This window comes from Myotis yumanensis, unplaced genomic scaffold, assembly GCF_028538775.1.
Source record: "Myotis yumanensis isolate MYYU_CA2020_CCGP unplaced genomic scaffold, mMyoYum1.0.hap1 SCAF_3, whole genome shotgun sequence".
NCBI lineage: Eukaryota > Metazoa > Chordata > Mammalia > Chiroptera > Vespertilionidae > Myotis > Myotis yumanensis.
In genome coordinates, this window is record NW_027223754.1 from 121,631,692 (window position 1) to 121,872,780 (window position 241,089).

The 241,089-nt window shown below is 43.5% G+C and overlaps 2 protein-coding genes and 1 long non-coding RNA gene across 3 annotated transcripts; all 3 read right to left on the reverse strand.

Annotated features, from left to right (window-relative positions):
* Nucleotides 1–3,806: 3,806 nt before the first annotated feature.
* On the reverse strand, nucleotides 3,807–233,557 carry LOC139006820 (maestro heat-like repeat-containing protein family member 1). Its single transcript, XM_070409531.1, has 48 exons — nucleotides 233,393–233,557; nucleotides 232,237–232,317; nucleotides 230,777–230,933; nucleotides 229,743–229,926; nucleotides 229,320–229,467; nucleotides 119,011–119,167; nucleotides 117,988–118,171; nucleotides 117,565–117,712; nucleotides 75,982–76,094; nucleotides 75,509–75,631; nucleotides 74,416–74,578; nucleotides 73,214–73,306; nucleotides 72,620–72,768; nucleotides 72,120–72,260; nucleotides 57,050–57,148; nucleotides 56,418–56,496; nucleotides 55,764–55,874; nucleotides 54,611–54,684; nucleotides 50,328–50,453; nucleotides 50,064–50,108; nucleotides 49,099–49,243; nucleotides 48,382–48,425; nucleotides 47,531–47,690; nucleotides 46,994–47,046; nucleotides 46,302–46,409; nucleotides 42,603–42,719; nucleotides 39,667–39,789; nucleotides 39,202–39,354; nucleotides 38,358–38,483; nucleotides 37,911–37,990; nucleotides 37,190–37,325; nucleotides 35,369–35,458; nucleotides 32,133–32,237; nucleotides 31,246–31,381; nucleotides 30,691–30,788; nucleotides 29,978–30,127; nucleotides 28,748–28,902; nucleotides 28,367–28,499; nucleotides 27,534–27,718; nucleotides 26,592–26,729; nucleotides 26,251–26,368; nucleotides 25,469–25,609; nucleotides 24,969–25,142; nucleotides 13,983–14,141; nucleotides 13,282–13,404; nucleotides 12,058–12,163; nucleotides 10,263–10,328; nucleotides 3,807–4,752 (listed from the first exon to the last, which is right to left on the reverse strand). Exons 9-48 carry the CDS (start codon nucleotides 76,078–76,080, stop codon nucleotides 4,481–4,483), a joined length of 4,896 nt encoding a protein of 1,631 aa, XP_070265632.1. The 5' UTR covers nucleotides 76,081–76,094; nucleotides 117,565–117,712; nucleotides 117,988–118,171; nucleotides 119,011–119,167; nucleotides 229,320–229,467; nucleotides 229,743–229,926; nucleotides 230,777–230,933; nucleotides 232,237–232,317; nucleotides 233,393–233,557; the 3' UTR covers nucleotides 3,807–4,480.
* On the reverse strand, nucleotides 135,287–177,701 carry LOC139005263 (maestro heat-like repeat-containing protein family member 1). Its single transcript, XM_070407559.1, has 26 exons — nucleotides 177,623–177,701; nucleotides 177,086–177,138; nucleotides 176,394–176,501; nucleotides 172,669–172,785; nucleotides 169,760–169,882; nucleotides 169,295–169,447; nucleotides 168,451–168,576; nucleotides 168,005–168,084; nucleotides 167,274–167,409; nucleotides 165,697–165,786; nucleotides 158,212–158,316; nucleotides 157,326–157,461; nucleotides 156,772–156,869; nucleotides 156,059–156,208; nucleotides 154,830–154,984; nucleotides 154,443–154,575; nucleotides 153,622–153,806; nucleotides 152,675–152,812; nucleotides 152,335–152,452; nucleotides 151,539–151,679; nucleotides 151,039–151,212; nucleotides 145,463–145,621; nucleotides 144,760–144,882; nucleotides 143,577–143,682; nucleotides 141,787–141,852; nucleotides 135,287–135,873 (listed from the first exon to the last, which is right to left on the reverse strand). The coding sequence occupies exons 1-26, from the start codon at nucleotides 177,639–177,641 to the stop codon at nucleotides 135,602–135,604; spliced, it is 3,264 nt and encodes a 1,087-aa protein (XP_070263660.1). The 5' UTR covers nucleotides 177,642–177,701; the 3' UTR covers nucleotides 135,287–135,601.
* On the reverse strand, nucleotides 197,563–199,456 carry LOC139005264 (uncharacterized). Its single transcript, XR_011470654.1, has 3 exons — nucleotides 199,350–199,456; nucleotides 198,144–198,236; nucleotides 197,563–197,697 (listed from the first exon to the last, which is right to left on the reverse strand). It is a non-coding gene; the product is annotated as an uncharacterized lncRNA (long non-coding RNA).
* Nucleotides 233,558–241,089: the final 7,532 nt, after the last annotated feature.

Sequence of the window (241,089 nt, forward strand, 5' to 3'; positions counted from 1 at the left end):
CAATGTTTTATAGTTTTTAGTGTATACATTTTGATATGTAAATTAAACCTCAATAAAGCTGTTCATTTTTTTAATGTTTTAAAATGGTCATATCTACCCCTAGCATCAAGATTGTGGCCTCCAAATCCCACTTCCCACTAAAAGAAACCAGGACTTCTTGGAGAAATTATTGATTCCAGGCCTAGAGCAAAAGATATATGAGATGAGCCTGGAACATATTGCCACTCTAGGGAGCAAAGATTATCAGGGTGATGTCAACAAGTCTCAAAAGCAAATTTGAAGGGACTCCTGGCCAAAAATGAGACATTTTGCACAATAAGGAAAATAATTGCAATCAATTGAAATACAGCAAATATGTTTAAATCTCACCCTGGCTGATCTGACTCAGTGAATAGAGTGTAGGCCTGCGGACCAAAGGGTCCTGGGTTCGGTTGCGGACAAGGGTACGTACGTTGTTGCAGTCTCCTCCCTGGCCCGGGCCCTCGTCAGGACTGGTGCAGGAGGAAACCAATCAATGTGTTTCTTTCTGGCTTTTCCTCTCTCTTCCACTCTCCCAAAAAACAATGAAAAAATATCCTTGGGTAAGGATTAACAAAAAACAAAACAAAACAAAATGCTTAAAACTCGAAGTTCATAATGATTCTTAAGAAAAAATAAAGTTGATTGCAATTGAAAGGTATGAAACAACCAATTATTTTAAAAATTGTAAATAAAAAGAATAAATCAAACTATATCCAGACTTTTCTATATATATATATATATATATATATATATATATATATATATATATATATATCTGACCACTGGGTAACAAAACAGTTTATAAGGGACAGTATCTCTTTATAGAAGTATGCCAGCTAATCAATGAAGAAGAAATAATATAAGAATACCACTATTTTTCAATCCATAATGGATCAACAGCTAATATCAGCGAAAAAAATAGACAACCAGACATTGTGTACCTCCTAATAGAACTTAGCAAAATATTTGTTGTCCCTCCGTATTTAACCTGAACTGATCAAGCCTTTGTTTATGTTTAAAAATATTTTTAATATGTTTTCATTGACTTCAGAGAGAGGAAGGGTGAGGGAGTGAGGGACAGAAACATCAATAATGAGAAAAAATCATCAATCGGCTGCCTCTTGCACACCCCCCACTGAGGAAGGAGCCCACAACCCCGGCATGTGCCCTGACCAGGAATCAAACTATGAGCTCCAGGTTCATGATCAAGCCTTTGGATCAAACTACTAATTTACAGTAAATACAGAGAACAGAGAAGCATGTTAGACAACTTCATGAAGACATAATTAGCAAAATCCAAAATATGGAAAAATGACCTCATTTCTTCAATAAATAAATTGTAAGGGAAGAAAAACAAGAGATCAAAGTAGAAACCAAAGTTCAAAAATATCCAGAAGCCCAGGCGGTATGGTTCAGTGATGAGCATCAACCCATGCACCAAGTGGTCAAAGTTCAATTCCCAGTCAGGGCACATGCCTGGGTTGTGGGTTTGGTCCCAGTGTGAGGCATGCAGGAGGCAGCTGATCAATGACTCTCTCTCATCATTGATGTTTCTATGTCTCTTTTTCCCTCTCCCTCTCTCTAAAATCAATAAAACCATATTTTTAAAAGTTTTTAAAATTAAAAATAAATAAAAACAATTGTTTTAAAAATGCCAGGAAACAAATTTAAAAATCATAAAGTAGGACTTTATTTGGATCGTGGTTCAAAAAAACACATTGTACAAAATAAGTAAGACCATTGGAAATTTGGAATACTAGAGTATTTGAAGATATCCTATATAAAAAAAGCATAATATGAAATTGTCCCCTCGACCAGGAGCTCTGATGTACACTGACCACCAGGGGGCGGCGTGGAACAAGGCAGGCATCAGGGATGCAGCACTGGCAGTGGGCAGCCATGGAGGCGGTGCTAACCCTCATGAGCCTCCATGAGAGCAGGACCACAGTGGGATGGTAGAACAGGTGAACAGGTGGTGCCAGGCCAAGGCGGGTGGGAAGTGGAATTTTGAGGCTACAATCTTGATGCTAAGGATGACCAGCTGAGGCAGCAAGGAGCAGGGCCGCCGCCCAGCTTACAGGCACTGAGGGAGCCAGGCAGAAGGGGGGGTCCTCCCTTTCCTCTCCGCCCCCCCCACTCTATCCTCCCATCCCCCCACCACCTTTCCCCCCAGGACACCACCGGCCCGACCTATTGTTCAACAGACAGCAACCAGCAGCCCGCAGGCACTGATCACCCAATCAGGTCTGGGCTCTAGGCTGACATGGGAAATTGGGGGTGGGTGGCAGCAACCAACTTCCCAAGGTACCCGAGCTGGGGGCTTCGACCTCTCACAGGCAGGGTGAGAGGGACAGAGGTGTGGTGAGACTGCAGGGTGTAGGCCAAACTTGCTCTCACTCCCCCTGCTACCCTAACCCGGAAGCCAGGGTTCACGCACTGGGGAAGGCCCTGCGCTCAGATGCCTGGTGCCTGCTCCACACCCGTGAGGTGAGCTGGGACACAAGCGCTGGGACCACTGGGGCCAGTCGGGCTCCCTGTGGGTTCATGCAGGAGCTGGTCTGTGAGGCCGGCCAGGAGAGAGTGTGTTGCCTTCCCAGCTTCTGTATGGCACCGCTGGTGGCCTAGAGGCCCACGCTGTGCCCCGGCCTGTGGTATTCAGCTGCACTCAGCGGATCTCCATGTGGGGACTCGGGCACTGTGACTCAGCAGAGGGGGGCGAGTGAGGGCCCAGGAGGCCCAGGTGTGGCCCATGGCCCAGAGGTCAGCTGGGACCTGTCCTTCCATGCCAGACACTTGTGCTTCAATCTCTGGCCAGGCCTAAGGACTGCATGCATGCAAGAATTTCTTGCACCGGGCCTCTAGTTAAAGAATGATTGTGTGATCATGATACTCTGTTATGTTTTTTTGAAGCAACTTTATCTTTTACAGATATATACTGAAGTGTTTATGAATGAAATTATATGAGACCTAGGATTTGCTTCAAAATAATAAGAAAGGGGGGGAACTGGGTGGAGTATATGTGACACATGATTAATCCTGAGTTAATAAACGGTGAAATTTGGTGATGAGTACAAAAGGCTTACTATGCTATTCTCTTGACTTCTGCATATGTGTAAAATTTTCCACAAAAGAAAATTTTCCTAAAAATGTACTTCATAGGTTTGTAAAGAGTATGATAAGAAAATGAATAGAATGTTTATCACCATGGCTTACAGTCCCCACTGTTTTTTATTGTTATACTAGAGGCCTGATTCACAAAATCCATGCAAGGGGCTTGCTTGTCCCTGCTGCCACTGTGGCTGCCTCTGCCTCAGCCCCCGCCACTGTGGCTTTGTCCAGAAGGTCGTCGGGAAGGACGTCTGGTCTAACTGGCATATTACACTTTTATTATTATAGATTTTCTTTCAATTACTCACACCTAGAAGAAGTACATTATTTAGACCGTGAGCCATGGCCCACATGACTTTGTCCACCTAGTAGGAATTTATTAAAACTTCAAGTTTAGAATTAGGAAATGCCAACTTATCATGCAACAGCAATCAACAATTTCAAAAGCCTCCCTACCACTTCTAGTAAATAGGATTGTCTTCTTATCATCTTGTAGAAATATTTGAGATCATTAAATCATTATTTTTCAGTCATTTATCATGAGTGGGTTCTGAAGGTGCAAATATTAACATAGTGGACCCTTGACTGATTGAAGGCATTTCAAGTGCCAAATGAATACAATAAAAAGTGCTAAGCAACTATTATTGATACTAACTCAGTAATCATTAACTCCCCTCCTAAAAGCTTTTTGATGTGCTTTTTGAGTGAGAGTTAGAGTTATTGCTGCTCCACTGTATGTAACCCGAAGCCCGCCTTTTATGCTTTAACCTGAAATCTGAATACACCCATGGAAATGTGTCAAACATGTGAATTTCCTGCAACCTGTGCAGAGGTGGGGGAAAGATTGAAAACTAGGTACCCTGTGATTCTACCACCCTACTCCTCCCTGTTGCCATTTGAAACTTTACCTGAAGGTAGAAGGAACTGCTTCCAGAGCTGTTGCTGTCACTCAGGTTTATCCCCTAACCCCCCAAACTAGGATGGAAGCCATGTTGTTTAGGATGAAAAAGTACTGTTTATTTACAAATGTATATACTGATAGCTAACAATACCCTAGGGGAGATAGAGAACAAGGAATATACTATATCTTCTAAGATCAAAACTACCTATTTGGGGTTAAACCCAGGTCGCCTATCCAGTTGGAAAAGAGGTGGGAGAGACTATGCAGAGTCCAGCACTGACGTTAGAATAGACAACTGGAAAAGGCTTTAGCCACCAGTTCTAAATGTTCACAGTGACTCAGGAGCAACTTGTTTTGGGATCAATTCAGTTTCCTCAGGGAGACTTTCAGACTTTGGTGCTTGTGACTGTGCTGACTTTTCTAAGTTGCCTATTATAAGGCGAGTATTTTTTACTCTCCCTTGCACCAGTTCCACAGTAAATTTAGAGGGCCTAGGAGCCAATTCCTGGGCCGATCAGTATCATTATCTCCTTTCCGTCTGACAGTCTTAAATAGGTGCCTCTTTCTTTTTAGGGCTTTCCTGCCACGTAATCGGAAGAAGCGAGTACTTATAATGGAAGTAGAGCTGTCCTCAGGATTAACATATTCCTCAATATTTTGAAGAAGAGTAGTCACCAGAATCTGGATAGATTCCACAGGATCATTCTTCATACTTTCAAGAGCTGAAACCAGAAAGGAAGTCAACTCAGATTCTCAAGCTCCAAAAACTGTTTACCCAAACACCATTGTTTTCCACCCCACTTGTCACATTATAATATAACTTCATTTAGAATAATTTTGTGTCATTGTAAAAGTGCTATTGTTTGATTATAGAAAATGTTTAAATACAAATTGTTTTTCAAAAAGGAAAGAAAGCAAAAGCACTCAACCCCGCAAAAAATATATATTTTCATACCTGTCCTTGCAGTATTTCTTAAATATCTAACATAGACACTTTGTTTTACAAAAATAGGATATACATTTTTCTTCCCATAAAATATTTCCCATATAACTTAATATCCAATCACATGATTCTATCATAATTTCTGTGATGAACACCTTATTAGTGAACAATAAGGCTGCTTGCAATTTTTCACTGTTATAAACAATGATCAACAACTCTTAATTGAGATTTACAGTACTATCTATCATCAAGCAACGTGCTATGTGCTGGAGAATGCAGTAGTGAAGAAGAAAGACAGGTTCCCACAGTGAAGAACGTAACATTCTAGCCCAGCCGGTGCAGCTCGGTAGTTGAGCATCACGGTTCGATTCCTGGTCAGGGCACCTGCCCGGGTTTCAGGCTCGATCCCCAGTGTGGGGCGTGCAGGAGGCAGCCCATCAATGATTCTCATCATTGATGTTTCTATCTCTCTCTCCCTCTCCCTTCCCCTTCCTCTCTGAAATCAATAAAAACAGATATTTTTTAAAATAGAACTTAATATTCTAGTGGAGGAAAAAATAAGTAAATATAAATTAAGTGCAAAGGAAATTTAACAGAATGTTGAGAACAGCTAACTGGAAAGGACCCCTTTAGATAGGCCAGTCAGGGAACGCCTCTCTGAGGAGGTGACATTTGAGCTGGGATGCAAAGAATGGGAGCCAGCCTCCAAGGCAGCCCCATGAAGATCAAGGGCAGAAAGTATCTCAGTGGAGGCAGGGATCATGTCATACTGCAGAAAATAGCCAGTGTGGCTGCCCCTTCTAGTGAGGGGTACATGATGTAGGCTAGGGGTGGAGAGAAGTCAGAAGCCAGACTTCTCAGGGCCTGTGACCCAGGGTAAGGGACCAAACTTTGACCCAAAGAGCAGTGGAGAGCCACTGAAGGGGTTTAAGCAAAAGCGTGCCATGATCCAGTGTACATGTTTCAAGGAGATCCTGGCTGCTGCATGGAGAGTAGTGTAGAGAGAGGAATGGGATGTCAGGAGCTGTCAACGTGGTCCAGTTGAGGAATAGGGGTGCATAGTTTAGAGTTGAGTGGGAACAGAGGGATGGAGACAGGAAATTACTTACTAGTATTGCAAAGGAGAATAGGGACAGGAAGAATGTGGGCTCAACAAGCCAACCAGGCCCATCAAAGTCTACAGCTTCATGTTGATCTCATTTAGAATAGAAAAAAAGAGAGTTGGGCTTGCACTATATAGAAAATATACAATCCTTTAAAGAACCACTTCTCAACCACAGGTTTGCTCAGAACTACATATGGGTGGAAGTGTAATTAGAAGTATTTTCCTTGGGAAATATTTCCTCCTATCTAGGTATTTGGGCATCTTTCTAGGAGGCTGGGTGGGAAGAGGAAGGAAAGCTGAATTCTCGGACAGACTTAGGAGTCCAAGATTTCCATTCTGTATATACTTTCCCTGAACTTGAACTATGGTAGCTGGAATAGGTGTCTATTATACAGTAGAGACCTCAACTGTAAAACCTAAGAGAAGGCAGCCAGCATATAAAATGTCAGAGTCAGAACTGAAGCCAGGGTCAAGCCCTCAGTGGGCAGATGCTACCAGCTGATGGTTAATGTGCTAGCAGTAGCATGGCTTCTCTCTGGGAAGCAACAAATATACTCCCTTAGCTACAAATATACTCCCTACCTGCCCTCCCAATACCACCCCTCCCCTGGCCCAGAAGCCTGAGTCAGTTCAACACAGATGTTTTGTGGGACATCTATGTGCCCAGCAAAGCTCAGTGCTTCCCATGTTTTGTGTTCAATCTTCAAAACAATGTTCAAGATCAGCACTATTATCCTCATGATGCCAATGGAGAAACTGAGGCACAGAGGCAAAGTAACTGGCCCAAGTTCACATGGCTCATTATCAAGAGATCTAGTATTTGAAAGTGGTCTGAGTAATGCAGACTTTGTGGAAGAAAGTACCCTAAGAAGTCATTTACCATTTTACTCTCTGGACAAAGAGCTGTAAAGAAAACAAGGACCTGTCTATCTACAGTTGTCTGCTAGGCATTTTCTCTGAGACAGGATTCCACCATTACCTCACAAACAGCATCCCTCAAATATTACCTCACAGCAGGCACCAGGAAACTCTAACTGGGCTCAAACCGGAGGGCAAAGCCCCTGAGGATAGGCATCTGCAACACCAGAACAGCAAGCCTGTGGCATTCATGCCAGGACTTTCAGACAAACACATAACACTCTCAACTACAAAAGGGCTGAGACATAGGAACAGGAGCTAGAAAAGCAAACATTCTCTTCATCTTGTCTCTACATCAAGGAAGGAAACTGTGGTATGAAAAATAGTGAAGAATAAGTAATTCAAAAATCCTTTCCATTTGCTCCTGGAATGAATTCTACCACCCACCATTGATCCCAAGCTACCTAAACTCTTCCCGGTGTCCATTAGCAGAGTTAAGAACTGTGTTCAATGCTGCACCCTACACTCAGGTGAAACCCTAAATCTTTACCATGGCTAAAGGCCGCATCAACGTGGCCCCACTGCTGTTCTCTGATCTCATCACCTCCTGCCCTGCCTTTTGCTCACTCCATGCCATCACATTGATCTTCTTGTTCTCCCTTGAACATGCCAAGTGCTTATCCCTCAAAGAGTCATAGGGTTCACTCCCTCATTTCCTCTGGCTCTCTGCTTAAATGTCCCATAGCGGAGGGGTTCCCCGGGCCCCACTCCGGCCCTTCTTACCCCTTGCCTTATGGAGATAGTGACCTCCACAGTGCTTATGTAACATCTATGTATTTGTTGAGGGGGTATTCCTCCCTTCCCGACTAGAATGTAAACTGCATGAAGGCAAGGTTATCAGTTTTGTTCACTGCAGTATCTCATGCTTAGAATTGTACATAGTATACAGTAGGTTTTCAATACTTAACAAATGTAATTACTAGAGAGCAATGGCAGGGAGTCAGCAGAAGTACATCCTATATAAAACATAGGTGTGGCTCTTCAGGGACTGAAGGGAACAAAGGGTTTTGAAAGGTGAGGTAAAACTTTCTCTTCTGATAGACATTGGGAATAGCAGCTCCTCTTTCTCCACACTACCAACTTCCATTCCCTACCTCTTTTTTAGGACTTTGGTAAGATTAAGAATAATGGATACCTGGCCAACATGGCTCAGTAGTTCAGCATTGACGCATGAACCAGGGGGTTACTGTTCGATTCCTGGTCAGGGCACATGCCTGGTTCTGAGCTCAATCCCCAGTAGGGGGCGTGCAGGAGGCAGCTGATTGATAATTCTCATCATTGATGTTTCTATCTTCCTCTCCCTCTCCCTCTCCCTCTCCCTTCCTCTTTCTGAAATAAAAAACAACAACAACAAACCACATATCTTTTAAAAAAGAAAAGGTGACCATGAATTGCTACGTCTTGAAATTGGGGTATGGGTACCTGTTACTATATTACTAGAGGCCCAGTGCAAGAAAATTCATGCACTGGAGGGGGCTCCTCTCACAGTCCAGGAGCCCTCAGGTGTGGGAGGTGACCTGGCGATAAGGGGAAGGCAATGCCCCATCACACCTCTGCTGCTGCCCCTGCCAGCAGCATAAGCTTCGGCTAGCCCTGGATATTTGAGTCTCGGGCTGGACCTGGGAAGCTGGGGCGCTGAGGGGACTGGGGGTCTCCGGAAGCAGGCAAGTAGAGCAGCCATGCCCACTGAGGGCAGGCTCAGCCATGATGCATGCCTGCCGCCCTGGCGGGGCTGAAGGGACTGGGCACTGCCATCTTATGGCTGTGGGTGCCACCATTTTATGGCTGTGGGTGCCGCAGGGCAATCAATTAGCATATTCCCTCCTTATTGGCTGTGGACACTGCCATCTTTGCAATGGCATGAGGGTCAATTAGCATTTTCCTCTTTATTAGATAGATTCTCTATACTTTTAAATAACACTTTAAAATATCTTAAAACAGCCACAGGAAAAGGAGAGATTACCTACAAAGGAAAAAAAAACTAGAATATCAGGCTTCTAGTTAGCAACAAAGAAAGCCAGGAAATGATAGCACAATGTCTTCAAAATGCTGAGAGAAATTAATTGTTGGTGTAGAATTTTAAAACTAGTAAAGCTATCTTGCAAGGATGAGGGTAAGAAGAAATTCATACAAACAAAACAAAATCTAAGACAGTATATTATCAAGATACCAGCACTAATATGCAGTAACTTAATCAATAAAAAAATTAATAAAAAGTGTGTAAAAAACAAAAGATACCAGCACTAGCCCTGGCCAGGTGGCTCAGTTGGTTGGAGTGTCATTCCCTACACCAAAAGGTTGCAGGTTCCATCCCCTATCGGGGCATGTACAGGAGGCAACCAATGAATGTTTCTCTGTCTCTCTCTCTCTCTCTCTCTCCCTCTCTCTCCCTCCCTCCCTCCCTCCCTCTCCTTCTCTCCCTCTGAAGGCAATAAACATATCCTCCAGTGAGGATTTTTTAAAAAGATACCAGCACTAAAGAAACTTCTAAATGGTCTACTCTAGAAGAATGGAGAAAAATGACCCCTGAGGGATGGTCAGAGAAACAAAAAGGAATGGTGAGCATGTAACACTCTGTAAACCTATGGTTTGTATAAAGTAACAATAATAATCATAGCTTATAAATTATGAATTTAAAATAGGAACTAAAATATTGGTTAAGAAAAGCCTGTAACTGGGAAAGGCAGTGATTGAAATTCATGTCAACATAGTAGGAAAGATTAAAATGTTGTACTTTAAACTCGGTTAAGTTCAACATGCATGATAAAAGTCGAGTTTTTAGTATCTAGTCTGGACTAAGAATTACACTTGTATATGAGGAGGCATATATAAGAATGTTCATGGTAGCATTGTTTGAATAGCAAAAAAATTGAAATAACTTAAATATTAATATATCAAGGGCTCCATAAGTATAAATTAATTTTTAAATATTCTAAGGCAGTAAAAAAGAACACAAAACTGCATGTTCTTCGGGGGGAAAGGAACCATGTCTGCCTTACACACCTCTGCAGGGTCAGCCCAGAGCACAGGACAGAGGGGCAGTGACAAGAACGTGCTGTTAGCAGTGCTTTTATCTAACTGGTATGATGATAAATAATCTTATCTTTCTCTTCTCTTCACTTAAACTTTTAGATATAACTTTTATACTGGTAAGAGTAAACTTTTAAAAAAATGTCACATGTACGTCAGGAATTGCCCCTTCCTCCTTTCTATCTTGCCCGATCCCATTATATAACCCAGAACCCAGGTGCGAGGCCCAGACTCACCATTTCGTAACAGCTGCACATCATCCTCATGTATGGAATGCAGGTTTATCTTCTTAGCGATTAATGCTAAAGACAGAACAGATGTAAAGTCCATCCAGAATTCCTGAGCCTTTGGGCCATCCCTTTCCCCAGGCTCAGTAGTGAACAAGGACATTTATAAAATGATTTTAGCAAGGAATGTATGTAAGAGAAGCCTTGCTGGCTACATGTCAGTGTCCTAGTGAAAGAACAGCCCTCCGAGCAGCTGTGACCCAGGTGATAAGTGGAGCCTGCGCCAAGGATGTTAAACTTCATGGGGTTCCTACTCCAACAGAAAGATGGACTGGGGGCACAAGGCAATAATTTGCAAAAATAAAATATGGATGGGCAATAAACAGGAAAAAATACATAACCTAGCTGTTGATTTAAAAAAAATTAACCAAAACAACAAGCTTCTTTGTTTTCACCTATCAAATTGGTAATGATTTTAAAAACATATTACCTAGGGTTGCCAAATGTTTGGCGAAATGGATACTCATATACATACTGGTGACGAGAGAAAATGAATCTAACTTTTTAGAGGGCAGTTCCAAATCCTTAAAATTCTGCATAACCCTTGGGTCCATCAACTCTACTTTTAAGCAATGTATCTTAACAAAATAATCATGATGACATGCAGAGATTTAACCACTATGTCCCTGTCTATAAAAACAAAAGATAACACAGTCTCAATATTCAAAAATAAGGACTGGTTTCATAAATCCATCTATACAATAAAATTAATATTATGTAGTCATTAAATATAATGTTGATGAGTATGTAATGCATGTATTTGTGATAGAGCTATGTACCAAAGTTTATTATTAAAAAGTTTGCCCTAACTTTTTGCTCCCAGGTTCCATTCTGGTCAAGGGCATGTACCTTGGTTGTGGGCACATCCCCAGTAGGGAGTGTGCAGGAGGCAGCTGATCGATGTTTCTCTCTCATTTTTTTTTGTTTCTAAATCTCTATCCCTCTCCCTTCCTCTCTGCAAAAAATCAATAAAAATATTTAAAATAATCAAATAAATGGAAGTTCTATAGCTCTGCACCAGTGGGTCAGGGATTGAGCATCAATCCAGGAACCAAGAGATTATGGTTCAATTCCCAGTCAAGGCACCTTCCTGGCTTGTGGGCTCAATCTCTAGTAGGGGCAATGCAGGACGCAGCCAATCAATGATTCTCTGTCTCCCTTCTTCTCTCTCTAAAATCAATTAAAAACATATATTTTTTAAAGTGCTATATATATGTGTGTGTGCACATGTGTGTGTGTGCATGCACGCGCGTCTGTGTAGCATATTTTTAAGAAAAATAATTCTATGGTGTTAGTAGTGCTTAAATCCAAATGACGTAAGTTCTGGTATTACTCATTGTCTTCTTTCAGCCAGTCTGAATATTTTATGCTTTCTAACATAAACACATACTGTTATTATAGTTTAAAACAAAAAATATTTCGGGAAATCCATGGGATTCCATTTGAAGCAACAGTTTTTTCCTTCCAAATGCCTACATTTCTCTTTCTAACAAAGCAGCATGCTGACAAAGTGGGTAGATGCACACAGAGCCAGGACTAAGGCAGATAGCTTACTCCTCCTCCCCAGGCTTTTCTAACACAAATTTTGGAGGCTGACAGCACAACATCTCAAACCAGGTCAGAGCTAGGAAAGGATGTAACCAACTTCATCATGCCATGGTTCTGGCTTTGCCCTTTAGTGAAAGGTCAAGGGGGGCTTTCCTGCTGGAGAGAAGGGAGGAATTGACAGGAGGGACCACCTTACCTATGAAATGGACTGCAGCTGTCCGTAGGAAGGACTCGGAGCTCTTCAGGAAGCTGAAGCTCTGAAACAGTAACTCCCCCACTAATTGTCTTTTGCATGTATTCACCTGTGAAGGCAAAGAGGAGTAATGCTGACAAGGAGAGGGGGGTTGCTGGGAACTCGCCTGAAGACAGTCTTGCAGCCTTGGCCCTATCACCTTGTCCACAAGCAGCAGCATTTTCTGTCTTCAGTCAGCTTAAACGATTTGAACCTATACACTCAGACACCCCCACCCCAGCAAAAGTGCAGACTCAGCAGAAAGTTCATAAAGAGTATTTTGCTCCTTGGTACCAACATGATAAGGGAGAAAACAGCCCTAACTGGTTTGGCTCAGTGGATAGAGCATCAGCCTGCGGACTTAAGGGTCCCAGGTTCGATGCTGGTCAAGGGCATGTACCTTGGTTGCGGGCACATCCCCAGTGGGGAGTGTGCAGGAGGCAGCTGATCGATGTTTCTCTCTCATCGATGTTTCTAACTGTCTATCCCACTCCCTTCCTCTCTGTAAAAAAAAACAAACAATAAAATATATTTTTTTTAAAAAAGGGGAGAAAACAACTGATGTAGAGCCAGGAGACCCATGTTTGAATACTGGCCCTGACACTGGCCTCAATTTTTTCATCTGAAGTGTTGAAATCAAACCTGCCTAACCTACCAATGGCTCCAATGGGATAATGGATGTTAAAGTGTACATGGTAAAGTGCTCTATCTATGTAAGGCATTCAAATTCATAATATTAGAATTACTCATTTAGTTCCTCACCTACTTGCGTAGCCCTTAAATGTTTCTTTTCAACAAGGATTCCTGCTCTATGGCCTGTTCTTGACTTCACTGAAGTCACTGAAGCTACAGACCGTTACCACCATGACTGTTGATCTCCAGCCGTGAGGACTCCTGTCTATATCTCTTCCTCTAACCAGAAGGCTTCTATCCCATTGGCATCTATTAACCTTGCATGATGTCCCTAGCCTCTGAGGCAGAGTTTGGGATGCTAAGAGGATCAAATATGGAGATCCAGGGACTGGCATCCCAAATGTGGGTTCTCAGAGTTTGCTGATGAGAAAGAATGAGAATCAAGGAAAGGAAAGAATACATCTTCTGTCAGCCCTCTCCTCTTTGCCCACCAAGCCTGCCAGTGAGTCCATAGCATGCATATTGCAACCGGCTTCCTCAGAGACTCTCACTCACCAAATGGTTGCATGTTTCTTCCAACACCTGCATGTGATCACTGAGGGTGGTATGCTGAAACATCTGTGTGAAGGATGACCAGCCAATCACATTCGTCCACTCGGTCAGAGCTGCTCCACAGGCCTATGGGATGGAGACAAGGAAATCCTAAGTCTACCTCCTATAATTCTAGGGAGCCAGGCCTGACCAAGAAACTAGTCCACAAGGGGTTTGGTTGGGATTAGTAGCTGGGATAAGGGGCCTTGATCGTGTGAAAAGATGTAAATAACTTCAGGGAGGAGTACCATATCTGTCTAAGACTGATGGCACCCAATAGAGGGTAAAAGTGCTCAGATTCAGCCCAGAAAATGATACCAAAGAGGTGTAGAGCAGTGGTTCTCAACCTGTGGGCCGCGACCCCTTTGGCTGTCGAATGACCCTTTCACAAGGGTCGCCGACGACCATCCTTCATATCAGATATTTACATTATGATTCATAACAGTAGCAACATTACAGTTATTTAGCAGCAACAAAAATAATTTTATGGTTGGGTCACAACATGAGGAACTGTATTTAAATGGCCAGAAGGTTGAGAACCACTGGTGTAGAGTGAATGCAGATCCCAGACCAGGCTCATGAAAGAGGACTAAAGGGAAGGGGCCGTGCTCTAGCAGGAAGGGGTTTTATCAGGCTGAGTTTGGCAGGACAGAGATCACCCGTACCTTGACCACCTCGGTGTTGTTGTCCTCTAAGCTAAGCAGCAGCGGGACTAAAAAACTGTACAGATGTTTCTTGATGGCATATCCTGGCTTGAATTTGTTGACTCTATGTAGCATGTGCCCAAGGGAAGAGATGGCTGTGATCCTCACCTGGTCCCTCTCCTGCCGTGAAGAGCAAAACGGAGATGAGGAGGCTATGGTTTCCCTCTGACCCTGCCTCGCTTGGCTTTCATACACCCACATTTCATTTTTCATGTCCATAGGACACTGCATTTACATACTAAAAAGGCAACATGATTTGTGGAGCTGAGCAAATCCCTTTAGCCCCCTAGAGCTAATAAGCCTCCTAGAGTTATGGCACTGTGCCAGGGAAACTAAGATTATAATTTCAGTGTTACCCTGGATCATATCTACAACCTATCACTTTATTCCTTCTGGGGATTTAGCTCAAGAATGCGAAATTTAAAAAAAATTAATTGTCCTAGTTATGCTGTAATTGTTTAAATCTATATTAGCTTGTGTTAATTAGCAAGGATCACAAACAGCTAAACTTTATACACTTTCAAGAGTATAGTATATATTAACTGTACAAATATTTTTTGAGCACCTATAATGAGCTAGCACTGTACTAAATAGCAGACATGACTGGACAAGACAGTTCCTGAATTTGTAGGATACGAAAACAGATATTTTAACAAGTTGAATTATATTTTGCACAAAGCACATAATGGCTAAACAGAGAGATGATTCAATGTTAGTATTTTAATTAAAAAAACAACAACAGGATCCAATACAGTGGTGGAGTAGGTGGAAGTTACACTCACCTCCTCCCAGAATCAAACCAGAAGTACAACTAAATTTTAGAACAATCAACCTAAGTAACCAATTGAAGTCCAGCTGAACAGAAGTCTTATGACCAAGGATTTACAGAAGAAGCCACATGGAGACTGGTAGGACGGACTGAGGCTCAAAATGAGGTGGCCCCACACGTGCAGCAGTAGAGAATCTGGAGAGATATTTCACCTACAAAGTCCACTGTCAGGAGCAATGGGCTCAACCCAACACAGGCTCCCCAGCCTGGAGCACCACAAAAAGAAGAGAAACCCACCTAATTCCTGGCTGTGAAAGTCACCAGAGATTCCATCTACTAGGGAGAGAAGGGAGTGTGCCAGAAACCCAGGAGCCCTCTTAAAAAGTCAGTGCAGAAAATGTCGTCTGCAGCCACTCACCATGGGCTTAAGCGGAGGGAAAGTAGCTCAGAGCAGAATGGAATCATACAGGGAGAGAGTGGGTTGTGTGGCTTCAGGGAGAGAGCTAAAGGGAAAGCCAACCAGGTCCTTGTGTTGAATCCCTCTCCCACCACAGTCCACAGATGCCATATTTCTTGGGTTGAGCATTCCCCTCCACAAGGCATCAGCCTGGTGGAATGTATCAGTACTCCCTCCCAAATACAGTATCCCTGCCCTGCCAAGCTCCCACCAGCCAGCCTGAGCTGGCAGTGCAGACTTTCTTGGAGGGATCTTTAGGATGTGTAGGCAGACAAACGGGATGTCAGAGACTGAGTTCTCTGGCTTTAGGGTGAGGGTCATTTTCCCCCTCACATGCTGACTGGAGCCACCATTGCTGTGCAAAGCTCTCTATCCACATGACCAACTATTGGTCTGTTTTAGCCCTATAAACTCTGCTGGCCTCACCCTGATGATTCCCTCAGAACCCACCCAACCACAAATGTCTGCAGGCCCAATGAAGATGGCAGCTGGCAGCTGGCTTTGGTGTACAATGAGACATTTGCTGAGTGGCCTCAGAAGCAGTACTGGCTTCAAGTTTGTATATGTATCAACCTGGTGAATACCACTGGCCCAACATGAGAACCTACTTTAATTTGCATATTGCCAGAGGCAATTCCAGTGATTGGGCCTAACAGGAAGCCAACAGGCAAAGGCATATCTTGGAGTGCCTTGGGACTTTTGCTGACCCCTCCCACGGGTTTGGTGCTGGTGGAGGCCAGACATGGCATGCACTTTGGCTCCTCCCTTATGCACCCTTTTCCTACAGAGGCTGCCACAAAAAGTGGATTGTTTGTAGCTTCTAACAGGTAGCCCAGGGCCAGTCACAGGCAGCATCTGATATTCACCAGCACCAGAGTCCCTCCCAAGAGGCCTCAGAACCTGGTGGCAGGCTTCAGACCACATTAGAGAACAACCAAATTAGCCCCACAAGTGGCACATTGAAAGGAAGATTTTGGCAGATACCAGACCCTGCTGGGGTGAATTCTACTTCATGGGGTTAGTCCCTGCCCAGCAACTCATACAGTGAGATCAGGTTCAATCCTCACAGTCAGCCAGCCTGAAGGTTAACCCTACACATGGATGCACCAACAGCAATAAGGCTGAACTACAGCCCTGGCTTGTGTACTTCAGTAGGTTGGGTGTCTTCCTGTGCTCTGAAAGATTGCCAGTTCAATTCTTGGCCAGGGCACATGCCCAGATTGTGGGCTCAATCCCTTTAGGGGTGCGTGCAGGAGGCACCTGGTCAATGTTGCTCTCATACTGATGTTTCTCTCTCTTTCTCCCTTCTTCTCTCTCTAAAAATAAATAAAAAATCTTTTTAAAAATTACCCTACTACAACAAGAGGGTTCACATAACACACTCCCAGAACACCTTGCTCTAGTGATCAGGGAGACAGCACTACCAAGCCCCACAGGACACCTACGAAATAAATACCAAGATTGGGAGACATAGCACATCTACCTAATACAATGAAACAAATACAGAGAGGTAGCCAACATGAGAATACAAGGAAACATGCCCCAAATAAAATAACAGAGAATCCCCAGAAAAAGAACTAAAAACAATGAATGCAAGCAATCTAGTAAATACAGAGTTCAAAACAATGGTTAAAAGGATGCACAATAAATGCAGGGGAAGAATGGATGAACTCAGTGAAAAAAAGAAAAGATAGTAATAGGACACAGAAAGTATAAAAAAAGAACCAGTGAAAAATACAGAATACACTAGAAGGAACCAACTATAGACTAAATGAAGCAAAGGATTGAATTTGCAATTTGGAAGATAAGGTAGCACAGAATAGCCAATCAGAGCAGTGAAAGAGAGAGAGAGAGAGGGAGAGAGAGAGAGAGAGAGAATTCTTGTTGTTAATCTTCATCTGAGGATATCTTATCCAGTAATTTTTGGAGGGAGTGTGAAGGGAGTGGGAGAGACAGAAGGAGAGAAATATTGATGTGAGAGAGACACATGGATTGGTTGCGTCCCGTACACTACCCAACCAGTGCCAGGTATTGAACCTTTGACCAGAATTGACCCTGTGACCCTTTTGTCCATGGGCCGATGCTCTAAGCACTCAGTGAACGAGCCAGGGCTAAAAGAAGAGTTTAAAAAGTGATAATGCCATAAGGGGCCTCTGGGACAACATCAATATACCAATGTCTGCATTATCGGGGGCATCACAAGGAGCAGAAAGAAAGCAAGGGATTAAAAACCTATTTGAAGAAAAAATGATGGAAAACTTTCCTAACTTTGTGAAGGAAAAAGACACACAAGTCCAGGAAGTGAAGAGAGTCCTATACAAGATAATCCCAAAGAGAACCACGCCAAGACACATCAAAATTATGATTTAAAAAAATCCTCTCAGCAAAGTAGATATAGAGAGAACATATCATAACATAATAAAGGCCATCTATCACAACCATGCAACTAACATCAAACTCAACAGGGGAAAACTAAAAGATCAGAAACAAGATAGAGATGTCCATTTCCACCACTCTTAGGCAACATAGTTCTGCAATCAGACAAGAAGAAGAAATAAAAGGCATCCAAGTTGGAAAGAAATAAAACTGTCATTATTTGCAGATGACATGATACTCTATATTGAGAACCCTAAAGATTCCAACAAAAAAACTACTAGAATTTATAAATTAATTCAGTAAAGTATCAGGATACAAAATAAATATTCAGAATTCGATTGCATTTTTTCCTTTTCTTTTTTCTTTTTAGTTAGATTTGTATAGACGAATAATAAACTATCAGAAAGGGAACCTAAGAGAACAATCTCATTTACAACTGCATCAAAAATAATATAAAATAAAATCCCTAAGAATAAATTTAACGAAGGAGATAGATGAACCACACTCAGAAAAAGATGGAAGACATTAAAGAAATACACTGAAGAAGATACAAATAAAAGGAAGATTATACTGGATAGGAAAAATTAACATAGTTAAAATGTCCATACTACCTAAAACAATCTATAAATTTAATACAATACCTATCAAAATATCAATGTTTTATTTCCCAGAACTAGAACAAATAATCCACAAATTTATCTAGAACTACAAAAGACCCCAAATAGCTAATAACAATCTTGAGAAAGAAATACAAAATTGGAGGTATCATGCTACCTGATATCAAACTATACTGCAAGGCCATAGTAATCAAAACAGCACGGTATTGGCAAAAAAAATCCAACAAAAACATATCAACGGAACAAAATGGAGAGTACAGAAATAAACCCTCGCCTATATGGTCAAAGGAGGCAAGAACATACAATGGGGGTAAAGACAGTCCATTCAATAAATGGTGTTGAAAAAATTGGACAGACACATGCAAAAAAAAAGAAAGAAACTAGACCACCTTCTTACACCATACACAAGAATAAACTGAAAATGGATTAAAGAGTTAAACCCATAAAACTTCTAGAAGACAACATAGTAAAATCTCTGACACTTCTCTTAGCAATATTTTCCTTTCTGATATATCTCTTTGGGCAAAGGAAACAAGAAAAAATAAACAAATGTGACTACATTAATCTAAAAAGTTTGTATACAGCAAAGAAAACCATCAACAAAGTAAAAAGTCAGTCCAGCCGGCATGGCTTAGTGGTTGAGCATCAACCTATGAACCAGGAAGTCATAGTTCGATTCCCATTCAGGGCACATGCGTGGGTTGCAGGCATGTAGACATGCAGGAGGCAGCTTAACAATGACTCTCTCATCATTGATGTTTCTATTTCTCTCTCCCTCTCCCTTACACTCTTAAATCAGTAAGAAAATATTTTTTAAAAAGACAACCTACTGAATAGGAGAACATGTTCGCCAATGGGTTAACATATTCTGATAAAGGGTTAATATACAAAATTTATAAAGAATTTATACAACTCAACACCAGGGGAAAAACTTGATTTAAAAACTTCTCCAAAGAGGCCATACAGATGGAAAATAAACATATGAAAAAATGCTCATCACTAATCATCAGGGAAATGCAAATTAAAACCACACTGAAATATCACCTCACACAGTCAGAATGACTATCATCAATAAATAACTAACATTATTGGCATGGAGAAAAAGGAATTTTCATGCACTGTTGGTGGGAATGTAGATTGGTGCATGGAAGTGGAAAAGAGTATGGAGATTCTCTCTTTGGCCCTGACTGGGTAGCCCAGTTGGATAGAGTGCTGCCGGCTATGCCAAGGTTGTGGATTGATCTCTAGTCAGGGCACCTATAAGAACTAACCAATGAATCCATGAAGAAGGGGAACAACAAAACGGTTTTTCCCTCTCTCCCTTCTCTCTCTCTCTCAAATCAATACTTTAAAAAAAAAGATTCTCTATATTTAATCTTTTGCATTTTAATTATGTGTTTTGGTGTGGGCTTCTTTGGGTTCATCTTATTTGGACCTCTCTGCATTTTCTGGACTTGTATGTCTGTTTTCTGGCTTTGTCAAATAGATTTTCAATTCTTTGCTCTCTTTCTTCTGGTACCTGAATGATACAAAGATTGGTACACTTGATATCACAGAGGCCCCTTAAACTATCCACAACTTCTTTTTGTATTCTTTTTTCTTCTTGCTGTGTTGATTGGGTGTGGTCTGCTCCCTTATCTGCCAAATCACTGATTTGATCCACTACTTCATTCAATCTACTGCTAACTACTTCTAATGTATTTCTTTATTTTTCAAAGATTTTTAAATATATTTTTAGACAGAGAGGAAGGGAGAGGGAGAGAGAAGCATTCATGTGAGAGCGAGGCATTGATTGCCTGCCTCCTGCATGCCCTCTACCGGGTATCAATCCTGCAAACCTGGCATGTACCCTGACTGGGAATTGAACCTACAACCTTTAGGTGCACAGAACACCATCCAATCAACTGAGCAACACCAGTTAGGGCTCTAATGTATTTCTTTGTTTCTTATTGTATGTTCATTTCCAACTAGTTCTTTTTTTGTATTTTCTATCTTCATGGTTTTTGAAAATATATTTTTATTGATTTCAGAGAGAAAGAAAGAGGGGGAGAAAGATAGAAACATCAATGATGAGAGACAATCATTGATTGGTTGCCTCCTGAATGTTCCCCAATGGGGATGGAGCTCACAACTGGGTCATGTGCCCTGACCAGTAATTGAACCGTGACCTCCCAGTTCCTAGGTCAGTGCTCAACCACTGAGTCATGGGGGCCAGGCTCTATCTTTGATTTTACATTTCTTCTGCATTAAAGTTCTCACTGAGACCATTTACCATACTAAAAACCTGTGTTTTGAATTCTGCATCTGGTAGACTGCTTGTCTCCATTTTGTTTAGTAATTTTTCTGGAATTTTGTTCTGTTCTTTCATTGGAACATGATTCTTTGTCTCCTTATTTTGGCTGCCTCCTTGTGTTTATTTCTGTGTATTAGGGAGAGCTGCTACATCCCTCACTCTGGTAGAGGCGTCTTATGTAGTAGGTGTCCTATGGGGCCCAGTGACACAGTCTCCCTGTTCACCTGAGCTGGGTGCTCCAGGTGTGTCCCTTGTGTGTGTTTGTGAGCCTTCCTATTGTACTTGAGCCTTGATTGCTGTTGGCACATCAATGGCAGGGATTGACCTTCAGGCAGATTGGGTGTGAGGACGGGTCATGACTCCAGTGGAGGAGCTATTGTGCAGGGGTGAACCTACAGAGCAGAATTTGCTTTAGCATGACTCTGGTACCATCTGAGTCTGCCCTTTGAGTGTGTCATTTGTGGATGGAGTTGGGTGCTGCTCTGGTGTAGTCTGAAGCTGACCACTGGGTTTGTTGGTTCTGGGGCCTATTGAGAGGTGCAGGTGAAGGTTATCTATTGCTAGTGACCTGCCTGGGGCCACCTGGTATTAGCTACAAAGTGATCTGCAGATGTTTGCCGCTTGTGGTGGACTTGGAGGTGCCTGGGAGAGGATAAAATGCAAACTGAGGCCAGATGCTGCTAGTGCCAGGCTTGGAGCTGCTTGGAAAGCGGGACAAGGCATGCCAGGGCCAGATGCTGCTTGTTTGGGGTTTGTGAACCTTTGAGATATTTCTAGGAATGTTGGCATATGCCAAGACAAGCTCTTTGTATGGAACAGTGTTAGCCAGGTTGATGGAGACTCAGATCTGATGCTTGCCTACACATGCATGGGGAGGGCTTAGCAAAGGAACTGTAGCTTCTGCCAGCACTTCCTCTGGGAGACAGCTGCCCTTCCAGCCTTTCCTTGAAGCCAGATAAGTCAGTTCTACCTCTGGCTTCTTTTGAGGTACTGCCCCAGGGCTGGAGATCAGAGCAAGTGAACCCATCAGCGAGTAATTCCATGCAAAGGCCCTTTAAGAGGAATGCTTGGGATTCCAGGATCCTCACCCCCTCCACCCACCAACCCCCTAACTCCACACCTCACTAAGCCACCATGTCTACTGGTTTCCCTATTCAGAAGTTAGGGCCTTCTCTTGCCAGCACTGGAACCCTGGGCTGGAGGGCCGGGTGTGGGGCTGGGACTCCTACTCCACAGTGGGAGACTTCACAGCTGAGATATCTCTCCCAATCTTTAACCAGTACATGTGGGTGTGGGACCAGCCCATTCCAGGCCTCTGCCCCTCCTGCTAGCCTTGATGTGGCTTCTTCTGTGTATCCTTAGTTATAGGGCTTTTGTTCAGCTAGAGTTCAGGCAGGTATCAATGATGGTTGCTCTGAAGTTCAGTTGTAATGTGGTCATGGGAGAAAGGGAGTACAGTGTTTACCTATGCTGCCATCTTGACTGGGAGCGAAAACTACAGAGATTTAACCAAGTAAATATATATGATGAGTAGGTGAATGTTAAAGCAGCACCTAGAACCCAAATTTCACAGCCTTTGCCTGGGTCAGCGTTCTTTTCACTTTCTAGGTTGCCATTATAATGGCCATTTACTATTTCTCAGTTAGACCATAAATCTTGACTTCCCATTCCAGCAATAAGGAAGATAACCTGACAACTTTCCCATTATAGACGTCTTAAAATGCAAAAGAAAATATACCAAGAAATATTTAAATAACTACAATTTCAAGAAAGAGAAATTCCCAGGGCCAAAGATAAAGAGGCTGCTGACACTCCAGCGCCCATGGGGTAGAGAGATATCACTGGTTTCTATGACCTAGGGGCCTGGCTTTTCCTATCTATTGGTCTCCCCAACCTGCCCAGAAGGCAACCAGAAACTGGGAAGCAAGCACCATAGGCTGACAGAATGCTCCAAGAGAAGTCGTCTAGTTAATCTCAAAGAGCCAGAAAGGGAACTCACACTGCTCAAAGAGAGGGAAATTCCCTCAGTTCTTTTTCTCCTACTGTTCTCTCATGCCACAGCCCCCACACAAACCAGTGGGAACCTGTAGGAGCCAAAACTCTGAGGAAGGGAAACCTTACTTTCCCTTTGATGGAGCTGAGGCCCCAAGAGGATGGGCAAACCCCCATTTCTTTATTTCCTCTCTCTGCCTTCATGCCACTTGGCCCAAACGTAGGCACAGTCACAGAAGTCCCTGGCATTGCAGGCTAACTAAAGCCTCAGCTTTACGGCCAAACGAAGAGAAAAAGGGAGCCGCAGGGAACTGTAAAATCAGGGAGGTCACAGAGAGGGAGGACCTTGGGAAAGTGAACATTCAAAGGGACAATGGCTGGCAATTCAGACTGACATTGAAATCACACTGTGCACACAGAAGGCTAGTCAGAACTTGCAGCCTGAAGTTAAATAGGCCAGTTGCTTCTAAAGCAAAACTATGAACATCCTCCTTAGGATTTCAATGAGACTCAGAGTCACATAACTTAATATTTATAAAGATATGATCAAAAATCACTCTGGCCAGTTTTTCTCAATGATTAGAGCATCAGCCTATGGACCAAAGGGTCACAGGTTCAATTCCTGGTCAAGGGCATGTACCTCCATTACAGGTTCGGTCCTCTGATGGAGCAGGAGGCAACCAATCTACGTGTCTTTCTCATATCCATGTTTCTCTCTCTCTCTTTCTCTTTCTCCTCTCTCCTCCTTCCACTCTCTTTTATAAAAAAATCAATAAAAAAATTATCCTCAAGTGAGGATTTAAAAAAAAAACACTCTGTATATGAAGAGCCTGGAAAATCTTGACTCACATGGGAAAACCCAATTGAGATGAAACAGTTAAGATAAAACAGATACCAGTTAAGATGAAACAGATGTTGGAATTATCTGATATAAACCTTCAAGGAATTATGATACAAAATACTCCAAAACAACACTGAATAACCTTGTAATAAATTCAGAAATAAAATCCTCAGCAAAAAAGGAGACAAGATAAAGAAAAATGGGAAATATTTAAACTGATAAATACAAATTATCAAAACACAGGTGTCAGAGGAAAGACACAGTGAACTTGAAGACAGATCAATAAAAATTTTCCAATCTGAACAACAAGGAGAAAAATTATTGAAAATGAACTGAATCTTGGGACCGATGGGACAAGAGCAAAAGGTCCAACCTTTCGGTCTCAGATTTCTAAAAGGAGAGGAACACTAATGTGCTGAAAATGTTTTGGAGAAATAATGGCTACAAACTTTTAAAGTATGGTAAAAGACATAAACAGAGAGATTTCAAAAAATTCAGGCTAACCCTAAAGAAATTCATGCCAACACATCCTAAACTGCTAAAAACTAAAGACAAATGTGAGACAAAATAAAGACATTTTCAGAGTAAGACTGAAAACATTTGCTATTGACAGACCCACTGAAGAAGCCACAAAGAAAAAAGAAGAAAATGAATCTAGAAGGGAGGGGAGAGCTATAAGAAGGAAAGGCAAATGAAGAAATGTGTAAGCAACATATGGGAAAATCTAAATGAGTATTGACTGTATAACATAACAGCAATGGTGGTGATTATGTTAAAGACCACATTTGGGCATTTTCAAAGAATGTGAAACTAAACTACTAGACAATATTAATTAATAAAACGGGGGCGGTGTAATCAAGCTTCTAAGGTTCTTATATTGTTTGGATGCAGGGTAAAGATTATTTTTAGACTTTGTCAAGTCAAATATACATGTTGGTTTTAAAAGTAACTGAAACATGGATGAATCATGGAGTGAGTGTCCAGGCTCTTCGAGATTATGAGGCTGATACAAAAATAATTCAAATCCAAGGTTCAAATATTAAAAATTGATAGATGCCAGAACAGGAATACTGTAAGTAAGCATACATCTCTGATGTGAAGTCCCATCAACTCAAAATGGCTCTGATTGTAAAGAGGCTGAGACATGGAGTGGGCTGTTACTGGCCTGGGTAGTTCAGATTTCTGAGCCTTTGGGTTTTGTAACAAGCCTCCTAGCATTCTAGGGTCCCTATGCTGTTTGGAAGGAGGGTAGAAGTTATGAGTTCTTCCCCCACTCTTTAAGTTTGCAGGAGAAGATCATTGGAGTCAGAACCAATTTTACATCAGAATGTTACATTTTCCCCTAAAGTGGCTCCTTCGGGAAATTTGTGGTAAGAGAGTAAGTGGGTGAGTTCTTCATCTGTATGTAATAGGGAATGAATTTTGCACCTGTCTAATGCACTGCTTCAAGTAGCCAAGTCTCCTTTTTTCTGCCCCTCAGTGATTTTAGCCTTCCACCAAGTCCCATAGCCCCGCCCCAGCACCCTTAATTCAGCTTCCAGGGTTCACCTTCAGCCCCAGCCCATACTGTTTCCAACTAATCCTAGGGACTTAGACCCATACATCATTGATGAGTGGACGCAGATGCTTGGAGATGCTGCAGAACATCGCCTTGACCTCTTCTCCATGCGCATGGTAGATGATGTTCCGTAGGGCCTTCACTGCCTGAACTGTGACCCGTGCCTCACTCTTCAGGAAGTCTCGCAAGGATGGAAACAGGCTCTTGACAGACTCTGACTGTTTGAAAGAAGGCAGAGATCACTTTCCATGTGGGCATCATGCAACACTTTAGGGACAGGGTTTTGAGAAAACAGGTGGTGCCTAAAAGAAACAGACCTAGGGAATCTAGGGGCTGGATGTGCAGAGGATGTGGAAGGCTGGTGCTCAGGGTGTTTGGGAGGCCAGATGGCCAGGCTATGTAAGTCTGTAAACTGGATGTTGTACTGCCCTGGGATGAGGGGTTGGAAATTTACTAAGCTCTGGGTAATTAAGAGACCCCAAGGGAAATAAATTAAGTGGTTCAGAGACTAACATTTGATTCCCATTGGGCCCCCCACTTTTACTTGACTTGGATGCAGTGCCAGGTTACTGATTCCACGGAGTCCAATTTCTTTCATGATGAGGTTGGGCTCCTTGGTCCACTTGACTAGATTGCCCACAAAGTCTTGTCCCAGAGTCTGAGCCACTGATCGATGCCAGAGGAGCTGTGGAAACAAGGTTACTATAACCATGGATGGAGAAAAGGTCATGGGTACCTGGTGCTTCCCTAGCTCCCCGCAGGCCCCATACTCAGGTAAGAACTGTGACCAGTTGAGAGCAGTAGTTGATCTGTGCACATGGGTTAGACAATGGTGGATAGCGCTGATAACGTTTAGCATTTTGGGCAAGATCCTGGGATCCTAAAATAATTCCGGGAGGAATAATGCTGCTGATCCTCTCCCCAGGCTTTCCCTGCCTTTTTTATTTTTAAAAAAATATTTTCATTGATTTTTTACAGAGAGGAAGGGTGAGGGATAGAGAATTAGAAATATCGATGAGAGAGAAACATTGATCAGCTGCCTCCTGAACATGCCCTACTGGGGATGTGCCCGCAACCAAGGTACATGCCCTTGATGAGAATCAAACCGGGAACCCTTGAGTCCGCAGGCCGACGCTCAATTCATTGAGCCAAACTAGTTAGGGCGTTCCTTGCCTTTTTTAAACCAGGCTCTCAAGTGGCACGGAAGCAAACCCCACTCAATTCTCTTTCCACTTTCTGGGGCAAGTTATTTAACATTTCTGTTCAATGTTCCTCAGCTACAGGGAATGAATGGCTAGGGCTGTGGTCCTCCCTCCAGGCTTTCACCTGTGCATAGACGGCCCTGGCCAAGGTCTTCCGATGATTATCTCTGCTGTCAAGGAAGGTCTTGGCAAGTTTCAGAATTCGGTGCAGCATGACTGCTTCACAGTTCTTCACAATGCCACTGGGGTGGGGCAGAGGAAGCCAAGAGTTGCTGGGTGGGGAGTGGGCAGTGGTGGAGGGGAGGTGGCAAGGGAACAGTATGCACAGAACAGGGAAAATGTGAAGGCTGAGGTCTGGGAGATGAGCAAGGGAGGGTTAAAGGCTGCTGTATTTGAGTGCTGGACCCTGGAAAATTGGGATTGGGGGCTTGAGTGGTATTGGGCATGCTGGGGAAATGGTCCCACCTTGTCAGGTCCATGATCCCTCTGTAGTAAAATTTAGAGGAGGACAGATGATCCCAGCACTTATGCTCATCTGCATAGACCACCACTCCATCGTATGCGGCTGCGAACAACACAAGCTTCACCACCTCCAGGGCACAACTGAAGGCCAATCGTCGCGAGGTTTGTGAAAAGAAAGGAACAGAAGGATGGACAAGGTGTTATGGCCTAGTTTGCATCCTTGTCCTGGCAAGCCAGGAGACAGTTCTCTAATCTGGTGGCTAGCTGGATCCTGCTTTTCAGCTGATGAAAACACATGGCTCTCTGAAACCCATCTCCAATTGTGTCTGCTCACCCCTTCAGCCTTGGTGCTCATCCAACCAGAGAGTCTTGTAAAAGAGACTATAGAGATGTGCTAGTGCCACAGCTTTCAAATTTAGCTCTCCAGAGTGTAGCATGGTTAGGATACCTTTTCACCTTCACACCCAGAATGTCTCTGGTTACTGGTTTTCTTTATTTTTTTACTGTAAGATTTCACTTGAATAGAATACCCTGAGGTTTTTTAAAAAGGTCTGACAACCACTTATTTAGGAGTTCAACACCCTAAACTGCAGTAGTGACTTGCACGAGATGGCGCAGTTAGTGACAAAGCTAAGCCAGAGGTGATCCAGATTCGAATGGCCACAGCTGCACAGAGAGAATTGAATCTTTCATGTGCCGAGTCATGAACAGAGATGTGAACCACTGGGTGAAGCAGAGGAGTGCATGCAAGAAAAAGGGTAATGAGAAACTTGAAAACACGTGGGAACATTCCCGCACATGATGTTGGGGCACCCACACCAACATTCTAGCTCTGTGCTGCTGTCAGTCTCTTCTTCAGCTTCCCTAGGGGATTGGCATCCAGTTGTCCAAGAACCTCTGGAGTTGACTAGTCTCATTCCTCCATCACACCAGGGTTAGGCTTACCTAGTGGAGTCCAAGGTCTTGCCTGAGCCCCCATCCTTCCTGTAGACCAGCACATTCTGGGGGGTCTTTTGCTCAATCACCCAGAAGAGATGACATAGCACAGCCAGCAATAGCCGGGGGTAGAGTTCCAGGATGGCCTCCCGGCACAGAGTCCCGGATAGCATCTCATACAAGGCACACGCTGCCTGGGGAGGACACATGGAAAGCAGGAAGCAGAATTGACTAGGTCTGGTAAAGATATAAATGGTCCCACAATCCCACACACTGCCCCTCCCTGTCAGTGCCCAAAGGTCACAGTGCACTCTGACTGAGGTTTCTAAGAAGCACTCAAAGACTGAAAGCCCACAGCTCATCCCTGGGGCAATGAGGGGCCACACACATGTAATCTGCTCTCTCTTTATTCCCAAATATTAAAAACAAAAAGGGAACCAACTCTAATTTTTCAGCAGAAAATAAATTGGGCCACCCCATTTCAGACAACCAAACTTCATCCTCTGCGCCTAGCACCGCATGCTCCTGGCCAGGCACCCAGAAATATGGGTGCCAGACCCAAAATCAGGAGATAGAAAAAGCTGATTAACTCTGAACATCAGTTTCCTTGTCTATGAAATGGGATTGATTCCTGCACTTTCTACATCATGCAGCTCTTGGACGTACAAAGTTCAAGTGCTAACCGTATATGCAGTATTTGTGAGTCCAGTGTTAACAGTCTCCTCTTCACTGCTCCCTAACAACTGCTCGCACCCAACAGATGCCCTTTAATCATCGGCTCTGCATGCAAGTCCCAGACATAAGTCCTCCGCCCCCCCCCCCCCCACCCTCCCCATGCTGACCTTCACGGGCTCTAGGGCTTTCTCCGTCGTGCCCTCTGTGGGGTGGTTTTCCAGAATGCCTATCAGCAGCTGCAGGACGTTGATTGTGGTCTTTCGCTCGGTGCCGAACACCTTCCACAGGGCCAGAATGGTTCTGCAGGAGCCAGGGACAGCTATGTCATGGGCCCTGGTAATCTAGTACCAATCTGGTCTTGAGCCTATGAAGGGCCAGTTCTCAGGTTCTAGAGGGAGTGAGGCCCAAGAAGACTTGGCCAAAGAACATGAAGTTTGATTGGCATCAAGAAGAAAGCATCCTTGTGCAGTGATTTTTAACATGGGCTTGGGTTGGAGCAGGGGAGGGTTTACTGGGATGGAGTGTGCTCCTGGGTGTGGGAGAGGTACCTATCCCAAGGGAGGGGCCTGTTGAGCAGCAGGGGCACAACGCTGTGGGTGCTGTTGCCTGCCAGCAAGCACAGGGCCCGAAGGGTCTCCTCCTTTGTGTTGGGCTCCAGCTGCAATTTGAGCCGTTCCAGGATGCCCACCACAATTTCCTCAACCTGCAGGGGAGAGCCAGAAAACCCCGTCAGTCCTTCTTGACTTCCTTCCTTCCTCCTCCCGCTCTACTGAGTCCTCAAGCTCAAGGGGCCTAGTTGCAATCCTGTCACTGACTCTCTTCTCAAGGCAGAGTTCCGGGGTGCCAAAGGCCAGAGCAGCAGGGCCCACAAAAGGGAGCTCGGGCCAAGGCCCACTAGAGCAAATGCCTGCCCAGAACCCCCACATAAAGCGAGGTGGTCTGAGATTCCTCAGGAGACAGAAGACCCTCCAGAAAGAAAGCCAAAGCCCTGGAGGCACTCAGGCCTTTCCCTCCCAGCTAAGGTCAACTTCCAGCCCTGAAACTGCAGGGACAGTGGCACTGGATGTGGAAAGACCACAGGGTTCTCATCTGGTGCTCAGAGCTCTAAACTATGGACCTCTGGGAAGTCCATTTCATTGTAATATCTCAAGGACTGTCATGGTGCCCTTCCATTTCTGGTACCTAGGCCACGCCAGTCACATAAATGAGTGGAGGCAACAGGTGTCTGGGGATTCATAGAGAGAAGGGGGTGGACAGCCCGTGACTCATATAAAGAGGATGGTAGCCACTCAGAGACTTGCCCTATGTGACCCCATTTTAAAGTTGTTTTTTTCTTAGTGAAGTGAGGAACATATTTCTAAATGCTAGGCCTTCCCATATTTATGCTAGCTTAAAAGAACATTTATACATAGGTCAGTCATTCTGTGAGCTTCCTTGTTTCCAATCCACAGCCTTACCCCTTCACATAGGTCTAAGCTCCCAGGGGGTCGGCCTGAGTCCCCCAACAATGCCTACACCCCTGCACATGGCTGTCATTACTGAGGAATCGGCCGCCCAGATAGGAGGCACTGCAGTTACAAGCTCAGGATTACAAATGTCAGAGCTCAGTGTGACCACAGAGGAAATGTAGTGCAAGCCTACATTTTAGAAGTGAATGAATTAAAGCCAGCTGAGGAGAGGGACTTGGCTACAGCCCTTTGGCTGCTTGGTAACAGAGCTAGGACATGAGCCAGTGCCCCTGACATTCAAGGCAGAGCTCCCACCCAGCACCACACTACCTTTATCAAATCTGAGCCCCGCTTTTTCATGACAGCGCTCATCAACTGGGCTGCAGCCAGAGACACCTTAGCCCTGCTGCCCGTCAGCTCCTCCATGGCTGTCAGCACCAGGTTGGTGAGCTGGCTCTGGGTGAAGTACTCTGCAAAGGCCTGCAATAGGGTGGGATCACATGGTGCGATGAGTCTGGATGCAGGGCTCCCCCTGCCTGAGACAGCCTGTGCCATTCCTCCTGGTGAGGGAGGGCTTCTCTTGGGAGCTTCTGTACTTCTGTCCTAGGCTTGTGCTATCTCCCTAACTCCTAGAAGACCTTTTCCTGGGGACAGAGTCCTGGGGATGGAAGGGAGGAAACAGTGGTCTCAAGTGCAATGTGGGGCTCAGAGGTCAGGGGGTGCAGAGGCAGAACCCCGGGAGAGGAGGGCTGGGGCTAAGATCCTCAGCGACATCTCTGAGTCTACACATTGCTCACAAAGCAGCATTAGCATGAAGCAAATGCTTCTGGGGGGACAGGGAAAGACAAGGATCAGGACCATTGATGCTCAAGGAGGGACAAATAGTAGCATGTGATAGGAAAATTTCCCCCAAAGGAAAAGTTCACATCCAGTAATAGAATGGGGAGAGAGACAGGATAGGAGTCCCACCCCAGGAGTCTATAATAGCGTGTAAATGAGACGCCCAGGCTTCCCTCACTTTGTCTCTGGTCCTGCTCCCTCACCTCGGCAATTTCAAAGGTGTTGTTATAGAACAAGTTGGCACTATACACTTCATCCATGCCCTCTTCTATCCACAAGCCTTGTATTTTCTTCTTCATCTCTGAAACAGAGACACCCAGCCCCACCTCTCAGACACTCAGAAGGCATGTTAAACTCCCCCTTTCCCACCTTCTAGCCCAAAGTTCCTACTGAATTAAGTCAGCTTGGGGCTATGTATGTCCTTTGGGGCTGAGAGTAGAGGAATGGGCATTAAGGTAAGAAATGGTGGGAGCTGAGGTAAAAGACAAACAAACAATCTTGCCTGCCTCAGAGCAGAGATAGAATTGGGTAAAAGGATGGGGCTGAGCCAAAAACGAAGAAACTAATTCCAAAGAAGTATTTCCTATGTAGGTATTTTTCCCAAGAGATTATCTGTAGATGTTTGGGAGTAGGTTCCTCAATGGAAATGAGGTACTCAAGCAGCTTCTTAGCTCTCACTGTCTTGGGACGAGTGTGTGGGGATGGCCAGGCCTAAGTGTGTGGTTGGAGGGGGAGTGGTAAGAGCAGGTTCCTCATACGCTTTTTCTTCAAGAGGATACAGTAGAGGTGATACACAGCCTTGGCAGACAGGAAGCAGATGCTGTCCACTGGGTCCTGGCAGCGCATGGCCAGCAGCTTTACCAAGCGCCCCAGCCGGGTGAATTCAATTTCCATCTGGGGAAGGAAGCTGGAAGTCACAAGTTATCCCAGCCATTCCCTTAGGCTGAGCTATCACAGGAAGAACTCAGAGGAGGAAATGCATGTGCCAGAGACATGAAAGGTGAGACTATGTGAGGTTAATGGGAATGGAATTCGATAGATGAGTTGTGGCCATAAAGGACATCAGAGGTCATCGTTTTATAATTACCTTACTCTATCCCCCTTCTTTGCCCCTTGACACCCCACTCATCTGTCAAGTCTAGTTCAATGCCACCTTCTCTATGAACCTTTCCCTGCCCCCTCAACTTGTAATTGTTTGTTTTGATCTTTTAGTCCCACTATATTCACTTTATATATTCATTATCACCTGCTATTAAAGTTTGTTCTATGCATGCCTCTGTCCCCAGTGGACTGTAAGGTTCATCAAGTCAGAAACTATCTTGGTCATCTGTGCATTCGCTATAGCACCTACCACAGTGCCTGGCACAAGGCGAGTGTTTAGTCATTGCTTGTTCAGACAAATAACGTCAAACTGAACCATGTGGGATGAAATAAAACTGATGGTTGGAGAAAAAGACCAAGTAGAAGATGACAGAAGGGAGAAAGGAGAGAACAGGATGGGATGCACAAGAGAAAACAGCATGGGCCACGGAGAATGAGGATGAGAATGAGTGACTGAGGCTAGGTCATATATATGATGAAGGTAGGGGTAAGGGCAACCAGACAGGGTATGAGAATTCAGACTCCAGGGCCGGCTCCCACTCACACTGAAGTCCTCCATTTTTGCTGTAAACTCCAGAATACGCGCAGCACACCACATGGCCCGTTCCCGCTCGTTATCCTTCTGGGAATTGAGCCAAGGATCCATAAGCTGGAGGAAGAAGATATCGAAAGGAGAGGCCCATTCATCTGTGTCCCAGAGAACAGAAAGATGTTCTTGAACCTGGCTTTTACAAATTTTTAGGGCAAGAGTTCTGACAGCAGGACCTCTTTTGCCAAAAGGCAGGTTATATGTGGGTCTGGCACCAGAGGTTTCATTCTCTCCTCTCTCCTATCAAGTATACACGATATTAAGTCTTCCAGCCCCATATTTTCCCTTCGTCTAGGTGATAGAAATCTCCTCAATTCCTACCCCCTTCCTTCAGGTTCAACAGTGGCTCGCAAAATATATCCACTCTATTCACTTCAGTGATTCAACATACCCCTGAGTTCCCCTACCGTCTGCCTCCCATTCTTCAGTAGAAAAAATACTTGGTGATAAAAAAAATAACAGTCACTTCATTCACAGATTCCAGAGTAAAGTGTGTGTAAATCTATTTGAAAAATATCATTATAAATGGTTTCACTTGAAACACAATGGAAAAGTGTCTCACCTTTGGTTAATTATGGGTCCCAAATACCACTGCTACTTGTCAATCTACAGTCATCATTCTGATAATGATGCAACCACACAGACCGTGATATATAATTGAAAAAGAAGAAGAGTAGCAGGTGAAAAATCCACAACCAACTCAAAAGAACACTGATGCTGCACTGACCAGAAGAAACACGTCCTGCCCTAGTCAGTTTGGCTCAGTGGATAGAGGGTCGGTCTGCGGAGGGTCCTGGGTTTGATTCTGGTCAAGGACACATGGCCGGGTTGCAGGCTCGATCCCCATTAGGGGGTGAGCAGGAGGCAGCCAATCAATGATTCTCTCCCATCATTGACGTTTCTCTCTCTCTCTCTATCCTTCTCCCTTCCCCTCTGAAATCAATTTTAAAAAATTCTTTAAAATTGAATAAAGTCTATGTCTTACAATGGCGTGTCAACATCAATTCGCTGTTTTTTTGTGTGTTTTTTAAATATGTTTCTATTGATTTTAGAGAGAGAGGAAAGGAGAGGGAGAGAGATCAAAACATTGATCAGAGAGAAACATTGATTGTCTGCCTCCTGCACCCACCCTCAAACCCCCTCACTGGGGATCAAGCCTGCAACCTAGGCATGTGCCCTGGCCAGGAATTGAACCAGTGACCTCTTGCTGCATGGGCCAATGCTCAACCACTGAGCCATACTGGCTAGGAAATTCCCTGGTTTTAATAGAGGCTTTATGTACTATTTGTGCAACTCCCAGTGAATCTACAATCCATTCAAATTTAAAAGTTAAGAAAAAAACCAGTAGCAAAATAATTACAAGCAGTCCAATATCCATCCATAGAGGACTGATTGAATAAACTATATTACATGCACACAATATATGAAACCATAAAAAAAGGAATATATCTGTGAATTGATGTGGATAAATGAAAAAAGCAAGGCCAAGAGCGCTGAATAGAATGTGCTAACGACTGTGTAAAACAGAAAGGGAAATAAGAATATAGCATAAACAGAGATTTGATTATTTTCACAATAAGAAAAACAGGCAGGACAAACCAGAAGTTAATGAAAATAGTTATCTATAGAGGGTGAGTGGGAATAAGGTTAAGAGGATCAGTTTGGGAGCAAAAATTTTCTGAGTAAAACTTTACATGGTTTTACTAGTAAGTTTTTAATTATGTAAATCTTTATATCATCAAGCTCTTCAGTTAAGTAAAAGAAAAACCCTAAAATTTAAGACAAACAAGTCTAAATTATATCAATTGACAATATAATCATACAAAAAATATTTCAAGTAACTTTTGAATGCAATACTCTGAATATAGTCCTCAATCACCTATATTTTAATAACACGGGAACTGCAAAGAAATCTTGAACTCCCTGTGGTAACTGGGGAATAGCACTTTCAGGAGAAAGCCAAAGTATCCCAATGACATGAGCATAGAGTAAATCAAGTCAATAAAAAGACAATTTTAAAATAGGCAAATCATTTGTACCTGCACCTCACATCTTTGAGCCAAGCACTTTGTAAACATCTCATTTGATTACCAAATGACTGTATTAACTAGGTACTATATGTCATTCCAGTTTCCAAGAGAAAACTGAGGCAAACAGAAGTTAAACAACTTCCCAAAACCACACAGCAAACAGCAGAGCCACGATCTGGAACCATAGTGTATGGCAGTCCAGAGCCTGTGTTTTTACCTGATAACTGCTATGCGGGAGCAGTGGGCAGCTGAGAGAGAAGCTGGCCACAGCTATGGCTGAAGGGGAAGAAGGAGGAAGCTTTCTCCTCTAAAGGCAAGACCAAAATTAGTTATTCGATCTTAGACCTTATTACCATTTCCCTAAAAGCTTTGCACCCAACCTTCATCAGCAGTTCTACTTCTTAGTTTTTCTTACTGTGACAATAAACAGTCCCTAGACAGTTCTCCTGGTCTGTTGCCAACTGTACCAGGTCGATAGTGTCCCCCCAAAATTCATGTCCACTCAGAATCTCAAAATGTGACCTTGTTTGAAAATAGGGTCTTTGCAGATGATTCAAATTAAGGTGAGTTCATACTGGATTTGTGGGTATTAAACCAATGTCCCTATTAAGAGCCCTAGTGGGTTTGGCTCAGTTGATAGAGGGTGGCCTGCAGACTGAAAGGTCCTGGGTTGGATTCCAGTCAAGGACATATGTCCAGGTTGTGAGCTCAATCCCCAGTGGGGGTTGTGCAAGAGGCATCCGATCACTGATTCTCTCTCGCCATTGATGTTTCTCTCTCTCTCCATCTCCCTCCATCTCTGAAATCAATAAAAACATTTTTTTTTAAAAAAAAGAGGGGACACACACACACACACACACACACACACACACGAATGCCCTGTGAAAGTAAATGGAGGCACAGATTGGAATGATATGTCTACAAGCCAAGAGATACCATGGGTTGCCAGGAGTTACCAGAAGCTAGGAGAGATGCACAGAACAGATTCTCCTTCAGAGCCTCCAGTAGGAACCAAACCAGCCAAAACTTTGATTTTGGACTTCTGTCCTTTACAACTTGAGAGAATGTATTTCTGTTGTTTGACGTCTCTTCCTGTGGTATTTATTTATGGCAGTTCTAGGAAATGAATACTCCAACGTTCAGGGGCTTCCTCCCACGAACCTGCAAGCAGTTCTGGATCCGGGTGGGCATCTCAACAATAAGTGTCTCCATTAGTCTTAGGAGAGATTCCATGGTCCCCTCAAACAGATCCTGAGGGGGAAAAGAAACTCAAAAAATTGCCAACCTATCAGCCCCAACCCTCCGTCTAAACTGCTCAGCATTCTGGCTCTCCCAGCCTTCCTTGAGAAAGCATGATCCAAAAACTTCTCTACATTAAAGCACTACTGGCCCATCATTCACTTCAATAAATCCCTCTGTTGTTTCACCAGAGCACAAATGTCTGCCTGGTGTGTAGTTTGTCCTGGTGGACTGGAAGTTCCCCTGCAATGTAGCTACCCTGCCTCCTCCATCCCCACTCCCTAACTCTAGCTCATCTGGGACTCTGGTCCCAGGGGTTACAGCTTCAGTAAACAGCCAGGACTGACAGGCTAGCTGGCTCCAGGTCGGAGGAGGACTGGCCTGGCTGTCTGCAGAGTAACTGATTCACAAAAGCTAGGATGGTGGGTTTCTCCCTCTCATCCTTTAATGAACCAAGTGGCTTTGCCCAAAGCCTTATAAAGAGAGTAGGTGATCTGCCAAGGAGGGCTTCTAAACGTAGGGCCTGCTGGGAGAACCAGAGCAACATTGTGATAGATCCCAGCCACTAAAACTGAAAAGCAGGGGGGAAAAAAGAAAGCCAGCTCTCCCTGGAATAAAATACTCAGAAGAAACCTACCTAGGTGTAAAGCTATTTGTACTGGGCAGCTGGAACTCCCAGCTTGCTCCAAACACAGGGAAATCCTGTCAAAATAACTTCCTCATCCAAATCAGATTTACACTGAGGGAGGCCAGAGAAAACCCACCTCTGCCTTTTCTATATGTACCAGTCTTTCCTTCATGGCATAACTCTGAACTAAAAAATAAGGATTACCAGAAATCGGATGAAAAGGAGGCCCAAGCCGAAACCGGTTTGGCTCAGTGGATAGAGCGTCGGCCTGCGGACTGAAAGGTCCCAGGTTCGATTCCGGTCAAGAGCATGTACCTGGGTTGCGGGCACATCCCCAGTGGGAGATGTGCAGGAGGTAGATGATCGATGTTTCTCTCTCATCGATGTTTCTAACTCTCTCTATCTCTCTCCCTTCCTCTCTGTAAAAAATCAATAAAATATATTTTTTAAAAAAAAGAAAAGAAAAGGAGGCCCAAGATGAACAAACCAACTGACCTTAAAGAAAATCAAGCTAATTTGGTAAATAATAGAAACCTGTATTGTTAAATTCTCTTTAATATCTTCAAAAACATTTCAAGAGACTATGGCATCAATAAAACAAGAACGACCAGGCAAGATAAAGGTGTAATCAGAACACATGAAAGAATTCCTAGGCATTAAATATATGAATATAAATTAAAAATTGAATCCCTCTTTCCTTCCTCAAGGAAACACTGCAGGCACTATAAGAAATAGACTCTGATTGCTTGATCCTGGGATTCCCTGGATTTACTTACCTATCAACCGTTAGTAAAATCATATTTGAACCTTCTAGTCTCATTCCAATCACACAGCAGTTATAAAGGGGAGGATCAAGTGTCTGTCTTGGGGCCAGAGTGTTAAAATGGTGGCAGTGGTAATCAACGGGTAGAAGGAGGAAGTTAGATCTCAGGAGCAGAGTTCAGACTACATGACCTAGCAACCTCTTCTTCACAGGAGGGCTTCCTTCCAATGGTTTTGTGTTTTTATTAAAGAAGGCAGAAGACTTTTACATAAAACTGCCCAATCTATACTTCCTAACCTCTTAAAAAAATAAAAAATGAAGCCAAAGAGACAAACATCAAAGAGTTACTTACCACATTGGCCTGGCCCTCCTTGGGACTAGATGCCTCCTTTCGTAACACTTCAATGGATGGCAGGCAGAACACACTCTTGAAGCATGTTCCCAGGAGCTCTACTCTTTCTTCTATCTCTAAGAGGGGCCTGAGCATCCTAAGATCCAGGGAGAAGTGTAACCAGTGTTGTCAGGAATAACAACAGAAAAGGGTATAGAAAGAAAAGATGGAGACAGAGGAATAAGTGGGAGCAAGAAAGAGGAAGATATCAGAAGAAAGGATATTAAAAGAAGAAAGGGAGTAACAGTAAGAAAGGGTGAAAAGAGCCAGGAAGATGGGAAGAAAGGAACTAAGGGAAAGAGAGGAGGCATGACTATTACAGGAAAGGGTACTGCTAATTTGGGATGATATATTATTACTTGTTAGTTCCCCAGAGCTTTTGAGAGAACGGGGACATCACTGATGGAGATGGAGGTGCCTATCAGGGACAGGGCTGAAAGCAAAAGGATGCCTTTCTGGGGCAGAATTAACAGCAAGTGCCTATGGAGATAGGAGAGGCCATCTCTCCTGGGTCCTTTGAAAATCCAATTCAAAAAAGAAGTGGCAGATATTGGCCAGTAAATTTCTACTATTCCCCTATGCTAGAAGCAGAAGCAGAAACTAAGAGGTGGGGATCAACTAGGGAATAAAGAGCTGCAATAGAACCAGGTCAAGGAAGACAGAGTGGATGGTGTGTTGTTACCTGAAGTTATTGATGATGTTCATTGCCTTCTGTCTAATAGGGCTGGAAATGGAGTTCAATGGCTCCTCCTTGATTAGGTCCTAACACACACACACACACACACACACACACACACACACACCAAAAGGATGGTGAACATATTTTTCTTGTTTGCTTCTGCCTCCTCCCACTCCAGGCTGTGTTCATAAGAAGGTGGAATTTAGAATTTTTAGTGACTTCCAAAGGCTCTGAGGACAGCACCTCTCTCCTACTCCCCACCACACCTTCCCTACAGTACTCACCCCAGCCTTGAGGATGGCAAAGGGAACACTAAGGCGGGAAAAGGAAACTAGAAAATCTGGGCTTTTACCTTCAGCTCTAGCCTAGGAGTGCCACCAATGGTTTCCATGTGGACCCATCCTCCCTCCTCTCTGCATTCCCACCTCCATCCTCCTGCAAGATACTCACCAGCATGAAGGTAACAATTGCTAGCTTGTGGGGGAACTTGAATTGAAAGGCCATGTGCTGCTGCCTGCCCAGGGTTTTTGTCAGTATGATGAGGGCATTCAGGTAATCCAGCTTCAGGTCCTTATCCTGAATGAACCAGTATGCTCAGGGTTCTCCAAGGTGGCAATGGATCTGGGCCAGGGCACACTACCTACACAGTCTGGGGGGTGAGGACCTAAGCCTTCTTTAGCGTTCCTTAGGCTGATGCTCTGCATCTTCCCTCTGAGGGTAGACCAGTGCATCCCTGCGGTGGAGAGAGCCACTCCTCTCACCAACCCCCTTCTGAAGCCACCCTCATGTTACTCTGAAATTAGGATAGATCAAGCTTCCCGGTCTCTCAAGGTATTGTCTTTCCCTTGAACAAGTTTTACCAAAAGATATCTGACTTGGGAATGGAAAGGGATTCTTCTCCAACCCTGGGGACCCATGCTTCGGACACATAGCAAAGGCAGGAAAGCAGTATGGAGCTCCTCTGCCTCTCCTGAATGCTTCTTCCTACAAACACTAGGGAATTTAGGTTTTACTCATCCCTTCATCAGAGAGGGCAGTGAAGAGCTCACTGGCAGGTTACGAAGCTCTGTCACAGGGAAGGACACACTTTGAAACAGACCTAAAGTTACTGTGGTCTCCTCCTTGGGCCGATTAGAGTCTCCAAGTAGCAGGATTAAGTGAAAGGATGAAAATGTGGGAGAGGTCCCTGTACTAGCCCCTGACTCCCATTTAAGGCCAAGCACCTTTTTCTTGGGCGGTAAGAGAGGACGTGGCAGAAATGGAAAGCTGGAGAAGTAGAGTAAGCAGGAAGTACCTTTTCCAAAATGCAGTTGTGGTAGTGTTGCAGGATCAAGGCCAGCACGGCATCGAAATACATGAAAATATCTCCCTTGCTCTCTAAAATAATCTTGCTATAGCTTAAGTAGATGGTGTGACACACAAGCACCCATTCCCTTCGCTGATGTTCCTGTAGGGGGGAGGGGGAAACAGAGGTTCAGAGAGGAAAAGGTTGCTCAGAGGATTTGGGAAAGAAGATGGGACTGTGGGATGGCGAGCAGCTTGGGGGACAGGGTGGACATGTAGTTGGTGATACCAGGGCCTGAAATGCAGGGCAAGAGAAAGGGATCGAGGATGAAACTTTCCCACAGTTGTTTCCAGGGAAAGAGAAGCATTTATAGATGAGTCGCAAGGCCTCAGAGAAATGGGAGGCTGGGGTGATGGGGATGCCTTGGAAGGCTTTGTATGGGAGGCTGGTAGAGCACCCTGGGAATGACATCACCTTTGCCAGTGTGAGGATGGACGATGACTCCTTGTCCGTGAGCACAGCACTATACACTTTCAATTGCTCCAGGACTATCTTCAGATGTTTCTTGGACACGATGCTGAATGCCACAGCAATGCCCTGTAACAAAGAGAGCCTCAACCCCATGCCACAGTTCGGGGTGAACCAGACACATGCTATGTTCCCCCACAAGCAGGATATACATAGAGGAAGGGGAAGGAAAAGGAGAGGAAAGAAATGGAAGGGAATTTGGTTCTCCACATTTGAATTATTTAAAATCCGGGTGAAGAACCAAATATCTTTGCGAGAAGTAATTTAAGAAGTCAATTATTAAGAAAAATCATAGTCACAGATTTACAAAATCTTGGTATTGTCAAACCTAACCCTGTACATTTCAGAATACTTTTATAGGCACTAGGAATTCAGAGAATGGTTGCTCTGAGGAGGGAACAGAAGGAAGAACAAATCCCAGGCACCTTGCTGACAGGATTGGATAGCTAGTCAGAGAGGAGATGGAAGACAGGAAGACTTGCAGAGAATGCCAATATTTCTAGTTTAGGAGAACAGGAAACATCAGTAACTCTGACCAAAACAGGCAGGTGAAAAAGAGGCCTGTCTACGTTGGAGAGAGAGAGAAAAGAGTGAGTTTCTGAATGTGTTGTATGGGAGATCATGGCAAAACAACTCAGTGGTAATGTTGTCAGTGCCAGGGGGTTTGGGAATCACACCCTAGAGAGAGTCAAAAGCATGAAGACTTGGGGATTCTGTGGTTCCTGCCAGGAACAGTCTTTAACTTAACCCCTCAGCCTCATAGCAGGCCCTTTTGACTTCAGTGTCACCTGAGTCTCTCCCTAGAGCTTATTGAACAAAGATGACTGGGCACAGAGCTAACAAAATCCTCAAGCAGACATTCAGGTGCCAGTTGTTAGCAAATTGGCTCATTTGTGCTGGAAGGGCCACCATTCAGACTTTGCAGCAAGAGAAGACAGATGGAGGGAGCCTCAGGACAGTGACAGGCTCCAGGACACAGATCCTGGAGAGGAATGAAACTTTAGTGGGACTTGTAGACCATTGGATATCAGGTAGATAAAGGGAAAATTTTATCTCTATAGAAAAGAGGGACTAGTGGAGCATCAGAAGGGGGTTCTATTCTGTCCCTCTTCTTATGTCCTCCCTTAGCCATGGCTATCACTCCTTCTGGTCATCATCATCATATATCATCATCATAACTGACATCATCAGAACATCAGTGCTTAATGTTTACCAGCCTTATACATGTTACTTGATTAATCCTCACTAATGCATTGAGGTAAATATTGTCGTCCCCATTTAACAGTCAGGGAAAATATGTTTCCCAAATCTAGACACAAAGCCCCGGTTTGAGTTCCCAGTCTACATGCTTCTGTACATCTCCACCTGACACTGCAACCCCTCCCAGTCAAAAACTAAGTACATCCACTTCCTCCCGCTTTGTCCTGGGTTCCTGGTCTTAGGGAAGGATACCATTCTCCTCCCACTTGGACCAGAAACCCAAGAATCATCCCAGATGCCCTTTTTTCTCTTATCTTTATCTTCTGCATTCAATCTGTTCCCAAGTGCTAGCAAGAGGTCACTTTTACTTCCTTGTCAAAGAACTCTGCACTCCAGTCCCACTAGACCACTGACTGTTCCCTAGATGTGCTCCCCAAAGTCTTGATCCTGAATCTTGACTCAGAATGTTATGTCAACTGGGAATACCTGCCTCCCTCCTTCTCCTAAACTCGCCCCAACCAACCCAAGTCCCAGCAAGCTCAATGCCACAATGACTGCTCATGTAGCCTTTAGAAGGCCATTGAGTGTAGTTAGCTGTTTCCTTCCTGTATATGTCTTTCTCCTCATTGATACTGTTTGCAACTCAGGCTTAGTAAATACCTGTTGCTGATCGTGGAGCTGATGGATGCTCTGGGAATCTGGCAGGAGAAGGGCCTTGGAGAGGGAGGTCCTAGGGCATGAACACCAGCACTACCAGTAATCAGCAAGTAGAGAGTGCTTATGTACCAGCATTGCTCTTAGTGGTTTTACATTTTAATGCCATCCTACAACACACATCACTTCTGTGGTATTCTACCAACAATGCACACTCTGAATCTAATCATGACGAAATATGAGACAAACCAAAACCGAGAGACATTGTACAAAATAAAGGGTCTGGGCATTTTTAAAATGTCCAGGCCATGAAAGATAAAGATGAGGAACTTGTTCCAGATTAAAGAAGAATAAAGAGAAATGACAACTGAATGCACGGCTTGATTCTGAATTAGACCCTGGAGTAAAATAATAAAAAAAAGAATATTTTTCTTTTTCTCTAAAACACATTGTTGGGACAATTAATGATTTTCAAACTGGGTCTATAATTTAGATATCAGTGGTGTAGCTATGTTAATTTCCTGATTTTGATCATTGCACTGTGCTTATGTAAGAGAATATCTTTATTTTTAGCTATTAGAGTATTTAGGGGTAAAAGAGCTTCATGACTGCAGCTTTCATTTCAGATTAAAAAAATATAGTAATAATGTTAGTAAATAAATTATGTAATTTATGAGAAAGAGAATGATAAAGCAAACATGGCAAAACATTTATATTTTGGGAATCTGGGAGAAGAATAAATAGGAATTCTTTGTGACATTTTTGCAACTTTCCTCTAAATATAAAATTATTTAAAATTCAATAAATCTTTTAAAGAAATATCCTATCAGGAAGGTACCATAGCCTTGTCTTAACGAGGAGGAAACTGAAGCACAGAGAGGTTCGGTAACTTGCTCAAGGGCCCAAAGCGAGTAGGTGGCAGAGCTGGAACTCTCACCCAGGTGCTCTGGTTTGCCAGGCCCAAGCTTTTAGCCACCTTGCCATCCTGACTCAACCTGAAAATGCTTGGCCAATGCACTCTGCCTCACCTCCCTCTCCTGCACGTTTTCATGGGAAGTTTGAAGGATGGCGGAGAGCATCATCTTCACCAGTTTCTCACTTCTTGAGGTCCACAGGGCGAAGCCAAAGAATTTATAGAGAAAAGCCTAGGAAAGGTAGGAGGGCAGGGTCACGCATAGCTTGAAATGAGGGTAGGGCACCAATTCCTATACTAGCCACCACCTTTGCCCACAGCCCCATCCTCCACCCTGGCCCTTGCTCTCTAGAGGCTTCTGGATAAGGCAGTGATCCCATAGAGCAGGGGTTCAAGTTACAGGGAAGAGAAAGCTGCCTTTCAAATGTCTCAGCCTCTTAGGGATCATCCTTTAGGAACTTTCTCTGACCCCCATACCTCCCACTTACAGCTAGGAAATTAAAAAGTTCCTTAAACTTGCATAATTTTAAAACCAAAATTGTAAAATTGAAGAAGTACTTTTAGGTAATTCTTTCTCCCTCCTGGGAATTTCAGTGGCCTTTATCCTTGTTTACTGCCCACTGTCCTGTCTACCTTGTAATACCAGACTGTGTGGACTCACCACTTCCTTCTTCAGGGTCTGTGTACTCCCCATTTTCTCTGTGTAGAACCCTTTACCCCAGGCTCTTCAAAATGTCTCATTCTCTTGCCCAAATCGGTTTGGCTCAGTGGATAGAGCGTTGGCCTGCGACTCAAGGGTCCCAGGTTCGATTCCAGTCAAGGGCATGTACCTTGGTTGCAGGCACATCCCCAGCAGGGAGTGTGCAGGAGGCAGCTGATTGATGTTTCTCTCTCATCGATGTTTCTAACGCTTTAACCCTCTCCCTGCCTCTCTGTAAAAAATCAATAAAATATATTTTTCAAAAAATGTCTCATTCTCATCTTTCAGATATCACCTCAGTGAGCCTGCTCTGACCTCCGAAGTCCCTCTCCAGCTCATCACCGTTTCCTTCTTTCAGGGCTTCATCATAATCACTCATCTTCACTGTGGATTTGTTCCGTTAGTTCCCAACTTGCACCAACCCCATATCTCAGGTGAGAATGGAGCTCAAGAGCAGTGTCTACCCAGTTCATTACTCTGCCCCATTGCTATCAGTGCCTGAGGCAGTAGGCAAACAGGACATTCCGGCTGTTCAATGAATGCCTTAACTCCCCCTCTTATGGGTATGTTTCCCCCTCTAGCAGATGCTCATGGTGCCTTGCCCAGACCTTAGGTTCCTTCCCTTCAACTGGCTGCAGGAACTTTTCTGAACAGCTACTCCCTGCAGCCTTGGGGGAGAACTGTCCTGAGGTGACTAGGGCCTCCTTACCCCAGATGCTCAGGCACTACATTGTTCTCTCTCCCCTCCCTGCACAGGACCAACCTTGGAAACCTGGGCCAATGACAAACAACCTGGGGTCAGAGGGTACAAAAGCCCCCTCACTTGTCTCCAGGCAGGATAGACTGTGCAGTTTCCATGCAGGGCTCCCATGGGATCAGGCCACAACCTGGCTTGGCTTCTCCTCTCCCCTATCCTGTGTCCTTCACTCTATCACAAGTTCTCCTGAGAGCATTTCCTCGCCAAGTCACTTGATAAGAATCCTCACCTTAGGCTCTGCATCAATTAAACCTGACCTAAGGCACCTATTTATCTGCTTCACTGGCAAAGACCACTCATCTTCCCAGACTTATCCACTCCTCTGCAGGAGACTCGTCTTCCCATTTTGCCCAGGACTGAGGCGGTTCCCCGGACACTAAACTTTCAGCACTAACATCAAAACAGTCTTGAGCAAACCTAAACAGCGGATCCCTCTGACAAAGCTTCTCTGCCCAGCCCCCTCAGGCCTCCTCCCTGCTCCCAAGCACACAGGGCATATTTCCACCCTGACACCTACAAGGCTTAGAATAATTGCCCACTTTCTTGTCTATGCACTCAAGCAGATGATGCTTTCCTGACGGCAGAGGCTGTTTTTACATGAATACCTTGAGCCCAGCCCAGTGTCTGCTCTGCTCTAGGCATTTAGTGCACCCTTTTTAAATCCTCATCCAATGATATTTTTCCATTGATTTTTTTTAGAGAGAGTGGAAGTGAGAGGGAAAGACAGGGAGAAATATCGATGTGAGAGAGACACCTCAATTGTTGCCTCCAGCACACGCCCTGACCAGGGCCCAAGAAAAGGTGGAGTTGGCCACCAAGGTATGTGGCCTTGACTGGAATCAAACCCGGAACCCTTCGGTCTGCAGGCCAACGCTCTATCCACTGAGCCAAACCGGCTAGGGCTAGTGCACCTTTTAAATAACTGAATTAAAAAGATCAGAATTCTCTCTTGCTTCATTTTGTGTCCCTAATCTACCAACCACAAAGATGTGCATACATTAGGTGCTTCATAAGCACTGTTAATAATAAGAGAGCAAACGGTCTTGGAAATAAGGCCTCTTTCCTGGAAACCTCCAGAGCTCAAATAAAGTATTTCTCGGTGACAGGAAAACAGGAATCAAAATCAAGAAACCTGGATTCAGGCCCTAGCCAGTTTGGCTTAGTGGATAGAGTGTCGGTCTGTGGACCGAAGGGTTCGATTCCAGTTAAGGGCACATATCTCGGTTGCAGGCTCCTCCCTGGCCTGGCCCCTAGTCAGGGCATATGCAAGAGGCAACCAATTGATGTGTTTCTCTCACCTAGATATTTCTGTCTTTCTGTCTCTCTTCCACTCTCACTAAAAAATCAATGGGAAAGGAGGGAGGGAGGGAGGGAGGGAGGGAGGGAGGGAGGAAGGAAGGAAGGAAGGAAGGAAGGAAGGAAGGAAGGAAGGAAGGAAGGGAGGGAGGGAGGAAGGGAGGAAGGAAGAAAAAAACTTGGATTCAGGTGTCAGTTTTACCAATAATTTTCTTAAGATTTTAAATCCTCCTGGATTGTGTTTCTTCAACGTCAAGGTAGAGATCACAACAGCTATAGGTTATTTAGGCTAATATTTTTAAAATCTTTATTGTTGACACTTTATCAAGACTAAATTGGGAGCACATGGAAAAGCCAGGGCAGGACCCCAGGCCGTCACCACCACCAACCTTGCACTCTGTGAGGAAAGGAGCCCACATTTCTTCCTCAACTCTGTATCCCCAACATGAAGCACAGTCTGTGGCAGTGATGGCGAACCTACGACACACGTGTCAGAGGTGACAAGTGAACTCATTCTTTTGGTGGATTTTTCTTTGTTAAATGGCATTTAAATATATAAAATAAATATCAAAAATATAAGTCTTTGTTTTACTATGGTTGAAAATATCAGGGTTTTTCAAAATGCTGACACGCCGAGCTCAAGAGGTTCGCCATCGCTGGTCTATGGGATGCCCTCAAATATTATTTGAATTGACTGCTTAAATAGGACTCTAAAATCAACAATCTTTCCACTGCACCAAGTACAAGCTCCATTCTATTAAGACTATTAGGAGGTTTCAATGAAGACAACAGATGGCAAAGTTCTTGATAAAGCCTAAAAGGCTAAGCAAAAGTAAGACACTTTGATATTTTTGTCATGCCAGTGTGACGACCAGTTTGTGGTCCTCTCCACCCCTTGATTGCCAGGATGCAGGAACACTGGCTTGTTCTTTCCCCAAGGCCTGTACTCATTCACATTTCCTCAGCCACCTGTGTGAGCACCAGGTTTCTTCAGCATCATCATCCACCTTCAACGCCCTCCCCCTGCCCCCGCATTGCAACCACCACACACCCAGACAAACCTTCTCATCACCATCATCACTGAAATAACGGATCCTCTCCAAGATGACTCTGATGAGTTGCTCCTGCCAGCGATCATCATCAATAGCCACTAATGAATGACTCAAAAACTGAGGAAGAAGAAGGGAGAAGAGGACCACAAAGGTCAGTGGTAGGCTGTTCTGTCCCACAGAAGTGGGGTCAAGAAGAAGCAAGAGACAGGGGTTATGGCCTGTAAATATGGATAAAGAGGTGAAACACATGGTGGGAGTTAGGACTGTAGAATGATAATACAGTGACAATGATGGTAATGCCAATTACATGTGTGAAGCCCTTTCCAATTTACAAGGTCCTCTCTGATATCATCCTTTTTAATTATGGAAGGCAGGAGTTACTTCCATTTAACCCATGAAGAACCTGAGACATGCAAAGGCTAAATACCTTGCCCAAGGACATACAGCTAGGGCCCTTTCCCTTACTCCCCCTTGATATAGGGTTGTAAGGGTATGGAAGGGGGCTCAAGACTTAGCACATAGTCAAATACTCTGAGGCAGAGGCCAGGAGGCAAGGGGACCACAGAAAGAGGTTTGCTTGAGCAGTTAGGCCCTTGATCATGACCTCAGTCTCTGGGGGGATTGGGGCTATCCTCCCTCAGGTTCCTGAAGATGGGAAAGAAGGCAAGTGTGGAGGGAGGGAGGTCTTGGGGAGTGCTTACCCGGAACAGCCTGTCCTCCCACTCCTCCTGATTCAGGCTCTTCTCAGTATGATCTAGGAAAGGAGAGAGCATGGGGACCCACTCAACCGGAAGGTCCCAGCCAGGGAGAAGAAAACATTTAAGTACTATGCGGCACTCAGCCTATAAGGTAACTGCTCTCCCACTTTCCAGAGCCTCCAGAAGATGAATGACTTTCCAAAGGTCAAATACACACAGCTGACCAGTGTCAGAGCAAGGATACAAAACTGGTCTGTCTGTTTCCAAAGCCCACACTCTTCCCTGATCTTCTGCCCATAAGCAAGTGCAGGAGTCATTCTGGGAACCCTGGAGCCACAGAACTTTGGACTGTGTTTCTGCTCAGTTCACAACACTGCCCCCAAAAGCAGACCCATCCAATAGCACCTCAAAGGGACAGAGAGACTGGTTCCAGTTCTCCTCACCCCAAGGAAGGTCCATCCTGCACCTGGGGATGCCATCTCTTTTGGAGTCTGGCCACTGTCCCAGCTTCATTCCTCCCCCTGCTAACCAAGCCCTTACCATCCAGTATCTCCAACATCTGTGGGATCACCTTCCTCCACAGCTGGCCAACACTGTGGTTTATAACAGGATGCAGAGAAGTGATAGGATGCAGGGCAGATAGTAGCCTCAGAGAGCTTGTACCAAACTCCTTTTCCCTGTAGGGCTTCCGGGAACACATCTGAGAAGCAAGCAGGAGGCAGAGAAAATATTTAAAAGAAGAAAAGAAAGAAAATGAAAGCAAATCCATAGAATGGTAGAGCTGGAGCTTAGGCCCTGCCCATTCTTTGCCACCTGTTGAACTCCTACATACTCCCAGATGCTCTGGAAACATCACCTCTTCTGTGATGCCTTCCTGCCTCCTGGAGACCATGTCAGCCTGTTGCTCTTCTAAGTCCCGTTGCACCTTATGTATTCATCTATTAGTACATTTGTCACACTAGACTATAGATAGCTATTCCCACACTTGTCTTCCCCACTAAGTCTGTGAACACCTCAAGGGTAGGACTACCTTTGTCATTCCAAGTGTGCATATTTCTAGCACATAATGTCTGGGCTAATAGAGAAACTCAAAACAGAGATCCAGAAAGGTATGTGGGCTTGTCCACAGTCAACAGAGAGCAGCTCACAATAAGGCCACATAGGAGAAAGGCAAGCCTTTCCCATTGCCCACATCCTCATCTCGAGGCCTCACAACTATACTCCCAGGTCCCTCCTCCATTCTCTTTGGCCCCTATCTCATTATTCCATACCCAGAATAATGCCTGAGACAAAGTAGTAACCAGCTCTTTGTGAAATGAATGGATGGATGGATGGGTTGATGAGTGGATGGAAGAATATATGACTGTAGTACTCATTCTGGCATCACTTACCAGAAGATGGGTCAGGAGTCTCTGAGGGGAAATGTATTCGGTAGCTGAATTAGAGGATAAAAGAAGAGGACAGAGTCAGTGCACACTTCAGGATACTCAACCACCAGCCTCCACTGGCAGCTCCCCATCAGTACTTTAGACGAGGAGAAAGAGCAAAGAGGAGAGGGAACATCAGTGTCAATGCCACGGGAGCTGTGACATTTTGATTCAGACTAAAACACAAACCATTATATCTTCAGCCTTTAAAAACACACACACACCAATGGTATGCTGAACAGACATCCTAACTCTAACCCTAAGTCCCACTGGGGTTAGAGGTCAGGGTTGGGGTGAGCACAGAGTGAGGCTCAGAGTTAGGGCAAAGGAAGAACTAAGGGTCAGGAGTGTGTGTATTATTGCTTTGTAATTAACAATGTTTGTACATCTTGAATCAAGTGTTTTATAATGAGGAGTGAAGGCAAGAAGGAACTGTGACTTTGAGAGGCATCCCCTTTTCATTCATGAAGCCAAATGGCCTTAAGTAGTTGCCTTACTCTTCCCATCATGGCCCAAGCACGGGACCTACAACCCCGCCTCCAGCATCCTCTTCATCCTCTTCCCCACACCCATCACCCCTGCAGTGTCTCAGCCAGCCCCCCACTACAACAGTCCATGCCCACAAACAGACTTAATTTCACAGTGAGCACTCTCCACAGGCTGCCCCACCCTTGTACTTACGATCCTGGTGAAAGCTGCTGAGGTAAGGAACCTGGCCCAGGGAACAGGCCTTCAGAGCCATTTGTGTGGCTGCCTTACACAGAGGCACAAAGGCCAAGGTGTTGTTGGGCTCACACACCGATGTGACCAGTTTGGGCAAAGATACCTGGCAGGAGATGTGCAAGAATTTCAATGCCAAGCCCCAAGTCAGCCCGTCATCAGTCTCCAACCCCAAGACCTTGTCTCCCTTCCAGACCGAGTATTTGAGGCCTATATACAGATCCCCCTTAACCCATTCATATCCATTCTCTCCCTTCTCTCCCTCTTCTTTCTCTCTCCCCCACCCCTAACCCCTCACTGCATGTTGGAAAAGTATAACCAAGGTCCTGATTAAACTTATAGCAGGCATAAGTTGACTTGACAGATGAGGACTTCTTGAAATTTGGAATGTGTGACTTGTAATCACCTTCGTGAGGAACCTTCCAGGGTCAAAGACATGCTGAAGGTCAGGAGGCAGAGCTCACTGGGAGGGAGAGTGAATCTTAAGTCCTTTTCCTCCCACAACACAGCCCTCTCCTCAGCTCTGATGCAAATCAGTTCATATGAGCCTCCCAGAATCCCTGGAGGTTGCTGAGAACAGTCAGGAAATACAACCACCCCCTTTTTAAAAAAAGAAGACACTGCAGCTGGGAGAACAAGTTATTCAAGATTTTACAGCTAGAAAACTGGCTGATCAGGACTCAGACTCTGGCTTCCAGTTCCACACCCAGTGACCCTCTTTTGCTGCCCTGAGCACTTCTCAGTGGAACCCCAGGCACTTGTAGGGAATGAAATGCAGGTGGGTTGAGGTGACAGAGACACCACAAGGCATTTGATGGAAGGGGAAGGTGGGAGGCAATCGAGGGTGGGGGCAGGGTCAGGGTAGTGATCTGGGGAGCCAGGGGAGGAGGAAATGGAGAGGCCTGTTTGGCCCTAGCTGTTTATACCATCTGTAGGATTCTGGAACACATTTTTCGGATGTCCTCTTCATTCTAGGATAAGAAAAGGAAAGATTTAAATCTAAAACCAATGCTAGCTAAGTCTCTGGGTTCACGGCCTTCCCTGGCTCACTGCTTAGGGTTTTACAGGCCAAAGAGCCTTCACATGTGCCAGGCATACCCTCCTGTTTCCCTCCTGCTCCCAACCCTGCCTTCCTCTTGTTCTATCCCCTGAGGTGTGCTGCCATCCTCAGTCCCCTCCCAGCCCAGCACCTTGCTCACTGATGAGTCAGTCTCCACAAGCTTGATGACATAGCTGATTAGAGCGTTCCCCTGGGGCAAGGCCAAGTAGTTATGCTGGCCCAGCATCTCAATGAAGTGCACGAGGACCTTCGGCACCTGTGGAGTCACAGATCATCACATGACAAGACAGAAAGGAATGTCAGGGACTGCCCAGTGTGACCCTCCATAATCCAGGTGAGGACACAGAGGACCAAGGCAGGTGAGGGGATCAGATCTCCTGACACCAAACCCAGTGAGACTCTACAGTGGGCTCTCAATAATGACAGACCACAAGCCACTAACCCTGACCACTTCTGTACTTTGCCCTGAAGTTCTAACCGCTTCAGCTCCCACCACCTCCCTGGAGAACTCTAGTACTTACCTTGCCCTCACCTTATTTCCCCAGAGATATGAAAATTAGCAGGAGTGTGGGATTGGGGGAGAATCTGAGTCCAGGAAAGTCCCATGGTCTGGCCTTCCTAGGGAAAGCCAGGAACAAATCCCACAAGTCCGGAGGGCCCATCCCTCAAGATTCCAAGTTTTCTATTAACCTTCTGAGGATGTATTTTTAGGGATGATGCTATTGTCGTGCATTTGGTACCCCAAATCACTGCTCCCCTCTTCTCCTGTTCCCCTATTCTGTGTGATCCAGAACTGAAGCAGTCTCTGCTGTCTCCAGCCCTGTCTGAAGAGCTTTTTAAAAAATATGGTTTCTCACAAAATATTGAGTCAGCAATTTGAAAGATAAGGTAGCAGAAAACACCTAATTAGAACAGCAAAAAAATAAAGAAAAAAAAGGACCCAAAAAAATGAGGATAGTTTGGGGGCATCTGGGACAATATCATGCATACAAATATTCGTATCATCAGGTGCCAGAAGGATAAGAGAAATAGGAAGGAATTGAAAACTTATTTGAAAAAAATAATGACAGAAATCTTCCCTCACCTGGTAAAGGAAATAGACATACAAGTTTAGGAAGTGCAGAGAGTCCCAAACACGATGAACCCAAAGAGGCCCACAAAAAAACACATCATAATTAAATGAAGAATGTTCAAGACAAAGAGAGAATCTTAAAAGCAGCAAGAGAAAAACAGTTAGTTACCTACAAGGGAGCTCCCAGCTGATTTCTCAACAGGAACTTTGCTGGTCAGATATATTCAAAGTGATGAAAAGCAAAGACCTACAACCAAAATCACTCTAACCAGCAAGGCTGTCCTTTAGAACCCAAGGAGAGATAAGGCTTCCAAGACAAGAAAAGCTAAAGGAGTTCATCAACACCAAACTAATATTACAAGAAATGTTAAAGGGACTTCTTTAAGGAGAAGAAGAAAGGAATATCAAAAATATGAATAATTAAATGGCAATAAGTACATATCTATCAACAATTACTTTAAATGCAAATGAATAAAGTGCTCCAATCAAAAGACATAGGATGATTGAATGGATAAGAACACAAGATGCTTCCATTTGCAAGAGAGTCACTTCAGGTCAAAAGACACATACACGAACTGAAAATAAAGTGATGGCCAAAGGTATTTCATGAAAATGGTAACAAAACAAAAATAGCTGGAGTACCAATACTTACATCAGACTAAACAGACTTTAAAACAAAGACTATACGGAGAGCCAAAGGAGGACCCAGCAATTTCACTTTTCGATATTTATCTCAAGAAACCCAAAACGCTAAATTGAAAAGACATATACATCCATATGTTTCTTGCAGCATCTACACTAATAAAAGAGAAACATGGTAATTAGCGTACGTCCGCTACCCTTCCCATTGGCTAATCAGCATATCCTTATGGAAATTGACTGTCAGCCATGATGGCGGCCGGCAGCCATGCACTGAAACAAACAGGGAGGCTTGCTTGCACCAGTGACTGCGGACTCCAACGTTCCCGTCTCACTTGCCGGCCTCTCAGCTGCAACTCTAAGCAACTGGGTTGCAAATATAGAAGCTAAACAAAACCCCAGAAACCTGTGTTAGTTAGCCAGGCTTCAGCCAGCCTGACCGCAACATTGTATCAAATATAGAAGGTAAAGGCCAGAAACCTGCTTTCAGCAGCGAGGCCTCAGAGCTAAAGCTGGCCCAGAACAAAAAAGAAAAAGAAAAAAAGGAGCGGTTGGGAGCTTCAGTCAACCCACCAGCCTAAAAACAGCCCTCAGCCCCTCACCCAGACTGGCCAGGCACCCCAGTGGGGACCCCCACCCTGATCCAGGACACCCTTCAGGGCAAACCAGCCAGCCCCTACCCATGCACCAGGCCTCTATCCTATATAGTAAAAGGGTAATATGCCTCCCGACACCGGGATCAGCGGAGCAGCGAGGCCTCCCGGGATCAGCTTGACAGGGGGCAGCGCCCAAACCCCCTGATCACCCTGGGCTCTATGTGTGACAGGGGGCAGGGCCACAACCTCCCTATCTGCCCTGCTCTGTTCGTGACAGGAAAAGACGCCCCAACCCCCTGATCAGCCCTGCTCTGTGCCTGATAGGGGGGAGCTCCCCAACCCCCTGATCGCCCTGTGGCTCTGTGTGTGACAGGGTGTGGCGCCCCAACGCCCCCCCCCCCCCATGGGCCCTGCTCTGTGTGTGACAGGGTAGAGCCATAACCTCTCCATCAGCCCTGCCCTGAGTGTGACAGTGGTGGCGCCCAACCCCCTGATCGGCCCTGCTCTGTGGGTGATAGAGGGTGGCGCCCCAACCCCCCTCCACGGGCCTTGCTCTGTGTGTAACGGGGTAGAGCCATAACCTCCCCATTGGCCCTGCCCTGATTGTGACAAGGTGCAGCTCCCCAACCCCCTGATCCGCCCTGCTCTGTGTGTGACAGGGAGCGGTGCCCCAACCCCCTATCGGCCCTACTCTGTGCATGACAGGGGGGAGCTCCTCAACCCCCTGATGGGCCCTGCTCTGTGCGTGACAGGGGGGAGCTCCCCAACCCCCTGATTGACCCTGCTCTGTGTGTGACAGGGTACGGAGCCCCAGCCCCCCAATTGGCCCTACCCTGAGCGTGACTGAGGGTGGCATCGCAACCTCCCGATCCGCCCTGCTCTGTGCATGACAGGGGGCGGCGCCCCAACTCCCCAATCGGCCCTGCTCTGAGCCTGACCAGGGGCTGCACCTAGGGATTGGGCGAGCCCTCTGCCACCGGGAGCAGGCCTAAGCCAGCAGGTCGTTATCTCCCGAGGGGTCCCAGACTGCGAGAGGGCACAGGCCGGGCTGGGGGACCCTCCTGCTCCCCCCCGAGTGCACAAATTTTTGTGCACTGGGCCTCTAGTTATTTATAATAGCCAAGATCTGGAAATAACCTATGTGTCCATCAATAGAGGAATGGGTAAAGAAGAAGTGGTACATATATACAATGGAATATGACTCAACCCTTAAAAAGAATGAAATCTGGCCATTGGCAGCATGGATAGAGCTAGAGTGAAATAAGTCAAACAGAGAAAGACAAATGCAATATGATTTCACTTAGTTGTGGAATATAAAAAACAAAATAAATGAACAAGCAGAACTGAGACAGACTCATAGACACAGAAAACATTTTGATAGTTGGCAAATGGGAGGGGAGTGGGTGGATGGATGAAAAGGTGAAGGAATTAAGAAGTACAAATTGGTAATTATACAATAGTCATGGGATGTAAAGTACAGCATAGGGAACATAGTCAATAATTTTGTAATAACTATGCTGGGTGTATACTAGATTTATTGGGGTGATCACTTCATAAGTTATATAAATAAATGTCTAATCCCTAGGATGTACACGTGAAACTAATATAATATTGCATATCAACTGTAATTGAATAAAAATTTTAAAGAAAGAATTTACATATATATAGATGATATAGATATAGATATAGATATAGATATAGATATAGATATAGATATATAAAGAAAAGCATATATTAATATATATATATATATCTTCTCAGACCACATGCAAGATGTGATGTTTCAGGACTTCTCTCCCTAACCAAACTGTGGATTCTCTGGGGGAAAAATTAATATCTTTCAGACCTCCATGTCCCTACTGGGCTCACCACAGAAAAGGCTCAGAAAATAGGAAGCAACCACCTGTTCACTTCTCAAACCTTTCTCAGGTTTTGACAAGCCCAAATATAACCCATGGGCAGAAGTCTGAGGCCAGAACTAGATTGGCAAGTGGGCCTTACCTCACTCTGCATTCCCCCAAACCTTCCCCTCTCCATCTTACCACACCTCAAGTTCTCAAAACAGCAACTGCCCTCCCAGCCCCAACATTCTGCCATTCTGCTCACTGGTTTGAGGTCCTCCTGAATCACCAGAATGGTTGAATTCAGTACCATGCGCTGCAGCTTCTTGGTCTGAGGCACTAGAGGAAAGACAGACATGTGGAGCGGTCAGTCTCCTTCCTCCCCCTTTGTTGCTTTGGGAGGCATGAGAAGACAGACAGCCAGGAGAAATTTTAGATACAGTCCTGCTCTTCAAGGCCAGATCAAACCCAAGATGCTATCTCTACCACCCCTCTGCTTCAAACCAGACTAAAAGTGACCTAAAACAGTATTTCATCAAGCTAGCGCTTGCGCCTCATCCCTTGCCAGACTCCCACAGCTGACCACACAAGTCTACCTCATTGGCGGAGCTGTTCTGCTCACCCTCTGCCTATCTCAACCTTTAGAACTGCCAGCACTGCTCTTCTGTGTGAATTCCTTCTGCTGACTCAGTCTCCTTTCTATTCTCAGCACAGCTCCTACACAGAGTCTGTCCCATCTCCTGACTGACGCCTTCTCCATTCCTGTTGCCCATTGCCATCACATTTAAGTAACTTATCACCTATTATCCTGTATCCTTTTGCTGTGTGAACAGTCTCATCTTCCCTACTTGACTGAGCTCCTCAGAACAAAGACCATATCTTATTTAAGTGTGTATTTTTTGTGCTTCATACTGTTAGTCACACAGCAATGTTTTGATGGAAACTTGATTGAAGTTAAAACCTACAATCCGCCCCAACTGGTTTGGCTCAGTGGATAGAGCGTCGGCCTGCGGACTGAAAGGTCCCGGGTTCGATTCCGGTCAAGGGCATGTACCTGGGTTGCGGGCACATCCCCAGTGGGGGGTGTGCAGGAGGCAGCTGATCGTTGTTTCTCTCTCATCGATGTTTCTAACTCTCTATCCCTCTCCCTTCCTCTCTGTAAAAAATCAATAAAATATGTGTGTTTTTAAAAAAAAAAAAAAAAAACAAACAAAAAAAAAACCCTACAATCCAAGATATGTTTTGTCCTTTAATTCTCACTAAAAATGGCTAAAGGTAGGAATTAATGTTACCTACATTTTTAGTTTTTATAATCTCACCCAAAGGATATGTTGTTTTTTATTTTATTGAAAGAGGAGAGAGAGAGAGCAAGGATATTTCCTGAGAAGATCCCTAGGACCAGGCTTGTTTCTACTCACATTCCTGGAACACATCTGTGAACGCTTGAAGGGCTGATTCCATCTTGGCTGGATCACTGGATTCCATGGCGGTTAGTAATAGGGATACCATCTGATCCTGGTATAACTTGGCTATTAGAGGGCATGAATAAAGGGAGTCAGGGGTATGTTTAAGTGGGAGGTGGTGTGTAGAAGTAAATCATGCTCACAGCAAACCACTGATGCCATGGGCTGGATAAATTAGGGTCTATTAGGTTGGAGAAAGAAGCAGGAAGAAAGAGAGCCAGTGTTTGTCCAGCATTTACCATGTGCCACGCGTGGGGGCAGATGCTTTTCCTAACCTAGGCCTGTCCCTCCCCTGCCCCACCATGTGCTCACCAATTAGGTCAGAACCACTTTCGTGACCATCAGGGCTCTAATCACAGTATCACCTTTCTGAGCTCAGGATCACCAAAGGAGACCGGGAAGCCAATCCCAGGGGAAGGGAGTGGTAACAAAAGGGATAGGGAAGGGAGAATGTCTGTGCCCTTGGAGATTTATTGAATTTCAGGCAAACTTTACATGGATTACTTTGCATCTTGTCTTAAGGAAAGAAGGTGGTCTTGGGAACATAGCCTCCCATGGAGTACAAAGTCCCAGACCCATACCTGGGGTTAGGAAAATGTGTGGACTTACCCATGATGAAGAAAGCCCTCAGGGCGAGGCTGTGGATCTCCACAGAGTGAGGGTCTGCTGGGTTCACTCCTTCACAAAGCTGTGGGGAGACCAAGGGCATCAGACCTGGGAGCACTGAAAAATCTGGGGCTCTGGGCATGGATGGAGAAACTGAGGTACGCAGACAGAAAAAGTGTGGCTCTTGCCCATAAGGAGGACGTGAAAATAGGACCCAGGAATACACCTACACAGCCCCAAAGAAAAGAAGACAGTGGCCAGCAAATATATGGACGGTAACACCTTTTAGCAAAATGTTCAATTGTCCTCTTCCTCCTCTAGGCTACAACACAGAGGGCCTGCCATTTCCCATAGGCATAATGGGTCGGTTTGGACTCTCTGCCCTTAGCCAGTTTAGAGGGAGCAACAATGGCCTCCACCCCCAGAAACATAAAGAAATGTATCCAATTTACCTCATAGAGAATATCCACTCTGTGACTAGAATCCAGGCAGGGAAGCCTGAGGTGTGTGCAGTTACGGTCACCATGACAAAAGCCCAGGGCCGTGTGGAGGTAGTGACCTGCTCTGGGGTAACCATCACCTTCAAACAAGAGGGGAAGACCAAGCCCAGGATACCTGCAGCCTCCAGCACTCACCTGCTGGAACAGCATGCCAGTAATGTTTTCCAGCTGGGATTCCAAGTTTATACCTCCGCAGCCGCTGAGCGCCAGAGCATTTACCAGTTGGCAGATACACTGTGTGTGTAAGGACAGAGTCAGCCACTCAGCCAGCCCTTGCCACAGCCTCAAAGGAAAGCCTCTGTCCTCAGATCTCCTCTCAGAGGTGGCCCAATATCATAGTTCACACTGCCCTCTTGGACCTTTTCATGAAGGCCCAGGGGCTAGTTTTTCCATAGCCAAATACAGCCATGACCTGTTCTTCCTCCTCACCCAAGAAGCTACACTTACTTTCAAATAACCTCATTATTTCACGGTAACTGTCAGAGCAACTCAACATGGCAGGTGTTGGCTGATTTCCAAGAAATAGGATAAAGAAATCATGGTCAAAGAAAGAACTGGTTCTATTTTCTGACTTTCGAAATTCGGAAAACCACGTTTTAAAGCCTAAATATCTATCCTTTACCTAGTGAATTGTATTGTTTTATGTTTAACTAGAGGCCAGGTGCACAAAAATTTGTGCACTCGGGGGGTGGGGGGGGTCCCTCAGACCGGCCTGTGCCCTCTCACAGTCTGGGAACCCTCGGGGGATAACCACCTGCTGGCTTAGGCCCACTCCCTGGGGAAATGGGGCCTAAGCTGGCAATCAGACATTCCTCTGGCAGCCCGGCTGCCCTTGGGGGATGTCCACTTGCCAGCGGGGAGCAGACCTAAGCTGCAGTTGGACATCCTTAGCACTGAGGAGGCAGGAGAGGCTCCCACCACCACCACTGTACTGGCAGCCATCAGTCTGGCTTGTGGCTGAGCAGAGCACCCCCATGTGGGAACTAACCGACCACCAGAGGGCAGCTCCTGCATTGAGCGTCTGCCCCCTGGTGGTCAGTGTGTGTCATAGTGACCAGTCATTCCCAGTCTTTCTGCTGTTAGGGTCAGATTGCATATTACCCTTTTAGTATATAGGATAGAGGCCTGGTGCACGGGTGGGGGCCGGCTGGTTTGCCCTGAAGGGTGTCCCAGAACAGAGTGGGGGTCCCACTTGGGTGCCTGGCCAGCCTAGGTGAGAGGCTGATGTCTTTTTGCAGCTGGTCACACCCCCTTCAGGGTGGGGGTCCCCACTGGGGTGCCTGGCCAGTCTGGGTGAAGGGATGAGGGCCGTTTTCAGGCTGGCCAGCGACTGAAGCTCCCAACCTCTCCTTTTTTTCTTTTTTCTTTTTATTCTGGGATTTATTTACCTTCTATAATTGAAACTTTGTAGCCGTCCTGCTTGCTCTAGCCCTGAGGCCACAGCTGGCTGAAAGCAGTTATCTGGGGTTTGTTTAGCTTCTATAATTGAAACTTTGTAGCCGTCCTGCTTGCTCTAGCCCTGAGGCCACAGCCGGCTGAAAGCAGTTATCTGGGGTTTGTTTAGCTTCTATAATTGAAATTTTGTTGCTTTTGGTGCTGTTGCTTTCGGAGCTCAGAGCCGGGCCACGGCAGGCGGGGAAACTTGGCCTCCTCCATCACTGGAGCAAGCAAGCATACTGCTCGCTTCAGCTGCGTGGCTGCCGGCCGCCATCTTTATTGGCAGTTAATTTGCATATCTTGCTGATTAGCCAATGGAAAGCGTAGCGGAGGTATGGTTAATTACCCCTTTTCTCTTTTATTAGATAGGATTCTTCTCACTTGTATGAGAAGCTGCAAATAGCCTTAGTTTTCACATGTGTAAACTGTACATTTTATTTTATTTTTTATTTTTTTAAATCTTTATTGTTCAGATTATTACAGTTGTTCCTCTTTTCCCCCCATAGCTCCCCTCCACCCAGTTCCCACCCCACCCTTTGCCCTTATCACCCCCTCATCCTCATCCATAGGTGTGCAATTTTTGTCCAGTCACTTTCTGCACCCCCACACCCCTTTCCACCCAAGAATTGTCAGTCCACTCCCTTTCTATGCCCCTGATTCTATTATACTCACCAGTTTATTCTGTTAATCACATTTTTCATTCACATGATTTTTAGATTCACTTGTTGATAGATGTGTATTTGTTGTTCATAATTTGTATCTTTACCTTTTTCTTCTTCTTGTTCTTAAAGAATACCTTTCAGCATTTCATACAATACTGGTTTGGTGGTGATGAACTCCTTTAGCTTTTTCTTATCTGTAAAGATCTTTATGTGACCTTCAATTCTACATGATAGCTTTGCTGGGTAGACTAATCTTGGTTGTAGGTTCTTGCTATTCATCACTTTGAATATTTCTTGCCACTCCCTTCTGGCCTGCAAAGTTTCTGTTGAGAAATCAGCTGACAGTCGTACGGGTATTCCCTTGTAGGTAACTGAGTTTCTTTCTCTTGCTGCTTTTAAGATTCTCTCTTTGTCTTTTGCTCTTGGCATTTTAATTATGATGTGTCTTGGTGTGGTCCTCTTTAGATTCCTTTATTTGGGGTTCTCTGCATTTCCCGGACTTGTAAGTCCATTTCTTTCACCAGGTAGGGGAAATTTTCTGTCATTATTTTTTTCAAATAGGTTTTCAATATCTTGCTCTCTCTCTTCTTCTGGCACCCCCATAATTGGGATGTTGGTATGGTTTAAGTTGTCCCAGAGGCTCCTTACACTATCTTCATTATTTTTGGATTCTCTTTGCTTTTTGCTTTTCCGGTTGGCTGTTTTTTTACTTCTTCATACTTCAAATCTTTGACTTGATTCTTGGTATCCTCTAGTCTGCTGTTGGATTTCTATATAATATTCTTTATTTCAGTCGGTGTATGCTTAATTTCTAGTTGGTCCTTTTTCATATCCTTGAGGGTATCATTAGACTTATTGTCTTACTAAATTTATCGATGTTCTCACTAGAATTATTGAGGGTCTTACTAAATTTATCAGCAGTTTCTAGAAAATTCTTGAAAAACCTGAAAACCGTGGTTTTGAACTCTATATCTAATAGATTGCTTTCCTCCATTTCTGTCATTTGTGACCTGTTTCTTTGTCTCCACATTTTTTATGTTTCCCTGTGTTGATAGAGTGGCTTTCTGTGCTGGGTGCCCTATAGGGCCCAGTGGCTCAGGCTCCCCAATTACCTGAGGTGGACACTCTTGGTGCACCCCATTGTGGGCTGTGTGCGCAGTCTTGATGTAGTTTAGACTTGATTGTTGTAAGTAACACTGGGAGGGGTTGACCTCCAGGCCAATTGGCTGTGAGAATCAGCTGTGTCTGCAGTGGGAGAATTTCTGTCCTGGAGCTCTAGGGAGGTGCTAATCTAGCCTCTGCCTGAGGCTATCCAGGAAACGCCTCCGTGCAAGGCTTGGGCGGGGCAGGTCCCAGGAGATCAACAGGGCGGGCGGAGCGAGCAGTTATGGCTGCTCTCAGTCCTGCCTTCAGAGGCCCCACTTCTCAGTGTCCCAGTAATCACTGCAAGTACCTCCGAGAGAAAGCTGCCCTCGAGTTCCGACCGATGCCAGAAAGTCCCGCTTCTCCCATATGAGTCTAGGTCCCCAGAGATTCGCCCCAAACTGGAGCTCAGAGCCTGAGATGCCCTCCTGATTGAAATGACAACCACACCCACAGCCGCCAGCCTGCTCCGTGTGCGCCTCTGTACCTTAGTATTTTACGTCTGCAACGAAGCTCCTCTGAGTCTTAGCATGCTTTTCTCTTTCCTTCTAGTTGTAGAATTTCTACTCAGCCAGCCTTCCTGTGGTTCTGGGTGATGTCCATTCCGTCTTTTAGCTGTATTTTTGACGTGGTTGTGTGAGGCAGCAATCTCTGGTGTTTACCTATGCCGCCATGTTGGTTTCTCCCTAGTTGTATTTTTGAAGTGGTTGTGCAAGGTAGCAATTTCAGGTGTTCACCTATGCTGCTATCTTGGTTTCCCTTCAGTCCATTTTATTTTTTATTTTATCTAATTATTTCTTTATTTTTTTAAGAACAGCTTTATTGATGTCTAATCCTATATAATGAAAGGGTAATATGCAAATCGACCGAACGGCAGAAAAACCGGTCACTATGACGTGCACTGACCACCAGGGGCAGCCACTCAATGCAGGACCTGCTCCCTGGAGGTCAGTGTGCTTCCACAGAGGAAGTGCTGCTCAGCCAGAGACAGGGCTCATGGCTGACTAGCGCAGCTGCAGTGGCAGGAGCCTCTCTTGCCTCCATGGCATGGGACATCCCCCAAGGGCTCCTAGACTGGGAGAGGGCGAAGGAGGTATGAGGGACCCCCCACTACCACCACCACTGAGTGCATGAATCTCATGCACTGGGCCTACAGTTGATATATAATACACTGCACATATTTAAAATATACTATTTAATAAATGTAAACACCCTTGAAACCATCTCCACAATTAAGATAATAAGCATATTCATCACCACCAAATTTTCCTCTGGTCATTTTGTAACCCCTCTTGCCCTACCCTCCCAACACCGTTCCTTTCCCCAGGCAACCACTGATCTGCGCTCTAAATTATAAATCTCTCACTTACTTTTTAAAAAACTGCCAAACTGTTTTCCTAAATGGTTGTGCCAATTTACATTCTATCATATTTATAGTGGCATCTCATTGTAATGTTTAATTACCTAAATGATGTTTGATAACTTTTCCTGTGCTAATTTGCTATCCCCATATCTATTCAATTTATTTTTGCCAATTTTTAAATATTTTAAAATTTATTTTAGAGCAGATGGCGTGTGGGAGGGGAAAAGGGAGACAGAGGGAGGGAGGGAGGGGTGGAGGGAAGAAGAGAGAGAGAGATACATCAATGTGAGAGAGAAATATCAATCAGTTGCCTTCCACATGTGCGCTGACTGAACCTAGGATCAAACCAAAACCTGGATATGTACCCTGAATGGAAATCAAACCCACAACCTTTTGGTGGACAGGACAGCACTCCAACCAACTGAGCCACACTGGCCTGGGCAGTTTTTTAATTTTTTAAATTGCATTTTGAGAGTTCTTTATATTTTCTGGATACATATATATATATGATTTGCAAATATTTTCTTCCAGTCTGAGACTTGTCTTTTCATTCTCTTAACAACTTTCAAAGAACAGAAATTACTCACTTTCGGAGGGTGGAGAGAGTGAAGGGGGTGGAGGAATTGAGCAAAATATTTTAAAAAGAGAACAAAATAGGGACAGCAGTGTGGGGATTGCTGAGGGATGGGGGACAGGGAGGTTGAGGAGGGTATAGAGATGATAAATGGTGATGGATGGAGACTTGACTTGGGATGGCGAACACACAATACAGTGTACAGGTGATGTGTTGTAGAATTGTGCACCTGAAACCTGTATAATTTTGTTAACCAGTGTCATCCCCATACATTCAATAAAAATGGAAAAAAATTAAAATAAAATTTAAAAATAAAGTATTCACTTTGATGAAGTCCAATTTATTAATCCAGGTTTTAAAAATCATGTTTTGTTTTTCGCCCTGGACAATGTGGCATTGTCCCAGGCACTGAAAGGTTGCAGGTTTGATCCCGGTCAGGCACATACCCAGGTTTCAGTCTTGTTCCCTGATGGGGGGTTGCAGGAGGCAGCAAATCGAAGGATCAATGCTTTGCTCCCATTGATGTTTCTCTTTCTCCCTCTCCCTTCCTATTTATTTTAAAAAAATTATTTTAAATCTTTTTAAAATAAATAAATAAAATCATGTTTTATTTTTCATTTACAGTTCACAACCCAGTGACCAGACATTAACTAACTTACAAAGTGGTCACCTCGATAAATCTGTAGCATCTGACACCCTTCAGAGTTGTCACAGTATTACTATGTTCCCTATACTGTACTTTACATCCCATGTCTATTCTGTAACTGCCAATTTGTACTTCTTCATCCCTTCATATTTGTCACCCATCACTCACCTGCCTCCTATCTATCAATCATCAAAATGTTCTCTGTTATCTATGAGTCTGTTACTTTTTTTATTTATTTAATATTTTTTTATTAAATCTTTATTGTTCAGATTATTACATTTGTTCCTCTTTTTTCCCCCCATAACTCCCCTCCTTCCAGCTCCCACCCCACCCTCCGCCCTCACTCCCCACCCTCTGTCCTCATTCATAGGTGCGTGATTTTTGTCCAGTCTCTTCCCACATCTCCCACACCCCTCTTCCCCCCAAGAATAGTCAGTCCATTCCCTTCCTATGCCCCTGATTCTATTATAATCACCAGTTCATTCTGTACATCAGGTTATTTATTCACTTGATTCTTAGATTCATTTGTTGATAGATGCATATTTGTTGTTCATAATTTGTATCTTTACCTTTTTCTTCTTCTTCCTCTTCTTAAAGGATACCTTTCAGCATTCCATATAATACTGGTTTGGTGGTGATGAACTCCTTTAGCTTTTCCTTATCTGTGAAGCTCTTTATCTGACCTTCAATTCTGAATGATAGCTTTGCTGGATAAAGTAGTCTTGGTTGTAGGTTCTTGGTACGCATCACTTTGAATATTTCTTGCCACTCCCTTCTGGCCTGCAAAGTTTCTGTTGAGAAATCAGCTGACAGTCGTATGGGTATTCCCTTGTAGGTAACTGAGTTTCTTTCTCTTGCTGCTTTTAAGATTCTCTCTTTGTCTTTTGCTCTTGGCATTTTAATTATGATGTGTCTTGTTGTGGTCCTCTTTGGATTCCTTTTGTTTGGGGTTCTCTGCGCTTCCTGGACCTGTAAGTCTATTTCTTTCACCAGGTGGAGGAAGTTTTCTGTCATTATTTCTTCAAATAGGTTTTCAATATCTTGCTCTCTCTCATCTTCTGGTACCCCTATAATTCTGATGTTGGTACGTTGGAAGCTGTCCCAGAGGCTCCTTACACTATCTTCATATTTTTGGGTTCTTCTTTCATTTTGCTTTTCCGGTTGGGTGTTTCTCGCTTCTTTGAATTTCAAATCTTTGACTTGATTCTTGCGCTCCTCTGGTCTGCTGTTGGGAGTCTGTATAATATTCTTTATTTCAGTCAGTGTATGCTTACTTTCTAGATGGTCCTTTATCACACCATCGAGGGTCTCATTAGATTTCCTGTACATCTCATCAAGTTTATCGACAGACTCTAGAAGACTCTTGAGAGACCTCAAAAGTGTGGTTATGAACTCAATATCCTCCCTTGATAGTTTTGTCCTGTTTCTTTGTCTCCGCATTTTTTAAGCATTCTTGGTACACCCCCTAATGGTCTTTGTGCGCAGTCTTGTTGTAGTTAAGCCTTGATTGTTATAGTTAATACTAGAGGGATTTGAACTCCAGGACGACTGGCTGTGATAATCAGCTGTGTTTGCAGTGGAAGAACTTGTGTCCTCTAGGGAGGTGCTAATCTAGCCTTTGCCTGAGGCTATCCCACAAATGCCTCTGTGCAGGGCTTGGGCGGGGCGGGTCCCACGGGATCAACAGGGCGGAGGAGGGAACAGTTATGGCTGCTCTCAGTCCGTCCTCAGGGGCTCTGCCTCTCTGTCCCAGCAACAGCTGGAAACCTCGGAGGGACCGTAGCCAGACAGTCCTGCTTCTCCCGTTTGAGTCTGGGTCCCTAGAGACTCGCCTGGATCTGGAGCTCAGAGTCTGAGGCTCCCTCCGGATTGAAACAGACAACCGCGCCCTCAGCCACCAGCCCGCGCCGCGCGCACTCCGCACCTTAGTATTTTACTTCAGCACTGCACCTCCTCTGATCCTCGGTTCCTCCGAGTTGTAGAACTTCCACTCAGCTAGCCATCCTGTGGTTCTGGATGATGTCCGTTCCGTCTTTTAGTTGTATTTTTGAAGTGGTTGTTCAAGGCAGCAAACTCCGGCGTTAACCTATGCCGCCATCTTGGTTTCTCCTATGAGTCTGTTTCAATTCTGGTTGTTTATTTTCTTAGATTCCACAAATAAGTGAAATCATATGGTATTTGTCTTTCTCTGACTGACTTATTTCACTCAACAGAACACCCTCTAGGCCAGTGATGGCGAACCTTTTCAGCTCGGCGTGTCAGCATTTTGAAAAGCCCTAACTTAACTCTGGTATGTATTTCTGTACCAAATAGAAACACTATGTGTTTCTATATGGTCCTGAGTCACATATAGAAATTTTTTGATTTTTGCAACCATAGTGAAACAAAGATTTATATTTTTGATATTTATGTTATATATTTAAATGCCATTTAACAAAGAAAAATCAACCAAAAAAAATGAGTTCGCGTGTCATCTCTGACACAAGTGTCATAGGTTCGCCATCACTGCTCTAGACCCATCAATGTTGTTGCAGATGTTAAGACTTCATTCTTTTTTATCGTTGACAGTGTTTTTCTACAGGCCGGGCTGGCTTCCCCCTGCCACCTGTAGGCATCCCAGACATGAGCTGGCTTCCTTTTGGCCCTGGCTTTGTCCAGAAGGATGTCCAGTCTAATTAGCATATTACCCTTTTATTATAGATCTTCTCAGTTCCATTGTCTCCATTGAGAAATCTATTACTGTTATCGTTATTCCTCCATATGAAATATCGTTTTGTCTACTTAAGATTTTCTCTTTTTCAAAACCTATCCTTCTCAAATTCTTCCAAAAAATTGAAGAGGCAATACTTCCTAACACATTCTATGACGCTAATATAACCCTGATAACAAAACCTGGCAAAAACAACACCAAGAAAGAACATTACAGACCAATATCTCTGGTGAACACAGAGATATTGTGTCCAATATCTCTGATGAAAAGTCCTAAACAAAATACTAGCAAATCAAATACTACAGTATATCCAAAAATAATAATACATCACGGTCAAGTGGGGTTCATTCCAGAGTCACAAGGATGGTTCAACATACACAAATCAATCAATGTAATACACCACATCATCAAAAGAATAGATAAAAATCCTATGATCTTATCAGTAGATGCAGAAAAAGCATTGGATAAGATACAACATCCATGTAGGATTAAAACACTCAATAAAATAGGAATAGAAGCAAAGTACCTCAACATAATAAAGGCCATCTATGATAAATCCTCATCTAATATCGTACTCAATGGTGAAAAACTGAAACTTTTGCTCTAAGAACAAGAACAAAACAAGGATGTCCACTCTCACCACTCTTATTCAACATAGTGCTAAAAATCCTAACCAGAGCAAAAAGGCAAGAGAAAGAAATAAAAGACATCCAAATAGGGAAGGAAGAAATAAAACTATCACTTTTTGTAGATGACATTTTTCTAGTGTATACAGAAAACACTAAAGACTCCACCAAAAAAACAAAACTATCAGAAACAATAAACAAATACTGTAAAGTTGCAGGATACAAAAATCCATGTGCAAAAATCCATTGCCTCACAGCCAATGACATGGGGATGGCCAAGTGCACCAGCCAATCAGGCAGCCACTACCCATGTGTGGCCACTGAGCACTGAGAACAGCCAGTTTGAGTTGAGACATGCCATAAGTGCAAAATACACAACAGGTTCTGAGGACTTAATAACACTTTAAAAAAAGAATGTAGAATATCTCATTAATAAACTGCCTGGAGGGTGTGGCGCAATTGGTGGAGCCTCCCCCCACGCACCAAAAAAAAAAAAAAAAAAATCCATTGCCTTCCTGAATACTAACAACAAAACTTCAGAAAAAGAAATAAAAAAAAATAATTCCTTTTGCAATTGCAATCAAAAGAATAAAGTACCTAGGAAGAAACTTCACAAAGAATGTGGAAGACCTAGCTACTGAAAATTATAAAGAAATATTAAAAGAGATTGAAAAAGACACAACAAAAGGGAAAAATATTTCATGTTCATTGATGGGAAGAATCAAAATACTTAAAACGGCCATATTACCCAAACCAATATATAGATTCCAATGTCATTTTTTAAAGAAATAGAATGAGAAATCATCAGATTTGTATGGAACCATAAAAGACCCCAAACAGCCAAGGCAATACTGAGAAAAAAGAATGAAGTTGGAGGTATCACGCTACCTGACTTCAAATTATACTACAGAGCTTTGATCATCAGAAATGCATGGTATGGACACAGAAACAGACACACAGATCAATGGAACAGAATAGAGAGCCAGGCTATAAAACCACATGTATATGAACAGATAATTTTCGACAATGGAGCCAGAAACACACAATAAAGAGAATCTCTTCAATAAATGGTGCTGGGAAAACTGGAAAGCCACATGTAAATGAATGAAATCTGGTTACAGTTTGGTCCCACGTACAAATATGAATTCAACATGGATCAAAGGGGGTGGGGAGAAAAGAGGGAACTAATATATGGTGACATGAGAAGATCTGACTGGGTAGTGAACTCATGGAGCAATACACAGATCTTATAATACAGAAATCCACACCTGAAACCTCTATGTTCATGCTAACTAATGTCACTCCAATAAATTTAATTTTAACACATTTCGTACGCATAGAAATCTCTAAGACATATGCCAAGGACCGCACGTTTTGGGGCAAACTGCACGTTATTTAAATCATCATAACTACAGATCATAATGCACTTTAGGTGTTGTTTTTCAATAATTATAACATTTTAACTTACAAAGACAATTAAACAATTAAAGTTCCTAGTACTTTTTTAACGTATGGTACTGCGTAAAACATTTTCCTCTATGAAGAGGGACCAAACAAAATTTACATAAGTATCTAGATTCGCTCCTTTTTCCATGGGCGTCACAAACTCTGCAGGCTCTCGTAGGAAATTTTTTCTTTCCACTCGCTGGAATACATGTAGGTTCATGCTGCTTCATATCACCTGACAACCTTTTGGGTGGATCTTTACTAGGTGCTCTCCTTGCACCCGCAAGGGAAGGGCTGGACAGATTTGTCTCTGGTTCCAGAGAGCCTTCATTATTGTCATCCGTTATCCAGTCTCTCACCACCGATAGCAGAAACTGTTTATACTTCATTTTTGCTTGTGGATTGAGGACGTTGTACACTCTAAATGAATTGAAAAGTCCACAGTTTATAAGGTACAGCACTACTTTTTCTGTCCATTTCATCATTTTCCTTAGAATGGAACAACACGAAAGAAAGTGTATCAGTTTCGTTGGTTTCCTTCCTTTTTCTGAAAGAAAGCATTTCTAAAAGTGCCAGGAACTCGAAGATGAAGACTATTCAAATGACCAAAATACAATGTAACTGCAATGCTTTATGGGTTTGTGTAATTATATAGTTTTTCGTAGATTGACCTGCACGGTTTCCACCAATGAGATTGCTTCATTTGATGTGGACAAGACAGTGTATTGACATCTAAGGTCCATAACAGATGGCGCGTGAAACACGAGAAAGCTCGTGAGCGGTAGCAAAGGTGTTAAAAAATCATTTTTTCTTTTCCACTGGTTTTGAGAAACTTGATTGTGACATGATTTGGAGTAGTTTTTTTTATTTCTTGTGTTGGGTTCATTGACTGTGTTGGATCTGTAGGTTTATTCTATTCTTCAGATTTGGGAATTGTTCAGCCACTATTTCTTCATATACATTTTCTGTCTCTTCCTTTATGAGGGGACTCATATTGCACATAAATTAGGCTGCTTAAAGTTGTTGCATGCCTCACTGCTGCTTTTTTCCCTAATTTATTGTTTTATTGATTTTAGAAAGAAAAGGAGAGGGAGAGATAGAAACATCAACCATGAGAGAGAATCATTGATTGGCTGGCTCCTGCATGCCCCCACTGGGGTTCAAGCCTGCAACCTGCTCATATGCTCTGACCTGGAATCAAACCATGACCTCCTGCCTCATAGGTCGACGCTCAACCACTGAGCCACTCTGGCCAGGCAGATGCTTTCTTCTTTATTTATTTTTTCATATGTTCTGCTTCATTTTGTGTAATTTCTATTGCAGTCTTCAATTAACCAGTATTGTCTTTTGCAATGTTTAATCTGTCATTAATACTATCCAGTGTTTTTCATCACAGATATTCTAGTCTTTAACTCTAGAAGTTCAATTTGGGTCCTTTTAAAATACATTTTTCCTGGTTTTTACTTATTTACTTAATCTTTCTACTAGTTTTTAATCCAACAGAACCAGTTATAATATCTGTTTAAACGTCCTTGTCTGCTACTTCTAACATCTGTGTGAGTTCTGGGTCAGTTTTGTATTATTTTTCTCGTTATAACAGGCCATATTGTCCTGCTTCTAAGCATGCCTGGTGATTTAAAAAAAAAATTAATGTGACTCATTGTAAACTTAGCTTATTGGGTATTGGACATTTTAGTTTTCCTATAAATATTCTTGAGTTTTCCCTGGAACACAGTTAAAGTTACTTGAAAATAATTTGATCCTTTGGGTCTTGCTTTTAAAATTAGTTGGACAGGAACAGAAAAACATTCAGCCTACCATTAATTTTGGTCCCCAACCCACCCATCTACCTAACGTCCTATGAATTATAAGGTTTTAAGACTGGTTGGTGGGAACAGGTATAATTCTTGGCCCTGTGTGAGTTCTGGCAACTGTTCTTTCAGGTTTGGGAGTTTTCCTCACCTGGAACCATTTCCTCACACACGTGGACTATTTAGTACTCCACCCTGTAAACTCTAGCTATGCTGGTCTCTCTGGTCTCTCAGTGCTATCTTCTCAACTCAGAAAGTCTGTCAACTCTTCCTGGGGTTTCTTTTCCTCTGCCACTGACTGGAAATTCTCTCAAGGAAGTAAATAGGGGCAGTAATAGAGCTTATTCCATGTCTCCACTGTCTCTCAGGGACACTGTTCTTTGTTGCCTGCTGTTCAATAGTTTGAGAACCATTATTTCATATATTTTGCGTAGTGTTTTAGTTATTTCAGAGAAGAGAGTAATTCTGGCCTCGGTCACTCCATCTCTGTCAGAGCAGAAATCCCTCCATTGGATTTTAAATATTTAACATTTCTTCCCCTTTGGTTTGTCTGATGGACCCCCAAATTGGGCCAGCCTCCCTAAGTAGAGCTGGCTAGTGCTAGTTAATCTCCAAACAAATTATACTACAGATGGACAAATATCTCAATTGTTAATCACTATGCCCTGGAGTGATAGAGAAGGAGAGAGAAGGAGGAAGTAGCCAAAACATTTCCACTGTCAGCAAAATGTAGGGTACAATCTCTACCTGCACAATCTGCAGACTAGCGGGTAGGTTACAAATTTCATCCTCTAACTGGCTAATTGACTACACAGAGCAAACCTCTGCTCCAGGTTCATAGACCTTACCTTAGGCAACATGCAGACACATGACAGGAGGGTAAGTACTAGTAAATAAGAGACTGGCTGCTCCACTAAAGGAGAAAGCTCAGAGCACATACATGAGGAAGGTCAAATCTTCATACACGAAGGAAAGTGCATGTGAGGTGGTAGTGCAATGGTAGACCACAAATGGTGATCCCTGAAAACTTGATGCTAATGGGGGTTGCACTAAAAAGAAAAAAAATCTCCTCTTGGAAATTTACAAGTGCATACTAGCATGTTGAGCAACCATGAACAATGTGCCTCTCAGATGCCTATTCTGGAGGGCATAATTGACCAACATCTCCAACTTCTTTACTTTAAAATCCGTCACTGTTTAAAACTGACGCTAGATTCCCAAAGGTTTCTTCCAGCCAATGACTGAGTATGGAAGGTCCACTAAAGCAGGCCTACATTACAAGATGTAGGACATTGGCTTGATAACTCTGTTGGCATTGACTCCCTGTCAGCATTGAACTTTCTTAGAACTACACTCTAATGTAAAACTTTCCTTTCTTCTTCCCTTCTCCCCCTTCTTCCCTCCTTCCCCTTCTCCTTATCAATGGACAGAACTACTACTCAGTCTGATGGCTCTCCCAGCCTCCTCTGGCTTCTTCCCTGTTTTCTCCTCACAGGTGTTCCTCCAATAACTCTCTTGCACCTCAAGTCCAGGTTGGTATCTGCTTCTTAGAGGACCAGACTAACCCACATATTGAAGACTCAGAGAAGTCCTACAGGTAAGAAATTTGTTTAATTTCAAACTCAACATTTCTCACCCAGTTTACTAAATAACACGCCTTCTTTTTGTGGAATACTCATTAGAAGTTGGGGGAACTCGGTTTGAGAAATACCACTGAATTAGAAGGAAAACTGAAACAACAATCAGAAAATTTGTGTTCTGGTTCTTGAATCTCTGTTCATAAAAATACCTAATATGTGTATAACATTTCTATCACAGGCATAATTCTGAAATGGCCCTTAAAATCCCAGGTCCCTGGTATACACACACCTTCTCCTGGTTTTTCAATCAAGCACTAAGCTAGGTGTTGATGTGAAAGGATTTTGCAGATAAAGGGTGTCCCAAATTTCAATCAAGATTTGAATTTTATGCCATGGGTGCCGTCAAGTGTTGCCAATGAAAAAGAAGCGTGACAGCTGACAGTTCAGGGTTATTAAAAATGGAGGGCTACATGAAAGAACAACACGTTTTCATTGTTGAGCAATATTTCAAAAATAATGAAGGTTTGGCAGCTACAGTTTGCAATTTTCGTGCAAAATATGGTCGGAATAGTGACTGAACTTCATCAACACTGAAGAGATTAATTAAAAAATTTAGACAGACTGGATCAATTAGTGATCTTAAACACTCTGGCCATCCTTCAACAAGTCGTTCAACACAAAACATCAAAGCAGTTCGTCAGAGTGTAGCTGAGAGTCCAGGGACATCAATTCGGCACTGTGGTCAAGAATTGGACATTTCGAGAAGCCATTTACCCAATATGCTATTCCATACATAACCCTATATGTATACTTCATGAATCAACAAAAAGATTACAATTTTTAATTATAAACCTGTGTTTTCTATCAAAATTACTTCTTGCGTGAATTTAGGGACACCCTTTATAAGTAAGGTCCCACAACGGTTGACTTTAACATAGGGGGGTATTCCAGGTAGGTTTGACCTAATCTCATAGGCCCTTTAAAGCTGGATCTAAAGGTCAGAGACAAGGAAGTCAGAGAGTTTCAAAGCATGAGGTGAATTCAAGAAATGGACATGGCTGAGTTACAGTAAAACATTCCTTACAAAAATAAGCTTCAGAATGGATTTGACCTATGGGCCAAGCTTTGCCCACTCCAGCATTAACTACTTAGTAAACATGCAATACATGAATGAGTCAAATTTCCCTCTCACGCACAACCCAATCACCTGGGAAATGTAGAAAGGTGTCACTTTCGTGGACATCAAAATCATTAACCATCGTGTTAACCGGTTTACTTGGTTCTTGAGTTTGGATGGTGGCATAAGGAAGAAAAGGTGGCCCATTATCTGCAGAACTTGCTCTGTCACCTGTGTTTACGGAGATATACAAACTTGCATCAGCAATAGGATGAAGGAAGACAAATCCTCAGGGGTTGTGCTTTATTCATCTTTGTATGACCAGGGCCTAGCATCATGCCTGGCAAATGAGACTAATCAATAAATGTAAATTGCACACTTAACAAATAAGTGAATGGACAGTGCGGTGTTTTTTTACTCTATGTTTTTCTGGAGCATGGTAAGAGGAGCCTGAGGAGGAACACCTGCTCTCCCAGAAGACCCTCGTGAGTCAGCCTTCTACCAGCAAGTGGATAAACTTGAGCCCACCTTTGGCTCAAGCCTTACTCCTTCAGCCCATCCACCCAACCCCTGTTATCTGCCACTCCCACCTTGTCCTTGCTCTTCAAAGTCCATCGGTTGAGGAAGACACGGAAGATGATGTAGGCCTTCATGGACATTTCCCTTTGACTAAAGCCCGTCAGCTTATCATCCCAGGAATCCAGGTGTTTATGGGCACTGACGACCAATCCGTAGAATACTGTATGGAGGGAAGGGAGTTAGAGCTGCCCATCACCTTCCCCATCCCACCAAGTAAAGCATACACACCTATAAGTACAGTCCTATCCTCCCCAACCCAAAAAGGGCTTTGGGGGTCCTGTTCTGGGAAAGACCCACCTGCCCACCACCTCCCCAACTATCGTTCCTTTCTGACCACACCTAGTTCCAGGATAGGCAGGGAAAGTGAAAGAGAAAGGCTGTCAACACCTACAGCCTCCCTATCAAGCTTGCTCCTTGCCCCAAACCAGGCCAAGAAAGGTCAGATGGAGAAGAGATCTACTCATACGTGGCCTGCTCTCAGCCATCATCTGCCCCTCCCATAGACTTATGGGGTCCAACTTCAGAGAGACCCAGTAGCTTCCTGGCCTTCTTTCCTCCCTCCCTGATTCCAATTAAGCCCTTCCCCAGACCCTCCTGACCCTTACCATGACATATCGCCAACATCTCATTCTGCTCTTGGGCCAACTTCAGAAGAGGCTGGATATATCTCCATATAGAACCAATGTAGGAAACTGTATCTGGGAGGGAGAGTAAAAGAAAAACATCCCTATCCCAAGGAAAGGAGCCTCCCGCCTTAGTGTACAAAATCTTATGGTTAGAGACCAGTAGGTTTGGGTTCTGATCCTAGCTCTGCCTCCAAAGAGTCTGGGTAACCCAGAGTAAGATACTTAATTAATGCTAGTTTCCGTGTCCTTGGCTGTTAAATAGGACTACAGTTCCTAATGTGCCCACCTCACAGGGCTGTTGGGAAAATTAAGCTCCATAATGGATGCTAGCACAGCATGCAGATGCAAGGTACTGCCACACCCTACACATGCACACTCCCTTCCAAGGACCCTTATGGAGCAAAGAGCTGTTCTGCCTGAGGCTCTCTCACTCTTCTAAAGTGAAAAACATTTGCCCTGATTAGATCAAGAGACACATTTCCAGCTTCTGTGCTGTGTCCTCTGAGTTTGCTATGCAGCCCAACCCATAAGCCTTGTCATTTTGAACCTAATGCCCAGAAGGCCAGCTGACTTCCCCCAATATCTCTCTGGCCCAAAATCCAAGTGGCAAAGAAAGGGCAGAATCTGGCATTTGCCTGATGACTTGATTTTTTCCTCAACACTTTTTGATTGAGGGAGGGGAATACAATGGGTAAGGGAACTAATGCTGTCACCAACAGCCACCAGGATGAAGATTGTATGGTGATTCTCTGCCTCATCCTACTACACTATTACCTTCCAAACCTCTAATCAAATTCAAAACCTCAGGTTCTCCTAAGCAAAGCACTCCTCACTTCTCTTTTGCCCCTCCCCACCTCTGTTGAATGGGGGCTTTCTATTCAGCCTTCCCTCCAGTTCTCCTAGTCTTACCACCAGCCCCACAGTTTCCTGTGCTTTTTAATATGCTCTCCTGTGCCACTCCTAGTCTCCAGGAACTCCCTCCTGAGTTCCCATCGGTCCCACAGGGATGCTAGTTTGCCCCCCTCATCCGTACACACACACCCATGACTAAACTAACTGGAGATATACTAGTACAGTGAAAGGAGTCAGGAGAATAAAGCTATACTCCAAATTCCATACAGCACCCCCAAGGCCTTTTGCCCTGTTCCTTTCTCAAACTCTTCCACCACGGGGAGCAATACCTTGGAAAAGGATGATCTTCCCCACTGCAACCATGAGGCTCCTTGGGGGCAGACAGTGTGTATTTGGTCTGTCCCATAGCTTGACAATGATCACTTCTGGAAAATGTGACCCCAGAGCCATTAGGACCGCAGTAAATGCCTTCTCCAGTTCTCTCTTTGTCTCCTGGAAAAAGAAAGACTCACTGTTCCAAAACTAATCTCCAAGATGAGTCCCTCAGCTTCTGAGAATTGGCTTTGCTCAGTAAGTGGTTCTCCTCTATCTAGTGGGAAGTAACTATCCTATCTCATCCTACAACCCCATTCAACATACACCTTCCCCATGATAGAGGGCAAGAGCTTCCTAGAGTATGCAAGAGGGCAGGAAATGAAAAACTGCAAAGTCTCTGGGCTTGTGTTGGGGTGGGAATGGAGCTTGGCATTTCCAGAGCACAGAGCTTTCCCTGAAGCAACAAGTGGACTGTCATCACAGAGGTGGGTAGATTATGGAGGTAACTTTGAAAATTTCTTGAAGGGTCAGGTCTTGATCAGTAAACAGGTGTGCCAAAGAAGGCAGGTAAACTGGAAGACACCTTGTATGTAGACAGTTAACCAAGAAAATCAGAAACCAGATTTACCCAGTACCAGGAAAATTAAGTATAAAAGTATCTGGATAGATAAATAGGTAGTGGTCATAAATGTTCAGTCCAAAGTTGGGCTAGCAGGCAAGTGGGTGGATTTAAATAGGTTAGTAAATAAATTGAGGTGATTAGCTGAGTTGCAACAGCAAAGGTGTGACTGCCTAAGATATCCCAGGAGGAGGATTAGGACAGCTTAGATTTTGAGGCCCAGAGCCTAAATCCTTTCCCCCTTTCCATCTCACTTCTTTCACCCTACCTCCTTACTTCATTACTTTACCTTTTAGGTCACAGTTCTTGAGACATGTTCAGGGTATAAGACATAGGCTCTAGGAAATTGTTTAGAAACTTGAGGTACTCATCTCCCAAATACTACTGAATTACAAAATGTCATCACCCACCAGAAAGGGACTCCTGGCTTGAGATCTGGAATCCTTTCTTTCCCCACAGCCCCCAACCCAAAGGCATGAGCTCCTCACCATTCTCCTCAGGTAGTTGATAAGGACACCTGTAATTTTCAGGCAGAATGTATTAGGCATCTTAGTATTTAGAATTTTGACTTCCAGTAATTTGAGGGTTTTTATGATATCATCTTCTGACATCTAGAGGAGAGAAGGGATTCAAGAAAGGAAGGAAGGTTGAAGGATGGAGGGTTAAAAGAAAGAAAGAGAATAATGATCCATGGTAGAGAAAGGAAGAGGAGGACTGAGTCTAGAGAGAAGATTAAAACTGGACCCAGGTTTGGGGGGAAGTAGGTGGAGAAGTTTATAGGTTAACCTAGGGACATGGGAACCTGACCTGGAGCTGTGAAGGGACTGAGCCGAGTAGTGCTCTGCTGACTGGAAATACTTGCCCCTCTCCTGACAGAATGGGTATGCACCCAACCAGCTACCTTTATGGAGGTGGTTCCACCCTGGAGCCAGTGCCAGGAAGATGTCTGAGATGTCCTCACCTGACCTCCAACTTGGAGTGCCATCATAAATTTCTCGATGTCTTCTTTTGAGATATACTGGCTTAACTCCCCTTTAGAATTCTCTGAGGAAACTGCCATAGCTCTAAATATCTCTGTAAGGAAGAAAGAGGGTTAGTAGAGGGGAACTGTTTCTCTCTTGCTGGAATTGGGTATGTTTTTCTTCAAAAGTGGGTAACATAGTATGATGAAATCATGCAAAAAATAATGAAAAACCACAAGAGACCAGTTTGGTTGCTGATTATGACTTTGCCCTTCACTAGCAATATATCCTTTGGCAATTCATTAAATCCTGGAGACTCTATTCTTAATATGAGAACTTAGTATAATAAAAATCAATATGAGAATCCTAAGAGATTGGATATGTGTCATTAGGTACCAACTTTTAGGATCTCAGCCTGCCCTTTTGATCACATCTTTTTTAAAATGTAAATATATATTTTATTGAGTTCAGAGATGAAGGGAGAGGGAGAGAGAGCTAGAAACATCAATGATAAGAGAGAATCATTCAGCCCTAAGTGGTTTGGCTCAGTGGATAGAGCATTGGCCTGCAGACTCAAGGGTCCCAGGTTAGACTCTGGTCAAGGGCATGTACCTTGGTCGCGGCACATACCCTGTAGGGAGTGTGCAGGAGGCAGCTGATCGATGTTTCTCTCTCATCGATGTTTCTAACTCTCTATCCCTCTGTCTTCCTCTCTGTAAAAAAGCAATAAAATATATTTTTTTTAAAAAGAGAGAGAAAATCATTCATTGGTTGCCTCCTGCACACCCCATACTTGGAATTGAGCACAAAACCCAGGCATGTACCCTGACTGGGAATTGAACCAGTGACCTCTTGGTTCATGGGTCAACGCTCAAAACTTGAGCCACACCTGGCTGGTTTGGCTCAGTCGAAAGAGCATCGGCCTGCAGATCAATACAAATCTATTTAAAGAATTATAATCTCCCTGGCCAATTTGAGCATTGGCCCTCAAACCAAAGTATCTCATCTTCGATTTCCAGTCAAGGCCAGATACCTCAGTTGCAGGTTCTTCCCTGGTCCTGGTCAGGGCACGTGTGGGAGGCAACCATCTATGTGTCTCTCTCACAACGTTTTCTTCTTTCTCTCTCTCTCTCTCTCTCTCTCTCTCTCTCTCTCTCTCTCTCTCTTTCTCTCTCTCTCTCTCTCTCCTCCCTCCCTTCCATTCTCTCTGAAAATCAATGGGGGCAGGAGAAAGAATTCATTACAAGTTCTATAAAAAAGAAACAACTGAAACCACACCAAGGTTCCATTTCTTCTTATATCAGATTGACACAATTTTTAAAGCATGCAATGCTGGGAAAACAAGTTCTGCCACACAGGACTGGTGAGAACGCACACCAGCACGACCCCCTGGAGTGAAGTATCATAACATCTAACATCACATTTTATTCACTCTTCCCTCAGCAAACTCTCACTTCTAGAATTTACCCTGAAAAATCCCCCTCCATTAATATGAAACTATATTATGTCACTATAATGAGTAACTTTGTCCACATATCGTTTCATATTTGTAACAGCAAAATATTGAAAACAACTTAAATGACTAGGAATTGGAGACTGGATGAATATACTATGGCATATTCCCCAGTGGCTTATTATGCAACCAAAGTGTAAGTAAGATCCCTATGAAACAATGTGTAATTATGCTACCTTTAGAGTAATAAATAAAATAAGGATAAGTGTACATTTGTGTGCACATATATATTCCTATTGTGTATAGTTTTATTTATTAGGAGGGGAGAGGACCACAGAGAAATAAAACCCAGAAATTAATGAAAATGATTACTATTGGGGTGTATAAGAAGAGAACGGAAGGGCTAAGGATGGGATTAAAACTCCTCTGGCTTTACCTTTCCATAAAGGTTTGACTTTTAAACTATGTAAATGCTGTATGTATTCAAAAATAAACTAAATCCAGTTGGATCAAAAAATCAATACAACAGAAATAAATGAATCTAACTGCATACAAAACTGATTATATAGCAATGCAGAAAAAAATAATTCAAGTAACTTTAAAAACACTGCTCTAACTGTACACCCTTACTGTGATATATTCTAAGGATAAAAATACCTGCAAAGAAGCCCTGAAACCAACTTAATGAGTTTGTTATTGGTAGTGTTATTATGGTGGGAATGCTGCAACTATTGTGCATATTGTGCTAAATGTAGTGATGCTTTTCAGGAAACAGGATTCTTGCCATGGAAAATGCGAGATGTAAATGTGTAATGGGAGCCTTATGATGTTCCAATTTTAATTGGAAGTGTGAATAAAAACTCATCACTCATAGTTATCTCTGTTCACTGAAAAAGCCTAGAAGCAATGACACTCCAGTAGGAAAAGCACATCTACTACCCAAATGCTACTTTCCACATACCATTCATACAACACTCTTTAAAAAGAACGGACTCCTTGGAGAAGTAGCTGACTACTGGTTGGGAGTAGGAAAAGTGCAATCTGAGTATCTTTTTATGCCAGAACTAAGGAAGTGCTCAAAAACTATGGGTATACATTAAAAGGACAGAAGTTTCCGATTAAAGGGTTCTCCCATTGGCGAAATGAGAAACAATTTGAACATCGAAACGAATAATGATGGGAATAGATTAAAGCCCACTGAGTAAAATACCAACTCATGGCCCTAACCGGTTTGGCTCAGTGGACAGAGAGTTCAACTCTGGTCAAGGTCATGTACCTTGCTTGCAGGCACATCCCCAGTAGGGGGTATGCAGGAAGCAGCTGATTGATGTTTTTCTCTCTCATTGATATTTCTAACGCTCTATCCCTCTCCGTCCCTCTCTGTAAAAAATCAATAAAATATATTTAAAGAAATACCAACCCAGGAGTCCAAATTGGAACAAAAAATGCATGATGGCTGGAAGAGGGGATTCCACTCCAAACTATGCCGGCTAGTAAATATAGAAGAAATGACAGAATTGCAACTACAAATGAAATAGTTGATGCAGAGGAGAAGCATCAATGAAACAAGAGATACACATGGCCTCAAGGTATCACCACTCATATTACTTACAAATTGCAAAAGGACAAAAGGTACTTTACAATGGGAAGAGCTGATGGAAACCACCTTCATGAAGTGATCAAACTAGGCATCACCAATAATGGAAGTAGCTGATATCATGTGCCTTCTGATGATGCAAAAGAAAATATATGACATCACCCATGTAGCATTTTGGCTCAATACATTTAACCTGAATCTCTAATGAGGAAAGAATCACTGAAATCCAGATTGTGGGACAGTCTACAAGGCAACTAAAGATAAAAATTATTGGTGGAATGTTTTGCTAAAAGGGGAATGCAATCCATGATCTTCGTTGGAACTTATGTGGGGGAAACACAGCTATAAAGAAAATTTTGAGGAGATTTGGGAAATTTGACCATAGGCTATATTATAATGACAATGTTATTGTATCAGTAAGTTCCTGGAGTATAATAATTTTATTAGAATTTGCTTTTTTTTCAAAGGGGATGCATGCCAGAATACTAATAGTATCATAATATAAATCTGAGTTTACTCCAACATGATTCAGATCTGTGTGTGTGTGTGTGTGTGTGTGTGTGTGTGAGAGAGAGAGAGAGAGAGAGAGAGAGAGAGAGAGAGACTGGAAGAGAAACAGAGAACACCAATATGGCAAAATACTTTAGCAATTTGGTGAATGTAAGTTGAAGAATAATAGGTGCTCATTGTACTGTTCTTTCAACTTTTCTATAGGTTTGGCATTTTCTCAAATCAAAAGTTGGGAGAGAAATTAAAATCCACTAGTCATCAAAAGACATCAACAGGTGAGTAAAAACTGTAAACTACAGCATGAAAAAAGGGCAATGTCACCATAAAATCAACAAAGGGTTCACATCCAAAATATATAACACTTTCCTGCATATCAAGAAAAAAGACAAATAGAAAAATTGGATAAGACACTTGTGAGGAATTCATAAAAGAGGATATACTAATGGTCCATAAACACTTAAAAAGTGTGGCTCAACCTCACTAGGGATTAGGGAAGTGGAAATGAGAGCCACAAAAATGTATCCTACACACTCACCAGAATGGCTGAAATTTAAAACGTTTACAATGACAAATGTGGCAAGGATGTGGAACAATAGAAATTTTCTTATACTACTAGTGGGAGTGTAAAACAAAACAGCCACTCTGGAAAACAATTTGGTATTATCTACTTTATGATCCTTTCCTAGCAATGCCCCTACCAAAAATGCATGTTCACTTACAGCAGCAGACACACATGACTGTTCATAGTGCCATTATCATAATAGCCCCAAACTGTGAGTCAAATTTTCATCATCATCATAACAGATAAATAAGTTGTGATATATTTATATATCATTCATCTGATGGAATCGTCTACAGCAATGAAAATGAACAAATGACAATCTTATGTAATAATATGTATAAATCTAACAAATGTAAAATGAGTGAAAAAAACCATACACAAAATAACGCAAACTTCATTACTGCATCTATAAAAAGCTCACAGCAGGCATATATAGACTACTGTGTTTAGGGATGTAAACTTAGGTAGTAAAACTTTCAAGAAAGACAAGGGAATGATTTTTATAAAGTTCTCATGGGCTATGCTGGGAGGGAATTGTGACTAGGAAGGATCACAACAGGGAATTCCAGGGTTCTGGTGATGTCAATTTTTTACCTAGATCAGGGGTCCTCAAACTTTTTAAACATGGGGCCAGTTCACTGTCCCTAGACCATTGGAGGGCCGGACTATAGTTTAAAAAAAAACTATGGACAAATTCCTATGCACACAGTGATGGCAAAAACACCTGGCGGGCCGGATAAATGTTTTAGGCGGGCCACATGTGGCCCTCGGGCCGTAGTTTGAGGACCCCTGACCTAGATGGTAGTAACACTGATACCTTCTTTGTAATAAATCATTGAAGTCTACATAATTGGCTCATGTATGTTTTTCAATGTATATTTAACAACAAAAATATATATTTTTAACTTTTATGCTCCTCTGAAAATATGTTTATTTAGAGAAAAAGAAGAAGGGAGAGATAGAAACATCAATGTGAGAGAGAAACATCGATCAGTTGCCTCCTGTATATAAACCACAACCTAGGAGTGAATCCCCAACCTAGGTATGTGCCCTAAATGGGAATCAAACCCACACCTTTTGGTGTACAGGATGATGCTCCAACCAACTGAGCCACCCAGCCAGGGCAGCAGTTACATTTTTACATGACAGATACAGAAAAGAAAAACATCGAGATGAATCAAACACCTCAGTAGAAAGATTTCATAGTTGACTAGAAACAGCTGAAAGCGAATTCGTGAATTGGAAAGTAGACTAAAGTGACTCAGAACATAGTACAGATATAGAGAGAGAGATGAAGAAAAATGTTGAGAGATATGAAAGATAGCATGAAAAACTCCAATAGATGCTTAATGGGAATTCAAAAAAAATAGAGTGAATGGGCAGAAGGTAATAGTAATAATGGCTGAGAATCTTTCAGAATTAAAGATATGAATCCTCAGATTGAAAAAGCACACCAAGTCTTTCACAGGATAACAATAAATTCATACCTAGATACACTGGAATAAGATAAAAGATCAAGGAAAGTGAGAGAATCATAAAAAGTTCAGAGAAAAAAGATGAACTACAGAGGAGATAACAGACCAACGGCAGAATTCTCGTCAGCAATAGTAGATGAGACAATGCAATAATAGCCTCCAAGTTTTGAAGGAAAATATCTATCAATCTAGAAGCTTATCCTCAGCTATAACATTCAAGAGTGAAGGCAAAATGAATACATTTTCAGATATACTAAGACATGTATTACTCATAAGCCCTCACTGAAAGAAATTCTAATATATTTTCTTCACCAAGAAATAAAATAAACCTGGAAAGGAGTAGTGGGATGCGAGAAATTATGTACTAGGAATTAGTAAAAACACAGGGCACCCTGAATATCTTCTGTTGGCTCTCCAAATCTTTCCTACACACCCTGCTCTATTCTAAGTGTCGTGGAGGCTGGCCAGTATGGACTACATCAAGTAAGTTCCCTTATTCTCTTGCTTGCAATTGAGTTTTGCCAATGAATAGCCCCAATAGGATACTGCAGAAAGGGAGGATGGTCGTGTCAGAGAGTATAGTCTCATGGTTCCTCCTGGCATGATGATCCTTGACTTGGGAAAAAGAAACACAGAGTGAGGAGGACAGATGGAGTAACAGATGCCACCATAAATGCATATAAATTGCTTAAAATATCTGAATGAGAAACATATGAGGAACTTTCCCTGAGTTATTATATCACTAAGATTTCATTATGTTGATGAAATGCACTCTGTTAATTCTCTGAGGCCACTGCTTCTCTCAAGATAACCCCATACATACATCTCTTCTTTCAGGTTTCTACGACTGTTCTTTCCCAAATCCCTTCAGGCCTAGCAGTGCTAAAACTCTGGTTGTTACAAGCTCTGGCACATTAAACTGCCTCTTTTGGGTTTCTTCTTCTCTACCCATACATACCCATTAGATAAAGCTGCTTTAATTAATTAATTTATTTGCTAAACTCTCCTGGAATTTTTCTAATTTGAGTATGTAATCTGTTTTCTATTAGGACCCTGACTAAGAAGTAGGCAAATTTAAATAAGTTATTAACTGTTAAAATGTAGTAATAATCACCTAATTTGAGAGAATTTCAGTCGTGATAGAACTAAAACATTAGCCAACACAACAGAAAAGATGAGAAAGGTGAATTACAGGGCAATTAAGGGGTTGAAGACCCTTAGCTTGTTCAGAATGAATATAGAGAATTAGTGAAATTTAACCTTTGCTAGAAAAATATAGTCAGGATGAATGTTTAAAATTTTTTAGAGTAACAATATATATATATATATCCAGTCTTGTTTGAGTTGCAAACCCTTATCTCTATATTTTAGAATTCCTTGTTACAGTTCTTCAAACTCAGTACATCTCACATTGAACTTAGTATCTGCTCTCCATTCAAACTTAATTTCTGTGTCTAGGCAGTGCTTGAGTCTTACCTTCTCTCTCGAACCACCCACAGCCCTTCAAGAACAGAAAATTGTACTTAAGAAATACCCCTTGAATCCACCCCTTTCCTGTTCTGACACAGCCACTGTCCAGCTTTATTTCTCATGTTCAAACTCACCTCCACTCTAGGCCTAAGCCTATTTCTATTCTCTCACCAACACCAAATGCGAAAGTAGCACTATGAGAAAGCAGTCAGACGACACAGAAATGTCTCCTGAGACTACTGTTCAGCTGTTGAGTAATAGTTGTATCTTAGCAACCAAGCCTAGAATGCCCAACTGTAACTGACCAATCAGCTCATATCTAAAGAACCTAAGGTGGAATGGAAAGCCCCTCCCCCCAATGTTGACTCCTGAGAGAAATGGCACAAAGCAGTTACTCCATAAATATCTGTTGAGAGAAAAAATGAGTAAATGAACTATTTTTTATCTTATTTTGAATCAAAATTATGCACAAGGAGATATATACAAATATATGTTTCCGATGACATTATCCTATATAATAAAAGAGCAATATGCAAATTGACTGTAAGGGCAGAATGACCAGAATAACCGCTGGACCAGTCACTATGAGGCGCACTGACCACCTCTTGGTCCCTTTCCCCGGCCAGCAGGCTCCCATCGCCCGATGGCCACCTGCAGCACGTGCGGGGATAAAGAGCCAGCGGGAACAGCCTACCTCTCAGTCCCTTCCCCCAGCCATCAGGCACTGATCACCTGATGGCAAAATGGGAACCGGGGGTGTGTGGCGGTGGGGGGCGGGGCTGGCTGCAAGCGCCTGGGAAGATGATCTTGACCACAGGCCAGGCCTAGGGACCATACCCATGCACAAATTTTGTGCACCAGACCTCTAGTTTATCAATAAGTAAACTTCAAAATACTTGGCATTGAAAGGACAGAACAGGACTGATAGCTGTGTCCTTAACCCCTCTTCCAAGAAAAAGCCACAGAATGTATCAGTTACTCAGCCTGCCCTTGTCTCGGCCAATGGGAAAGTGGGGAAAACTAGCCCAAGGCCAAGAGTATGCTAGCCACTCCCCTGTCTTTGTGAAACCAGACCCTAGCTGCACCCTGCCCTTGCGTCACTAGCCCCCAGCCCTCACTCAACCAACCGGAATCAACCAAATCAGTGGTCAGAGTGTGCCCCCACCCCCCAACCCCAAGCCCTATAAATTCTTTGTTCTCTTGGAACTCCGGGCTCTCTCTTGCATCCAGTAATGGAGGCAGGAGGAGGACCAAGTCCCGGGCTTGAATAAAAGACCCTTTGCTTTTGCATTGGGAAAAGGCTCCCTGGTGGTGGATTATTGGGGACCCCAAAATCTGGGCATAACATTTGGGGGCACATCCGGGATCCCCAAAATCCGCAAGGGACCCCATTCCGGGGAGTCTGCCTGTCCGCGGTAAGTGTCTGTGTGTTGTCTGTTGTGTTCTGTGTGTTCTGTCCTGTGTGAGCTCACTTCTGAAATCTGTAATGCCTGATACGGTCTAAGTGGACACACGGGGGGGGGCCACGGGTGGGAGGAGTTGGGAGACGCTCCGATCCTCCATCTGGAGGGGCTCAGAAACCCCTCAATCTGAGATGAGGCGGGTCACTCCCGCCAGTTGGTGCATGGCCATCGTCTAATCTATAGTTTTGCTTTCGTGGAGTCAGAAGGTTGTTTTGGTTTTGCTTCCATAGAGTTGGAAGACTGTATTTGTCTGTGTTTGTGTGTTTTTTTTTTCTTTCTGTTTTCTGTGGACGTACTGGACAGACGTTATGGGACAGACTCTAACTACTCCTTTAAGCATTATGGTCATTTTAAAATCAAGAGCTGGGCCAAACCTGCTTGCCAGCCTCAGGTGTGGTTTTCCAGAACTGCTGGAAACTTGGGACCTTGAAGCTTACTGAATTCGAATGATAAAAAACTTATGTCTTGCATTTTTGAAGTTTATTCTTAAAAATGTTACTGTTTAAGAAATGCTAAATATTTGACTTGCCAGCTAAAAGTTTAAGGTTCGGATTGAATTGGGAAAAACTGTGTATTGTGGTAGCTAAATGCCTTTGCTGAATGAATGTCTGGTCAAAGTGTATGAATGTGGAGGGAGGGAGCCTGCCCTCTCCTCTCCTTTGCGTGGCTTCACAACTTTGGTCAGGCGGGCATCTGAGAAAGGATCTGTGAAAACAGGTCACCCCCTCCCTTGTCTGTCTCTCGTCACCAATCATCATGGGGTTGGGACAAAGTTTGTTTGTGTGGGACTAGCCAATTTACTACAGAGAAAGGGGACTGGAACTGATCTGTGTAAAGCAAAAGCTACTTTGTGCTATCTGTTTGTACACATAAGGGAAAAAAAAACCCTGCTTTAAGGGGAAGACAGTAGAGAACTTTTAATTGCTTTACTCTGAGGTATAATCTTGCTGTATCAGGTTAAAATTTTAAAAATCTAGGATTAATTTAAAGGTGTAAGGTTGCAACCCAAAGAAGTTTAACAAAGGCTAGCTAGGTTCCAAGACTGCTTAGTTCTGAGATTGCTTATAAAAAAGCAAGAAAAAAGTCTTTTCAAGTTGACTATTTGCTTAGCAAATTAATAAAGTAGCAAATTTCAAAGAACTTGTTATTCATGGTTTTCTTATCTCTTTAGTGGACAGCTCCACAGGTCTCGGAGAGATTTACTGCCTGTGACTGTATTTTGTTTAACTTGCTGTTTTCAATTGGTCTTTCCCTTCCTCCCTCATCCTGATTCTGAAAGCATCTGTAACTGAATTTCAGGTAGTCTCCAGACTTTCTGTCTGCAAGAAACCTCCCTATACACCCATTATATTTTCAGGCCGACTCTGTGAGGAAAAGCAATCGGGCCTGGGCTGAGAGAAAGGGGGCGGGGGTGTTGGCAGTTAAGTTACTGGCTGCAGACCTAACAGGTCTTATCAATGAACTTCAAGGTCAAAAGAAGTAACTATAAACACAGTAGTCTTTCTCTGCCCTGGGTTATTCTTTTTAACCCTTCCAATGCTAAATTAGACCAATACCTGTTCTTAGTTTTATCACAAAAGGTCTAGATATATCTTAAGAGTAAAAATACATTTAAAATGTGTTCATAGACAGAGCAGGGTAACGTTTATTTAAGAACCAGCTCTGGGCAGTTGCCCTCCCAAAACCAGTTTTAAGTGCAATAGAAAAAAATAAACCCTTGCTGCTGGGTAGAGAAGCCCTATAGCCTCAGAGGCCAACCCCAAAACACTGCCACCCAGAGGTTGAACCACAAACTGACTTTTAGGTGAACACAAATTAAGGCAGTCTGGATCACAAATACGGCCTGCTTTAAAATCAGGACTGTGATTTACAACACGGAGGAACAGTGTATTTCAGGGAAATTCAACACTCTCCTGAATACCTGGCAGGACTAAGGTGAGCCAGGCTGAAGAGTAGAAGAACCGAAAGACCTTTACTACTGCAAATTTTTTTTTCTTTTTCGCCTTTTAACTAAGAAACCAATTTTTTTTCTTTTTCTTCTTTTTCCATCACCTGATTTTACCCTTTTAATTACTACATTTTTATTTTTAACCATTATTATTACTGCTACCATTTTACCATTTTTTAAAGTGCCATTTTATTTTCTCTCTTTATTTTTTTTTATTTTGGGAGTAGTGTTCTCCATTCTACTTTCATGGTTCCTTTAGCATCAATTTTCCCTACCTCAATTTTACCTCTATGCTAAAACCCTCTTCCTCACTTTTTCCCTTATGGTGTCCTGTTTCTCTTACCCTATTTGTGCTTTAGATTTTCCCTATTCCGTCTTTTTACCCCCTGTCTAATTTCACCCTACTTATATATCCTATTTCCAATCCACCGCTCTAAATCCTTATACACCTATACCTTATCCTTCCTCACTATCCAAATATTTCTTTTCTCTTATCTTTCTATTGTTTTCTTGCTGTTTGCTTGATTGTTGAATATATTGGGTTTTTTTGTTTGTCTGTGGTTTTTTGGGTTTTTTTGCTCGTTTTGTTTTGTGTTTTTTTTTTTTCTTTTTTAGGACTGATTGGAGGTTGTTTTTCTTTTTCTTTTTCTTTCTTCTGCTGGTTTTTCCCCTCCCTCCTCTCCCCCACCCCCCGGCTATTTTTGTGCTTCTGTTTTCCCTTGCCTCTCTTGATATCATTGGTTGTTTGTAGTTTGCATTCATCTCCAGGGATCTGTTGTTGGAAATTGTTGGGATTAGTGGCAGTTCTATCGGAGTTTCCCCCTCATACAAATAGTCTCTCCCCCTCTTCTACTTCATTCTCTCTTTTCGCTCTTTTTTCCCCCCTCTTATTTTTCCCAATTTCATTTTTGCACTTCTTTTTTGTTTTTGTTTTTTTCGTATTTTTCTTTTCTTTTCCTTGTTCTCTTTTAACTTTTTCTCTTCTTTCCTCCTTATCCCTTAATTCTCTTAATTCGAGTGGTCACCTTTATTTGGGGTTATTAATATCGTGAATATATTTGTGTTCAGTACCTGGTACGTTGTCCCTTGCTGTGTTGTATTTTGTGCCTTTAAATCAATGCAGCAGATCCAAGCAACAGCAGCCTCCTGATCACCACACTCTCTGTCTGAGGAACAGCAGCTGTACGTGAAGCCTCCCGCCACCAGCCAGAAGAGCCACCACAGCTGTGAACAGCACCCACCAGAGGAGCTGCTGCCAACTGAGGAGCAGCTGCTACCACAACCACCCAAGGAGCAACCAGAGCCCAATGAGCAACTGCCACCCAGGGAGCAGCCACTGAACGACACAACACCTAGATATGTCAGTGAGATCAAACATGGGCAGGCAAAGAAACCCCCAAAGGAAAGAAAAGGAGGACTCGCCAGAAAAGCAGCTAAGTGAGACACAGGCATGCAACATGACAGAAAAAGAATTCAGAATAAGGGTCCTAGCGTGCATAAACGGGATGGAGGAAAAAATCAACAACATATGCAAAAAGCAAGACGAAACAGATGAAAAAATCAACTACTTATGCAAGAAGCAAGAAGAAACAGATGAAAAAATCAATAACATATGCAAGACACAAGAAGAAATGAAGAGCGATATAGCTGCAATAAAAAACACCATTGAAAGCATCAACAGTAGACTAGGAGAAGCGGAGGACCAAATTAGTCAATTAGAAGACAAGGAAGCAAAAACACCCAAACTGTACTGCAATTGGAGAAAAAAATTAAAAGACCCTAAGGGAGCTTTGGGACAACATGAAACGAAACAACATACGAATAATAGGGGTGCCAGAACAACAGAAAGAGGAACAAGGGTTAGAAAACCTACTCGAAGAAATAATATCAGAAAACTTCCCTGAGGTGGGGAAGAAAAAAGTCACACAAGCACAGAGAGTCCCAAACAAGATGAACCCGAAAAGACCCACACCAAGACACATCATAATTACCATGGCAAATGTTCAGGACAAAGAGAGAATCTTACAGGCTGCAAGAGAGAGAAGGAAAGTTACATACAAGGGATCTCCCATTAGATTATCAAATGATTTCTCAACAGAAACACATCAGGCCAGAAAAGAATGGACGGAAATTTACAAAGTGATGCAAAGCAAAGGACTGAACCCAAGAATACTCTATCCAGCAAGGCTATCATTCAAAATTGAAGGGGAAATAAGAAGCTTCACAGACAAAAAAAGGCTAAGGGAGTTTATCACCACCAAGCCAGCAATGCAAGAAATGCTAAAGGGACTGGTGTAAAAAGAAATAAAAAGCTCAGAAAGAAAACAGCCACATGAAAAAAGAAATGGCTACAAACAAGTACCTTTCAATAATAACTTTAAACGTAAATGGACTAAATGCTCCATCCAAAAGACATCGAGTGGCTGAATGGATAAAAAAAAACATGACCCATGCATCTGCTGTCTACAAGAGACCCACCTCATTAGAAGGGACTCACACAGACTGAAAGTGAAGGGATGGAAAAATATCTTTCAGGCAAATGGAAAGGAAAAGAAAGCTGGGGTAGCAATACTTATATCGGACAAAATAGACCTCAAAGTGAAGGCCATAACCAGAGATAAGGAAGGCCACTTCATAATACTAAAGGGATCAATACAACAAGAAGATATAACCCTGGTAAACATATATGCACCCAATGAAGGAGCACACAAATACATAAAAAAACTCCTGGAAGATATCAAAGGAGAGATCGACAACAATACAATCATAAGGGACTTTAATACACCACTGACATCACTGGATAATTCCTCGAGACAAACAATGAGCAAAGAAATAGCAATCCTAAATGACTCACTAGATCAGATGGACTTAATAGACATCTTCTGAACACTTCATCCCAAAGCCGCGGAATATACATTCTACTCAAGTGCTCATGGGACAGATTCAAAAATAGACCACATATTGGGTCACAAGCAAAGTCTCCACAAATTCAAGAAGATTAAAATCATAAAAAGCATCTTCTCAGACCACGATGGCATAATATTAGAAATAAACTACAATAAAAACAACCCAAAATACTCAAACACTTGGAAGCTGAATAGCATGTTATTAAATATTTATTGGGTTACCAATGAGATCAAAGAAGAAATTAAAAACATCCTGGACACTAATGACAATGAAAACACAACAATCCAAAACCTATGGGACACAATGAAAGCAGTCCTGAGAGGGAAGTTTATAGCTCTACAGGCCTATCTCAAAAAACAAGACAAAATGGTAATAAATCATCTAACTCGACAACTCAAAGAATTAGAAAGAGAGCAACAAGAAAACCCCAGAGTGAGCAGAAGGAAGGAGATAATAAAGATTAGAGCGGAAATAAATGACATAGAGACCAAAAAATCAATACAGAAAATCATTGAAACCAAGAGCTGGTTCTTTGAAAGGATAAACAAGATTGACAAACCTCTAGCCAGGCTCACCAAGAAGCAAAGAGAGAGGACCCAAATAAACAAAATCAGAAACGATAGAGGCGAAATAACAACAGACCGCACAGAAATACAAATGATTGTTAAAAAATACTACGGACAGCTCTACTCCAACAAACTAGACAACCTGCAGGAAATGGACAAATTCCTAGAAAAATACAACATTCCAAAACTCAATCAGGAAGAATCTAAAAATCTCAGCAGGCCAATAACTATGGAAGAAATTGAAGCAGTCATCAAAAAGCTTCCAGCAAACAAAAGCCCAGGACCAGACGGCTTCACAGGGGAGTTTTACCAAACATTCAAGGAAGAACTAAAACCTATCCTCCTCAGACTACTACAAAAAATTCAAGAGGAAGGAACACTTCCAAGCTCATTCTATGAAGCCAACATCACCCTAATCCCAAAACCAGGTAAAGACAACACAATGAAAGAGAATTACAGGCCAATATCCCTCATGAACATAGATGCCAAAATCCTCAACAAAATCTTAGCAAATCGGATCCAGCAGTACATCAGAAAGATCATACACCATGACCAAGTAGGATTTATTCCAGGGATGCAAGGATGGTACAATATCTGCAAATCAATAAACGTGATACATCCCATAAACAAATTGAAAGAAAAAAACCACATGGTCATATCAATTGATGCAGAAAAAGCATTTGACAAAATCCAACACCCATTTTTGATAAAAACTCTCAGCAAGGTGGGAGTAGAAGGATCATACCTCAACATAATAAAAGCCATATATGACAGGCCCACAGCCAGCATCATACTCAATGGACAAAAACTAACACCATTTCCCCTAAGAACAGGAACAAGACAGGGATGCCCACTCTCACCATTCCTGTTCAACATAGTACTGGAAGTTTGAGCCATTGCAATTAGACAAGAAGAAGAAACAAAAGGCATCCAAATTGGAAAAGAGGAAGTAAAACTGTCCTTATTTGCAGACGACATGATATTATACATACAAAACTCTAGAGACTCCATCAAAAAGCTACTAGACTTAAAACATGAATTTGGCAATGTAGCAGGATACAAAATTAATGCCAAGAAATCTGAGGCATTTCTGTACACCAATAGTGAACTTTCAGAAAGAGAGATTATAAAAACAATCCCATTTACCATCGCACTAAAAAAATTAAGATACCTAGGAATAAACTTAACTAAAGAGGTAAAAGACCTCTACTCAGAAAACTACAGGACGTTGAAAAAAGAGATAGAGGAAGACATAAACAGATGGAAGAACATACCGTGTTCATGGATTGGTAGAACCAACATCATTAAAATGTCCATACTACCCAAAGCAATCTATAAATTCAACACACGAGATCCTAACCAGAACCTAGCCAGAGAACATGGCAAAAGATCCTGGACAGAACCTGGCTACAGAACTTGGCGGGAGAACCTAGACAGAACATGGCGGGAGAACCTGGATAGAACCTGGCAACCGAACCTGGCTGGAGAACCAGAACCTGGCTACAGAACTTGGCTGGAGAACCTAGACAGAACATGGCGGGAGAACATGGATAGAACCTGGCAACCGAACCTGGCTGGAGAACCAGAACCTGGCTACAGAACTTGGTTGGAGATCCTGACCAGAACTTGGCTGGAGTTCCTGGCTTGAGATCCTGGAGGGAGAACCTCGCTATGCTGATCAACTGAAAAAAAAAATAAATAAAATAAAAAAAAAAAAATAAATAAATAAATTCAACACACTTCCCATCAAAATACCAACGTCATACTTCACAGATCTAGAACAAACTCTCCAAAAATTCATTTGGAATAAAAAAAGACCCCGAAAAGCTGCAGCGATCCTGAGAAAGAACAAAGTAGGTGGGATCTCAATGCCAGATATCAAGCTGTATTACAAAGCCACTGCTCTCAAAACTGCCTGGTACTGGCACAAAAACAGGAATATAGATCAATGGAATAGAATAGAGAGCCCAGAAATCGGCCCGAAACAATATGCTCAATTAATATTTGACAAAGGAGGAAAGAACATTCAATGGAGCCAAGATAGTCTCTTCAATAAGTGGTGTTGGGAAAATTGGACAGATATATGCAAGAAAATGAAACTAGACCACCAACTTACACCATATACAAAAATAAACTCAAAATGGATAAAGGACTGAAATGTACGACAGGAAACCATAAAAATTCTAGAGGAATCCAAAGGCAACAAAATCTCAGACATATGCCGAAGCAATTTCTTCACTGATAGAGCTCCTAGGGCACTTGAAACTAAAGAGAAAATGAACAAATGGGACTACATCAAAATAAAAAGCTTCTGCACAGCAAAAGAAACCATCAACAAAACAACGAGAAAACCCACTGCGTGGGAAAAAATATTTGCCAACGTCATATCTGATAAGGGCCTAATCTCCAAAATTTATAGGGAACTCATACAACTTAACAAAAGGAAGATAAACAATCCAATCAAAAAATGGGCAAAGGACCTAAATAGACACCTTTCAAAAGAGGACACTCAGAAAGCCAAGAGACATATGAAAACATGCTCAAAGTCACTAATCATCCAAGAGATGCAAATCAAAACAACAATGAGGTACCATCTCACACCTGTCAGAATGGCTATCATCAACAAATCAACAAACGACAAGTGCTGGAGAGGATGTGGAGAAAAAGGAACACTCGTGCACTGCTGGTGGGAATGCAGACTGGTGCAGCCACTATGGAAGACAGTACGGAGTTTCCTCAAAAAACAAAAAATGGAACTCCCATTTGACCCTGTGATCCCACTTCTAGGAATATATCCCAAGAAACCAGAAACACCAATTAGAAAGGATATATGCACCCCTATGTTCATAGCAGCACAATTCACCATAGCTAAGATCTGGAAACAGCCTAAGTGCCCATCAGTAGATGAATGGATTAGAAAACTGTGGTACATCTACACGATGGAATACAATGCTGCTGTAAATAAGAAGGAACTCTTATCATTTGCAACGGCATGGATGGAACTGGAGAGCATTATGCTAAGTGAAATAAGCCAGTCAATGAAGGAAAAATACCACATGATCTCACACATTCATGGATAATAGAGACCATTATAAACTTTTGAACAATAATAGATACAGAGGCAGAGCTGCCTCAAATAGATTGTCAAACTGCAGCGGGAAGGCCGGGGAGGGTTGGGGGGCCGAAGGGGGGAGGCTAAGAGATTAACCGAAGGACTTGTATGCATGCATATAAGCATAACCAATGGACACAGACACTGTGGGGTAGGGGAGGCCAGGGGATTGTCAAGGGCGGGGGAGAAAAAGGACACGTATATAATACCCTTTGTAATACTTTAAGCAATAAAAAAATAAATAAAAAATAAATAAATAAACAAATAAAATGTGTTCATAAACATTAATCTAAAATTGCTGAATGTTCACTTTTGGTAATCATTAAAGGATTAAGGTTTCTAAGAATAAAAAAATTCTAATACATTAAAAACAGCTAAACTCCTGATAGAAAAGCAGAGGAGGAACAACGCTAAAATCCGCAGCCGCCCTTGTGATTTAGAACTGTTTTGCTAGGCAGACTCAGCCCCTGAGAGCCAGGTCAAAGAAGGGGGTGCTGAATGCCTGAGCTGCCCGCAAGGCCCGAAAGCCCCTGGTGGAGATGAAGCAGTGCACGGATCAACGAGAGCCTACATGAGCTGAGGTAGCTGCTGGCGGCACCGAGGTGCACCTGCACAGGTGCAGGCTAAGCTGGAGAACGCAGAGGTGCTGGAGCTGAAGGTGCAGTGCGGTGCGTGCTGAAAGGCAAGAAAGCAGGGCCCTAAGGGTTAACAAAAGGGCACTCTCCCTGAACCTGGGAGCCATCAGGACTTTAAAATTTTCCAAGAGAGGAGGAGTCTGACTCAGAGACTAGCCAAAACCTCATTGGGTTAGAAGAACTGGAGGCTGCATATTGAACTTATAGACTGCAGTTTGCTGGGCAGAGGTCCAAGCCCAGTTATATGGGGGTTAAACTACCTGTGTACAACAAAACAACTTTCTCCTGTGCCAGAATACATTTTAAAAAAATTGAATGCATAATAGACCAGTAAGCTGGGACAAGTAGAATAGGGAAACTGAGCAGAAATCCTATCTTCCCTAAACCAATGACACTTGGGAGTAAATGCTTTGCATTTGCCTCCCTAAACAAAGGTTAAATCGTTTATGTCAATCTGATTAGTGTCATTTGTTGTCCACACCCAGGGACAAATGAAGTTAGAAAATAAGCCTTATTTTGATTAGTTCTTTTATTCAGGAGGAGCCAACCCGGTCCCTCCCTGCAACATGAATGATAAAATGTATGTTAAGAAATTTTAAAATTGCACAAACCTCGCTGCCTTAGGTCCAGTTCTGCGTGTGTAAGAAGGGACAGAGTAAAGTTTAGTAGCAGGCCAGAAAAAGCTGGCAAGGCCATCCAAACCACCCAGCCGCTATTGGCCAGAGCCGCCTGAGGCAGACCTCCTCGGACTGGCAACAGCGGACTCTGACTAGGACAGACTGGGCTTTTTCCAACTGGGCCCCCATGAGCTGATGGTCAAAATGAAGATCGGGGGCCAGACTGTGAACTTTACGGTTGATACAGCGGCAGAGCACTCGGTAGTTACTCAGAAGGTAGCTCCCCTCTCAGGACAGGAAGTCACCATGATTGGAGCTACCGGTACCACAGCTGCAGACTGTCTGCTGCCCCCGCCGATGTCAGTTAGGCGGCCATCAGGTGGTTCATGAATTCCTATATTTACCAGTTGAAATGGTCCCTCTAATGGAAGCAGAAACCACTTTTGCCCCAGATGGCTCAGCACAGCCTTTCCTAGGTGAAGAGACCTCTCCAATAATCCTGTCCTTAGCAGTGCCGAGAGAGGAAGAATGGAGACTTTATACCCCCCAGCCAAAGGCCTCCACATCTGTTCTTGTCAGGCCACCATCAGGGGACTTGGGCAGTGTTCCTGTTATCTGCCAAAATTCCCAAGACTGTAAAAGTACTTGTTCACTGAAAAGGTATAAATGTGGATGTTTATTTAATGTTTATATGTCTACTTAGATATAAATATTTATAAATAAATAAAACCCCCAGTTAGTTTCCTGGTGTATTCTGGAGCAGCCTATTCAGTCTTGACAGAGCCAATGGGACCAGTAACATCTAAGAAGGCACCAGTTCTAAGAGCCACCGGACAAACTGCCTTTTTCCTTGGACATCAAAGAGGACTGTGGACCTCAGAAAAAACACGGTAACTCATTCGTTTCTAGTCATGCCAGAATGCCTGTACCCCTTACTTGGACATAATCTCTTACAAAAATTACAAGCCACCCATAAGCTTATTCGAGATGCCCTGCCAGTGCCACCTCGGACTCTGTACATCCTTTCCAGCCTGGGGACTCAATGTGGGTAAAGAAGTTCACGACCCCAGGACTCACCCCAACTTGAAAAGGACTATACCTGCAGAAAATTGTACAATAAACTCAGATGATGCCTGCATCTTCATAGACATGGCTTCAGAAAGACAAGGACAATTTTACCTTATATAGAAAGATCAAAGAGTGGACTTTAGTCACCTCCTTAAAATGTTTGTATGGCCCTGCCATATCTCATGTTTAGTAGCGGAGGATTTGGCTGCTTCAAGCGGCCATGATGCCAATATTATGTTTTATTGTATTGATATGTTATATTAACCTTTGATTCTCTTGCAGGTTTGAATGTATGTTGGCTATCCTGGAAGGGGACTGTGTGGGGTGAACCCCAAGAGTAGAGGGTGTCTGGCTGCCAAGAGGGCAGGTGCCCAACTGGGCAAAGAAGAATACCCATCAGGTTTTGGTCTCTATTAAGAGACAGCTAACAGTTGGCAGCCTGTACTGTCAGGAATGGTACAAACCTCGGCTGTAGAGAGCTGGGAAAAGCCTATTTGGAATGAAAGGTCTGAGGCATGGTTGTGCATTTTTAAAGGACATAAAAAAAGGTTTAAGGGCTAATCTGAAAGTATGAAATTTAGAAAGATTATATATATAATAAAAAGGAGAAGAAAAACGTTGAAAGGACTAACAAGAAAAATCAGAAGATCTTAGAGCAGATCAGTATGTTTTTCTCCTTATATAATTCCTCTGAAATCTGGCAATGCTTAATAAGTCATGGCAATACATTTCTTTGCATGAAATCAATAAGACCGGTTTTCAATAGTAATTTTATTAACCGGAAACTTTGACTGGGATATCATGTTTTAAAAAAACCTGTCTGAGCTCTGAAGATTTGAAGCCAATAAGAGTGCCACAGGAAAAGCCTGGTATCCTGCTTGGGAGCCCTGAAGATGGCTGGCGCTAGAGCGTCAGGCCCATGCCCTACCATCACTGGCGGTTGGTAAGAGTAGAAGGGGAGCAGTAAGGATGCCTCTGCATCCCTGCAGAACCCCCACTCACTCTAGGCCGCAACGAGTAGGAGGGCTACTGAGCGTGGGCTCAGGTGGAGTTGCTACAGGTGAGGGATTCACCTACCTCAGCGGATGCTGCAGGCAGGCCTGATGGCGGCTGAATGGCTTGGCTTCCTGGCCCTACGGGGCACGTTAAGATTCAGTCATGAAATTCCAGCAAAGGTAGTCAGTTACCATTCTTGTTGTGTTTATGCAAACATCAGGCCAAATTGAATACAGTAGATAAATTAATCTTGATTTGGCTTTTTGATAGCCATAGAGGAATTTTAAGAAGAAAAATCCTATTTCAATAGAGGTTGTTAAAACTAAAATGATTTCTTTCCCTTCCACCGGACCATTTGTTATAGTTTGTCTCTGCCAGGTCACAAGCCCAGTTCCTTCTGTGCCCAGGACAGCAAGGAGCCTGACTGGAAGGTGACCTCTAACGAGGCACACCCGCTGCAGATCACCCTCAAGAAGACAGTGGACCTTGGTGGACCCCTTGTAATCCTCCTGATGCTGTTGACTTTCGGCCCTTGCATTATTAACAGACTAGTCCAACTGGAATCAACCAAATCAGTGGTCAGAGTGTGCCCCCTCCCCCCAACCCCAAGCCCTATAATTCTTTGTTCTCTTGGTACTAGGGGCTCTCTCTTGCATCCAGTAATGGAGGCAGGAGGGGGACCAAGTCCCGGGCTTGAATAAAAGACCTTTTGCTTTTGCATCGGAAAAGGCTCCCTGGTGGTGGATTATTGGGGACCCCGAACTCTGGGCATAATGGCATTTCACTGTATATAGGTACATTACAGTTTAAATACATGATGCAATTCATTAAAATAATTTTTAAATACTTTTTAATGACATAAGAAAATGTTCATACTACATTAAGTTTTAAAAAAGAGGTTTCATGCCCTGGCTGATGTGGCTCATTTGCTTGAGTGTTGTCCCAGGCACTTAAAGTTACTGGTTTGATTCCCAGTCAGGGCACATGGTAAGGTTACGGGCTCGATCCCCAGGCGGGGTGGGCATGCAGGAGGCAGCTGATTGGTGTTTCTCTCTCATATTCATGTTTCTCTTTCTCCCTCCCTCCCTCTCTCCCACCCTGCCTCCCTTCCTGCCTCCCTCCTTCCCTCCATCCCTCCCTTCTCTCTCATAAATCAATAAAAAAATATTTTTTAAAAGAGGTTACATTTGAAACCTATATATTATTAACCAATATCACTACAATAAATTAAATAAAAAATTTAAAAAGCAAAAACAGGGAGAACCAAGATGGCGGCATAAGGTATATACCTGTACGTGCCACCCTCCACAACCACATTAAAACTACAACTAAAAGACAAAACGGCTATCATCCAGAACCACGGGAAAGCTGGCTGAGTGGAAGTTCTACAACTAGAAGGAAAGAAAAATGCACATTTAGACTGGTTAGGAGGTGTGGAGGCACCAAGAGCAGAGGTACAGAGGCACGCAAAACAGGCTCCAAAGTGGTGCGCAGTTTTTTTCATTCGGAAGGGAGATACAAGCTTCCGACTGCACTGAACTCGTTTCCGGCGATACTCTGGGGACCCAGAATCCTATGGGGAGAAACTGAACTGTCTGGCAGTGGGTCGGAAAGCGAGGGTGGCTTTCTCCCAGAGCTGCTCACAGTGATCATTGTTACCGTGGGGGCACGGGACTCGGGGACACAGAGTTGCAGAGATGCTGAGACGGCTGACGGACAGCCATCATTGTTTGCTCCTACCTGGTGATTCTCTGTGACCCTGCCCCACCCAATTTACAACCCCACTCAAGCTGTGCACAGAGGCACAAATGAATCGCCTGTCCTTTTGCAGCCTAACCTAACAAACTGCAGCTGGATCAGAGAGCTCCAAAACTTCCAAACCCCAAACAAAGAGGAGAAATCTGCACATCTCGCTGTAGCTCCTGCTGGGTGGACTCACGCAGCAGCTAATTTTGCACCTCATTGGAGATCCAGGAGCCAGTGTACCCAGTGGTCTGATACCAGATTTCAACTCCTCAGACCCACAAGTGACACACTCAAGAGGCAGACTCAGTGAGCACCAAAGCCCCACTGAAGCAAGTCCTGCCCCATAAGGGTGTCTCCAGCACAGCAGTTCTTCCACTATATACACAGCGGGTCTTCACAGTCAATTGGCCTGGAGGTCATTTCCTCCCAGGGATACCAACAGCAATCAAGGCTTAACTACAACAAGACTGTGCAGCCAGCCCACAAAGGGGTGCACCAAGAGTGTCCACCTCAGGTGATTGGGGAGGCTGAGCCACTGGGCCCTATAGGACACATACCACACGAAGCCACTCTCTCAACACAGGGAAGCAGCCAAAATGCAGAGACAAAGAAACATGTCACAAATGAAAGAAATGGAGGAAAGCAAACTACTGGATATAGAGTTCAAAACCACAGTTATAAGGTTACTCAAGAATCTTCAACAAACCTCCATGGAACTTAGTGAGACCTTCAAGGATCTTAATGAGAATGCCAAAAAAATGGAAAAGGACCAGTCAGAAATTAAGCATCCACTGACTGAAATAAAGAATAATATACAGAGATCCAATAGCAGACTAGAGGATCCCAAGAATCAAGTCACAGATTTGAAAACGAGGAAGCAAAAAACACCCATCCCGAAAAGAAAAAAGAATCCAAAAATAATGAAGATAGTGTAAGGAGCCTCTGGGACAACTTCAAACGTACCAACATCCGAATTATGGGGATGCCAGAAGAAGAGAGAGAGCAAGATAGTGAAAACCTATTTGAAAAAATAATGACAGAAAACTTCCCCTACCTGATGAAAGAAATAGACTTACAAGTCCATGAAGCGAAAAGAACCCCAAATAAGAGGAATCCAAAAAGGACCACAACAAGACACATCATAATTAAAATGCCAAGGGCAAAAGACAAAGAGAGAATTTTAAAAGCAGCAAGAGAAAAACAGCTAAGTTACTTGCAAGGGAGTACCCATACAACTGTCAGCTGATTTCTCAACAGAAACCATGCAGGCCAGAAGGGAGTGGCAAGAAATATTCAAAGTGATGAATAGCAAGAACCTACAACCAAGATTACTATACCCAGCAAAGCTATCATATAGAATTGAAGGTCAGATAAAGAGCTTCACAGACAAGAAAAAGCTAAAGGACTTCATAACCACAAAACCAGGATTATATGAAATGTTGAAGGGTATTCTTTTTTTATTTTTTAAGCCAATTTGATTTTCAAATTTACTTAGCTGAATTGTTTTTTCTTTTTTATATTTCTTTATTGATTTCAGAGAGGAAGGGAAAGGGAGAGAGAGATAGAAACACCAATGATGAGAGAGAATCATTGATCGGCTACCTCCTACATAACCCCTACTGGGGATCAAGCCCACAACCCAGGCATGTGCCCTTGGCTGGAATTGAACCTGGGACCCTTCAGTCGGCAGGCTGACGCTCTATCCACTGGGCCAAGCCGGGTAGGGCTGAAGGGTATTCTTTAATAAGAGGAAGAAGAAAAAAAAGTTAAAGATAAAAATTATGAACAAAGAGACAACAAATACATATCTATCGACAAGGAAATCTAAAAATTAAGTCAATTAAAAAAAATCTGATGAACAGAATAAACTGGTGAATATAATAGAAGCAGGGGCATAGAAAAGGAGTGGACTGACAATTCTCGGGGGAAAAGGGGTGTGAGGGGTGCGGGCAGAGATTGGACACAAATAGTACTCCTTTGGATGAGTACAGTGGTGAGGGGCAAGGGCATGGGGTGTGGTGGGAATCAGGTGGGGGGGAGCTATAGGAGGAAAAAAGAGGAACATCTGTAATAATCTGAACAATAAAGATTTATTTTTTAAAAAAAGCAAAAAAAGTGCCAAAACCGGTTTGGCTCAGTGGATAGAGCGTCGGCCTGCGGAATGAGGGGTCCCGGGTTCGATTATGGTCGGGGGCATGTGCCTGGGTTGCGGGCACATCCCCCGTGGGAGATGTGCAGGAGGCAGCTGATCGATGTTTCTCTCCCATCGATGTTTCTAACTATCTATCTCTCTCCCTTCCTCTCTGTAAAAAATCAATAAAATATATTTAAAAAAAAAAAAAAAAGCAAAAAAGGGCCCATTTTTTCTCAATGGTTAGAGCATTGGCCCATGGACCAGAAAGGTCCGGATTTGATTCCCAGGTCAAGGGCATGTATCTGGGTTGCAGGCCTCACCAACCTGGGTCCGGACCTGTGCAGGAGGTGACTGGTCCATGTATCTCTCATATCAATGTTTCTTAGTCTCGCCCCCTTGGCCCCTCCCTTCCACGCTATCTAAAAATCAAAGGGGACCTAGCCATTTTGGCTCTTTGGATAGAGCATGGGCCTACGGACCTAAGGGCCTCAGGTTTGATTCTGGGTCAGGGCACTTGCTTGGGTTGTGGGTGGCATGCAGGAGGCAGCCAATCAATGATTCTCTCTCAACATTTCTGTTTCTATCTCTCTCTCCCTCTCCCTGCCTCTCTGAATTCAATAAAAATATATTTATATAGCCCAGCTTGTTTGACTCAGAGGATAGAGGGTTGTCCTGCGGACTGAAGGGTCTTAGGTTTGATTCCGGTAAAAGGCACATGTCCGGGGTTCATATTTAAAAATATGTATATATTTAATTTTTCAAAAATAAATGGAAAAAACCAAGATGGTGGCATAGGTAAACACCGGAGTTTGCTGCCTCAAACAACCACTTCAAAAATACAACTAAAAGACGGAACGGACATCACCCAGAACCACAGGAAGGCTGGCTGAGGAGAGATTCTTCAACTAGAAGGAAAGAGAACAGCATACTGAGGCTCAGAGGAGGCGCAGTGTGGAAAATACAAAGGTACGCAGGTGCGAGTGGAGTGGGCTTGTGGCTGAGGGTGCTGTTGTCGTTTTCAATCGGGAGGGAGTCCCAGGCTCTGCGCTCCAGATCCAGGCGAGTCTCTAGGGACTCAGACTCAAACGGGAGAAGCAGGATTGTCTGGCATCGGTCGGAACGCCAGGGCAGCATTCTCTCCAAGGTTTGCAGAGGTTGCTGGGATTCTGAGAAGCAGAGCCTCTGGGAACGGGACTGAGAGCAGCCATAACTGCTCCCTCCTCCTACCCTGTTGATCCCGTGCGACTTGCCCCGCCCAAGCCCTGCGCAGAGCCATTTGCCGGATAGCCTCAGGCAAAGGCTAGATTAGCACCTCTCCAGAGGACAGAAGTTTTCCCACTGCAGACACAGCTGATTCTCGCAGCCAGTCAGCCTGAAGGTCAAATCCCTCTAGTATTAACTACAACAATCAAGGCTTAACTACAACAAGACTGCGCACAAAGACCACTAGGGGGTGCACCAAGAATGCTTAAAAAATGCGGAGACAAAGAAACAGGACAAAACTATCAAGGGAGGATATTGAGTTCAGAACAACACTTTTAAGGTCTCTCAAGAATTGTCTAGAAGCCGCCGATAAACTTAATGAGATCTACAAGAAATCTAATGAGACCCTCGATGTTGTGATAAAGAAACAACTAGAACTTAAGCATACACGGACTGAAATAAAGAATATTATACAGACTCCCAACAGCAGACCAGAGGAGCTCAAGAATCAAGTCAAAGATTTGAAATGTGAAGAAGCAAAAAACACCCAACCAGAAAAGCAAAATGAAAAAAGAAACCGAAAATACGAAGATAGTGTAAGGAGCCTCTGGGACAGCTTCAAACGTACCAACATCAGAATTATAGGGGTACCAGAAGATGAGAGACAGCAAGATATTGAAAACCTATTTGAAGAAATAATGGCAGAAAACTTCCCCCACCTGGTGAAAGAAATAGACTTACAGGTCCAGGAAGCACAGAGAACCCCAAACAAAAGGAATCCAAAGAGGACCACAACAAGACACATCATAATTAAAATGCCAAGAGCAAAAGACAAAGAGAGAATCTTAAAAGCAGCAAGAGAAAGAAACTCAGTTACCTATAAGGGAGTACCCATACGACTGTCAGCTGATTTCTCAACAGAAACTTTGCAGGCCAGAAGGGAGTGGCAAGAAATATTCAAAGTGATGAATGCCAAGAACCTACAACCAAGATTACTTTATCCAACAAAGCTATCATTCAGAATTGAAGGTCAGATAAAGAGCTTCACAGATAAGGAAAAGCTAAAGGAGTTCATCACCACCAAACCAGTATTATATGGAATGCTGAAAGGTATCCTTTAAGAAGAGGAAGAAGAAGAAAAAGGTAAAGATACAAATTATGAACAACAAATATGCATCTATCAACAAGTGAATCTAAGAATCAAGTGAATAAATAATCTGAGGAACAGAATGAACTGTTGATTATAATAGAATCAGGGACATAGAAAGGGAATGGACTGACTATTCTTGGGGGGAAAAGGGGTGTGGGAGATGCAGGAAGAGACTGGACAAAAATCGTGTACCTATGGATGAGGACAGTGGGTGGGGAGTGAGGGCGGAGGGTGGGGTGGGAGCTGGAAGGAGGGGAGTTATGGGGGGAAAAAAAGAGGAACAAATGTAATAATCTGAACAATAAAGATTAAAAAAAATTAAAACCTGGCAAGGATACTCTAACACTGAAAAAATAGGATGATGCAGTGATGGACTCTGGCTTGCACATTTTGTGGTCAGCTCTGATTCTGACACTTGTAACTATGTGACAAAGCCAATTACTTAACTTCTCTCTGTTTCAGTTTTTCCACCCATAAGATGGGGAAAATGGTACTACTGCCTGAGAAGGATCATGTTATGTACTTTTTTTATAATAAGGGCAAAAAAATGTACCTGCCCATAGAACAGCATGATGCCTTTCACCGGTATAAAAAGTATGGTCACTGATGCATGCAGCGTCCTGGATTGCGAGAGGATGCAGGCTGGGCTAAGGGACCCCCTTCCCCACCCCCACCCCCTGCATGAATTTCGTGCACCGGGTCACTAGTTTGATAATAAAAGAAATGAAGTACTGATACATGCTACAACATAGATGAATCTTGAAAACATTACACTAAATGAAAACACAGCAGTGACAAATAAAAGCACACTTTATATGATTCCATTTATATGAAATGTCCAGAAGAAGCAAACCTAAAGAGACAGAAAGTGGATTAATAGTTGCTTAGGCTTTGGAGTATGGGGGAAATGAGGAGTGACTATTAATGGTGATGGGGTTTCTGCATGGAGTGATAAAAATGTTCTAAAATAGATTGTGGTGATGTTTGCACAACTCTGTAAATAAATAAAAACCACTGAATTGAACACTTCAGGTAAACTAAAGTTTTATACATTTTATAAATAAATTTTATTTCAGTAAAACTGTTAAAAAATGGGAAAATAATATCCTCGGGTGAGGATTAACCAAAAAAATAAATAAAAAAGTAAGTAAGTAAGTAAATAAATAAATAAATAAATAAATAAATAAACGAGGTTAGAGGGGCTTATGGTCAAGATGGCAGCACAGGAAACACAGTACTCGCATCCTCCCACAACCACATCAAAATTACAACTAAACTACAAGACAATCATCATTCAGAAATGCAGGAAAAAACTGGAAGGATATACATCAACATGGTAACATATCCACATGGTGCAGTATTCACACACAAGTAGTACATATACTATTCTGGACATTTCATATAAATGAAAGTTTGCAATATGTGTTCTTTTGTGTCTGGCTTCTTTCATGGAACATACATTTTCAAGGTCCATCATTATTGTAGTATGTATTAGTACTTCCTTTTTATGGTTGAATAGTATTTCATTATATAAACATACTACACTTAGGTTATTCTTTCATCAGTTGATGGGTGTTTGATTGTTACCACAGTTTGGCTCTTGTGGTTAGCGCTTCTATGAATATTTAATACCATTCTTGGCACTTCTATAAAAAATCAATTGACTATAAATATAAGGTTCAAAATTTTTAAATTTAATTATTTGAGAAGGAGAGAAATATCAATTTGTTGTTCCATTTATTTATGCATTCACTGATTGATTCTTGTATGTGTCCTGATGGGGAATTGATGCTTAAGAAAAAATAAAGTCGGTTGCAATTGAAAGGTATGAAACAACCAATTATTTTAAAATTGTAAATAAAAAGAATAAATCAAGCTATATACAGACTATATATATATATATATATATATATATATATATACATATATATATATATATATATATATATATATATATATATATCTCACCACTGGGTAACAAAACAGTTTATAAGGGACAGTATCTCTTTATAGAAATATACCAGCTAATCAATGAAGAAGAAATAATATAAGAATACCACCATTTTTCAATCCATAATGGATCAACAGCTAATATCACCGAAAAAAATAGACAACCAGACATTGTGTACCTCCTGATAGAAGAACTTAGCAAAATATTTGTTGTCCCTCCATATTTAACCTGAATTTGATCAAGCCTTTATGTTTAAAAATATTTTTAATATGTTTTCATTGACTTCAGAGAGAGGAAGGGTGAGAAAGAGAGGGACAGAAACATCAATGATGAGAGAATATCATCGATCAGCTGCCTCTTGCACACCCCCCACTGAGGAAGGAGCCCACAACTCCCGCATGTGCCCTGACCAGGAATCAAACTGTGACCTCCTGGTTCATGGGTTGACACTCAATCAGTGAGCCACACTGGCCAGGCTGATCAAGCCTTTGGATCAAACTACTAATTTACAGTAAATACAGAGAACAGAGAAACATGTTAGACAACTTCATGAAGACATAATTAGCAAAATCCAAAATATGGAAAAATGACCTCGTTTCTTCAATAAATAAATTGCAAGGGAAGAAAAATAAAGAGATCAAAGTAGAAATCAAAGTTCAAAAAAATCCAAGAAGCCCAGGCAGTATGGTTCAGTGATGAGCAACAACCCATGCACCAAGTGGTCGAAGTTCAATTCCCAGTCAGGGCACATGACTGGGTTGTGGGTTTGGTCCCAGTGTGAGGCATGCAGGAGGCAGCTGATCAATGATTCTCTCTCATCATTAATGTTTCTATGTCTCTCTTTCCCTCTCCCTCTCTCTAAAATCAATAAAACCATAGTGTTAAAAGTGTTTTAAATTAAAAATAAATTAGAACAATTGCTTTAAAAATGCAAGGAAACAAATTTAAAAATCATAAAGTAGGACTTTATTTGGATCATGGTTCAAAAAAATACATTATACAAAATATGTCAGACCATTGGAAATTTGGAATACTAGAGTATTTGAAGATATCCTATATAATAAAAGCATAATATGCAAATTGTCCCCTCAACCGGGAGTTAGACCACTCGCTATGATGTACGCTGACCACCAAGGGGCGGCGTGGAACATGGCTGGCTTCAAGGATGCATGACCTATTATATCCAGCAATCCACATGGGGACTGAAAACTTTGCAATGCTGACAATTACTGAAGATATGAATCAACTAAAATAGTTGACAGAGACAATTCTTCCATCTTTGAAAATATCTACATCAAATCTGTTTAAATAGATTTTCATCTGCATAACAGAACACATTCTGACAAGACTACCACCACCACCAATGTGGTCAGTGTTGTGCCGATAAACATTTAATAACTGAGGGAACCCCCCTGAGTGCACAAATTTTTGTGCACCGGGCTACTAGTATATGTATAAAAGCCTAAGCGACCGGAATGCCATAACAACTGGAATGACCAGTCGCTATGACACACACTGACCACCAGGGGACAGATGATCAATGCAGGAGCTGCCCCTTTGTGGTCAGTGTGCTCCCTTAGCCAACCCGGATCTTGCCTGTTGCCTGGGTTTCCAATCACCGTCAGCGGCAGGCGGCTTCTTCCGTCCTTCCCCTTTCGCCTCCTGGCATTGCGCCTACATATGTAAATTAACCACCATCTTTGTTGGCAGTTAATTTGCATATTGCCCTGATTAGCCAATGGGAAGCGTAGCAAAGGTACGGTCAATTACCATGTTTGTCTATTATTAGATTAAACTAGTGTCCCGGTGCACGAAATTTGTGCATGGGGGAGGGTGAGTTCCTCAGCCTGGCCTGCACCCTCTCCAATTTGGGACCCCTCAAAGGATGTCCTACTGCCACTTTACAGGGATTGGGCCTAAACCAGCAGTCAGACATCCCTCTCGCAATCCGGGACTCCTGGCTCCTAACCGCTCACCTGCCTGCCTTCCGGCCTGATTGCCTCTAACCACTCTGCCTGCCGGCCTGCTCGCCCCCAACTGCTCGCCCTCCCCCGCTGCCGGCCTGCTTGCCTCCAAATGCCCCCCGATCAGCCGGATCACCCCAAACTGCACCCCCTGCTGGCCTGCTCACTCCAAACTGCTCCCCCTCCCCCGCTGTATGATCACCTCTGATGGCCTGCTTGCCCCCAACTGGCCCCCCTGCTGGTCTGCTTACCCTCAATGGCCCCCCCCCCACCAGCCTGATCACAACTGCCCTCCCCTCTTGGCCTCTAACCGCCTCTACCTCGGCCCGCCACCATGACTTTGTCCAGAAGAACATATGGAAGGTCTCCTGGAAAGTCTCCCAGTCTAATTAGCATATTACTCTTTTATTAGTATAGATATATTTGTCTATAAATATGGTTATGATTGCAGATATGAGTAGGACCAGCTAAAATTTTATAGAATGGGCCTTTTATTACAGATGGTTTGCCATGTATGCATTTTTTTTCTAAAGAAGTAAAAATTACTTTAAAAAATGGTTCAGGAAGACTTTGAGAAATTTACAGTATCTGCTTTTCTTCTAAGAGAAGTTGTCACTTTTATGCCAGAGTGAGAATTATTTGTATGCTTTGTATGTCAGCATTGGGCCACTGTGATTGGGGGGCACTTAGCTTGACTTGAGAGTAATTATCTTGCTCACTGGCTGGGAGGGAGGGTGTGTGGTAGAGGAGATAAATACTTGGTTCTGGATTATTCATAGATTGCTGACTTTCTGGATTGATTGTGCAAGCCCCTCCTTTTATTGCTGTCCACCTTCTGTTGACAGACATCTACCCTGGGAGAGAAATGAGATGAAACTCTCTTTCTTTTCATTGTAAAAAGCATTTGAATTCCTAAGGTGTGATAAGGCCACCCAGCCATCCACAGTCAAGGTACGCATTTTCATGGAGGATGTTCCCACTCTTGAATAAATTAAAACAATTTTTTTCTTTTAATTTAAAATTTCTTCTGTAACTGTTCTCTTGTTACTTAAAAGATAGTTTTTTTGAAACTGCTTCCAAAGCTTTTCAAGCTGTATGTCCTTGGAATGAATTTATAAATAAGAATTGAGCCCGGCCAGTGTGACTGAGTGGTTTAGCATCGACCTATGAACCAGGAAGTCACAGTCTGATTCCAGGTCAGGCCACATGCCCGGGTTGTGGGCTTGATCCCCAGTACAGGGCGTGTAGGAGGCAGCCGATCAATGATTCTCTCTCATCATTGATGTTTCTATCTCTCTCCCTCTCTGAGTAAGAATATATTTGAGAGAGAGAGAGAGAGAGAGAGAGAGAGAGAGAGAAGAGAGTATATATGTTTGTAAATATGAAAACATGTATTTGATGCTCTTAGAAAGTCTTATTTTCTTTCATTGAAACTTGTGCAGTATAGGGAACTCCATAGATTCTCTTAATTTGAAGAAAGTTAGAGGGAAAGGTACTAATTCAGAGTTCCTTGGGAAAATGTATCACTTATATATTTTTTTATATTTTTTTTTTTAAATCAAAAACTGAAATGTTTTCTATTCAGAAAATATATTTGGATCTAAATATCTTCTATAATTTTAACCCTAAAATATCAATTTAAATATTTTAAAAATGGTTGGGATGTTTGTTTGTTTTAAATAAGTTAGGTTACTGGCGTTCTACATGTTACTGGATCACCTGGGGTAATTTTCTGATTGGAAAATTAAGAATTATAGTCAGAGGGGAGGACATGAGAATTTTTAAAGAACATATTCAATTTACTTTAGAGCCGAACCTCTCTTATCATGTGACTTGTTTTGTATGTTTGTTAAACTATATTATCACATAAGCATTGCTGCTATTGGGACAAACAGTGACAGTTGATTCGGGTCATTTGAATGTACATTGTCCTATTTTTTAAAAAAATATATTCTATTGATACTTTACAGAGAGGAAGGGAGAGGGATAGAGAGTCAGAAACATCGATGAGAGAGAAACATTGACCAGCTGCCTCCTGCACACCTCCTACTGGGGATGTGCCCGCAACCAAGGTACATGCCCTTGACCGGAATCGAACCTGGGACCCTTCAGTCCGCAGGCCGACACTCTATCCATTGAGCCAAACCGGTTCGGCCCACTGTCTGTTTTAATTTGTCTGTTTGTTTTGACTCTGTCATATGCTCAAACTTCAGTGGAAGTCATGAGAACCTATTATTTTTGCCTGCTCCCTCCTTTACGTTGGAAATATTCTTTTTTACTCAGAGGGACCTTAACTTCGATGTAAGGGATTGTTTCCGTTGCCAACTGTTTTCTTCCTTGCCAAGTAAGAAGGTTGTTGTGAACTTCTCTGTGATGCCTTCCCCAGGATATTTGCAGATGTGGTTGGGAAAAGTCATTTCACCCCCAACCTTTGCATCTCAGGTGCTGAGGTGCCAGGGGTGACATGGCGATCATGGGGAAGCAGGCCAGCCGGCACCCCCCGGCCTCCGGGGGATACGGGGGTGCCGGCTGGCCTGCACCCATGCTCTCTCTCCCTCTGATCACCATGGCGATCACGGGGAAGCAGGCCAGCCGGCACTCCCCGGCCCCGGGGTGTCCAGGGGTGCCGACTGGCCTGGGCCCGGGCTCTCTCCCTCTCATCCACAATGCGATCACCGGCCATAGGCAGCCCGCACCCCCAGCCTGGCGTTGTTGCCTCACCTGCCGCCAGGCTTTCCAATGGCAATCACCTGCTGGGGGGCGGGAAAAGGCTACCTGCTGGGCCGCCTTTGCCCGCCCCCCAGCTCTTGCCTGCCGCCTGGGTTTCCGATCCCTTTTGCCTCCCATGATTGCGCCTATGTATGCAAATTAACCGCCATCTTGGTTGGCAGTTAATTTGCATATCGTCCTGATTAGCCAATGCGAAGCATGTCGGAGGTAAGGTTAATTACCACGTTTGTCTATTATTAGATAGGACTAGAGGACTGTTGCACGAAGAGATTCGTGCAATAGGCCTTCCTTTCCCCTGGCTACTGGCACCGGTTTGCCTCCGGCACCCAGGATCCAGGCCTTCGCTCTGGCCAGGCTCCAGCTGGAGCCGGCCCCGGAAACGTCAGGCCTTGCTGCTCCGCCAGCCCCAGGGCCATGAGGCCTCACTGCTCCGCTGACCCTGGAAACATCAGGCTTCGCTGCTCTTCCAGCCCCATAGCCGTGAGGCCTCGCTGATCTACCAGCCACGGGCCATCAGGTTTCGCTCCACCGCTTAGAGCCTACGTATGCAAATTAACCACCATCTTTGTTTAGTTAATTTGCACTCTCCTGATTGGCTGGTTAGCATAGCAAAGGTACGGTCAATTTACATGTTTGTCTATTATTAGGTAAGACTAGAGGCCCAGTGCACAAAAATTTGTGTATTCGGGGGGGGGGGGGTCCCTCAGCCTAGCCTGTGCCCTCTCACAGTCTGGGACCCCTCAAGGGGTGACCACCTGCTGGCTTAGGCCTGCTCCCCAGGGGGTTGGGCCTAAGCTGGCAGCCAGATATCACTCTGGCAGCCCAGGAGCCCTCAGGGGATGTCCACTTGCCAACGGGGAGCAGGGCTAAGCTGCAGTCGGATATCCTTAGTGCTTTTGAGGAGCCAAGAGAGGCTCCCACCACCAACACTGTACGGGCAGTCATCAGCCTGACTTGTGGCTGAGCAGAGCTCCCCCAGTGGGAGCACAATGAAAACCAGGGGACAGCTCCCGCATTGAGTGCCTGCCCCCTGGTAGTCAGTGTGTGTCACAGTGACCAGTAATTCCCAGTCATGCTGCTGTTAGGATCAATTTCCATGTTACCCTTTTATTATATAGGATAGAGGCCTGGTGCATGGGTGAGGGACGGCTGGTTTGCCCTGAGGGGGGTCCCAGATCAGGGTGGGGGTCCTGCTGGGGTGCCTGAGCAGCCTGGGTGAGGGGTTGATGGCTATTTGCAGGCTGGCCATAGCCCCTTCAGGGTGGGGGTCCCTGCTGGGGTGCCTGAGCAGCCTGGGTGAGGGGCTGAGGGCCATTTTCAGGCTGGCCACACTCCCTTCAGGGTTTGGGGAGGGGGGGTGGTCCTGCTAGGGTGCATGGCCAGTCTGGATGAGGGGCTTATGGCTATTTGCAGGCTGGCCACGGCCCCCAGCCACCCAAGCTCCCAGTAGAGCTCCCAGTAGCTGGAAGCAGGTATATGGGATTTATTTATCTTTGATAATTGAAACTTTGTTGCCGTGAGCAGAGGCCACAACCGACCAGGGCAGGCGGGAAGCTTGGCTTCCTCCATTGCGTGGCAACCGAGTCTCCTGCTTGCTCCAGCTCCGTGGCTGCCAGCTGCCATCTTGGTTGGGTTAATTTGCATGTAATTGCTCTGATTGGCTGGTGGGCGTGGCTTGCGGCGTAGCGGAGGTTCGGTCAATTTGCATGTTTCTCCTTTATTAGATTAGAATTGTGGCCCGGTGCATGAAATTCATACACATTGAAAAGGAATTAATTAGAGGAAATATTTTAATATTGTTATTTGCCCTTTCTCTATAATAAAAGTGTGAGAGATAAAAGGAAATGAGTACATTGTATATGAAAATAATACATAATTTTATTAATAAATAACAACAAATTCATGATATCAAAACAATATTGATGCAAATAATGACTGATAAAGTGATTAAACTTATTCTAATATCTCCCTGTATACCACATTAAGAGTGAAAACACTTTCAGAGGGCTTGACTAATTTCCCCTGGGATGAAGTATTTACAACTTTAATGTCACACGCTCTTCGAACTTGAGAGTAAGCAACATATAACTGCCCATGTGCGAAAATGGGTTCAGGTAGGAGTATTCTTACTCTGTCTAGAGTTTGTCCTTGTGATTTATTAATAGTCATTGCAAATGCTGGCATCATGGGAAACTGTCGTTGAATTAATTTAAACGGGAGGCCAGTGTCAGATGGGGACAAATCAATTATGGGAATCAGAACAACCTCTCCCTCTGCAGATCCTGTTAATACTTCAGCTTTGATAATGTTCGGTCGTAATCTTTTGATAATAAATCTGGTACCATTACAAAGACCCCATTTACTATTACGATTTCTCAATAGCATGATGATTGCACCCACTTCCAATTTTAATTTAAGACATGGCATTCCTGAAGGAGTAATACTATTAAGAAATTTAATGCGAAAATTTTCCTTTTCAGTATCATCTGTTGAGTCAACGGAATCATCACTCAAATATGTGTGAAACTCTCCATCAAGTATATCCAAAATTTCTTCATTTAATTTTTGAACATGCTCATTTTTTGGACAAAGAATTGCATGTTTAGATATATTTTTAATATTATCTATAGATATACTATTTCCAAAGGTGGCTTCAATAATAGATCCATTACAAATCATTTCATGGGGGATTTCAATAATATCCATTCCTAAATGAAAACTGCTATCAAGTTTGCCATCTCCAAGTTTTACTAACCATTCACTATAAGCAGAATCCTCTGATCTCATATTTGTTTTAAGAGACAACTTTCTACAACATCCCCAATCATCACAGTACTTTGAACTTGAGTGTACTATGGCCGATCGCATAGCATGTAGTACAGTACTGCGGCATTGTCGAAAATCCCCTCTGAGAAGGAGAATTTCCAAAACAAATGCAACATTCAAATTCATAATTTCTCTTAGTAATCTGTCTATGGCGATTATAGCATGACTGGATGCCAAGGTGCATTCATCAATAATAAGTTGGGCCTTTTTAATGGTTTTAGCAGCTTCATTCTTTATATCAAGTCTAGAAATTAAAGCTTCATTTAATGGAATGGGTAATTTCTATGTGGAATGAAAGGTTCTTCCACCAAGAAGTAAATTTGCAGCAATTCCTGTAGATGTTGTGGGCAAAACAGTACCACCACAACCTCTAATATAATGTGTTTTTATACAGATATGTTTTTTCACTACCACCTGGACCATCCAAGAAAAAGCATTTGGGGTGTACAGTTTGCTCTTTGATGGCTGAAGTTATAGTCTGAAAGGCTGCCAACTGTTCATCATTCAGAGAATTTATCAAAACCTCTGCCTGTTGTTGCTCATACAATTCATCACATGTATTTGCATTCATTAATAAAGGATAGTCCGGAAGTTTGAAATGTGAACATTTCATTCCATGCAATGTGAATACCTCCTGAATTTCGTTAAGGGCATGCATTTCACAGTTCACACAGGCACCTTATCTTCAGTGTAATTTCCAACAGAAATCTTCAATAAAATGAGATTTATTCTCATCCTATAATTTGTCTGAGCAGAAGGACATCCAAACACACATATGCATGCAAAAAGTTGCCGTAGTTGTTTGGGCATATTAAGGATGATTGCATCGTCAGTCGTATCTTTCCAGATACTGTTGTCAAGTAATAATCCTCGGTGTTTAGCAGCTTCATGAAATGTATAAGTTAAACCTCCTACAGTTCGCAGATCCTCAAAACTTATCGCAACTTTTACATGCAGAAGCAAAAGTCTAAGGTATTATCGTTCTGGTTCTCTAAAGCTCACAGTGAACAGTCTACCTAATACTTTATTCCCACCATTTCGGTGTTTTGTCCACAAAGAATTATTAAACACATAATGCTGTGGAATCTCCCAAAATCATAATTATGTGCTTCAGAGTCTTCTCTATTCAATAAGAACCAAGCCATCAAAGTCGACTTATGCCTTTTAGCCCTATCCAAAACTTCAGCAAAATCATCGGCATGAAAATACAAATTCTGATCATTTGGCAAATGAATAACTAATCTTGTGATTGCATGAGATTGGTCATGCATTTGCATTCTAAAAAGTCTACAAATAGCCTCAGGAGAGCTCACATACCTGGAATCAATGAAGTCCTGTACTTCGTCATGATTGATAATATTTTTCTCAGAAATTTGAATATTTGCACAAGCATGCCCTTTATAGATGTATTTAAATAGATATTTGACACTTCTAATTGATGCACACACTTCAACATTTATATGACAGTTATATTTGAGGCACAAATACAGGTTATAAGGGACAATCCAAGTATTATCGACAATTTTACTTCCAATAGAAATGGTACTACCAGATCTTCGTTTGTATTTGGGATATCCATCAATATTTCCAATGGTTGCATTTTGAAATTCTTTTGGATATCCCTTTGAACATTTTCCATACATGGACTATTTGGATTTTGTATTCCACATGGTCCATGTACCATATTTGATTTTACAACTTGAAAAAGTCGAGGACACTGGTCCTCATCTGGAATTTCTGCCTTAACTATATGGTCAATGTCATCTTCTGAATGTAATTTGGACTCACTAACTAATATCAATAATATGTGAGCGTGAGGCAGTCCGAATTTCTGAAATTCAATGACATGAATCTTAGCTATTACTTTGCCAAATAAATGGAATTTACATATATCATTTAAAAGAGCGCTCAGCTTAATATTAAAAACTCTGGCTACCAAGTCAGGTCCGTTTTCAACTTTTTACCAGCATTGTAAATTGTTTGTGATATCTGCCCATTTGGGGTTGCATGTCATGGTTGTAAATAAATTGGGCTTGCCATACTTCGTTACAATTGCCATAGCATCCTGATATCGCTGCTGCATATTTCTGGGACTACGCTCAAAAGATGATGGAAGTATTATCATTTTACCAATCGGCACATTTTCATTTTCAGATCTAGATTTGAGATAATCCATCAAACCACTATATTTTTCAACTCTCAACTTAGATTGGTTTGCTTTGATGAAATTTATCTGATTGGCCTCCATTTTTGAATACGAATCCACAATAAACTGTTAATTTTCCTGCGTTTAAAATAGGATTGAATGTGTCCCTCACAGAGAGATGAAATCATAATACTGCCTTTGACTCGTGTCCTTACATTTCGCCTAGTATTATTGTCGATTACACTGTTGTCTCTAAGTATTAATGCAATATCTGTTCCCCAGCCTTTTTCACCATGAGGAAAAAGAATAGAATATGTCATTGCATCTAATGTAGGAAACAGGATACTGATTTGTTTCATTTTAGTGGCACTTGGATTATTGGGATCTGGTTTACAATGAATGAGCAAGTCCATTTCAAAAGGAGGTTCTCCATCTTTGTTTCTGAATATGACAGCAACCTCGGTTACACGAGGAGAATTATATCTACCTGGGTCACTGTTACGATCGTATTTAATTGCCATTGTTACTGCTATGGGAGCAATACCTTTTGCTGCTGCTTCAGATTGGGATTCCTATTCTACCTCATGTAGCATCTTGTAAGATTTTGTTAATTCATTTATTTCATGCACGAGGTTGTTGATGTTGATCATGAGTCTTTCTAAGCAGCCCTGATTTTCTGGCATTGCTAATTTTTTACTTGTAGCTTCAGCTGTATCCAAAATATAGAGTTGAGCAAACTTCTGAGAAACACCATCCAAAGGATGTGAAGTTCCAGTACGGTGATAAATGTGTCCGTGTATTCTAAAATAGTATGGCCCATACCCTAATAGCAATGCAATATTTGCACCCATGGAAGCAAACGCAAAAGAACTATTTATGGATCGAATATTTTTCATGAAATTTTTATGGTCAGAATCCTCGTTTGTCATTAATCTTTTTAAATATGCCGGGTAATCTGGAAAATGAATATCATTTGGACAGACTTTCCCTTTGCTACAACATCGAGTAAATTTCCCATCGGATGGTTTTTCAAAAGAGAAATTTAGGGATAGGCAAAATTCACATTGAACAGTCATTCCACCACAACTGTGTTCGAGAATTGCATCCTCATGTACTCCATGTTTGCTGAGAAGGCAGTTCCTACCAGTATTGGTAGTACTTGTTGATGACTGTTCTCTAGACTGTCATCGCCACCGCCTTCTTTCAACCTGAAAGGCACGTGGGTCTTCAGACATTTTCTGCCGATGACATCGGTGTTTTTCAGCTTCACAGTGACGTTTTTCCAGTAGCTGGTCTTCAGGTATATTCTGTCGCAGGCGCCGCCTTCTTTCAAGATCAGACACACGTTGCTCTTCAGACATTTTCTATCGATAACACAGGCATCTTTCGGCTGCAGAGCTACCTTGTATCAACAGTTCTTCTTTGGACATAGTCCCACCTCTCTACTATCACGGTCTGAGACGCAGGTGAATGAGAGTCCTGGCTGTCAGGCCGCTGAGAGCTGTGTGACCAATGGCTGATTCTGGCTAATTCTGTGGGGGTGGGACTTCCTCCTCCCTGCTCTCAGTTTTCACAGCTGTGATGAGGAAGCTGGATGACAGAGGGAGCCACGCCCTCCAAGCCACCAGTTTTCTCGCTCTACTGGACCCCGTGGTGGCATCTGGCGCTGCCTGCCCCGTCTCGCCCGTCCCCGATCTGGAGTCCGAACCCCGCAGGCAGTGTCTGGCACTACCCGCCCTACCTCCCCGGGTGGCATCTGGCGCTGCCCACCCAACTCCACCTTTCCCCGGTCTGGGACCCGGACCCCGTGGGTGGCTTCTGGCGCTTCCCACCCACCTCCCCAGGTCCGGATCTGGGGCCCGGACCACAGGGGTGGTGTCTGGTGCTGCCTGCCCCGCCTCTCCCGCGTTCCCAATCAGGGGCCCAGAACGCCCCAGGCAGCGTCTGGCACTGCCTGCCCATTTCCCCCGTCCTCGATCTGGGGCCCGAACCCCGAGGGTGGCTTCTGGCGCTGCCCAGCCTGTCTCCCCGGGGCCCATTCTGGGGTGCAGACCTACTGGCAGCGTCTGACGCTGCCCACCTCACCTGGGTATGCAAATTTAACCGCCATCTTTGTTGGGTTAATCTGCATAGTAACTCTGGCTGGTGGGTATAGTAAAGGTACGGTCAATTAGCATCTTTCTCTTTTATTAGTGTAGATAAATGACTTAGTATTTGCACGTAACCTATGCACATCCTCCCATATACTTTAAATCATGTCTAGATTACTTATGATAATATAATGTAAATGTTATATAAATAATTGCTATACTATATTGTTTAGGGAATAATAATAAGAAAAAAGTCTCTACATGTTCAGCAACTGTCATAGCTCTAACTACATAGTACATGTCAGCAACAAGGTAGCTTTTCCCCCCAATATTTTTGATCTGGAGTTGGTTGAACCCATGGATGCAGGACCCACAGACAAGGGCCAACTGTAGTTTTGGACAATGTGAAAATCTGTATCATATTGAGAGACTACTGGATGATGTGTGTGGAATTAGCATAAGCATATTAAAAACTAAACAAGCTTTTAAAAGGCAATTATTAACTCTAGAAAAATAACATTATTCCATGAAAAAACAATCATAGTATAATGCCTTAGCAGAAACTAAAAACAGCTAATTACATCAGGAGTGGCAGGGAAAAGGGATGGTAAGAAAGCTACATCTTATTCATCCCAAGAGGAAGGTACTAATCACCAAAATACACAAACCAAGAAACAAGAGAACATAGGTTATAATTTCAAAATGTGCTATGAGAAAAGTACATTTCTTAAGAAACAGACAAAAGAATTAAAAGCACCAGCCCATCGCGCCAAATTTGATAAATTTGACTTTTTTTAAAAAAAGGTTTTCATTTATTTTAGAGAGAGGAATGGAGAGGGAGAGAGAGAAACATTGATGAGAAAGAAACATTGATCAGCTATCTTCTGCATGCCCCTACTGGGGTTCAACCCACAAACCAGGCATGTGCCCTGACCGGGAATCAAACCAGTAACCTCCTGGAACATGGAACAATGCTCAACCAACAGAGCCCAACCTGGCAGGGCAATAAATTTCTATGTTGCTCCCTAAAGGAGAACCACTGCCATTCAAATTCTCCTTTACCTGTAGCCTAATTTTCCTTAGAACCCGGGGTTGTGTTTAACAATTTAATACAGGGAAGTGAGCATTACTCAGAAAGGTAAACTGAGAAAACTACTTTGCCAAACTCCAAACCATGAAAATCTCTGCAGAGGCAAATAAACCTCTGACTAGTTGTAATCAAGGTCTCCCAAGAGCCCTCTTGGGGCAGCTGTTCATACTTACAGTGCCAATTGGACTCTCAAATATCCCAATCTTGCCATCCTCCAACACCTGGTACAGCACTGTCATGAAGTCTATCTGGATGGAATAGGGTGTGAAGGGAAAAGGGAAATGGATGCCACCGATCTCCTGGTTTTTATCAGCCATGATCCTAAGGGGAGAAAAATATCTGGTAGTTCTCTGATGAGCCAGGAAGAACCGGCTTGAAATCTAGAACAGTTCTTAAGAGCAGTCTCAATACTGATTACGGATTTTCTCCTTAGGCTCTACATTATTTGGCAAGAAGAAATTATGTTCTCTCCATCATGTGCATATCCCCATGAAGACACACCAAATCATGCAATCTACCCAGCGACATTTATCACAAAGGGCTCTAGAAGAATGCAGAATACGAAAGCCCTTATACAGAAACTCCCTCCATTTCACCTGAGGTACTTTTGCTGCCTGGATAGCCTTCTAATGCCTCCTCAAGAGGCTTGGAGATTTCCTCTCAAAGACCTGTGCCCTGGGATCAAAGATGTTGCCTGTATTCACTTCTGCAGCAGTTTTCCCTCACTTCTGCACAGGGCAGTATGTGCATGACAAATGCTGCTTTATCCTGATGGGAGACCTGTCAATAGAATCATGACACACAGGCAGAGAATTACAAGTACAATTACAGTTTTTCTGACATGGCACAGGTTAATGTACATAACCTTATTTTATAGACACCTTTAGTTTGCTGCTTCGTTCATCCTACCTTCCATTTCCGTACAAACCAGAGCTGCTTCCAAAAAAAGTTTTGGCCTCAAGAATCAGAGCCTTCTGTCTGGCTCCTGCCCTTTTAAAACAGATCACTTACAGACATCTAAGGCATCCAGCCTGATCGTATCAGCTCTTCACTTTCTGTCCCTCCCCAGGGAATGAGGAATCCTCAAGGACAGCTCAGCTCCTCAGGGAAGTCTCTCCCTTCAGTTGGCCCCCCTACAGTGGTCAATCACCCTCCCTCCAAATACGTGTGCATGCACACACGCAGGCCGCTCTACAGAAAGTCACTCTTTCCTGTCATTACCCTGCATTTAGTTTCTTCATAGTTCTTAGCACTCAACTCAATTCATTGAGTCCTCCCCACTACAGTATAAGCTGCATAAAAGAAAGAACTTTGTCTGTCTTGTTCTTCCCTGCCCCTAGCACTCAGCATGCCAGGTGCTCTGACAATTAGCAGGGATTCAATAAAAATTTGATGAATATACAGCAAGCTTCACATGGGGGCTGTAGGTGGAGGTTTCTGTTACAGAAACCTCTTCAGAGGTGTCAGTGGAGGATGTCCCATAACTTAAATATCTAGTGCAAGGCCAGTTCTTTAGTCGTTACAAACTGTTTTCATATAACCTCACAACCATGTAGTCAGTATTATTGCTAGCTCTATTTTATAGATGAAGAAACTGACAGAAAGATTAAATGACTTGCCCACTTGGTGTGGCTCAGTGGTTGGGTATTGATCTATGACACTAGGAGTCACGATTCAAATCACGATCAGGGCACATGTCTGGGTTGCAGGTTCATCCACAGTAGGAGGTGTGCAGAAGGCAGCGATCAATGATTTTCTCTCCCTTTCCCTTCCTCTCTGAAATCAATAAAAAATTTGTTTTTAAAACAAAAGGTTAAGTGACATGCCGATAGTCACATAGCAATTGCCTGAATCCAAGATTTGTACGCACATCTGCCAGACCTTCAAGCTCCTAAGCTTTGTATTTCCTCATTCTTCTCTCACCAGGGTAAGGTGAAAATAGACTTGTTTACCAAACTTAGGAATGACAACAGGAAACAATACAGAAAACAAGTAATTATTGCCCTAGCTGGTTTGGCTCAGTGGATAGAGCGCCAGCGTGTGGACTAAAGGGTCCCAGGTTTGATTCCAGTCAAGGGCACATACCTCAGTTGCAGGCTCTTCCCCGGCCCAGGCCCTGGTTGGGGCATGTGCAGGAGGCAACCCATCGATATGTTTCTCTGACATCGATATTTCCCTGTCTTTCCCTCTCTCTTCCACTTTCTCTAAAAATCAATGGAAAAATATCCTCGGGGGAGGATTAAAAGAAAAGAAAAAGTAATTATTATTTCACTCCCTGTGGATGGTAATTATGGATCTCATTATTCCAGAAACAGCGCAAGCTAAGTCAGAAGTTAAAGAAGGGTTTAGATAAATCCACAAATAGTAGATACACTATTTGTGCTTTAAGAATGCTTGGTGTAGCTTTTTCTGACCTCTTCAGATTGGCTGCCTGAAGGACAACCATGACCTTCCACACAAGTTCTCCCTAGAATTCCCCACCAGTGCTAAGGCACAAACCTCATGCTCATTAAATGAGGTAATAAGACGTTATGTGAAAGTGTAAGTTTTGAAAGTGTTCATTTTCTTCAGTCTTCAATTATCACTTGTTATTTACTTGGGTATAAATTATTGCTACTGACTGAACTGTGTCCCACCCTCCCTCAAATTCATGTGTTAAAGCCCTAACCCCCAACATGAGACTCTATTTTATTTGGAGGGAGGGCTTTTAGGAGGCAATTAACAGAAAATGAAAAGGGTAATTAAGATTAAATTAAGGTATAACAGTGGGTCCTAATCCTTATTAAGATAGGTGGCCCTATAGGAGTAAGAGAGCTCTCTCCTTACCAGCCATGTGAGGACAAGTACTAGTAAGAAAGGGACCGACCTTCTGCAAGACAGGAAAAGGGTCCTGGACAGGGAACAGACTAGGCTGGAACCTTAATCTTCGACTTCCCAATTTCTAGAACTGTAAGGAAAAGGAAAAGAAAAAAGAAAAGAACTCTGGCCCTGGTTAGAGCATCAGCTTGCAGATCCAAGGGTCCTGGTCAAGGGTACCTGGGGTGCAAGTTCCCCAGTCCTGGTACAGGCGGGAGGCAACCAATCTATGTTTCTCTCCCACGATGTTTCTCTCTCCACCCCGCCCCCCACTTCCTTTCCACTCTCTCTAGAAATCAATGGGGAAATATCCTCAGGTGAGAATTAAAATACAACAAAAACAAACAAACAAAATTGTTGTTTAAGCCACCCAATGTATGGCGTTTTGTTATGGCAGCCAGAGAAGACAGAAACAATTTAAAAGCACAATCCCAATTTTAAGCCCCTAAAATGCTTTAACTTCACACACCTGGGAGACAACACAGCCACAAAAGAAAACCTTTTCTGCACCTACAGTTAATCCAGGCACAGCACCAGCGAGGCTGCAATGCTCCCACAGCAGGAGACATGGCCCGGCCTCCCACCTCCATCCTCAGAGCTCTCACATCCTGTAGGAAAAACCTGCTACTTGGTGTTTTTTCCACTTTTCATTGCACATCCTCCAACAATCTGGTCAATTCCATTCAACCGAACCCTCTTGACTGGACCCCACTCCACCTTGCTTTTCTGAAGGGCAGAGCCATTAACAGTATGGGCTCTGAGGCAGGTTTCTAAATTTGGGACCCCAGCTGTATTCTTGCCTAAGTTAATAGCCCTAACCCTCAGTTTCCCCGCGTGTAAAGGAGAGACAGATAAAACTGCATATCCATAAGGTTACAGTGCCCACTAAATAAGTAACTTATAAAAAGCGGTTGCACAGATGGGTTACTGAAGTCCCTGGTGCGTGTTAGTTATTATTACTCCAAAGCACCACTTCAGTTCAACTGCAGATCCCGCCCTCACTCACCTCCCATTCGCCCTTGCACAGGTTTCTCGCCTATCAATCACACGTTAGCTCCGCCCCTCCAAGTCGCGAAGGTTTTTCCTGCTCCCGGCGCCCCCCGCCCCTCCGCAAACAGCCACTGGTTAGCACTTACACCGGAGGACGTCCTTTCTCATGTAGGTTCTCCTGTCCTTAGCTTTGTTACCACGCGACACCGTGACCACTCTCTTCCCGGGCAAGACAGCTTCGCTTCAGGCCAGGCGGCTGAGGTATGAGAGATAAGGTCGCGGAGCTTAAAAGCGCGGCTACACCCAGTCCCCAGAGGAGCGTGCGGCGGAGCCACGCCCCGCGCCACTGCGCGTGCTCACTTGGGGACGTGGGCGTGGTCTCTTTTTGCACCACTGGGCTTGCGCGGCTGGCTCAGGGCGGGACTGTTTCCTGGAGGTAGGGAAGCTGCAGGTGATGGACCCTGGGCCAGCCTTTCTAACCACACACAGCCTTTGGGCTTAATGCCAACCTGCGACCTCCCTCGCGGTCCTTGCCCGGTGCAGGATGTGTGATCCTCCGCCTATTGGCGCAGATGTTCTAACCTCCACAGATGATTGTCTTGAAGAAATGGGCTCATATTTACCAAGCACTGCTGGCAAAAAGGCTAGCAGAGAATTGAGAAACCAGTATTCTGATCCTCCCTCTTGCCAGGCCTTAATATGTGAACGTGTTATTTCTACCTCTGAATGGACAGTACTCGCCTCAACTGGGCTGTACAGGAACTTGGACGTCTTTTTTTTCCAATTTCAGTTGTCATGCAATATGATATTAGTTTCAGGAGTACAACAATACTGACTGGACATTTATGTAACTTACCTAGTGATCACACAATTAAATCTAGTACCCATCTGACACCATACTTACCTATTAAAATGTTATTGACTTTCCTGTATGCTCTACTTTACTTCCTCTTGACTGTTTTTATAACTGGCAATTTTTAAAATATATATTTTTATAGATTTCAGAGAGGAAAGGGGAGGGAGAGAGAGACAAAAACATCAATGATGAGAATCATTGATTGGCTGTCTCCTGCACACCCACTACTGGGGATCACCCACAACCCAGGCATGTGCCCTGACTGGGTATCGAAGCTGGGACTCTGAGTCCAAAAGTGGATGCTCTATCCACTGAGCCAGACCACATAGGCCTATAACTGGCAATTTGTACTTAATTTCTTCACCTTTTCCCTGAACCCCCTTCCATCTGGCAACCAATGATTTGTTCTCTATGTGATTTTGTTTCTGTTTTGCTTGTTCATTTGTTATGTAAATTCCCCATATTAATGAAATCCTTTGTTGTTTGTCTTATTTCACTTAGAATAATACCCTCTCGGCCTATCCCTGTTGTTGCAAGTGGCAAGATTCCATTCCTTTTTATGATTGAGTAATATTCCATTATATATGTACCACATCTTCTTTATTCATTCTTTATCAATCTATGAATGGACACTTAGGCTGCTCCCATCTCTTGGTTCTTGTAATAATGGTGCAATGAACATAGGGCTGCATACATCTTTTCAAATTAGTGTCTTGGATTCCTTTAGATAAATATCCATAAGTTGATTTTTTGGTCATAAAGTAGTTCTATTTTAAATTTTTTGAGGAGCCTCAGTACTGTTTTCTACAGTGGCTGCACCAATTTACAATCTTACCAACTGTGCACAAGGATTCCCTTTTCTACATCATTGCCAACATTTGTCTTTTGATTTAATGATGATAGCCATTCTGACAGGGGTGAGGAGATATCTCATTGTGGTTTTAATTTAATTTAATTTGCTTTCCCAGATGATTCATGATGTTGAGCATCTTTTCATATGTCTAATAGCCATATGTATGTCCTCTTTGGATAAATGTCTAATCAGGTCCATTGCACGTTTTTAAATTGGGTTGTTTGGGGTTTTTTGGTGTTGATGTATCATTGGCAAATATGTTCTCTTGTTCAGTGAGTTGCCTTTTTTTTGTTGATTGTTTTCTTTTCTGTGCAAAAACTTTTCCCTTCCCTGAGGAGATACCCCCCGCCCCCTACACACACAAAATCATTAAGAGCAATGTCAAAGTGTTTACTGCCTATGTTTTCTTCTAGGTGGTTTATGGTTTCAGGTCTTACATTTAAGTCTTTAATCCATTTTTAGTTTATGGTTGGATATGTTATTAGAAAGCAATCCAGCTTCATTCTTTTGCATGCATCTGTCCAGTTTTCCCAACAACATTTATCGAAGAGACTGTCTTCACCACATTGAATATTCTTGACTCCACTGTGTTAGATTAACTGAGGTGTGGGTTTATTTCTGTGCTCTCTATTATGTTGCATTGATCTATGTGACCTTTTATGCCATAGCATGCTGTTTTGATTACTGTAGCTTTGTAGTATAGTTTGATATCAGGCAACTTAATACCTCATTTTTGTTTTTCTTTTAGGATTGTTTTGGCTCCAAAGGATCTTTTGTGATTCCATTTAAATTTTAGGCGTACTTGTTCTAATTTTGTGAAGAATGTCAACGGTATTTTGATAGGGATTGCATTGAATCTGTAGAATGCTTTGGGTAGTATGGGCATTTTAGTGATGTTAATTCTTCCTATTTGTGAGCGTGCTATACCCTTCCATTTCCTTGTATCTTCTTCAGTGCATTTCTTCAATATCTTACATAGTTTTCTGAGTGCAGGTCTTTTACATCCTTGGTTAAATTTATTTCTAGGTATTTTATTTTTATTTTTTATGCAATTGTAAATGGGATTCTCTTCTTAATTTCTCTTTCTGATAGTTTGTTATCTATCTATTTATTTATAAAAGACTAATATGCAAAGTGTCCCCTCAGGAATTCAACCAGGAGACCAGGAGTTCAGTCACTCACTATGACATGCACTGACCACCAGGGGGTGGCACAGAACATGGCAGGCAACCAGTGTCAGGGCACTGAGGGAGCAAGAGAAAGCAGGAGACAGGGACCCAAATAGTGGCAGTGAGCAGGCAGTGAGGAAAGGAGGAGGCAGGAAGGCAGGGAGATGAGAAACCTGATAGGCCCTGATCACTGGCCAGGCCTAGGGACCCTATCCGTGCATGAATTTCATGCACTGGGCCTCTACTTGCTGTATAAAATTGCAACACATTCCTGCATTTCTTTTTTCTTTTTCTTTTTTTGTATCTTGCAACTTCACTGAATTCATTTATTAGTTCTAATAGTTTTTTAGTATATTCCTTAGAGTTTTGTATATATAGTATTAAGTCACTTGCAGATAATGACAGTTTTACTTCTTCCTTTCAAATTTGGATGCCTTCTATTTCATTTTCTTGTGTGATTGCTGTGGCTAGGACTTCCAAGTTTGTGTTGCATAAAAGTGGTGAAAGTGGACATCCTTCTCTTGTTCATGATCTTAAAGAAAAAGCTTTTAGCCGTAGTCAGTTTGGTTCAGTGGATAGAGTGTCAGCCCGAGGACTGAAGGGTCCGGGATTCAATTCCAGCCAAGGCACATGCCTGGGTTGCGGCCTTGATCCCCAGTGTGGGGTGTGCAGGAGGCAGCGGTCAATGATTCTCAACATTGATGTTTCTATCTCTCTTTCCCTCTCCCTTTCACTCTAAAATCAATAAAAATATATTTTTTAATTTTTTTAGATATTTCAAAATTTTACAAGAAAATAAAAAGCTTTTATCTCTTCACCATTGAGTATGATGTTAGCTGTGGGTTTGTCATATATGGCCTTTATTACATTGACATATGTTCCCTATATACCCATTTTGCTGAGATTTTTTTTAATCACAAATGGATGTTGGATTTTCTCAAATGATTTTTTTGCATCTATTGATATGATCATGTGATTTTTATATATCATTTTTGTTTATGTGGTTCAGAGAGGAAGGGAGAGGGAAATAGAAACATCAATGATGAAAGAGAGTCATTGATTGGCTGCCTCCTGCATGCCCTCAACTGAGGATTGAGCCTGCAACCTGGGCATGTGCCCCTTGACCAGAATCAAACCTGGGACCCTTCAGTCCACAGGCCAACGCTCTAGCCACTGAGCCAAACCAGCTAGGGCTTTTTGTTTTTTGTTAATCCTCACCCGAGGATATTTTGCCATTGATTTTTAGGAATAGTGGAAGAGAGAGGGAAAGACAGAGAGGAACATAGATGTGAGTGAAACACATCGATTGGTTGCCTCCTGTATGAGCCCTGATCAGGGCCCAGGCCGGGGAGGAGGCTGCAATCAAGGTATGTGTCTGTGACCAGAATCTAACCTGGGACCCTTCAGTCCATGGGCTGATGCTCTATCCACTGAGCCAAATCGGGAAGGGCTCCAAACTCATTTAATAAGTCTATCATAATTCTGGTAACAAAATCCTGACAAAGATGTTATAGGCAACATGAATGAATGTCTATGTTGAAAAAAATAAAATAAAGCCACTGTTTCCTTTTTGATTTTCTGACTGATTGATCTATCCATTGATGTCAATGGGGTGTTAAAGTCCCCTCCTAGTACTGTATTACTGTCAATATCTTTCTTAATGTCTGTCAATATTTGCTTTATGTATTCAGGAACTCCCACATTGGGTATAGACAGTTACAAGAATTTTGTCCTCTTGTTGGATTGATCCCTTTATCATTATGAAGTGCCTTAGTCACTTGTTACAACCCTTGGTTTAAAGTCTATTTTGTCTGACGTAAGTATTGCTACCATATTTTTATTTCATTTCTTTTCCACTTTTATGAAATAGCTTTTTCCCCCACCCCTTTATCTTTAGTCTGTGTGTTTCTTTCAATCTAAAGTGGGTCTCCTATAGCCCACATACTATGGGTCTTTTTTATCCATCCAGCCTCCCTATCTCTTTGATTGGAACATTTAGTCCATTTAGATTTAGAGTATTTATTGATAGGTACGTAGTTATTGCCATTTTATTCATTGGTTTCTAATTGTGTTTGTTGTTCTTCCCAGTTTGTTTTTATTCCCTTGCTTTCTCTCTTGCATGTTGTTGACTTTCAATAGTGTCATACTTAGATTTCTTTATTTTTTTTTATATCTCTTGTCAATTTTTTGTTTGTGGTTAGTATGTGCTATACCAGTGGTCGTCAAACCGCGGATCGCGAGCCACATGCGGCTCTTTGGCCCCTTGAGTGTGGCTCTTCCACAAAATACCACGTGAGGGCGCGCATGTACAGTGCGATAGAAACTCTGTGGTCTATGGGCAGAAGTTGGTTTTCAGCCTGGGCAAGTCTATTTTGAAAAAGTGCCATTAGAAGTGAGGGGTGTCAGTCTGTCAGGCTACGGGAGACTAGGCACAGGCGGGCCACGGGATACACAGCGATGGGGAGGCGCGCGATTCATGCAGGAGTTGAGTGAGCCAGTCAGTCAGCAGTCTCATTTTGCAGTGGTTAGTGCTAGTCCCGTCCGCAAATCGCGCGTGGGTGACAAAAGATAGAGGAAACAAGTATACAAGACGAGTGTGGATGGGAGAGTTGGAAGGGGTCGACCTCAGCGGATGTACCTCAATCAGATTGAGGACGTTTTTAGCAAAGGCCAGTTTAGGAGTACCCTAATTAAGTTAATAACAATGTACCTACCTGTATAGTTTAAGTTTAAAAAATGTGGCTCTCCAAAGAAATTTCAATCATTGTACTGTTGATATTTGGCTCTGATGACTAATGAGCTTGCCGACCACTGTGCTATACCAAGCTATGTTTATAGTAGTCTATTTTAAGTTGATAGTCACTTAAGTTCAAACACATTCTAGAATCACTAAAATTTTTACTCATCCTCTCTACATTTATGTTTTTATCATTACTTTTAGTTCTTGTGTGTCTCTTAATTTATTGTTGTAATTATACATGATCTTCCTACATACCTTTTAACCTTTGTACTAGCTGTATAGTTGGTTGATCCACTGCTTTTACTGTTTGCCTTTATCAGCTTTGTCTTTCCTGTATTTTCTTTTTTTTAAATTTTTATTTTATCCTCAGCTGAGGACATGTTTTGGTTGTTTTGTTTTTGGAGTGTTTTCGTTTTTTTGTTTTTTTTAGAGTGAGAAGGAGAGAGAGAAACATCAATTGGTTGCCTCCTGAACAGACCTGGAATTGAACTCATAACCTAGGTACTAGTATGTGCCCTGACTGGGAATCAAATCCATGACCTTTTGGTGTATATGGGACATTGCTCTAACCAACTGAGTCATACCAGCCAGGGCTTCCCTATATTTTCTTATTCATATTTTTGATCTTTTCTCTTCTCCTTAAAGAAGTCCAGTTAGCCCAGCCAGTGTGGCTATAGAAGAAATGGGCTCAGGAAAAAAAATAGGCAATAGACAGGTTCAATTAAGGGAAAGATTCTTTTGTCAGGGATGATTCTAGCCTAAGACATGACTACCTGTCAAGAACTGCTTTTGCTTAGAGTTTTAATTTCAGACCATCCTATGTGGTTACTTCAGGTCTCTGAGTTTTTAAGGCCTCCCTGAGCTTGTCAGGTTTAGATGTGGCCCCTTTTCGTACACATAATGTACAAATATGCTTTCTATAACTCACCCGTGAGAGCTATTTACACCTGTTAAGTATTCCTCTTTGCATTTTTTCTAGTAATCACAGAGTTAAATATTGTGTGTCGTTTAAATTCTTCGTTGGCCAGCATTGTTTCTTTTCCTGTTCTCATTACTTCTTGCTAATTTTAAGTATTTGTGCCAGTAAGAGTCACACTGCTTGGATTCAGATCCCTCCTCTACTAGTAACCAGTTGGGTGGCCTTGGAGTGTTGTTTAAACCCTCTGGGCCTCAGTTTCCTTAGTTATAAAATGGAGATAATGACAGGACCTATCCTGGAGATCTCCCTCCTGGGAGCACACCTGTGCCTTTCCCCTTCCATTTCCCTCCTCTCTCTTCTTCCCCCCAGGCTGGTCCTCCTTGCCTCTCTCTTTCTCCTAAGTTTAAAGTGCCCTTTTCTTTTGCCTCCATAACTTGTTTCTGGAGCCCATTTTTCTATTGCTCATTTCTTCTACCTCTGCGACTTTCGAAATAAATTTTCTCTTAGAGCTTGGGGGCGGGAGGGAAGAACCTATCCTATGGGACTTTTGTGGGGTCATTGAAATTCTCTTGGTAACATAAAGGCTTAGCACCTTGCATGCTGCATTGTAAAAGCTAAAAAAGGTTAACTATTACTCATATCAATTGGAGTTAGTTAGTGGACAGAGACAGGGCCCACAGCAGTCTGCCTCAGGCAGGCTAGTTGTATGTTTGTTCTTGACTTGCTGCAGGAAAGATTTCACAACACAAGTCCAGGTATTTCAAGAGTATGTTTATTAACGGTGGGGATAGTGAAACAGGAAGGGCTTAGGATAGAAGCAGCAACAGGAGAGACCTAGGCGGTCTGCTTTGGCCTCTGGAAATGTTATAGGAAAGAAATTAGCTGAGGCAGGGCTACTTTGGCTCAGAGTAAAGGGGCCTTGGAGACAGATTCAGGGGTTAGCCCAGGATGAGATGCTGCTGCCCATTGCTCCCCTGGTTGCAAGTCTCCTGGAGGCCCTTAGAGTTTAGGGGTTGCACACCTGTGGGGAATGAAGAGTGAAGGGAAAGGCACAGGCACACTCCCTGCGAGCTGGGTCCTTGTCTTGAGGGTTTTAAAGGCTGGGAGTTTAGGGGAGATCTTAGAGAAGGATCTCAATAGAATATTCATCTGCTTTTCCAGGCATATCCTTTCAGGGTCATGGTCTCCACTGATGGGTCAATGCCAGGGAAGGGGGTCATTAGTTAGCTGGTCCTGGCTTGCCCCCCTTGTTTTGCTGCTTTTCTGGCCCTGGAATTGAAATAAAACTGAGGCCTAGATGTTATGTCTAGGGAGGAAAGGTCATGGTATCTAAACCACATGACTAGCTAGCTATAGGAAACGTCATTAACTGAGCATCAGTCCAGAAACTGAATTATCTTAGCAACTCAGAAAGTTTCAGGCTCATGACAGATACATAATCACTAAATTTATATTTGCTAATGGATGTGTATTTATAAAGGAGCCCTTTCCAGTGAGCATAAGCTAATTTTCTCTTTGGGAAGTGGATGTGAATTGGAATTGCTTGGTGTTCATAGACTCAAAACCAGGAAAACATAGGGATTTGAGTGAGACATATTACCTAGGCCTGAGAAAGTCCCATGAAATCTGCCTGTCCTGTAAGAGAAAACACATTTCTAGAGACCAGTTGTTCCCATCCCCCAGACCCCATGTGCCTCTCCCTGGAACAGTACAACGTGTACCCTAATAATACTTGTCTCTCTGAACCTCAGTTTCTTTGATAACTCTCCAGTGTACATCTAATTACACTACTTTTGCTCATTAAGCCACACTATAGTGGGCATGGGACATATTCTCTTTCCTCATTGAATAGTCAATAATTAATCAAACTGAATTTCCAGGCTGCCCCACTTTCACTGACTCCAATTGGTATTCCATGGTGTTTAAAATGGGGGACTAGAATTCAGGAAAGAGGCAGTCTAGATGTATGGATTTGGTCACCCCTAGATAAAAGAACTAAATCTATGGTAAGTGATAAAACTAAACCCATGGTAAGTGATTTCTAAAGAGTGAATAGCTTAAAAAGTGTGTGTGGGGGGGTATATCCCCATGGAAAAGAATAAAGTTGGAACTTACACCATTTATAAAACTTAACTTAAATGGATTTAAACATAACTATAAACTATAAAAGTCTTAGAAGAAAATGGGGGGAAACTTCAAGATATTGGATGGCAATAATTCTTGGATATAACAAACACAAAGGCTGAAAAAATAAAAATCGGTAACTTGAACTAAAACTAAATTAAAACTTCTGCGCATCAAAAGACACAATCAACAGAGTGGAAAGACAGCATATGGAATAGGAGAAAATATTTGCAAATCATATATCCAATAAAAGGCTACTACCTAGAATATATAAAGAACTTGTACAACTCAACAACAACAACAACAAAATCAGATAACCCAATTATAAAATGGGCAAAGTAGTTGAAAAGATAATTCTACAGAGAAGATATACAAATGGCCAGCAAGCACATAAAAAGGTGCTCAACATCACTAATCATCAGGGGAATGGAAATAAAAACCATAATAAGATACCACCTCATGCTCATTAGGATGGTGGAAGGAAGGAAGGAAGGAAGGAAGGAAGGAAGGAAGGAAGGAAGGAAGGAAGGAAGGAAGGAAGGAAGGAAAGGAAAGGAAAGGAAAGGAAGAAAGGAAGGGAGGGAGGGAGGGAGAAAAACAAGGGTTAGCAAGGATGTGGAGAAATTGGAGCTCTTGTGTCTGCTGGTGGGAATGTAAAATGGTGCAGCCACTATGAAAAACAGCATGGCAGTTCCTCAAAAAATTGAGAATAGAATTACCATATGATCCAGCAGTCCCACTTCTGGGAATGTACTCAATAATGTGAAAGCAGAGACTTGAGCAGATTTTTTAATCTCCCTGTCTTTAGACACATTATCCACAACCAGAAGCCCTGTGCACAATAATTTGTGCACTGGCGGGGGAGAGGGGGTGTCCCTCAGCCCGGCCTGTGCCCGCTCACAGTCTGGGACCCCTCAGGAGATAACGACCTGCTGGCTTAGGCCTGCTCCTGGGTGGCAGAGGGCAGGCCCAATCCCTAGGTGCAGCCCCTGGTCGGGCTCAGAGCAGGGCTGATTGGGGAGTTGGGGCACCGCCCCCTGTCACGCACAGAGCAGGGCCCATCAGGGGGTTAGGGAGCTCCGCCCTGTCACGCACAGAGTAGGGCCAATAGGGGAGTTAGGGCACCGCCCCCTGTCACACACAGAGCAAGGCGGATCAGGGGGTTGGGGCGCCGCCACTGTCACACTCAGGGCAGGGCCGATGGGGAGGTTATGGCTCTACCCCATCACACACAGAGCAGGGCCCGTGGGGCGGGGTGTGGGGGGATGGGTTGGGGCACCGCACCCTGTCACCCACAGAGCAGGGCCCATCAGGGGGTTGGGGCACCTTCCCCTGTCACGAACAGAGCAGGGCAGATAGGGAGGTTGTGGCCCCGCCTCCTGTCGCGCACAGAGCTGCAGGGCGATCAGGGGGTTTGGGCGCTGCCCCCTGTCACGCTGATCCGGTGCCAGGAGGCCTTGTGGCTCTGCTGATCCCAGTGCTGGGAGGCATATTACCCTTTTACTATTTAGAATAGAGGCCTGGGGGCTGGCTGGTTTGCCCTGAAGGGTGTCCTGGATCAGGGTGGGTGTCCCCACTGGGGTGCCTGGCCAGCCTGGATGAGGGGATGATGGCTGTTTGCAGCTGGTCACACACCCTTCAGGGTGGGGGTCCCCACTGGGGTGCCTGGCCAGTCTGGGTGAGGGGCTGAGGGCTGCTTTCAGGCTGGCGATTGTTGACTGAAGCTCCCAACCACTCCTTTTTTTTCTCTTTTTAAAATTTTATTCTGAGCCAGCTTTAGCTCTGACTCTAGCTCTGAGGCTTCATATCTGGTTTGTTTGCCGTTCTATAATCGAAACAATGTATAACTTCAGCTCTGAGATCCCTGGAAGGCTGAAAGCTGGTTTCTACATTTGCAACATAGTACATAGTTGCTTAGAGTTGCAACTCAGAGGCCGGCAAGTCAGGCGGGGAACGTTGCAGTCTTCAGTCACTGGAGCAAGCAAGCCTCATGTTCGCTTCCAGCTGCCTGGCTGCCCGCCACCATCTTGGCTGACAGTTAATTTGCATAAGGATATGCTGATTAGCCAATGGGAAGGGTAGCGGTCGTACGCTAATTACCATGTTTCTCTTTTATTAGTGTAGATAACTTCTCTAATGTATTGGTGCCTAGTTCCAATAAGCATAAGCCTGATGCTCGAGTAGGCAGGTTCAGGTCACAGCTCCCGTGTCACTTCTGAGGAGCTGCCTGTGCCAGGGGCTCCTACGCCAGTGGGGGGAGAGGCTGCCAGCCTCTCCCTGTCATGGGGCAGGTGGCGGCTCGGGATTGCGCTGCCGCCCACCCTGCCTGCCCCGCCCCGCACACAGCAGACCTGGATCCCGCGCTGGGGTGGGTGGCGGCTCCGGATTACATGGCCACCTGCCCCACCCACCCCGCCCCGCACATAGCAGGCCAGGATCTCTCACTGGGGCAGCCAGTGGCTGGGGATTGTGCCGCCGTCAGCCCCAGGCGGGGCGGCACAGCGGGATCTGCCTGCAGTATCTGCCTGTGGTATGCAAGTTAGCTACCATCTTTGTCAGTGGTTAATTTGCATATCACACTGCTTAGCCAATGGAGGGTGTAGCGAAGGTATGGTCAATTACCATGTTTGTCTATTATTAGATAGGCTAGCTGAAAGGTGGAGGCAATCCACGTGTACATCAATGGATGGATGAATGAATGAATGAAAATGTATCTGCAAAGAGCGTTACATTTGAAGGAAATTCTGACCCATACTAGAGCGTGAATGAACCTTGAGGACATCATAAGCATTAGTTAAGGTTCTTCAGAGGAACCGAACCAATAGGATATACTATATCCTGAGAGATTTCTTTTAAGTAATTGGCTCACAAAATTATGGAGGCTTGGTGAGTCCAAAATCTGATGGGGTAGATTGGCAGGCTGGAGATTCCAGGAACAGTTGCAGTTCAAGTGCAAAGGCTTTCTGCTGGTAGAATCTCCTCTTGCTCTGGGAAGATCAGTCTTTGTTCTGTTCAGGCCTTCAACCGACTGAATGAGGCCCACTCAAGTTATATAGAACTCATGGCCTGGTGCACCAAATTCGTGCATGGGGGCCGGGGGTTGTCTTCAACTTGGCCTGCACCCTCTCCAATTTGGGGCCCCTTCGGGGGATGTCCAGCAGTCAGATATCCCTCTCACAATATGGGACTGCTGGCTCCTAACCACTTGCCTACCTGCCTGCCTGATTGTACCTAACCACGTCTGCCTGCCAGCCTGATAGCTCCCAACTGCCCTCCCCTGCCGGCCCCATGGGCTCTAACTGCCTTCCCCTGCCGCCCGATCACCCCCAAGTGCCCGCCCCTGCCAGCCCGGTTGGTGAACCGCCCTCCCCTGCCAGCCCTATCACCCACAACTGCCTCCCCTGCCGCGACCCACCTCCTCCATGCGTGGCAGGAGAGACGTTGGGATGGGCCTCTTCCACGCTGCGTGGAGCCATGGGACCCCCAGGGTTCATTGTGCAGAGCGGCTCCCAGGCCCTACCTTTGCTATGCATAAGGCCATTGTGTGGCAGCCATCGTGTGGCAACAACATTGCACAGGAAGCCGCCTAGGCTTTATTAGTACACATAATCTGCTCTACTGAAAGTCGACTGATTTAAATGTTAATCTGATCCAACAACACCCTCACAGAAACATTTGGAATAATGTTTGATCAAATATCTTGGCACCATGGCCCAGCCAAGTTGACATATAAAATTAACCATCACACCTGGGTAATAGCTATAGCCATTTATTTAGCACTTAGATATAGCTAGTCTATCGCACCATTTTGTTTAATTCTGTAAAGCCCATGAAGAAAGTTTAAATATTCTCACTTTTATATGAGGAAACCAAGTTTCAAAAAGATTTTATCTAAAAGTTCATAAAATTTTAAAGCAATCAAAATCATTCTGATCACTGCTAAATTCAAAGAAGTAAAATTAGTCAATTTGACCAAAGTGGGAACTAGTTCTCTGGTTTTTTCACCCCTTTCAAAGTTCTCAGAACTAAGTTCCAATAGCCGAACTGTTTCATGACTTCTTCCTTCATGCCAGACAAACTGCTAAGCTCTTTATATTAATGATCTCTTTTAATCCTCATAGCAATGTGGAAAGATTAAGTAAATCCATCAGAATTGGGCTTGATGGTGACAGAAAACTCAAGATTGGTTAAAATAGATAAAATTTTATCTCTACCACATCCCCCAGATAAACAGTCTTCAGGGTAAGCTATCGATAATGGAAAACAGATCTCTTCTCATAACTGATCTAGGTTCTGTCTATCTTTTGGCTCTGCTATCACTTCCAATATATCACTTCCTCCTGATGGTCCAAAGCAGATGCCTAGTTCCAACTATGTTTACATTTAGTCACCAGGAAGACTGGTGGTACAACAGTGGATGTGCCCCTGCCTTTAAGAACACTTCTTGGAAGTTGCATATTCCACTTTCCCTTACACCCACTTGGTCAGAACTTAGTTATATGACCACACCTAGCTGCAAGGGAGGATGGGATACATATTCTTTGTTCTGCACAGTTTATAACAAAACAAAACAGGGAAGAAGGGAAGGATGGATACTGGAGGACAACACCCAGGAGGTATTATAATACCATTTTGTGGATGAAAAATCAGGCACAAGGAGAACTGAAATAGTGTAGCAAACTAGTCACTAACAATTGGTCTGTGGTAAAGGGAGCAAGGATTCAAATCTAAGTTCTAGAATAATTTCAAAAAATAAATTAAAGCTGAACCAGTCTGGCACAGTGGATACAGCGTCAGCCTGCAGACTCAGGGGTCCCAGGTTCGATTCTGGTCAAGGCCATGTACCTGGGTTGCGGGCACATCCACACTGGGGGGCATGCAGGAGGCAGCTGATCGATCTCTCTCATCGATGTTTCTGACTCTCTATCCCTCTCCCTTCTTCTCTGTAAAAAATCAATAAAATATATTTTTTAAAAAATAAAAATAAATAAATTAGAATGGACTGAAAATTATGTAAACAGTATGTGCTTTCATGGTTATTGGATGTGCTTTCTGAGTGAGAGTTAGAGTTATTGCTGCTCCACTGTATGTAAACCACAGCCCGCCTTTTATGCTCTAACCTGAAATCTGAATACACCCGTGGAAATGTGTCAAGCATGTGAATTTCCTGCAACCTGTGAAGAGGTGAGGGAAAGATTGAAAACTAGGTGCCCTGTGATTCTACCACCCTACTCCTCCCTTTTGCCACTTGAAACTTTGCCTGAAGGTAGAAGGAACTGCTTCCAGAGCTGTTGCTGTCACTCAGGTTTATTCCCTAACCCCCCAAACTAGGATGGAAGCCATTTTGTTTAGGATGAAAAAATAACATTTATTTTAAAATGTATATACTGATAGCTAACAATATCCTAGGGAAGATAGAGAACAAGGAATATACTATATCTTCTAAGATCAAAACTACCTATTTGGGGTTAAACCAAAGTCGCCCATTCAGTTGGAAAAAAGGTGGGAGAGACTACGCAGAGTCCAGCACTGACGTCAGAATAGACAACTGGAAAAGGCTTGAGCCACCAGTTCTAAATGTTCACAGTGACTCAGGAGCAACTTGTTTTGGGATCAATTCAGTTTCCTCAGGGGGACTTTCAGACTTTGGTGCTTGTGACTGTGCTGACTTTTCTAAGTTGCCTATTATAAGGCGAGTATTTTTTACCCTCCCTTGCACCAGTTCCACAGTAAATTTAGAGGGCCTAGGAGCCAATTCCTGGGCCGATCAGTATCATTATCTCCTTCACGTCTGACAATCTTAAATAGGTGCCTCTTTCTTTTTCGGGCTTTCCTGCCACATAATCGGAAGAAGCGAGTACTTATAATGGAAGTAGAGCTGTCCTCAGGATTAACATATTCCTCAATATTTTGAAGAAGAGTAGTCACCAGAATCTGGATAGATTCCACAGGATCATTCTTCATACTTTCAAGAGCTGAAACCAGAAAGGAAGTCAACTCAGATTCTCAAGCTCCAAAAACTGTTTACCCAAACACCATTGTTTTCCACCCACTTGTCACATTATAATATAACTTCATTTAGAATAACTTTGTGTCATTGTAAAAGTGCTATTGTTTTATTATAAAAAATGTTTAAATACAAATTGTTTTTTAAAAAGGAAAGGAAGAAAAAGCACTCACCCCGCAAAAAAAATATGATATTTTCATACCTGTCCTTGTAGTATTTCTTAAATATCTAACATAGACACTTTGTTTTACAAAAATAGGATTTACATTTTTCTTCCCATAAAATATTTCCCCATATAACTTAATATCCAATCACATGATTCTATCATAATTTCTTTGATCAATACCTTATTAGTGAACAATAAGGCCGCTTTCCATTTTTCACTGTTATAAACAATACAAATTGTTTTTTAAAAAGGAAAGGAAGAAAAAGCACTCACCCCGCAAAAAAAAAATGATATTTTCATACCTGTCCTTGCAGAATTTCTTAAATATCTAACATAGACACTTTGTTTTACAAAAATAGGATTTACATTTTTCTCCCCATAAAATATTTCCCCATATAACTTAATATCCAATCACATGATTCTATCATAATTTCTTTGATCAATTCCTTATTAGTGAACAATAAGGCTGCTTTCCATTTTTCACTATTATAAACAATGATCAACAACTCTTAATTGAGATTTACAGTACTATCATCATGCGCTGTGCTATAAACAAAGACTACATATCCTATCCTCCCTTGCAGCTAGGTGTGGTCATATAACTAAGTTCTGACCAAGTGGGTGTAAGGGAAAGAGGCATATGCAACTTCCTAGAGATATAGTAGTGAATAAGAAAGACAGATTCCCCACAGTCGAGAACATTCTAGCCCAGCCGGTGCAGCTCAGTAGTTTAGCATCAACTTATGAACCTGGAGGTCACGGTTCGATTCCTGGTCAGGGCACCTGCCCGGGTTTCAGGCTCGATCCCCAGTGTGGGGTGTGCAGGAGGCAGCCAATCAATGATTCTCATCATTGATGTTTTTATCTCTCCCTCCCTCTCCCTTCCCCTTCCTCTCTGAAATCAATAAAAATAGATATTTATTTAAATAGAACTTAATATTCTAGTGGAGGAAAAAAGAAAATATAAATTAAGTGCAAAGAAGGAAATTTAACAGGATGATGAGAACAGCTAATTGGGAAGGACCCCTTTAGATAGGCCAGTCAGGGAACGCCTCTCTGAGAAGGTGACATTTGAGCTGGGATGCAAAGAATGGGAGCCAGCCTCCTAGGCAGCCCCATGAAGATCAAGGACAGAAAGTATCTCAGTGGAGGTAGGCATCGCGTCATCCTGCAGAAAATAGCCAGCATGGTTGCCCCTTCTAGTGAGGGGGACATGATGTAGGCTAGGGGTGGAGAGAAGTCAGAAGCCAGACTTTTCAGGGCCTGTGACCCAGGGTAAGGGACCAAACTTTGACCCAAAGAGCAGTGGAGAGCCACTGAAGGGGTTTAAGCAAAGGCGTGCCATGATCCAGTGTACATGTTTCAAGGAGATCCTGGCTGCTGCATGGAAAGTAGTGTAGAGAGAGGAACAGGATATCAGGAGCTGTCAACGTGGTCCAGTTAAAGAATAGGGGTGCATAGTTTAGAGTTGAGTGGGAACAGAGGGATGGAGACAGGAAATTACTTACTAGTATTGCAAAGGAGAAAAGGGACAGAAAGAATGTGGGCTCAACAAATCTAAAAGCCAACCAGGCCCATCAAAGTCTACAGCTTCATGTTGATCTCATTTAAAATAGAAAAAAGGAGAGTTGGGCTTGCACTATATAGAAAATATACAATCCTTTAAAGAACCACTTCTCAACCACAGGTTTGCTCAGAACTACATATGGGTGGAAGTGTAATTAGAAGTATTTTCCTTGGGAAAAATTTCCTCCTATCTAGGTATTTGGGCATCTTTCTAGGAGGCTGGGTGGGAAGAGGAAGGAAAGCTGAATTCTCTGATAGACTTAGGAGTCCAAGATTTCCATTCTGTATATACTTTCCCTGAAATTGAACTATGGTAGCTGGAATAGGTATCTACTACACAGTAGAGGCCTCAACTGTAAAACCTAAAAGAAGGCAGCCAGCATATAAAGTGTCAGAGTCAGAACTGAAGCCAGGGTCAAGCCCTCAGAGGGCAGATGCTACCAGCTGATGGTTAATGTGCTAGCAGTAGCATGGCTTCTCTCTGGGAAGCAACAAATATACTCCCTTAGTTACAAATATACTCCCTACCTGCCCTCCCAATACCACCCCTCCCCTGGCCCAGAAGCCTGAGTCAGTTCAACACAGATGTTTTGTGGGACATCTATGTGCCCAGCAAAGCTCAGTGCTCCCCATGTTTTGTGTTCAATCATCAAAACAATGTTCAAGATCAGCACTATTATCCTCATGATGCCAATGGAGAAACTGAGGCACAGAGGCAAAGTAACTGGCCCAAGTTCACATGGCTCATTATCAAGAGATCTAGTATTTGAAAGTGGTCTGAGTAATGCAGACTTTGTGGAAGAAAGTACCCTTAGAAGTCATTTACCATTTTACTCTCTGGACAAAGAGCTGTAAATACAACAAGGACTTGTCTATGTCCAGTTGTCTGCTAGGCATTTCCTCTGAGACAGGATTCCACCACTACCTCACAAACAGCATCCCTCAAATATTACCTCACAGCAGGCACCAGGAAACTCTAACTGGGCTCAAACCAGAGGGCAAAGCCCCTGAGGATAGGCATCTGCAACACCAGAACAGCAAGCCTGTGGCATTCCTGCCAGGACTTTCAGACAAACACATAACACTCTCAACTACAAAAGGGCTGAGACATAGGAACAGGAGCTAGAAAAGCAAGCATTCTCTTCATCTTGTCTCTACATCAAGGAAGGAAACTGTGGTATGAAAAATAGTGAAGAATAAGTAATTCAAAAATCCTTTCCATTTGCTCCTGGAATGAATTCTACCACCCACCATTGATCACAAGCTACCTAAACTCTTCCCAGTGTCCATTAGCAGAGTTAAGAACTGTGTTCAATGCTGCACCCTACACTCAGGTGAAACCCTAAATCTTTACCATGGCTAAAGGCCGCATCAACGTGGCCCCACTGCTGTTCTCTGATCTCATCACCTCCTGCCCTGCCTTTTGCTCACTCCATGCCATCACATTGATGTTCTTGTTCTTCCTTGAACATGCCAAGTGCTTATCCCTCAAAGAGTCATAGGGTTCACTCCCTCATTTCCTCCGGCTCTCTGCTTAAATGTCCCATTGCGGAGGGGTACCCGGGCCCCACTCCGGCCCTTCTTACCCCTTGCCTTATGGAGATAGTGACCTCCACAGTGCTTATGTAACATCTATGTATTTGTTGAGGGGGTATTCCTCCCTTCCCGACTAGAATGTAAACTGCATGAAGGATAGGTTATCAGTTTTGTTCACTGCAGTATCTCATGCTTAGAATAGTACATAGTATACAGTAGGTTTTCAATACTTAATAAATGTAATTACTAGAGAGCAATGGCAGGGAGTCAGCAGAAGTACATCCTATATAAAACATAGGTGTGGCTCTTCAGGAACTGAAGGGAACAAAGGGTTTTGAAAGGTGAGGTAAAACTTTCTCTTCTGATAGACATTGGGAATAGCAGCTCCTCTTTCTCCACACTACCAACTTCCATTCCCTACCTCTTTTTTAGGTCTTTGGTAAGATTATGAATAATGGAGACCTGGCCAACATGGCTCAGTGGTTCAGCATTGACGCATGAACCAGGGGGTTACTGTTCGATTCCTGGTCAGGGCACATGCCTGGTTGTGAGCTCAATCCCCAGTAGGGGGCGTGCAGGAGGCAGCTGATTGATAATTCTCATCATTGATGTTTCTATCTCCCTCTCTCTCTCTCCCTCTCCCTTCCTCTTTCTGAAATAAAAAACAACAACAACAAACCACATATCTTTTAAAAAAGAAAAGGTGACCATGAATTGCTACGTCTTGAAATTGGGTTATGGGTACCTGTTACTATATTACTAGAGGCCCAGTGCAAGAAAATTCATGCACTGGAGGGGGCTCCTCTCACAGTCCAGGAGCCCTCAGGTGTGGGAGGTGACCTGGCGATAAGGGGAAGGCAACACCCCATCACACCTCTGCTGCTGCCCCTGCCAGCAGCATAAGCTTCGGCTAGCCCTGGATATTTGAGTCTCGGGCTGGACCTGGGAAGCTGGGGCGCTGAGGGGACTGGGGGTCTCCGGAAGCAGGCAAGTGGAGCAGCCATGCCCACTAAGGGCAGGCTCAGCCTTGATGCGCGCCTGCCGCCCTGGCGGGGCTGAAGGGACTGGGCACTGCTATCTTATGGCTGTGGGTGCCACCATCTTATGGCTGTGGGTCCCACAGGGCAATCAATTAGCATATCCCCTGTTTATTGGCTGTGGACACTGCCATCTTTGCAATGGCATGAGGGTCAATTAGCATATTTCCTCTTTATTAGATAGATTCTCTATACTTTTAAATAACACTTTAAAATATCTTAAAATAGCCACAGGAAAAGGAGAGATTACCTACAAAGGAAAAAAAAACTAGACTAGCAGGCTTCTAGTTAGCAACAAAGAAAGCCGGGAAATAATAGCACAGTGTCTTAAAAATGCTGAGAGAAATTAATTGTTGGTGTAGAATTTTAAAACTAGTAAAGCTATCTTACAAGGATGAGGGCAAGGAGAAATTCATACAAACAAAACAAAATCTAAGACAGTATATTATCAAGATACCAGCACTAATATGCAATAACTTAATCAATAAAAAAAATTAATAAAAAGTGTGTAAAAAAAAAAAAAGATACCAGCACTAGCCCTGGCCAGGTGGCTCAGTTGGTTGGAGTGTCATTCCCTACACCAAAAGGTTGCAGGTTCCATCCCCTATCGGGGCATGTACGGGAAGCAACCAATGAATGTTTCTCTCTCTCTCTCTCTCTCTCTCTCTCTCTCTCTCTCTCTCTCTCCCTGCCTCCCTCCCTCCCTCCCAATCCTTCTCTCCCTCTGAAGGCAATGAACATATCCTCCAGTGAGGATTTTTTTAAAAGATACCAGCACTAAAGAAACTTCTAAAAGGTTACTTCTAGAAGGATGGAGAAAAATGACCCCTAAGGGATGGTCAGAGAAACAAAACAAAACAAAAAGGGTGAGCATGTAACACTCTGTAAATCTATGGTTTGTATAAAATAACAATAATAATCATAGCATATAAATTATGATTTTACAAACGGAACTAAAATATTGGTTAATAAAAGCCTGTAATTGGGAAAGGCGGTGATTGAAATTCATGTCAACATAGTGGGGAAGATTAAAATGTTGTACTTTAAACTCGGTTAAGTTCAACATGCATGATAAAAGTCGAGTTTTTAGTATCTAGTCTGGACTAAGAATTACACTTGTATATGAGGAGGCATATATAAGAATGTTCATGGTAGCATTGTTTGAATAGCAAAAAATTGAAATAACTTAAATTTTAACATATCAAGGGCTCTATAAGTATAAATTAATTTTAAAATATTTCAAGGCAGTAAAAAGGAACACAAAACTGCATGTTCTTCGGGGGGAAAGGAACCATGTCTGCCTTACACACCTCTGCAGGGTCAGCCCAGAGCACAGGACAGAGGGGCAGTCACAAGAACGTGTTGTTAGCAGAGTTTTTATCTAACTGATATGATGATAAATAATGTTGCCTTTCTCTTACTTCTCTTCACTTAAACTTTTAGATATAAATTTATACTGGTAAGAGTAAACTTTTAAAATAATGTCACATGTATGTCAGGAATTGCCTCTTCCTAATTTCTATCTTGCACCATCCCCTTATATAACCCAGAACCCAGGTGCGAGGCCCAGACTCACCATTTCGTAACAGCTGCACATCATCCTCATGTATGGAATGCAGGTTTATCTTCTTAGCGATTAATGCTAAAGACAGAACAGATGTAAAGTCCATCCAGAATTCCTGAGCCTTTGGGCCATCCCTTTCCCCAGGCTCGGTAGTGAACAAGGACATTTATAAAATGATTTTAGCAAGGAATGTATGTAAGAGAAGCCTGGCTGGCTACATGTCAGTGTCCTAGTGAAAGAACAGCCCTCCGAGCAGCTGTGACCCAGGTGATAAGTGGAGCCTGCGCCAAGGATGTTAAACTTCATGGGGCTCCTACTCCAACAGAAAGATGGACGGGGGGCACAAGGCAATAATTTGCAAAAATAAAATATGGATGGGCCATAAACAAGACAAAATACATAACCTAGCTGCTGATTGAAAAAAAATTAACCAAAACAACAAGCTTCTTTGTTTTCACCTATCAAATTGGTAATGATTTTAAAAACATGTTACCTAGGGTTGCCAAATGTTTGGCGAAATGGATACTCATATACATACTGGTGACGAGAGAAAATGAATCTAACTTTTTAGAGGGCAGTTCCAAATCCTTAAAATTCTGCATAACCCTTGGGTCCATCAACTCTACTTTTAAGCAATGTATCTTAACAAAATAATCATGATGACATGCAGAGATTTTACCACTATGTCCCTGTCTATAAAAACAAAAGATAACACAGTCTCAATATTCAAAAATAAGGACTGGTTTCATAAATCCATCTATACAATAAAATTAATATTATGTAGTCATTAAATATAATGTTGATGAATAAGTAATACATGTATTTGTGATAGAGCTGTGTACCAAAGTTTCTTTTTTAAAAGTTTCCCTAACTGGTTTGGCTCAGTGGATAGAGCATTGGTCTGGGGACTGAAAGCTTCCAGGTTCCATTCTGGTCAAGGGCATGTACCTTGGTTGTGGGCACATCCCCAGTAGGGGGTGTGCAGGAGACAGCTGATCAATGTTTCTCTCTCATGGATGTTTTGTTTCTAAATCTCTATCCCCCTCCCTTCCTCTCTGTAAAAAATCAATAAAAATATTTACAATAATCAAATAAATGAAAGTTCTATAGCTCTGCTCCAGTGGGTCAGTGATTGAGCATCGATCCAGGAACCAAGAGATTATGGTTCAATTCCCAGTCAAGGCACCTACCTGGCTTGTGGGCTCAATCCCCAGTAGGGACAATGAAGGAAGCAGCCAATCAATGATTCTCTCTCTCCCTTCTACTCTCTCTAAAATCAATTAAAAACATATTTTTTAAAGTGCTGTGTGTGTGTGTGTAGCATGTTTTTAAGAAAAATAATTCTATGGTGTTAGTAGTGGTTAAATCCAAATGATGCACGTTCTGGCATTACTCATTGTCTTCTTTCAGCCAGTCTGAATATGTTATGCTTTCTAACATAAACACATACTGTTATAGTTTAAAACAAAAAATATTTTGGGAATTCCATGGGGTTCCAGTTGAAGCAACAGCTTTTTCCTTCCAAATGCCTACATTTCTCTTCCTCACAAAGCAGCATGCTGACAAAGTGGGTAGATGCACACAGAGCCAGGACAAAGGCAGATAGCTTACTCCTCCTCCCCAGGCTTTTCTAACACAAATTTTGGATTCTGACAGCACAACATCTCTAAACCAGGTCAGAGCTAGGAAAGGATGTAACCAACTTCATCATGCCATGGTTCTGGCTTTGCCCTTTAGTGAAAGGTCAAGGAGGGCTTTCCTGCTGGAGAGAAGGGAGGAATTGACAGGAGGGACCACCTTACCTATGAAATGGACTGCAGCTGTCCGTAGGAAGGACTCGGAGCTCTTCAGGAAGCTGAAGCTCTGAAACAGTAACTCCCCCACTAATTGTATTTTGCATGTATTCACCTGTGAAGGCAAAGAGGAGTAATGCTGACAAGGAGAGGGGGGTTGCTGGGAACTCGCCTGAAGACAGTCTTGCAGTCTTGGCCCTATCACCTTGTCCACAAGCAGCAGCATTTTCTGTCTTCAGTCAGCTTAAACCAGTGGTTCCCAAGCTTATTTGGCCTACCGCCCCCTTTCCAGAAAAAATATTACTCAGCCCCTGGGAATTAATTTTTTTAAATTTTAATAGCAGTTACTCATCGCCCCCAAATGCACCTGTGGCCATCACCACCCCCCTGGATCGCTGCAGCGCCCACCGGGGGCGGTAGGGCCCATTTTGGGAACCACTGGCTTAAACGATTTGAACCTATACACTCAGATACCTCGACCCCAGCAAAAGTGCAGCCTCAGCAGAAAGTTCATAAAGATAATTTTGCTCCTTGGTACCAACATGATAAGGGAGAAAACAACTGATGTAGAGCCAGGAGACCCATGTTTGAATACTGGCCCTGACACTGGCCTCAATTTTTTCATCTGAAGTGTTGAAATCAAACCTGCCTAACCTACCAATGGCTCCAATGGGATAATGGATGTTAAAGTGTACAGGGTAAAGTGCTCTATCTATGTAAGGCATTCAAATTCATAATATTAGAATTACTCATTTAGTTCCTAACCTATTTGCGTAGCCCTTAAATGTTTAATTTTCAACAAGGATTCCTGCTCTATGGCCTGTTCTTGACTTCACTGAAGTCCCTGAAGCTACAGACCGTTACCACCATGACTGTTGATCTCAAGCCCTGAGGACTCCTGTCTATATCTCTTCCTCTAACCAGAAGGCTTCTATCCCATTGGCATCTATTAACCTTGCATGATGCCCCTAGCCTCTGAGGCAGAGTTTGGGATGCTAAGAGGATCAAATATGGAGATCCAGGGACTGGCATCCCAAATGTGGGTTCTCAGAGTTTGCTGATAAGAAAGAATGAGAATCAAGGAAAGGAAAGAATACATCCTCTGTCAGCCCTCTCCTCTTTGCCCACCAAGCCTGCCAGTGAGTCCATAGCATGTATAATGCAACCGGCTTCCTCAGAGACTCTCGCTCACCAAATGGTTGCATGTTTCTTCCAACACCTGCATGTGATCACTGAGGGTGGTATGCTGAAACATCTGTGTGAAGGATGACCAGCCAATCACATTCGTCCACTCAGTCAGGGCTGCTCCACAGGCCTATGGGATGGACACAAGGAAATCCTAAGTCTACCTCCTATAATTCTGGAGAGCCAGGCCAGACCATGAAACTAGTCCACAAGGGGTTTGGTTGGGATTAGTAGCTGGGATCAGGGGCCTTGATCATGTGAAAATATGTACATAACTTCAGGGAGGAGTACCATATCAGTCTAAGACTGATGGCACCCAGTAGAGGGTAAAAGTGCTCAGATTCAGCCCAGAAAATGATACCAAAGAGGTGTAGAGCAGTGGTTCTCAACCTGTGGGTCACTACCCCTTTGGCTGTTGAACAACCATTTCACAGGGGTCACCTACGAACATCCTGCATATCAGATATTTACATTAGGATTCATAACAGTAGCAACATTATAGCTATGTAGCAGCAACGAAAATAATTTTATGGTTTGGGTCACAACATGAGGAGCTGTATTTAAACAGCCAGAAGGTTGAGAACCACTGGTGTAGAGTGAATGCAGATACCAGACTAGGCTCATGAAAGAGGACTAAAGGGAAGGGGCCGTGCTCTAGCAGAAAGGGGTTATGTCAGGCTGAGGTTGGCAGGACAAGAGGTCACCCGTACCTTGACCACCTTGGTGTTGTTGTCCTCTAAGCTAAGCAGCAGCGGGACTAAAAAACTGTACAGATGTTTCTTGATGGCATATCCTGGCTTGAATTTGTTGACTCTATGTAGCATGTGCCTAAGGGCAGAGACGGCTGTGATCCTCACCTGGTCCCTCTCCTGCCATGAAGAGCAAAACGGAGATGAGGAGGCTATGGTTTCCCTCTGACCCTGCCTCGCTTGGCTTTCATACACACACATTTCATTTTTCATGTCCATAGGACACTGCATTTACATACTAAAAAGGCAACATGATTTGTGGATCTGAGCAAATCCCTTTAGCCCCCTAGAGCTAATAAGCCTCCTAGAGTTATGGCACTGTGCCAGGGAAACTAAGATTATAATTTCAGTGTTGCCCTGGATCATGTCTACAACCTATCACTTTATTCTCTTCTGGGGATTTAGCTCAAGAATGCGAAATTTTAAAAAAAATTAATTGTCCTAGTTATGCTGTAATTGTTTAAATCTATATTAGCTTGTGTTAATTAGCAAGGATCACAAACAGCTAAACTTTATACACTTTCAAGAGTATAGTCTATTTTAAGTATACAAATATTTTTAAGCACCTATAATGAGCTAGGGACTTACTAAATAGCAGACATGATGGGACAAGACAGTTCCTGAATTGGTAGGATACAGAAAACAGATATTTTAACAAGTTGAATTATTTTTTGCACAAAGCACATGTCTAAACAGAGGGATCATTCAATGTTAGCATTTAAATTAAAAAAACACACCAAAAAACAGGATCCAATACAGTGGTGGAGTAGGTGGAAGTTACACTCACCTCCTCCCAGGATCAAGCCAGAAGTACAACTAAATTTCAGAACAATCAACCTAAGTTACCAATAGAAGTCCAGCTGAACAGAAGTCTTATGACCAAGCGTTTATAGAAGAAGCCACATGGAGACTGGTAGGATGGACTGAGGCTCAAAAAGAGGTGGCCCCACATGTGCAGCAGTAGAGAATTTGGAGAGATATTTCACCTACAAAGTCCACTGTCAGGAGCAACGGGCTCAACCCAACACAGGCTCCCCAGTCTGGAGCATCACAAAAGGAAGAGAAACCCACCTAATTCCTGGCTGTGAAAGTCATCAGAGATTCCATCTACTAGGGAGAGAAGGGAGTCGGCCAGAAATCCAGGAGCCCTCTTAAAAAGTCAGTGCAGAAAATGTCATTTCCAGCCACTCACCATGGGCTCCAGCGGAGGGAAGGTAGCTCAGAGCAGACTGAGTCATACAGGGAGAGACTGGGATGTGTGGCTTCACAGAGTGCTAAAGGGACAGCCAGCAGGGTCCTTGTGTTGAATACCTCCCCCACCACAGTCCATAGATACCATATTTCTTGGGTTGAGCATTCCCCTCCACGGGGCATCAAAGTGGTGGAATGCATTAGTACTCCCTCCCAAATACCTGTATCCCTGCCCTGCCAAGCTCCCACCAGCCAGCCTGAGCTGGCAGTGCAGACTTTCTTGGAGGGATCTTTAGGATGTGTAGGCAGACAAACGGGATGTCAGAGACTAAGTTCTGTGGCTTTAGGGTGAGGGTCATTTTCCCCCTCACATGCTGACTGGAGCCACCATTGCTGTGCAAAGCTCTCTATCCACATGACCAACTATTGGTCTGCTTTAGCCCTATGAACTCTGCTGGCCTCACCCTGATGACTCCCTCAGAACCTACCCCACCACAAATGTCTGCAGGCCCCATGCAGGTGGCAGCTGGCAGCTGGCTTTGGTGTACCATGACACATTTGCTGAGTGGCCTCAGAAGCAGTACTGGCTTGAAGTTTGTATATGTATCAACCTGGTGAATACCACTGGCCCCAACATGAGAATCTACTTAATTTGCATATTGCCAGAGGCAATTCCAGTGATTGGGCCTAACAGGAAGCCAGCAGGCAAAGGCATATCTTGGAGTGCCTTGGGACTTTTGCTGACCCCTCCCATGGGTTTGGTGCTGATGGAGGCCAGACATGGCATGCACTCTGGCTCCTCCCATATGCACCCTTATCCTTCAGCGGCTGCCACAAAATGTGGATCGTTTGTAGATCCTAACAGGTAGCCCAGGGCCAGCCACAGGCAGCATCTGATATTCACCAGCACCAGAGTCCCTCCCAAGAGGCCTCAGAACCTGGTGGCAGGCTTCAGACCACATTACAGCACAACCCAATTAGCCCCACCAGTGGCACATCGATCGGAAGATTTTAGCAGATACCAGTCCCTGCTGGGGTGAATTCTACTTCATGGGGTTAGTCCCTGCCCAGCAACTCATACAGTGAGGTCAGGTTCAATCCTCACAGTCAGCCAGCCTGAAGGTTAACCCTACACATGGATGCACCAACAGCAATAAGGCTGAACTACAGCCCTGGCTTGTGGGCTTCAGTAGGTTGGGTGTCTTCCTGAGAACTGAAAGATTGCCAGTTCAATTCTTGGCCAGGGCACATGCCCAGATTGTGGGCTCAATCCCTTTAGGGGTGCGTGCAGGAGGCAGCTGATCAATGTTGCTCACATACTGATGTTTCTCTCTCTTTCTCCCTTCTCTCTCCAAAAATAAATTTAAAAATCTTTTTTTAAAAGACTCAACTACAACAGGAAGGATCACATAACACACTCCCAGAACACCTTGCTCTAGTGATCAGGGAGACAGCACTACAAAGCCCCACAGGACATCTACGAAATAAATACCAAGATTGGGAGACATAGCACATCTACCTAATACAATGAAACAAATACAGAGAGGTAGCCAACATGAGAATACAAGGAAACATGCCCCAAATAAAATAAGAGAGAAATCCCCAGAAAAGGAACTAAAAACAATGAAGGCAAGCAATCTACCAAATACAGAGTTCAAAACAATGGTTAAAAGGATGCTCAATAAACCCAGGGAAGAATGGATGAACTCAGTGGAAACAAGAAAAGAAAGTAATAGGACACAGAAACTATAAAAAAGAACCACTGAAAAATACAGAATACACTAGGAGGAACCAACTATAGACTAAATGAAGCAAAGGATTGAATTTGCAATATGGAAGATAAGGCAGCACAGAATAGCCAAACAGAGCATGAAAAGAGGAGAGAGAGGAAGAGAGAGAGAGAGAGAGAGAGAGAGAGAGAGAGAGAGAGAGAGAATATGAGAGAATTCTTGTTGTTGTTCATCTTCATCCTAGGGTATTTTATCCAGCATGCTCAATTAATATTTGAATAAGGAGGCAAGAACATACAATGGAGCCAGGATAGTCTCTTCAATAAATGGTGCTGGGAAAATTGGACAGATATACACGAAAATGAAACTAGACCACCAACTTACACCATATACAAAAATAAACTCAAAATGGATAAAGGACTTAAATGTACGACAGGAAACCATAAAAATTCTAGAGGAATCCAAAGGCAACAAAATCTCAGACATATGCCAAAGCAATTTCTTCACTGATACAGCCCCTAGGGCACTTGAAACTAAAGAGAAAATGAACAAATGGGACTACATCAAAATAAAAAGCTTCTGCACAGCAAAAGAAACCATCAACAAAACAACAAGAAAACCCACTGGGTGGGAAAACATATTTGCCAGTGTCATATCTGATAAGGGCCTAATCTCCAAAATTTATAGGGAACTCATACAACTTAACAAAAGGAAGATAAACAATCCAATCAAAAAATGGGCAAAGGACCTAAATAGACACCTTTCAAAAGAGGACAGTCAGAAAGCCAAGAGACATATGAAAACATGCTCAAAGTCACTAATCATCCGAGAGATACAAATCAAAACAACAATGAGGTACCATCTCACACCTGTCAGACTGGCTATCATCAACAAATCAACAAACGACAAGTGCTGGAGAGGATGTGGAGAAAAAGGAACACTCGTGCACTGCTGGTGGGAATGCAGACTGGTGCAGCCACTATGGAAGACAGTATGGAGTTTCCTCAAAAAACTAGAAATGGAACTCCCATTTGACCCTGTGATCCCACTTCTAGGAATATAACCCAAGAAACCAGAAACACCAATTAGAAAGGATATATGCACCCCTATGTTCATAGCAGCACAATTCACCATAGCTAAGATCTGGAAACAGCCTAAGTGCCCATCAGTAGATGAATGGATTAGAAAACAGTGATACATCTACACGATGGAATACTATGCTGCTGTAAAAAAGAAGAAACTCTTACCATTTGCAACAGCATGGATGGAACTGGAGAGCATTATGCTAAGTGAAATAAGCCAGTCAATGAAGGAAAAATACCACATGATCTCACACATTCATGGATAATAGAGACAATTATAAACTTTTGAACAATGATACAGAGGCAGAGCTGCCTCAAACAAATTGTCAAACTGCAGCGGGAAGGCCGGGGAGAGTTGGGGGGCAGGAGGGAGTGTGGTAAGAGATCAACCAAAGGACTTGTATGCATGCATATAAGCATAAGCAATGGACATAGACACTGGGGGGTAGCGGAGGCCAGGGGATTGTCAAGGGCGGGGGGGAAAAGGACACATATGTAATACCCTTTCTAATACTTTAAGCAATAAAAAAAAATACATTAATAATGAGAAAAAAAAGACACAAAGAAAAAGACAAAAATGAATCTAGAAGGGAGGAGAGAGCTATAAGAAGGAAAGGTAAATGAAGAAATGTGTAAGCAACATATGAGAAAAATCTCAATGAATATTGACTGTATAACATAACAGCAATGGTGGTGATTATGTTAAAGACCACATTTGGGGATTTTCAAAGAATGTGAAACTAAACTACTACAAAATATTAATTAATAAAACGGGGGCAGTGTAATCAAGCTTCTAAGGTTCTTATATTGTTTGGATGAAGGGTAAAGATTATTTTTAGGCTTTATCAAGTCAAATATACATGTTGGGTTTTAAAAGTAACTGAAAAATAGATGAATCATGGAGTGAGTGTCCAGGCTCTTCAAGATTATGAGGCTGATACAAAAATAATTCAAATCCAAGGTTCAAATATTAAAAATTGATAGATGCCAGAACAGGAATACTGTAAGTAAGCATACATCTCTGATGTGAAGTCCCTTCAACTCAAAATGTCTGTGATCTGTAAAGAGGCTGAGACATGGAGTGGGCTGTTACTGGCCTGGGTAGTTCAGATTTCTGAGCCTTTGGGTTTTGTAACAAGGTTCCTAGCATTCTAGGGTCCCTGCGCTGTTTAGAAGGAGGGTAAAAGTAATGAGTTCTTCCCCCACTCTTTAAGTTTGCAGGAGAAGATCGTTGGAGTCAGAACCAATTTTACATCAGTATGTCACATTTCCCCCTTCAGTGGCTCCTTCAGGAAATTTGTGGTAAGAGAGTAAGTGGGTGAGTTCTTCATCTGTATGTAATAGGGAATGAATTTTGCACCTGTCTAATGCACTGCTTCAAGTAGCCAAGTCTCCTTTTTTCTGCCCCTCAGTGATTTTAGCCTTCCACCAATTCCCATAGCCCCGCCCCAGCACCCTTAATTCAGCTTCCAGGGTTCACCTTCAGCCCCAGCCCATACTGTTCCCAACTAATCCTAGGGACTTAGACCCATACATCATTGATGAGTGGACGCAGATGCTTGGAGATGCTGCAGAACATCGCCTTGACCTCTTCTCCATGCGCATGGTAGATGATGTTCCGTAGGGCCTTCACTGCCTGAACTGTGACCCGTGCCTCACTCTTCAGGAAGTCTCGCAAGGATGGAAACAGGCTCTTGACAGACTCTGACTGTTTGAAAGAAGGCAGAGATCACTTTCCATGTGGGCATCATGCAACACTTTAGGGACAGGGTTTTGAGAAAACAGGTGGTGCCTAAAAGAAACAGACCTAGGGAATCTAGGGGCTGGATGTGCAGAGGAAGTGGAAGGCTGGTGCTCAGGGTGTTTGGGAGGCCAGATGGCCAGGCTATGTAAGTCTGTAAACTGGATGTTGTACTGCCCTGGGATGAGGGGTTGGAAATTTACTAAGCTCTGGGTAATTAAGAGACCCCAAGGGAAATAAATTAAGTGGTTCAGAGACTAACATTTGATTCCCATTGGGCCCCCCACTTTTACTTGACTTGGATGCAGTGCCAGGTTACTGATTCCACGGAGTCCAATTTCTTTCATGATGAGGTTGGGCTCCTTGGTCCACTTGACTAGATTGCCCACAAAGTCTTGTCCCAGAGCCTGAGCCACTGATCGATGCCAGAGGAGCTGTGGAAACAAGGTTACTATAACCATGGATGGAGAAAAGGTCATGGGTACCTGGTGCTTCCCTAGCTCCCCGCAGGCCCCATACTCAGGTAAGAACTGTGACCAGTTGAGAGCAGTAGTAGATCTGTGCACATGGGCTAGAGGCTAAGGCAGTGATGGCGAACCTATGACACGCGTGTCAGAGGTGACACGCAAACTCATTTTTTTGGTTGATTTTTTCTTTGTTAAATGGCATTTAAGTATATAAAATAAATATCAGAAATATAAATATTTGTTTTACTACAGTTGCAAATATGAAAAAATTTCTATATGTGACCCGGCACCAGAGTTAAGTTAGGGTTTTTCAAAATGCTGACACTCCGAGCTCAAAAGGTTCGCCATCACTGGTATAAGGCAATGGTGGACAGCACTGATAACCTTAGCATTTTGGGCCAGATCCTGGGATCCTAAAATCATTCTGGGAAAACTATTGCTGCTGATCTCCTCCCCAGGCTTCCCCTGCCTCTTTTTAACCAGGCTCTGAAGTGGCACGGAAGCAAACCGCACTCTCTATTCTTTCCACTTTCTGGGGCAAGTTATTTAACATTTCTGTTCAATGTTCCTCAGCTACAGGGAATGAATGGCTAGGGCTGTGGTCCTCCCTCCAGGCTTTCACCTGTGCATAGACGGCCCTGGCCAAGGTCTTCCGATGATTATCTCCACTGTCAAGGAAGGTCTTGGCAAGGTTCAGAATTCGGTGCAGCATGACTGCTTCACAGTTCTTCACAATGCCACTGGGTGGGGCAGAGGAAGCCAAGAGTTGCTGGGTGGGGAGTGGGCAGTGGTGGAGGGGAGGTGGCAAGGGAACAGTATGCACAGAACAGGGAAAATGTGAAGGCTGAGGTCTGGGAGATGAGCACGGGAGGGTTAAAGGCTGCTGTATTTGAGTGCTGGACCCTGGAAAATTGGGATTAGGGGCTTGAGTGGTATTGGGCATGCTGGGGAAATGGTCCCACCTTGTCAGGTCCATGATCCCTCTGTAGTAAAATTTAGAGGAGGACAGATGATCCCAGCACTTATGCTCATCTGCATAGACCACCACTCCATCATATGCGGCTGCGAACAACACAAGCTTCACCACCTCCAGGGCACAACTGAAGGCCAATCGTCACGAGGTTTGTGAAAATAAAGGAACAGAAGGATGGACAAGGTGTTATGCCCTAGTTTGCATCCTTGTCTTAGCAAGCCAGGAGACAGTTCTCTAATCTGGTGGCTAGCTGGATCCTGCTTTCCAGCTGATGAAAACACATGGCTCTCTGAAACCCATCTCCAATTGTGTCTGCTCACCCCTTCAGCCTTGGTGCTCATCCAACCAGAGAGTCTTGTAAAAGAGACTATAGAGATGTGCTAGTGCCACAGCTCAAATTCAGCTCTCCATAGTGTAGCAGGGTTAGGATACTTCTTTACCTCCACACCCACCTAACCAGAATGTCTCTGGTTACTGGTTTTCTTTATTTTTTCACTGTAAGATTTCACTTGAATAGAATACCCTGTGGGTATTTAAAAAGGAATGACAACCACTTATTTAGGAGTTCAACACCCTAAACTGCAGTAGTGATTTGCACGAGATGGCGCAGTTAGTGAAAAAGCTAAGCCAGAGGTGATCCAGATTCAAATGGCCACAGCTGCATGGAGAGAACTGAATCTTTCATGTGCCGAGTCATGAACAGAGATGTGAACCTCTGGGTGAAGCATAAGAGTACATGCAAGGAAAAGGGTAATGAGAAACATGAAAATATGTGGGGACATTCCAGCACATATGTTGGGGCACCCACACCAACATTCTAGCTCTGTGCTGCTGTCAGTCTCTTCTTCAGCTTCCCTAGGGGATTGGCATCCAGTTGTCCAAGACCCTCTGGAGTTGACTAGTCTCATTCCTCCATCACACCAGGGTTAGGCTTACCTAGTGGGGTCAAAGGTCTTGCCTGAGCCCCCATGCTTCCTGTAGACCAGCACATTCTTGGGGGTCTTTTGCTCAATCACCCAGAAGAGATGACATAGCACAGCCAGCAATAGCCGGGGGTAGAGTTCCAGGATGGCCTCCCGGCACAGAGTCCCGGATAGCATCTCACACAAGGCAAACGCCGCCTGGGGAAGACACATGGAAAGGAGGAAACAGAATTGACTAGGTCTGGTAAAGATATAAATGGTCCCACAATCCCACACACTGCCCCTCCCTGTCAGTGCCCAAAGGTCACAGTGCACTCTGACTGAGGTTTCTAAGAAGCACTCAAAGACTGAAAGCCCACAGCTCATCCCTGGGGAAATGAGGGGCCATACACATGTAATCTGCTCTCTCTTTATTCCCAAATATTAAAAACAAAAAGGGAACCAACTCTAATTTTTCAGCAGAAAATAAATTGGGCCACCCCATTTCAGACAACCAAACTTCATCCTCTGCGCCTAGCACCGCATGCTCCTGGCCAGGCACCCAGAAATATGGGTGCCAGACCCAAAATCAGGAGATAGAAAAAGGTGATTAACACTGAACATCAGTTTCCTTGTCTATGAAATGGGATTGATTCCTGCACTTTCTACATCATGCAGCTCTTGGACGTACAAAGTTCAAGTCCTAACCGTATGTGCAGTATTTGTGAGTCCAGTGTTAACAGTCTCCTCTTCACTGCTCCCTAACAACTGACCGCACCCAGCAGGTGCCCTTTAATCTGCACGTAAGTCCCGGACATAAGTCCTCCGCCCCCCACCCGCCCTCTCCAAGCTGACCTCCTCGGGCTCTAGGGCTTTCTCCGTCGTGCCCTCTGTGGAGTGGTTTTCCAGAATGCCTATCAGCAGCTGCAGGACGTTGATTGTGGTCTTTCGCTGGTTGCCGAACAACCTCCACGGGGCCAAAATGGTTCTGCAGGAGCCAGAGACAGCTATGTCATGGGCCCTGGTAATCATATTCTAGTACCAATCTGGTCTTGAGCCTATGAAGGGCCAGTTCTCAGGTTCTAGTGGGAGTGAAGCCCAAGAGGACTTGGCCAAAGAACATGAAGTTTGATTGGCATCAAGAAGAAAGCATCCTTGTGCAGTGATTTTTAACATGGGCTTGGGTTGGAGCAGGGGAGGGTTTACTGGGATGGAGTGTGCTCCTGGGTGTGGGAGAGGTACCTATCCCAAGGGAGGGGCCTGTTGAGCAGCAGGGGCACAACGCTGTGGGTGCAGTTGCCTGCCAGCAAGCACAGGGCCCGAAGGGTCTCCTCCTTTGTGTTGGGCTCCAGCTGCAATTTGAGCCGTTCCAGGATGCCCACCACAATTTCCTCAACCTGCAGGGGAGAGCCAGAAAACCCCGTCAGTCCTTCTTGACTTCCTTCCTTCCTCCTCCCGCTCTACTGAGTCCTCAAACGCAAGGGGCCTAGTTGCAATCCTGTCACTGACTCTCTTCTCAAGGCAGAGTTCCGGGGTGCCAAAGGCCAGAGCAGCAGGGCCCACAAAAGGGAGCTCGGGCCAAGGCCCGCTAGAGCAAATGCCTGCCCAGAACCCCCACATAAAGCGAGGTGGTCTGAGATTCCTCAGGAGACAGAAGACCTTCCAGAAAGAAAGCCAAAGCCCTGGAGGCACTCAGGCCTTTCCCTCCCAGCTAAGGTCAACTTCCAGCCCTGAAACTGCAGGGACAGTGGCACTGGATGTGGAAAGACCACAGGGTTATCATCTGGTGCTCAGAGCTCTAAACTATGGACCTCTGGGAAGTCCATTTCATTGTAATATCTCAAGGACTGTCATGGTGCCCTTCCATTTCTGGTACCTAGGCCACGCCAGTCACATAAATGAGTGGAGGCAACAGGTGTCTGGGGATTCATAGAGAGAAGGGGGTGGACAGCCCATGACACATATAAAGAGGATGGTGGCCACTCAGAGACTTGCCCTATGTGACCCGATTTTGAAGTTGTTTTTTCTTAGTGAAGTGAGGAACAGATTTCTAAATGCTAGTCCTTCCCATATTTATGCTAGCTTAAAAGAACATTTATACATAGGTCAGTCATTCTGTGAGCTTCCTTGTTTCCAATCCATACCCTTACCCCTTCACATAGGTCTAAGCTCCCAGGGGGTCGGGCTGAGTCCCCCAACAATGCCTACACCCCTGCACATGGCTGTCATTACTGAGGAATCGGCCGCCCAGATAGGAGGCACTGCAGTTACAAGCTCAGGATTACAAATGTCAGAGCTCAGTGTGACCACAGAGGAAATGTAGTGCAAGCCTACATTTTAGAAGTGAATGAATTAAAGCCAGCTGAGGAGAGGGCCTTGGCTACAGCCCTTTGGCTGCTTGGTAACAGAGCCAGGACATGAGCCAGTACCCCTGACATTCAGGGTAGAGCTCCCACCCAGCACCACACTACCTTTATCAAATCTGAGCCCCGCTTTTTCATGACAGCGCTCATCAACTGGGCTGCAGCCAGAGACACCTTAGCCCTGCTGCCCGTCAGCTCCTCCATGGCTGTCAGCACCAGGTTGGTGAGCTGGCTCTGGGTGAAGTACTCTGCAAAGGCCTGCAACAGGGTGGGATCACATGGTGCGATGAGTCTGGATGCAGGGCTCCCCCTGCCTGAGACAGCCTGTGCCATTCCTCCTGGTGAGGGAGGGCTTCTCTTGGGAGCTTCTGTACTTCTGTCCTAGGTTTGTGCTATCTCCCTAACTCCTAGAAGACCCTTTCCTGGGGACAGAGTCCTGGGGATGGAAGGGAGGAAACAGTGGTCTCAAGTGCAATGTGGGGCTCAGAGGTCAGGGGGTGCAGAGGCAGAACCCCGGGAGAGGAGGGCTGGGGCTAAGATTCTCAGTGACATCTCTGAGTCTACACATTGCTCACAAAGCAGCATTAGCATGAAGCAAATGCTTCTGGGGGAACAGGAAAAGACAAGGATCAGGACCATTGATGCACAAGGAGGGACAAATAGTAGCATGTGATAGGAAAATTTCCCCCAAAGGAAAAGTTCCCATCCAGTAATAGAATGGGGAGAGAGACAGGATAGGAGTCCCACCCCAGGAGTCTATAATAGCGTGTAAATGAGACGCCCAGGCTTCCCTCACTTTGTCTCTGGTCCTGCTCCCTCACCTCCGCAATCTCAACGGTGTTGTTATAGAACAAGTTGGCACTATACACTTCATCCATGCCCTCTTCTATCCACAAGCCTTGTATTTTCTTCTTCATCTCTGAAACAGAGACACCCAGACCCACCTCTCAGACACTCAGAAGGCATGTTAAACTCCCCCTTTCCCACCTTCTAGCCCAAAGCTCCTACTGAATTAAGTCAGCTTGGGGCTATGTATGTCCTTTGGGGCTGAGAGTAGAGGAATGGGCATTAAGATAAGAAATTGTGGGAGCTGACGTAAAAGACAAACAAACTATCTTGCCTGCCTCAGAGCAGAGATAGAATTGGGTAAAAGGATGGGGCTGAGCCAAAACGAAGAAACTAATTCCAAAGAAATATTTCCTATGTAGGTATTTTCCCCAAGAGATTATCTGTAGATGTTTGGGAGTAGGTTCCTCAATGGAAATGAGGTACTCAAGCAGGTTCTTGGCTCTCACTGTCTTGGGACGAGTGTGTGGGGATGGCCAGGCCTAAGTGTGTGGTTGGAGGGGGAGTGGTAAGAGCAGGTTCCTCATACGCTTTTTCTTCAAGAGGATACAGTAGAGGTGATACACAGCCTTGGCAGACAGGAAGCAGATGCTGTCCACTGGGTCCTGGCAGCGCATGGCCAGCAGCTTTACCAAGCGCCCCAGCCGGGTGAATTCAATTTCCATCTGGGGAAGGAAGCTGGAAGTCACAAGTTATCCCAGCCATTCCCTTAGGCTGAGCTATCACAGGAAGAACTCAGAGGAGGAAATGCATGTGCCAGAGACATGAAAGGTGAGACTATGTGAGGTTAATGGGAATGGAATTAGATAGATGAGTTGTGGCCATAAAGGACATCAGAGGTCATCGTTTTATAATTACCTTGCTCTATCCCCCTTCTTTGCCCCTTGACACCCCACTCATCTGTCAAGTCTAGTTCAATGCCGCCTTCTCTATGAACCTTTCCCTGCCCGCTCAACTTGTAATTGTTTGTTTTGATCTTTTAGTCCCACTATATTCACTTTATATATTCATTATCACCTGCTATTTAAGTTTGTTCTATGCATGCCTCTGTCCCCAGTGGACTGTAAGGTTCATCAAGTCAGAAACTATCTTGGTCATCTGTGCATTCGCTATAGCACCTACCACAGTGCCTGGCACAAGGCGAGTGTTTAGTCATTGCTTGTTCAGACAAATAACGTCAAACTGAACCAAGTGGGATGAAATAAAACTGATGGTTGGAGAAAAAGACCAAGTAGAAGATGAGAGAAGGGAGAAAGGAGAGAACAGGATGGGATGCACAAGAGAAAACAGCATGGGCCACGGAGAATGAGGATGAGAATGAGTGACTGAGGCTAGGTCATATATATGATGAAGGTAGGGGTAAGGGCAACCAGACAGGGTATGAGAATTCAGACTCCAGGGCCCGCTCCACTCACACTGAAGTCCTCCATTTTTGCTGTAAACTCCAGAATACGCGCAGCACACCACATGGCCCGTTCCCGCTCGTTATCCTTCTGGGAATTGAGCCAAGGATCCATAAGCTGGAGGAAGAAGATAATGAAAGGAGAGGCCCATTCATCTGTGTCCCAGAGAACAGAAAGATGTTCTTGAACCTGGCTTTTACAAAGTTTTAGGACAAGAGTTCTGACAGCAGGACCTCTTTTGCCAAGAGGCAGGTTATATGTGGGTCTGGCACCAGAGGTTTCATTCTCTCCTCTCTCCTATCAAGTATACACGATATTAAGTCTTCCAGCCCCATATTTTCCCTTCGTCTAGGTGATAGAAATCTCCTCAATTCCAACCCCCTTCCTTCAGGTTCAACAGTGGCTCGCAAAATATATCCACTCTATTCACTTCAGTGATTCAACATACCCCTGAGTTCCCCTACCGTCTGCCTCCCATTCTTCAGTAGAAAAAATACTTGGTGATAAAAAAAATAACAGTCACTTCATTCACAGATTCCAGAGTAAAGTGTGTGTAAATCTATTTGAAAAATATCATTATAAATGGTTTCACTTGAAACACAATGGAAAAGTGTCTCACCTTTGGTTAATTATGGGTCCCAAATACCACTGCTACTTGTCAATCTACAGTCATCATTCTGATAATGATGCAACCACACAGACCGTGATATATAATTGAAAAAGAAGAAGAGTAGCAGGTGAAAAATCCACAACCAACTCAAAAGAACACTGATGCTGCACTGACCAGAAGAAACACGTCCTGCCCTAGTCAGTTTGGTTCAGTGGATAGAGGGTCAGTCTGCGGAGGGTCCTGGGTTTGATTCTGGTCAAGGACACATGGCCAGGTTGCAGGCTCGATCCCCATTAGGTGGTGTGCAGGAGGCAGCCAATCAATGATTCTCTCCCATTATTGATGTTTCTCTCTCTCTCTCTCTCTATCCTTCTCCCTTCCCCTCTAAAATCAATTTTAAAAAATATTTTAGGAACCAAGATTGCGGCATAGAAAAACACCGAAAATTGCTGCCTCCGACAACAACTTCAAAAATACAACTAAAAGACAGAACGGTCATCATCCAGAACCACAGGAAGGCTGGCTGAGTGGAAATTCTACAACTAGAAGAAAAAAGAAGAGCACACAGACTCAGAGGCACTACGAAAGTGAAGTGCAGAGGTAAAGAGGCTCTGGCGCGCGCAGAAAGGGGCGGGCACCTGAGGACTCGACTGTCTTTTTGAATTGGGAGGGAGTCACAAGCTCCCGACTGCTCTGAACTCTGGTTCCGGGAAATCTCTGGGGTCCCAGGGATCATACAGGGAGAAACTGGACGGTCTGGCAGCAGGCAGAGCTCGGAACTTGAGGGCGGCTTTCCCTCAGAGGTGCTGGCAGCAATTACCAGGACACTGAGATGGGCGCCCCCTTAGGGCAGGGCTGAGAATCAGCCATAGCTGCTTCTCCTCCCTGTTGATTCCGAGACCCCACCCCTTCCAGGCTGCTGCAAAGCCTTTTGCATATGAATGCCAGGGTCCTTTGCAAAGTGACAATTACCTAACAAATTGCAGCTGGGCCAGACAGACCCAGAACTTCTAAGAGAAGGCCCAAGGCCCCACAGCAGCTTGCATTGCTTCTCAGCTGGGCCTCATCTGGGCACCCCCAAACCTCCCAAAAAAGGAAGGGGAATCTGCATATCTCCTCGTAGCTCCTGCTGGGTAACCTCAGGAAGAGGCTTAATTAGCACCTCCTTAGATCCAAGAGCCAGTATACCCAGTGGTCAGAGTGGGACCACCCAGATTATAACTCCTCAGATTCATAAGGAACACACTCAGGGGGCAGACTCAGTGAGCACCAAAGCCACACTGAAGCAAGTCTTGCCCCAGAAGGGTGTCTTCAGCACAGAAGTTCTCCCACTGCAGACACAGCTGATTCTCACTGCCAATTGGCCTGGAGGTCAATTCCTCCTAGTGACACCTAAAACAACCAAGGCATAACTACAACAAGACTGTGCACAAAGCCCACAAGGGGGTGCACCAAGAGTGTCCACCTCAGATAACTGGGGAGGCTGAGCCACTGGGCCCTGTAGGACACCTAGCACACAAAACCACTCTACCAACACAGGGAAGCAGACAAAATGCAAAGACAAAGAAACAGGTCACAAATGACAGAAATGGAGGACAGCAAACGACTGGATATAGAGTTCAAAACCACTGTTCTAAGATTTTTCAAGAATTTTATGGAAACCGCCGATAAATGTAGTGAGATCCTCAAGAAATCTAGTGAGACCCTCGATGTTGTGATAAAGGACCAACTAGAAATTAAGCATACACTGACTGAAATAAAGAATATTATACAGACTCCCAACGGCAGACCAGAGGATCGCAAGAATCATGTCAAAGATTTGAAATATGAAGAAGCAAAAAACACCCAACCGGAAAAGCAAAATGAAAAAAGAATCCAAAAATACCAAGATAGTGTAAGGAGCCTCTGGGACAACTTCAAGCGAACCAACATCAGAATTATAGGGGTACCAGAAGAAGAGAGAGGGCAAGATATTGAAAACCTATTTGAAAAAATAATGACAGAAAACTTCCCCTACCTGGTAAAAGAAATAGACTTCCAAGTCCAGCAAGCGCAGAGAACCCCAAACAAAAGGAATCCAAAGAGGACCACACCAAGACACATCATAATTAAAATGCCAAGAGCAAAAGACAAAGAGAGAATCTTAAAAGCAGCAAGAGAAAAACAGTCAGTCACCTACAAGGGAATACCCATACGACTGTCAGCTGATTTCTCAACAGAAACCATGCAGGCCAGAAGAGAGTGGCAAGAAATATTCAAAGTGATGAATAGCAAGAACCTACAACCAAGATTACTTTATCCAGCAAAGCTTTCATTCAGAATTGAAGGTCAGATAAAGAGCTTCACAGATAAGAAAAAGCTAAAGGAGTTCATCACCATCAAACCAGCATTATACGAAATGCTGAAAGGTATCCTTTAAGAAGAGGAAGAAGAAAAAGGAACTCTTACCATTTGCCACACCATGGATGGAACTAGAGAGCATTATGCTAAGTGAAATAAGCCAGTCAGAGAAGGATAAATACCACATGATCTCACTCATTTGTGGAATATAATGAACATCATAAACTGATGAACAAGGACTGATCCAGAGACGGAGAGGAATTGATTGGACTGTCGGGCCTTGGAGGGAAGGTAGGGGAGGGTGTGGGTGAGGGGGAAAGATCAACCAAAGGACTTACATGCAAGCATGTAGGTCTAGCCAATGGACACGGACAGCGGGGGGGGGGGGGGGGCATGAGCGGGGGGGGGGGGGGGTAGGGGGTAATGTGGGTATAAGGACACATATGTAATATCTTAATCAATAAAAAAATATTAAATAAAAAAATTCTTTAAGGAAACCAAGATGGCGGCATAGGTTAACGCGGGAGTTTGCTGCCTCGAACAACCACTTCAAAAATACAACTAAAAGACGGAACGGACATCATCCAGAACCACAGGAAGGCTGGCTGAGTGGAAGTTCTACAACTAGGAGGAACCGAGAATCAGAGGAGGCACAGTGCTGAAGTAAAATACTAAGGTGCGGAGTGCGCGCGGCGAGGGCTGGTGGCTGAGGGCGCGGTTGTCTGTTTCAATCCGGAGGGAGCCTCAGACTCAGAGCTCCAGATCCGGGCAAGTCTCTAGGGACCCAGACTCAAACGGGAGAAGCAGGACTGTCTGGCTACGGTCCCTCCGAGGTTTGCAGCTGTTGCTGGGACAGAGAGGCAGACAGGGGACGGACTGAGAGCAGTCATAACTGCTCCCTCCTCCGCCCTGTTGAACCCGTGGGACACGCCCCGCCCAAGCCCTGCACAGAGCCATTTGCCGGATAGCCTCAGGCAAAGGCTAGATTAGCACAGCCAGTCGGCCTGGAGGTCAAATCCCTCTAGTATTAACTATAACAATCAAGGCTTAACTACAACAAGACTGCGCACAAAGACCACTAGGGGGTGTACCAAGAAAGCGTAAAAAATGCGGAGACAAAGAAACAGGACAAAACTATCAAGGGAGGATATTCAGTTCAGAACCACACTTTTGAGGTCTCTCAAGAGGCTTCTAGAGTCTGTCGATAAACTTGATGAGTTGTACAGGAAATCTAATGAGACCCTCGATGGTGTGATAAAGGACCAACTAGAAATTAAGCATACACTGACTGAAAAAAAGAATATTATACAGACTCCCAACGGCAGACCAGAGGAGCGCAAGAATCAAGTCAAAGATTTGAAATGCGAAGAAGCGAGAAACACCCAACCGGAAAAGCAAAATGAAAAAAGAACCCAAAAATACGAAGATAGTGTAAGGAGCCTCTGGGACAGCTTCAAACGTACCAACATCAGAATTACAGGGGTACCAGAAGATGAGAGAGAGCAAGATATTGAAAACCTATTTGAAGAAATAATGACAGAAAACTTCCCCCACCTGGTGAAAGAAATAGACTTCCAAGTCCAGGAACCGCAGAGAACCCCAAACAAAAGGAATCCAAAGAGGACCACACCAAGACACATCATAATTAAAATGCCAAGAGCAAAAGACAAAGAGAGAATCTTAAAAGCAGCAAGAGAAAGAAACTCAGTTACCTACAAGGGAATACCCATATGACTGTCAGCTGATTTCTCAACAGAAACTTTGCAGGCCAGAAGGGAGTGGCAAGAAATATTCAAAGTGATGAATGCCAAGAACCTACAACCAAGATTACTTTATCCAGCAAAGCTATCATTCAGAATTGAAGGTCAGATAAAGAGCCTCACAGATAAGGAAAAGCTAAAGGAGTTCATCACCACCAAACCAGTATTATATGAAATGCTGAAAGGTATCCTTTAAGAAGAGGAAGAAGAAGAAAAAGGTAAAGATACAAATTATGAACAACAAATATGCATCTATCAACAAATGAATCTAAGAATCAAGTGAATAAATAATCTGATGTACAGAATGAACTGGTGATTATAATAGAATCAGGGACATAGAAAGGGAATGGACTGACTATTCTTGGGGGGGAAAGGGGTGTGGGAGATGCGGGAAGAGACTGGACAAAAATCGAGCACCTATGGATGAACACAGTGGGTGGGGAGTGAGGGCGGAGGGTGGGGTGGGAGCTGGAAGGAGGGGAGTTATGGGGGGAAAAAAGAGGAACTAATGTAATAATCTGAACAATAAAGATTTAATAAAAAAAATTCTTTAAAATTGAATAAAGTCTATGTCTTACAATGGCGTGTCAACATCAATTTGCTGTTTTTTTGTGTGTTTTTTAAATATGTTTCTATTGATTTTAGAGAGAGAGGAAAGGAGAGGGAGAGAGATAAAAACATTGATCAGAGAGAAACACTGATTGTCTGCCTCCTGCATACACCCTCAAACCCCCTCACTGGGGATCAAGCCTGCAACCCAGGCATGTGCCCTGGCCGGGAATTGAACCAGTGACCTCTTGCTGCATGGACCACTGCTCAACAACTAAGCCATACTGGCTAGGAAATTCCCTGGTTTCAATAGAGGCTTTATGTACTATTTGTGCAACTCCCAGTGAATCTACAATCCATTCAAATTTAAAAGTTAAGAAGAAAACCAGTAGCAAAATAATTACAAGCAGTCCAATATCCATCCATAGAGGACTGATTGAATAAACTATATTACATGCACACAATATATGAAACCATAAAAAAGGAATATATCTGTGAACTGATGTGGATAAATGAAAAAAGCAAGGTCAAGAGCACTGAATAGAATGTGCTAACGACTGTGTAAAACAGAAAGGGAAATAAGAATATAGCATAAACAGAGATTTGCTTAAAACAGGCAGGACAAACCAGAAGTTAATGAAAATAGTTATCTATAGAGGGTGAGTGGGAATAAGGTTAAGAGGATCAGTTTGGGAGCAAAAATTCTCTGAGTAAAACTTTACATGGTTTTACTAGTAAGTTTTTAATTATGAAATCTTTATATCATCAAGCTCTTCAGTTAAGTAAAAGAAAAACCCTAAAATTTAAGACAAACAAGTCTAAATTATATCAATTGACAATATAATCATACAGAAAAAAATATTTCAAGTAACTTTTGAATGCCATACTCTGAATATAGTCCTCGATCACCTATATTTTAATAACACGGGAACTGCAAAGAAATCTTGAACTCCCTGTGGTAACTGGGGAATAGCAATTTCAGGAGAAAGCCAAAGTATCCCAATGACATGAGCATAGAGTAAATCAAGTCAATAAAAAGACAATTTTAAAATGGGCAAATCATTTGTACCTGCACCTCACGTCTTTGAGCCAAGCACTTTGTAAACATCTCATCTGATTACCAAATGACTGTATTATTAACTAGGTACTATATGTCATTCCAGTTTCCAAGAGAAAACTGAGGCAAACAGAAGGTAAACAACTTCCCAAGACCACACAGCAAACAGCAGAGCCACGATCTGGAACCATAGTGTATGGCAGTCCAGAGCCGATGTTTTTAACTGTTAACTGCTATGCGGGAGCAGTGGGCAGCTGAGAGAGAAGCTGGCCACAGCTATGGCTGAAGGGGAAGAAGGAGGAAGCTTTCTCCTCTAAAGGCAAGACCAACATTAGTTATTCGATCTTAGCCCTTATTATCATTTCCCTAAAAGCTTTGCACCCAAACTTCATCAGCAGTTCCACTTCTTAGTTTTTCTTACTGTGAAAATAAACAGTCCCTAGACAGTTCTCCTGGTCAGTTCCCAACTGTACTAGGTCGATAGTGTCCCCCCAGAATTCATGTCCACTCAGAATCTCAGAATGTGACCTTGTTTGAAAATAGGGTATTTGCAGATGATTCAAATTAAGGTGAGTTCATACTGGATTTGTGGGTCCTAACCTAATGACTGCTGTCCGTATTAAGAGCCCTAGCTGGTTTGGCTCAGTTGATAGAGGGTGGCCTGCAGACCAAAGGGTCCTGGGTTGGATTCCAGTCAAGGACACATGTCCAGGTTGTGAGCCCAATCCCCAGTGGGGGTTGTGCAAGAGGCATCCGATCACTGATTCTCTCTCGTCATTGATGTTTCTCTCTCTCTCTCCATCTCCCTCCATCTCTGAAATCAATAAAAACATATTTTTTTTAAAAAAAAGAACACACACACACACACACACACACACACACACACACATAAGAATGCCCTGTGAAAATAAATGGAGGCACAGATTGGAATGATATGTCTATAAACCAAGAGATACCATGGGTTGCCAGGAGTTACCAGAAGCTAGGAGAGATGCACAGAATAGATTCTCCTTCAGAGGCTCCAGTAGGAACCAAACCAGCCACAACTTTGATTTTGGACTTCTGTCCTTTACAACTTGAGAGAATGTATTTCTGTTGTTTGACGTCACTTCCTGTGGTATTTATTTATGGCAGTTCTAGGAAATGAATACACCAACGTTCAGGGGCTTCCTCCCACGAACCTGCAAGCAGTTCTGGATCCGGGTGGGCATCTCAACAACAAGTGTCTCCAATAGTCTTAGGAGGGATTGCATGGTCCCCTCAAACAGATCCTGAGGGGGAAAAGAAACTCAAAAAATTGCCAACCTATCAGCCCCAACTCTCCGTCTAAACTGCTCAGCATTCTGGCTCTCTCAGCCTTCCTTGAGAAAGCCTGATCCAAAAACTTCCCTACATTAAAGCACTACTGGCCCATCATTCACTTCAATAAATCCCTCTGTTGTTTCACCAGAGCACAAATGTCTGCCTGGTGTGTAGTTTGTCCTGGTGGACTGGAAGTTCCCCTGCAACGTAGCTACCCCGCCTCCTCCATCCCCACTCCCTAACTCTAGCTCATCTGGGACTCTGGTCCCAGGGGTTACAGCTTCAGTAAGCAGCCAGGACTGACAGGCTAGCTGGCTCCAGGTGGGAGGAGGGCTGGCCTGGCTCTCTGCAGAGTAACTGATTCACAAAAGCTAGGACAGTGGGTTTCTCCCTCTCATCCTTTAATGAACCAAGTGGCCTTGCCCAAAGCCTTATAAAGAGAGTAGGTGATCTGCCAAGAAGGGCTTCTAAATGTAGGGCCTGCTGGGAGAACCAGAGCAGCATTGTGATAGATCCCAGCCACTAACACTGAACAGCAGGGGAAAAGAAAAGAAAGTCAGCTCTCCCTGGAATAAAATACTCAGAAGAAACCTACCTAGGTGTAAAGCTATTTGTACTGGGCAGCTGGAACTCCCAGCTTGCTCCAAACACAGGGAAATCCTGTCAAAATAACTTCCTTATCCAAATCAGATTTACACTGAGGGAGGCCAGAGAAAACCCACCTCCGCCTTTTCTATATGTACCAGTCTTTCCTTCATGACATAACTATGAACTAAAAAATAAGAATTACCAGAAATCAGATGAAAAGGAGGCCCAAGATGAACAAACCAACTGACCTTAAAGAAAATCAAGCTAATTTGGTAAATAATAGAAACCTGTATTGTTAAATTCTCTTTAATATCTTCAGAAACATTTCAAGAGACTATGGCATCAATAAAACAAGAACGACCAGGCAAGATAAAGGTGTAATCAGAACACATGAAAGAATTCCTAGGAATTAAATATATGAATATAAATTAAAAATTAAATCCCTCTTTCCTTCCTCAAGGAAACACTGCAGGCCCTATAAGAAACAGACTCTCATTGCTTGATCCTGGGATTCCCTGGATTTACATACATATCAACCGTTAGTAAAATCATATTTGAACCTTCTAGTCTCATTCCAATCACACAGCAGTTATAAAGGGGAGGATCAAGTGTCTGCCTTGGGGCCAGAGTGTTAAAGTGGTGGCAGTGGTAATCAACGGGTAGAAGGAGGAAGTTAGATCTCAGGAGCAGAGTTCAGACTACATGACCTAGCAACCTCTTCTTCACAGGAGGGCTTCCTTCCAATGGTTTTGTGTTTTTATTAAAGAAGGCAGAAGACTATTACATAAAACTGCCCAATCTATACTTCCTAACCCCTTAAAAAAATAAAAAATGAAGCCAAAGAGACAAACATCAAAGAGTTACTTACCACATTCGCCTGGCCCTCCTTGGGACTAGATGCCTCCTTTCGTAACACTTCAATGGATGGCAGGCAGAACACACTCTTGAAGCATGTTCCCAGGAGCTCTACTCTTTCTTCTATCTCTAAGAGGGGCCTGAGTATCCTAAGATCCAGGGAGAAGAAGTGTAACCAGTGTTGTCAGGAATAACAACAGAAAAGGGTATAGAAAGAGAAGATGGAAACAGAGGAATAAGTGGGAGCAAGAAAGAGGAAGTTATCAGAAGAAAGGATATTAAAAGAAGAAAGGGAGTAACAGTAAGAAAGGGTGAAAAGAGCCAGGAAGATGGAAAGAAAGGAACTAAGGGAAAAAAAGGAGGCATGACTATTACAGGAAAGGGTACTGCTAATTTGGGATGATATATTATTACTTGTTAGTTCCCCAGAGCTTTTGAGAGAACGGGACATCACTGATGGAGATGGAGGTGCCTATCAGGGACAGGGCTGAAAGCAAAAGGATGCCTGGGGCAGAATTAACAGCAAGTGCCTATGGAGATAGGAGAGGCCATCTCTCCTGGGTCCTTTGAAAATCCAATTCAAAAAATCTTGGCCAAAAGAAGTGGCAGATATTGGCCAGTAAATTCCTACTATTCCCTTATGCTAGAAGCAGAAGCAGAAACTAAGAGGTGGGGATCAACTAGGGAATAAAGAGCTGCAATAGAACCAGGTCAAGGAAGACAGAGTGGATGGTGTGTTGTTACCTGAAGTTATTGATGATGTTCATTGCCTTCTGTCTAATAGGGCTGGAAATGGAGTTCAATGGCTCCTCCTTGATTAGGTCCTAACACACACACACACACACAAACACACACACACACACCCCAAAAGGATGGTGAACATATTTTTCTTGTTTGCTTCTGCCTCCTCCCACTCCAGGCTGTGTTCATAAGAAGGTGGAATTTAGAATTTTTAGTGACTTCCAAAGGCTCTGGGACAGCACCTCTCTCCTACTCCCCACCACACCTTCCCTACAGTACTCACCCCAGCCTTGAGGATGGCAAAGGGAACACTAAGGCGGGAAAAGGAAACTAGAAAATCTGGGCTTTTACCTTCAGCTCTAGCCTAGGAGTGCCACCAATGGTTTCCATGTGGACCCATCCTCCCTCCTCTCTGCATTCCCACCTCCATCCTCCTGCAAGATACTTACCAGCATGAAGGTAACAATTGCTAGCTTGTGGGGGAACTTGAATTGAAAGGCCATGTGCTGCTGCCTGCCCAGGGTTTTTGTCAGTATGATGAGGGCACTCAGGTAATCCAGCTTCAGGTCCTTATCCTGAATGAACCAGTATGCTCAGGGTTCTCCAAGGTGGCAATGGCTCTGGGCCAGGGCACACTACCTACACAGTCTGGGGGGTGAGGACCTAAGCCTTCTTTAGCGTTCCTTAGGCTGATGCTCTGCATCTTCCCTCTGAGGGTAGACCAGTGCATCCCTGCGGTGGAGAGAGCCACTCCTCTCACCAACCCCCTTCTGAAGCCACCCTCATGTTACTCTGAAATTAGGATAGATCAAGCTTCCCGGTCTCTCAAGGTATTGTCTTTCCCTTGAACAAGTTTTACCAAAAGATATCTGACTTGGGAATGGAAAGGGATTCTTCTCCAACCCTGGGGACCCATGCTTCGGACACATAGCAAAGGCAGGAAAGCAGTATGGAGCTCCTCTGCCTCTCCTGAATGCTTCTTCCTACAAACACTAGGGAATTTAGGTTTTACTCATCCCTTCATCAGAGAGGGCAGTGAAGAGCTCACTGGCAGGTTACGAAGCTCTGTCACAGGGAAGGACACACTTTGAAACAGACCTAAAGTTACTGTGGTCTCCTCCTTGGGCCGATTAGAGTCTCCAAGTAGCAGGATTAAGTGAAAGGATGAAAATGTGGGAGAAGTCCCTGTACTAGCCCCTGACTCCCATTTAAGGCCAAGCACCTTTTTCTTGGGCGGTAAGAGAGGACGTGGCAGAAATGGAAAGCTGGAGAAGTACAGTAAGCAGGAAGTACCTTTTCCAAAATGCAGTTGTGGTAGTGTTGCAGGATCAAGGCCAGTACGGCATCGAAATGCATGAAAATATCTCCCTTGCTCTCTAAAATAATCTTGCTATAGCTTAAGTAGATGGTGTGACACACAAGCACCCATTCCCTTCGCTGATGTTCCTGTAGGGGGGAGGGGGAAACAGAGGTTCAGAGAGGAAAAGGTTGCTCAGAGGATTTGGGAAAGAAGATGGGACTGTGGGATGGCGAGCAGCTTGGGGGACAGGGTGGGCATGTAGCTGGTGATACCAGGGCCTGAAATGCAGAGTAAGAGAAAGGGATCGAGGATGAAACTTTCCCACAGTTGTTTCCAGGGAAAGAGAAGCATTTATAGATGAGTCGCAAGGCCTCAGAGAAATGGGAGGCTGGGGTGATGGGGATGCCTTGGAAGGCTTTGTATGGGAGGCTGGTAGAGCACCCTGGGAATGACATCACCTTTGCCAGTGTGAGGATGGACGATGACTCCTTGTCCGTGAGCACAGCACTATACACTTTCAATTGCTCCAGGACTATCTTCAGATGTTTCTTGGACACGATGCTGAATGCCACAGCAATGCCCTGTAACAAAGAGAGCCTCAACCCCATGCCACAGTTCGGGGTGAACCAGACACATGCTATGTTCCCCCACAAGCAGGATATACATAGAGGAAGGGGAAGGGAAAGGAGAGGAAAGAAATGGAAGGGAATTTGGTTCTCCACATTTGATTTATTTAAAATCCGGGTGAAGAACCAAATATCTTTGCGAGAAGTAATTTAAGAAGTCATAGCAGGCCCATAGTCACAGATTTACAAAATCTTGGTATTGTCAAACCTAACCCTGTACATTTCAGAATACTTTTATAGGCACTAGGAATTCAGAGAATGGTAGCTCTGAGGAGGGAACAGAAGGAAGAACAAATCCCAGGCACCTTGCTGACAGGATTGGATAGCTAGTCAGAGAGGAGATGGAAGACAGGAAGACTGCAGAGAATGCCAATATTTCTACTTTAGGAGAACAGGAAACATCAGTAACTCTGACCAAAACAGGCAGGTGAAAAAGAGGCCTGTCTACGTTGGAGAGAGAGAGAAAAGAGTGAGTTTCTGAATGTGTTATATGGGAGATCATGGCAAAACAACTCAGTGGTAATGTTGTCAGTGCCAGTGGGTTTGGGAATCACACCCTAGAGAGAGTCAAAAGCATGAAGACTTGGGGATTCTGTGGTTCCTGCCAGGAACAGTCTTTAACTTAACCCCTCAGCCTCATAGCAGGCCCTTTTGACTTCAGTGTCAGCTGAGTCTCTCCCTAGAGCTTATTGAACAAGGATGACTGGGCACAGAGCTAACAAAATGCTCAAGCAGACATTCAGGTGCCAGTTGTTAGCAAATTGGCTCATTTGTGCTGGAAGGGCCACCATTCAGACTTTGCAGCAAGAGAAGACAGATGGAGGGAGCCTTGGGACAGTGACAGGCTCCAGGACACAGATCCTGGAGAGGGATGAAACTTTAGTGGGACTTGTAGACCATTGGATATCAGGTAGATAAAGGGAAAATTTTACCTCTTTAGAAAAGAGGGACTAGTGGAGCATCAGAAGGGGGTTCTATTCTGTCCCTCTTCTTATGTCCTCCCTTAGCCATGGCTACCACTCCTTCTGGTCATCATCATCATAACTGACATCATCAGAACATCAGTGCTTAATGTTTACCAGCCTTATACATGTTACTTGATTAATCCTCACTAATGCATTGAGGTAAATATTGTCGTCCCCATTTAACAGTCAGGGAAAATATGTTTCCCAAATCTAGACACAAAGCCCCGGTTTGAGTTCCCGGTCTACATGCTTCTGTACATGTCCACACACTGTAACCCCTTCCAGTCAAAAACTAAGTACATCTACTTCCTCCCCCTTTGTCCTGGGTTCCTGGTCTTAGGGAAGGATACCATTCTCCTCCCACTTGGACCAGAAACCCAAGAAGCATCCCAGATGCCCTTTTTTCTCTTATCTTTATCTTCTGCATTCAATCTGTAACCAAGTGCTAGCAAGAGGTCACTTTTACTTCCTTGTCAAAGAACTCTGCACTCCAGTCCCACTAGACCACTGACTATTCCCTAGATGTGCTCCCCAAAGTCTTGATCCTGAATCTTGACTCAGAATGTTATGTCAACTGGGAATACCTGCCTCCCTCCTTCTCCTAAACTCGCCCCAACCAACCCAAGTCCCAGCAAGCCTCAATGCCACAATGACTGCTCATGTAGCCTTTAGAAGGCCATTGAGTATAGTTAGCCGTTTCCTTCCTGTATATGTCTTTCTCCTCATTGATACTGTTTGCAACTCAGGCTTAGTAAATACCTGTTGCTGTTGGTGGAGCTGATGGATGCTCTGGGAATCTGGCAGGAGAAGGGCCTTGGAGAGGGAGGTCCTAGGGCATGAACACCAGCACTACCAGTAATCAGCAAGCAGAGAGTGCTTATGTACCAGCATTGCTCTTAGTGGTTTTACATTTTAATGCCATCCTACAACACACATCACTTCTGTGGTATTCCACCAACAATGCACACTCTGAATCTAATCATGACGAAATATGAGACAAACCAAAACCGAGAGACATTGTACAAAATAAGGGGTCTGGGCATTTTTAAAATGTCCAGGCCATAAAAGATAAAGATGAGGAACTTGTTCCAGATTAAAGAAGAATAAAGAGAAATGACAACTGAATGCACGGCTTGATTCTGAATTAGACCCTGGAGTAAAATAATAAAAAAAAGAATATTTTTCTTTTTCTCTAAAACACATTGTTGGGACAATTAATGATTTCAAACTGGGTCTATAATTTAGATATCAGTGGTGTAGCTATGTTAATTTCCTGATTTTGATCATTGCACTGTGCTTATGTAAGAGAATATATTTTTAGCTATTAGAGTATTTAGGGGTAAATGAGCTTCATGACTGCAGCTTTCATTTCAGATTAAAAAAATATAGTAATAATGTTAGTAAATAAATTATGTAATTTATGAGAAAGAGAATGATAAAGCAAACATGGAAAAACATTTATATTTTGGGAATCTGGGAGAAGAATAAATAGGAATTCTTTGGGATATTTTTGCAACTTTCCTCTAAATATAAAATTATTTAAAATTCAATAAATCTTTTAAAGAAATATCCTATCAGGAAGGTACCATAGCCTTGTCTTAACGAGGAGGAAACTGAAGCACAGAGAGGTTCGGTAACTTGCTCAAGGGCCCAAAGCGAGTAGGTGGCAGAGCTGGAACTCTCACCCAGGTGCTCTGGTTTGCCAGGCCCACGCTTTTAGCCACCTTGCCATCCTGACTCAACCTGAAAATGCTTGGCCAATGCACTCTGCCTCACCTCCCTCTCCTGCACGTTTTCATGGGAAGTTTGAAGGATGGTGGAGAGCATCATCTTCACCAGTTTCTCACTTCTTGAGGTCCACAGGGCGAAGCCAAAGAATTTATACAGAAAAGCCTAGGAAAGGTAGGAGGGCAGGGTCACCCATAGCTTGAAATGAGGGTAGGGCAGCATTTCCTATACTATCCACCACCTTTGCCCACAGCCCCATCCTCCACCCTGGCCCTTGCTCTCTAGAGGCTTCTGGATAAGGCAGTGATCCCATAGAGCTGGGGTTCAAGTTACAGCGAAGAGAAAGCTGCCTTTCCAATGTCTCAGCCTCTTAGGGATCATCCTTTAGGAACTTTCTCTGACCCCCATACCTCCCACTTTCAGCTAGGAAATTAAAAAGTTCCTTAAACTTGCATAATTTTAAAACCAAAATTGTATAATTGAAGAAGTACTTTTAGGTAATTCTTTCTCCCTCCTCTGAATTTCAGTGGCCTTTATCCTTGCTTACTGCCCACTGTCCTGTCTACCTTGTAATACCAGACTGTGTGGACTCACCACTTCCTTCTTCAGGGTCTGTGTACTCCCCATTTTCTCTGTGTAGAACCCTCTTCCCCAAGCTCTTCAAAATGTCTCATTCTCTTGCCCAAACCGGTTTGGCTCAGTGGATAGAGCCTGCGACTCAAGGGTCCCAGGTTCGATTCCGGTCAAGGGCATGTACCTTAGTTGCATGCACATCCCCAGCAGGGAGTGTGCAGGAGGCAGCTGATTGATGTTTCTCTCTCATCGATGTTTCTAACGCTTTATCCTTCTCCCTTCCTCTCTGGAAAAAATCAATAAAATATGTTTTTCAAAAAATGTCTCATTCTCATCTTTCAGATATCACCTCAGTGAGCCTGCTCTGACCTCCGAAGTCCCTCTCCAGCTCATCACCGTTTCCTTCTTTCAGGGCTTCATCATAATCACTCATCTTCACTGTGGATTTGTTCCGTTAGTTCCCAACTTGCACCAACCCCACATCTCAGGTGAGAATGGAGCTCAAGAGCAGTGTCTACCCAGTTCATTACTCTGCCCCATTGCTATCAGTGCCTGAGGCAGTAGGCAAACAAGACATTACAGCTGTTCAATGAATGCCTTAACTCCCCCTCTTATGGGTATGTTTTCCCCTCTAGCAGATGCTCATGGTGCCTTGCCCAGACCTTAGGGTTCCTTCCCTTCAACTGGCTGCAGGAACTTTTCTGAACAGCTACTCCCTGCAGCCTTGGGGGAGAACTGTCCTGAGGTGACTAGGGCCTCCTTACCCCAGATGCTCAGGAGCTACATTGTTCTCTCTCCCCTCCCTGCACAGGACCAACCTTGGAAACCTGGAGCCAATGACAAACAACCTGGGGTCAGAGGGTACAAAAGCCCCCTCACTTGTCTCCAGGCAGGATAGACTGTGCAGTTTCCATGCAGGGCTCCCATGGGATCAGGCCACATCCTGGCTTGGCTTCTCCTCTCCCCTATCCTGTGTCCTTCACTCTATCACAAGTTCTGAGAGCATTTCCTCGCCTAGTCACTTGATAAGAATCCTCACCTTAGGCTCTGCATCAATTAAACCTGACCTAAGGCACCTACTTTTCTGTTTCACTGGCAAAGACTACTCATCTTCCCAGACTTATCCACTCCTCTGCAGGAGACTCGTCTTCCCATTTTGCCCAGGACTAAGGCGGTTCCCCGGACACTAAACTTTCAGCACTAACATCAAAACAGTCTTGAGCAAACCTAAACAGCGGATCCCTCTGACAAAGCTTCTCTGCCCAGCCCCCTCAGGCCTCCTCCCTGCTCCCAAGCACACAGGGCATATTTCCACCCTGACACCTACAAGGCTTAGAATAATTGCCCACTTTCTTGTCTATGCACTCAACCAGATGATGCTTTCCTGATGGCAGAGGCTGTTTTTACATGAATACCTTGAGCCCAGCCCAGTGTCTGCTCTGCTCTAGGCATTTAGTGCACCCTTTTTAAATCCTCATCCAAGGATATTTTTCCATTGATTTTTTTTAGAGAGAGTGGAAGTGAGAGGGAAAGACAGGGAGAAATATCGATGTGAGAGAGACACCTCAATTGTTGCCTCCAGCACACGCCCTGAACAGGGCCCAAGAAAGGGTGGAGTCTGCCACCAAGGTATGTGGCCTTGACTGGAATCGAACCCGGAATCCTTCGATCTACAGGCCAACGGTCTATTCACTGAGCCAAACTGGCTAGGGCTAGTGCACCTTTTAAATAACTGAATTAAAAAGATCAGAATTCTCGCTTGCTTCATTTTGTGTCCCTAATCTACCAACCACAAAGATGTGCATACATTAGGTGCTTCATAAGTACTGTTAATAATAAGAGAGCAAACCGTCTTAGAAATAAAACCTCTTTCCTGGAAACCTCCAGAGCTCAAATAAAGTATTTCTCGGTGACAGGAAAACAGGAATCAAAATCAAGAAACCTGGATTCAGGCCTAGCCAGTTTGGCTTAGTGGATAGAGTGTTGGTCTGTGGACCGAAGGGTTCGATTCCAGTTAAGGGCACATATCTCGGTTGCAGGCTCCTCCCTGGCCTGGCCCCTAGTCAGGGCATATGCAGGAGGCAAACAATTGATGTGTTTCTCTCACCTAGATATTTCTGTCTTTCTGTCTCTCTTCCACTCTCACTAAAAAATCAATGGGAAAATATCCTCAGGTGAGGGAGGGAGGGAGGAAGGGAGGGAGGGAGGGAGGGAGGGAGGGAGGGAGGGAGGAAGGAAGGAAGGAAGGAAGGAAGGAAGGAAGGAAGGAAGGAAGGAAGGAAGGATAAAAGAAAGGAAGGAAGGAAGGAAGAGAAAAACTTGGATTCAGGTGTCAGTTTTACCAATAATTTTCTTAAGATTTTAAATCCTCCTGGATTGCGTTTCTTCAACGTCAGGTAGAGATGACAACAGCTATAGGTTATTTAGGCTAATATTTTTAAAATCTTTATTGTTGACACTTTATTAAGACTAAATTGGGAGCACATGGAAAAGCCAGGGCAGGACCCCAGGCCGTCACCACCACCAACCTTGCACTCTGTGAGGAAAGGAGCCCATATTTCTTCCTCAACTCTGTATCCCCAACATGAAGCACAGTCTGTGGCAGTGATGGCAAACCTATGACACACGTGTCAGAGGTGACAAGTGAACTCATTTTTTTGGTTGATTTTTCTTTGTGAAATGGCATTTAAATAAATAAAATAAATATCAAACATATAAGTCTTTGTTTTACTATGGTTGAAAATATCAGGGTTTTTCAAAATGCTGACACGCCGAGCTCAAAAGGTTCGCCATCACTGGTCTATGGGATGCCCTCAAATATTACTTGAATTGACTGCTTAAATAGGACTCTAAAATCAACAATCTTTCCACTGCACCAAGTACAAGCTCCATTCTATTAAGACTATTAGGAGGTTTCAATGAAGACAACAGATGGCAAAGTTCTTGATAAAGCCTAAAAGGCTAAGCAAAAGTAAGACACTTTGATATTTTTGTCATGCCAGTGTGACGACCAGTTTGTGGTCCTCTCCACCCCTTGATTGCCAGGATGCAGGAACACTGGCTTGTTCTTTCCCCAAGGCCTGTACTCATTCACATTTCCTCAGCCACCTGTGTGAGCACCAGGTTTCTTCAGCACCATCCTCCACCTTCAACGCCCTCCCCCCACCCCCGCAATGCAACCACCACACACCCAGACACACCTTCTCATCACCATCATCACTGAAATAACGGATCCTCTCCAAGACGACTCTGATGAGTTGCTCCTGCCAGCGATCATCATCAATAGCCACTAATGACTGACTCAAAAACTGAGGAAGAAGAAGGGAGAAGAGGACCACAAAGGTCAGTGGTAGGCTGTTCTGCCCCACAGAAGTGGGGTCAAGAAGAAGCAAGAGACAGGGGTTATGGCCTGTAAATATGGATAAAGAGGTGAAACACATGGTGGGAGTTAGGACTGTAGAATGATAATACAGTGACAATGATGGTAATGCCAATTACATGTGTGAAGTCCTTTCCAATTTACAAGGTCCTCTCTGATATCATCCTTTTTAATTATGTAAGGCAGGAGTTACTTCCATTTAACCAATGAAGAACCTGAGACATGCAAAGGCTAAATACCTTGCCCAAGGACATACAGCTAGGGCCCTTTCCCTGACTCCCCCTTGATATAGGGTTGTAAGGGTATGGAAGGGGGCTCAAGACTTAGCACATAGTCAGATACTCTGAGGCAGAGGCCAGGAGGCTAGGGGACCACAAAAAGAGGTTTGCTTGAGCAGTTAGGCCCTTGATCATGACCTCAGTCTCTGGGGGGATTGGGGCTATCCTCCCTCAGGTTCCTGAAGATGGGAAAGAAGGCAAGTGTGGAGGGAGGGAGGTCTTGGGGAGTGCTTACCCGGAACAGCCTGTCCTCCCACTCCTCCTGATTCAGGCTCTTCTCAGTATGATCTAGGAAAGGAGAGAGCATGGGGACCCACTCAACCGGAAGGTCCCAGCCAGGGAGAAGAAAACATTTAAGTACTATGCGGCACTCAGCCTATAAGGTAACTGCTCTCCCACTTTCCAGAGCCTCCAGAAGATGAATGACTTTCCAAAGGTCAAATACACACAGCTGACCAGTGTCAGAGCAAGGATACAAAACTGGTCTGTCTGTTTCCAAAGCCCACACTCTTCCCTGATCTTCTGCCCATAAGCAAGTGCAGGAGTCATTCTGGGAACCCTGGAGCCACAGAACTTTGGACTGTGTTTCTGCTCAGTTCACAACATTGCCCCCAAAAGCAGACCCATCCAATAGCACCTCAAAGGGACAGAGAGACTGGTTCCAGTTCTCCTCACCCCAAGGAAGGTCCATCCTGCACCTGAGGACGCCATCTCTTTTGGAGTCTGGCCACTGTCCCAGCTTCATTCCTCCCCCTGCTAACCAAGCCCTTACCATCCAGTATCTCCAACATCTGTGGGATCACCTTCCTCCACAGCTGGCCAACACTGTGGTTTAGAACAGGATGCAGAGAAGTGATAGGGTGCAGGGCAGATAGTAGCCTCAGAGAGCTTGTACCAAACTCCTTTTCCCTGTAGGGCTTCCGGGAACACATCTGAGAAGCAAGCAGGAGGCAGAGAAAATATTTAAAAGAAGAGAAGAAAGAAAATGAAAGCAAATCCATAGAATGGTAGAGCTGGAGGTTAGGCCCTGCCCATTCTTTGCCACCTGTTGAACTCCTACATCCTCCCAGATGCTCTGGAAACATCACCTCTTCTGTGATGCCTTCCTGCCTCCTGGAGACCATGTCAGCCTGTTGCTCTTCTAAGTCCCGTTGCACCTTTTGTATTCATGTATTAGTACCTTTGTCACACTAGACTACAGATAGCTATTCCCACACTTGTCTTCCCCACTAAGTCTGTGAACACCTCAAGGGTAGGTCTACCTTTGTCATTCCAAGTGTGCATATTTCTAGCACATAATGTCTGGGCTAATAGAGAAACTCAAAACAGAGATCCAGAAAGGTATGTGGGCTTGTCCACGGTCAACAGAGAGCAGCTCACAATATGGCCACAGAGGAGAAAGGCAAGCCTTTCCCGTTGCCCACATCCTCATCTCGAGGCCTCACCACTATGCTCCCAGGTCCCTCCTCCATGCTCTTTGGCCCCTATCTCATTATTCCATACCCAGCATAATGCCTGAGACAAAGTAGTAACCAGGTCTTTGTGAAATGAGTGGATGGATGGATGGGTTGATGAGTGGATGGAAGAATATATGACTGTAGTACTCATTCTGGCATCACTTACCAGAAGATGGGTCAGGAGTCTCTGAGGGGAAATGTATTCGATAGCTAAGTTAGAGAGAGGATAAAAGAAGAGGACAGTGTCAGTGCACACTTCAGGATGCTCAACCCCCAGCCTCCACGGGCAGCTCCCCATCAGTACTTTAGACGAGGAGAAAGAGCAAAGAGGAGAGGGAACATCAGTGTCAATGCCACGGGAGGTGTGACATTTTGATTCAGACTAAAACACAAACCATTATATCTTCAGCCTTTAAAAACACACACACACCAATGGTATGCTGAACAGACATCCTAACTCTAACCCTAAGTCCCACTGGGGTTAGAGGTCAGGGTTGGGGTGAGCACAGAGTGAGGCTCAGAGTTAGGGCAAAGGAAGAACTAAGGGTCAGGAGTGTGTGTATTATTGCTTTGTAATTAACAATGTTTGTACATCTTGAATCAAGTGTTTTATAATGAGGAGTGAAGGCAAGAAGGAACTGTGACTTTGAGAGGCATCCCCTTTTCATTCATGAAGCCAAATGGCCTTAAGTAGTTGCCTTACTCTTCCCATCATGGCCCAAGCATGGGACCTACAACCCCATCTCCAGCATCCTCTTCATCCTCTTCCCCACACCCATCACCCCTGAAGTGTCTCAGCCAGCCCCCCACTACAACAGTCCATGCCCACAAACAGACTTAATTTTCACAGTGAGCACCTCTCCACAGGCTGCCCCACCCTTGTACTTACGATCCTGGTGAAAGCTGCTGAGGTAAGGAACCTGGCCCAGGGAACAGGCCTTCAGAGCCATTTGTGTGGCTGCCTTACACAGAGGCACAAAGGCCAAGGTGTTGTTGGGCTCACACACCAATGTGACCAGTTTGGGCAAAGATACCTGGCAGGAGATGTGGCAAGAATTTCAATGCCAAGCCCCAAGTCAGCCCGTCATCAGTCTCCAACCCCAAGACCTTGTCTCCCTTCCGGACCGAGTATTTGAGGCCTGTATACAGATCCCCCTTAACCCATTCATATCCATTCTCTCCCTTCTCTCCCTCTTCTTTCTCTCTCCCCCACCCCCAACCCCTCACTGCATGTTGGAAAAGTATAACCAAGGTCCTGATTAAACTTATAGCAGGCATAAGTTGACTTGACAGATGAGGACTTCTTGAAATTTGGAATGTGTGACTTGTAATCACCTTTGTGAGGAACCTTCCAGAGTCAAAGACATGCTGAAGGTCAGGAGGCAGAGCTCACTGGGAGGGAGAGTGAATCTTAAGTCCTTTTCCTCCCACAACACAGCCCTTTCCTCAGCTCTGATGCAAATCAGTTCATATGAGCCTCCCAGAATCCCTGGAGGTTGCTGAGAACAGTCAGGAAATATAACCACCCCCCTTTTTAAAAAAAGAAGACACTGCAGCTGGGAGAACAAGTTATTCAAGATTTTACAGCTAGAAAACTGGCTGATCAGGACTCAGACTCTGGCTTCCAGATCCACACCCAGTGACCCTCCTTTGCTGCACTGAGCACTTCTCAGTGGAACCCCAGGCACTTGTAGGGAATGAAATGCAGGTGGGTTGAGGGGACAGAGAAACCACAAGGCATTTGATGGAAGGGGAAGGTGGGAGGCAGTCGGGGGTGGGGCCAGGGTCAGGGTAGTGATCTGGGGAGCCAGGGGAGGAGGAAATGGAGAGGCCTGTTTGGCCCTAGCTGTTTATACCATCTGTAGGATTCTGGAACACATTATTCGGATGTCCTCTTCATTCTAGGATAAGAAAAGGAAAGATTTAAATATAAAACCAATGCTAGCTAAGTCTCTGGGTTCACGGCCTTCCCTGGCTCACTGCTTAGGGTTTTACTGGCCAAAGACCCTTCACATGTGCCAGGCATACCCTCCTGTTTCCCTCCTGCTCCCAACCCTGCCTTCCTCTTGTTCTATCCCCTGAGGTGTGCTCCCATCCTCGGTCCCCTCCCTGCCTAGTCCCTTGCTCACTGATGAGTCAGTCTCCACAAGCTTGATGATATAGCTGATTAGAGCGTTCCCCTGGGGCAAGGCCAAGTAGTTATGCTGGCCCAGCATCTCAATGAAGTGCACGAGGACCTTCGGCACCTGTGGAGTCACAGATCATCACATGACAAGACAGAAAGGAATGTCAGGGACTGCCCAGTGTGACCCTCCATAATCCAGGTGAGGACACAGAGGACCAAGGCAGGTGAGGGGATCAGATCTCCTGACACCAAACCCAGTGAGACTCTACAGTGGGCTCTCAATAATGACAGACCACAAGCCACTAACCCTGACCACTTCTGTACTTTGCCCTGAAGTTCTAACCGCTTCAGCTCCAACCACCTCCCTGGAGAACTCTAAGTACTTACCTTGCCCTCACCTTATTTCCCCAGAGATATGAAAATTAGCAGGAATGTTGTATTGGGGGAGAATCTGAGTCCCAGAAAGTCCCATGGTCTGGCCTTCCTAGGGAAAGCCAGGAACAAATCCCACAAGTCCTGAGGGCCCATCCCTCAAGATTCCAAGCTTTCCATTAACCTTCTGAGGATGTATTTTTAGGGATAATGCCATTGTCGTGCATTTGGTACCCCAAACCACTGCTCCCCTCCTCTCCTGTTCCCCTATCCCGTGTGATCTAGAACTGAAGCAGTCTCTGCTGTCTCCAGCCCTGTCTGAAGAGCTTCTTAAAAAATATGGTTTCTCACGAAATATTGAGTCAGCAATTTGAAAGATAAGGTAGCAGAAAACACCTAATTAGAATAGCAAAAAAAAAAAAAAATGAGGATAGTTTAGGGGCATCTGGTACAACATCAAGGGAAGTGCAGAGAGTCCCGAACACAATGAACCCAAAGAGGCCCTCGCTAAAACACATCATAATTAAATGCAGAAGGTTAAAGACAGAGAATCTTAAAAGCAGCAAGAGAAAAACAGTTAGTTACCTACAAGGGAGCTCCCATAAGACTGTCAGCTGATTTCTAAGTGGGAACTTTGCTTGCCAGAAGGGACTGGCAAGATATATTCAAAGTGATGAAAAGCAAAGACCTACAACCAAAATCACTCTAACCAGCAAGGCTGTCCTTTAGAATCCAAGGAGAGATAAGGCTTCCAAGACAAGAAAAAGCTAAAGGAGCTCATCAACACCAAATCAATATTACAAGAAATGTTAAAGGGACTTCTTTAAGGAGAAGAAGAAAGGAATATCAAAAATATGAATAATTAAATGGCAATAAGTACATATCTATCAACAATTACTTTAAATGCAAGTGAATTAAGTGCTCCAATCAAAAGACATAGGATGGTTGAATGGATACGAAAACAAGACGCTTACATATGCTATTTGCAAGAGAGCCACTTCAGGTCAAAAGACACATACACAGACTGAAAATAAAGGGGTGGAAAAAGGTATTTCTTGAAAATGGTAACAAAACTAAAATAGCTGGAGTACCAATACTTATATCAGACTAAATAGACTTTAAAACAAAGACTATATGGAGAGCCAAAGGAGGACCCAGCAATTTCACTTTTGGATATTTATCTGAAGAAACCCAAAACACTAAATTGAAATGTCATATACATCCATAAGTTTCTTGCAGCATTATTTATAACTAGAGGCCTGGTGCACAAAAATTTGTGCACTCTGGGCAGGGGGGTCCCTCAGCCCGGCCTGTGCCCTCTCACATTCTGGGACCCCTCAGGGGATGACCACCTACTGGTTTAGGCCTGCTCCCCAGGGGATTGGGCCTAAGCTGGCAATCAGACATCCCTCTGGCAGCCCGGCAGCCCTCAGTGGATGTCCACTTGCCAGCGGGGAGCAGACCTAAGCTGCAGTCAGACATCCTTAGCGCTGCTGAGGAGGCAGGAGAGGCTCACACCACCACTGCTATACTGGCAGCCATCAGCCTGGCTTGTGGCTGAGCAGAGCTCCCCCATGTGGGAGCCCACTGACCACCAAAGGGCAGCTCCTGCATTGAGCGTCTGCCCCCTGGTGGTCAGTGTGTGTCATACTGCCCAGTCATTCCCAGGCTTTCTGCTGTTAGGGTCAGTTTGCATATTACCCTTTTATTATACAGGATAGAGGCCTGGTGCATGGGTGGGGGCCGGCTGGTTTGCCCTGAAGGGTGTCCCGGATCAGGGTGGGGGTCCCGCTTGGGTACCTGGCCAGCCTGGATGAGGGGCTGATGGCTGTTTTCAGGCTGACCAGCGACTGAAGCTCCCAGCCTCTACTTTTTTTCTTTTCTTTTTTTATTCTGGGATTTATTTACCTTCTATAATTGAAACTTTGTTGCCGTCACAGGAGCTGAGAGCTGGCTCCTACTCGCTCCCGCTCTGAGGCCACAGCCTGCTGAAAGTAGGTATCTGGGGTTTGTTTAGCTTCTATAATTGAAACTTTGTTGCTTTTGGAGCGCAGAGCCGGGCCGCGGCAGGCGGGGAACCTTGGCTTCCTCCATCACTGGAGCAAGAAAGCCTGCTCATTTCAGCTGCATGGCTGCCGGCCGCCATCTTGGTTGGGTTAATTTGCATATCTCGCTGATTAGCCAATGGGAGGCATAGCGAAGGTAAGGTAAATTACCATGTTTGTCTATTATTAGATAGGATAGCCAAGATCTGGAAGCAACCTAAGTGTCCATCAATAGAGGAATGGGTAAAGAAGAAGTGGTACATATATACAATGGAATATGACTCAACCCTTAAAAAGAATGAAATCTGGCCATTGGCAGCATGGATAGAGCTAGAGGGTGTTGTACTGAGTGAAATAAGTCAAACAGAGAAAGACAAATGCAATATGATTTCACTTAGTTGTGGAATCTAAAACACAAAATAAATGAACAAGCAGAACTGAGATGGACCCATAGACACAGAAAACATTTTATAGTTGGCAAATGGGAGGGGAGTGGATGGATGGATGAAAAGGTGAAGGAATTAAGAAGTACAAATTGGTAATTATACAATAGTCATGGGATGTAAAGTACAGCATAGGGAACATAGTCAATAATTTTGTAATAACTATTCTGGGTGTATACTAGCTTTATTGGGTGATCACTTCATAAGTTATATAAATAAATGTCTAATCCCTAGGAAATGCATGTGAAACTAATATAATATTGTATATCAACTGTAATTGAATAAAATTTTTAAAGAAAGAATTTACATATATATATAAAGGAAACATAAGCATATATTGATAATATATATATCTTCTCAAACCACATGCAAGATGTGATGTTTCAGGACTTCTCTCCCTAAGAAAACTGTGAATTCTCCGGGGGCAAAATTAATATCTTTCAGAGCTCCATGTCCCTACTGGGCTCACCACAGTATTGCCCACAGAAAAGGCTCAGAAAATAGGAAGCAACCACCTGTTCACTTCTCAAACCTTTCTCAGGTTTTGACAAGCCCAAATGTAACCCATGGGCAGAAGTCTGAGGCCAGAACTAGATTGGCAAGGGGGCCTTACCTCTCTCTTCATTCCCCCAAACCTTCCCCTCTCCATCTTACCACACCTCAAGTTCTCAAAACACCAACTGCCCTCCCAGCCCCAACATTCTGCCATTCTGCTCACTGGTTTGAGGTCCTCCTGAATCACCAGAATGGTTGAATTCAGTACCATGCGCTGCAGCTTCTTGGTCTGAGGCACTAGAGGAAAGACAGACATGTGGAGCAGTCAGTCTCCTTCCTCCCTCTTTGTTGCTTTGGGAGGCATGAGAAGACAGACAGCCAGGAGAAATTTTAGATACAGTCCTGCTCTTCAAGGCCAGATCAAACCCAAGAGGCTATCTCCACCACCCCTCTGCTTCAAAGCAGACTAAAAGTGACCTAAAACAGTATTTCAGCAAGCTAGCACTTGCCCCTCAGAGCTTGCCAGGCTCCCACAGCTGACCACACAAGTCTACCTCATTGGCGGAGCTGTTCTGCTCACCCTCTGCCTATCTCAACCTTTAGAACTGCCAGCACTGCTCTTCTGTGTGAATTCCTTCTGCTGACTCACAGTCTCCTTTCTACTCTCAGCACAGTTCCTACACAGAGTCTGTCCCATCTCCTGACTGATGCCTTCTCCATCCCTGTTGCCCATTGCCATCACATTTAAGTAACTTATCACCTATTATCCTGAATACTTTTGCTGTGTGAAAAGTCTCATCTTCCCTAAATGACTGAGCTCCTCAGAACAAGGACCATGTCTTATTTATGTGTGTATTTTCTGTGCTTCGTACTGTTAATCACACAGCAATGTTTTGATGGACACTTGATTGAAGTTAAAACCTACAATCCAAGATATGTTTTGTCCTTTAATTCTCACTAAAAATGGCTAAAGGTAGGAATTGATGTTACCTACATTTTTAGTTTTTATAATCCTCACCCAAAGGATATGTTGTTTTTATTTTATTGAAAGGGGGGGGGGGGGGAGAGAGAGAGAGAGAGATCAATTTGAGAGAAACATTGATCAATCACTTCCCATATGCCCCTGATCTGAAAACACACCAGCGACACAGCAACATAGGTATGTGCCCTGACCGGGAATTGAACCCACAATCTTTTTTTTTTTTTTTTTTTTGTAACTTGGATTTTTTTTTTTTTTAAATCTTTATTGTTCAGATTATTACATTTGTTCCTCTTTTTTCCCCCCATAACTCCCCTCCTTCCAGCTCCCACCCCACCCTCCACCCTCACTCCCCACCCACTGAGTTCATCCATAGGTGCATGATTTTTGTCCAGTCACTTCCCGCATCTCCCACACCCCTTTTCCCCCAAGAATAGTCAGTCCATTCCCTTTCTATGTCCCTGATTCATTATAGTCACCAGTTCATTCTGTACATCAGGTTATTCATTCACTTGATTCTTAGATTCATTTGTTGATAGATGCATATTTGTTGTTCATAATTTGTATCTTTACCTTTTTCTTCTTCTTCCTCTTCTTAAAGGATACCTTTCAGCATTTCATATAATACTGGTTTGGTGGTGATGAACTCCTTTAGTTTTTCCTTATCTGTGAAGCTCTTTATCTGACCTTCAATTCTGAATGATAGCTTTGCTGGATAAAGTAATCTTGGTTGTAGGTTCTTGGTATTCAGCACTTTGAATATTTCTTGCCATTCCCTTCTGGCCTGCAAAGTTTCTGTTGAGAAATCAGCTGACAGTCGTATGGGTATTCCCTTGTAGGTAATTGAGCCTCTTTCTCTTGCTGCTTTTAAGATTTTCTCTTTGTCTTTTGCTCTTGGCATTTTAATGATGATGTGTCTTGGTGTGGTCCTCTTTGGATTCCTTTTGTTTGGGGTTCTCTGCGCTTCTTGGACCTGTAAGTCCATTTCTTTCTCCAGGTGGGGGAAGTTTTCTGCCATTATTTCTTGAAATAGGTTTTCAATATCTTGCTGTCTCTCATCTTCTGGCACTCCAATGACTCTGATATTAGTCCGCTTAAAGCTGTCCCAGAGGCTCCTTACACTATCTTCACACTTTCGGATTCTTTTTTCATTTTGCTTTTCCAATTGGGTGTTTTTTGTCGAATCTTTGTTTTGATTCTTGTGCTCCTCTGGTCTGCTATTGGGTATAATATTCTTTATTTCAGTCCGTGTATGCTTACTTTCTAATTTCTTTATCGTAGCATCGAGGGTCTCATTAGTTTTCGTGAGGCTCTGCACAAATTTATGGCAAGCCCTCAAAATTGCGATTCTTAGCTCCATATCCTCCATTTCTGTCATGTTTTTTTGTCTCCGCATCTTTTATGCTTTCTTGGTGCACCCCCTTGTGGTCTTTGTGCGCAGTCTTGTTCTAGCCAAGCCTTAATTGTTGTAGTTAACACTAGAGGGATTTGACCACCAGGCCGACTTGAACCCACAATCTTGTGGTGTATAGAATGACAGTCCACCAAACTGAGCCACCCAGCCAAGACAACTCCATTTTTCAAATGAGGAAATAGAGATTCAGACTAAAAGTAATCTGCCCCAGTTTGCACAGCTATTAAGAGTCAAAATCAGGATTTGAACCCACTGAGTTTACGTTGAGTTTAAAGCTGTGCTTTTTTATGGTGGGAAAAAAAGAGGAACCAATGTAATAATCTGAACAATAAAGATTGAATTAAAAAAAATAAATCTGTGCTTTTAACTACTAAATGGGACTGTCTGCCAGAGCAAGGAGATTTCCTGAGCAAGAAGATCCCTAGGACCAGGCTTGTTTCCTACTCACATTCCTGGAACACATCTGTGAACGCTTGAAGGGCTGATTCCATCTTCTCTGGATCACAGGATTCCATGGCGGTTAGTAATAGGGATACCATCTGATCCTGGTATAACTTGGCTATTAGAGGGCATGAATAAAGGGAGTCAGGGGTATGTTTAAGTGGGAGGTGGTGTGTAGAAGTAAATCATGCTCACAGCAAACCACTGATGCCATGGGCTGGATAAATTAGGGTCTATTAGGTTGGAGAAAAGAAGCAGGAAGAAAGAGAGCCAGTGTTTGTCCAGCATTTACCATGTGCCACGCTTAGGGGCAGATGCTTTTCCTAACCTAAGCCTGTCCCGCCCCTGCCCCACCATATGCTCACCAATTAGGTCAGAACCTCTTTCGTGACCATCAGTGCTCTAATCACAGTATCACCTTTTTGAGCTCAGATCACCAAAGGAGACCGGGAAGCCAATCCCAGGGGAAGGAAGTGGTAGCAAAAGGGATAGGGAAGGGAGAATGTCTATGCCCTTGGAGATTCATTGAATTTCAGGCAAACTTTACATGGATTACTTTGCATCTTGTCTTAAGAAAAGAAGGCGGTCTTGGGAACCTAGCCTCCCATGGAGTACAAAATCCCCGGGCCTATACCTGGGGTTAGAAAAATGTGTGGACTTACCCATGATGAAGAAAGCCCTCAGGGCGAGGCTGTGGTTCTCCACAGAGTGAGGGTCTGCTGGGTTCACTCCTTCACAAAGCTGTGGGGAGACCAAGGGCATCAGACCTGGGAGCACTGAAAAATCTGGGGCTCTGGGCATGGATGGAGAAACTGAGGTATGCAGCCAGAAAAAGTGCGGCACTTGCCCATAAGGAGGACGTGAAAATAGGACCCAGGAATACACCTACACAGCCCCAAAGAAAAGAAGACAGTGGCCAGCAAATATATGGACGGTAACACCTTTTAACAAAATGTTCAATTGTCCTCTTCCTCCTCTAGGCTACAACACAGAGGGCCTGCCATTTCCCACAGGCATAATGGGTCGGTTTGGACTCTCTGCCCTTAGCCAGTTTAGAGGGAGCAACAATGGCCTCCACCCCCAGAAACATACAGAAATGTATTCAATTTACCTCATAGAGAATATCCACTCTGTGACCACAATCCAGGCAGGGAAGCCTGAGGTGTGTGCAGTTATGGTCACCATGACAAAAGCCCAGGGCCGTGTGGAGGTAGTGACCTGCTCTGGGGTAACCATCACCTTCAAACAAGAGGGGAAGACCAAGCCCAGGATACCTGCAGCCTCCAGCACTCACCTGCTGGAACAGCATGCCAGTAATGTTTTCCAGCTGGGATTCCAAGTTTATACCTCCGCAGCCGCTGAGCGCCAGAGCATCCACGAGTTGGTAGATACACTGTGTGTGTAAGGACAGAGTCAGCCACTCAGCCAGCCCTTGCCACAGCCTCAAAGGAAAGCCTCTGTCCTCAGATCTCCTCTCAGAGGTGGCCCAATATCATAGTTCACACTGCCCTCTTGGACCTTTTCATGAAGGCCCAGGGGCTAGTTTTTCCATAGCCAAATACAGCCATAACCTGTTCTTTCACCTCACCCAAGAAGCTACACTTACTTTCACATAACCTCATTATTTCACGGTAACTTTTAGAGCAACTCAACATTGCAGGTGTTGGCTGACTTCAAAGAAATAGGACAAAGAAATCATGGCCAAAGAAAGAACTGGTTCTATTGTTCTGACTTTCAAAATTCAGAAAACCACGTTTTAAAGCCTAAATATCTACCCTTTACCTAGTGAATTATATTGTTTTATGGGTTATTCTTCTCTATGAGAGGCTACAAATAGCCTTAGTTTTCACATGTGTAAGCAGTCCATTTTATTTTTTTTAAAAAAAGGCTTTATTGATGTCTAATCCTATATAATTAAAGGGTTATATGCAAATTGACTGAATGGAAGAACAACCGGTCACTATTATGTGCACTGACCACCAGGGGGCTGCAGCTCAATGCAGGAGCTGCTCCCTGGAAGTCAGTGCGCTTCCACCGGGGAAGTGCTGCTCAGCCAGAGGCATGGCTCATGCAGTTGCAGCTGCAGTTGCAGGAGCCTCTCTTGCCTCCATGGCACGGGACATCCCCCAAGGGCTCCTGGACTGCAACAGGGTGAACGCCAGGCTGAGGGACCACACCTCTCCCCCACCGAGGGCATGAATCTCATGCACTGGGCCTACAGTTGATATATAATACAGTGCACATATTTAAAATATACTATTTAATAAATGTTAGCACCCTTAAAACCATCTCCACAATTAAGATAATAAGCATATTCATCGTCCCCAAAAGTTTCCTCTGGTCACTTTGTAACTCCTCTTGCCCTGCCCTCCCAACACCGTTCTCTTCCCCATACAACCACTGATCTGCTCTCTGTCATTATAAATCTCTCACTTACTTTTTAAAAAACTGCCAAACTGTTTTCCTAAATGGTTGTGCAAATTTACATTCTATCAGATGTACAGTGGCATCTCATTGTAATTTTTAATTTCCTAAATGATGTTTAGCAACTTTTGCTGTGCTAATTTGCTATCCCCATATCTATTCAATTTTTGTGCCAATTTTAAAAATATTTTTAACTTTATTTTAGAGAGGATGGTGGGTGGGAGGGGGAAAGGGAGAGAGAAGAGGAGGAAGAGAGAAAGAGAGAGAAAGAGAGAAAGAGAGAGAGAGAGAGAGAGAGAAACATCAATGTGAGATAGAAATATCAATCAGTTGCCTTCCACATGTGCTCTGTCTGAACCTAGGATCAAACCAAAACCTGGATATGTACCCTGAATGGGAATCAAAGCCACAACCTTTTGGTGGACAGGACAGCGCTCCAACCAACTGAGCCACACTGGCCTGGGCAGTTTTTAATTTTTTAAATTGCATTTTGAGAGTTCTTTATATTTTCTGGATACATATATATATGTATGATTTGCAAATATTTTCTTCCAGTCTGAGACTTGTTTTTTCATTCTCTTAACAACTTTCAAAGAACAGAAATTACTCACTTTCGGAGGGTGGAGAGAGAGAAGGGTGTGGAGAAATTGAGCAAAAAATTTTAAAAGGAGAAAAAAAAACCTCATGGTCGGGGACAGCAGTGTGGGTATGGGGGACAGAGAAGTTGAGGAGGGAATAGAGATGATAAATGGTGATGGATGGAGACTTGACTTGGGATGGCGAACACACAATACAGTGTACAGGTGATGTGTTGTAAAATTGTGCACCTGAAACCTGTATAATTTTGTTAACCAATGTCATCCCCATACATTCAATAAAAATGGGAAAAAATTCAATTAAAATAAAATTTAAAAATAAAGTATTCACTTTGATGAAGTCCAATTTATTAATCCAGGTTTTAAAAATCATGTTTTGTTTTTCGCCCTGGCCAATGTGGCATTGTCCCAGGCACTGAAAGGTTGCAGGTTTGATCCCGGTCAGGCACATACCCAGGTTTCAGTCTTGTTCCCTGATGGGGGGTTGCAGGAGGCAGCAAATCGAAGGATCAATGCTTTGCTTCCATTGATGTTTCTCTTTCTCCCTCTCCCTTCCTATTTATTTTTTAAAAAATTATTTTAAATCTTTTTAAAATAAATAAATAAAATCATGTTTTATTTTTCATTTACAGTTCACAACCCAGTGACCAGACATTAACTAACTTACAAAGCGGTCACCTCGATAAATCTGTAGCCATCTGACACCCTTCAGGGTTGTCACAGTATTACTGACTATGTTCCCTATACTGTACTTTACATCCCATGTCTATTCTGTAACTGCCAATTTGTGCTTCTTCATCCCTTCATCTTTTTCACCCATCCCTCACCTGCCTCCTATCTAGCAATCATCAAAATGTTCTCTGTATCTATGAGTCTGTTTCAATTCTGGTTGTTTATTTTGTTTCTTAGATTCCACAAATAAGTGAAATCATATGGCATTTGTCTTCCTCTGACTGACTTATTTCACTCAGCAGAACACCCTCTAGTCCAGTGATGGCGAACCTTTTCAGCTCGGAGTGTCAGCATTGTGAAAAGCCCTAACTTAACTTTGGTACCGCGTCTCATATAGAAATTTTTTTATTTTTGCAACCATAGTAAAACAAAGATTTATATTTTTGATATTTATTTTATATATTTAAATGCCACTTAGCAAAGAAAAATCAACCAAAAAAATGAGTTCGCGTGTGACCTCTGACACGCGTGTCATAGGTTCGCCATCACTGCTCTAGACCCATCCATGTTGTTGCAGATGTTAAGACTTCATTCCTTTTTATTGTTGACAGTGTTTTTCTACAGGCCAGGCTGGCTTCCCCCCGGCCACCTGTAGGCATCCCAGATGCGAGCTGGCTTCCTTCTGGCCCTGCCTTTGTCCAGAAGGATGTCCAGTCTAATTAGCATATTACCCTTTTATTATAGATCTTCTCAGTTCCATTGTCTCCATTGAGAAATCTATTATTGTTATCATTATTCCTCCATATGAAATATCGTTTTGTCTACTTAAGATTTTCTCTTTTTCAAAACCTATCCTTCTCAAATTCTTCCAAAAAATTGAAGAAGAGGCAATACTTCCTAACACATTCTATGACGCTAATATAACCCTGATACCAAAACCTGGCAAAAATAACACCAAGAAAGAACATTACAGACCAATATCTCTGGTGAACACAGAGATATTGTGTTCAATATCTCTGATGAAAAGTCCTAAACAAAATACTAGCAAATCAAATACTACAGTATACCCAAAAAAAATAATACATCACGGTCAAGTGGGGTTCATTCCAGAGTCACAAGGATGGTTCAACATACACAAATCAATCAATGTAATACACCACATCATCAAAAGAAAAGATAAAAATCCTATGATCTTATCAGTAGATGCAGAAAAAGCATTGGATAAGATACAACATCCATGTAGGATTAAAACACTCAATAAAATAGGAATAGAAGCAAAGTACCTCAACATAATAAAGGCCATCTATGATAAATCCTCAGCTAATATTGTACTCAATGGTGAAAAACTGAAACTTTTCCTCTAAGAACAGGACAAAGCAAAGATGTCCACTCTCACCACTCTTATTCAACATAGTGCTAGAAATCCTAACCAGAGCAAAAAGGCAAGAGAAAGAAATAAAAGACATCCAAATAGGGAAGGAAGAAATAAAACTATCACTTTTTGTAGATGACATTTTTCTAGTGTATACAGAAAACACTAAACACTCCACCAAAAAAACAAAACTATCAGAAACAATAAACGAATACTGTAAAGTTGCAGGATACAAAAATCCATGTGCAAAAATCCATTGCCTCACAGCCAATGACATGGGGATGGCCAAGTGCACCAGCCAATCAGGCAGCCACTACCCATGTGTGGTCACTGAGTACTGAAAACAGCCAGTTTGAGTTGAGACATGCCATAAGTGCAAAATACTCAACAGGTTCTGAGGACTTAATAACACTTTAAAAAAAGAATGTACAATATGTCATTTATAAACTGCCTGGAGGGTGTGGCACAATTGGTGGAGCCTCCCCCCACGCACCAAGAAAAAAAAATCCATTGCCTTTCTGAATACTAACAACAAAACTTCAGAAGAAGAAATGAAAAAAATAATTCCTTTTGCAATTGCAATCAAAAGAATAAAGTATCTAGGAAGAAACTTCACAAAGAATGTGGAAGACCTAGCTACTGAAAATTATAAAGAAATATTAAAAGAGATTGAAAAAGACACAACAAATGGGAAAAATATTTCATGTTCATTGGTGGGAAGAATCAAAATAGTTAAAATGGCCATATTACGCAAAGCAATATACAGATTCCAATGTCATTTTTTAAAGAAATAGAATGAGAAATCATCAGATTTGTATGGAACCACAAAAGACCCCAAACAGCCAAGGCAATACTGAGAAAAAAGAATGAAGTTGGAGGTATCACGCTACCTGACTTCAAATTATACTACAGAGCTATGATCATCAGAACTGCATGGTACAGACATGGAAACAGACACACAGATCAATGGGACAGAATAGAGAGCCAGGCTATAAAACCACATGTATATGGACAGATAATTTTCGACAAAGGAGCCAGAAACACACAATAAAGAGAGTCTCTTCAATAAATGGTGCTGGGAAAACTGGAAAGCCACATGTAAATGAATGAAAGTGGGTTACAGTTTGGTCCCACGTACAGAAATAAATTCAACCTGGATCAAAAGGGGTGGGGAGAGAAGAGGGATCTAATATATGGTGACATGAGAAGATCTGACTGGGTAGTGAACACATGGAGCAATATACAGATCTTATAATACAGAAACCCACACCTGAAACCTCTATGTTCATGCTAACTAATGTCACTCCAATAAATTTAATTTTAAAAAATCATTTTTTCTTTTCCACTGGTTTTGAGAAATTTGATTGTGACATGATTTAGAGTACTTTTTTTATTTCTTGTGTTGGGTTCATTGACTGTGTTAGATCTGCAGGTTTAATCTATTCTTCAGATTTGGGAATTGTTCAACCACTATTTCTTCAAATACATTTTCTGTCTCTTCCCTTATGAGGGGACTCATATTGCACATAAATTAAGCTGCTTAAAGTTGTTGCATGCCTCACTGATGCTTTTTTTCCTAATTTATTGCTTTATTGATTTTAGAAAGAAAAGGAGAGGGAGAGATAGAAACATCAACCATGAGAGAGAATCATTGATTGCCTGGCTCCTGCATGCCCCCCACTGGGGTTCAAGCCTGCAACCTGCTCATATGCTCTGACCCGGAATCAAACCATGACCTCCTGCCTCATAGGTTGATGCTCAACCACTGAGCCACTCTGGCCAGGCTGATGCTTTCTTCTTTATTTATTTTTTCATTTTTTATGTTTCATTTTGTGTAATTTCAATTGTAGTCTTCAATTAACCAGTATTGTCTTTTGCAATGTCTAATCTGTCATTAATACTATCCAGTGTTTTTCATCACAGATATTCTAGTCTTTAACTCTAGAAGTTCAATTTGGGTCCTTTTAAAATATATTTTTCCTGGTTTTTACTTATTTACTTAATCTTTCTACTAGTTTTCAATCCAACAGAACCAGTTAAAATATCTGTTTAAATGTCCTTGTGTGCTACTTCTAACATTTGTGTGAGTCCTGGGTCAGTTTTTTATTTATTTTTCTCCTTATGATAGGTCATATTGTCCTGCTTCTAAGCATGCCTGGTTATTTTTTAAAAAATTAATGTGACTCATTGTAAACTTACTTATTGGGTATTGGACATTTTAGTATTCCTATAAATATTCTTGAGTTTTCCCTGGAACACAGTTAAAGTTACTTGAAAATAATTTGATCCTTTGGGTCTTGCTTTTAAAATTAGTTGGACAGGAACAGAAAAGCATTCAGCCTACTGTTAATTTTGGTCCCCAACCCACACATCTACCTAACGTCCTATGAATTATAAGGTTTTAAGGCTGGTTGGTGGGAACAGGTATAATAATTGGCCCTGTGTGAGTTCTGCCTACTGTTCTTTCAGGTTTGGGGGTTTTCCTCACCTGGAACCATTTCCTCAGACACATGGACTATTTAGTACTCCACCCTGTAAACTCTAGCTATGCTGGTCTCCCTGGTCTCTCAGTGCTATCTTCTCAACTCAGAAAGTCCGTCAACTCTTCCTGGGGTTTCTTTTCCTCTGCCACTGACTGGAAATTCTCTCAAGAAAGTAAATAGGGGCAGTAATAGAGCTTATTCTATATCTCCACTGTCTCTCAGGGACACTGTTCTTTGTTGCCTGCAGTTCAATAGTTTGAGAACCATTATTTCATATATTTTGCGTAGTGTTTTAGTTATTTCAGAGAAGAGAGTAATTCTGGCCTCGGTCACTCCATCTCTGTCAGAGCAGAAATCCCTCCACTGGATTTTAAATATTTAACATTTCTTCCCCTTTGGTTTGTCTGATGGACCCCCAAATTGGGCCAGCCTCCCTAAGTAGAGCTGGCTAGTGCTAGTTAATTTCCAAACAAATTGTACTACAGATGGACAAATATCTCAATTCTTAATCACTATCCCGTGGAGTGATAGAGGTGGAGCAAGAAGGAGGAAGTAGCCAAAACATTTCCACTGTCCGCAAAATGTAGGGTACAATCTCTACCTGCACAATCTGCAGACTAGCGGGTAGGTTACAAATTTCATCCTCTAACTGGCTAATTGACTACACAGAGCAAACCTCTGTTCCAGGTTCATAGACCTTACCTTAGGCAACATGCAGACACATGACAGGAGGGTAAGTACTAGTAAATAAGCGACTGGCTGCTCCACCAAAGGAGAAAGCTCAGAGCACATACATGAGGAAGGTCAAATCTTCATACACCAAGGAAAGTGCATGTGAGGTGGTAGTGCAATGGTAGACCACAAATGGTGATCCCTGAAAACTTGATGCTAATGGGGGTTGCACAAAAAAGAAAAAAAATCTCCTCTTGGAAATTTACAAGTGCATACTAACATGTTGAGCAACCATGAAAAATGTGCCTCTCAGATGCCTATTCTGGAGGGCATAATTGACCAACATCTCCAACTTCTTTACTTTAAAATCCGTCACTGTTGCCGAAACCGGTTTGGCTCAGTGGATAGAGCGTCGGCCTGCGGACTCAAGGGTTCCAGGTTCGATTCCGGTCAAGGGCATGTACCTGGGTTGCGGGCACATCCCCAGTAGGAGATGTGCAGGAGGCAGCTGATCGATGTTTCTCTCTCATCGATGTTTCTAACAATCCCTCTATCCCTCTCTCTTCCTCTCTGTAAAAAATCAATAAAATATATTTTAAATAAAATAAAATCCGTCACTGTTTAAAAGTTAGGCTAGATTCCCAAAGGTTTCTTCCAGCCAATGACTGAGTATGGCAGGTCCACTAAAGCAGGCCTACATATGCAAGATGTAGGACATTGGCTTGATGACTCTGTTGGCATTGACTCCCTGTCGGCATTGAACTTTCTTAGAACTACACTCTAATGTAAAACTTTCCTTTCTTCTTCCCTTCTCCCCCTTCTCCCCTCCTTCCCCTTCTCCTTATCAATGGACAGAACTACTACTCAGTCTGATGGCTCTCCCAGCCTCCTCTGGCTCCTTCCCTGTTTTCTCCTCACAGGTGTTCCTCCAATAACTCTCTTGCACCTCAAGTCCAGGTTGGTATCTGCTTCTTAGAGGACCAGACTAACCCACATATTGAAGACTCAGAGAAGTCCTACAGGTAAGAAATTTGTTTAATTTCAAACTCAACATTTCTCACCCAGTTTACTAAATAACACGCCTTCTTTTTGTGGAATACTCATTAGAAGTTGGGGGAACTCGGTTTGAGAAATGCCACTGAATTAGAAGGAAAACTGAAACAACAATCAGAAAATTTGTGTTCTGGTTCTTGAATCTCTGTTCATAAAAATACCTAATATGTGTATAACATTTCTATCACAGGCATAATTCTGAAATGGCCCTTAAAATCCCAGGTCCCTGGTGTACACACACCTTCTCCTGGTTTTTCAATCAAGCACTAAGCTGGATGTTAATGTGAAAGGATTTCGCAGATAAAGGGTGTCCCAAATTTCACTCAAGATTTGAATTTTATGCCATGGGTGCCGTCAAGTGTTGCCAATGAAAAAGAAGCGTGACAGCTGACAGTTCAGGGTTATTAAAAATGGAGGGCTACATGAAAGATCAACATGTTTTCATTGTTGAGCAATATTTTTAAAATAATGAAGGTTTGGCAGCTACAGTTTGCGATTTTCGTGCAAAATATGGTCGGAATAGTGACTGAACTTCATCAACACTGAAGAGATTAATTAAAAAATTTAGACAGACTGGATCAATCAGTGATCTTAAACACTCTGGCCGTCCTTCAACAAGTCGTTCAACACAAAAACATCAAAGCAGTTCGTGAGAGTGTAGCTGAGAGTCCAGGGACATCAATTCGGCACTGTGGTCAAGAATTGGACATTTCGAGAAGCCATTTACCCAATATGCTATTCCATACATAACCCTATACTGTATACTTCATGAATCATAAAAAGATTACAATTTTTAATTGTAAACCTGTGTTTTCTATCAAAATTACTTCTTGCGTGAATTTAGGGACACCCTTTATAAGTAAGGTCCCACAACGGTTGCCTTTAACATAGGGAGGTATTCCAGGTAGGCTTGATCTAATCTCATAGGCCCTTTAAAGCTGAATCTAAAGGTCAGAGACAGGGAAGTCAGAGAGTTTCAAAGCATGAGGTGAATTCAACAAATGGACATGGCTGAGTTACAGTAAAACATTCCTTACAAAAATAAGCTTCAGAATGGATTTGACCTATGGGCCAAGCTTTGCCCACTCCAGCATTAACTACTCAATAAATATGAAATACATGAACGAGTCAAATTTCCCTCTCACGCACAACCCAATCACCTGGGAAATGTAGAAAGGTGTCACTTTCGTAGATATCAAAATCATTAACCATTGTGTTAACCGGTTCACTTGATCCTTGAGTTTGGATTGTGGCATAAGGAAGAAAAGGTGGCCCATTATCTGCAGAACCTGCTCTGTCACCTGTGCCTACGGAGATATACAAACTTGCATCAGCAATAGGATGAGGAAGACAAACCCTCAGGGGTTGTGCTTTATTCATCTTTGTATGACCAGGGCCTAGCATCATGCCTGGCAAATGAGACTAATCAATATGAAAATTGCACACTTAACAAATAAGTGATTGGACAGTGCAGTGTTTTTTTACTCTGTTTTTCTGGAGCATGGTAAGAGGAGCCTGAGGAGGAACACCTGCGCTCCCAGAAGACCCTCCTGAGTCAGCCTTCTACCAGCAAGTGGACAAACTTGAGCCCACCTTTGGCTCAAGCCTTACTCCTTCAGCCCATCCACCCAACCCTTGTTATATGCCACTCCCACCTTGTCCTTGCTCTTCAAAGTCCATCGGTTGAGGAAGACGCGGAAGGTGATGTAGGCCTTCATGGACATTTCCCTTTGACTAAAGTCCATCACCTTATCATCCCAGGAATCCAGGTGTTTATGGGCACTGACGACCAATCCATAGAATACTGTATGGAAGGAAGGGAGTTAGAGCTGCCAATCACCTTTCCCATCCAACAAAGTAAAGCATACACACCTATAAGTATAGTCCTCTCCTCCCCAACCCAAAAAGGGCTTCGGGGGTCCTGTTATGGGAAAGACCCACCTGCCCACCACCTCCCCAACTATCGTTCCTTTCTGACCACACCTAGTTCCAGGATAGGCAGGGGAAGTGAAAGAGAAAGGCTGTAAACACCTACAGCCTCCCTATCAAGCTTGCTCCTTGCCCCAAACCAGGCCAAGAAAGGTCAGATGGAGAAGAGCATCTACTCATACGTGGCCAGCTCTCAGCCATCATCTGCCCCTCCCACAGACTTATGGGGTCCAACTTCAGAGAGACCCAGTCTCTTCCTGGCCTTCTTTCCTCCCTCCCTGATTCCATGTAAGCCCTTCACCAGACCCTCCTGACCCTTACCATGACATATTGCCAACATGTCATTCTCCTCTTGGGCCAACTTGAGAAGAGGCTGGATATATCTCCATATAGAACCAATGTAGGAAACTGTATCTGGGAGGGAGAGTAAAAGAAAAACATCCCTATCCCAAGGAAAGGAGCCTCCCGCCTTAGTGTACAAAATCTTATGGTTAGAGACCAGTAGGTTTGGGTTCTGATCCTAGCTCTGCCTCCAAAGAGTCTGGGTAACCCAGAGTAAGATACTTAATTTATGCTAGTTTCCGTGTCCTCAGCTGTTAAATAGGACTACAGTTCCTAATGTGCCCACCTCACAGGGCTGTTGGGAAAATTAAGCTCCATAATGGATGCTAGCACAGCATGCAGATGCAAGGTACTGCCACACCCTACACATGCACACTCCCTTCCAAGGACCCTTATGGAGCAAAGAGCTGTGCTGCCTGAGGCTCTCTCACTCTTCTATAGTGAGAACATTTGCCCTGGTTAGATCAAGAGACACATTTCCAGCTTCTGTGCTGTGTCCTCTGAGTTTGCTATGCAGCCCAACCCATAAGCCTTGTCATTTTGAACCTAATTCCCAGAAGGCCAGCTGACTTCCCCCAACATCTCTCTGGCCCAAACTCCAAGTGGCAAAGGAAGGGCAGGATCTGACATTTGCCTGATGACTTGATTGTTTTCCCCAACACTTTTTGATTGAGGGAGGGGAATACAATGGGTAAGGGAACTAATGCTGTCACCAACAGCCACCAGGATGGAGATTGTATGGTGATTCTCTGCCTCATCCTACTACACTATTATCTTCCAAACCTCTAATCAAATTCAAAACCTCAGGTTCTCCTAAGCAAAGCACTCCTCACTTCTCTTTTGGCCGTCCCCACCTCTGTTGAATGGGGGCTTTCTATTCAGCCTTCCCTCCAGTTCTCCTAGTCTTACCTCCAGCCCCACAGTTTCCTGTGCTTTTTAATATGCTCTCCTGTGCCACTGCTAGTCTCCAGGAACTCCCTCCTGAGTTCCCATTGGTCCCACAGGGATGCTAGTTTGCCCCCCTCATCAGTACACACACACCCATGAGTAAACTAACTGGAGATATACTAGTACAGCGAAAGGAGTCAGGAGAATAAAGCTATACTCCAAATTCCATACAGCACCCCCAAGGCCTTTTGCCCTGTTCCTTTCTCAGACGAACTCTTCCATTCCGGGGACCAATACCTTGGGAAAGGATGATCTTCCCCACTGCAACCATGAGGCTCCTTGGGGGCAGACAGTGTGTATTTGGTCTGCCCCATAGCTTGACAATGATCACTTCTGGAAAATGTGACCCCAGAGCCCCTAGGACCGCAGTAAATGCCTTCTCCAGTTCTCCCTTTGTCTCCTGGAAAAAGAAAGACTCACTGTTCCAAGGCTAATCTCCAAGATGAGTCCCTCAGCTTCTGAGAATTGGCTTTGCTCAGTAAGTGGTTCTCCTCAATCTAGAATGTGGTAGCTATCCTATCTCATCCTACAACCCCATTCAACATATACCTTCCCCATGATAGAGGGCAAGAGCTTCCTAGAGTGTGCAAGAGGGCAGGAAATGAAAAACTCTGCAAAGTCTCTGGGCTTGTGTTGGGGTGGGAATGGGGCTTGGCATTTCCAGAGCACAGAGCTTTCCCTGAAGCAACAAGTGAACTGTCATCACAGAGGTGGGTAGATTATGGAGGTAACTTTGAAAATTTCGTGAAGGGTCAGGTCTTGATCAGTAAACAGGTGTGCCAAAGAAGGCAGGTAAACTGGAAGACACCTTGTATGTAGACAGTTAACCAAGAAAATCAGAAACCAGATTTACCCAGTACCAGGAAAATTAAGTATAAAAGTATCTGGATAGATGAATAGGTAGTGGTCATGAATGTTCAGTCCAAAGTTGGGCTAGCAGGCAAGTGGGTGGATTTAAATAAGTTAGTAAATAAATTGAGGTGATTAGCTGAGTTGCAACAGCAAAGGTGTGACTGCCTAAGATATCCCAGGAGGAGGATTAGGACAGCTTAGATTTTGAGGCCCAGAGCCTAAATCCTTTCCCCCTTTCCATCTCACTTCTTTCACCCTACCTCCTTACTTCATTACTTTACCTTTTAGGTCACAGTTCTTGAGACATGTTCAGGGTATAAGACATAGGCTCTAGGAAATTGTCTAGAAACTTGAGGTACTCATCTCACAAATACTACTTAATTACAAAATGTCATCACCCACCAGAAAGGAACTCCTGGCTTGAGATCTGGAATCCTTTCTTTCCCCAAGCCCCCAACCCAAAGGCATGAACTCCTCACCATTCTCCTCAGGTAGTTGATAAGGACACCTGTAATTTTCCGGCAGAATGTATTAGGCATCTTAGTATTTAGAATTTTGACTTCCAGTAATTTGAGGGTTTTTATGATATCATCTTCTGACATCTAGAGGAGAGAAGGGATTCAAGAAAGGAAGGAAGGTTGAAGGATGGAGGGTTAAAAGAAAGAAAGAGAATAATGATCCATGGTAGAGAAAGGAAGAGGAGGACTGAGTCTAGAAAGAAGATTAAAGCTGGACCCAGGTTTGGGGGGAAATAGGTGGGGAAGTTTATGAGTTAACCTAGGGACATGGGAACCTGACCTGGAGCTGTGAAGGGACTGAGCCGAGTAGTGCTCTGCTGACTGGAAATACTTGCCCCTCTCCTGACAGAATGGGTATGCACCCAACCAGCTACCTTTATGGAGGTGGTTCCACCCTGGAGCCAGTGCCAGGAAGATGTCTGAGATGTCCTCACCTGACCTCCAACTTGGAGTGCCATCATAAATTTCTCGATGTCTTCTTTTGAGATATACTGGCTTAACTCCCCTTTAGAATTCTCTGAGGAAACTGCCATAGCTCTAAATATCTCTGTAAGGAAGAAAGAGGGTTAGTAGAGGGGAACTGTTTCTCTCTTGCTGGAATTGGGTATGGTTTTTCTTCAAAAGTGGGTAACATAGTATGATGAAACCATGCAAAAAATAATGAAAAACCACAAGAGACCAGTTTGGTTGCTGATTATGACTTTGCCCTTCACTAGCAATATATCCTTTGGCAATTCATTAAATCCTGGAGACTCTATTCTTCATATGAAAACTTAGTATAATGAAAATCAATATGAGAATCCTAAGAGATTGTATATGTGTTATTAGGTATCAACTTCTAGGATCTCAGCCTGCCCTTTGGATCACATCTTTTTTTAAATGTAAATATATATATTTTATTGAGTTCAGAGATGAAGGGAGAGGGAGAGAGAGCTAGAAACATCAATGATAAGAGAGAATCATTCAGCCCTAAGTGGTTTGGCTGAGTGGATAGAGCATCGGCCTGCGGACTGAAGGGTCCCAGGTTAGACTCCTGTCCGTGGCATGTACCTTGGTTGTGGCACATACCCTGTAGGGAGTGTGCAGGAGCACCTGATCGATGTTTCTCTCTCATTGATGTTTCTAACTCTCTCTGTAAAAGGCAGGAACCCTCTGCCTTCCTCCCTGTAAAAAAGCAATAAAAAAATTTTTTAAAAAAAAGAGAATTATTCATCGGTTGCCTCCTGCACACCCCCTACTTGGAATTGAGCACAAAACCCAGGCATGTACCCTGACTGGGAATTGAACCAGTGACTTCTTGATTCCTGGGTCAACTCTCAATACTTGAGTCACACCTGGCTGGTTTGGCTCAGTGGAAAGAGCATCGGCCTGCAGATCAATACAAATCTATTTAAAGAATTATAATCTCCCTGGCCAATTTGAGCATTGGCCCTCAAACCAAAGTATCTCATCTTCGATTTCCAGTCAAGGCCAGATACCTCAGTTGCAGGTTCTTCCCTGGTCCTGGTCAGGGCACGTGTGGGAGGCTACCATCTATGTGTCTCTCTCACAACAACGTTTTTCTCTTTCTTCCTTTCTTTCTTCTTTCTTTCTTTCTTTTCTTTCTTTCCTTCTTTCCTCCCTTTCTTTCTTTCTCTTTCTTTCTTTCTTTCTTTCTTTCTTTCTTTCTTTCTTTCTTTCTTCTTTCCTTCCTTCTTTCTTTATTTCTCTTTCTCTCTCTCTCTCTCTCTCTCTCTCTCTCTCTCTCTCTCTCTCTCTCTCTCCTCTCTCTCTCTCTCTCTCTCTCTCTCCCCTCCCTCCCTTCCATTCTCTCTGAAAATCAATGGGAGCAGGGGAAAGAATTAATTACAAGTTCTATAAAAAAGAAAAACTGAAACCACACCAAGGTTCCATTTCTTCTCATATCAGATTGACACAATTTTTAAAGCATGCAATGCTGGGAAAACAAGCTCTGCCACACAGGTCTGGTGAGAACGCACACCAGCACGACCCCCTGGAGTGAAGTATCATAACATCTAACATCACATTTTATTCACTCTTCCCTCAGCAAACTCTCACTTCCAGAATTTACCCTGAAAAATCCCCCTCCATTAATATGAAACTATATTATGTCACTATAATGAGTAACTTTGTCCACATATCGTTTCATATTTGTAACAGCAAAATATTGAAAACAACTTAAATGACTAGGAATTGGAGACTGGATGAATATACTATGGCATATTCCCCAGTGGGGTATTATGCAACCAAAGTGTAAGTAAGATCTCTATGAAACAATGTGTAATTATGCTACCTTTAGAGTAATAAATAAAATAAGGATAAGTGTACATTTGTGTGCACATATATATTCTTATTAATGTGAATAGTTTTATTTAATAGGAGGGGAGAGGACCACAGAGAAATATAACCCAGAAATTAATGAAAATGATTACTATTTGGGTGTGTAAAAAGAGAATGGAAGGGCTAAGGATGGGATTAAAACTCCTCTGGCTTTACCTTTCCATAAAGTTTTGACTTTTAAACCATGTAAATGCTGTACATATTCAAAAATAAACTAAATCCAGTTGGACCAAAAAATCAATACAACAGAAATAAATGAATCTAACTGCATACAAAACTGATTATATAGCAATGCAGAAAAAAATAATTCAAGTAACTTTAAAAACACTGCTCTAACTGTACATCCTTACTGTGATATATTCTAAGGATAAAAATACCTGCAAAGAAGCCCTGAAACCAACTTAATGAGTTTGTTATTGGTAGTGTTATTATGGTGGGAATGCTGCAACTATTGTGCATATTGTGCTAAATGTAGTGATGCTTCTCAGGAAACAGGATTCTTGCCATGGAAAATGCGAGATGTAAATGTGTAATGGGAGCCTTACGATGTTCCAATTTTAATTGGAAGTGTGAATAAAAATTCATCACTCATAGTTATCTCTGTTCACTGAAAAAGCCTAGAAGCAATGACACTCCAGTAGGAAAAGCACATCTACTACCCAAATGCTACTTTCCACATACCATTCATACAACACTCTTTAAAAAGAACGGACTCCTTGGAGAAGTAGCTGACTACTGGTTGGGAGTAGGAAAAGTGCAATCTGAGTATCTTTTTATACCAGAACTAAGGAAGTGCTCAAAAACTAATGGGTATACATTAAAAGGACAGAAGTTTCCGATTAAAGGGTTCTCCCATTGGCGAAATGAGAAACAATTTGAACATCAAAACAAATAATGATGGGAATAGATTAAAGCCCACTGAATAAAATACCAACTCATGGCCCTAACCGGTTTGGCTCAGTGGATAGAGCTTTCGATTCCGGTCAAGGACATGTATCTTGTTTGCAGGCACATCCCCAGTAGGGGTTATGCAGGAGGCAGCTGATTGATGTTTTTCTCTCTCATTGGTATTTCTAACGCTCTATCCCTCTCCGTCCCTCTCTGTAAAAAATCAATAAAATATATTAAAAGAAATACCAACCCAGGAGTCCAAATTGGAACAAAAAATGCACGATGGCTGGAAGAGGGGATTCCACTCCAAACTATGCCGGCTAGTAAATATAGAAGAAATGACAGAATTGCAACTACAGATGAAATAGTTGATGCAGAGAAGAAGCATCAATGAAACAAGAGATACACATGGCCTCAAGGTATCACCACTCATATTACTAACAAACTGCAAAAGGACAAATGGTACTTTACAATGGGAAGACCTGATGGAAACCACCTTCATGAAGTGATCAAACTAGGCATCACCAATAATGGAAGTAGCTGATATCATGTGCCTTCTGATGATGCAAAAGAAAATATATGACATCACCCATGTAGCATTTTGGCTCAATAAATTTAACCTGAATCTCTAATGAGGAAAGAATCACTGAAATCCAGATTGTGGGACAGTCTACAAGGCAACTAAAGACACAAATTATTGGTGGAATGTTTTGCTAAAAGGGGAATGCAATCCATGATCTTTGTTGGAACTTATGTGGGGGAAACACAGCTATAAAGAAAATTTTGAGGAGAATTGTGAAATTTGACCATAGGCTATATTATAATGACAATGTTATTGTATCAGTAAGTTCCTGGAGTATAATAATTTTATTAGAATTTGCTTTTTTCAAAGGGGATGCATGCCAGAATACTAATAGTATCATAATATAAATCTGAGTTTACTCCAAAATGATTCAGACCTGTGTATGTGTGTGTGTGTGTGTGTGTGTGTGAGAGAGAGAGAGAGAGAGAGAGAGAGAGAGAGAGAGAGAGAGAGAGACTGGAAGAGAAACAGAGAACACCAATATGGCAAAATACTTTAGCAATTTGGTGAATGTAAGTTGAAGAATAATAGGTGCTCATTGTACTGTTCTTTCAACTTCTCTATAGGTTTGGCATTTTCTCAAATCAAAAGTTGGGAGAGAAATTAAAATCCACTAGTCATCAAAAGACATCAACAGGTGAGTAAAAACTGGTAAACTACAGCATGAAAAAAGGGCAATATCACCATAAAATCAACAAAGGGTTCACATCCAAAATATATAACACTTTCCTGCATATCAAGGAAAAAGACAAATAGAAAAATTGGATAAGAGGCTTGTGAGGAATTCATAAAAGAGGATATACTAATGGTCCATAAACACTTAAAAAGTGTGGCTCAACCTCACTAGGGATTAGGGAAGTGGAAATGAGAGCCACAAAAATGTATCCTACACACTCACCAGAATGGCTGAAATTTAAAAGGTTTACAATGAAAAATGTGGCAAGGATGTGGAACAATAGACATTTTCTTATACTACTAGTGGGAGTGTAAAACAAAACAGCCACTCTGGAAAACAATTTGGTATTATCTACTTTATGATCCTTTCCCAGCAATGCCCCTACCAAAAATGCATGTTCACTTACAGCAGCAGACACACATGACTGTTCATAGTGCTATTATCATAATAGCCACAAACTGTGAGTCAAATTTTCATCATCATCATAACAGATAAATAAGTTGTGATATATCTATATATCATTCATCTGATGGAATCGTCTACAGCAATGAAAATGAACAAATGACAATCTTATGTAATAATATGTATAAATCTAACAAATGTAAAATGAGTGGAAAAAAAACCATACACAAAATAACACAAACTTCATTACTGCATCTATAAAAAGCTCACAGCAGGCATATATAGACTACTGTGTTTAGGGATGTAAACTTAGGTAGTAAAACTTTCAAGAAAGGCAAGGGAGTGATTTTTATAAAATTCTCATGGGCTATGCTGGGAGGGAATTGTGACTAGGAAGGATCACAATAGGGAATTCCAGGGTTCTGGTGATGTCAATTTTTTACCTAGATCAGGGGTCCTCAAACTTTTTAAACATGGGGCCAGTTCATTGTCCCTCAGACCATTGGAGGGCCGGACTATAGTTTAAAAAAAACTATGGACAAATTCCTATGCACACAGCGGCGGCAAAAACACCCAGCGGGCCGGATAAATGTTTTTGGTGGGCCGCATGTGGCCCGAGGGCCGTAGTTTGAGGACCCCTGACCTAGATGGTAGTAACACTGATTCCTTCTTTGTGATAAATCACTAAGGTCTCCATAATTGGCTCATGTATGTTTTTCAATGTTTACTTAACAACAAAAATATATATTTTAAATTTTTATCCTCCTCTGAAAATATGTTTATTGATTTAGAGAAAAAGAAGAAGGGAAAGATAGAAACATCAATGTTTGAGAGAAACATCAATCAGTTGCCTCCTGTATATAAATCCAACCTACGAGTGAATCCCCAACCTAGGTATGTGCCCTAAATGGGAATCAAACCCACACCTTTTGGTGTACAGGATGATGCTCCAACCAACTGAGCCACCCAGCCAGGGCAGCAGTTACATTTTTACATGACAGATACAGAAAAGAAAAACATCGAGATGAATCAAACACCTCAGTAGGAACATTTCATAGTAGACTAGAAACAGCTGAAAGTGAATTCGTGAATTGGAAAGTAGACTAAAGTGACTCAGAACATAGTACAGACATAGAGAGAGATGAAGAAAAATGTTGAGAGATATGAAAGATAGCATGAAAAACTCCAATAGATGCTTAATGGGAATTCAAAAAAAATAGAGTGAATGGGCAGAAGGTAATAGTAATAATGGCTGAGAATCTTTCAGAATTAAAGATATGAATCCTCAGATTGAAAAAGCACACCAAGTCTTTCACAGGATAACAATAAATTCATACCTAGATACACTGGAATAAGATAAAAGATCAAGGAAAGTGAGAGAATCATAAAAAGTTCAGAGAAAAAAGATGAACTACAGAGGAGATAACAGATCAATGGCAGACTTCTCTTGATCAATAGTAGATGAGACAATGCAATAATAGCCTCCAAGTTTTGAAGGAAAATATCTATCAAACTAGAAACTTATCCTCAGCTATAACATTCAAGAGTGAAGGCAAAATGAATACATTTTCAGATATACTAAGACATGTATTACTCATAAGCCCTCACTGAAAGAAATTCTAATATATTTTCTTCACCAAGAAATAAAATAAACCTGGAAAGGAGTAGTGGGATGCGAAAAATTATGTACTAGGAATTAGTAAAAACACAGGGCACCCTGAATATCTTCTGTTGGCTCTCCAAATCTTCCCTACACCCTGCTCCACTCTAAGTGTCGTGGAGGCTGGACAGTATGGACTACATCAAGTAAGTTCCCTTATTCTCTTGCTTGCAATTGAGTTTTGCCAATGAATAGCCCCAATAGGATACTGCAGAAAGGGAGGATGGTCGTGTCAGAGAGTATAGTCTCATGGTTCCTCCTGGCATGATGATCCTTGGTTTGGGAAAAAGAAACAAAGAGTGAGGAGGACAGATGGAGTAACATAGATGCCCCCATAAATGCATATAAATTGCTTAAAATATCTGAATGAGAAACATATGAGGAACTTTCCCTGAGTTATTATATCACTAAGATTTCATTAAGTTGATGAAATGCACTATGTTAATTCTCTGAGACCACTGCTTCTCTCAAGATAACCCCATACATACATCTCTTCTTTCAGGTTTCTACGACTGCTCCTTTCCCAAATCCCTTCAGGCCTAGCAGTGCTAAAACTCTGGTTGTTACAAGCTCTGGCACATTAAACTGCCTCTTGTGGGTTTCTTCTTCTCTACCCATACATACCCATTAGATAAAGCTGCTTTAATTAATTTATTTATTTGTTAAACTCTCCTGGAATTGTCCTAATTTGAGTATGTAATCTGTTTTCTATTAGGACCCTGACTAAGAAGTAGGCAAATTTAAATAAGTTATTAACTGTTAAAATGTAGTAATAATCACCTAATTTGAGAGAATTTAAGTCCTGATAGAACTAAAACACTAGCCAACACAACAGAAAAGATGAGAAAGGTGAATTACAGGGCAATTAAGGGGTTGAAGACCCTTAGCTTGTTCAGAATGAATATAGAGAATTAGTGAAATTTAACCTTTGCTAGAAAAATATAATCAGAATGAATGTTTAAAGTTTTTTAGAATAACTATATATATATATATATATATATATATATATATATATATATATATCTCCAGTCTTGTTTGAGTTGCAAACCCTTATCTCTATATTTTAGAATTCCTTATTTGTTACAGTTCTTTAAACTCAGTACATCTCACATTGAACTTAGTATCTGCTCTCCATTCAAACTTAATTTCTGTGTCTAGGCAGTGCTTGAGTCTTACCTTCTCTCTCGAACCACCCACAGCCCTTCAAGAACAGAAAATTGTACTTAGGAAATACCCCTTGAATCCATCCCTTTCCTGTTCTGACACAGCCACTGTCCAACTTTATTTCTCATGTTCAAACTCACCTCCACTCTAGGCCTAAGCCTATTTCTATTCTCTCACCAACAGCAAATGCGCAAGTAGCACTATGAGAAAGCAGTCAGACGACACAGAAATGTCTCCTGAGACTACTGTTCAGCTGTTGAGTAATAGTTGTATCTTAGCAACCAAGCCTAGAATGCCCAACTGTAACTGACCAATCAGCTCATATCTAAAGAACCTAAGGTGGAATGGAAAGCCCCCCCCCCAGAGTTCACTCCTGAGAGAAATGGCACAAAGCAGTTACTCCATAAATATCTGTTGAGAGAAAAAATGAGTAAATGAACTATTTTTTATCTTATTTTGAATCAAAATTATGCACAAGGATATATACAAATATATGTTCACGATGACATTGTCCTATATAATAAAAGGGTAATATGCAAATTGACTGTAAGGGCAGAATGACCAGAATAACCACTGGACCAGTCACTATGAGGTGCACTGACCACCTCTTGGTCCCTTTCCCCGGCCAGCAGGCTCCCATCGCCCGATGGCCACCTGCAGCACGTGCGGGGATAAAGAGCCAGCGGGAACAGCCTACCTCTCAGTCCCTTCCCCCAGCCATCAGGCACTGATCACCTGATGGCAAAATGGGAACCGGGGGTGTGTGGCGGTGGGGGGCGGGGCTGGCTGTGGGCACCTGGGAAGATGGTCTTGACCATAGGCCAGGCCTAGGGACCGTACACGTGAACAAATTTTGTGTGCCGGACCTCTAGTTTATCAATATGTAAACTTCAAAATACTTGGCATTTCACAGTATATAGGTACATTACAGTTCAAATACATGATGCAATTCATTAAAATAATTATTGAATACTTTCTAATGACATAAGAAAATGTTCATACTACATTAAGTTTTAAAAAAGAGGTTTCATGCCCTGGCTGATGTGGCTCATTTGCTTGAGTGTTGTCCCAGGCACTTAAGGTTACTGGTTTGATTCCCAGTCAGGGCACATGGTCAGGTTACGGGCTCGATCCCCAGGCGGGGTGGGCGTGCAGGAGGCAGCTGATTGGTGTTTCTCTCTCATATTCATGTTTCTCTTTCTCCCTCCCTCCCTCTCTCCCACCCTGCCTCCCTTTTGCCTCCCTCCTCCCCTTCCTCTCTCTCATAAATCAATAAAAAAATATTTTTTAAAAAGAGGTTACATTTGAAACCTATATATTATTAACCAATATCACTACAATAAATTGAATAAAAAATTTATAAAGCAAAACCAGGGAGAACCAAGATGGCAGCATAAGGTATATACCTGTATGTGCCACCCTCCACAACCACATTAAAACTATAACTAAAAGACAAAACGGCTATCATCCAGAACCACGGGAAAGCTGGCTGAGTGGAAGTTCTACAACTAGAAGGAAAGAAAAAAGCACATTTAGACTGGTTAGGAGGTGTGGAGGCACCAAGAGCAGAGGTACAGAGGCACGCAAAACAGACTCCAACACGGTGCGCAGTTTTTTTCATTCGGAAGGGAGATACAAGCTTCCGACTGCACTGAACTCGTTTCCAGCGATACTCTGGGGACCCAGAATCCTATGGGGAGAAACTTAACTCTCTGGCAGTTGGTCAGAAATCGAGGGTGGCTTTCTAGCAGAGCTGCTCGCAGTGATCATTGTTACTGTGGGGGCACGGGACTCGGGGACACGGAGTCGCAGAGCTGCTCGCAGTGATCATTGTTACTGTGGGGGCACGGGACTCGGGGACACGGACTCGCAGAGATGCTGAGACGGCTGATGGACAGCCATCGTTGTTTGCTCCTCCCTGGTGATTCTCTGTGACCCCGCCCCACCCAATTTACAACCCCACTCAAGCTGTGCACAGAGGCACAAATGAATCGCCTGTCCTTTTGCAGCCTAACCTAACAAACTGCAGCTGGATCAGAGAGCTCCAAAACTTCCAAACCCCAAAGAGGAGAAATCTGCACATCTCGCTGTAGCTCCTGCTGGGTGGACTCATGCAGCAGCTAATTTTGCACCTCATTGGAGATCCAGGAGCTAGTGTACCCAGTGGTCTGATACCAGATTTCAACTCCTCAGACCCACAAGTGACACACTCAAGAGGCAGACTCAGTGAGCACCAAAGCCCCACTGAAGCAAGTCCTGCCCCATAAGGGTGTCTCCAGCACAGCAGTTCTTCCACTATATACACAGCAGGTCCTTGCAGTAAATTGGCCTGGAGGTCATTTCCTCCCAGGGATACCAACAGCAATCAAGGCTTAACTACAACAAGACTGTGCAGCCAGCCCACAAAGGGATGCACCAACAGTGTCCACCTCCGGTGATTGGGGAGGCTGAGCCACTGGGCCCAATAGGACACATACCACACAAAGCCACTCTCTCAACACAGGGAAGCAGCCAAAATGCAGAGACAAAGAAACATGTCACAAATGAAAGAAATGGAGGAAAGCAAACTACTGGATATAGAGTTCAAAACCACAGTTATAAGATTACTCAAGAATCTTCGACAAACCTCCGAGGAACTTAGTGAGACCTTCAAGGATCTTAATGAGAATGCCAAAAAAATGGAAAAGGACCAGTCAGAAATTAAGCATACACTGAGTGAAATAAAGAATAATATACAGAGATCCAATAGCAGACTAGAGGATCCCAAGAATCAAGTCACAGATTTGAAATACGAGGAAGAAAAAACACCCATCCCGAAAAGAAAAAAGAATCCAAAAATAAGAAGATAGTGTAAGGAGCCTCTGGGACAACTTCAAACATACCAACATCCGAATTATGGGGATGCCAGAAGAAGAGAGAGAGCAAGATAGTGAAAACCTATTTGAAAAAATAATGACAGAAAACTTCCCCTACCTGATGAAAGAAATAGACTTACAAGTCCAGGAAGTGAAAAGAAGCCCAAATAAGAGGAATCCAAAAAGGACCACAACAAGACACATCATAATTAAAATGCCAAGGGCAAAAGACAAAGAGAGAATCTTAAAAGCAGCAAGAGAAAAACAGTTAGTTACCTGCAAGGGAGTACCCCTACAACTGTCAGCTGATTTCTCAACAGAAACCATGCAGGCCAGAAGGGAGTGGCAAGAAATATTGAAAGTGATGAATAGCAAGAACCTACAACCAAGACTGGTCTACCCAGCAAAGCTATCATGTAGAATTGAAGATCAGATAAAGAGCTTCACAGACAAGAAAAAGCTAAAGGACTTCATAACCACAAAACCAGGATTATATGAAATGTTGAAGGGTATTCTTTTTGTTTTTTTAAGCCAATTTGATTTTCAAATTTACTTAGCTGAATTGTTTTTTCTTTTTTTATATTTCTTTATTGATTTCGAAGAGGAAGGGAGAGAGAGATAGAAACACCAATGATGAGAGAGAATCATTGATCAGCTGCCTCCTACATACCCCCTACTAGGGATCAAGCCCACAACCCAGGCATGTTCCCTTGGCAGGAATCAAACCTGGGACCCTTCAGTCGGCAGGCTGACGCTCTATCCACTGAGCCAAGCCGGGTAGGGCTGAAGGGTATTCTTTAATAAGAGGAAGAAGAAGAAAAAGTTAAAGATAAAAATTATGAACAACAAAGAGACAACAAATACATATCTATCAACAAGGAAATCTAAAAATTAAGTCAATAAAAAAAATCTGATGAACAGAATAAACTGGTGAATATAATAGAAGCAGGGGCATAGAAAAGGAGTGGACTGACAATTCTTGGGGGAAAAGGGGTGTGAGGGGTGCGGGCAGAGATTGGACACAAATAGTACACCTTTGGATGAGTACAGTGGTGGGGGGCAAGGGCATGGGGTGTGGTGAGAACCAGGTGGAGGGGAGCAATGAGGGGAAAAATGAGGAACATCTATAATAATCTCAACAATAAAGATTTATTTTTTTAAAAAAAGCAAAAAAGGGGCCATTTTTTCTCAATGGTTAGAGCATTGGCCCATGGACCAGAAATGTCCCGGTTTGATTACCGGTCAAGGGCATGTATCTGGGTTGCAGGCCTCACCAACCTGGGTCGGGACCTGAGCAGGAGGCGACTGGTCTATGTATCTCTCTCATATCAATGTTTCTTAGTCTCGCCCCCTCCGCCCCTTCCTTCCACGCTATCTAAAAATCAATGAAGACCTAGCCATTTTGGCTCTTTGGATAGAGCATGGGCCTTTGGACCTAAGGGTCTCAGGTTTGATTCTGGGTCAGGGCACTTGCCCGGGTTGTAGGTGGTATGCAGGAGGCAGCCAATCAATGATTCTCTCTCAACATTTCTGTTTCTATCTCTCTCTCCCTCTCCCTGCCTCTCTGAAATCAATAAAAATATATTTATTTAGCCCAGCTGGTTTGGCTCAGTGGATAGAGGGTTGGCCTGTGGACTGAAGGGTCTCAGGTTTGATTCCGGTAAAAGGCACATGTCCGGGGTTCGTATTTAAAAATATGTATATATTTAATTTTTCAAAAATAAATGGGAAAATAATATCCTTGGGTGAGGATTAACAAAATAAATAAATAAATAGATAGATAAATAAAAGAGGTTAGAGGGGCTTATGGTCAAGATGGCAGCACAGGAAACACAGTACTCGCATCCTCCCACGACCACATCAAAATTACAACTAAACTACAAGACAATCATCATTCAGAAATGGAGGAAAAAACTGGAAGGATATACATCAACATGGTAACATATCCACATGGTGCAGTATTCACACACAAGTAGTACATATACTATTCTGTACATTTCATATAAATGAAAGTTTGCAATATGTGTTCTTTGTGTCTGGCTTCTTTCATGGAACATACATTTTCAAGGTCCATCATTATTGTAGTATGTATTAGTACTTCCTTTTCACGGTTGAATAGTATTTCATTATATAGACATACTACACTTAGGTTATTCTTTCATCAGTTGATGGGTGTTTGATTGTTGCCACAGTTTGGCTCTTGTGGTTGGCGCTTCTATGAATATTTAGTACAATTCTTGGCACTTCTATAAAAAATCAATTGACTATAAATATACGGTTCAAATTCTTTAAATTTATTTATTTGAGGACAGAAATATCAATTTGTTGTTCCATTTATTTATGCATTCACTGATTGATTCTTGTATGTGTCCTGATGGGGAACTGAAGCCACAACCTGTGGCATATTAGGGCAATGCTCTAACAAACTGAGATACCCGACCAGGGCTCTAAATATAAGGGTTTATTTCTGGACTCTCAATTATATTCCATTGACCTATATGTCTATCTTTATACCAGTACTACACTGTATTGATTATCTTAGTAGTCAGTTTTGAAATCAGAAAGTGTAAGTCCTCCAACCTTATTCGTTTCCAGGATTGTTTTGGCTATTCTGGGTCCTTTGCATTTCCATATGAATTTTAGGATCAGCTTGCCAATTTTTGCCAAAAAAAAAAAAAAAAAAAAAAAAAGATAAAGCAGCAGGGATTGTGTTGAATCTCTAGAACAATTGAGGAGTATTGCCATTTTAATAATTTTAGTCTTCTGATCCATGAATATGTGATGCATTCTCCTTTCTTTAGGTCAGTGGTTCTCAACCTTCCTATGGGAATGCCGCAACCCTTTAATATAGTTCCTCATGTTGTAGTGACCCCCATCCATAAAATTGTTTTTGTTGCTACTTCATAACTGTAATTTTGCTACTGTTATGAATCGTAATGTAAATATCAGATATGCAGGATGTATTTTCATTGTTACAAATTGAACATAATTAAAGCATAGTGATTAATCACAAAAACAATTATGTAATTATATATTTTTTTCTGATGGTCTTAGGCGAACCCTGTGAAAGGGTCGTTCAACCTCCAGAGGGGTCACGACCCACAAGTTGAGAACCGTTAGTTTAGGTCTTCTTTAATTTCTTTCAGCAATGTTTTATAGTTTTTAGTGTATACGTTTTGATATGTAAATTATACCTCAATAAACCTGTTAACTTTTTAAGTGTTTTAAAAATGGTCATATCTACCCCTAGCATCAAGATTGTGGCCTCCAAATCCTACTTCCCACTAAAAGAAACCAGGACTTGGAGAAATTATTGATTCCAGGCCTAGAGCCAAAGATATGTGAGATGAGCCTGGAACATATTGCCACTCTAGGGAGCAAAGATTATCAGGGTGATGTCAACAAGTCTCAAGAGCAAATTTGAAAGGACTCCTGGCCAAAAATGATACATTTTGCACAATAAGGAAAATAACTGCAATCAATTGAAATACATCAAATACGTTTAAATCTCACCCTAGATGGTCTGACTCAGTGAATAGAGTCTCGGCCTACAGACCAAAGGGTCCTGGGTTCGGTTCCGGTTAAGGGTACGAACCTTGGTTGCAGTCTCCTCCCTGGCCCAGGCCCTGGTCAGGGTTGGTGCAGGAGGCAACCAATCAATGTGTTTCTTTCACATCCATGTTTCTCTCTGGCTTTCCCTCTCTTTTCCACTCTCCCTAAAAAACAATGGAAAAATATCCTCAAGTAAGAATTAACAATAAACAAAACAAAACAAAATGCTTAAATCTCTAAGTTCATAATGATGCTTAAGAAAAAATAAAGTTGGTTGCAATTGAAAGGTATGAAACAACCAATTATTTTAAAATTGTAAATAAAAAGAATAAATCAAGCTATATCCAGACTTTATATATATATATATATATATATATATATACACACATATATATATATCTGACCACTGGGTAACAAAACAGTTTATAAGGGACAGTATCTCTTTATAGAAGTACTAGAGGCCCGGTGCACAAAAATGTGTGCACTTGGGGGGGAAAGGGATGGGGTCCCTCAGCCCGGCCTGTGCCCTCTCGCAGTCTGGGACCCCTCGGGAGATAATGACCTGCTGGCTCAGGCCTGCTCCTGGGTGGCAGAGGGCAGGCCCAATCCGTAGGTGCAGCCCCTGGTCGGCCTCAGAGCAGGGCTGATTGGGGAGTAGGGGCGCCGCCCCGTCATGCACAGAGAAGGGCGGATTGAGAGGTTGCGATGCCACCCTCAGTCACGCTCAGGGTAGGGCCGATTGGGGGGTTGGGGCACCGACCCGTCACACTCAAGGCAGGGTCAATGGGGAGGTTGTGGCGCCACCCCCGTCACACAAAGAGCAGGGCCAATCAGGGGGTTGGGGCGCTGCCCCCTGTCATGCACAGAGCAGGGCCCATCAGGGGGGTTGGGGCTCCATACCCTGTCACGCACAGAGCAGGGCCAATCAGGGGGTTGGGCGCTACGCCCTGTCATGCACAGAGCAGGGCCCATCAGGGGGTTGGGGAGCTCCCCCCTGTCATGCACAGAGCAGGGCCCATCAGGGGATTGGGGAGCTCCCCCCTGTCACGCACAGAGCAGGGCCGATCAGGGGGTTGAGGAGCTCCCCCCTGTCACTCACAGAGTAGGGCCGATAGGGGAGTTAGGGCACTGCCCCTGTCACGCACAGAGCAGGGCCGATCAGGGGGTTGAGGAGCTCCCCCCTGTCACTCACAGAGTAGGGCCGATAGGGGAGTTAGGGCACTGCCCCTGTCACACACAGAGCAGGGCGGATCAGGGGGTTGGGGCGCCGCCACTGTCACACTCAGGGCAGGGCCGATGGGGAGGTTACGGCTCTACCCTATCACACACAGAGTAGGGCCTGTGGGGGGGGGGGGATTGGGTCGCCGCACCCCATCACACACAGAGTCGCAAGGCGATCAGGGGGTTTGGGCACTGCCCCGACACACTGATCCGGTGCCAGGAGGCCTCGCGGCTCCTCTGATCCCGGTGCTGGGAGGCATATTACCCTTTTACTATATAGAATAGAGGCCTGGGGCCGGCTGGTTTGCCCTGAAGGGTGTCCTGGATCAGGGTGGGGGTCCCCACTGGGGTGCCTGGCCAGCCTGGATGAGGGGATGATGGCTGTTTGCATCTGGTCACACACCCCTCAGGGTGGGGGTCCCCACTGGGGTGCCTGGCCCATCTGGGTGAGGTGGTGATAGCTGTTTGCAGCTGGTCACACCCCCTTCAGGGTGGGGGTCCCCACTGGGTGCCTGGCCAGTCTGGCTGAGGGCTGCTTTCAGGCTGGCGATTGACTGAAGCTCCCAACCGCTCCTTTTTTTCTTTTTTTTCTGGGCCAGCTTTAGCTCTGGCTCTTGCTCTGAGGCTTCCACTGTTGAAAGTAGGTATCTGGTTTGTTTGCGTTCTATAATCGAAAAAATGTATAACTCCAGCTCTGAGATCCCGGCGGCTGAAAGCTAGTTTCTGGGGTTTTGTTTAGCTTCTATATTTGTTACAATGTTTCAAACTGCCAGGTCAGAGGCCGGCAACGGCAGGCGGGGAACGGCAGGCGGGGAACGTTGGAGTCCGCCAGTCACTGGAGCAAGCAAGCCTCCCTGTTCGCTTCAGTGCATGGCTGCCGGCTGCCATCTTGGTTGTCAGTTAACACTTGGAGTGCGGGAAACGAGTTAAGTCGGCTCGCGTGAATTGCGCATACTCCGCGGGAGCCGTCTTTAACTCGGTTCATATAGATTTGCGGTGGAGTGCGGGAAACGTGTAAACTCGGGCCGATTGTAACTGCGTATTACCAAATATTTGTTTGTAATCCACCCTTTTGGTGGATGGAACAAAACCAAAAGACAGAGCCATCTTATATTTTGGCGGGAAATTCACCCGCACTCCAAGTGTTAATTTGCATATACTCACTGATTAGCCAATGAAAAGGGTAGCGGTCGTACGCTAATTACCATGTTTCTCTTTTATTAGTGTAGATACCAGCTAATCAATGAAGAAGAAATAATATAAGAATACCACCATTTTTCAATCCATAATGGATCAACAGCTAAGATCACCGAAAAAAATAGACAATCAGACATTGTTTACCTCCTGATAGAAGAACTTAGCAAAATATTTGTTGTCTCTCCATATTTAACGTGAATTTGATCAAGCCTTTATTAATGTTTAAAAATATTTTTAATATGTTTTCATTGACTTCAGAGAGAGGAAGGGTGAGAAAGAGAGGGACAGAAACATCAATGATGAGAAAAAATCATCGATCGACTGCCACCTGCACCCCCCCACTGAGGAAGGAGCCCACAACCCCTGCATGTGCCCTGACCAAGAATCAAACTGTGACCTCCTGGTTCATGGGTTGACAATCAGTGAGCCACACTGGCCAGGCTGATCAAGCCTTTGGATCAAACTACTAATTTACAGTAAATACGGAGAACAGAGAAACATGTTGGACAACTTCATGAAGACATAATTAGCAAAATCCAAAATATGGAAAAATGACCTCGTTTCTTTAATAGATAAATTGTAAGGGAAGAAAAACAACAGATCAAAGTACAAACCAAAGTTCAAAAAAATCCAAGAAGCCCAGGTGGTATGGGTCAGTGATGAGCATCAACCCATGCACCAAGTGGTCGAAGTTCAATTCCCAGTCAGGGCACATGCCTGGGTTGTGGGTTTGGTCCCAGTGTGAGGCATGCAGGAGGCAGCTGATCAATTATTCTCTCTCATCATTGATGTTTCTATATCTCTCTTTCCCTCTACCTCTCTCTAAAATCAATAAAACCATAGTTTTAAAAGTGTTTTAAGTTAAAAATAAATTAGAACAATTGCTTTAAAAATGCAAGGAAACAAATTTAAAAATCATAGAGTAGGACTTCATTTGGGTCGTGGTTCAAAAAAATACATTATACAAAACATGACAGACCATTGGAAATTTGGAATACTAGAGTATTTGAAGATATCCTATCTAATAATAGAGAAACATGGTAATTAACCGTAACTTTGATACCCTTCCCATTGGCAAATCAGTGAGATATTCAAATTAACTGCCAGCCAAGATGGCGGCCGGCAGCCAGGCAGCTGACGTGAACAGGACGCTTGCTTGCTCCAATGACGGAGGAAGCCAAGGTTCCCCGCCTGCCGCTGCCCAGCTCTGAGCTTGCTCTCTAAGAAACATTGTTGCAAATATAGAAGCTAAACAAAACCCCAGAAACCTCCTTCAGTCAGCTGGGCTCGGAGCTGGAGTCACAACGTTTCAAATACAGAAGGTAAACAAAGCCCAGAAACCTGCTTTCAGCAGCCGAGATCTCAGAGCTGGAGCCGAGCCTCAGAGCTAAAGCCGGCTCTCAGCTCCACTGACAGCCATAGAAGGTAAATAAATCCCAGAATTAAAAAAAAATGAAAAAAGGAGAGGTTGGGAGCTTCAGTCACCCGCCAGCCTGAAAACGGCCCTCAGCCCCTCACCCAGACTGGCCAGGCACCCCAGTGGGGACCCCCACCCTGAAGGGGGTGTGACCAGCTGAAAACAGCCATCATCCCCTCACCCAGGGTGGCCAGGCACCCAAGCGGGACCCCCACCCTGATACGGGACACCCTTCAGGGCAAACCAGCCGGCCCCCACCCCTGCACCAGGCCTCTATCCTATATAGTAAAAGGGTAATATGCCTCCCAGCACCAGGATCAGCGGAGCAGTAAGACCTCCCAGCACCGGGATCAGCGGAGCAGCGAGGCTTCCCGGCACCAGGATCAGCACAGCCTCCCAGCACTGGAATCAGTAGAGCCGCGAGGCCTGCCGGCCTGGGATTAGCAGAGCCACACGGCCTCCCAAACCCGGGATCGGGGCCTCCTGTCACGGGATCAGCGGACCCGTGAGGCCTCCCAGCACCAGGATCAGCGGAGCAGCAAGGCCTCCTAGCACCGGGATCAGCGGAGCAGCAAGGCCTCACTGCCCCTGTGTCAAGTGGAGCCGCGAGGCCTTCCAGCACTGGGATCAGCGGAGCCATGAGGCCTCCTGGCCCCTGGAGCAGCGTGACAGGGGGCAGCACCCAAACCCCCTGCGGCTCTGTGTGTGACAGTGGAAGGCGCCCCAATCCCCTGATCGGCCCTGCTCTGTCTGATAGGGGGGAGCTCCCCAACCCCCTGATCAGCCCTGCTCTGTGTGTGACGGGGTGGAGCGACAACCTCCCCATCGGCCCTGCCCTGAGTGTGACAGGGGGGAGTGCTCCAACCCCCTGATCGGCCCTGCTCTGTGGGTGACAGGGGGCGGCGCCCCAACGCCCTGATCCTCCCTGCTCTGTTCACGACAGGGGGTGGCACCGCAACCTCCCCATCGACCCTGCCTTGAGTGTGACAGGGGGCGGCGCCCCAACCCCCCAATCGGCCCTACCCTGAGCATGACTGAGGTGGCATCACAACCCCTTGATTGGCCCTGCTCTGTGGGTGACAGGGGGGAGCTTCCCAACCCCCTGATCTGCCCTGCTCTGTGTGTGACAGGGTACGGAGCCCCAACCCCCCTGATGGGCCCTGCTCTGTGCGTGACAGGAGGCAGCGCCCCAACCCCCTGATCGGCCAGCTCTGTATGTAACAAGGGTGGCGCCACAACCCCCTGATCCGCCCTGCTCTGTGCATGACAGGGGGTGACGCTGCAACCTCCCCATTGACCCTGCCTAGAGTGTCACAGGGGGCGGGGCCCCAACCCCCCAATCGGCCCTACCCTGAGCGTGACTGAGGGTGGCATCGCAACCTCCTGATCCGCCCTGCTCTGTGCATGACAGGGGGTGCGACCCAACTCCCCAATCGGCCCTGCTCTGAGCCCGACCAGGGGCTGCGGGACAGGCACCTAGGGACTGGGCCTGCCCTCTGCCACCTGGGAGTGGGCCTAAGCCAGCAGGTCATTATCTCCCGAGGGGTCCCTGACTGTGAGAGGGCACAAGTGGGGCTGAGGGATACCCCCCGCCGCCACCAGTGCACAAATTTTTGTGCACCGGGCCTCTAGTCCTATATAATAAAAGCATAATATGCAAATTGTCCACTCGACCGGGAGTTAGACCACTCGCTATGATGTATGCTGACCACCAGGGGGTGGTGAGGAACATGGCAGGCTTCAAGGATGCATGACCTATTATATGCAGTAATCCATATGGGGACTGAAAACTTTGCAATGATGACAATTACTGAAGATATGAATCAACTAAAATAGTTGACAGAGACAATTCTTCCATCTTTGAAAATATCTACATCAAATCTGTTTAAATAGATTTTCATCTCCATAATAGAACACATTCTGACAAGACCACCACCACCACCAATGTGGTCAGTGTTGTGCCGATAAATGTTTAATAACTGAGGGAACCCCCCCCGAGTGCACAAATTTTTGTTCACCGGGCTACTAGTATACGTATAAAAGCGTAAGCGACCCGAATGCCATAACCACTGGAATGACCATTCGCTATGAAACACACTGAACACCAGGGGACAGATGATCAACGCAGGAGCTGCCCCTTTGTGGTCAGTGCGTTCCCATAGCCAACCCAGCTCTTGCCCGTCGCCTGGGTATCTGATCACCATCAGCGGCAGGTGGCTTCTTCCGTCCTTCACCTTTCGCCTCCCGGCATTGCGCCTACGTATGGAAATTAACAGCCATCTTTGTTGGCGGTTAACCGCCCTCTTTGTTGGCAGTTAATTTGCATATCATCCTGATTAACCAATGGGAAACGTAGCAAAGGTACGGTCAATTACCATATTTGTTTATTATTAGATTAAACTAGAGGACTGCTACATGAAGAGATTCGTGCAAGAGGCCTTCCTTTCCCATGGTTGCTGGCACCGGTTTGCCTCCAGCACCCGGGACCCAGGCCTTCGCTCTAGCCGGGCTCCTGCCAGAGCCAGCCCTGGAAACGTCAGGCCTCACTGCTCCGCCGGCCCCGGGGCCATGAGGCCTCACTGCTCTGCCGGCCCTGGAAACATCAGGCTTTGCTGCTTTTCTGGCCCCGTAACTGTAAGGCCTCACTGCTCCGCCGGCCCTGGACACATCAGGCCTCTCTACTCTGCCGGCCCCAGAGCCATGAGGCCTCGCTGCTCTGCCAGCCCCGGAAATGTCAGGCCTCTCTGCTCTGCCGGCCCCAGAGCCATGAGGCCTCGCTGCTCCACTGGCCCCGAGGCCGAGAGGCCTTGCTGCTCCACCGGACCCTGGGGCCGTGAGGCCTCACTGCTCCGCCAGCCTCAGGCCATCAAGCTTCGCTCCACCGCATGGAGCCTACATATGCAAATTAACCGCCATATTTGTTTACTTAATTTGCATACTCTCCTGATTGGCTGGTTAGCATAGTGAAGGTATGGTCAATTTACATGTTTGTCTATTATTAGGTAAGACTAGAGGCCCAGTGCACAAAAATTTGTGCACTCGGGGAGGGGTCCCTTAGCCTGGCCTGTGCCCTCTCGCAGTCTGGGACCTCTTGGGGGATGACCACCTGCTGGCTTAGGCCCTATCCCTCCATTGCCAAGGCAACTGAGTCTCCTGCTTGCTCCAGCTCTGTGGCTGCCAGCCGCTATCTTGGTTGGGTTAATTTGCATGGGATCGCTCTGATTGGCTGGTGGGCGTGGCTTGCGGCGTAGCGGAGGTTCGGTCAATTTGCATGTTTCTCCTTTATTAGATTAGAATAGTGGCCCGGTGCATGAAATTCGTGCACGTTCGAAAGTCAGACATCACTCTGGCAGTCCAGGAGCCCTTGGGGGATGTCCACTTGCCAGCGGGGAGCAGGCCTAAGCTGCAGCCGGATATCCTTAGCGCTGCTGAGGAGGCGAGAGAGGCTCCCACCACCACCACTGTATGGGCAGCAATCAGCCTGACTTGTGACTGAGGAAAGCTCCCCCTGAGGGAGCACAATGAACACAAGGGGACAGCTCCTGCATTGAGCGTCTGCCCCTGGTAGTCAGTGTGTGTCACAGTGACCAGTCATTCCCAGTCATTCTGCTGTTAGGGTCAATATGCATGTTACCCTTTTATTATATAGGATAGAGGCCCGGTGCATGGGTGAGGGCCGGCTGGTTTGCCCTGAAGGGTGTCCCAGATCAGGGTGGGGGTTCTGCTGGGGTGCCTGGCCAGCCTGGGTGAGGGGCTGATGGCTGTTTACAGGCTGGCCACAGCCCCTTCAGCGTGGGGGTCCCTGCTGGGGTGCCTGGACAGCCTGGGTGAGGGGCTGAGGGCCATTTTCAGGCTGGACACACACCCTTCCGGGTTGGGGGGGTGGTCCTGCTGGGGTGCATGGCCAGTCTGGTTGAGGGGCTTATTGCTGTTTGTAGGCTGGCCACGGCCCCCAACTACCCAAGCTCCCAGTATAGCTCCTAGGAGCTGGAAGCAGGTATCTGGGTTTTATTTATCTTCTATAATTGAAACTTTGTTGCCATGAGCAGAGGCCACAACCGACCAGGGCAGGCGGGAAGCTTGGCTTCCTCCATTGCGTGGCAACCGAGTCTCCTGCTTGCTCCAGCTCCGTGGCTGCCAGCTGCCATCTTGGTTGGGTTAATTTGCATGTAATTGCTCTGATTGGCTGGTGGGCGTGGCTTGCGGCGTAGCGGAGGTTCGGTCAATTTGCATGTTTCTCCTTTATTAGATTAGAATTGTGGCCCGGTGCATGAAATTCATACACATTGAAAAGGAATTAATTAGAGGAAATATTTTAATATTGTTATTTGCCCTTTGTCTATAATAAAAGTGTGAGAGACAAAGGGAAATGAGTACATTGTATATGAAAATAATACATAATTTTATTAATAAATAATAACAACAAATTCATGATATAAAAACAATGTTGATGCAAATAATGACTGATAAAGTGATTAAACTTATTCTAATATCTCCCCGTATACCACATTAAGAGTGAAAACACTTTCAGAGTGCTTGACTAATTTCCCCTGGGATAAAGTATTTACAACTTTAAGTTTAACGTCACACGCTCTTCAAACTTGAGAGTAAGCAACATCTAACTGCCCATGTGCGAAAATGGGTTCAGGTAGGAATATTCCTACTCTGTCTAGAGTTTGTCCTTGTGATTTATTAATAGTCATTGCATATGCTGGCATCATGAGAAACTGTCGTTGAATTAATTTAAATGGGAGGCCACTGTCAGATGGGGACAAATCAATTCTTGGAATCAGAACAACCTCTCCCTCTGCAGATCCTGTTAATACTTCAGCTTCGATAATGTTAGGTTGTAATCTTTTGATAATAAATCTGGTACCATTACAAAGACCCCATTTACTATTACGATTTCTCAATAGCATGATGATTGCACCCACTTCCAATTTTAATTTAAGACCGGGCATTCCTGAAGGAGTAATACTATTAAGAAATTTAATGTGAAAATTTTCATTTTCAGTATCATCTGTTGAGTCAACAGAATCATCACTCAAATATGTGTGAAACTCTCCATCAAGTATATCCAAAATTTCTTCATTTAATTTTTGAACATGCTCATTTTTTGGACAAAGAATTGCATGTTTAGATATATTTTTAATATTATCTATAGATATACTATTTCCAAAGGTGGCTTCAATAATAGATCCATTACAAATCATTTCATGGGGGATTTCAATAATATCCATTCCTAAATGAAAACTGCTATCAAGTTTGCCATCTCCAAGTTTTACTAACCATTCACTATAAGCAGAATCCTCTGATCTCATATTTGTTTTAAGAGACAACTTTCTAAAACATCCCCAATCATCACAGTACTTTAAACTTGAGTGTACTATGGCCGATCCCATAGCATGTGGTACAGTACTGAGATATTGTCGAAAATCCCCTCCGAGAAGGAGAATTTCCCAACCAAATGCAACATTCAAATTCATAATTTCTCTTAGTAATCTGTCTATGGCGATTATAGCATGACTGGATGCCATGGTGAATTCATCAATAGTAAGAAGTTGGGACCTTTTAATGATTTTAGCAGCTTCATTCTTTATATCAAGTCTAGAAATTGAAGTTTCATTTAATGGAATGGGTAATTTCTATGTGGAATGAAAGGTTCTTCCACCAAGAAGTAAATTTGCAGCAATTCCTGTAGATGCTGTGGGCAAAAGAGTACCACCACAACCTCTAATATAATGTGTTAAAACCTTATACAGATATGTTTTTCCACTACCACCTGGACCATCCAAGAAAAAGCATTTGGCGTGTACAGTTTGCCCTTTGATGGCTGAAGTTATAGTCTGAGAGGCTGCCAACTGCTCATCATTCAGAAAATTTATCAAAACCTCTGCCTGTTGTTGCTCATACAATTCATCACATGTATTTGCATTCATTAATAAAGGATAGTCCGAAAGTTTGAAATGTGAACATTTCATTCCATGCAATGTGAATACCTCCTTAATTTCGTTAAGGGCATGCATTTCACAGTTCACACAGGCACCTTCTCTTCAGTGTAATTTCCAACAGAAATATTCAATAAAATGAGATTTATTCTCATCCTATAATTTGTCTGAGCAGGAGGACATCCAAACACACATATGCATGCAAAAAGTTGCCGTAGTTGTTTGGGCATATTAAGGGTGATTGCATCGTCAGTCGTATCTTTCCAGATACTGTTGTCAAGTAATAATCCTCGGTGTTTAGCAGCTTCATGAAATGTATCATAAGTTAAACCTCCTACAGTTCGCAGATCCTCAAAACTTATCGCAACTTTTACATGCAGAAGCAAAAGTCTAAGGTATTATCGTTCTGGTTCTCTAAAGCTCACAGTGAACAGTCTACCTAATACTTTATTCCCACCATTTCGGTGTTTTGTCCACAAAGAATTATTAAACACATAATGCTGTGGAATCTCCCAAAATCATAATTATGTGCTTCAGAGTCTTCTCTATTCAATAAGAACCAAGCCATCAAAGTCGACTTATGCCTTTCAGCCCTATCCAAAACATCAGCAAAATCATCGGCATGAAAATACAAATTCTGATCATTTGGCAAATGAATAGCTAATCTTGTGATTGCATGAGATTGGTCATGCATTTGAATTCCAAAAAGTCTACAAACAGCCTCAGGAGAGCTCACATACCTGGAATCAATGAAATCCTGTACTTCGTCATGATTGATCATATTTTTTTCAGAAATTTGAATATTTGCACAAGCATGCCCTTTATAGATGTATTTAAATAGATATTTGGCACTTCTAATTGATGCACACACTTCAACATTTATATGACAGTTATATTTGAGGCACAAATACGGGTTATAAGGGGCAATCCAAGTATCATCGACAATTTTATTTCCAACAGAAATGGTACAACCAGATCTTCATTTGTATTTGGGATATCCATCAATATTTCCAATGGTCACATTTTGAAATTCTTTTGGATATCCCTTTGAACATTTTCCATATTCCATACATGGACTACTTGGATTTTGTATTCCACGTGCTCCATGTACCATATTGGATTTTACAATTTGAAAAAGTCGAGGAAACTGGTCCACATCTGGAATTTCTGCCTTAACTATATGGTCAATGTCATCTTCTGAATGTATTTGGACTCACCAACTAATATCAATAATATGTGAGCATGAGGCAGTCCAAATTTCTGAAATTCAATGACATGAATCTTAGCTATTACTTTGCCAAATAAATGGAATTTACATATATCATTTAAAAGAGCACTCAGCTTAATATTAAAAACTCTGGCTACCAAGTCAGGTCTGTTTTCAACTTTTTGCCAGCATTGTAAATTGTTTGTGATATCTGCCCATTTGGGGCTGCATGTCATGGTTGTAAATAAATTGGGCTTGCCATACTTCGTTACAATTGCCATAGCATCCTGATATCGCTGCTGCATATTTCTGGGACTACCCTCAAAAGATGATGGAAGTATTATCATTTTACCAATTGGCACATGGTCATTTTCAGATCTAGGTTTGAAATAATCCATCAAACCACTATATTTTTCAACTCTCAACTTAGATTGGTTTGCTTTGATGAAATTTATCCGATTGGCCTCCATTTTTGAATATGAATCCACAATAAACTGTTGAGTTAATTTTCCTGCATTTAAAATAGGATTGAACGTGTCCCTCACAGATATGAAATCATAATACTGCATTTGTTTGACTCGTGTCCTTACATTTCGCCTAGTATTACTGTTGATTACACTGCTGTCTCTAAGTATTAATGCAATATTTGTTCCCCAGCCTTTTTCACCATGAGGAAAAAGAATGGAATATGTCGTTGCATCTAATGTAGGAAACAGGATACTGATTTGTTTCATTTTAGTGGCACTTGGATTATTGGGATCTGGTTTACAATGAATGAGCAAGTCCCTTTCAAAAGGAGGTTCTCCATCTTTGTTTCTGAATATGACAGCAACCTCGGTTACACGAGGAGAATTATATCTACCTGGGTCACTGTTACGATCGTATTTAATTGCCATTGTTACTGCTGTGGGAGCAATACCTTTTGCCGCTGCTTCAGATTGAGCTTCCTCTTCTACCTCATGTAGCATCTTGTAAGATTTTGTTAATTCATTTGTTTCATGCATGAGGTTGTTGATGTTGATCATGAGTCTTTCTAAGCAGCCCTGATTTTCTGGCATTGTTAATCTTTTACTTGTAGCTTCAGCTGTATCCAAAATATAGAGTTGAGCAAACTTCCGAAAAACACCATCCAAAGGATGTAAAGTTCCAGTACGGTGATAAACTTGTCTGTGTATTCTAAAATAGTATGGCCCATACCCTAATAGCAATGCAATATTTGCACCCATGGAAGCAAACGCAAAAGAACTATTTATGGATCGAATATTTTTCATGAAATTTTTATGGTCAGAATCCTCGTTTGTCATTAATCTTTTTAAATATGCCGGGTAATCTGGAAAATGTATATCATTTGGACAGACTTTCCCTTTGCTACAACATCGAGGAAATTTCCCATCGCATGGTTTTTCAACAGAGAAATTTAGGGATAGGCAAAATTCACATTGAACAGTCATTCCACCACAACTGTGTTCGAGAATTGCATCCTCATGTACTCCATGTTTGCTGAGAAGGCAGTTCCTACCAGTATTGGTAGTACTTGTTGATGACTGTTCTCTAGACTGTCATCGCCACCGCCTTCTTTCAACCTGAAAGGCACGTGGGTCTTCAGACATTTTCTGCCGATGACATCGGTGTTTTTCAGCTTCACAGTGACTTTTTCCAGTAGCTGGTCTTCAGGTATATTCTGTCGCAGGCGCCGCCTTCTTTCAAGATCCGACGCACGTTGCTCTTCAGACATTTTCTATCGATAACACAGGCATCTTTCGGCTGCAGAGCTACCTTGTATCAACAGTTCTTCTTTGGACATAGTCCCACCTCTCTACTGTCACGGTCTGAGACGCAGGTGAATGAGAGTCCTGGCTGTCAGGGCGCTGAGAGCTGTGTGACCAATGGCTGATTCTGGCTAATTATTCAGGGGTGGGACATCTTCCTCCCTGCTCTCAATTTTCACAGCTGTGATGAGGAAGCTGGATGACAGAGGGAGCCATGTCCTCCAAGCCACCAGTTTTCTCGCTCTACTGGACCCCGTGGTGGCGTCTGGCGCTGCCTGCCCCGTCTCGCCCATCCCCGATCTGGGACCTGAACCCCGCAGGCGGTGTATGGCGCTACCCGCCCTGCCTCCGGGTTGGCATCTGGCGCTGCCCGCCCAACCTCCCTTTTCCCCGGTCTGGGACCCGGACCCTGTGGGTGGCTTTTGGCGCTTCCCACCCATCTCCCCAGGTCCCAATCTGGGGCCCGGACCACAGGGGTGGTGTCTGGTGCTGCCCGCCCCACCTCCCCCACGTCCCCAATCAGGGGCCCAGAACCCCCCGGGCGGCGTCTGGCGCTGCCTGCCCATCACCCCCATCCTCGATCTGGGGCCCGAACCCCTTGGGTGGCTTCTGGCGCTGCCTGGCCTGTCTCCCCGGGTCCCATTCTGGGGCCCGGACCGACTGGCAGCGTCTGACACTGCCCGCCGCACCTGGGTATGCAAATTTAACTGCCATCTTTGTTGGGTTAATCTGCATAGTAACTCTGGCTGGTGGGTATAGTGAAGGTACGGTCAATTAGCATCTTTCTCTTTTATTAGTGTAGATAAATGACTTAGTATTTGCACGTAACCTATGCACATCCTCCCATATACTTTAAATCATGTCTAGATTACTTATGATAATATAATGTAAATGTTATATAAATAATTGCTATACTATATTGTTTAGGGAATAATAATAAGAAAAAAGTCTCTACATGTTCAGCAACTGTCATAGCTCTAACTACATAGTACATGTCAGCAACAAGGTAGCTTTTCCCCCCAATATTTTTGATCTGGAGTTGGTTGAACCCATGGGTGCAGGACCCACAGACAAGGGCCAACTGTAGTTTTGGACAATGTGAAAATCTGTATCATATTGAGAGACTACTGGATGATGTGTGTGGAATTAGCATAAGCATATTAAAAACTAAACAAGCTTTTAAAAAGCAATTATTAACTCTAGAAAAATAACATTATCCCATGAAAAAACAATCATAGTATAATGCCTTAGCAGAGACTAAAAACAGCTAATTACATCAGGAGTGGCAGGGAAAAGGAATAGTAAGAAAGCTACATGTTATCCATCACAAGAGGAAGGTACCAATCACTAAAATGCACAAACCAAGAAACAAGAGAACATAGGTTATAATTTCAAAATGTGCTATGAGAAAAGTACATTTTTTAAGAAAGACAAAAGAATTAAAAGCACCAGCCCATCGCGCCAAATTTGATAAATTTGACTTTTTTTAAAAAAATGTTTTCATTTATTTTAGAGAGAGGAATGGAGAGGGAGAGAGAGAAACACTGATGAGAAAGAAACATTGATCAGCTATCTTCTGCATGCCCCTACTGGGGTTCAACCCACAAACCAGGCATGTGCCTTGACCGGGAATCAAACCAGTAACCTCCTGGTACATGGCACAATGCTCAACCAACTGAGCCCAACCTGGCAGGGCAATAAATTTCTATGTTGCTCCCTAAAGGAGAACCACTGCCATTCAAATTCTCCTTTGCCTGTAGCCTAATTTTCCTTAGAACCCGGGGTTGTGTTTAACAATTTAATACAGGGAAGTGAGCATTACTCAGAAAGGTAAACTGAGAAAACTACTTTGCCCAACTCCAAACCATGAAAATCTCTGCAGAGGCAAATAAACCTCTGACTAGTTGTAATCAAGGTCTCCCAAGAGCCCTCTTGGGGCAGCTGTTCATACTTACAGTGCCAATTGGACTCTCAAATATCCCAATCTTGCCATCCTCCAACAACTGGTACAGCACTGTCATGAAGTCTATCTGGATGGAATAGGGTGTGAAAGGAAAAGGGAAATGGATGCCACCGATCTCCTGGTTTTTATCAGCCATGATCCTAAGGGGAGAAAAATATCTGGTAGTTCTCTGATGAGCCAGGAAGAACCGGCTTGAAATCTAGAACAGTTCTTAAGAGCAGTCTCAATACTGATTACGGATTTTCTCCTTAGGCTCTACATTATTTGGCAAGAAGAGATCATGTTCTCTCCATCATGTGCATATCCCCATGAAGCCACACCAAATCATGCAGTCCACCCAGTGACATTTATCACAAAGGGCTCTAGAAGAATGCAGAATGCAAAAGCCCTTATACAGAAACTCCCTGCATTTCACCTGAGGTACTTTTGCTGCCTGGATAGCCTTCTAATGCCTCCTCGAGAGGCTTGGAGATTTCCTCTCAAAGACTTGTGCCCTGGGATCAAAGATGTTGCCTGTATTCACTTCTGCAGCAGTCTTCCCTCACTTCTGCACAGGGCGGTATGTGCATGACAAATGCTGCTTTATCCTGATGGGAGACCTGTCAATAGAATCATGACACACAGGCAGAGAATTACAAGTACAATTATAGTTTTTCTGACATGGCACAGGTTAATGTACATAACCTTATTTTACATACACCTTTAGTTTGCTGCTTCGTTCATCCTGCCTTCCATTTCCGTACAAACCAGAGCTGCTTCCAAAAAAAGTTTTGGCCTCAAGAATCAGAGCCTTCTGTCTGGCTCCTGCCCTTTTAAAACAGATCACTGGTCAGCCTACAGACATCTAAGGCATCCAGCCTGATCGTATCAGCTCTGCACTTTCTGTCCCTGCCCAGGGAATGAGGAATCCTCAAGGACAGCTCAGCTCCTCAGGGAAGTCTCTCCCTTCAGTTGGCCCCCCTACAGTGGTCAATCACCCTCCCTCCAAATACGTGTGCATGCACACACGCAGGCCGCTCTACAGAAAGTCACTCTTTCCTGTCATTACCCTGCATTTAGTTTCTTCATAGTTCTTAGCACTCAACTCAATTCATTGAGTCCTCCCCACTACAGTATAAGCTGCATAAAAGAAAGAGCTTTGTCTGTCTTGTTCTTCCCTGCCCCTAGCACTCAGCATGCCAGGTGTTCTGACAAGTAGCAGGGATTCAATAAAAATTTGATGGATATACAGCAAGCTTCACATGGGGGCTGTAGGTGGAGGTTTCTGTTACAGAAACCTCTTCAGAGGTGTCAGTGGAGAATGTCCCATAACTTAAATATCTAGTGCAAGGCCAGTTCTTTAGTCGTTACAAACTGTTTTCATATAACCTCACAACAACCATGTGGTCAGTATTATTACTAGCTCTATTTTATAGATGAAGAAACTGACAGAAAGATTAAATGACTTGCCCACTTGGTGTGGCTCAGTGGTTGGGTATTGATCTATGACACTAGGAGTCACGATTCAAATCACGATCAGGGCACATGTCTGGGTTGCAGGTTCATCCACAGTAGGAGGTGTGCAGAAGGCAGCGATCAATGATTTTCTCTCCCTTTCCCTTCCTCTCTGAAATCAATAAAAAATTTGTTTTTAAAACAAAAGGTTAAGTGACATGCCGATAGTCACATAGCAATTGCCTGAATCCAAGATTTGAACGCACATCTGACAGACCTTCAAGCTCCTAAGCTTTGTATTTCCTCATTCTTCTCTCACCAGGGTAAGGTGAAAATAGACTTGTTTACCAAACTTAGGAATAACAACAGGAAACAATTCAGAAAACAAGTAATTATTGCCCTAGCTGGTTTGGCTCAGTGGATAGAGCGCCAGCGTATGGACCAAAGGGTCCCAGGTTTGATTCCAGTCAAGGACACATACCTCAGTTGCAGGCTCTTCCCCGGCCCAGGCCCTGGTTGGGGCATGTGCAGGAGGCAACCCATCCATGTTTCTCTGACATCGATATTTCTCTGTCTTTCCCTCTCTCTTCCACTTTCTCTAAAAATCAATGGAAAAATATCCTCGGGGGAGGATTAAAAGAAAAGAAAAAGTAATTATTATTTCACTCCCCGTGGATGGTAATTATGGATCTCATTATTCCAGAAACAGCACAAGCTAAGTCAGAAGTTAAAGAAGAATCTACAAATCCACAAATAGTAGATACACTATCTGTGCTTTAAGAATGCTTGGTGTAGCTTTTTCTGACCTCTTCAGATTGGCTGCCTGAAGGACAACCATGACCTTCCACACAAGTTCTCCCTAGAATTCCCCACCAGTGCTAAGGCACAAACCTCATGCTCATTAAATGAGGTAATAAGACATTATGTGAAAGTGTAAGTTTTGCCAAAACCGGTTTGGCTCAGTGGATAGAGCGTCAGCCTGTGGACTGAAAGGTCCCAGGTTCGATTCCGGTCAAGGGCATGTACGTTGGTTGCGGGCACACCCCCAGTAGGAGATGTGCAGGAGGCAGCTGGTCGATGTTTCTAACTCTCTCTTCCTCTCTGTAAAAAATCAATAAAATATATTTAAAAAAAAAAAAAAAGAAAGTGTAAGTTTTGAAAGTGTTCATTTTCTTCAGTCTTCAAGTATCACTTGTTATTTACTTGGGTATAAACTATTGCTACAGACTGAACTGTGTCCCACCCTCCCTCAAATTCATGTGTTAAAGCCCTAAGCCCCAACATGACACTCTATTTTATTTGGAGGGAGGGCTTTTAGGAGGCAATTAACAGAAAATGAAAAGGGTAATTAAGATTAAATTAAGGTATAACAGTGGGTCCTAATCCATGTTAAGATAGGTGGCCCTCTAGGAGTAACAGAGAGCTCTCTCCTTACCAGCCATGTGAGGACAAGTACTAGTAAGAAAGGGACCGACCTTCTGCAAGACAGGAAAAGGGTCCTGGACAGGGAACAGACTAGGCTGGAACCTTAATCTTCGACTTCCCAATTTCTAGAACTGAAAGGAAAAAAAAAAGAAAAAAGAAAAGAACTCTGGCCCTGGCCAGTGCGCCCAGTGGTTAGAGCATCAGCTTGCAGATCCAAGGGTCCTGGTCAAGGGTACCTGGGGTGCAAGTTCCCCAGTCCTGGTACAGGCGGGAGGCAACCAATCTATGTTTCTCTCCCACGATGTTTCTCTCCCCCCCTCCCCCTACTTCCTTTCCACTCTCTCTAGAAATCAATGGGGAAATATCCTCAGGTGAGAATTAAAATACAACAAAAACAAACAAACAAAATACTCTGTTGTTTAAGCCACCCAATGTATGGCGTTTTGTTATGGCAGCCAGAGAAGACAGAAACAATTTAAAAGCACAATCCCAATTTTAAGCCCCTAAAATGCTTTAACTTCACACACCTGGGAGACAACACAGCCACAAAAGAAAACCTTTTCTGCACCTACAGTTAATCCAGGCACAGCACCAGCGAGGCTGCAATGCTCCCACAGCAGGGGACATGGCCCGGCCTCCCACCTCCATCCTCAGAGCTCTCACATCCTGTAGGAAAAACCTGCTACTTGGTGTTTTTTCCACTTTTCATTGCACATCCTCCAACAATCTGGTCAATTCCATTCAACCGAACCCTCTTGACTGGACCCCACTCCACCTTGCTTTTCTGAAGGGCAGAGCCATTAACAGTATGGGCTCTGAGGTCAGGCTTCTAAATTTGGGACCCCAGCTGTATTCTTGCCTAAGTTAATAGCCCTTAATAGCCCTAACCCTCAGTTTCCCCGCGCGTAAAGGAGAGACAGATAAAACTGCATATCCATAAGGCTGCAGTGACCACTAAATAAGTAACTTATAAAAAGCGGTTAGCACAGATGGGTTACTTAAGTCCCTGGTGCGTGTTAGTTATTATTACTCCAAAGCACCACTCCAGTTCAACTGCAGATCCGGCCCTCACTCACCTCCCATTCGCCCTTGCACAGGTTTCTCGCCTATCAATCACACGTTAGCTCCGCCCCTCCATGCCGCGAAGGTTTTTCCCGCTCCCGACGCCCCCCGCCCCTCCGCAAACAGCCACTGGTTAGCACTTACACCGGAGGACGTCCTTTCTCATGTAGGTTCTCCTGTCCTAAGCTTTGTTACCACGCGACACCGTGACCACTCTCTTCCCGGGCAAGACAGCTTCGCTTCAGGCCAGGCGGCTGAGGTATGAGAGATAAGGTCGCGGAGCTTAAAAGCGCGGCTACACCCAGTCCCCAGAGGAGCGTGCGGCGGAGCCACGCCCCGCGCCACTGCGCGTGCTCACTTGGGGACGTGGGCGTGGTCTCTTTTTGCACCACTGGGCTTGCGCGGCTGGCTCAGGGCGGGACTGTTTCCTGGCCGTAGGAAAGCTGCAGGAGATGGACCCTGGGCCAGCCTTTCTAACCACACACAGCCTTTGGGCTTAATGCCAACCTGCGACCTCCCTTGCAGTCCTGCCCGGTGCAGGATGTGTGATCCTCCCCGTATTGGCGCAGATGTTCTAACCTCCACAGATGATTGGCTTGAAGAAATGGGCTCATATTTACCAAGCACTGCTGGCAAAAAGGCTAGCAGAGAATTGAGAAACCAGTATTCTGATCCTCCCTCTTGCCAGGCCTTAATATGTGAACGTGTTATTTCTACCTCTGAATGAACAGTACTCGCCTCAACTGGGCTGTACAGGAACTTGGACGTCTTTTTTTTCCAATTTCAGTTGTCATGCAATATGATATTAGTTTCAGGAGTACAACAATACTGACTGGACATTCATGTAACTTACCTAGTGATCACACAATTAAATGTAGTACCTATCTGACACCATACTTACCTATTATAATGTTATTGACTTTCCTGTGTGCTCTACTTTACTTCCTCTTGACTGTTTTTATAACTGGCAATTTTTTAAATATATATTTTTATAGATTTCAGAGAGGAAAGGGGAGGGAGAGAGAGACAAAAACATCAATGATGAGAATCATTGATTGGCTGTCTCCTGCACACCCACTACTGGGGATCACCCACAACCCAGGCATGTGCCCTGACTGGGTATCGAAGCTGGGACTCTGAGTCCAAGGGTGGATGCTCTATCCACTGAGCCAGACCACATAGGCCTATAACTGGCAATTTGTACTTAATTTCTTCACCTTTTCCCTGAACCCCCTTCCATCTGGCAACCAATGATTTGTTCTCTATGTGATTTTGTTTCTGTTTTGCTTGTTCATTTGTTATGTAAATTCCCCATATTAATGAAATCCTTTGTTGTTTGTCTTATTTCACTTAGAATAATACCCTCTCGGCCTATCCCTGTTGTTGCAAGTGGCAAGATTCCATTCCTTTTTATGATTGAGTAATATTCCATTATATATGTACCACATCTTCTTTATTCATTCTTTATCAATCTATGAATGGACACTTAGGCTGCTCCCATCTCTTGGTTCTTGTAATAATGGTGCAATGAACATAGGGCTGCATACATCTTTTCAAATTAGTGTCTTGGATTCCTTTAGATAAATATCCATAAGTTGATTTTTTGGTCATAAAGTAGTTCTATTTTAAATTTTTTGAGGAGCCTCAGTACTGTTTTCTACAGTGGCTGCACCAATTTACAATCTCACCAACAGTGCACAAGGATTCCCTTTTCTACATCATTGCCAACATTTGTCTTTTGATTTAATGATGATAGCCATTCTGACAGGGGTGAGGAGATATCTCATTGTGGTTTTAATTTAATTTAATTTGCTTTCCCAGATGATTCATGATGTTGAGCATCTTTTCATATGTCTAATAGCCATATGTATGTCCTCTTTGGATAAGTGTCTAATCAGGTCCATTGCATGTTTTTAAATTGGGTTGTTTGGGTTTTTTTGGTGTTGATGTATCATTGGAAAATATGTTCTCTTGTTCAGTGAGTTGCCTTTTTTTTGTTGATTGTTTTCTTTTCTGTGCAAAAACTTTTCCCTTCCCTGAGGAGATACCCCCCGCCCCCTACACACACAAAATCATTAAGAGCAATGTCAAAGTGTTTACTGCCTATGTGTTCTTCTAGGTGGTTTATGGTTTCAGGTCTTACATTTAAGTCTTTAATCCATTTTTAGTTTATGGTTGGATATGTTATTAGAAAGCAATCCAGCTTCATTCTTTTGCATGCATCTGTCCAGTTTTCCCAACAACATTTATCGAAGAGACTGTCTTCACCACATTGAATATTCTTGACTCCACTGTGTTAGATTAACTGAGGTGTGGGTTTATTTCTGTGCTCTCTATTATGTTGCATTGATCTATGTGACCTTTTATGCCATAGCATGCTGTTTTGATTACTGTAGCTTTGTAGTATAGTTTGATATCAGGCAACTTAATACCTCATTTTTGTTTTTCTTTCAAGATTGTTTTGGCTCCAAAGGATCTTTTGTGATTCCATTTAAATTTTAGGCATACTTGTTCTAATTTTGTGAAGAATGTCAACGGTATTTTGATAGGGATTGCATTGAATCTGTAGAATGTTTTGGGTAGTATGGGCATTGTAGTGATGTTAATTCTTCCTATTTGTGAGCGTGCTATACCCTTCCATTTCCTTGTATCTTCTTCAGCGCATTTCTTCAATGTCTTACATAGTTTTCTGAGTGCAGGTCTTTTACATCCTTGGTTAAATTTATTTCTAGGTATTTTATTTTTATTTTTTATGCAATTGTAAATGGGATTCTCTTCTTAATTTCTCTTTCTGATAGTTTGTTATCTATCTATTTATTTATAAAAGACTAATATGCAAAGTGTCCCCGCAGGAATTCAACCAGGAGACCAGGAGTTCAGTCACTCACTATGACATGCACTGACCACCAGGGGGTGGCACAGAACATGGCAGGCAACCAGTGTCAGGGCACTGAGGGAGCAAGAGAAAGCAGGAGACAGGGACCCAAATAGTGGCAGTGAGCAGGCAGTGAGGGAAGGAGGATTCAGGAAGGCAGGGAGATGAGAAACCTGATGGGCCCTGATGAATTTCATGCACTGGGCCTCTACTTGCTGTATAAAATCCAACACATTCCTGCATTTCTTTTTTCTTTTTCTTTTTTTGTATCTTGCAACTTTACTGAATTCATTTATTAGTTCTAATAGTTTTTTAGTATATTCCTTAGAGTTTTCTATATATAGTATTAAGTCACTTGCAGATAATGACAGTTTTACTTCTTCCTTTCCAATTTGGATGCCTTCTATTTCATTTTCTTGTGTGATTGCTGTGGCTAGGACTTCCAAGTTTGTGTTGCATAAAAGTGGTGAAAGTGGACATCCTTCTCTTGTTCATGATCTTAAAGAAAAAGCTTTTAGCCGTAGTCAGTTTGGTTCAGTGGATAGAGTGTCGGCCCGAGGACTGAAGGATCCGGGATTCAATTCCAGCCAAGGCACATGCCTGGGTTGTGGCCTTGATCCCCAGTGTGGGGTGTGCAGGAGGCAGCAATCAATGATTCTCAACATTGATGTTTCTATCTCTCTTTCCCTCTCCCTTTCACTCTAAAATCAATAAAAATATATTTTTTAATTTTTTTAGATATTTCAAAATTTTACAAGAAAATAAAAAGCTTTTAGCTCTTCACCATTAAGTGTGATGTTAGCTGTGGGTTTGTCATATATGGCCTTTATTACATTGACATATGTTCCCTATATACCCATTTTGCTGAGATTTTTTTTAATCACAAATGGATGTTGGATTTTCTCAAATGATTTTTTTGCATCTATTGATATGATCATGTGATTTTTATATATCATTTTTGTTTATGTGGTTCAGAGAGGAAGGGAGAGGGAAATAGAAACATCAATGATGAAAGAGAGTCATTGATTGGCTGCCTCCTGCATGCCCTCTACTGAGGATTGAGCCTGCAACCTGGGCATGTGCCCCTTGACCAGAATCAAACCTGGGACCCTTTAGTCCACAGGCCAACGCTCTATCCACTGAGCCAAACCAGCTAGGGCTTTTTGTTTTTTGTTAATCCTCACCCGAGGATATTTTGCCATTGGTTTTTAGGGATAGTGGAAGAGAGAGGGAAAGACAAAGAGGAACATAGATGTGAGTGAAACACATCAATTGGTTGTCTCCTGTATGAGCCCTGACCAGGGCCCAGGCCGGGGAGGAGGCTGCAATCAAGGTATGTGTCTGTGACCAGAATCTAACCTGGGACCCTTCAGTCCATGGGCTGATGCTCTATCCACTGAGCCAAATCGGGAAGGGCTCCAAACTCATTTAATAAGTCTATCATAATTCTGGTAACAAAATCCTGACAAAGATGTTATAGGCAACATGAATGAATGTCTATGTTGAAAAAAATAAAATAAAGCCACTGTTTCCTTTTTGATTTTCTGACTGATTGATCTATCCATTGATGTCAATGGGGTGTTAAAGTCCCCTCCTAGTACTGTATTACTGTCAATATCTTTCTTAATGTCTGTCAATATTTGCTTTATGTATTCAGGAACTCCCACATTGGGTATAGACAGTTACAAGAATTTTGTCCTCTTGTTGGATTGATCCCTTTATCATTATGAAGTGCCTTAGTCACTTGTTACAACCCTTGGTTTAAAGTCTATTTTGTCTGACATAAGTATTGCTACCATATTTTTATTTCATTGCTTTTCCACTTTTATGAAATAGCTTTTTCCCCCACCCCTTTATCTTTAGTCTGTGTGTATCTTTCAATCTAAAGTGGGTCTCCTATAGACCACATACTATGGGTCTTTTTTATCCATCCAGCCACCCTATCTCTTTGATTGGAACATTTAGTCCATTTAGATTTAGAGTATTTATTGATAGGTACGTAGTTATTGCCATTTTATTCATTGGTTTCTAATTGTGTTTGTTGTTCTTCCCAGTTTGTTTTTATTCCCTTGCTTTCTCTCTTGCATGTTGTTGACTTTCAATAGTGTCATACTTAGATTTCTTTATTTTTTTTTATATCTCTTGTCAATTTTTTGTTTGTGGTTAGTATGTGCTATACCAGTGGTCGTCAAACCGCGGATCGCGAGCCACATGCGGCTCTTTGGCCCCTTGAGTGTGGCTCTTCCACAAAATACCACGTGAGGGCGCGCATGTACAGTGCGATAGAAACTCTGTGGTCTATGGGCAGAAGTTGGTTTTCAGCCTGGGCAAGTCTATTTTGAAAAAGTGCCATTAGAAGTGAGGGGTGTCAGTCTGTCAGGCTACGGGAGACTAGGCACAGCGGGCCACGGGATACACAGCGATGGGGAGGCGCGCGATTCATGCAGGAGTTGAGTGAGCCAGTCAGTCAGCAGTCTCATTTTGCAGTGGTTAGTGCTAGTCCCGTCCGCAAATCGCGCGTGGGTGACAAAAGATAGAGGAAACAAGTATACAAGACGAGTGTGGATGGGAGAGTTGGAAGGGGTCGACCTCAGCGGATGTACCTCAATCAGATTGAGGACGTTTTTAGCAAAGGCCAGTTTAGGAGTACCCTAATTAAGTTAATAACAATGTACCTACCTGTATAGTTTAAGTTTAAAAAATGTGGCTCTCCAAAGAAATTTCAATCATTGTACTGTTGATATTTGGCTCTGATGACTAATGAGCTTGCCGACCACTGTGCTATATCAAGCTATGTTTATAGTAGTCTATTTTAAGTTGATAGTCACTTAAGTTCAAACACATTCTAGAATCACTAAAATTTTTACTCATCCTCTCTACATTTATGTTTTTATCATTACTTTTAGTTCTTGTGTGTCTCTTAATTTATTGTTGTAATTATACATGATCTTCCTACATACCTTTTAACCTTTGTACTAGCTGTGTAGTTGGTTGATCCACTGCTTTTACTGTTTGCCTTTATCAGCTTTGTCTTTCCTGTATTTTCTTTTTTTAAAATTTTTATTTTATCCTCAGCTGAGGACATGTTTTGGTTGTTTTGTTTTTGGAGTGTTTTCGTTTTTTTGTTTTTTTTAGAGTGAGAAGGAGAGAGAGAAACATCAATTGGTTGCCTCCTGAACAGACCTGGAATTGAACTCATAACCTAGGTACTAGTATGTGCCCTGACTGGGAATCAAATCCATGACCTTTTGGTGTATATGGGACATTGCTCTAACCAACTGAGTCATACCAGCCAGGGCTTCCCTATATTTTCTTATTCATATTTTTGATCTTTTCTCTTCTCCTTAAAGAAGTCCAGTTAGCCCAGCCAGTGTGGCTATAGAAGAAATGGGCTCAGGAAAAAAAATAGGCAATAGACAGGTTCAATTAAGGGAAAGATTCTTTTGTCAGGGAAGATTCTAGCCTAAGACATGACTACCTGTCAAGAACTGCTTTTGCTTAGAGTTTTAATTTCAGACCATCCTATGTGGTTACTTCAGGTCTCTGAGTTTGTAAGGCCTCCCCTGAGCTTGTCAGGTTTAGATGTGGCCCCTTTTCGTACACATAATGTACAAATATGCTTTCTATAACTCACCCGTGAGAGTTATTTACACCCGTGAGAGTATTCCTCTTCGCCTTTTTTCTAGTAATCACAGAGTTAAATATTGTGTGTCGTTTAAATTCTTCGTTGGCCAGCATTGTTTCTTTTCCTGTTCTCATTACTTCTTGCTAATTTTAAGTATTTGTGCCAGTAAGAGTCACACTGCTTGGATTCAGATCCCTCCTCTACTAGTAACTAGTTGGGTGGCCTTGGAATGTTGTTTAAACCCTCTGGGCCTCAGTTTCCTTAGTTATAAAATGGAGATAATGACAGGACCTATCCTGGAGATCTCCCTCCTGGGAGCACACCTGTGCCTTTCCCCTCCCACTTACCCCCTCTCTCTTCTTCCCCCCAGGCTGGTCCTCCTTGCCTCTCTCTTTCTCCTAAGTTCAAAGTGCCCTTTTCTTTTGCCTCCATAACTTGTTTCTGGAGCCCATTTTTCTATTGCTCATTTATTCTACCTCTGCGACTTTCGAAATAAATTTTCTCTTAGAGCTTGGGGGCGGGAGGGAAGGACCTATCCTATGGGATTTTTGTGGGATCATTGAAATCCTCTTGGTAACATAAAGGGCTTAGCACCTTGCATGCTGCATTATAAAAGCTAAAAAAGGTTAACTATTACTCATATCAATTGGAGTTAGTTAGTGGACTGAGACAGGGCCCACAGCAGTCTGCCTCAGGCAGGCCAGTTGTATGTTTGTTCTTGACTTGCTGCAGGAAAGATTTCACAACACAAGTCCAGGTATTTCAAGAGTATGTTTATTAACGGTGTGGATAGTGAAACAGGAAGGGCTTAGGATAAAGCAGCAACAGGAGAGACCTAGGCGGTCTGCTTTGGCCTCTGGAAATGTTATAGGAAAGAAATTAGCTGAGGCAGGGCTACTTTGGCTCAGAGTAAAGGGGCCTTGGAGACAGATTCAGGTGTTGGCCCAGGATGAGATGCTGCTGCCCATTGCTCCCCTGGTTGCAAGTCTCCTGGAGGCCCTTAGAGTTTAGGGGTTGCACACCTGTGGGGAATGAAGAGTGAAGGGAAAGGCACCGGCACACTCCCTGCGAGCTGGGTCCTTGTCTTGAGGGTTTTAAAGGCTGGGAGTTTAGGGGAGTTCTTAGAGAAGGATCTCAATAGAATATTCATCTGCTTTTCCAGGCATATCCTTTCAGGGTCATGGTCTCCACTGATGGGTCAATGCCAGGGAAGGGGGTCATTAGTTAGCTGGTCCTGGCTTGCCCCCCTTGTTTTGCTGCTTTTCTGGCCCTGGAATTGAAATAAAACTGAGGCCTAGATGTTATGTCTAGGGAGGAAAGGTCATGGTATCTAAACCACAT

Coding starts and splice junctions, on each gene's coding strand:
- LOC139006820 (XM_070409531.1), bottom strand. CDS start 76,080: ATGGCAGTTTCCTCAGAGAATTCTAAAGGGGAGTTAAGCCAGTATATC. Junction 28,903..29,977: donor GGGGCTCAGATTTGATAAAG/GTAGTGTGGTGC, acceptor TCTCCCCTGCAG/GTTGAGGAAATTGTGGTGGG. Junction 25,143..25,468: donor TGGCACTGCATCCAAGTCAA/GTAAAAGTGGGG, acceptor TCTTTCAAACAG/TCAGAGTCTGTCAAGAGCCT.
- LOC139005263 (XM_070407559.1), bottom strand. Junction 172,786..176,393: donor GTGATGATGGTGATGAGAAG/GTGTGTCTGGGT, acceptor TACCTTTCCTAG/GCTTTTCTGTATAAATTCTT. Junction 144,883..145,462: donor ACAACACCAAGGTGGTCAAG/GTACGGGTGACC, acceptor TCCATCCCATAG/GCCTGTGGAGCAGCCCTGAC.